Source organism: Eptesicus fuscus, chromosome 5 (assembly GCF_027574615.1).
Source record: "Eptesicus fuscus isolate TK198812 chromosome 5, DD_ASM_mEF_20220401, whole genome shotgun sequence".
Classification (NCBI taxonomy): Eukaryota; Metazoa; Chordata; class Mammalia; order Chiroptera; family Vespertilionidae; genus Eptesicus; species Eptesicus fuscus.
Genome location: NC_072477.1, coordinates 62,144,687 through 62,433,044, shown reverse-complemented (window position 1 = coordinate 62,433,044; position 288,358 = coordinate 62,144,687). Strand labels below are relative to the sequence as shown.

Sequence of the window (288,358 nt, the reverse complement as noted above, 5' to 3'; positions counted from 1 at the left end):
CAATGTAATCAAATGAGTCCTTAAAAATGGGCCTTTCCTGGCTGTGGTCAGAAACAAAGAGATGTAACAACAGAAGAAGGGTCAAAGAGATTCTGCCTTGCTGGTTTTGTAGATAAAGAAAGAGGGCATTCAGCAAAGAATTTGAGTGGCTTCTAGAAGCTGGGAAAGGTTAAGAAAAGGGATTCTCTCCTAGAGAGACAAGAAAGGAACATATCCCTGTTGACACCTTGATATTAGTCCAATTCAACCTGTGTTGCACTTCTGACCTACAGATTTGTAAGATAATCAGTTGTATTGTCTTAAGCTACTAAATTTGTGGTATTTTATTATGGCAGCAAAAGAAAACTAACACACAAGTTCATTAATGTAGTGGACAAAAGGTCTCATCATTTGGGATTGATGTCAATGTGATTAAAGGCATGAATCCTTAGGTTGTGAGCAGGACAATTAAAAATAAATGTAAAGCTAGACACACTGTAGTGAAACTTCAGATCTTCAAATACAAAGAGTAAATTTTCAATGGAAGAAAGTACAAATTAACTGCAAAGACACAACAAAGTAGACTGACAATAAACTTATTAGCATAATTAGAGACCAAAATATAATGGAATAAGTTCTTAAAAGTACTGAGGAAAATAATGGACAATCTAGAATTCTATCCCTAGCTAAGCTGGAGAGCTAAAGATATTTTCAGTCAAAGAAAGACTGAGAATTTTCCATTCATATATCCCTGAAAGAGCAACTAAAGGAAGTTGATAATTCTGCCTTACTTGCTAATGCTCTTTTGTGAATGGTGTTTCACTTGGAGAGTTCAAAAGGCTGAGGAGTCAGCTGATATACAACTTATAAGCATAAAGAAAAGCATTTGATTTTTTTTTTAACTTAAAGATTTTAACATTTATTTTTAGAGATAGAGGAAGGGAGAGGGAAAGAGAAACATCAATGTGAGTGAAACATGGGATCAGCTGCCTCCTGCATGTCCTCTATTGCGGATTGAGCCTGAAACCCAGGGATATGCTCTGACCGGGAATCAAACCAGCAACTTTTTGGTGCATGGGACAATGCCCAACCAACGAGCCACACCAGCCAGGGCAACCTTTAATTCTATAATAGAAAATACATTTCTTCTACATTCATTACATACTATTTAAAAATATTCTTAAAATGCTGGCTTGGAGGGTGACAAATTATTAGCCAGACCACACAGGTGCTATCAACCCTGGTCATGGGATGCAGAATGTTAATGTCGTGTATTAAAGATAAAACTGGCATTTCAGGAATCCTAAGGGAGATATTTAAAAAAGGGAGGATCTGGAACGTGATAGATTTTTTTTTTCTTCTGATTTCCCTCTCCATTTTACTTTACTTTTTATTTCAAAATAATTTTTAAAAATTAAATGCATAAACGAGACTACCTTCATTCCACCCATTTTAACTGATAAATGTCCCCCCATAGTAAATAATTAGGAAACTGAACAAAATATATGAAATGACTGTTTTCAGACATTACATAATAGTCAGTGAAGTACTGTGACCCCTGAGATAATGGAAGCAAGCAATGGGCCCTGAATCAATCTTCCCTTAATATTGTGCTACCCAGAAAGAGTCATAACCTTTGTGGCCAACCTTCTTGCAGAAGAAGTAGGGCTCACTTGCTGTTTCTAATTCCTTACCTTCTACTTAACCAAGTGCAATCTACTAGTAATTATTATCATAACCACTAATAAGGGGATTTAATAATTTCATAAATGTGTTTGCTAAAATAATCAATGAAAACCTAATTGTTAGTTACAATGTATACACAATTACCAGTCCTTATTTGATTTGTCAGAAAGACCCTTTCCTTTTAAGTGTATAGTGTAGTAGTGATAACTTTATGCACATTGTTAAAAAATTCTCTAGGGGAGAACCAAGATGGTGGCATAGGTAAATATATGCCTCTACTTGCTGCCTCCCACAACCACATCAAAATTATAACTAAAATACAGAACAACTATCATCCAGAACCACCAGAAAGCTGGCTGAATGGAAGTTCTACACCTGGAGAAGTAAAGAAGAAAGCACACTGAGACTGGTAGACGGTGCAGAGGCCCAGAATGGGCTGGTCCAGACCTAGGTGTGCCGCTTTTTTAATCGGGAGGGAGATCATCTCTGTGGAGGCCACCCAGAGGAGCGAGGGGTCCCAGCCCCACACCAGACCCCCAGCCCAGGGTCCCAGAGCTGGGGAAAGAAGTCCCTATGGCTAGTAAGAACTACGGACTACAAAAATCAGTGCAGATTGGGGCTGAGTGACACACAGGCTGCTGGAGACCCAGCTGCTCCTCTTAAAGGCCGGCACCATGAACTGAATTTACAAGCTCCCACTTCCTCTGAGCTTCAGTGCTGGGCAAGGCTCTGGGGGACCCAGACACATACAGGGAGAAACTGGACTGTCTGGCATCAGGGCAGGAACTCGGGGGCGGCTTTCTTCCAGATGGAGGTGCTTGCAGCAGTCATTGTTCCTGTGCTGGGACCTCCCCGATGCAGGGCTGACTGGCAGCCATTTCTGTTTGCTCTGCCCTGGTGATTCCCTAAGACCCGCCCCACCCAATTTGCAACCCTACCCAAGCTGTGCGCAGCAGCTTTTGCATATGGATGGTCTGTCCTTTTTCAGGCTAAAAATCTGTCAAACAAGCTGTAGCTGGGTCAGGAAGCCCCAAAGCTATCAATAAAAGGCCCAAAGCAGGCACCATCATCAGCCTGTCTTGCTTCACAGCTGGGCCTTGTCTAGGCACTTCCAAACCTGATACAAAGAGGAGGAATCTGCAGATCTCTCTGTAGCTCCTGTTGGACGGCCTCAGGCAGTGGCTGACTTTGCACCTCCCTGGAGACCCAAGAGCCAGTATATCCAGTGGTCAGTGTGAGACCATAACAGATTACAACTCTTCACATCCATAAGCAACACACTCAAGGGGCAGACTCAGTGAGCACCAAAGCCCCACTGAAGCAAGTTCTGCCCCATAAGGGTGTCTCCTGCACAGCAGCTCTCCCACTGTAGTTGCAGCTGGTCTCCACAGCCAATTGGCCTGGATGTCAATTCCTCCCAGTGACACCAACAGCAATCAAGGCTTAACTACAATAAAACTGTGCACACAGCCCACAAGGTGTGCACCAAGAGTGTCCACCTCAGGTGATTGGGGAGGCTGAGCCACTGAGCCCTATAGGACAGCTACTACACAAGGCCACTCTATCAACTCAAGGAGACTTAGCAGCTACCCAATACATAGAAACAAACACAGGAAAGCAGCCAAAATGTGGAGACAAAGAAACATGTCACAAATGAAAGAAATGGAAGAAAGCAAACTACTGAATATAGAGTTCAAAACCACAGTTATAAGGTTACTCAAGAATCTTCTAGAAACCTCCAAGGAACCTAGTAAGACCTTCAAGGATCTTAGTGAGAATGCCAAAAAAATGGAAAAGGACCAGTCAGAAATTAAGCATACACTGACTGAAATAAAGAATAATATACAGGGATTCAACAGTAGACTAGAGGATCCTGAGAATCAAATCAATGATTTGAAATATGAGGAAGCAAAAAACACCCATCCAGAAGAGCAAAAAGAATTTTAAAGAAACATGAAGATAGTGTAAGGAACCTCTGGGACAACTTCAAGTGTACCAATGTCCAAATTATGGGGGTGCCAGAAGAAGAGAGAGAGCAAGATATTGAAAACCTATTTGAAGAAATAATGACAGAAGACTTCTCCTACCTGGTGAAAGAAATAGACAGACAAGTCCAGGAAGCACAGAGAACCCCAAACAAAAGGAACCCAAAGAGGACCATATCAAGACACATCATAATTAAAATGCCAAGAGCAAAAGACAAAGAGAGAATCTTAAAAGCATCAAGAGAAAAACAGTTAGTTACCTACAAAGGAGTGCCCATATGACTGTCAGCTGATTTCTCAGCAGAAACCATGCAGGCCAGAAGGGAGTGGCAAGAAATATTCAAAGTGATGACTAGCAAGAACCTACAACCAAGATTACTCTACCCAACAAAGCTATCATTTAGAATTGAAGGTCAGATAAAGAGCTTCACAGACAAGAAAAAGCCAAAGGAGTTCATCGCCACCAAACCAGTATTATATGAAATGCTGAAGGGTATTCTTTAAGAAGAGGAGGAAGAAGAAAAAGGTAAAAAATATGAACAACAAAGTGACAATGAATACATATCTATCAACAATTGAATCTAAAAATCAAATGAATAAAAAATCTGGTGAACAGAGTAAACTGGTAAATGGAATAGAATCAGGGGCATGGAAATAGAACAGACTGATGATTCTCAGAGGGAAGGGGTATGGCGGGGTGCGGGAAGAGATTAGACAAAGATCTTATATGCATGTATTGCATTACCTATGGACACAGGCAATAGGTTGGCGAAGGCCTGGGGTGGGGTGGGAACCAGGTGGAAGGGAGCTATGGGGAGAGAAAAGACGGACATCTGTAATAATCTCAACAATAAAGATTAATAAAAAAATTCTCTAGAACATTTTCATCTTGCAAAACTGAAATTATACTAATTGAATAACAATTCTTCTTCCCTTTTCCCTCTAATCCCTGGCAACCACCATTCTACTTTCTGTTTCTATGAGTTTGACTATTTTAAATACTTCATGTAAGTAGAATCATACAGTATTTGCCCTTCTGTGACTGGCTTATTTCACTTAGCATAATGTCTTCAAAGTTCATCCATGATGTAGCATAAAACAGATTTCCTTCTTTTTTTAAGGCTATTAAAATAATATTCCATTGTATGTATTTACCACATTTAAAAAAATGTGTTTTTACTGATTTCAGAGAGAGGAAGGGAGAGGGAGAGAGAAATAGAAGCATCAGTGATGAGAGAGAATCATTGATGGGCTACCTCCTGCATGCCCCCTACTGGGCATTGAGCCCACACGCAGACATGTGCCCAGACTGGGAATCAAACTGTGACCTCCTGGTTCATGAGTTGACACTCAACCACTGAGCCATACCAGCCGGGCGCTCCTGAGTCATTTTTTGATAATCCAGTCTGACCAGGGAATCACTTCCATCTTTCTTTTTCCATCTGCCCATGCTGGATGACCAAGAGCTGGGAGGGGAGACCTCCCAGATCCCAGCCAGCTCTGCCCCATTCTTGGAACTGGTCTTTTTCTCTTTCCCTTCTGCCAGCCATCTCCCCACTAGCATTCAGTCAGCACATTTTAACTAAGGTGTGTGTGGTTTTTATTTTTTTGGTTTGTTTTTTTTTAAAGTTTTACAAATGAGGCAAGTGATGTTCAGAGAGGTTAAGATGCTTACCTAAGATCATCCAGCTAGGGCGAGGTAGAGCCAGGACTTGCACATTCTCTGTCTCTACAGGTAGTACCCTGCATCTCCATCAGTGAGGCTCAGGGCACTACACTCACTGGTTTCCAGTCTCCTCTCCCACTACATCCCTCTGACCTCCTGAGACTGCTAGTTAGTGCTCTCTCTAGCGCTTTCATTTTTCCACCCTTGTCCATGCCGTTTCCTAAGTCAGGAAGGACACTTTCTCATTTCTCACTATAGAAATCTTACTCAGCTTTTAAAGCTTGCTTGGCTCAAGTATAAATTATTATATTAGAACTGCAGAAGACTCAGGAGGAATAATGTTAACATTACTAAAATCATGAGTGAACATAGACTGTTTACCAGCTTCTACAATATTAAAAGAAGGGGATATGCCATGGAGCTTCAAGAAGAGAGTTTTGGGACACGTAAGGGAAGATCACATGAAACAGTGATTGGTAAACTAATGGAACTTGGTATTCAAGGGGAGATAAAGCTGGAAGATCACCAACCGACATTTATTGAGCATTGCCTCCAAGCCAGTCTCAGGAGATAAAATGAGGAGCTAGCTTACTGTTTAATTATAGAAACATGTGCTTAAGTACACAATTACAATACAATGTGACATGTGCTGAATCCAGCTAAAGAAACCACTTAGAGGTGATGATGCACTTTCTATTGAAGAAGGAACAGGAATTTCTCAGATAAGTGGGAGCAGGGAGTGAGAAAGATATCCCGGGCAGATTGAGCAGCAGTGCAAAAGCATGGCAACATGAGAGAGTATGAAGTGTGAGTTTGATATTACTAGAGCAAAGGTGAGTGTGTGTATGTGTGTAATGCACTTATTATCATTATTATTATTAATCCGTACCTGAAGACATGCTTTTATTGATTTTAGAGAGAGAGGAAGGGAGAGGAAGAGAGAGAGACATTGATGTAAGAGTTAAACATTGATCAGTTGCCTACCACTCATGCCCCAATTGGGGGTTGAACCCACAATCTGTGTATGTGCCCTGACCCAAATCAAACCCAGGTCTTTTTGGTGTACAGGACAATATTACAATTAATTGAGCTACACTGGCCAGGGCAGTCATGTACTTATATGTGTGTGAATATGAGATAGTCATGAAGTGTAACTGGGTGAAGAGAGTTATAGGAAATAAGGCTAGGAAGGAGTTTAGCTTTTTTCTCTAATTTTGAGAGATGAATGATCAGATTTTCTTTTTGGAAAGATCATCTTGGTTGCAGTGTGGATGGTGAATTAGAGGTGGTTGAGACTAGAGGTAGGGATTCCATCAAGAAGTCTGCTACAGTAGTTCAAGTGAGAGCTGATGAGGGCTGGCCTGGTAGACACTGTGGTGCCCTGCCCAGATCTTTCACCAGCCTGGAGCCCAGCCCTCATCCCCAGCAGTGACTGTGGATGCTGTGAATGGCTCACAGCTACCCCTTTCTCCAGTGAATTACCCACCATTGACTGTGGCCACCTTCCCCAGGAAGTTATGACACCCTCTTCAACCACTGCCCTCAGTCAATATCTAGCGGGGGGGTGGGGGGGCGGTATTACAAGAGATTGGCCCCCTTGCCTCAAGGGGGTATAATTCTGCTGTGTGGTTAATGCTTCAGATCCCTTACCTGTGGACCAGACCAGGCTAGACTTTACCTGAGACTACATCTTTGTTAGGTAGATCCTTTTCCTTTCCTTAGTCTGTTTCTCTCCCTCCCTCGGGTGTTTCTCTTGAAACTCACTCCCTCAATAGATCATATGCAATCTAAATCCTCTTGAGACTGCTTCTAGGCAACCTGACAACCAGTAGTAACTTTAGTAGGAGTATGGAGATGCCTGATACACTGACCCAAGTAGAATCAATACAATTGACCACTAGTTAGATTCATTCAGAGAAATATGGAGTAGTTCTGGGGGGGGAGGCATGAGGGAAGTTATAAGTTAATTCAGTTTTGGACATGCTGGGTTGGAGATAGCTGTGGGACACCCAGAACACTCAAGAGATGAAGAAGCTAGTTGGGATGTATTTATTTATTACTATTTTATTTATTTTAGAGAGAGAGAAAACAAGAGAGAAAGAAAGGGAGAAACATGGATATGAGAGAAAAATATCGACCAGTTGCCTCTTGTACGCACCCCAACCAGGGATTGAACTCGAAACCTGGGTATGTACCCTGACCGGGAATCAAATCCTTCACCTTTTGGAGTATGGGATGGTGCCTCAACCCACTGAGAACACAGGCCAGAACAAAGGAGGTTGGGATTTAGAATTTGGAACAGGAAGTCAGAACTGGAAATCTAGAGTTGAAAGTCAACAGCAAATAAATGGCAGTCACAACAGAGGTATTATGTTTACAATCCTGATTCCATACAGGGAAAGTTATAGGATGCTGTCCTGTTGAATTTGCAAGTTAATACCAGGGAAGGCAATCCAGTTCTCCAAATGAGTCCTTTTGGCCCATTCTGAGCTGAATAATCTTGACCTGGCCTTAAAAAAACACATTTTATTTTTATTGTGGATCTGTGTCATCATTAGGGCCAAAGGTAGTAAAATAATAATATAAAAATAACCATTTTTTTTTTGTTCACAATGAGTTGTAGTCACATCACTGATGTATACTATGACCAAATGAACAAAACACAAGAGTGTTTCATACTCACTTCCTTCAGAACCACAATTAACTGTTTGCCTAAAGCTCCATAAAGAAGGCATTAACATCCAGAATCTGAAAGAATGACTATTTTTACCCAACCAACCAGACATTAAGCCTGGGTCTTCTCTCCCTCAAAAGTAAAGGGACCTGAGGATACCTCACTTAACTTTTAGGACGAAGACCCACCATAGAAATTACGAAGCATGAACTAAATTACGACAAAGCCGGGGGAGTGAGTGTCCCAGCAGGTGCAGAGTTAAGTATGAAGCATGGGGAAAGAAAGAAAGGAACTAATTCTAACACATTTTACAGAGTTCCTTACTGGTATAATTTGAGGTATGAAAGGGAAAATACATTTTTTATTCACTTAGTCATTGCTGAAGGCTTCACCTCCACTTACTTAGCAAAACATACTGATAGTCTTATTAATTGGAACCACTATGGCATCCTTTGCTTTTTCATTTCAGTGCTTCTCTAAAGGGCACATTTTCCAGTGCCTCAGTGGAAAAGTTCAGTGTTCAAGTACACCATTGTGTGTAAGAAAGATTGGTTCACTTCTTTACCATTCTTTATTCAGACTACCTCTTTGTCCGCAAAGCTAGTTGAGTTCCTGCTCTACAATCAACTCACCAAAATCTTTAATAGAAAATGATTAGGCTAGTTCACTGTATCCTAATAATGCAAACTTACTGAACAATATTGGAAATTGCCCATGGGACTTACCTGAACTTGGATTGGAAATAATAAATATCACTATATCAAATAAACTTAGCATTTTTGTTCCTGGCAGTCATTCTATAAATATGATGTAAGGTGGTATACGTGTGGTATGGTGAGGAAAGGTACTTGTGGAGAAAAGCTCTATTTCTGGAAATTGTGAGCTGAGATTTATGTGACTACTCAATCATTTGAAAGGTGCATATAAATTTAAGGGGCAGGGCCCCCACCCTACATTTGCATAGCCGTTACACATCTCTTTAAATATTAATACAGAATCAAAATACTTTCTACTTACAAACTCCTAAGGGATATCCTGCTCCTTGAAGGTATTTACTATGTTTTAGTGTTAAAGAGCCATGTTTTCCCCATTTTAATAAAGGATCATCTAATAGTTTTTTTCCCTTAATATTTTAAAAAGTTAGCTTTAAATAATGATTTCAAAAGGATACCCACATACTGTATTACACACTTAATGAAATCACCTCATCTTTCAACTCACCAAGCTCAGAGAACACAGCGCCAAAGCAAAGAATCTCTTGGCCTTCTCCATCCTCACCCTTCCTTCTCCAAGTTTTCTAACCCTGGCTCCGTGGAAGACTTGACTCTGCTTCTTGAAATTGTGAATTCATCCTAGCCCCGGAGGCAGTGGTTACAGTGGTTTGGAGCGGCTCAGAGAAGTCTCACTGCCTGGGTTCTAATCCCAACTGCCACTGAATAGCTGCTTTAATAGCGGGTCGTTAGCAAGATACTTAACCTCTTGGTAACTTAGTTTCCTCACTTGTAAAATGGGGATAATATTCATCTACTTTGCGGAGAAACGAGCTCCTTCTTATACAGCGTCTCTGATAGTGTTTACTATTATTATTATCACGGAGCTCAGTGCATGGCTAAGGATCAGTTTGTTGGGACTTCTTTAAAAGTTTGGCCAACATATGCGAACAGGCAGGAAATTTGAAGAGCAAGGGCCAGCTTTCTGATTCTGATTCGGTCTCCTATTTAAAGGAAATCTGGGCGCAGCTCTCCTCGCAGGGAACTTCGGGATGCTACAACCACCGCTTGTAGAACGGACTGAAAAGCTGGGAGAGGCGCGGCGCGCGGGGACAGAACCGGGACCAGACCAGGTCAGGCGTGAGACAGACACTCGCGGGGCGGGGTCCTTCCAGGCGAGGGGGCGGGAGTCGGCTGCACGTCTGGGTTGGATAGAAAGAGCTGCCAATCCTGCGAGGCGCACCATGGGGACCAATAGATTTCTCACTCCGCCTTCAGAGGGCGGGAGAATCGGGGCCTCCTTGAGGAGGGCGGCGCCTCTAGTACCTCAGGCTTGAATACTGGCGGGGTCGTCGACGAACCTCGGCCCGCTAGAGCAGGGTGAGCGCGGGGAAGGCGTCCGAGAGAGGCCAGGGAAAGGGGCAGAAACGGTAAAGAAGGGAGACACGACCATCGGAGCTGAGAACTAGGAAGCCATGAGGCCGAAAGGGTGGGCGCGTAGGAGGGCCTGGAGAAAGGGAAGGAGGTGGCGGGGGCGTGGGAGGGGCGGCGAGGTGAGGAGACCCAGGGGACGAGGAACGGAGAGTGCAGGCGGGACACTGAAGAGCCGGATAACCCACTGGAGTAAGGGAGGCCCTAAGAATTCGTCCCAAGTGGGGCAGTAAAGCAAAGCCTGGGGAATTTGGGAGTCGGAGCTCGGTCTGCGCCTGGCGGATCGCCACGGTAGCCCCCCTTCTGCCTCAGTTGGCCTGCAGATTAACCTGAGGGTGGACGCGGCGTCTGGCCTTTTAAGTCGGGGCTGATATTGGGAGTTTCCCTCGGTCCCTTTGAGTGGGACCGGCATTCTTCCCAAAGGACTGGACCTAGGCAGCCTGATCAGCAGATTCAGCAGTAAATGGAAATCTTCAGTGATCTGTAAGTTACCGCCAGATCACTCACGCCCTCCAGTTTTGAGAAAGGAGCATCTCTATGTTCACCTCCGCCTTTGCACCGGCTCCTCCGGCACATTCTCTGACCTACACTCCCTGGAGACAGTTTCCGCTGACTTACTGCCACCTTTCTGATGAGTTTTCTTTCATTGACTTTCATGTTAGACTATTTTCTGTGGTAGCACATCCTCCCATTCCACCTCCACCTGTCCTTGAGCTCTAGACTCACAGGTAGAACAGGTATGGGGCTTTCAAGAAAATTTAGTAGAGACCCCCCCATTTTTAGGTGAATTAAAAACACTGAGACTCCGAAGGGTGAAAGCGACATGTATTGAAACCTTAGTAGGCACCAAAAGTCATCCTTGTTGATTTCTAATTAAGCACTAGCATTGGAAGACCTGCCTTAAACCAGATGTCAAGACCTCATAAATATCTCAACTTTGCCTTTCCACCAGAGGTAACTGAGATTCTGTCCAAAGTTAGTGCTCTCCCTCACTTCAGTAAGAATAAACTCAGCTTTGTTTTATCAACAGGTTGTTTTGGTGACATTTTGGTGGAGCTAAAAGAATCACCTCTCAAAAAGTAGTACAAAATAAAACAAATAAAACCAGGGAGGGAGGAAAAGGATTGGAAAATTAAAAGATCAATTGAGAAGTTCTAACATACAAATTTTAGGAATTACAAAAAGAACAGAGAAAATTTCAAAGAAATAATTCAAGAAAATTTTCTAGAACTGAAGGACATGTACTTGTAGAAGGAAGACATGATGGATCAAAGGAGACTTATCAAGGTTAAAATCATAAAATTTCAGAAAAATTTGAGATATAGAAGACAGGAAGTTCTTGGTTGCAAGCAGATAAAGATTATTGCCACCAGAGGGCAGTAATGTCTCAACGGCTCTATAAGATGTGTGTGTGTGTGTGTGTGTGTGTGTGTGTGTGTGTGTGTGTGTGTTTCCATAAAATTTCATCTCTTTCCAGAGCTCTAGAAAGAGTTAGGCTCAGTTTGAATACATTCCATCTAGTCACACTTGATCAAAGCTCTCACTCTGATTTTTTGCCTAAGAGGCTCTGCTAACAGGTCACCATACAATCAGCCTGAAGGAAGAAAAGACTCAGTTCTCATTGAGGAATTGGCTCCTGTGGCCCTGGGTAGGGGGGAAGGAGACACTTAAGAGAATGGACTCTGAACTATAATTGTCTGCTGTGGACACGACTTCTGTCATGCAGGGGTTCTACAAACCATTCATTCTCACGATAACTTACTGTACTGTGCGAGGCACCAGGAACACCCCAGTTAAAATCAGACATGGTCTTTGTCTTCACAAAGCTTACATTTTGAGGGAAGAAATATGCAGTATACTAGTTGAAAAAAAAATATATATATATGGAATTTGATAGAGGTCAGGGTGGAAGTAAGCAGACCAATTAGGAAGCTATTGCAGATGTCCAGGTAAGCGATATAGATGAGTTGGATTAGAGCAGGGGCAGGGAACCTTTTTTCTGCCAAGGGCCATTTGGATATTTATAACATCATTAATGGACCATACAGAATTATCAACTTAAAAATTAGCCTGCTATATTTGGTCAAAGATTTAATTAACTCACAGCCCTAATGCCTTGGCAGGGCCAGATCAAATGATTTCCTGGGCCTTATACTGCCCACGGGCCAGACATTCCCCACCCCTGGATTAGGGTGATGGTAGGGGAAAGAGAAATAGATGAATTAAAGATATACAGGATGGGGCAATAGTAGATTTACAGTTGTGAATACATGAAATCGTTTATTCTTGTATTATTAATTATTGTATTATTTTCCATACGAATAATTGTAACCCTGCTTTTGCCCCACCTTGTATTGGAGGTCGAATGAACAGGTCATTGTCTAAAACTGGGAGGTTAGAGCATTAACCCCTGGATTGAGCAAGTGGATGGGTTGCCATTTTCTTAGGTGGAGGAGGTGTGGAGAGAAAGGTTTGGGAGGAGGGGATGGTGGATAGAATCAATCAAGAGTTCAGTGAGGAACATTAATTAAATTGGTTTTTCTCCCCACTTATTTGAGTTCTGGTGAATATTGCTGATCCAGGCTAGGATGGGGTTTGTTCCGATCTACTGCACAATAGAATGGCTTGGTTTGACATCCTTGGTTTAAACTGACTCACATTTGGCATTAAGTTAAAAATTGCTATTAATTCAGTCCCCTACAGAGCCGTAGCAAAATCAGCTTAAATTTGCAGTGTTGTTTTGTGTTTTTTTTCCTCCCATGATGGCCATTTGAGAATTAAAGAGAACAGGCCACGTTTTTCAGTGTTTTCATTTGTAACCTAGAGATTGAGTAGTTCTGTATTGTGCCCATAGTTAACAGGTACCTCAGTCACCTTCTTTGACTCATTGCATTCTCTTTGTACCCATTTGTTTGGACCTTTGGACTGTGCTGTTTTGAGGGTAAGAATTGTATCCTTTTAAACTTTATACTTTTATATAATTCAGAACAGTGTTTTATAGATTAACTAAAGGCCCGGTGCATGGATTTGTGCACGGGTGGGGTTCCTCAGCCTGGCCTGAGCCCTCTTGCAATCCAGGACCCCTCGGGGGATGTAGCAGTGCCGAAGTGGCAGGCGGCCAGGGAGGAGTTTCAGCCGGGGCCGGCGCAGCTCTGTAGCTCATCCCGGCCTGCCACCGCTGCCCAGTAGCACTGCCACGGAGGCAGGAGAGGCTCCCACCGCCGCTGTGCTCGCCAGCCATGAGCCCGGGTTCTGGCTGAGCAGCGCTCCCCCTGTGGGAGTGCACTTACCACCAGGGGGAAGTTCCTGCATTGAGCATCTGCCCCCTGGTGATCAGTGTGCGTTATAGCGACCGGTCGTTCAGTCACAATGGTCGCTTAGGCTATACCCCTTCAAATGATAATTTATATATAAGAAGCAAAAGGTTTACAAATTATAAGTAAAAGCATCTTTAGAAAACATGTTATTTTTATTGTTGTGTAACATGCAATCTAAGTAAGAACATTATGCTTACCACACAGGAACAGTACTAAGTTAAGTCAAGTCTCTAGCTTCCCCTTCCCAGATTGCTACCCATAAGCATTTTCTCTGTAAAAAATCTGACTCTCCCAGTGCTCAAGAGGTTAACAACTGTTGTCAAAGGACAGGAGCCAATGCCTGGCAGAGGATGTAACATTCCTCTGAAAGCTGAGTCTCTCCTTGCCTTTCCTTCTCCTCCTCCAGTTATGTTGTTTTTGTGCTGTGGTCTGGATTCTGGATTTTCAGAACAGTCTTTCCTTATTTATCTTTACATGTGTGATTCTTGTTTTTATGATCCAAAGTGTACTATGCAATAAACTCCTTGGGAAAATAATTTGTTTAAAGCCCCATGAAAAGTATCCTTTGAACCTTTGCCTGAAGTGGTAAGGCAAAAGGGCTGCTGTCTGGAAGCCAGGCTCTGTGGTGAGTTCTTTCTAAGCAATGCAGATATGGGATATTTTAAAAAACTGAAATTCTGGGAAGCTTTTTATGTGGCAAGTTTTGATTCAAAGTATTTGGAAGGATAGTTTGGAAATGTTATTCCACACTTACACCTCAATTTAAATAATAAAATATGTAAAATAGTTTTCCTATATATTATTCCCCCCCAATTCAGAAGACTTCCTAGTCCCAGGTTTTTCTCATAAAAATAACTTCTTGATAGTATAATTAGTCAAAAGAACAAAATAAGAGGTTTACTATTGCAGGGAGATAGCAAAATTATCATTATGTGCAGATGACAAAATATACCTAGAAAACCTAAGGGAATCAATTTACAAGTTATTAGAAATAATAAGAGCATTCAGTAAGTCAGACATTACATTTTTATAAATGCATAAAATGTGTACATTTATGTAAGTACAAATATACATTTTTAGAAATGTATAAAAATCAATAGTATTGTTATATTCCAGCTAAAAACAGCTCAAAATTATAATAGGTAAAATTATAAGAAGCGCAATAAAAACAGTAACAGCAAATCACAATAGGAAGTATGTTGGACCTAGATGAAGAAAAATAGTAAACTTAACAGGATATAAAAAGGCTTGATCAGAAGACTCCATGCTACAAATATGTCCATTTCTCCTGCATTAATCTGTAGAATCAATGAAAAGTCAACAGAAACTATAACTGGATTTTTTGGTAACTTGATCTTTAGTTCAACTGAAATAGTAATTATGTGAAATTGATTAGTGAGAGAAAAGGAAGGAAGGAAAGGAGGAACAGAGGAAGGAAGGGTGAGTTATAAGGGAAGACTTAGCTCTGGTAGCCAACCTCCAAGATGGACCTTAACTGCACATTACAAAATTTTAAAAATATTCTTAAAACACCAACTAGTCAAAAGTCAGTTGTGAGATTTATTGTAACATTTTATAAAATGTATTCCTTTCTACCACACCTCCCCCAAACTTATTCTTTTAAAGAATTGATCACTCAATACAGCTGGATCTACAGGGATAGTAAATTCTGTTTAAAATGACTATAAACAATTCTAGAGTGCCAGAACGAGATCACACAGAAATGAAATGCAGTTGTTGCAATACTATCTTCTGGAAGAACAGAAATCTTCAAAGTGTAAGCATTAAAACACTGATATATTCAATCAGAGGCCTATAGGCAAAGATACTCAGTGATTAAGTGACCTACATATACCTTCAGCTTTTCTTCCAAATATTAAATATAGGAGAAAACCTAATTTTAAAAATTCTCAGGTATTTTTGGTGGTTTATGAATTACAGGAGGGGCTGGAGGTTGAATTGATCACCAATGGCCAATGATTTAATCAATCATGCCTATTCTTCATAAAAACACAAAAGGACAGGGTTCAGAGAGCTTCTGGGTTGGTAAACACAGAAATGGCAGGATGCCTTAGATAGGGCGTGGAAGCTTCACCCCCATTCCACATACCTTGACAGATGCATCTCTTCTATCTGTATTCTTTATCATATCCTTTTATAATAAACTGGTAAGCTCAAGTAAATGTTTCCCTGAGTTCTGTGAGCCATTCTAGCTAATTAATGGAATCCAAGAGGGTGGGAGGTCATGGAAACCTCTGATTTATAGCCAGTTGGTCAGAAGTATAGTAACAACCTGGACTTTTGACTGGTGTCTGAAGTCCAAGGAGAGGGTCTTGGAATCTCCAATCTATAGTTGATTGGTCAGAAGCACAGGTGTTAACCTGGCCTTGCAATTGGCTTCTGAAGTGGAGGGGCTGTTTGAAGGGACTGAGGCCTTTGCCTTTGGAATCTGATGCTTTCTCCAGATGGATAATGCCAGAATTTAGTTGAGTTGTAGGACACCCAGCTGGTGTCCTGAGCATTGCCTGGTAGTGTGGGGAGAAAACCACATACATGTTGGAATTAGTCTCAGAACCATTTTACTTAGACAAATACTTCATCTTGAAGTATTTCCAGTGAATTTTTCATCTCGCTTATAAATAACCATTCTGTGTTTGTGGCTTACCCTTATTGTGCCTGGTTTTTGTCTCTTGTGCTAAATTTGATTTTATTTGTGCCTCAGAGCAATGCTTTTAAATTTGCTTCAACCTAAACTTTGTACCTCTTAGGACATTCCTGAGTCCCATAAGTCAACACAGCCTCCCAGAAGCCCAACATAGGTATGGAGCTCCAGGGCCTTGCTTGTTCAGGAGGGATATTTAAACATATAACCAAATTGTTATCTAATTGTTAACCAATATATTCCTGAAGTTCAGCATTAGTGAATATCTAGTAGGATAGATTTTATAACAATTTGACCTTAAAGCTTAGAGAGCTTTTCTGGTATAGACTACATAAAAGTTGTTTAATATTACCTACAAGGTGTCTGAAATCATAGCATAGTCGAGCATTCAACATTCTACACAAACACAGAAACTGGTTTGGCCAGTTGGACTAAGTTAGCTGATCCTAATTATTTACTATTTTCAATCAAATAAATAATAAATAACTAGGTTTGTTATATCAAACAGCCATAAAGCCATTGTAATAGAATAGTCCCAATCTGGTTGGCAACTATGTTTTATTTATTACTCTAGAATGTTTATATTATTCATATGAACAAGATATTATAAGTTTTTTAGAATATATGATTTATAAGCATAAATTGCTTGGAGGAAAAAAGTATAAATATTTTCAATTGAATTATTTTAACTCCTGCTTTGTTTCCTGAAATGTTTAGCCTTCCATGTGTGCTCTTAGAGTTTTTTTTTAGTCAGCCTCTGTTCTAGTTTATTGCTGCATAATAAACCACCTCCAAACCTTGCAACGTGAAAACAACAGTTCTTTTATCCTCCCAGAATTCAGATAGGGCATGGTGGGGATGTTTTGTCTCTGTTCCATTATGTCCTGGGCCTCAGCTAGGAAGACAATTCAGAAGAATGACTAGAAACTGGAATCATCTGGAGGCTTTTCCCATGCTGGCACCTAAGCTGGGATGATAGCAAGGCTGGGCTCAGCTGGGGCTGTTGACCAGAGCACTTACATCGGCCTCTCTCCTCTCTGGCCTGGGCTTCTCACAGGATGGTGGCTAAGTTCTAAGAGGGAGCTTCCTGAGAATTAGTGTTTCAGGAGACCCACACGGAAGCTGCAGGGCTTTTTATGACCTAGTCTCACAATTCACATAACATCACTTCTTCCGAACTCTATTGCAGGGATCAGTAAGCTATGGCCTCATGCCAAATCCAGTCTGCCACTGTCTTTGTAAAAAAAGTGTTGATGGAACACAACCATGTCCATTCGTATCATCTATGGCTGCTTTTGTGCTATGATGCATACTTGAGTAGTTGCCACTGAGACCATATGGTCTGCAAAGCCTAAAGCATTTACTGTCTGGCTCCTTACAGAAATGTTGTTTGAGCCCTGCTCTATTGATTAAAGCAATAACAACCCTGCTCAGTGTCAAGGGGAGGGGGAATAGACCCCACTCTTAGTCGGAGGTGTGTCAAAGGAGGTGCCGCATTTAAAAATACCACCTTAGCACCTGTTTGCCCCTCAGATTTAATTATTGTTTAGTCTTTAATTTTGTCAGCTCCTGAAGGTAAATGGTTGGCTAATAATTCTTTCAAAGAAAGGTTAATATGTGTTCAGAGTAAATGTCAGAGGTAAAGAGGACCTTTAATTCCTTAAAAGAGAAAAAAAAATATGGGGGGTGCGAGTGGCCGGGGAGAGATCAATGGGGGAAAAAAGAAGACATATGTAATACTTTAAAAATAAAGAATTTTTAAAAATAGTAAAAAATTGTCTAGTTAGGTCTTACTTGGTCAACAAGTTTCAGGTTTTAGAAATCATTACATACTTATGAAAAAAATTAAATATGCTATATTGGTATCATTTGTGTTAAACACCCTCCTCCCCCTCAATTTCCTCATCTATAGAATGAGGGGCTTGGGTAGTCAGTGTTCTCAACCCTAGCAGCATATTTAAATCAGGGAGTTTAGGTTCCTGTCCTAGATAATTAAATCAAAATATCTCTCGGAAGGGCCCCCACTGGTTTGTTTGTTTGTTTGTTTGTTTTAATAGGAAGGGAGAAGGAAAGAGGTAGAGACATCAGTGATGAGAGAGAATCATTGATTGGTTGCCTCCTGCACACTCCACACGGGATCGAGTCCTCAACCCCGGCATGTGCCCTGACTGGGAATCGAACCGTGACCTCTTGATTCATAGGTTGATGCTCAACCACTGAGCCACATCGGCTGGCCCCCACAGATGTTTAAAGCTCATCAGATGACTTTAATATATACCCAGAGCAGAGAAATGTATGGTTAGGTGAGTTTAGGCTTCTTTACAGATAAGATTAACTTGTTCTGTGATTGTAAATGGATATGAAAATGAAAAGTTTTCCCATATTTTTTATTTATGCTACTGAGAAAATTATTTGGAATAAAAGTTGTACATTTTACTATGATAAACCAACATGATTTCATTATCTCACAGCCCTTTGGCCTAGCTGATTTAGCATGAACCTAAGTCAAATATTTTTATTTTCACATATCTTTTGACCTACTGATTATCTCTGTCATTTCACACTGAAGTAAACCTTTTATTTTTCTTGTTTGTTAATAAACATGCTAGTATGACACCTCTTTTCAGAATGACATTGAAACCTATCTGCACATATGTATTAACATAGTGTTTCTCAAACTTAAGTGTGAACATGAATCAGTTGAGGAATCTTGTTAAAATGTAGATTGATTCAATAATTCTGCAGTGAGAATCTGGCTTAAGAATCTGCATTTCTAAAAAGCTACCAAATGATTCCCATGCTATCCAATCATCATCCATGCACTACACCTTGAGTAGCAAGTTAAAAACATACTCATCCAAAGTAGCTAATTTAGCTCAGAACTGCATGTTCAGTCTCAGAACTGATTGAGGAAAAATAATGGGGTCACAGGAAAGAGGGAAGGGGTGTTAAGAGTGATTTTAAGTTGTATTGTACTAAGCATAATGGCAACTCTTATTTATTTGTTTTCTTTAAAAAATATTTTCATTGATTTTTAGAGAAAGAGGAAGGGAGAGTGAGAGAAAGAGAAACATCAATATGAGAGGAGAACATTCATTGGCCACCTTCTGCATGCTCCCTACTGGGGATCCAGCCCAGAACCAGGGCATGAGATGATGCCCAGCCAATTGAGCACACCGGCCAGGGCTCTTTTTTATTTTTAATAATAATAATAATAATAATAATAATAATAATAACTCACTGAGAAAAGTATAGAATTCTGTTTTTATTTCTTCCCATAGGTTTTACCAATAATTACTTTCTTCTGCTGTGTGATACCTGTCCTCTATAATATAAACCTCATGCAGCAGCTAATCCTAAGGTAAATTTAACAGCTGAGAGCTCATTTTGTTAGAGACAGCATGGTATAGTGGCATATGCATTGGACTAGATGTTAGAAGACCTGGATTCTTGTCTTTATCACCTTTGGACTTGTGACCCTGAGCAGGTCATTTAATCTCCTTCAGCCTCAATTTTGTCTTTAAATCTAGGCTAGTAATTGCTATTTACCGTACGGTATTTTAAAAAAGCAAATAAGATCATGTGAAAGTGTGACTTGTACATGTGACTTGTACATGTAACTTATTATATTGTCCACGGAGTATTCTTGACTTTAGACCCACATATAAGAATATATTGTCTATGATGCTGTTAACCTTCAACTATCTTCACTAGTACGAGGAGCATTAACAAGAATTGGATGATAAATAAGGCACCTGGAGACTTTCTCTGTCTTAGAAAGGCCTGAGTTCAAAGAATTAAAAAAAAAAAAAAAGGAGTTTTAAGAGTCATGGAAGAAAGTTTGAATAAAGATTCCTGGGGAAAATGGTGGTGAATGCAGACTCTTCATCATCCTAGAGACTTGGTCACTGTCTCCTTTACACTTCCTTACCTGGCATTAGGGAGCATCAGTTGGTATTGATGGGAAGGTCTTAAACTGATTGTAATTAAGAGCCAATTTTGAATAAAACAAATAAAAGAAAGGAAACAGGTTTCCCTGATTTTTTTTCAAGGATCTCAGTTTAGAGGAATAGTTAACATCATGTCTTTCCTTTACTCTCTAGAATGCTTGCTGCAGACTAATTTACTCTCACAGTTATAGAGCAAATCAGGAGGTTTGGCTTTCAGTACAGTAGGAGAGTAAATATATTAATTTAGAAAAAATTAATTCAGCTCCTATGGTTGGATAAAAGTCTATATGATGATTCAATTAAGTTTATGAATGACCTCAGGGTGATAATTTGCAAGTGGAAAATTGAGTTGGCTCTTGAGGCAATTTTGCCTGAGCTCATTCAAGCAGCCATCTCTGCACTGGGGGACCTGAGGGAGGACCTGGAATGGAACCCCATATACAGTAAATTCCAGGGGGATTGACTGAAACCAAAGTAAAATCACTGCCCAGACCAGTAAAGTGACCCACATGGTACCAGTGAATAGTTCTTGGGATCCATTTAAGTAGAGAGGATAATACATTTTTATTGTGTTTATTTTTTCATCTTGCTTGCAGATTACTTTGGGCACAGTCACCACAGAAACTCTTGAGTGTAGCAGGAAACATTTTCTGGGGTAAGTAGTATATATTTTTTTCATTAGGTAACCTCAGGTATTTTTATAAGAACATCTCAGAGACCCCAAAGCCTTGCTGGGAATAGGTTTTTCAATAATTTTCTTGTAAGAACTTTCCACAATGATAGAAAGTCATCCCTGCTGTTTATGTCACTTGAGGCCTTCCTGATGGTTCACTACCTAATTCTCCAAATTTAGGTTCCCACACTAAAATAACTTGCTACTTCCACTTCTGAGGTTGTTTCATGAGCAGAGTAGCGAGTGTTCTTTCATTTGTGGCTGCCCATATCTTGTTTATCTTTCTTGTTTATAGACAGAGACACGTCTAACTCATCTGTACATTGCAGACTGTTGCTCTTTAAAATCATGCCTTAATGACTGGGGACATTGCAGGAAGTGTGATGTGTGTCTACATGTCTTTTGTTAAGCTTTTGGCAAAAGCCAGAAAACCAGACACTGATCCATGGAAGAAATGTAAGCTTCTAATATTGCATGTTAGGCATGTAATATGGTTATATACCTACCCCTTCCAGAATAGGATGGACTTGGAATATGTATGTGGGCATTTACTTCCCAGTTTTAATAAGCATTTTTGTCCTTTAGGGAAGACTAAGGTAAAAGAATGAGAACCCCAGCGAATTTCCCATTGAATTCCTTGAATGAACATACCCTACATATGGTGTTCTTTTGGTCCAGTCTAATTTATCCCTGGGAACATTGCTTGAATAGCAATAACTATTTTTAAAGTAGCCTAACTTAAAAATACCACCTTAGCACCTGTTTGTTCCAGAAACCACCATGACGAGATGTTGAGAAATCCCTTCAGTGTACTTGTCCTGCCATCTATACCTACCTAACCTTAGGAGGAGATTGAGGAGTGCTCGTCTGTCCACACACTTTAGAGTGGTTAAGGGGTCTCTTATACATCCAGGGTAGACCCAGAGGATAAGGCTTTGAGCAAAAGGTTCTCTTTAGTCTTGAGTTAGCTATTAGGAGAACTCCAGTGGGACAGTTTTGTTCTAGGTCATCTGAGCATTTCTTTTTCCTTTAAAGAATTCCAGGGCATTCCAGTTTGGCTCAGAATATTTGGAGCTTAACTGAAGTAAACACAATTTTCTTGGAATAGCTGTGGGCTAGAATAGTTTCACCTCATCCCCACCTCTGTCAGCCTGCAGTCTCTGAAGCTTCCCTGAGGTGCAAATGTGGGTTACTCAAGGACTATGTACTCCCCAGGCATGCCCAAAGATGCAGACCCTATTGCAGCAGTGCTTGTCTGATACAAATAATATTGCTTTAAATCTGCAAGTTAAATTTTACTCTACCAAAAAGAAGAGGATAAACAAGCATCACTGTATACCATTACTGAGACCAATATTCTTACTGTCTAAAATGAAGTTTAATTCTTGCTTGATATGCCAACACTGTGAATAATATGACGAGACTCAGAGATGGGATTGTAGGAAATACTTCAAGAAAATAGATTGGGATAATATCTTTTAAAGTTTATGAATTTCTTTCTCCTCTAATATTTATTAGGGAAGAAATTACTTTTCATGGATTCTGTCCATGCTGGAAAACTGGGCTGATCTGAAGGCAGCTGACACCAATGTCAGACTCATCATCTAGACAATTTTTCTTCTCTATTTTGGAGTCTTTGTCTCTAGAACTCACACCCACAAAAATATATACTAATATAATGGCAACAGCTTTTCACTGCTCTATGAGTTATAAAGGTAAATTCTGAGGGAACATTCTTAGAATGCTGAGAGAGAAAGTTATGGTGCAATATTTTCAGGTTCCTGTGATGGAAAATTGTGATGTTACATTGTCCTGCCTATAGGCCAAGTAACCAGTGTTATATGATCTGGTCTTTGTTCTGGTCAGCCTCTAATTGTATCCACAGACTTCTTGTGACAGTTCTTTTCCATTGAAGAGAGATGACTGATGGTGTTTTCTATTTTACTGAAGCTATAACGTTCACTATACTTAAATGAATTAAGAATCTCTAATGACATAGTCTTCATGCTTTTCATCTAACTCTCAATCTTTATTTTTATTGTAGTACAGAAAAAAACAAAGTTTTGCTTTGTAATAGTTTTCTGAAATTGTTCAGACTTAAACCCAAACCTATCAAATAAGACTACTGAGTGAGACTTTATTATCAAGATGAACAACTTTGACTGCTCAAGTTTTTGTCTTTGTCTTTTGTTGTCACATCTCTTTTCTTTTTTGTTAATCCTCACCTGAGGATTTTTAGACAGAGTAGAAAGGAGTAGGAGATACACAGAGATACACATAGAGAGAAACATAGTTGTGAGAGAGACACATCCATTGGTTGCCTCCTGCATGCACGTAGACCCGGGGTGGGGGACTAAGCCTGCAACCGAGGTTTGTGCTCTTGACCAGAATTGAACCTAGGACCATTCAGTCCGTGGGCCGATGCTCTGTCCACTGAACCAAACCGGCTAGGGTATCACATCTCTTTTCTTGCCTCATCTAATATTATTCCAAATCAAATCCTAAATATCATATTATTTTATCCATAAATGCTTTCCATATACATTTGAATAAGGCCAATTATGTCAGGAAATTAAATTGATTTGTAGAAGCCAATGCTTTGTGTACAACCCAAGTAAAAACAATGTTTTATAAGGTGACAAATTATTCTATGATAGATATAAATATCTATTGCACATAGCTATTTCAACCTTCTTTGACTCACTGAGAAGTCGCATGTTTTAGTTTGTCTACTGTGGTCAAAGCACAAACCATGTAGTCCACAAATATCTACAAAACTTGTTCTTACCTCATATAATATCTTGTATTCACATAGAGACTCCAGAGTTTCCCGATTACATAAAAAAACAAAAAACAAAATGCCAGTTTTCAATCACTCTCTACACATAAACATTTTCTATTCTTTAGTATGCATTCAAGAATACATAAGTTTGACATGGAAAAGATGAATTTTGCTGATTTTATTTGCACATGTGTCATAAAACCCTTTTAAAGGGCAAATTTTTTAAACAATTTTTCTCCAAATCCTTGAATGAAACTGACTTTCTGAAAATGTGTCCTAGTTACTCTAGCTTTGAGAACTCCAGTTATAATGTTACAGTCTTAATATATCTAATTATCCTATATAATAAAAGGCTAATATGCAAATCTACTGAACAGTGGAACCACTGGTCACTATGATGCGCACTGACCACCAGGGGGCAGGTGCTCAATGCAGGAGCTGCCCCCTGGTGGTCAGTGTGCTCCCACAGGGGGAGTGCCGCTCAGCCAGAAGCCCTGAGCCAGGCTCATGGCTGGCGAGCCTGTGGTGGCAGGAGCCTCTCCCACCTCCGCGGCTATGCTAAGGATGTCCAACTACCGGAGGGAGCGGGCCTAAGCCATCAGTTGGACATCCCCCGAGGGCTTCCAGACTGCAAGAGGGCACAGGCCAGGCTGAGGGACCTCCCACCTCCACCCCTGCCCTGAGTGCATGAATTTCGTGCACCAGGCCTCTAGTAATATATATATTACCCCAGCAAGAATGCTGCTGCTTGAGAACAGAACAAATCTGAATTTGTGTGTGTTGGCGGGAGAAGGAGAGGTGAGAACTGCTCTAGGGCTATGATATGTATAAGACTTCAAGTTGATCCCTCTTCATGTCAGCAGGTATTAGGGCATTCATTTTTTGGCATGGAGAGAGTGCAGTAGATAATGATTTTTTGTTCTCCCTCCCCCCACACTTCTTTCTCTACTGTCTCATTCTTTAACCCAGCTGCTAAATTAATCATTCTTTTCCTGTCTTTCCCTTTACCTTTGTATTGTGGAGCAAGGGGAAAAGACAGGTTTGGAAGAAAAGAGCCTATCTAGGAGTTTTTTTTCTTAGAGGCTGGCTCTCTGCCCCTGCTCTTGAATAATTGTTGACAGTTTAATTCATTTTTAAGTGCTGATCAGAACACAATTATCAGCAATTATTACAAAAATGTATAGCAAGTCCACCTCATGAAACTCTATGGCTGGCAATGCTAATTGTCAGAATTAAATTGTCATGACACTATTCCACAATTTAATTTTTTTTACCTCTCTCTCTCTCTCTCTCCTCTCTCTCTCTCTCTCTCTCTCTCTCTCTCATTAATTATTACGTATCTCTAGAGTACCTACTAAGTGTGAGGTGTCAAGGAAGGCTCAAAGGAGATAAAACCTGCACATAAAGATATAATACAGCCTGGACGGCATGACTCAGTAGTTGAGCATTGACCTATGAACCAGGAGGTCACGGTTTGATTCCCAGTCAGGGCACATGCCCAGGTTGCGGGCTCGATTCCCAGTGTGGGGTGTGCAGGAGGCAGCTGATCAATGATTCCCTCTCGTCATTGATGTTTCTGTCTCTCTCTTCCTTTTCCTTCCTCTCTGAAATCAATAAAAATATTTTTTAAAATATTATAATACAAATTAGAATGTGGTATGTTCTATGTTAGTACTTCTGAGACCACCTACTAAATCAATCTCTGGTTGTAGGGATCAAGAATCTGCATTTTAGCAAGCCTTCTATGTGGTTCTCATGCACATTAAAGTGCTTTATATGTTTAAACATAGACTAGAAAGTCTAGAAAGTGGTCACTGGGACTCTGAGCTCTTTGTTGAACTCAGAGGAAGCAGTTTCTGACAATGTTGTGGAGGGGAAACTTCAGATATAAGTGGTTGAAGTGGATGGTAAGAAAGCAGAGATGGGAAATATAACCAAAGCTTTCATGAAATTTCACTTTGAAAATGGGGGTTAAAGGAGTGAGAAATGAGAGGTAGCTGAGAAATTATATGATTTAAGGGAAATTTTTGTTAAAATAAGAGATTTGAACATGAGCACTTAACCTTTGTCTCTTTTTTAATAAGGAAAATAATGCCTATCTTGAAGTTTGTTAGAAAAGTCAAATGAGATAAAGTATGCTTTGTACCTGGGATGATGCCTAACATATGGTAGATTCTTAATAATAGATATTAATATTCATATACACCATTTAAAAAAATATATTAATATTCATATACACCATTTAAAAACAACAGAGTATATGCTTCCCATGTTACTTTGTTATCAGGTTTTAAAATATATATTTTTTATTGATTTCAGAGAGGAAGGGAGAGGGAAAGAGAGATAGAAATATCAATAATGAGAGAGAATCATTGATCAGCTGCCTCCTGCACACCCCTCACTGGGTTTCGAGCCCGCAGTGCCCTTACTGGGAATCAAACTGTGACCTCCTGGTTCATAGGTTGACGTTCAACCAGAGCCATACCAGCCGGGCTGTTATCAGGTTTTTAAACTATCTTATTTAAAATCAAGATTGTACTCTAATTGAGGTGTTTTGAAAATTTTCAAATAAGTTGGAAGTTAACTAATTGGTCATGATTTAATCAGTTGATCATTTTGATTTTGTAATTTCCTTAGCTTTCCTCCTTTTAGACTGAGTTCTAATCTTTTTAGTCTAGCTTCACATGTGAGCTACTTCCCTTAGTTGTTTTTTTTTTTTTATTGTCTTTTAAAACTACAAGGCAGTCATACAAATGACTACAAATGAATCATGCAGATCTTATACTGATTTGGTATATTAGTAGGTTTATTTTTATTCACATTTTTAAACATAACCTTTTATCTGTAAGTCACATATGGAGTTACCATATGATCCAGCAAGCAATTCCACTCCCTACTCAAGAGAAATGAAAGCAAATGTCCATACAAAAACTTGCACCTGAATCTTCATAGCAGCATTATTCATAATTACCAAAAAGTGGAAATAACCCACATGTCCATTCATCAGTTGGAAATAACCAAATAGCCCACAAATAAAATGTGGAATATCTATACAATGGAATTTTGTTTAGCCATAAAAAGGAATGAAGTCCTGATAAGAGTTATAAAATAAATAAAACTTAAAAACATTTTGCTGAGTGAAAGAAGCACTTAACAAAAGACCACATATTGTATGATTCCATTTCTGTGAAATGTTCAGAGTAGACAAATCTATTGAGACAGCAAATAGATGAATGTGTAGGCTGAGGGCCTGAAAGAGAAATGGGGAGTGACTGCTAATGGGGTATCAGGTTTCTTTGTGGGATGGCACTTTATAGTCTGTGTCTGATAAGCTGATATCTGGAGTCCCTGTGGATATGTTTCTGTTGAACGTTGTTTTGCTGAAGGGGTCTTTTCTCATCCTGCATCTGTCAATCAGATTGTGTGGGTACTTTGTATAGAACACTCTATTTTTACAAACCATTTGAAGCCTAGATGGATGTTCTCTTTCTTCAAAGTATAAATTTTGATTGCCTTTTTCAGGCACAAAGTAGTGCCAACAAGCAGGTCCCATCTTAATCCAATTCCAGGCCAGAGATTTTTCTGTACAAGCCAGATTATTTGAATCTGGGCTGCAGACAGTGCGAGGGCTGGTTACTTTCACTTCACCTTAATTTCTGGTGTGCAGCTGGGGTATGCACAGCCCCATTGAGGCAAAAGGGACGTCAGTACTACTGATCCTGTCTTTATTTTAAAGTTTGATATTTTGTTCATCATGGATTTTTCATTAGTTTTAACTGCATTAAAGTTTTATCTATCTGGATTACTGAGGGTTTTGGTTCTCCTAAATTGTGTGCTCCCAGGTCTGCTCCGAGCTTTGGTATTTCTATATCTACTTTGGGATTTTTACATCCTGAGAGTTTGAATAGACAAAGATGTGCGTTCCCCAACTTCCTCTAAAATCCCATAGTGATTTTGGGTGCACTCTCTCAATTTCCTCCTTTACCATGCTATTTAGAATTAACTGTCTAAAGACTTCCACACAACTAGAGACTGAAGTGAATTAAACATAAACATTTATCTTCACTTTCCCCTGAAACTGCCCTAAAGTGATAGTAGCAGAATAACAAGGTAAAAACCTACAAGGACTAAGTGAAGAGAAAATAAGAGCTGTCCACAAATTTTTGGAAGACATGCAGCTGATGGAGTGATGCCTGATCTCGATTATCGAAGTACAGGAAACAGAGACCTACTACCTACAGAGACAGATAATGAGAAGTGAGCCAGTTCACACCACAAAATCCCACTGAAAATGTGTTGTTCTTGTCATCAGGGAGAGGCAACAACAATTTGCATTCATATGTTATAGTCTATAATACTTATTTACTGTATCATCTCGAAGATTATTGTAACTCTCCCATGTCACAATCTGGTCAGGTGGGACCTAGATCTAGTACAAAGAACAATGTTCTAATAGACTATACTGATTATCTTAGAAACTGAGTCAAGCTTAAAGTGACCTTACTATGACCATAAATCATATGACTGACTGATTGAGGATGATTGATTAACTCCAAAAAAATCTAGGGTCTTGCACAGACTATGAAATTTGGGGCAACTGCATGAGCTGAAAGGGTAACAATATGGAGCTTTGGCTGGACTGTTGGGACTTTGCTGTGAGGCAGCCTCTAGCTGTGATGCATACCTTCTCACATTGTTGGTGTATCGTGTCCTTTTCCTGCAATAAACTAAGTTAGTGAACTAAGTGACGGGAATCTGAGTTTGTTTTTTACATTATTCTAATTTCTGAAAAGAATGTATGCATCCGAAGAGTTGACCAAAAAAAATCTGAGATGGTTTCTTTTTGCATTCTCCTGAACTATTGGGTAGTATTTGTATGTAGTTACAAGTTAACATACTATCATGTCAGACCCATGACCTTTATTTTTAAAGGCTATTCCTAAAAGGAATACTTCGCTTTTTACTAGGAACTAGGCTTGCTCTACAATGTCAATATTAGGTATTTTTATTTAAAATTAAGTTTATTTTTTATGACAATGGTCCATCTTAATATGCATAACTGTTTCCTCTAGACAGGGAGTTACAAAGAGGCTTGGTGTTCCCTAGGAAGAGTGTTAGCCTGAAATTGTTAGCATGTTATCTGGACACCTGGGAACAGTTGGTGGGCCTTCTGCAGATCACAGAGAAGCCACTGGTTGCAGGAGCGGTAGATGGTAGCTAGAAAGCTGATAGCAGCTGTAGTGGAGACTGGGCTGCTTCTGTTTTCCTCCACAACCTTGACAAAAGAGCATATACAAGAGCAGTATCACAAGATCTAAAAATAGGGAATTTACTAATTACTAAGTTGAGCTCTCTTTGTTGAAAATTTTATCTTGTTTAATAGCAATGCAAAAGGCCAACGGAAGGGACACGATGAGATGAGGAAGAGAGAAGAGTCCAGGATATCTTGGTGAAGAGTCAATTGTGATATTGTGTTGAGCCTGCAATGCCTTTGCACATCCAGATAATGTCTACATGTAACAGGACAATAAGAAACTAGGAAAATTCCAGGGTAGGTGGAAAAGGGAAACTGAGACAAGAAACTTAAACAAGACCAAAAAGTTTGGGCTGCTTGCAGCCAGCTTGTAAATTGCAAGACCTTATCTTCCCTAACCGAGGACACTGGAGAGCAAATGTTTTATACCCTCCTCCCTAACCAGAAAATACATAGTTTACATCACCCTGTCCGGGGAAAATAGAGAACAAAGACCCAATTAACGCCATTTGTGCCAGCCAAACCCAAGGACAGATGAAGTTGGGGAAAAAATAACAAAAACCTCATTAAAGCCAGACAGACCTAAGGTAAAAGTAAAAGACCCAAGAATAATCCAAAACTCCCCTATACACTCATTTTAATACACCAGCATATTAAAAATGCATTGGGAAAGCTGATGAATATTCTCCTGAACCCTCCCCTAAGATTCTTGCCTACACAAAGAAAAATAAGTAAAAAGCCCTCAGGACAAAGACTCAAAGCGGTCTCAGTCTAGAGTATGCCTATGCCCCTTCCCGAGCATGAACTTTTTATTCTTCCTACATTCTAACAGTCCCCACAGGACTTGCAGCCAGGGAGCGATGGGCAGTGGCAGCTCCACCCAGGTTCACCTCCCGATCCTGTCTCCAAGGCCCCCTTTTCTCTGACTTCCCAGTGAGCTAACAGCAGCCCTGCTTGGCTCACTGCTTTCCTATAACATTTCCAGAGAGCCAAAGCAGAGCACCGCCTAGGCTCTCTCTCCCCTGTTGTTTCTTCTACTCTAATTTCTTCCTTCATTTCACTGTCCCCAGGATTAATAAACGTACCCTCAAACCCATCTGGACTCTTGTTGCAAAACCTTTCCTACAGGCTGGCCTGAGGCAGACCTGCTCTAGGCCAGGCCTTCCCAATCACAGACAGTTGGGAACAGGACCTCGAGCTTAAGATAGGGCAAGACTATAAGTCTAGGCATAGCGCCTCCCCCCACATGGCCCATGGGAGTTATTAGTAGATATGTGGATGGGGAAGACATATGCACAGATGAGACCACCCAGGATCTAAGAGAAGAGAGAAGGTTCAAGGACGCCCACCTCTTAGGAGGAAGAAGATAATTCAGAGAAGGAACTTGAATATCAATAAAAAGAGATGGGAGAGCCCTGGCCAGGTGGCTCAGTTGGTTGGAGCATCATCCTGTACACCAAAAGGTTTCAGGTTCGATTCCCATTCAGGGCACATGCTCAGATTTCGGGTTTGATCACTGTCAGGGCAGGTATGGGAGGCAAGGAATCAGGTTTCTCTCTCACATTGATGTTTCTGTTTCGCTTCCTCTCTCACTCTCTTCCTCTTTCTCTAAAAATCAATGGGAACATATCCTTGGGCAAGGATTAACAACAAACAAAGGAGATGGAAGAGAGTGGTATTAATAGTATCCACTGGAAATGACACTTGAGAGGTCAGGTCAAAGATATCATTAGTACTTTGCATGATAAGGTAGAAATCAGATAGCAGGAGATTGAGGAATAAATAAAAGGTGAAATAGTGGAGATAGTAGTTGTATTCTGGAAGCTTAGCTCTAAAGGAAAATGAAGTTGCCATAGTTTTTGTTTGAATATTATTTTGAGCTTGATTATTTTCTGAGGAAACACACACACACACACACACACACACACACACACACACGCTGGAGTTGTAGAAAATATGATAACTGATGTAGCTGAAAGAGAGATTAGAATCAAAGTTGTATGGATTAGACCTGGTTGGTACATTTGTCTCTTTTTCTGCCTCAGTGAGAGAAGTGTCTCTTTGTAGAGGATTGAGAAGTACGCTTTAGAAATTTAGATAGTAAAGGCAAGGAGAAAAAGAACTTTAACCAGAGAATGCAAATGTAAATAAATTTGTACGGGATTGGAACAGAAAAGCTGAGGGAACTGACACATGATGGCTGCCATTTTCTCTGTGAAAAAATGAATATGATCAAGTAAGAGAACAGAGTGAAGGTGTGGAATAGACACTGAGGAGAATGTGGAGTGGTGTGTAATAGCATGATCAAGTAGTATTTTGGCCTGGGAATGTATACTCCGAGTGTGCCCCAGTCCACACGATTGTATAGATTTTTTTAAAACAGGAGTCAGTCTAGGTGTAGGACTGCTAGATGTTTCCGTGGTGGATGAAAAAGATACCAGGATACACAGGAGCAAAAGTGTTGGCAAGGGCATGGTTGAAACCTATCTCCAACCCCCCAGATTTTTCATGAGTCAAAACATTTAGCATCTTGAACAGAAACTCTTTTTTTCTTTTCTGGGGCCTAGGATGAGTCCCTTATATTCAGAAGACATTCAGATACTTTTGAATGAGTAAATTAATTAATAAACAAAGTTGGACTCTGCTAAACATTTCTGAATACAAGAATTAGGTTTAAATTTTTATCTACTAGCGACGAATATATTGATTATATCAGAGCATTAGTATTCTGTCCCAAGAGTTGCATCCTGTAATTTGCTCAAAATAATTAAATTGATACCAAACTCTAATAAAATCCATTTTCTGTAACACAAAACTTTATTAGAATAAAAATACACGTACAGTATTCAACATTAAAATTACTTCACATCACATGTAGGTTTTACCTCTGTTAGTTTTTAATGTCTTTAAAGTCTGCACTTTAAATAATCTGCACATCTGTAAACAAATGTTAGATTACCAAAAGGTGTAATATATCCATTCGATACTGAATATCAAAATTTAGAGATGGGAACTGATAGTTATATCCTATTGCACTAAATATTTCTATAAAATTATAGTCAGAGAAGAAAAAGAGATTAAAATAAATCACCTGAAATGAGGTAAGTTGTATGGAAAGGTTTTTAGTAGCAAACATCACCACTGTTGAGAATATTAAAAAACATTCATGGAAAATTCACTTAAATGTTTGTATAGTCTAGGTTATTTTTTTAACAAAAAAATTAAAAATTACCAAAACGCATTAGAAAAAGAGACAATTATCTGGCTCTACTTAAGATTTGTGAATATTCTAAATCTTTCATTAAGAAAAAAGAAGTGATACAATCATTCACAAGTGTAGCAAAAAGTAAAAAAAAAAAAAAGTGAAGATTAGGACTAACAGTTCAAGCTGCCTTTTGGAAAGAAAATTAAAAACAGAGGTAGATGGTTAAATATTAGTGGCCAACTTACTATATGCTTGAAGCCAAATAGCAAATAAATTTAGGAGCAGAGAGTAAGACAGAGCACAAGTTATTTTCCTTGTAACAAAGAAAATGAAGGCTTAAGACCCTCTTAAGGATATGATTGTTTAAAGCACTACAGTTCATGCACTTCTTAAAGCAGGAAAATGAACCTTGTCCCTACGCCACAAGCTCCATCAAGTGTGGTCAGTCAAAGTAGGACTGTAGGGTGCCTCGGCGCCGGACATCGCAGGTCCAGCAGTGGAAGCCTCCTCCCAGGGAATTGGCATTACGAATGTTAACCTTAATGGTACCGATACCTGCATTGAACGAGAGAGACGTGGCCAGTTAGATGGATTCACATGAAGATTCTCCTATAGGAAGTAAGCCTAAAGATGGGCAGGAATCCTACAGTTCTGATCCTTAAGTCTACCACAACCCAGGAGAGTCTTTCAATTTTATTTTCACCAATTATATTTCATCTGATCTGTTCCACTGCTTACATAAAACACGCAACCAAAAAGTCAGCAGAGACTCTGAAGTCTATTTTGTGCCACTGACTATTCACAAGACAATAGGTAGGATGAGCAGATATGTCTGTCAAATGTTCAAAAACAATCCAGCACTAACATTTCAAGGCCTTTAGAATTATGCTTTAACTATTTTGTCAGACTGTTTCTAATTTTACCAGGTCAACTAAGTAGGAAAAGTATAGTTTACTCAATCTGAAAAGTTGACTTTACTTACATACAAGCAAAGTTATCTGATATGATTTATGATTGACTTTTTTACCAGGCCACTTTAAGGAAACATTGAAACAGAACTCATATTTTAATATCCGGTTGTATGGTCATACCGGTACCAAAGGTACTGAGACAATTAATTAGTTTAATCTGGCACTATTTGTATTGACAAGGCCATGATGTGCCCAATCAACCAGTGGTATTTAGGAAGAATCTGTTGTGGTTGGCATAATGGGGTTTAAAAAAAAAAATCTGTTTTCCTCCCTCAAGAACCCATTATTTTGAGGGGAAAAAATAAGCTACAGAGTCACTAAAGGTTCCACTGGTATGGTCAGGGAGGGGAAGGCTGGAGGAACCATCAGAAAAACTTACCTGAGAAAGTGATACTGAGCAGGGCTTTGAAGAGTAAGAGTAAGGGTAGGACGGAGGTAAGGAGTAGGCTTGGGATAAGGGGTGAGCTTTCAAATACAAGCATATGTTTCCTGATAGATGTATCTAACTTATTCAGATTGCTAGATCCATATTAATCCTGAATTGGAGAGAATTCAGTTACTTGAAAAGGTTTGTTTAACAAGTTCCCTGTGTCTAAAAAGACTTTATTACCAAAAAAAATGGTAAATCAGATCTTTGGTACTTGATTATATTTTAAGTTGAGAAATAATAAAGTCTTAATGGATAAAGAAACTGAACCCAAGCAATTTGGTTACTTAATGAAAACCGGGGCGGGGCGAGGGGGGGGGGGAGAGTGGCATAGCATTAGGGGTTAAATCATTAGATTGGGCTCAATCTGACTCTGACAGGCAAATCCTTTTATACCGATACTAGAGACCTGATGCACAAAATTTGTGCAAGAGTAAGCCTTCCTTCCCCCAGCTGCCGGCACCAGCTTCCCTCAGACACCCAGGACCTGGGCCTCCCTCACAGCCCCGGCTTCATCCTGAAGGACGTCTGGTGTAATTAGCACATTACACTTTTATTATTATAGATAATATTAAGGAGAGATGTGTTAAAGGGTCAAAAATTTTTTCAGGGTAGTACACCTGAAATAAATCAAAACGATTCAATTACAACAAGTGGACTACCTGGCTTTATTTAACACCCAGGATACATCAAGTATGTTAACAGTGATCAACACACATACTTCTGTACTCTATATAACAGCTATATGAAAATCCCTTCTTTCAACACTTTCCTCCATAGTATTAGAATACCTGGTCCAAATTTTGAATATTAGGATAAGCAAATTCCTTCCTAAATAAAAATCAGTTCTGCTTTTTAGTTCAAAAATGATTTATTGACATCCTCTATTGCATTTCATTACTTTGTTCACTGTGCTTATCAGACATATAAGTCACTTATGTGTAAGTACCCTTATGTCATTTATAACATGTAATGACATTAAATTATTTTAAAGGACCCTCAACAATTTCTTGTTTAGGGAAGGGCTGAATAATGTATATGCTCAACTACAAAGGGGTAGTTCTCCACATGTGGGCCCCAGGAGGTTAGGTAAGTCATAGAAGGTGGGTACACTTATTGCCAGGGGAGAGACTGAGGAGCCTGGGATGCATTTCCAACCTTTTGAGGTTATGTTGTTGAAAACAAAAATACTGTCCATCTATAAAATAATAACTTGATGCCTCTAAAAGGAACAGAAAAGAAATTAGATAAAGCATACATCAAACCTAGCTTGTCATTTCTTCAGGTTTTCATATATGACAACATGCTTTATATATTGTACATACCCAGCTTTTCAAACATCTTTTGAATTGGGACTTCATTGGCATCCACCATAACACGTTTTTCATCTAGCATTAAGACATTCATGGAAAGCCATTTGGATGACATCCAGAGTGGGTGATCTAAAAATAGCAACAACTTTTAATATTGTGTCTGGAATCATTTTTATTTAAAGCAAGGATTTGAAAGTGAAGAATATTAAAGTGACAGTTCAATTTTCAAAGTTCACTTTCCCTCTAAAATTTTTATCTTAAGGCAATTTATAAATGTTATAAAGCAACTTATACTAATTACACATGTGGATTTCACTTTGTTTTATTTATGAAGTCATTTCTTGCTTTATGAGATGTTATTTTATACTGATTTTTCCCATCTTCTCACTTTCATTTTCTGTGGAAAGAGAGGGTAAACACAAGTGTAGCTTTCTTTTAGTCTCTGTAGTTCTAAGCGCCAGTTCACTCCTTACTGGGGAAATGTTTCCTCTGAATTTCTAAAAATTTGGGCTGCTCTCTATAGGTGAAAGATTCTTGGTCACTGAAGTAATCATTTTAGGCTGTGAGTACATAAAAGGAAACATACCATCTGGAATGACTGGTATTGGAGGAGTAACTATGGTCCATCCTGCTTTCTTGAAAAGATCAATCTGCAAGACCAAAACAAACCAAAGAGGCTTTCATCTATATATACTATTCTTATCATTCTTAGTCTCTGGTAGCCCTTGTGATTAATAATTATTTTTGAGAAGCTGTCTTCTCAATTGTCAATATAAAGAAATTAAATTTTCAAGACTTCGGATGATTTTCTCTGAATCCTAATTTAAATTGTACATAAAATCCCCAGACTAAAGTTTAAAAATAGCAGAAATGTTAAAGCTTTAAAAAATATTCTTGTGCTTCTCAGGTTCAGAAATTTTAAACTACCAAAGACACTTTTTGAGAAATTCTCTTGAAAGAAAATGGAAATATTTTCTATTTAGTTATAAGAAAAAAAAATGTGACGGCCAATCCCATAGTCCATCCACTTCGTAGTCCATCACTTTGTATCTATGACCGTGGTATAAATACAAATGTTAGGGTTGTACTCCTTAAGAACCCTAATTATCCTAGTGACCCAGTTATTATAACTCAGCTGTCCCTATGTTCACTTACCCACTTACTAGTAGTATAGCAATGAATTATATTGAAATGAATAACTAATATTGGTCATTTTGTCTGAATTTATGGGATAAAAATAAAGAGTGACATGGTAAAATAGTGATTTTAAAAACATGTACTAAAGCCTAGCAAATAACAAAATCACTTACCACCCAATTGGAAGTAGCGGGCAGCAGGCGGAAGTAGGAGGCTCAAGTGATGGGGACAGATCAGCTGCAGTGCAGCAGCTCTGCTCCTCCCTCTGGGTGGGGCTGACTGAAGGAGGCCTGACCCACTAGAGAGGGAAGATACCCACTGCCCAGGGGCAGTGGCACTGCCCCAGATATGCAGGGATCATCTTGTTTGCAATGCAGCTGCAATTGGAACCGTGTGATATATAGTAGCCCCCCTTTACCCATGGTTTTGCTCTCTGGGGTTTCAGTTACCTGAGGTCAACCATGGTCTGAAAATATTAAAGGGAAAATTCCAGGTATTTTGAAAGAGAGAGAGAAAGAGACCACATTCACATATTGTTATAATTGTTCTATTTTATTATTAGTTATTATTGTTAATTTCTTACTGTGCCTATTATATAAATTAAACTACTCTAGGTATGTATGTATAGGGAAAAATATAGTATATCCTACCTAATAATAGACAAATATGCAAATTGACCACACCTCCAGCACACCCACAAGCCACACCCACCATCCAATCAGAGCGAATATGCAAATTAACCCAAACCAAGATGGCTACAGGTACAGAGAGCAAGGTTTCCTAGGTAACAGAGGAAGCCAAGCTTTCTGCCTGCCCTTGCCAGGCCTAAGCCTCCACTCAAGCTACAAAGTTTCAATTATAGAAGGTAAACAAATTCAAACAAATGGCAGCAGAATGGAGCATGAGAGAGCAGGCCAGGGTTGCCACCGGCAACAAGGGAAGAAAGCTTTCCGAACACCCTGACCGGGCCCACCCGCTTAAGGCAACAAAGTTTCAATTATAACCCCAACACAAATGGCTGCCGGCCTCGGAGGGAGCCCCAGGCTTGGCTCTGCTCCAGACTACAAAGTTTCAATTGTAGAAGGAAAATAAATTCCAGATACCGCTTGGGTTGCCAGGGGGCGTGGCCGGCCTGCAAACCACCACGGGCCCCTCACTCAAGCCACCCCACATCCCAAGGGAACCCCCACCTGATCCAGGACACCCTTCAGGGCAAACCAGCTGGCCCCACCCCTGTACCAGGCTCTATCCTATCTTATAAAAGAGTAATATGCAGATTGACCATCACTCCAACACACAATATAGCTGCCCCCATGTGGTCAAAGATCCTGCCCCCATGTGGACACAAGATGGCCAGCAGGAGAGGGCAGTTGGGAGGCACCCGGCCTGCAAGGGAGGGCAGTTGAGAGGGACCAAGCCTGCAAGGGAGGGCAGTTGGAGGTGATCAACCCTGCAGGAGAGGACAGTTAGGGGTGACCAGGCCGGTAGAGGAGGGAAGTTGGGGGCAAACAGGCTGGCAGCAGAGTGGTTAGGGGGTGATCAGGCTGGCAGGCAGAAGCGGTTAGGGGCAATCAGGAAGGCAGGCAGGCAAGCAGTTGGGAGCCAGCAGTCCTGGATTGTGAGAGGGATGTCTGACTGCCTGTTTAGGGATCCGACTGCCCACCGGGATCGGGCCTAAACGGGCAGTCGGACATCCCTCGAGGGGTCCCATATTGGAGAGGGTACAGGCTGGGCTGAGGGACAACCCCCCTCCGTGCATGAATTTCGTGCACCGGGCCTCTAGTGTGTATATATATATATATATACATATATGTGTATATATATATATATATATATATATATGTATATATATATATATATACACACATATATATATATGTGTGTGTGTGTATATATATATGTGTATATATATGTGTGTGTATATATATATGTATGTATGTGTGTGTGTGTGTGTGTATATGTGTGTATGTGTGTGTGTGTGTGTGTGTGTGTGTGTGTATATATATATGGTTCAGTACTATCCATGGTTTTAGGCATCCACAGGGGGTCTTGGAATGTATCCCCGTGGATGAAAGGGAGCTACTGTAATACTGCTTTGTTTAAAAAAATACATATATGCACAAACTTGAGGCTCTCACAGCACAGCCAAAGTCTGATGACACTACACTGTATATGTCTGAGTGTTGGACATCTTGTAGTAAATATAACAAGCAATCTAATTTCAATTATAATAATGTTGAACATTGCTGAATTTGTCATTTAAAACTATTAGGAATCATGGAAGTGCTTAAAATAAAAGTGGCAATGACTTCAATTGCTAGACTCTATTACTTTTCCAGAGTCCTAACAACTTCCTTACCTGGTGACATGGTCGGTCCGGGTTGGAAAGCACAAGACCAGGTCCAATGATATTGAAGGTGGCATCAATATGCATTGGATTAGGATCTTTAAAGGAGATGATATGCACTTTGTAGTCTGGAGCAAGATGCCTACGCATCCATTCAATGCCCAGGTAGTTTGTAACCTGAAAACAAAAGGAAGACATAAATCAGAAAATTAAAATTGGATGGAAATATTTGAATTTGGAAATATAATAACAAAATGTGTGAAATTTCAGAGGCATCCTTTATCAACCTGGCTTCTCTGTGCAAAAATATCTCTTCCAGCTCGAATAAAGTCAGCAGCATCAAAGCATGGCTCAAATTCAGTTGTCACAAATTTTCCCTGAGCAGCCAACTTGTGTCTGTCTTCTACAGAATGAATGGGGTAATCCTAATTGGAACAAGAATGAACACACACAATGCATTGGTTCATGAGAAAACTATTTGTAGGACATTCTTTATTAAGAAAATTCATTTATTATCATCATTTCCCAACGTACTACTACCCTAAAACATGTAAGATGCAGGCTCATGCTAACCAAACAAAAAAATAATAACTAACAACAAAAATGGCAGGATAGCATTTTTCTGATACTTAGAAGCAAGTGGTACAGAGGCAGTAATGTTTCTGAAAATATTCCGTGACCCATAATTGGTTTATGTAGCTACCTACAATATTGACTCTCAACAGGATGAAGTCATTCTCTTCTTTTAGAAAAGGAATTTGGTCCTGTGCCTACCTCCTGCCATAAAATGAGATGTCATGTTTCCCTGCCAAATTTGATTGGGTGTGGTGGAATGAATTTATTATTTATTTTTGTCTTTAAACCCCTGGAAGAATTTTTTTTTTTTTTAGTCTTTCTATAAATGATCAAATAGTACATTATCTAATAAGGGACATATACTCCCTTTTACTGTGAATTTGGCCTATAGACCAAATTCTTTTTCTAGAACAGAATGGAGTTTAGTGACTTTTCTATTTCCACCAATAACTCAGGCAAATTTTGTGTGCCTTCAGGCAAATTTTGCTGCTCCCTGTAATAGAATGATACTATTTCCTCATGGGGTGGTTGGAAGTATAAACAGGACTGAGGATGTAAATAAAGTACTTAATCAAGACCTGACACATAGTAAGCACCAAATAAGTATTAGCCATTACAACTATTATTATCACAATATCATTTACTTTTATTTTCATCATAAAATGCATAACAAATATAAGGTATCAGAATCTCCATCTCACTGTGGATCATTTAGAAAAGTTACTAATAAGCGCACCTATAATTTGGGACTTACCTGGTCATAAAGCTCATCAGCCATTGTGGGCTTAGGAGCTGTTGTCCACTTGGCACCACGGTGGAAGTAGTCTTTGATAATTGATCGGTATGCACGGTACTCAAAGAATCGAGCTCGCCATGCCATGGGAGCCTCAATAATCTCATTGCCCACAACCATCAAGATGTCCCGAGGCATCGCACCATATAAACCTATCAGACCAAAAGTTCCACAATAGCCTTAGTAATGCTAATTGCCAAGACAGAGAAGTCTATATAATATGATCCCATTTTTCGGTAAAAAAAAAAAAAAATTACAGAAATTATGTGTGAATGTATATAATTATGTGCAAATGAAAAAAATATGGAATGATACTAGATTGTTAACATGAATTCTGTGGAGGATCCTGAAGCCAAACCAAAAGAGAGAGAGAGAGAGAGAGAGAGAGAGAGAGACAAGAAAAAAGTGAAGCAGTAAGGTTCTTGTTCAAAGAGGTCTTGAACCCCAAGTTTCCATTTTTTGAAAGCTTTTTTCTTGCTACACAGAAACAGAGTTCTTCAGGGAATATCAGTATGATAAGATAAAAGTTGGGACAGGATAGCTTCTAGAACTATGAATTAGACTGAATTCAGGCACAAGAACAATCTTGTAGCGGTGTCAATTAAAAAAAGGGGGGGTGTTTCTGTTCCTCTCTTAACTTTGGTTCTTGAGGAAAATTAAATAGAATCCACTCTTCTTATGTAAGAAAATTATCATAAAGTTGAGAAAGGATTCTTTCAAGGAGATCCCAGATTTACAATGAAGTTTTGAATGTATACATCTTAATCATATCAAAAAGAACCAAACTGTTCCTAAGTAATCCTTACAGTTTTGAAAAATTATTAAAACTAAGGAATCTCTGAGAAATTACCAGAGTTTTCTCCTTACACATTAAGAAAGAAATTAAAAATTAAGACCCTAGCAATTTAGGGATCTAACATCACTTACCCGTAGACTCAAAATCAGGAGTTTTATACTTTAAGGACCAGTCAATGGGGTCAGGCCTCCTCACTGTCACTCCTTCCATTTTTAAAATATTGCACATTTCTTCAATTTCAGCAACAGCCTTTTTCAAATGATCTTTGGGAAAATAATGGCCTCCATGCTTTTGGTAAAATGGCCAGTACTTTTCATATGTGTTGGCCTAGAAGCAGAAGAAAGTAAGTGAAATACAGAAGAAAAATACGACTCATGATAGATTTATAGGTGGTGAACCATAGACTTAAGCTTAACAGAACTGAGACTTAAGACCACATCTCGTCCAGTGTTGGACCCAGCATGGACACAGTGCTTCTCTGGGAAGACACTCAATATTTGTTGAATGAAGAAGTCTAAATCCCCTTGATGTTTAAAAGACAACTGAATGGAAAACAGTTGAATGCTTTTAAAAAGGCCCAATCAATTTGCTAAAAAATTACTGTTAAATTAGGGTAGATATAATAGTAAAATATTTTCAAAAGTATAAAAATCTAGAGTATTCTTCATTGAGATTGTTTTGCATGTTTCATTATGTGCAAATGTGGCTAAGTTCTCAGTTAATTTAAAGAAATATATTGAGAAATATAGGTGATGCATGTGGATGTAACCTATCAAAATAGATGAAGCAGAATTCCAATCAGAAGATCCAAATGAGCCGGGGCCGGTTTGGCTCAGTGGATAGAGTGTCAGCCTTCGGACTCAAGGGTCCCAGGTTCGATTCCGGTCAAGGGCATGTGCCTTGGTTGCGGGCACATCCCCAGTGGGGGGTGTGCAGGAGGCAGCTGGTCGATGTTTCTCTCTCATCGATGTTTCTAGCTCTCTGTCCCTCTCTCTTCCTCTCTGTAAAAAAATCAATAAAATATATTTTTTTTAAAAAAAGAAGAAGATCCAAATGATAAGAAAAAGCCTGTGACCTTCACCAAAAGGTTGGCAAAGCAATGTACATTTATATATTTTAGTTTTATAAAATGTTTAAAGCCAGTATTTAAAATATATGTCCATATATCATTGAATAAGTGACCAATTACCAGTACTGATCATGTCAGATAAGAAGGTTTCCATCACAGATCAGACAATTTCAGATAGTGGTAAGTGCTTTTAAGAAGGGAAAACTGAGTAATGAAATATAGTTTGTCTAAATGTCTAACTCTTTAATGTCAATGACAGTGTCTTTTCCAGATTTTTGGCTTTACTCCCATTTTTACCTCAGCCTAACAAATATCAAACATATGGAAGCAGACCTGCCTCTTCTTAGTTCAGTATCTAGGTTCACACCAGTTAGGCTGGAGCTGAACCTGCTGGAGAAGGATTAGGAATCTAACTAACAGGTCTTTAGCAAAAATGAAGAATGTCAGTAAGCTTTAAAACAGGAATTGGCAAACTAAAGTCCATGGGTTAAATCTGCCCTCTGCCTGTTTTTGCACATAAAGTTTTATGGGAACATACACACATTCCTTTACATATTGTCTATGGTTGTTGTGCATTACAATGGCAGAGTTGAAAGTGGGTACTTGCGCAACAGAGACCTATGGTCTGCAGAGGCTGAAATATTTATTATCTGGTGCTACATAGAATAGTTTACCTACCCCTGTCTAAAGTATTAATTGCATTACTTTTGAAGATGTATAGGCAAACAATAGACTTAATATCTAGCCCCAGAAAAATGTTATCAGTATTAAACATTTGAGTACTTTTTTTCATTAAAAATGTTTTTTAAAAAATATATTTTATTGATTTTTTACAGAGAGGAAGGGAGAGGGATAGAGAGTTAGAAACATCCATCAGCTGCCTCCTGCACACCCCCTACTGGGGATGTGCCTGCAACCAAGGTACATGCCCTTGATCGGAATCGAACCTGGGACCCTTCAGTCCGCAGGCCGACGCTCTATCCACTGAGCCAAACCGGTTTCGGCTCATTAAAATTTTTTAATGTTAACATTATTGCAGATGCCCCTCATTCCCCCCCAACCCCCCCGCCATAGCCCACCTTCACCTATTCCCTCATCCCCCTCCTTTGGTCTTCACCACACTAGTGTCCCTGTTCATGGGGTATGCATATATGTTCTTTAGCTAATCCTTTCACTTTCTTTATCCAGTTACCCTCACCCTCTCCTTTCTGGCACCCGCCAGTCTGTTCCATGTATCCATGTATTTTTTAAGATCAATCCACTCTTTTAAAAAACAAAACAAAAGCACTCCACTGTTGTCTACGCCTAGGAAGTCCTGCAGCAGCAACCAGAAGGAGAGGATAATAACGACTCTTTATATTCCTCTCAGACACATTCTGGTACTCCATCCATTCACCACTTCATCCTTCTCATGCCAGGCACATCTCTTATAATCCACTTCGGCACAAGAAGCCTTTGAAAATTTAACACTGGGTCATGGCAGGTGCACAGCCATGTCGTCTTGCCAGGCACATTCCAAAGTAGCCTATGTGACTATTTGTGCAGAGCAAAGCTTGCCTAGATAAATATAAAGTAAACTTCCCCGGGAGAAAAAAGTTATTTGAACAAGTGTGACTTGTGTAGCTCATACACTGGCTAAAGTTGGACAAAGTCCAAATGATCAGGGTACATTATATTTTCCAGGAAACAGTTGGAAACCATTTACACTTCCTTTATAACCCTGCTAAATGAGTTATCAATCATTTACCAAGTGTCTGCAAGATAAAAAACATACACCAAAACACTGTTTTTAATAATGTTGTAGAGTTGGCTGTATTCCTAGAAACTTTGTAGTTTTTCAGAGCCTAAAATCTTTCAGCAGGGGTTGCCAAATCAATTTTAAATACAGTCTTTGGAAAGCTAGGAAACCTCAAAAGAAATTTCTTACTTATCCAGCTATAAACATATTACATTAACTTTTATAGATTTTATACTTCATAAAAGGTCCTTTATCAAAGGCTTCATTAAAAAGCAAAACAAAAAGCACATATTTGATGGAAAGTATTAATTATATTTTGCAGAATTAAAAAGCCATATAGGTTTTAAAAATTGTGTTTCCTGACAACGTAAAGTTTAGCTAGCACTTAAATCTTCCCACGTATTTTATGCTGTAATTGCATATAATTTCCTACATTGTTTTATCTTTCATTGTTCCCACAACTGATTAATATATCGGTGTCATTTTCCTCCAACTAGAAGATGGTAAGGCCTTGCCCCCAGGGGTCATGCATGTCTTAGATTTGCTTTCTGCTCCCACATACCTAGTTTTTAGTATGTGGCATAAAGCAGAAATATCCAGACAAATAAATGAAATCAATACTGCTAATGCTACTAATATCTACAACTATTATACCTCCAATGTACTTTCATAATGTAATTAACAAACTGGATCCACACAACTACAATGAGTTATGGTTTTGTCCTTTAAAATACTTAACATGTAACCTTTTACCTTCATATTTGTGTTAGGTAGATAGCAAACTTTTTAATACCTTGATTTTACAGAGGCCCAGAAATTTGTGGAATCTTGCACAAGGTAAAACTGCTGACTAACTGAGACTAGATATCAAGCTTTATCAAATACCTAATTCAATCCCAGTCTCCTGATTTCAGCCTGGTTCACTTCCCACAATCCCATGAAATTACAAAGTCCGAAGTTATAAGTCAAGGAACATAAAACTAAAAATAATGTCTGAGAATTCTGATTACATAATATCACATAGTATGAAAGTCAACAATTTTAAAGACAAGTAGAAGGATAAACTATTGCCTGAAATTGAAATTTAACTTCACCTAATTAAAATGATTAGGGAATGGGACATCTTTGCTTTGCAAGAAAGGATTTTTAAAAGATCATGCCTTTTAAAACATGTGGCCCTGGCTGGTGTGGCTCAGTTGGTAGGAGCATCGTTCTGTACATGGAAAGGCCAAGGGTTCAATTCCTGGTCAGGGCACATGCCTTGGTTTCTGGTTCAATCCCCTGGCCCAGGTCCGGGCACATGCCAGAGGCAACCAATCAATATTTCTCCGTCACATGGATGCTTCTCTCTCCCTCCCTCCCTTCCCTTCTATCTAAAAATCAGTTATTAACTGTCCTCAGGTGAGGATAAAAAAACAAATTAAAACATGTGGATGACATAGAAATTAATCGGTTCTTCAAAATCAGAACCAAAGATAAGTTTTAGAACAATTAGAAGTTGTTGCTTTTTCTTACTCTGTCTTCAAAGTCTAACTCAAGAATCATTTTCTTCTAGAAGACTTTCCAACTATTCTGCACCTGGTCATTGCTTTTTCCTTAGCTCTCCTGTAACTTCAGTTCAACTGCCTTCTCAGTTGGTTGGCATAAGATACTTAGTATTAGTCTTCGTTTCTATATGAACAACATAGTATCTCTCCAAATGCTAAGTTATTTTCTGCTCATACCTCTGGAGCCCTGGTACAATGTAGGCAACATTTCTGATGATGATGACAAGGATGTAAAAGAACTTATTTCCTCAATCCAAATTACAATTACAAATGTCAACATTCAGGAAGAATTTAAGTACATTGACGATATATTTGTAACCCATGATTAATGGAAGCGTAGGCTGTGTCTACAATATTGATGGCATTCGCTCAGCTATGGGACTCTTATGCAGTATACAACCTGAACACCAAACCATGGAGGCACTGGCCATAGAATAGTACAGATGAAGAACACTAGGAATTTTTAAAAAGAGAGATATTACTCGTTACAGGGAAATCCTGTAAGGCTTTGTGGCAGGTGCCATTGGAGCTAGTCATGGTAAGAGGGGTGCTGGAAGAAGGGTGGAAGAGACCTAGGTGTGAGAAAAGGCATGAGGCTTGTTTGGGGATTAGTGAGTAGTCTGGTTTGGCTGCTTATATGGTTATCTTTTAAAGTCTGTTGAAAACCAGGGTGGAATATTACAAGTGAGAGAGATCCATCCAGTAGGAATGCACATCTGCTAACCTGCCATACTAACACATCTCTAAGATGAGTCAGTGAGTGAAATGGGGAGTCCTGGAAATGCAGACAAGAGCCAAATTGTGAAGGATTTTGAATACCACGAGGACTTCATCCTAAGCAAAGAGGTAGAAAATACGGCAGTGATAAGTAAAAGCAGGATGAGTAACATGATTGAATTTTGGTTTTTAAAAAATCACTCTGATAGAAGCTGGAAGGTGGTTGGGAGAGAAGAGTGAATAGGGGAGACCAGTAAGGAGTTAACTGCAATAGTCCAGGCAGTAGATGACAACCTGACCAAAGGCAGCAGCAGAGGGTTGGAGGCAAAGTTCACTTTGACAAAAGGCTTGTTAGATCTTGGAGAATGAATGTGGAGGATGTGACTGAAATAGGAATCAAAGATGATTCTTTGGTGTTTTCGCTTGAGTAAATAGGAATGCCAAAAACTGAAAGGAAAAAGTGAAGAAGGGTCCAGTTTAGCAGAGTGACTGGCAGTTGAATTCAAGATGTACCATGTTTGAGGTCCAGTGGCAACATCCAGTAAGCAGTTAGTTGAACATGCTGATCTGGACAGAGTTCAGGAGAGAAATTTGGGCTAGAGTGGAGGTAGGATCTGAAGCTGTGAGAACAGCTAAGAGAGGAGGGCCAGCCCCAACACTATAGCCAGTGAAAGAAGATGTGAGGAACAGTTAAAGAACTAACATCTCCGGAAAGGAATCTCTCAGAATCCACAGGATTCTCTGTAAATAGTGTCAAATACTGCAGAGATGCCAATTAAGAGAACTCAAACTCAACCCTGGATTTGGGACTCTGGAGTAAGTAAAGTGAAAGCAGTTAGAGAGGAGTGCGGGAGCAGAAGCCAGACTCCAGAGGGTGAGGAGTGACCCCACTTCAGACATGTGAACACCCTTGCTTTACCTTCACCTCCACGGTGAATGGTGGGACACAGGCGTTTTCCGCTCTGCCCACTATCACTTCCTCCAAGGGGTCCCATTCGTTGTAAGAAGAAACGGGGCAGTCCTTGGGCAGAGGATCAGTGGCTTTGTCCTCAGCTGCACAGGAATTCCTGGAGGAAGCCGTAGCTGCCTGGGTGCTCTGGAAAGTTCGCTGCACCCATCCCGTTAAGGTTCTTCCAACCTTCCAAGAACAAAGAAGTAATTATTGTTCCAGGTACAGTACTTGGGGTGAGGGGAAGTAGAAGTGGGATGAAAACCCAGGGTAACATAGTGAGACATTTAAAATCCTCTGAGAGAGTGTAAACCAAGATGTTAGTTTATAGGTAGGCAGTGGTTACAGGTGAGTTTTACCTTCCCATTTATTTTTACATTATTTTCTTATCTATTGCGTTAATTGGCGTAACTCTTTAAAACACCTCAGAAGATGTTGTCCCCAACGATCATAGGCCCCATTTATATCTCAGAATGGTTTTCTGCAATCGAGCTTTAATTAAACTAAGCAGCTGGCCTGCAGATGATGGGTCACCTTCTTCCCAGAAAACCACTGAAAGCTGCTCCGAGTCTCCCTGCCAAGACCAGCTGTGGGAGGGAGTCGCCTTTCCCCTTCAGTATCAAAGATTACCAATATTAGATGTTTTTTTCCCCAAAGTTAAAATATGTAGAGGGCTTTATCTTTCAAAATAATCAGTTTCAAACCAAAATTTTTTCATTGCTGATACACATTTCACATTCTTAGGCACTTCAATTTTGAGGATAACCAAGTGCCACCTACTCCATTTTACAGATGGTCCATGGCCAAGATAAGGATTCACGCAGGCACAAATTTAAACAGCTAGAAAGGAGATCTAAGCACTTGAAAAAAGCCTTTTGAAAATGCAGGGCCTTTAAAAATCAAGAGCAGGGAGAGTCCTTCACCACCGGGCAAACCTCAAGTCCCCAAATCTCTATCCCGCTCGGTTAAACCCTTAGCAAGGAGGGGAAGATAGGGGTGGGGACCAAAGCAATGGGAGTGACAGCTGTTCTAGAACCAGTTGCCGGGGTTGGGTTGGGGGCGGGGGATAGCCAAACTGCCTGGATAGTCCCGGTTTTAGGAGCTGGGGAGGGTCTGGAAGCGCGCGCTCACACACCAGGGAAGTGGAAGGCGGGACCGGGCAGAAACTCTGGGTACAGACCAAACTCGCTCCAACTTCTCCTCGCGACTCAGGACTCCATGTTACACTTAGAGTGGGTCTGCCCGCTCCCTCTCCGTCCTAAATCCCCACTCTGCCTCTTCTCCCGTCCACCCCACACTAATGCCCAACTCTATGCCCACAGAAGGCACTAAACCCCAATAACAACACCTTTTTACTAAAAGGTGTCTTATCACCCCCATCCCCTCCGGGCCACAAGCTCCGTGGAGCGAGAGAGATGCGGCTGAAGAGGGCGGCATCCCCTGCGCTGATGGCCACCGCGGCCAGAGACGCGCGCAGAGACCCAGTGTACCCTCGGGGTGTGTCCCCAGGCCGGGGACACCGCCAAGCTCCCGGCAGCCAGCAAAGATTCCTGAAGCCGAGCTTCCTTAGAGGGACCAGAAAGGACTAGGTCTGCAATGCTAGCTGGGGCAAAGCGAGGCGGACGGCGCACGCACCCGAGACCCGATGTAGTGAACCGCCTCGGCGCCGCGGCTCCCGCCGCGCAGACACCGCACCCGCAGCATCGCGCTGCTCCTGCCTGGTCCGCGAGCCGAATGGTCCCTGCGCTGGGCCGCGTCCCTCCGTCCGTCCGCTGTCCCCGAGAGCGCTCCCGCAGCGGGGTGTCTGGGCGCGCGGCCCGCCGCCTTTTGTAACCTCGCCACGCCCCGCGCCCCCCCCCCCCCCCCCGCCCGCCCTCGCGCCCATTGGCTGCCGGGAACAGGTGGCCTGGCCGCCCCGAATTCGGAATGGTTAGGGACTATCCCGGGGCGCAGAGTCAAGTGCCCGGAGCCTGCCTTTTTTTAGCCAGGCAGTCCTCCGACTGACGTGTGCTGCGCTCAGAGAAGCCCAGCCTGGGTCCCCCCCGAAGGAGGCCCACGAGTGTCACAGGGAAGGGGAGAAGCACGTGACTTCAAACGAAGTAAACTCAACACATACATCTATTGTTTTAAGTTTACATTGATGGATTTAAGTATGCAAAGCGTGAGTACAGTCACACGTTTAAATTCTTCTGTGTGCACGGACCTCATATTACTATGAATGAAACCACCTCGAGTGTAGGTGGCTGCTTAGGGCAACACCGGGAATGAGACTGGAGCGTACTCAGGCTGGGGTTCAGGTGGTTCCGCTCCTGCGGGGACTGCGCTTGTTAGGTCTTTGGAATAGTTGCCCTTCCAAATAGTCTTTGGCCCTGTGCCCCTGGCTTGAGAAACTCCATCATGAAAATAGAGACAAATGTGGCCAGAAGGGAGGCGTACAGAAAGTTTCTTCCCTTCCATTTCATGTGTTTACATTTTTTATTCAATTTTACAAAGATACAATTGTTAGGAAAGTAGTTCCCTAGCAGTGCAAAGTCTAAATTGCTGTGGATTTGTGCACAACTAGAGAACTCAGTTTAACGTTTAAGTTCCTAGCAGGAGAGGGGTCAGAGAGATTTGAGTATTTCATTTTTCTACCTACAAAGTAATTATTCACTTATTTATTTTTTGTTAACCCTCACCCAAGGATGTTTTTCCATTTAAAAAAAAATTTTAATTTATTTTTTTTAGAGAGAGTGGAAGACAGAGGGAAAGACAGAGAGAAACGTCAACCATGTTTTGGTTGCACCCTGCAGGAACCCGGACCAGGGCCCGGAGGAGCCTGCGACTAAAGTATGTGCCCTTGCCCGGCATTGAACCCCAGGGACCAACGCTCTATTCACTGATCCAGATCGTCTAGGGATATGGTTATTTACTTTCAATGAGCTGTCCTTTTAATTCTGGTGTCTCAAACTTGTTTTCCAAATTTAATTAATGGAAAGCACCAACCAGGATGGCATGGTGGAAAGATCGGTGCAGAGAGAATAGGGAGAACTGGATTCTAATCTTGACTGTTTTTCTTGTTGTTAATCCTCACCTGAGGATATTTTCCCATTGATTTTTAGAGAGAGGGGAAGGGAGAGGCAGAGACAGAGAAACATCGATGTGAGATCTCACATCTATTGGTTGCCTTCTCCACCCATAGATCAAGCCTGCAACTGAGGCAGTCCCCTTGACCCGAATCGAACCCCGGATCCTTCATTCCCTGGGCTGATGCTCTATCTGGCTAGGGTAATCTTGACTTTGTTATAGACTACTATGTATCTTCTTGAGTGGCAATCTTCTTATCCTGGAAGGGAGAACAATTGCATTTATTGTCCCTAGCACACAGGGTTGTTGAGAGGCCAAGAGAAGAGACTGTACATGCAGACTTGGTGTGGACCTAGACTTATGTGAATATGAGGTAATATTTTACCAGCCTAACAATAAGGAGGCCTCCAAATGTGATAATAGGGTGAAAGGAGTTAGTAAGTCTAGGTTCATATCTTAGCTCTACTACTAACTTGCTGTCTGACTTGGAACCAGTTTCCTTCACCTTCTAGTGAAGGTTTTGGGAAATTCTTACCATTTCTTAAAATTTACAAAATGCCTTCTCCAAACAACTAAATGCAGCCACTTCTAAGGTCTAATTCTCAGTATACTAGAGATGTGCTCCTCAACTAAGGAATTTCAGAGTACAGTAAGAACACACAACAAATGGTATTGACATTGCTTTATACCATTTCTGTCTGAGATCTGAGGATTTCTCATGGCACTCATTAAAGACACTTTTAATTTTGCAGTAAGAATTGGATCTGCCTGGAAATCATGAGGCTAGGGCAGTGGTTGGCAAATTCATTAGTCAACAGAACCAAATATCAACAGTACAATGATTGAAAATTCTTTTGAGAGCCAAATTTTTTAAACTTAAACTATATAGGTAGGTACATTGCTATTAACTTAATTAGGGTACGTGGTATTTTGTGGAAGAGCCACACTCAAGGGGCCAAAGAGCCGCATGTGGCTCGTGAGCCGCCGTTTGCTGACCACTGGTCTAGGGTATCATTAAGTTTGACATATTTACTTATTCTAGCCATGGAACATACACTTATCTCCTAGAATCCAGGGAAAAGTATGTGTGTAGTGCCACCAAGCCAGTTCTACTACTGTAAACACAAATCAAGGCACTTTCCTCACTCCCTCTTCCTTCTTATTTTTTTGTCCTTGAAAAAAATCTGTAAAAACGTTTATAATGACCTCATCAATTGCAAGTACAAATAGTCCATACTGGCTTGTTTGTCTAATATTGGGCCAACTCTGTAAAGTACCGATGGTGATACCTGAGAACTCCCTAGTCTTTAATTGCTGCTTTCCCCCGCTCCCTGCCCGCCCCCCCCCCCCCCCCCGCCCCGCCAGGTGAAATGGTATAGACTGTGAACTCTTGGCTTCTTCATCCTCATTGGCAATAGATTAGTTTTTGTGTGGATGTATGTTTTCATTTCTCATTGATAAATACCTAGGATCGTAATTGCTGTATCATATGGTAACTCCATGATTTACATTTTGAGGAACTGGCAAACTATCTTCCCAAGTAGCTGAACCAGTTTTACATTCCCACAAGCAATGTGTGAGTGTTCCAATTTTTCCACATCCTCACCAACATTTGTATGTCCATCATTTTTATTATATCCATTCTAGTGGGTGGGACATGGTATAACATTGTGGTTTTAATTTGCATTTCCTTAATGACTAACAATGTTGATAATCTATTCATGTGCTTATTGGCCATTTATACATCTTCTTTGGGTCTCCTCAGTCTAAGGAGAGATACAAATTGAAATACCTTTATTTAGGGAGGAATTGATGCCCATTTAGAGGAACTAACATCCTTCTTTCACTCGAAGCAAAATTAATAGCTGTTTAAAAATACAAAGTGAAAACACACACACACACACACACACAAAGTGAGACTATTTCTTTAAATAGATTTCATAGGACTCAGTTTAAAAACACCCTTTATCTTTAAAAAATTATGAAAAGTAACCTCAGAGTTAAATGGTTGAGAGGTAATTTCTCTTTTGGAATAGATAAATAAGTAGTGAATACAGTTTACTCTTAAAGAATTAAACAATGGGCTTGTAAGAGACATTATCACCAATATTCCTATCTTTTGGAGGAGACTTGCTTAGAATTTAGTAGATAATGTAATAAATCTACTGTTTTATAAAAGGTAAAGTTATCATTTTAATATAAATAAATACATATAGGAAAAGATAAAGTATTTTTGTGTATGGGGGTTGTCTATCACATGACCCTGGCCTTAGTGCTCAATTAATATTTGCTGACTTGAACTTTAAAGTCACTTCCACTCTTCCTAACAATAACAATTACTGTTTACTGAGTTCTTACCATGTGCCAAATAAAAGCTTCATATATGTTATCTCATTTACTCATCTATGAGGAAGCATTTTTATAATAATTTCATGTAGATGAGGAAACTGAGCCTTAGAGAGGTTAAATAAATTGCCCAGAGTTAAACAGCTGCCAAGTAGCTGACAGAGCCAAATTCAAACTCAGGCCTGTATGCCCTTAATTTCTATACCTCTTGATTTTCTCACAAATTCTCAGGGAAATATCTATTGCATAATACAAGGTATATATGTAGTCCAACTTCTAATATTAGATTCTCTCCTGTAAACTTCATGTTGTGTCACATGCTCCCACTATCCTTCAGGATATCGCTGAGTGTTTCTTCCAGGAGCTATTTATCAGATAATTGCCTTCTTAGGACAACACCGTGCCCATAAGATTGTGTGGTAATGAGTCTTTGACAAATTAAACTTCCGTAGGTCAGGCATAGCTGAATGCTGAAGATAAAGACCAGACATGGTATGAAGCCTCTAAACAAGTGCAGAAATGGCTTAGACACTTTGAGAACTCTGCAGAGGCAAGGGAAGGTATTTTAACGTAAGTGTAGCTGTGGCCCCATGTGCTACAGTCAAAGAAGGGAGATCACCAGGAAGGGGCAGGATGCTCCAGAGGGTCTATCCAATTGGTTCTGGAAATAGACTACATATTTATTCCCACTTAAGCCCAACCTTAAGATTTCTAGCAGCGGCTAAAATAGCTCCTCTCACCCTGCAGAAAAAGTTGTACCTCACATACTAGTAGCCTGGCACTCCATTTCCTAACCCAGCCGTCATTAGAACTGGTAGTGCTGCCCAGGGGTAGGCCACAGCTAATCAGCACCCAAAAGAAAGGAAGGAATATTGGCCAATTCCAGAAATGATGCAGAGGTTAGTGAAATACTATGATTAAGTTACAGAATGTCATTACCACAAAAATTTCTTTGCCCATGAACAATTTCTGGTTTTATAGTAAATATCCCTTGGATGCCTTAGTGATGGGAAGGTGGCTCTCCCTGAACCCTCTTCCTTGTCTCATTCTTTCAGCCCAAATTCCTCTCCCAGAATTTTTTTCAACCCTTTTCTTCAATCTGACCTCCTATTTTCACATCTGGCCTAGATCCTCAAAAATGTTATGAAATAAGAAATGATTGAATAACCAACAACTAAAGAATGGTTAAGGAAATTACAACACATTCAATATTTGGCTCTAATGTGAACAAATAAATTTTTCTTAATGAGTATTTATTATTTATTTTTACACACACACACACACACACACACACACACACACACACACACACACACACACACATATATAACTGATTTCAGAGAGAAAGAGAGAGGGAGAGAGAGATTGAAACATCTATGATGAGAGAGAATCGTTGATTGGCTGCCTTCCACACGCCCCCTACTGGGGATTGAGCACACAACCCTGGCATGTGCCCTTGGCTGGAATCAAGCCAGGAACCCTTCAGTCCTCAGGCTGATGCTCTATCCGCAGAGCCAAACCAGTTAGGGCTGAGTATTTCTTAACGGAATGAATTTAGAGTTTAGAATAACTTAATCAAAGGATAAACATGCAGCCACTAATAAGAATGTTTACAATGAATTGTAATAACTTAGGACAATTCTTATGTCATGCTGTTAAGAACAGAATATGAAATTGTACATATATGGTAGTCTCTCAACCATATTGAATATCTATGCATATAAAGTCCTGGGAAGAAATTCACTAAAATTTTAATAGTGACTATTTGGATAAAAACATAAGGGGAATTCTTTATATTCTTCTTTCTACTTTTCTGCAACTTGTATAGTTTTCTCCATGAGCCATTATTACATTTACAATCAGAAAAAGAAACATAATTTTAAAAGAATCAAAGAGTTCTGTGTATTCCTACAAAGAACTCTCTTATTGTTACAGATATTTTCCCTTGCAGCTCTGCCCAAGAGAACGGTAGATATTGTTCTGGGAGAAAACCTCCCAAAACCACCTGGCTCCTCGTGTCCACACATGCAGTGATCTGGCAGGATGGGGAGATTAGTGTGGGAATGTACTTCTGTCTATCCTGCACTCTGCCCAGTTCTCTCAGGTCTGGGCTTGCTCTTTCACTGCTGCCTATCCCACTTGTTGCTGGTGAGGAATTTTCCAGAATTATCACTCCCAGCAAAAGGCACCTCTCTCGTTGGGCCCTGGGAAATGGAGAAGTAACATCTGCCAGTGTTCTGTACCCTTCTTGAGTATTCCTTCTTGGCTTGGTCAACATTCCAGGAGAAAGCACTCACTGCTCCCCCACCTCAAAATCATTTAAGTGGCACCCCACCACCATCACCAGTCATGCTCTCCTTACTAAGGAAAGGTCTGCCCAAGTAGAATTATTCAGAATTTGCAAACTTAGGGTCAAAAGGTGGAGCCAATTTTGAACTTTGCTTAGGAACCCTACATTTCTGCTTCTACCACACTGTTCAGAATTTAAAAGCCAGGCCTAAGCCACAATATTCAGTCATAAGATGGGAATGGAATTATCAGAGAGGCATGAATTTTTTATTAAGGCTTGATTTAGAAATGACAGAATATAACAGCCAACACCTGGCCTTTCCTAGCATGTTGTTCATGTGACAGCAATTAAGTAGCCTCAGGGGACAGATTTCATGCATATCCCCATTCCCAAGAGAGTGAATCTGCAAAATGAGACAACTGTGCTTTTCTGGCCCAGCTCTGTAGCAACCACATTTCTGACCTAGCAGCTAATTCATAGATGGGTAAATCCAGTAATCCCAGATTTTCATATACAGCCATTTGTAATAAATGACTACTATAGGGTTGACTCCTCAATGACTCTGTTTAGATCAAAGAGTCACATTTCATGATCTTCCTACTTTCTTAGGTCCAAAGCCTTCCCTGGCCTCCACAGGCAGAGGGAAGCAATTCCTCCCTGAGCACCTTGTGAGTACCTCTTTTATGGATCTTGTCACCTGGCTGTAGCAGCTTGTATACAGACTGAGCTCTCTCACCAGACTAAGACCTCTGGAGGGCAGGCACTAGCACCTAGCATAGTGATCACCTCTTACTAAGTGTTTATGGAATTAATTAGCTAATCACAATGTTGATATTTTCTCCTCAGAATTGATACCATACCTTAAAACAATGTTTAACATATTTGAGAAAGGAGTTTTTATAGAATTTTATAATTGAGAGGGACCTCATTTTTTAGATGGGATAACTATGGCTCAGAAAGGCCAAACGACCCATCTATACTCATCACACATTGCTGAGATGACTTCCCAGTGCAATTCTGTTTTCAAGAGTTAATGAGCTTTAGGAAAATGGACCTGGATTTTATGCTCTGAGAATTCAAATCTGTAAGCCTTTAACTTCCAGGTTTAGCAAAATGTTGCTGTAAGCCCCAAGAAGAGAGTTAAGTGCGGATGTTATAGGTAGGCACTTCACACAGTCTGCCCTCTAAACTTGTGGAATCTATATGTCAAGAGAAATTTTACTTTAAAAGGTTAAAATTATTTGCATGAGTTTGTGGGAAGTCTTATTTTATTTTCCATTACAGGTTTTAGATTTATAGAAAAGTTACAAAGATAGAACAGAGTTCCTGTATCCCAATTTCCATTTCCTTCAATGTAATCATCTTATATTAATTGCCATGGTACATTCGTCAAAACTAAGGAAACAATACTCTGCATTATTACTACTCACTAAACTTCAGACTTACTCAGATTTCACCAGTTTCCCACTAATGTTCTTCCATTCCAGAATCCCACATTGCATTTAGTTGTCATGTCTTCTCTGATCTCCTCTGGTCTGTGACAGTTTCTTAGTCTTTATTTTCATGACCCTAACAGTTTTGAGGAGTACTGTTGGTTGGGTATTTTGTATGTTGTCTCTCAAAGTGGCTTTGTCTTATGTCTCCTTGTGATTAGACTGGGGTTATGGGTGTCATGGGAAAGAATACCAGAGAGATGAGGTGCCCTTCTCATTGCATTATATTAGGACAGCATCATGGTATCACTGGTGATGTCAATTTAACCCTGATCATTTAGTTAAGGTGGTATTTGTCAGGTTTATCCCTTGTAAAGTTAATATTTTTCCTTTGCATTCTCTATTTTTGGAAGTGAATCATTAAGACCAGTCTGGAAGAGTAGAAAGGTTTATCTTCATATATTATTTAGAACTAGAGGCCTGGTGCACAAAATTCATGCATGGGTAGGGTCCCTAGGCCTGGCTGGCAATCAGGGCCAATCAGGTTTCCCCGTCTCCCTGCCTCCCCACCTTCCCACCTCCTCCTTCCCCTGATCCCTCAGCACCCCACCGCCACCACTGGTCACCTGCCATGTTCCATGCCACCCCCTGGTGGTCAGCGCACATCATAGCAAGCGATCGAACTCCCGGTCTCTCGGTTGAACTTCCAAGGGGACACTTTGCATATTAGCCTTTTATATATATATAGATTCGTATGTAAAGGGATTTATCTCTTCTCTTCCATTTATTTATAAAAAAAATTAGTTTAATAGATAATAGCAATTGATTGAATTTATTGGAAATTAAACTAAAATTATAATTGTTTACTAGTAAGACAGTGAGTTTGGCCCAGCCAGCTTGGCTCAGTGGTTGAGCGTTGACCTATAAACCAGGAGGTCACAATTTGATTCCTGGTCAGGGCACATGCCCAGGTTGCAGACTAGATCCCAGTAGGAGGTGTGCAGGAGGCTGCCGGTCAATGATTCTCTCTTATCATTAATGTTTGTAGCTCTCTCCTTCTCTCTTCCTCTCTGAAATCAATAGTGTGTGTGTGTGTGTGTGTGTGTGTGTGTGTGTGTGTGTGTATTAAAAGACCGAGTTTTGGCAGATATAGAATAGCATATTGAGTTAGAATATGGATTTAAGAGGTAAACACTTCTTTGGGGACACCTCCATGCCTGAGACATTTCATAGCAATAAATTTTCCAGATAACTGAAGTTTATTACTTCAATCACTAAAAGTATTTTAATACATAAATTTATCCCATTCTTACGGCTGCCTTTCTAAGATGTATCATATGTTTTTAACTGCTTGAACAGAATATGCTGAACATAATTTAACCTTTTTACAAACATTGAGCATTATACTGAAATTCACAGCAATGATGATGGTTGAGTTTGATGAACTCTAAACTTTCTTTCAATCCAAGTTTAATAGCTATCAGGCAAAATTAATGAAACTACGTCCCCAAATAACCAAAGCTTCTTGTTGTCCACCTAAGGTTTTACCTTGGGAGTGGGGATACAGTGGACTAAGCCTTACTCTACACCAGAGAGAAGCAATAGATGTTCACACAAAAGCATCTAGGACAGCACATACAAATCATTTGGGGAGGTTGTTACAAGGTAGATTTTGATTCATGCCCGAGATTCTGAATTTCTAACAACCTCCCAGGTGACGCCAGTGCTGCTGGTCCATAGATCACTCTCTTTGAGTAGCAAAGATGCAGGGGACCCCACATACCAAACTTTATAGTCAGGTTGTTTACAGGACTTTCTGAGGCCAGGGAGTCCCTGGTACAGCGCAGAGCTTTTCTCTCGTGCTGCAAAGAGCTTTGAGTAGATATGGATCTCCACAAAGTACAGCCAAAGCTTAGAAAAAGAAGAAGCTAGGTCACAAAAATAAATATCTCATTCTCCTAGTATATACCAAGGGAAGGAAAGGGAATTCTCTTTCTTAAGAGAACTTAAGGAAGCAAACACTTCATTAACTGTGGTTCCTTTGGTGTTGAAAAGAAGTACCCAGACTACATAAAAAAGACATAAACAAGATTTATGTAAAGATCAGTTTTGTGGAGAGAAGGTCCACTTCTAGAAACTTGACGCTTATCCTAAAATTACACTTGAATATTTTAGGGCAGCACTTATGTACCTTTTATGCGATTGCTTCTACTGCTGTTTTCTGACAAACAGAAGGTGGGCCTCTCTGTCTTTCAAGATTTAAGCCACAGCAACCGAACTCTTAGCTGTGTTCTCATTAAGCTAATATGATATGTGGAATCTACTTATTTAAATATACAATGAAATTATGATTGCTGGATGAAATGTAGTATCTTTATTTAGGGCAACTAATAAAGTTTCTTGACTGTGAAGTCTTTCACATCATTGTGTGCAAGACAGCAGCTTGAGATAGTTCTAGTCAGAAATGCAGTGCTGAGGGAAGACTATGCATGCTGGTCTGGAGACCTGAATTCTAGTCCCTGCTCGATCAGTAACCACTTGGATAACATTATTACTTGAACAAGTTACTTAACCTCTCCAGGCCTAATTATACAAACTAGTTCATCTCAAAGTTTCTTCAAGTCCTATTGTTTCACCACCCTATGCTGATATCTCAGAAGATACTTTGTGTGCATTTCAGAACATTGCTTATCCCCGTTTATAATGCCATTAAGAAAGCTGATTCAGCCAAGTTTGTGCCTAACTCTTGAGCAAGTAGCAGCTTGAATGCTATCTCATATCAAGGACCCATCATGAAAAATAGCTGGGATTTTGACCGCATTTCTTGCATAGATTTGCTTGTGGCTGTAAGCTAGCTAGTGGTTTGATTAATATTATATAGAGTTATTGCTAAATTCCCTTTTCCCCAGATAATGATTACAAATCAAAGTGTATAACAGAAATTATTAACAGATGGTAATATTCTAAATCTATCATAAGTGGGTAACAAATATATTAGAGTTGACTTTAAAAGGTAAAAAGAAAAAATGCTGACTGCTGCCTGAAAAATTGTAACTTGGTAAATATGTTTCCAGGACAATGGCAGGCGCTTATGGCAGAATGAGATGCAGCACAGCATTGTGGTAAAGAATGTGGGCTGTAGAGCTCACTCCTAGGTTCGAAACCTGACTCTCATCACTTACTAGCTGTATGACCTTGTGAAGTTATTCAGCCCCTCTGAGTATGTAACTCAGAGTTGTGATTATTAAATGAATATAGGTAAAGCACTTAAAACAGCACTCACTACCAATTAGCTGTTGTTATTATTATAATTAGGAACTGAAATGGGGTGAAGGGGAACTAGTCAGGACAGGAAGGCAAGCTTAGTCGAATTAAGAAATAAAAAGATGCTGAGAGCCAGTTCAGAAATGGGGAAGATAGTACTTCCCACATCTGCTTCTGTCCTTGAGAATTATCTGTAGTGCATGACAACAGTCTTATATGAAAACTCTTCACTCTGTGTGTTTAGTATTTCAAAGGGACTTCAGATATATCATCTCATTTGGTTATCAGCAATCTAGGAGGTAAAAAACTCTCTTATACAACCTAGCAAATACTGCTACTGTCACAGAATTGGGTAAGGCAAGCATCGGATGGATCCTGAGAGCAGCAAAGCACAGCACAGCAGGCCATAGTTTCTATGTGGATTCTGAGATGTGTTGCTGGGTTTTTTGATATGTCACCAGAGAAGTAATGTGGGGCTATTTCATTTCCCAAGGTGACCTCATCATACATTTCCTGAAGTCATTGTATTTGATCTTCATATCTTCACACTCACCAAACGTACTTCAAATTCCTTGGTAGTAAGCATGCCTTAGTTGTGCATCAGAAAATAGCCATTTAAAGCATTTTGTCTGTTTAGCCCTGAAAGATACTTGTATTGCAAGGCAACACCCTATGCAACACTACCACAAAAATGTTTCAAAGAGAATTAGGGTACCAGTAGAAAATGGCTATATGGTGATGACAGAACATAATCTCTAGCCAAATAGTAGGAAATATGTATCAGAGAAGTTAGTGGCTTATTATTACAAATTAAAATAATAGTGATCATTGATCACTTACTATATGCCTGTAGTATGCCAAGTGTTTTATGTGAATTTAATCATCAAGGTATTGGAGTATAGCAAACAGTAGGAGCTCAATAAATATTTGTTGAGTTAATGAATCTATGAAGTAGGGGTTACTTGTATCCCTTTTACAAAAGATGAAAATTAGATTTAGAGTCTTACTTTTTGCCTAAGGTCACATAATTGATAACTAGTGAATGTAGTTCGTACTGGTAAACCCAAATTTGATTATAGCACAGCATATAGTGTAGTGGTTCAGAGTGAGAACTTTGGAGCCAGTCAGACTACCTGGTTTTGAATCCTAGCTCTGCCACTTACTAGCTGTGTGACCTTGGGAAAGTTAGTTAACCATTCTGTGCCTCAATTCCTTCATCTGTAAATTAGAAATAATAATTTAAATCTCCCAAGTTCTGGCAGATTAAATGAGATCATACATATAAAGCACTTGGAACTGTGTCTGATACAGTATAGCTAATACTGTTTAATAGAGCCTTATATTACCTATCAATAGAGCATCCTGTTTTTCAAAAGAAATTTCCATAAATTATCTCATGATATACTTGTAAGGCAAGCAATAATAAATGACCATTAATATAATAGTATGTTACTTAATCCTCACAACAATCCATTTTATAGATTATAAGAATCAGGCTTAGAAAGGTTAGATGAATTGCTCAAGATCACACAGCAAGTCAATAGAATAGATAGCTCCTGTTGGGAGAATGAAAGATTACAGATGACTAACACACAATGTCAACTCTTAAAATTAGGAGAGAGTAGAGGGAAGTCAGAAAGACGACTAGTTCCTTAAGGCAAAATGAAGCCATATGCTAACAGAGGTGGTTACAAGCTGAGGAAAGCCCGAGGAAGAATCAATGAGTTCTGTCTGGAGGGGGTATGTTTGCCTAGATTCCATCCCAATGGTACAAAAGCAGGTCAGACCCTGCTTCATGGTAATGAAACACGGAGTTTACTTGAAGTCAGAAAAGTTTGAAGGTCTGGGAGTAGCAGAACAACATGAAAAAAGTTTCATAAAAAACACAGAAACCCCACCACAGAAAAATAAAACACTTAAAAATGCCTAGGCATTCATGGCTACTCCCACACATTTTTGGATGTGGGAATGAAACAGTGACCTTCATTTCAACGGACAAATGAAGTATTCAGTACCAAGATAATGTGAACAATGTGATTATTTTAAAGAAAGTTCCCTTTCTACTTGAGAAGATTCAGAATTTGTATCTTCCCGTATCTTCAGTTTTGCTACTTTGGAACTTAGTAGATCAATTTCTTCTGGAGTCAGTCCTCCCATTTTGAGGCCAAAGGGTTGTGAGACCTCTCTTTATTCTCTCTCAGGTCTTATTATACTCTTCCAGCAAGGCATTGCCAATCAGTGAGATATAATGGTGCAGCAAAGATATTTCTGTCTCCTCTGCCTGTTCTTGGTGCCTTGGAAGATAGAAATTAAAGATTTTATTCTATTCTTGGAAGCTGTGTAGCAAAGGACTAGAGGGAACTTAGATGAAGTAAGTACCAGTGAATTACTATGAATAAACCATTTTCAAATGTTGTCTTCCCCATTTCTGTAGACTGGCCTTGTTTCTGGCTCAGTCCCCAAGACCAGATCTTATATAATACGGGCCTGGTGCATGCCCTGGTTGAACTCCCAGTTGAGGGGACAATTTGCATATTACCCTTTTATTTTATAGGACTAGGTTACTTACTCCTAGACAAGTTTGAGAGTGTGAAAGCTCTAGGATTTGTTATGATAGACTAGAATTCTCAGATCTGGTATACTGTACTGGTATCTCAAATATAATATTCAAACCAGATTTTCTGAGATTCAAGCTCATTGTCCTAAATTCAAACCAAATCTTCGTAATGGAGAAAACAGACATATTTAATTATTAAGCATTTAGTATTTTGCTTAATGTTAGGGAATGGGGAGCAAAAATTATAAAATATTAGAAAAGAGTGGTACAAATTCCTAAATCACTTAAAGATTTCACTGGAGAGATAATACAAAGTCACATTAAATAATTGCCTAACAACAGAAACAAACTGCAACTACATGTAGAAATGTATAAATATATGCTGGACTTCTTTCTGGCCCAGTTTCCCAGGTAAGATCTTACATAATATTGTGTCCACTCTTAGACAAGTTTGAGTGTTTGAAAAACCTAAGCTTTATGAAGGTGGATACAACCAGTCAAAGCACAGCAGATTCCTGGATGGATTAATATAGTAGTAACGTGAGGAGAGACTGGAAACATGGTGTTTAAATAGGAGGCTGCTGCAATAATTCAACAAAAGTGATAAGGATTCCTATTGATGGTAGGAAAATGGAAGATGAATGTGTAGATAAGTCAACAGCACATGGGTTTCCAATTGCATGTTACATTCAACAGTATTTGAACATCAGCAACTATTATGGTGAAAATACTGAATTTTAAGAGTTTTTTTTAAAATATATTTTATTGATTTGTTACAGAGAGAAGGGAGAGGGATAGAGAGTTAGAAACATTGATGAGAGAGAAATATCAATCAGCTGCCTCCTGCACACCCCCTACTGGGGACGTGCCCGCAACCAAGGTACATGCCCCTGACCGGAATCGAACCTGGGACCCTTCAGTCCACAGGCCGACGCTCTATCCACTGAGCCAAACTGGTTAGGGTTTAACAGAGTTTTATTAAATGCTTGATTTAACTGAAATTTTAAAATGTCAAAAGAGGGAGAGATGAATAATAAGTGGAAGGAAGGGTGGCCTCAGTCAGGAGCAAGGACATCCTCCTTGAAGATTACCCTTGAGGTCTACCTGAGTCTGCCCTGAATAGTATCTGATGTGTCTGGGAAGAACAAGATCTAATCCACATAGCCAGACTCTATTCCTAATTTCAATCCAACAAGTATTTATTGAGCACAACTATAATCCAGCACACTACTAGATTCCTGTAAAGTATACCATAGATACATATTTTTTGTTAGTTTCTATCTTTAAACAACTACCTGTGCAGAGTAATAAAATGTTCATCTTGTCTTACATGTGCAAAACAATTAGAAAAAATAGAATATAAGTGCCAAAGGTATGGTAAAGACAAACTGGTTTTCTTTTAACTTCTTAAATACAGCAACCATGTTCCACCCTTTCCTCCTGACTGGTACTCTGACCCCCACCCCAGTTCTTCTGCTTGGCTCCCTCCTTCTCATCCTTCAGGTTTGAGCTTAAATGTCACTTCCTCAGAGAGGTCTTCCCTGCGTAAAGTAGCCCTTTTCTGTTTATTTTTCCTCATAGCAATTTTATCACCTTTAATTATCTTTAATGTCTGACTGCCTCACTAAACTATAAACTCTATGAAGAAAAGAGTTTCTTTTAACTACCATATACTCAATCTCTGGTACAGTAGGTAGCACAAAGTAGATATTCAATAAACATTTGTTTAATAAATACATGACAGTTATTACTTTTACTAGTTGAACAGTTTGAACCAATATCATGGGAGATAATTATCTTAAAAGACTTAACTTCTAAAAAATGATGAAACAAGAACTTTCCTGAAAATCTATAAGAACAGATTGTCAAAATGATGTTTTGTGAAATAGTCTGCAGGTTATTTTTAATTCAGCAAAGATTTCTAATGGCTCTATTCACCCACTTCCCAACTCTCTATCATGTAAAGAATATTTCTGCCTTGATATATGAGGAAAACTTGAAAGAACAATTTTAACAATGTCCTATCTATTTGGCATATAAAGTATCTTTGGCAATAAGTTACTTGATATATCTGTATGAACATATCGCGATAAAGCAAATCATTTTCAAGTGTAGTTAAATCAATCTCTGTACTTATCTATTGCAACTCATAATCATTGCTACTGCTCAAATATATTAGGGTTGAGCATTACATGAAAATGGAAACACAAGAAGGATTAGCATTCATAGATCTATAGATGTCTCATGCTACTGGCTTAACCATTTTCTTTAGATTTTTCATAATTATGGTGTATTTCACAGCCTGAAATATAATATTTAATATGTGATATTATTGATGTGGAAGGCACACAAATAATGTTCAATCATTATTCTAAAAAGAAACAGGTTCCAACTATCTTTTTAAAATGTATTTTTATTTATTTTTAATATATTTTTATTGATATTACAGATCTCTCCCATTTCCCCTTTTCCCCCTCCTCCTCAACTATTTCTTTTGAATTTTAGACTTATTGATAATTAAGAATGCTTATAGTTAATCTAATATTAGACAGATTGTAACTTTGAATATAGCCACTGAAATCAAGATAAACTATTTGTTAAATGCATCTCTTTAGGAAAATCTCACAAAAGATTGTTTAGCAAGGCTATTTAAAACAATTAAAGGCTATACTTATTTCCAGGCTATAGCAAGAGAAATTCAGTTTGTTTGGAGATTGAGCTACCACTATATTTTGGATTGGAGGAGAGTCTCATTTTGATATGCAATATAGCAATTAAATTTTAACTTTGAAAGTGAGCTCTGCATGGCCTGAGACATGTAGAAACTAATGTGAAAATAAGTAACTATAGAGGCACCAGACCATCTCATACACCCAGTGTAAATCTTGGGACAATCTAATAGAAGCCACAGTTGAGAATATGTTAAACTCAAAAATCCTGTAGCCTTTGGGCTTACTATATGGTTCTGGACTCCCCCTAGTGGTTCAAACTTTTGGTGTTTTAATTGATATTCTTCAGGTCATAGAATCACCAAATTTATTAAAAACAAATTTTAAAAAAGAACCACACAACTCCTATTAGACTGATTTTCCACAAAGAGAAGACTGTGTTAATGAATGGTATAATAAATGTGGATATTAAGATAGTTGAAATAATAGTGTTGCAATGGTCTGAAGAGACATAATGGATTTCACTCAGACTGGGAAAGCCAGTTATAGTTCTGCTGAGAGAGTGTGTGAATAAGCTGAAGGCTCTGGAACAGGATTCTTGGTTGCTCTAAGTGAGAACTGGACCTTTTAGAGAAAGGGTGAAGTGACTCTTTCCTATAATGCATATAACATACAAAATATGTTAATCAAGTGTTCATGTTATTGGTAAGACTTCCGACCAACAAAAGGCTATCAGCAGTTACGTTTTTGGAGCTGACAAAAGTTAGACAATGATTTTTGACTGTGTGTGTGTGTTGGCACCCTTAACTCTAGTGTTGTTCAAGGGTAAACTATTTGCATAAGTAGAAAAACAACAACCCCCCAGTAACTTAAGCACTCTACCTGCAATCTCAATTTTGAAATCTTGTAAATTGGGGTTGCACAGATCCCACCGCCCAGGATCAGCAAGCTACGAGCCCACCAGTTTCGGTGCCCATTTGGACTTTCACAATCAGAAATGGCAGCAAAGGCGGCATCAACAGAAACTACCACGCCTTGGTCTTGTCATCCAGTGTACGCAAGATACTGGCAACATTATCATCAAGCAATGGCTTGGATGCGAAGCCACCAGAATGCCTATCGGAAGGCCATCAAGTCTTATTTCAGTTCTCCATGGTACTTCACTCCGGGAGATCTTCCCCAGAGCTGTCATGCTAAGAAGGGTGGATCTCCTCAGTCCTTCTGTGACCATCACTTGGCCTCCCAGGGCTCCCACTGTGGTTATTCACATTCTCCAAGGTCTGGGCACCATCCTCCTGACAGCACAAGCGAAGACCAATCTTGGTCCACAGAGGAGGCGACGGAGACCGACTCAGATGCTGGGGTGCAGTACGACCTGAGCAGCATGGAGATCACGGAGGAGCTCCGCCAGTACTTTGCGGAGACAGAGAGGCACAGGGAAGAGCGGCGGCGGCAGCAGCAGCTGGACGCGCAGCGTCTGGAAGACTATGTGAACGCCGACCACGACCTGTATTACAAGACGGGCCGCTCCATGGAACCCCCCTCCGAGAGCCCCAGCGAGCGGCGCCAGGCCGAGATGAAGCGCTTGTATGGGGACAGCGCGGCCAAGATCCAGGCCATGGAGGCCGCCGTGCAGCTGAGCTTTAACAAACACTTTGACCGAAAGCGGCCCAAGTACTGGCCGGTCATTCCACTGAAGTTCTGAGCTCTGGGCCCCCAGCCATCACCCCCTTCCTCTGGGATTTGCTCCTTCATCTGTTTCTGAGCATTTTCTCCGGGAAAGGGGGCTTTGTCCTGAGAAATCAGCATGTTCACCAAAGTGCCAGTGGGCCTGTCACGGGATGGGGGTGGGGGTAGGGGAGGGATAAGTAATATATCATCCTCTTTTAAGCAGCAGGGGGTGTACTGTTGCCTGCATGAGAGATTTTCCTTTGACATAAAATGATCATTTCATATGCAAAAAAACAAAAACAAAACACACCAAAAAATAAATTGGGATTGCAGTGAAAGTGGGGAAAATAGAGGTAAGAAGGATGTGAGGAGGATAAAAACAAGGCATATTTTTTATTTTGAATATCCGTAGCTCTTTTTGATGTGCAGAATTTTAAAAGATAGGAAATGTATTCCAGCTGATAAGAGTCATTCCCTGCAGCTAGAAGAGAGGAAAGGTGGAAAGAGAACAGCAGGGAGTTTAATGTAGACAGGCATCACCTCTAATACTGGTATTACTGTGCCCCAAATAGACAATAATCACGTATCACATGAATAGAAGAGGTTACAATTAAGTTGTTGTCAAGAACATTAAAGGGAGTAAATCAGGAACCTGAATAGAAAGTATTGGTGTGCCACAATACGTCAGATGGCCTGGTTTTCCTTCTTCAAGGGATTTTAAATGCTACACTGGGCTTCTCTCTTGCTATGCTGGCATTTGGCGTTTTTCTATACGAAGGGCATGCCTGAACCTTCCAAACAGGTTGGAACCCGGGTTGTCGAAGGCGCCACGGATGTTATTTCTCAGGTACTCACGTCACCTAAGACATTCGTACCAAAGCACTCCAAAATACTGTGCCCATGGGGACAGGAGAGGGTTCCTCACAAACTGCAGTCAGGCTGACATTCAGTGCACAGGTGGTGATGCTCCCGGAGAGCCCGGGAAAGAGCGCCTGTGCTGGTGGCTCTCCACACCACCGAGTCATTAGACCTTAGACCGAGTGAAGTTAGCTTCCGCTGCCTCCCAGACGCCCGTAGCGATTTGTCCGTAAAGCTATGGAATCGCCAGTATTTCATCAAACCCGACACCACAGCAAACTATATCCCAGGCCCAGAGCATCGTCTAACTTCCCGATTGGCCCTTTTGGCTTCCACTCAGAGGCTATTGACTCTTGACTGGCGCATGCGCGTTCCCTGCTTCCGGCCGGGTGCTCGGTGTGCAGGCCTTTCCGGCCCGGGTGGAACTCCTACCCCGCTTTCCTCGGCTAGGTTCCTCCGTGTGCCATGGCTCCCGACTCAGGCCCCCTGCCCGAAGGGCCTACCTTAAAGCTCCTACCGGTAGACATTCGGGACCGGGGTACCCAGCGTTGTCGCCTGGGCCCGGCAGCCTTCCGTGCCCTGGGCGCGCACTTGGGCTCGGTGGTGAAGATCTCGCTGCCGGACGGCGGCTCCTGCCTTTGCACCGCCTGGCCGCGGCGGGACGGAGCGGACGGGTTTGTGCAGCTGGATCCGCAGTGCGCGAGCCAGGGATCGGCGGCCGGAACGCCGGGGTCCCGGGAGAGCCTCAGCCTGAGCCACATCCGCCTGGTGTCCTGCCCGCCCCTCCGGCGCCTCATCGTGTGGCCGGAGTTGCGGGAGCGGGTGGGCGCGCCCTGGGTCCCGGATCCAGTCGCGGTGCTGGAGGCGGCGCACGAGCTGCTGAGGAACCGGCCAGTCTCCCGGGGCCACGTGGTGGCCGCTCCGCCCGGCGTCCCGGGCCCGGTGGCCGCCCTTCACATCGTCAGCGGGGTGCCCATCCCAGACCCGGCCGGGTTGGTCACCCCTCACACCCTCATCAGTCTCAGCGGGGTGCCTCCGTCGGAAACGCACCCGCAGCCCGAGGTGCCCCTGGGGGGCCTTTCGGAGGCGGCCGACTCGCTGCGAGAGCTGCTCCGCCTGCCGCTCCGCTACCCCTGCACCTTGGCCGCACTGGGGCTAGCAGTGCCCCGCGGGGTGCTCCTGGCGGGCCCCCCGGGAGTGGGCAAGACCCAGCTAGTGCGGGCCGTGGTCCGGGAGACGGGCGCGGAGTTGCTGGCGGTGAGCGCCCCGGCGCTGCAGGGCGCCCGGCCCGGGGAGACGGAGGAGAACGTGCGGCGGGTCTTCCAGCGCGCCCAGGAGCTGGCCCGCCGCGGGCCCACCCTCCTCTTCCTGGACGAGGTGGACGCGCTGTGCCCCCGGCGGGGCGACGCACACCAAGCCCCCGAGGGCCGCGTGGTGGCCCAGGTGTTGACGCTGCTAGACGGCATCAGTGGGGACCGCGAGATGGTGGTGGTGGGAGCCACCAACCGGCCAGATGCCCTGGACCCCGCGCTGCGCAGACCTGGGAGGTTTGACCGAGAGGTAAATAGGCCAGGCCAGTTACCCCATTACCCCTGGAACCCCGTCCTCTTCTGGCCCTGGTTGGCTTCCCCGAGGCGTTTGCCATTTAGGTTTGGAACTCGGTGAGGTGGGATTGGGCCTCTTTGCATTGCAAAGAACACATTGGTTTTCTGTCCACATATGACCTGCAAGCCAGGACATGTTTCTCCAGGGTCAAATTGTTCAGAGAAGCAAGGTGCTCGAGCATTAGGGGACAGTTTTGTTGTGCAAGTCCTGAAGAAGAATACTAATCCGGTAATACTTTTTAGGGGAAGTAGGTTTGCTTACAAGCGCATTAAACTAATGAATTTAGAATGAGAATTTAAAGTAAAAGGATAGCCTCGAGATATAAGTGTGATAAAATAAAAGGGTGAAGTCAGGGAGTAACTAAATCGGAGTAGATATAAACTCATCTGGATTTATTCCTTGCCTGCATCCTACCCTGAGTTGCCAAGGAAGGTTGAGTATTCAAAGCTGACTGTTTTATAGGCTTCAGTCTTAAATTGAGTCTTGATTTCTATTAAATAGTTTGAATAGTGTTTAGTTTAAGTGATGTTTGACTTTGTGGTAGGATTCTAAAGAGACAGTTGATAATTGCATACTTTTAGCTTAATTTGTTCTGAACTTGAGTGGATTTCGTCCTTTCACTAACTAATACCACTTTCCCAAGTCAGATCCATAAGGACTGGGCCCTAGACTATCTGGTTTATTGTTGTATCACTGGCTCCTAGAATTTGGTACAGTCTCAAAAATAACAAAAATTAGTTAAATGACATAATTTTCATTATGCAACTTTTTAGCCAGTGTTACTCTTCTGGAAAATTAGGATTTTCATATGTTCAGAATCTGAGGTATGCTTAAGAATACATAGTAATAATTCCTAATTTGCTCACTAAATATTATACATGTTTGTGAGGATATAAAATAATATGTTAGCCCAGCTGGGTGGCTCAGTTGGTTGAGCATCTTCCCAGACACCTAAAAGGTTGTGGGTTTGATCCTTGGGAAGGGTGCACACTGAATGCAACCAGTCAGTGTTTCTCTCACACATCCATGTTCTCACTCTCTCCCCCTGCCTCTTTCTCTAAAACCAATAACAATATCCTGGGTGAGTATTAAAAAAGTAATGATATTTAAAGCTACAAACATTATTTTTTGCTTTGCATATAGGTTGTCATCGGGACTCCCACACTTAAACAAAGAAAGGCAATTCTACAGGTGATTACTTCAAAGATGCCCATCTCTAGTCAAGTCGATTTGAGCCTCCTTGCAGAAATGACAGTTGGCTATGTTGGCGCAGACCTGACCGCACTCTGTAGGGATGCTGCCCTACATGCTTTGCTTCATAGTGAGAAGGTAGGAAACGGATCTATGACCATGTATGTTAATTTTTTAAATTAAGATAAATTAATTTGGGGGATTAAAAAAAAAGTGGTAAGTACATTTTCTTGGGACTTTTGATGCCTTCCACAGCTGTTTCTTACATATATTTTTACATCTGAAACATTTAAGAGTATACTGTAGCTATGATGCCCCTATAGCCTTGAAACGTAAGTGTATATTTCCTACAAACAAGAATTTTAACCAAAGTACAGTGATCAAGATGAGGAAATTAACTCTGACACCATACTTTTACTGAATCTATTTAGGCTTTATCCAAATCTCACCAATTGTCTCACATTTCATATAGAGCAAAAATTTAGCCGAGACCGGTTTGGCTCAATGGATAGAGCGTCGGCCTGCGGTCTGAAGGGTCCTGGGTTCGATTCCGGTCAAGGGCATGTACCTTGGTTGTGGGCACATCCCCGGTAGGGGGTGTGCAGGAGGCAGCTGGTCGATGTTTCTCATCGATGTCTCTAGCTTTCTATCCCTCTCCCTTCCTCTCTGTAAAAAAATCAATAAAAAAAAAAAAGAAAAAAAATTTAAAAGGGAAAAAATTTTTTTAAATATTATTTTTAATCCAGGATTACACACTGCATTTAATTGTCATTATTTCTTAATCTCTTAAAATCCCACCATTTAGGCTTTCTTTTATGACTAACTTTTTAAGAGTACAGGTCAGTTATTTTGTAAAATACTCCTCAGTTTGATTTGACTAATGTTTCTTTATAATTTGATTCAGGTTTTGCATTTTTGGCAGAAATATCAAATGATATTGTGGTCTCATTGTATCTATTAAGTAACTTTGATTTCTTGGATAAGGTGGTATCTCTGAGATTTTTCCATTGTCATAATACTATTTCCCTTTCTTATTAACAAGTATAGGGAAAATAACCTTTTCTAACTCAGGAAAAGATTGGGCACCTGTAATTTTAAAAAATTGACTTTGACATTCAAATCTTTAATTCATGACTACCTTTCTTAAAAATATTTAGAATATTAGCTTAAATGCAATAGATTTTAACATTACAGATTGAGAAATCTGTTTACTTTGTATGTAATAAGTAATCCTGAATTTCTAAACCCCTTTAGAAAAAAGTTAATTTCAGCATGCTGAGGATTTGGGGACAAAGTTTATAAATCTCTGTTCTAACGGTAATATTGTCCTTTGATCTTATAATTTTTAAAACCCAATTTAAACTATAAAACGATGACTTACCCTGAAGGATCTCTTTACCTAGATAATTTGTATCCTTCCTTATTTCCTTTTCATATACATTTACTCTTACACTGAAGGAGGGGAAGGAGTTATATGAACTTAATGTCCTCATCTTCTGAGTTTAGAACCAAAACTGCTTGAAGATTTAATGACAAATCCCACATTTAAAGGTGTATTTTGCCTTTTGAGGGGATGAAGAGAATATCAGGGCATGGGAAAGGAGATTTACATTTAGGATTCCTTTGCTTTGAAGTTCCAGGTTTGGCCTTAAGCACCTTGGCTTAGGTGTGCCAGCCAGCTGCTGTCATCCTAGGGTGGAGCCCAGTGCTACTTGAGGAGGGGCCTGCCCAGGCATAGTTACTACAGGTGATGGCTGAGTTCATAAACAACCAGGGGAAGTGGAAGAAAGAAAGGCAAAAAGGAAGAAGGGACAGAGGCATCTGGAGAGGTACTGGCTCCATCTTTTCCTTCTTTCCCCCTCCAGGCAGCCGTGGGCTGCTACTGCCTCTGTCTGTGCCAGGGCAGACATGGGACACATTAAAGTTGTTCACATTGAAGTTCTTATTAAAAGATGAGAAACATAGTTTAACACATGCACATATACATACAGGGGGAAAAGAATTTTATCTGCCTGAGAGGATTATGAGAAGCAAGTGAAATAATGTATACTTAAGTGATCTTGAAAAAAGATGGGTTGTTCAAGTGTCAGTAGGTGTTACTTAAAAATTAATTAGTATGCAGGTACCCAGCATCTAATACTGCCAACCAGTTAAAAATTATTTTTAAAATTATTTAATAGTGTTCTTTGTAAAAAATTAAACAAGATAAAAAATTGTAAAGAAAGTCAAGATTGCCTAAAATCTTTCCCCGAGATTATAATTATTAATATTTTTAAGGAATGCTGTTCAGAATTGCTCTATACATATATATTCATTTATGTAATCTTACATAAATGGATAAAATAGATATTGAAAATGGGAATTTTTGGACAAGTAAATGTTTAGAATTTGATATAAGAGGGAAAATACTTTAAAAATACAGATATTACAAATAGAAATATGAGTTTTTAACTCTAACAAAAAACTTGCTTCAATGTGAACAACTTTAATGTGTCCCATGTCTGCCCTGGCACAGACAGAGAATGATTAAGGAAATTGCTCTTCAAAATATAATCTTAGAGTAAATATAGACTTTCTTAGCATAACATAAAACCTAATAGCCAAAAATGAAATGATAGAGAAACAGTCCAGGAGAAAATGGGTAATAAGGTATGAGCAGTTATTACAAATGGCCAATAAACATGAAAAATTCTCTTTGAAGATTAGTCTTTTTCAGTTCTTAATTTTCTATTTTGAAATAAATAAAATTTTAGGGAGAGTTGCAAGACAGGTAACTCCTGTTAAATCTTTTATCCAAATCCACCAGTTTTTAACATTTTACCTAATTAGCTTTATCATTTTCTCTTTCTCTGCATGTATGTATTTTTTCTGAATCATTTGAGGTTGGGTTGCATACATCATAACCCATTATCCCTTAATATTTGAATGTCTGTTTCCTGACAACAAGTATTTTCATACAGTACTATAGTATGGTTAAGTATAATCTTTATATTCTGTAAATTTGATATTGATACAAAATGTTATCAGTTCTATAACATTTTGATGTTATAACCACGTGCTGATTTTGGTAATGGTTTCAATATTTTTAGCATTTTTTTTCTTCAGTAGAGAATTTAGTTCAGAATAATATATTACACTTAGTTTTTACTTACCTTTTAGTCTTGAACACCTCCATGGCCTTTTATTTTTTGAGAGAGATATTTGACATCGACATTTTTTAAGGATGCGGGTCAGTGATGGTATAGAATGCCTCTCAGTTTGGGTTTGCCTAATGTTGCTTCATAGTTCAGGTTATGCATGCCTGTTGGGAATACTACCTTACGTCATAGTGTGTCCTTTGGGTAGCAGAAGATTTCCACCATCCTCATTGGTGATATCACTAAGTAGTGACTGAAGTGATCATCCAGTCCAGGTTTTGTCCAGTTTCTCACTATAAAGCTGCTATATTTCCCTTTGCAACTAATACATCTATGAGGAGACCCTTTGAGGTCGTGCAGATATCCTGCTCTTCATCAGACTTTCCCTCCCCTAGATTAGATTCCGTTCTTGCTCAAAGAAGCCTTTACTATGATGGTTCCAAAAAGTGATTTTTTCTAGTTAAATTTAATTAGCACAATTCTGAGTCTTATTTCCTCTGTCACATTGGGAGAAATTTACAAGTTTAGTCATGTCCAGTGCCGGAGAGGTATGTGGAGAACAGCAACTAAGTATTCATTGGTGCAGCTTTGAGGACAGTGTGGTAATAACTGTCACAACTATAAATGTACACACTCTTAAACCCTGTCATTCTGCTTTGAGGAAATTATATAAAATACTTGATATGTAGAAGTGAGGTAGAAAAAAAGGAGTAAGGTAGAGTTCTACTAGTTGACATGAAAAGATTTCTAAGTTTAAAAAAAGTACAAATTAATATGTGTGCTGTGGTCTCCCATTTGTGCTATCTGTTTGAAAGGATATGCTTATTATCGTAAAACATACTAGCAATACACAGGAAACTTGACATCCTCAGGGATGATTGGTTGGGGGGAGAGGTTCTAGTTTTTTTGTACCGTATGTATAAATTTCTTTATAAAATTTAAAAGAAGATTTAAAAAGTAATTATTCCAAAAATCTAACCTCACTTTTGGTTTGATTCTGCTTTTTTGGGTGCTTTTCTTCAGAACCAGGACAGTCCGATGATTGATGAAACAGACTTCTTTGAAGCTTTTAAAAAGATTCAACCTTCATCGTTTCGAAGTGTCATTGGACTGATGGACATCAAGCCTGTTAGCTGGGAACAGATTGGTGGCCTTGAAGATGTAAAACTGAAGTTAAAACAGGTGAGATGGAGAATCTGCTGAAGCCAGTAGAATATTAAATGTAATGCCTTTATGAGGAAAACACGCTATACTGAAACAGCTCTTGCTACCATCACTATTTTGATCCTCACATTTAAATCCAGTGATCACTTTTCAGTCCTTATTTAATTGGACTTCTGTAGGCATCAAATACTATGTTTCATAATTTGCTACCTCATCCTCTTATTGTTTTTTTCTTTAAAGAGTTTATAATCTAGAACAGGGGTCAGCATACTTTTTCTGCAAAGGGCCAGATAGTAAATATTGTGGGCCATACAGTCGCTGTTGCAACCACTCAGCCGCTATTGTAGCACAAAAGCAGCCACAGGCAATGCACAATGAGTACTTGTGTTCTGTCGAAACTTTATTTATGGCCACTGAAATTTTAAAATTTTCACATCATACAATATTCTTTGGATTTATTTTCCAAGCATTAAAAAATATAAAAATGATTTAGTTTGTGGGCTGTACAAATACATAGGTGGTGGGCCTCACTTTGCCCAGGGATTAGTAAAAGCACAACATTATAGTAAACAGAATGGCCTGGAGGGCTACTTGATACTGGTTCTCACAGTGGATGTGTTGAGGGTCATAGCTCTCCAGACCCTCTTACCTGCATTGCAGGTTCAGAAATTGATTTTGCCAGCTTACCTTCTGGTGATCCTGCCATATGGAACTAGATTTCTCTACACATACAAAAGCCTGACTTACCAGTATAACTATCCAATATCACTTATTCATCTTAACTAGGAGCTTTGGATCTACAGAGTCCATGGATAAACACATTTGTAATATGCCCTGCTTTTTGATCATCATTGCCACTTAATCTTCACAAAACTTCACAAAATCTTTTCCTGTTGAAAGCTCTTCAGCTTTGAGATGTTAAGCTTTCCTGCCTCCCTGAGCACTCCTTTCCCGTTCCTTAAATGTTAGTGCTCCACGCTCCCGAGAGTCCTCTCTTTGCATTCTGTGAATGAGTCCGTGATCTCGATGTCCAAGGCTCCAGCTGTCCCCTGAAAACTGTTAGCTCAAAAATCTGTATCCTGCAGACGGTCATTTTGATTATCAGAAGTGCTTAGCTGCCTGCCTGCCAGATAACTTCCAGGGATCTCAAACGTAGCTTGTTCAAAGTTCAGCTCATCAATTCCACCTCCACACCTGAATTCCCTACCCCAGTGAAGACAGCCAGCCATCCCATCCCCAAGTCAGAAACCTGTCTTCTAAATGGTCATGCCGTGCATGCACATAACTTCCCCTCTGGATTTAGAACTTAGTCCCTGTGTAAAATACAGTTACATTTTATGTTTTAAATCCATCCCTTCCCCACCATCTCCACTTCCTGACACATCCAGCCTTATTATTTCTGTAGTCTGAATCAATGCAGGAGAATTTTAATTGGTTTCCCTGCCTCTAGTTTCATTTCCTTCCAGTTCCTTGTCATACTGCTTCATCAGTGTTGCCTAAAACTTTTAAGGCTCATTGTCATCTGACTCCTCCTTCCATGTCAACTCTATTGCTCCTTGCTTCTCCCATCCTCCCCTCTGTTCCTGCTTACTGTTGGCGAGATGAATTAGTTGGTTTCGTGTCTCTCTGGATGTACTGTTTCTTCTCCATGGCCTTCTCTGGCCTGGTTGTTAGTTTACAAGCCTGTCTCCCCAGCTGAAATATGAGGCCTGGGTCAGAGGTCTTGTCATATATCAGTAGTTAAAAGCTTCTGCCCTTGACCTGCACTGCCTATGGTCAGTCTCAGTTCTGCCTCATTAGCAATCAGCTCTGAGAAAGTTACTTAACTTTTCTAAGCCTGGGTTTCAACATCTGTAAAATTATGATGATAAAACTAAACTATCTACGTAAAGGGTAGTGAAGCTTTATTTATTCTCCAGTTAACATTTATTGAATGCCTACTTTGTGAAGGTGTCATTCTAGGTGCTGGGGATTTAGAGGTGAAATTGGCTTATAGTCTAGCAGGAGCAGAATGACAAACCAAACATGGAAAAATAATAATCAAGATAGTGCACGAATAAGTGCTCCAAAAGGAAAGGAGGGCAATAGCATAGAATGACTAGGAGGAGGAGGGTCTGCTTTGACTATAGTGGTTAGGGAAGACCTCTCCCAGGAAATGACATTTGAGCTGAGACCTGAATGATGAAGGATATCCACACAAAGACCTGAGGGAGAGTACAGGCAGAGGGAGAATAACAGGTTAAGGCCCTGGGATGGGAAGGAACTGGGGTGTTAGGGGGATAGTCAGGTTATGTAAGGCCTTGTAAGCAGTGGTAGGTAAGGAGTTTGGATTGGAATGTGTTCTAATTCTGATGGCAAGTTATTGAAGGATTTTAAGAAGGCAGTGATGTGACTTGACTTAGGTTATAAGATTCCCAGCTGCTGAGTATGAGTACCTGAGAATTGTTGGAGAATTGTTGAAGGAATAGATGCATTTACTGAATTATTTGACGTTTTATTGTTACACTAAAATGACTGTCTATTTTTGTATACTTAGAGCATTGAATGGCCTCTGAAATACCCTCGTGAATTTGTTAGGATGGGCCTGACCCAGCCCAAGGGAGTTCTCCTGTACGGCCCCCCTGGATGTGCTAAGACCACCCTCGTGAGGGCCCTGGCTACCAGCTGTCATTGCTCCTTTGTGTCAGTGAGCGGAGCTGATCTCTTTTCACCTTTTGTTGGAGATTCAGAAAAACTCTTGTCTCAGGTTTGTTGGTTTATTTTCCTCCACGTAGTTAAGTTTACTTTGAATTTTCATTTCATGCCTTAAGGATAAACCTTTTTAAAAATGTAAAAGGCTTTTTATTTATTACTAGAGGCCCAATGCTTGAAATTCGTGCAAGGGGCTCGGCCCTTGCAGCCCGGGCTTTGTCCGGAAGGACGTCCGGAAAGTCGTTCGGCTGTCCGGTCTAACTAGCATTTTACACTTTTATTATTATAGATCAGAAAAGTTATACATATTTGTTTATAGAAAATTTAGAAAATATAAAAAAATATAAATACTTCATAACCCCTCCACCTACATTAACATTTTAGTGAATTTCTTTTGTCTTTTTATTTGCTTGGACAGAAGATATATATGTATCTTTATTGTGATTTTTTTAAATGAAACATCACTTTTAAAATTCCGTAATACTAAAAATTATTTGAAAACATGAATTTTAACCCTTACATAATACTTATTTATTTGTTCCCCAATTTTTAGGCATTTAGAGTCTTTCTCTTCTTTTTACATTGTAAAGATAATAATGTAAAAGAAAACACATTCATCTGGGTAAGGCATCATATATAGCTTTTTAATATTTTTATTTTCCTAACAAAAGGTGTTTCGACAAGCAAGAGCAAACACTCCAGCAATTGTGTTTTTGGATGAAATTGATTCAATTTTGGGTTCTCGATCAGTCAGCAAAACAGGATGTAATGTTCAAGAGCGTGTTCTTTCTGTTCTCCTGAATGAATTAGATGGTGTTGGACTGAAAACTATCGAGAGAAGAGGAAGTAAATCAGATCAACAGGGTAAATACAAGGAGCTGAAAAAAAATGAAGAGGTATTTATTAGCCAGATTCCACCAAAACTTCAGGCCCACATTAAACAGATCTACACTAGCTTGTCCCGAGCTGGCTTCATCTCATAGGCGGAATTATATCCCTTCCATTAGGCTCTGTTAGGATATTTACAAAGCTGGCAAACTTGTGTTTTAGCTGGAAAAGGTGAGGTAAATTTAATAATAACAGCTATATATGAATGTGAATTTTACTTATTCTAAGATTTAGAAGTATAATTTTACATATTGCTAATAGAGAAGGGTCTTTCTTTTTATATATATATATCCTCTATCCCTTTTTAAATTTATTTTTGTTAAACAAAGCAGATTATTTTTTTCAATAATCGTAGTAATTAAAAACTCTGTTTCCTTGAGTAAGGGGTTCCCTTGGTTATATTGAAGTTAAAATGACCTTTAGAAGTCCCCATCCGAGTCTTCCCCAGATAGAAGTTGATGTCAATAAATTAATAATCCCTAACAGATCATTTTTCTTGTGTTTTATTCTTTTCTTGTTAATATTTATTTTCCATTTTTAAAACTGTTCCATGGAAAGAGAGTCACTTACAGCTCCTTAGGCCATATGCCACTAGAATTCGAAGGGACCAATGAAATGTTCTCATCAGATTTCATAATGCATGAATTATTGTATAGTGTCTTATAGGTGTTTATCCAACCTTAGCTAAAATACTTACAAATATAGGGAACTCACTGTTTTGAGAAATCACATTAGTGTTGAACTACTCTGATTATTCAGTTCATGGCCTGGCTGCTTTTAGGTATTTCTTATCTATATCCAAGATTTATATACTTGCAGCTTAGGTTGTCATATTTCTGCCTCTGGAAAGAAAATTAAAAAGTAAAGTAAATCTCCCTCTTTAAGGATGAGAGCCAAGGCTTTTTCATAGCCACACATCTCCACATGTTTGTCATATGCTTCTGTCTTTTGAAGTCATCTACTTAAATATAAACATTCGCTGATGCTCAGGTGCCCTCAGATACCAGGTAGATGTTTTCTGCTATGAAGTAAGACTTTTCATGGAGAGATGTTCCTTCACAGTTGGCCACCCCCTTCCTCATGTGTACAAGTAGCCCTTGGATTAATCATTTGTTTCTGGGGTACCTTGATTATTGAGAAGGTAGTCTGGATAGAAGGTATAAGCATCCCAGTCCCAAGAAAAAGATATCCCTATTTAAAAACAAATTTGTAATTAAAAAAAAATACATTGAATAGTTAACAACTTATTGACATTATTTCGTGTTGTGTTTCTTCAGGTAGAGTTTGAAGAAGTTTTTAATCGAAATGTCATGATTGTTGCGGCAACAAATAGACCTGATGTGTTAGATGATGCCTTGTTACGGCCTGGAAGGTTAGATAAGATGATTTATATTCCACCTCCAGATGAAAAGGTAATCATTGTACACACTTGCTCTGTGGGAACATTCTTAACAACACATCAGTGTCTGAACCCTGAGGAGACTGGCAGAATTGAATCCCAAACAGGATGTGGGTGTACATGGTATGTGTTGTACACTGGATTCTGCATTCTTCCTGCCTGGTGGCCCCTCATAAATCGTCCTTTCAATCTGCTTTTTCTGGGTATTCCGGCACTATTTTCAGAGAAATATAAACCTAAAAGTAAAGTAGTTACTTCAGTGAGTTTGGTGAGTCTACTTACCATTATTTTGCAACTAGAAAGGAGGAACCCTAAAGTGTTATAAGGATTTTGGAGCTTATATGGGTCAGCATCATTGTTTTACAGTGGAGAAATCCTTGGGCCTTTATCAAGTTTTAAAGGGATGAAAAAATTTTTAAAAATGTTTGAGGTCTTTTGTTTTTAAATTGTGTCTGACAGGTCATGTGTTTACTTTTAAACATGTCTGATGGCACTGTTTATACCCAAAAGAGAGATTCATCATGCATTTTATCATGATGTCATTATTTTTACCATTGTCATATGAGCCATCGATAAGTTAATCGATTTTACCTCTTCAGAAGTGATTCTTATTGTTTGATTCATACACACACACACACACACACACACACACACACACACACACACGATCCTATATAATAATAGACAAATATGCAAATTGACCATACCTCCGACACACCAACAAACCACACCCACCATCCAATCAGAGCGAGTATGCAAATTAACCCAAACCAAGATGGCTACAACCACAGAGAGCAAGGTTTCCTAGGTAACAGAGGAAGCCAAGCTTTCTGCCTGCCCTTGCCAGGCCTAAGCCTCCACTCAAGCTACAAAGTTTCAATTATAGAAGGTAAACAAATTCAAACAAATGGCGGCAGAATGGAGTTTGAGAGAGCAGGCCAGGGTTGCCACCTGCAACAGGGGAAGCAAAGCTTTCTGCACACCCTGGCCGGGCCCACCCGCTTAAGGCAACAAAGTCTCAATTATAACCCCAACACAAATGGCTACTGGCCTCGGACAGAGCCCCAGGCTTGGCTCCGCTCCAGGCTACAAAGTTTCAATTGTAGAAGGAAAATAAATTCCAGATACCAGGGCCTCTGCTTGGGCTGCCAGGGGGCGTGGCCTGCCTGCAAACCACCACAGGCCCCTCGCTCAGGCCGCCCCACGTCCCAAGGGAACCCCCACCTGATCCGGGACGCCCTTCAGGGCAAACCATCTGGCCCCGACCCCTGTACCAGGCCTCTATCCTATCTAATAAAAGAGTAATATGCAGATTGATCATCACTGCAACACACAATATAGCTGCCCCCATGTGGTCAAAGATCCTGCCCCCATGTGGACACAAGATGGCCAGCAGGAGAGGGCAGTTGGGAGGCACCCGGCCTGCAAGGGAGGGCAGTTGAGAGGGACCAAGCCTGCAAGGGAGGGCAGTTGGAGGTGATCAACCCTGCAGGAGAGGGCAGTTAGGGGTGACCAGGCTGGCAGAGGAGGGAAGTTGGGGGCAAACAGGCTGGCAGCAGAGTGGTTAGGGGGTGATCAGGCTGGCAGGCAGAAGCAGTTAGGGGCAATCAGGAAGGCAGGCAGGCAAGCAGTTGGGAGCCAGCAGTCCTGGATTGTGAGAGGGATCCCAGATTGGAGAGGGTACAGGCTGGGCTGAGGGACAACCCCCCTCCGTGCACAAATTTTGTGCACTGGGCCTCTAGTATATATATAATAGGAAACTATAACTTGAAATGTTTTAATATAGTATCTATCAAACAAATGTTATAAGGTTACAAACATATTATATTTTGTTCCAGGGCAGGCTTTCTATTTTAAAAGTCTGTACAAAAAACATGCCAGTGGGGCCTGATGTTTCTTTAGAAAACTTAGCAGCAGAAACCTGTTTTTTCTCTGGAGCTGATCTTGGAAACCTCTGCAAAGAAGTAAGTTAATTAGTGAAGAAATCTGTGGTTCAGAACATGTCTTCCTTTATTCAGATCTTCATTCACTCGGTATTTATTGAAAAATGTCTATGTGGCAGGCACTGGGCAAAGTGAAACAGACAGATGCAGCCCCTTTCCTTATAGAGCTTATAGGCTGATGGGGAATGTGCAGAGAGGCAAATCATAATTCTAATTGGCAATTGAAAATATGTAGTGAGTTGGGGGAATTTAGGGTGCTATGGAAACATCTAGGAAGAACACCAACCCAGATTGGGTGTCATAGAAGGCTTTCTGAGAGAGGGTATGTGTAAACTGAAATTGGGAGGATGATGAGGGAGTAGCAGGCTAAGGGAGGGAAGAGCAGAGTTTGAGGCAGAGGGAATAAAATATGCAGATGATTGGAGATAAGCTAATGACATTATTAAAGAGGTGGACAGTGGCTGGATCACTCAGGTCCTTATAAGCCACATTAAGGCATTTAGACTTTATTTTGATGGCAAAAGAAGCCATTGTCCAGTGTTCCCTTTCCATGAATATTGTTAATAATGTTTTAATTATTATTTTAATTTTATTGTTCAACTACAGTTTGCATTCAATATTACTAGTACTTTGTATTAGTTCCAGGTTAGACAATTATACTTTACAAAGTGGTCTTTTTGATATTTTCAGGGCACACCTGGCACCATACATAGTTATTATAATATTATTAACTGTATTCCTTGTGCTGTACTTTACATCCTTATGACTAATTTGTAACTCTCAATTTCTACTGCTCAATCCCTTCACCTTTTCACCCAGTCCCCCAAAGCCCCTCTCCTCTGGCAAACCTCAGTATGTTCTCTGTATCTATGAGTCTGTTTCAATTTTGTTTGTTCATTTATTTTGTTCTTTATAGTCTGCATATAAGTGAAATCATATGGTATTTAATCTCTGTCTGGCTTATTTCACTTAATATAATACCCTCTAGGTCCATCCATGTTGTCACAAATAGTAGGATTTCTTTTTTTTTTTACGGTTGAGTAATATTCCATTCTATATGTGCACTGCAGCTTTTTTATCTACTTGTTTTCTGGATGGGCACTTGGATTGTTCCTTACCTTCGCTATCCTCTCTAATAAAAGAGTAATATGCAAATTGATCATACCTTCGCTACACCCACAAGCCATGCCCACCAGTCAATCAGGAGCAAATATGCAAATAAACCCAACCAAGATGGCTGCAGCCACAGAGAGCAGGAGGGAGGCTTGTGTTTCCCCGGCAATGGAGGAAGACAAGCTTTCTGCCTGCCCTTGCAGGCCTAGGCCTCCACTCAAGGCTACAAAGTTTCAATTATAGAAGGTAAATAAATGCCAACAGAAATGGTGGCAGCCACGGAGCTGGAAGAGCAGGAGGCAAAGGTTGCCCCCGGCAATGGAAGAAGCCAAGCTTCTGCAGCCCTGGCCGGCCTAGGCCTCCACTTAAGGCTACAAAGTTTCAATTATAGAAGATACATAAGTCACAACAGAAATGGCTGCCGCCACGGAGCAAGCAGAAGGCTTGGCTCCGATCCAGGCTACAAAGTTTCAATTGTAGAAGATAAATGAACCCCAGATACCAGGGCCTCTTGGGTCGCCAGGGGGTGTGGCCAGCCTGCAAACCATCTCAGGCCCCTCACCCAGGCCACCCCACACCCCAAGGAAACCCCTACCCTGATTCAGGACACCCTTCAGGGCAAACCAGCTGGCCCCCACCCATGCACCAGGCCTCTATCCTATCTAATAAAAGAGTAATATGCAGATTGACCATCACTCCAACACACAAGATGGCTGCCCTCATGTGGTCAAAGATCCTGCCCCCATGTGGACACAAGATAGCCAGCAGGGGAGGGCAGTTGGGGGCAACCCAGGCCTGCAGGGGAGAGCAGTTGGGGTGGACCAGGCCTGCAGGGGAGGGCAGTTAGGGGTGGCCAGGCCTGAAGGGGAGGGCAGTTAGAGGCAAAAAGGCTGACAGGGGAGGTAAGTTGGGGGCAAACAGGCTGGCAGGGGAGCAGTTAGGTGCTGATCAGGCTGGCAGGGGAGTGGTTAGGGGTGATCAGGCTGGCAGGTGGAAGCGGTTAGGGGCAATCAGGAAGGCAGGCAGGCGAGCAGTTGGGAGCCAGCAGTCCTGGATTGTGAGAGTGATGTCTGACTGCCCTCGAGGGGTTCCAGATTGGAGAGGGTGCAGGCTGGACTGAGGGACACCCCCCACCCCGTGCACGAATTTCGTGCACCGGGCCACTAGTCTATATATATAAAAGGCTAATATGCTAAGTGTCCGACTGGTGGCTATGACACGCACTGACCACCATGGGGCAGATGCTCAATGCAGGAGCTGTCGTGACACGCACTGGCCACTTACAGAGAAATGGCACTGCGGACGTGGTGCCCACAAAGCAACTCAGCTTCCCCCAAGTGGGACACAGGCCCCACCACCACCCTAGAGCCCGCCCACCAAATCGCAGCCAATACTGCCGAGACCCCATGGCGCAAAATGCTGCTCACAGCCCAGCCCAGAGACAGTGGCTGTGGGTGCTGGGTAATGACATCATGTAACAGTGCCCGGCTTCCTCTCCCTAGCTACTAGCCTTCTTGCAATTTCTTCAACCCAGGATCATGACTTGCTTTACAGCCAGGTGGAAACATTTTAAAGTTTAACCAAATGTCTGTGAAGCGTTTTCCTGTGCCTCATTGCATTTGATCCTCACAGAAGTCCTGGAGTAGGTAGATAGGAGACTCGGTGGAATCCTATTTTCTTTTCATTAGCCGGAAAACGGAGACTTAGAAAGCTTAGAAACTTGACCCGACTGAAAAGAAGTAAGAATTGGTGGCACTTGAAATGACTTCAGGTTTTCTCACTGCACAGAATATAATCAAACACTGCTGCAGTTAAATATTTTACCCTTAGTTCTCCCTGTGTGATCTACAATAATAATCTGCTTCATGTTGATATTTACTGCTGTGTTGCTGACAATTACCTGAAAGAGAAGTTAGGGTGCTTCACTGGGCTGCAAAAAGTTTAGCTAAATCAGAAAGCAGATCTAATTAAACAAGTTTATTCTATATTTATAAAAGGCTAAGTTGACTCGCGCATGCATGATATATATAAAGCTCATGCTGGCGCCAATTACATGCATGTGTTTCGATCTGTCATTGTTGATTGTGAATTTGTATGACACTTCTGTTATAACGAAAGGGCTAATAGTGATATTAAAATATTTCTTCTAATTAATTTCCTTTCAATGTGCACAAATTCGTGCACTGGGCCACTAGTTATAAATAATGTTACAAGGGACATAGGGGTGCATATATTCTTTCCATAAACTTCTATAGAAGATGCACAGATAATAAGGATATAGTTCATTGAATTAACATAAAGTGAACACACTTGTATATCCACCACTCGGGTTAAGAAATAATATTACTAACTTCCCAGAAGCCTTTCTTGGGCCTTACCACTCTCTATCCCTAAGGAAATCACTCCTGAACATTTAGGTTACTGCTATTTTGCTATTATGAACTATACTGCTATAAACAATCTTGAACATGTCTATTGGTATATGTGTGTGTGTATGTATGTGTGTTTCATGTATGTATATATCTACAAAGAGAATTGTTGGGTCATGAAGTATGTATTTGATCTGTTCCTTTATGGTCAGTGCTGTGTCCTGTTTAGAAACTCCTAGTCTGAAGTCAGGAAGATAGTCTTTCATCTTTAAGTATATATATGGGCTCATAATGTATATGTTATTCTGCAACTTGCTTTTTCTTTTTTTCTTCCTTAAGGCCAGAGTTTAATGTAGAAGAAAAGTTCTACTAAGAGGACTTTCAATCATTAACTTTTTAGTTTAAGGTTCTTATTGTCATGAATACTGGAATTCTATGAAATACGACTGAGATTTTTGCATTTAGACTTTATATACTATAAAACAAAAACGGAGCAAATCATCTCTTATTGTCTCTCATAGGCTGCCTTGCTGGCTCTGCAAGAAGATGGACTAGAAGCAACCACAGTGAAACAGGAGCACTTTCTAAAATCACTTAAGACTGTAAAACCATCCTTAAGTCACAAAGATTTGACTTTATATAAAAACTTATTTCAGAAACAAGAATTTTCTAATTCTAACTTAGAAGATATTTAAAAATTACATACCTGCTCAAGGATTAATTGAAATGTGAACTTGCACTATAGTTTGCAATTTCACTTTTAGGGTTTGTATATATGATATTTCCTGTAAATAAAAAAACCAATCTTGTGCCTGATAAGCTAAGATTCATCTTAGTTCTAAAAGGTGTATTAAAATACCATAATTTAGAAAGAAAGTATATGTATTGTGTTGATTTTGTATTGGGGTGGTTGTTTTTGTTTGGGTTTAGGTTGATTGCTTTTTTAACTTGATTTTGAAATAATTTCATACTTACAGAAAAGGTGCAAGGATATTCTTAATCCATATTCACCATTTTTTAACATTTTACTATATGCTGAACAGACATACCTCATTTTTATTGCACCTCACTTTATTATGCTCCCAAGATGTTGCATTTTTTACAAATTGAAGGCAAGATCCTCCACCAGGAAAAAGATTTACAATTCATTTTATTGTGATACTTTATTGCAGTGGTCTGGAACCGAATCTGAAGTATATCTGAGGTATGCCTGTATTTAAGAATAGATATTATACCTAATGCCCCTTCATCCCCTTAGTACTTCAGTGCATATTTCTTACAAATAATGTTACAAGGGACATAGGGGTGCATATATTCTTTCCATAAACTTCTATATTATACAATATATTAATACAATATATTAATCTATTGACCCATGATTTTCCTCCATTGTGCCCCTAGTCATTTCCCATTACAGGATCCAGTCTAGGACCCTATACTCCACTTAGTCGTCCTCTCTTTAGTCTTTTTTTTTTCTTTATATATAATATATATATATTATTGATTTCATAGATGAAGGGAAAGGGACAGAGAGATAGAAACATCAGTGATGAGAGAGAATCATTTATTGGCTGCCTCCTCCACACCCCTACTGGGGATGGAGCCTGCAACCCAGGCCTGTGCCCTGACCAGGAATCAAACCAGCAACATCCTGGTTCATAGGCTCAACCATTGAGCCATGTCAGCTGGGCTGTTTCTTTACTCTTTAGCCTCTTTTAATCTGAAACAGTTCCTCCGTCTTTCTTGACCTTGGAGTTTTTTGAAGAGTACAAATTATTTTATAGAACAGTGCTTCCTGATCTGTATTTGTCTGATATGGCACCATGATAGATTCAGGCTCTGCCTTACCAGTGAGCAGTATGTAAGTGATGTGTCCTCAGAGATCATGTTAATTTTGACCGCTTGTTTATGGGATTGTTAAGTTTCTCCACTGTATAGCTATTATTTTTCCTTTTATAAGTATTTTTAAGGAGGTATATTATATATACATCTTTATTTTCCATTATTATGAAAGCAGTTAGAATGCTAGAAAATACAGATGAACACACTTGGTATTTAACCTTCCAGTTCCTTATGCATGCATAGATAAGACATGGTTTACTATGTAACTTGTTTTTCTCATCTAACAATATCAGGTAAGCATCTCACTGAGCCTTTCTTCACAAGTATACGCAAATGAGACAGACATGGCACTAATAGGGCAGCTGGGAGCATGGGTCTCAGACAAATCATGCAGGAAATTACATACAACCAAAAGGAGTTAAGGGTCTGATCAGAGCGTAGTGCATGAAATATATGAAGTCACAAATATTAAGTTGGAAAATTTTCTATTTCTGACTGAAGCCAGGACACATTGATTAAGACAAATCTCACTATTTGGGGAATAATTATTTATAGGTATATAATTCATCTAAGTTATTCTAACAACATGACCCCTCACTTTTGAGTAGTAGGGGAAATACCTAGGAAACTTAGAATTCTGACAGCTTTCATTCATATTCTCCATCAGTATTGGTTTTATAGGACAAGGCAGCATTGAGCCTTTGCCATCCCTAGGATGGGCACGCTGGCTGGAACCCCTCCCTCAGGCTCTAGCTGGAGGCCCCTTGTTTTTTTCCTAGAAAAGGTTTCTAATTGTCACTCTGGAATTCTAGTACCCATACTTTGGTTAGAAGCCGAATTTTGATGTGAAAACGTCTCATCAGAACTTTGGAAGCCCCCTGAGGACAAAAGCCATGTGTTTTCTCATTAAAATACTCAATAAATGATGATGTCAGATCAAGGATTTCTTTGACTCCGTTTCCCCCCCAAGTTTAATGGGGTAATATCGGTTAGTAACGTAAATTTCAGGTGTACACCTTGTTAAAACATCTGTATTGTGTGCTCACCACAGAAGCCCAGTCTCCTGTCACCATATATTTACCCTCTTCATCCTCCCCCACCTCACTTACCCTTTGATAACCACCACCAATCTGTTGGCTTTGACTCTGTTTTAATCTGATTTGAGGGTCGCTCTGGACGGCTTCCAAAAGTTGTTCTTAATTGGTGAGAAAATTAAAATACTTCAGTTTCTAAGCACCTGGGAAGTATAGCTTTCCCCGTGCATTGAGCAAAAACTCCTTTCTGAGCCACATTAATAACCTCAGAAAAAGGTACACCCCCAGACCTGCCTAAATTGAGCAAATCCAGTATTTGCTAAACCTGGTAATTAGGTATCCACTGATGGGTAGGCAGAATTAATTTTAACAAAAAGTATTTAATAAAGAATATTTTTCTTACAAAGCCTGAGCTGGGCTGACTAAAATCTAATTCCTGGTGTGTGGGAACCAAGCAGTCATAGCTCCACGTCCCTGAAAGCCTGGGTTGCAGCAGCTAGAGAAGGTACTAGAAATTTCTGGTCGGGAGGGGAAGCTCCCCCAAGGGGATTATGGGCTTTGGGGCAGCCACAGAGGATGAAGTGTCCTGAGTGGGTTCCTTTGGGGTTTGAAAGGTGGGAGCTGTGCCTGCTAGGCATCCTGGGGAAGACCAAATCCCATACTGACCTTGCATCTCCCACAAGTTCATCAATCTGGGCATTAACTGAAGGGGAAATGTGGCTTTCTGGGTGTAATTGTAATTTAGCTGCCTCTGGCTCTGCAGCTCCTTTTCGGACCCCTTTTTAGAGCGCTGGTTTTCTCCCAGGCCCTGGCCAGCAGCGATCCCCTTGTTCTCAGTTCCACCCGCTGGGCACCCGGAGCGCCAACGCCCAGCCAGGGCAGGCGCGGACGGCGGGTAATAATCGCGGCGAACGGCAGGGGGCGCCCGCGCCCGCATTCGGCTGCGCAGGGTCCGCGCGCGCGGCGTCCTGCAGGGGGCGCTCTCGCGCCGGGCGCCGAGCGGGGAAAGCGAGTCAGGTCCCGCACGTCCCCGACCGGACCCGTGACCAGAACGCCGCGGCCCGGCCCTTCCGGAGCGGTGGGGGTCAGTTTATAAGGAGCGCGCCCGGCCGGGGAGGTCGTGGTCGTTAGCATCCTCCGCGCGCGTCGGTCGCCCCGCCCCGCCCTCCGCTGAGCCGGCCCCAGGCTGCCTCGGCGAGTTCGTTGGACCTGTTGGCGCCCACAGTTTGGTCCCAGGGGCTGAAATTTGATCAACATCTTGGATTTTTTAATTTATTTACTTACTCTAGATTTGGCATTCTACACCGCGGTCATCATGAACCTTTTCCAACTCCTGATGAAAAAGAAGGAAGTAAGTATTTAAAGCGATTGAAAAATCTTGACTACAATTTTTGATTTTTAAAGATGAACAGGTGGTTGCATAGCCATTCTGTTACATCTCACATTGAAGCATCGGGATTTACCCTGAATTAATTAAGTGTTCTCTGTTAGCTCATTCCTTTGGCGCTGATCATGACGGTGGCAGCGAGTGGAGCGTCATCTTTTGCTGTGTATTCCCTTAATAAAAAATCCGATGTGATGTAAGTAGACATCATTCATAGAAACGTTTTTAGAAATGTTAGGATGACCTTCCGTTTATGAAATGTATGATATCAATTTCCTATCGCCCCCCCCCCCCGCCCCCGACAAAACAGTCCTGCTGAGAAGGGGGTCAGGGCTGGAAAGCATCCTGGTATCAGAAGACTTTAAATTATGATATTCATAAAATTAGTTTGTTCCTTAATTCGAAATGTCCTTTCATCCACTGGCACGCCCTCTTCTCCTGCAGCAAAGTAAAGTTTGATTTTTTTTAAAAACTTAAGTTTTGACATTTAAAATTCTTAAATGGTCTTTTGGGATATCAAACTTAGATCATTTTAAATGAAATTTTAAATGTTCAGTTTACTAAAAAAAAATTTCAGTTTACTAGAAAGATCTCTCCTAATGCAGTAGAGTTTGTAGATTTAGTTGTTTGCAATGGACCTAATCTCAGCTGTGGCTATAATAAGGTAAAATACCATGCATCCTGGAGTATGAGGAAGAGAGAAACTTGAAACTGAGCTCGTAGGGCTAGAAAGGGCAGCTCTGGAAGAGGGACCAAGGACCCCGCAGTTCACCGCCTGCAGAGGTCAAGCCCAGCCCTTCTGTTGGTCCTATGGGCAAGGACATTTGTGCGTCCTCTTAGCCTGGACTTCCATCCCTGGTGCTATTCAGTGAGAGCATTCTCCAATCGAGCCCAGTAAATCAATCCAGACCTCCTGACCTGCAGAGGAGATAATCCCTAATGTCTGAGCCAAACCGAGAAGCCCCTTTAAGGCATCTTCCATCAATTGCAGTTAACTAACAGATGAAAGCCTTAGCTTGCAATCTGGATCTGTCCCTAGCATGTTTATAGACCCCATATCAGAGTTGGTTTAAATTCACCTACGTTAACATTTAATCAGCTTTCTTTTATGTTTAGCATTGATCGAAAAGGAAATCCAGAACCTTGGGAAACTGTGGATCCCAGTGTGCCTGGAAAGGTATTGCTGAATTAAAAAGTGATTTACATTTAGCCAAGCCTTAGCATCATTGTCAGCAAAATAGATTTACTACCTTTCACTTTTAGGGTGCCATTTGGTGTATGTAGTGTTACAGAGTTGTAGAGCTCTAGTTCAGACCCTTGCTCATTATTCACAGGCAATTTTATTATATATAATATATATATATATATATATTTCAGAGAGCAGAAGGGAGAGGGAGATAGGAACATCAATGATTAGAGAGAATCACTGATCGGCTGCCTCCTGCACACCCCCTACTGGGGATGGAGCCCAAAATCCAGGCATATTCCCTGACTGGGAATCAAACCATAACCTCCTGGTTCATGGGTCGCTGCTCAACCACTGAGCCACACCAGCTGAGCTTCACATGTGATTTAGACAACTTGGCCGCTCTGAGGCTCTCAGAATCTATAAAATGGGTACAGTAACAGGGTTAAGAGGATTAAAGCAGATAAAATACAGAGAGTCCTTTAGCACCATGCCTGGCCCATAGTAAGCACTCAAATATTAATATCTAATTTTTTCCATTATTTATCTAAAGTTAATATAAGGTCTATTATGGCCCATTACAGGAGTTCTGAAAACAGAAGTTGCATTTTAAGCAAAAGTAGCTAATATTCACTTACCTTTTTGAGACTATTGCAAATACTTTTTACATTTTAAATATTTTGGAAGTGAGAAACATTTAGTCTGTTAGATTGAAACTATTTCAGTCTGTCGGGAAAGCTATTTTGTTTTTAAACAAACTTTCAAATAACAGTTTGACCTGGTGAGGACACTTAGGATCTTTTAAAACTACCTACATCGCCTAGGTCCTGAGGTAACAGAAAAAGTGTGAGGGTAAATGAGAATCTCTGAATGTGAGTCCTTTAATTGAGTAATTACAGTGAGGAAATTTTGCCACACCCTGGGCTAGGAGCATTACACATCCACACGCAGGGAGCAGACTACTCTGTAAACTCATAAAACCATGGGGAATTTAAAAATCTAGATCCTGTTAAATGAAAGGGGCCGGATGGATAAGACCTTTCTCTCTGATCCTGTAACACTCAGGAACCCAAGGGCTTTTTGGAGGTTTAGTGTGATAGAAACCTGCCCCTATTACTGTTTTGTCCATGCTTTAGAGATGGGAAGAGGAGGTGATTGTTTCGCTACAAATGCTAAGGTGATGCTTTTTCTAAAGAGGAGTGTGGACAAATCCCAAAGGGGGATGTAAGGATGAAGGACCGATCCTAATGAAATGCTTTATTTTGCTTTTTTATTTAAGCTTATAACGATCAACCAACAATGGAAACCCATTGAAGAGTTGCAGAAGGTCCGAAGGGCAACCAGATGACCAGGCCTGGCCTCTTTCTGCCATAGAGGCTCTGTGAATCTAGCGGAAACACTTCTGCACAAACGAGATTGTGAGTCCAGTGTGCAGAAATGCTTCTGCTCCGTTTCCAGGGCTTGCCTACATTTTTGGGCTCTGAATAAGGAATTATAAAGTTGGTGCAGCAATAACCACAGTCTAAAAAAATAAATTTCTTGTTGTTAATTTGAATTTTGAGATATTTATGTTTATGATGCTTGAATGTTTTAACATGTATAAAGATTCATAAATTTTATTATCTATAATAAAATACCATTTGTGCAAGATTTCTTAAAGGTTAGATACCTATTTAAATGGAGAAAAAAGTCTTATGGGAGAAAAAAACATTTTAAAGCATAGAGATTCATATTTTAATTAATATTCAGTGCAAATTTCTGTGTAAACTTTTATTCATCCACTAGAAATTTATTAAACACCTGCTGTTAGCTGGGCACTGTTTAGATACAGGTGAGATAAAGCAATGAACAAAACCAAATATTGAAGGGAGATGAATAAAAGATGGTGACTAGAGTGAAGGACAGTGAAGAAGAGATGGGGTGTGAGACGTACACGAAGACTGTACTGGGATTCTGGTGGTGAGTGGGAACATGGGGTATGCTGAGATTGGCCCTAGGATGACCCTGTGAGGGTGGTGGGGAGGAGGGTGCACAGCACCCTGCAGCGTCTGGGGCCCCTCTTTACTCTGGCCAGTGGTGACTTGGAGACCAAAGGAGCAATCAAACCCAGCATGCCCTTGGTTCCCCTTTGAGTGTTCCATAAAATTGCTTTATGTTAACTTTTAAAAAAATACAATCCTATCTAATAATAGACAAATATGCAAATTGACCATACCTCCGACACACCAACAAGCCACACTCACCATCCAATCAGAGAAAGTATGCAAATTAACCCAAACCAAGATGGCTACAGCCACAGAGAGCAAGGTTTCCTAGGTAACAGAGGAAGCCAAGCTTTCTGCCTGCCCTTGCCAGGCCTAAGCCTCCACTCAAGCTACAAAGTTTCAATTATAGAAGGTAAACAAATTCAAACAAATGGCAACAGAATGGAGCTTGAGAGAGCAGGCCAGAGTTGCCGCCGGCAACAGGGGAAGCAAAGCTTTCCGCACACCCTGGCCGGGCCCACCCGCTTAAGGCAACAAAGTTTCAATTATAACCCCAACACAAATGGCTGCGGGCCTTGGAGGGAGCCCCAGGCTTGGCTCTGCTCCAGGCTACAAAGTTTCAATTGTAGAAGGAAAATAAATTCCAGATACCAGGGCCTCCGCTTGCATTGCCAGGGGGCATGGCCCGCCTGCAAACCACCACAGGCCCCTCGCTCAGGCCGCCCCACTCCCCAAGGGAACCCCACCCTGATCAGGGACACCCTTCAAGCTGGCCCCCACCCCTGTACCAGGCCTCTATCCTATCTAATAAAAGAGTAATATGCAGATTGATCATCACTGCAACACACAATATAGCTGCCCCCATGTGGACACAGGATGGCCACCACAAGCAGGAGAGGGCAGTTGGGAGGCACCCGGCCTGCAAGGGAGGGCAGTTGAGAGGGACCAGGCCTGTAAGGGAGGGCAATTGGAGGTGATCAACCCTGCAGGAGAGGGCAGTTAGGGGTAACCAGGCTGGCAGAGGAGGGAAGTTGGGGGCAAACAGGCTGGCAGCAGAGTGGTTAGGGGTGATCAGGCTGGCAGGCAGAAGCAGTTAGGGACAATCAGGAAGGCAGGCAGGCAAGCAGTTGGGAGCCAGCAGTCCTGGATGTCCGACTGCCCGTTTAGGCCCGATCCCTGGGCAGTCGGACATCCCTTGAGGGGTCCCAGATTGGAGAGGGTACAGGCTGGGCTGAGGGACAACCCCCCTCCGTGCACGAATTTCATGCACCGGGCCTCTAGTTACGATATAATTCACATACCATAGTATTCATCCATTTAAAGTCACAATTCAGTGTTTTTTAATATATTCACAAAGTTTTACCACCACCTCCACCATCTAATTCCAGGACATTTTTATCACCCCCAGAAGAATCCTGTTATCATTAGCAACAATTCCCTATTCCTGATCCCTCCATCCCTAGCTCCAGGCAAACACTAATAAACTCACTTTTTTTTTTATCAGTTAACATTTTCCCACATTTTATGTATCTCTCTGTATATTACGCTCTTTTATTTACTTACTAGGGGCCCGGTGCACAAAATTCGTGCACTGGTGGGGGGGGGGAGGGGGGGTGTGCCCCTCAGCCCAATCTGCACCCTCTTCAATCTGGGACCCCTCAGGGGATGTCCAACTTCCAGCAGTCGGACATCCCTCTCACAATCCGGAACCGCTGGCTCCTAACCACTCACCTGCCTGCCTGCCTGATTGTCCCTAACCCCACTGCCTGCCTGCCTGCTCGCCCCTACCTTGATCTCCTGCCAGCCTGATTGCCCCTACCTTGCCCTCCCCTATCAGCCTGATCACCCCAAACTGCCTGTGCCTTGGCCCCCCGTCTGGCCTCCCTCTGGAGGCACCACCCCCATAACCCCAATGATGCTGCCACTGCAGCTGGTTATGGCTGCCTGAGCCTTGGCCTTTGTAGCCACTGCGGCTTTGTCTGGAAAGATGTCCGGAAGACAACCACTCTAATTAGCATATTACCCTTTTATTAGTATAGATTTGGGGACCATTACAACCACGAAGAACTTGAAGAAAACACATGGCCCTGGTCAGTTTGGCTTAATGGAGAGAGCATCGGCCTGTGGACTGAAGAGTCCAGGTTTGATTCTGATCAGGGGCACACATGCCTGGGTTTCGGGCTCAATCCCCAGTAAGGGGCCTGTGGGCGGCAGCTGATCAGTGATTCTTTTTTTTTTTTAAATATATTTTATTGATTTTTCACAGAGAGGAAGGGAGAGGGATAGAGAGCTAGAAACATCGATGAGAGAGAAACATCGACCAGCTGCTTCCTGCACACCCCACACCGGGATATGTGCCCTCAACCAATGTACATGCCCTTAACCGGAATCAAACCTGGGACCTTCCAGTCCACAGACCGACGCTTTATCCACTGAGCCAAACCAGTTTCGGCTGATCAGTGATTCTTATCATTGATGTTTCTAGCTCTCTCTCCCTCTCCCTTTCTGAAATTTTAAAAATATATATATATTTTAAAGAAAACACATGATCTTCACTTTGGGCTTTGTCATCTTACAATATCCTTTGTGCAGTGTTTTAACTTCCCTCAACTTTCCTTTACCCACCTTTAAAGTGCAATCTATTTTGGGGAAGATGATCAGGAAAGTGATTCCAGTGGGTAGAAGTTTTTTTTGGAGGGGATGGGTCATGAAGATATTTAAAAATTGAGCATGGTGATGGTTGTACCACTCTGAATTTACTTTAAAAAACCAGTTCATTGTACACTTTAGATGACATGTACAGTATATGGGTTATATCTCAACAAAGCTGTTCTTTTATTTATTTTTAAATAAAGACCAGTCTTATAATCAGTTGCAGATGTTTTCAGAGGCCCCTCAAGATTTGCTTACCATGTCCCAAATCACGGCTGTGATTCCCAGTTGCCTCCAGTCCTGGTGGATCTGGATGATGTGGTTTGCAAAGGAGAAGGTGGCAAGAGGCTTATGGAATTTTGGCAACCCCATTCCCCCAGTCTCCTCATAGGGCATCAGGGCCATTCCCACTGTGCCAGCTCTGCTCCCTTTAACCTGTTGGGCAAAAGAATCCTGCGTGCTCTGGCCAGAAAGTGCATTCTTTCTTAGGTGGCCCGGATGCTTTTTTTAAGGTCGTTTTTTGGATTCAAAAGAATAAACAGAGATGTGGAAAGCTTTTGTCAACGCGGACACCCAGGGAGCGCCGGGCTCGGCCAGGACACGCCCCCCCCCCCGGGTGGCGATCGCCATGCGGACACCCAGGGAGCGCCGGGCTCGGCCCTGACACGCCCCCCCGGGTGGCGATCGCCATGCGGACACCCAGGGAGCGCCGGGCTCGGCCGGACACGCCCCCCCGGGTGGCGATCGCCCCGGGGACACCCGCGGAGCGCCGGGCTCGGCCCAAACACGCCCCTCTGGGTGGCGATCGCCATGCGGACACCCGGGGAGCGCCGGGCTCGGCCCGGACACGCCCCCCCGGGTGGCGATCGCCATGCGGACACCCGGGGAGCGCCGGGCTCGGTCCGGACACGCACCCCCGGGTGGCGATCGCCCCCGGGACACCCGCGGAGCGCCGGGCTCGGCCCGGACACGCCCCCCCGGGTGGCAATCGCCATGCGGACACCCAGGGAGCGCCGGGCTCGGCCCAAACACGCCCCCCGGGTGGCGATCGCCCCGGGGACACCCGCGGAGCGCCCGGCTCGGCCCAGACACGCCCCCCCGGGTGGCGATCGCCATGTGGACACCCGGGGAGCGCCGGGCTCGGCCCGGACACGCCCCCCCGGGTGGCGATCGCCATGCGGACACCCGGGGAGCGCCGGGCTCGGCCCGGACACGCCCCCCCGGGTGGCGATCGCCATGCGGACACCCGGGGAGCGCCGGGCTCGGCCCGGACACGCCCCCCCGGGTGGCGATCGCCATGCGGACACCCAGGGAGCGCTGGGCTCGGCCCGGACACGCCCCCCCCCGGGTGGCGATCGCCATGCGGACACCCAGGGAGCGCCGGGCTCGGCCCGGACACGCCCCCCCGGGTGGCGATCGCCCCCGGGACACCCATGGAGCGCCGGGCTCGGCCCAGACACGCCCCCCCGGGTGGCGATCGCCATGTGGACACCCGGGGAGCGCTGGGCTCGGCCTGGACACGCCCCCCCGGGTGGCGATCACTACGCAGACACCCGGGGAGCGCCGGGCTCGGCCCGGACACGCCCCCCTGGGTGGCGATCGCCATGCGGACACCCAGGGAGCGCCGGGCTCGGCCAGGACACGCACTCCCGGGTGGCGATCGCCCCCGGGACACCCGGGGAGCGCCAGGCTCGGCCCAGACACGCCCCTCTGGGTGGCGATCGCCATGCGGACACCCGGGGAGCGCCGGGCTCGGCCCGGACACGCACCCCCGGGTGGCGATCGCCATGCGGACACCCGGGGAGCGCCGGGCTCGGCCCGGACACGCCTCCCCGGGTGGCGATCGCCATGCGGACACCCGGGGAGCGCCGGGCTCGGCCTGGACACGCCTCCCCGGGTGGCCATCGCCATGCGGACACCCAGGGAGCGCCGGGCTCTGCCCGGACACGCCCCCCCGGGTGGCGATCGCCCTGGGGACACCCGCGGAGCGCCGGGCTCGGCCCAGACACGCCCCTCTGGGTGGCGATCGCCATGCGGACACCCGGGGAGCGCCGGGCTCGGCCCGGACACGCACCCCCGGGTGGCGATCGCCATGCGGACACCCGGGGAGCGCCGGGCTCGGCCCGGACACGCCTCCCCGGGTGGCGATCGCCATGCGGACACCCGGGGAGCGCCGGGCTCGGCCTGGACACGCCTCCCCGGGTGGCCATCGCCATGCGGACACCCAGGGAGCGCCGGGCTCTGCCCGGACACGCCCCCCCGGGTGGCGATCGCCCCCGGGACACCCGCGGAGCGCCGGGCTCGGCCCAGACACGCCCCTCTGGGTGGCGATCGCCATGCGGACACCCGGGGAGCGCCGGGCTCGGCCCGGACACACACCCACGGGTGGCGATCGCCCCCGGGACACCCGGGGAGCGCCGGGCTCGGCCCGGACACGCCCCCCCCGGTGGCGATTGCCATGCGGACACCCGGGGAGCGCCGGGCTCGGCCCGGACACGCCCCCCTGGGTGGCGATCGCCATGCGGACCCCGGAACTTACAGGATTGCGCGTAGCCATCTTGGTCTTCCCAACGGCCGGATGGGCCACCCGGAGTCCCGCCCCCAGCCTCTGGCAGGCCCAATCATGGGCATAGCGGAGGTGCGGTCAATTTGCATGTTTCTCTATTATAAGGTAAGATTTTTAATTGATTTCAGAGATGGAAAGGGAGAGAGAGATAGAAACATCAATGATGAGAGAGAATCATTGATTAGCTGCCTCTTGCATGCCCCCTACTGGGGATTGAGCTTGCAACCCAGGCATGTGCCCTTGACCTGAATTGAACCTGGGACCCTTCAGTCCACAGGCCAACACTCCATCCACTGAGCCAAACCGGCTAGGGCTATATTATATTCTTTTAAAATGAATTCTTTGAAAATAAGTTACAGACATCATAAAGCTTTTTTTTGTCTAAAAGAAAGGACATCCTGACTGACTAATGCCGTTATCATTCCTAAGAAACTGAACATTATTTCAATAATATCACCGAACATATAACCCATTTCCATTTTCTCTAATTGCAATGTCCTTTGTGACTGTACTCTTCAGTCCGTAATCCAACTCAGGGTTCAGTTGCCTCATTTGGTTGTTAGGTGGTTGTACTGAATACACAATAAACACGTGGTCACAAAAATGACTTCAAGGAAGCTTGTGTTGAACTCTCTTCCGAGTTTCATCTGGATAAGATTCTCTTGGATGTGGACTTTGAACTTTACAAATATAATAACATTTTCATGTAATTTAAATAAGAAGTGCAATTATTGAGCATTCACTATGTGGCAGGCCTTGTGCTGGCCTCAAGGATCTGGCATAGGAAAGGGAGACACCTACAGTGACCGTGAAGCAAAGATAGAGGTGAGCACAGGGCGCAAAGGGAAGCTTCTCGAAGAAGATGGACCCTCGGGACCAACCAGTCTAGTTTCTTGAAAAGGCCATAATTAGAAGTCAGCAAGGCAATGGGGTGGAGGCACGTTTACCAAGGCAGAGAGGGCTAAAATAGCTATATTCCGGAAACTTGAAGTAGCTTAATGGTGGGATTTAATATTGGAGTGTCCAGTGGGATAGGTGGAATGTGTAGAGCCCTTTATGCTATTATCCTGCAGGCACGAAGAAACCAGAAAAAGGTTTCAAGTTGGAGAAGGAGATAAAACATTTTACTTAATGAAGTTGTTAGCTACAGCAGCTAGAGGTGGGGGTGCACACTGGCAGGGACTTCGGAGGCCAGAGACGACCCACTGCGAATGGTCCAGGGTATGGGTGGTGAGCGCCGCAACTAACCAAGACACTGGCAGAAGGAGAAGAGAAAAAAAGGATGCATTTGAGAGCGATTGATGAGAAGACCTCAAGGCTTACTGGATATAGCTGGGGGAAGTCCAAAATGACTCCGAGATTTCTCACCTGATTCGTTGGGCAGGTGGTGGTGCCAAGACAAAGAATACAGGAGGAAGAAGGAATGGAATGTTTAGGGAAGGGTGGATCAGGAAGAAAATGAATGAGACTCTGGAATAGTTGCGTTGGAGAGCTCAGCGAGCTATCTAGGCAAATTACTTCTGGAGAACTGCAGAGGTGTGAGCTGCAGGTAGTTTGAGTGGTGGTGAAGCCAAGGGCATAGAAGAGATCGCCTATGGAGGGCAGAGAGCATCTGAAGTGAAGTGAAGACTGAACAGAGAGGAGCGTCATCATGAAGGACGGGGCAGAGGAAGAGGATCTGGGCCCTGATGGGAGCTGAGAGAGACGGTCAGGGAAGGAGCCCAGAGAGGAAGGGCTCTTCCCTGTCAGGGGATTGTTCTGTTTGCAATTAGACCCGTTCAACTGGATGGCTTTGAGCCTTGAGCAGACATCTCTAAGTCTCTCTCACATAAGATGTGAAGTAAGCTTTCTGAATAAAAAAAGTTAAAATCATATTCTATATCACTAAAAACTGGAGTGAGGTCTAATTACTTATTCACCACATTTTAGAGAATGAAATTACAGGCTCTGAAATCAGACCTCTGTCACCCATGCTCTTTCTACCGAGGTTGCTTTGGACAAGGCTCAGATTCCTCATCTGTAAAACTGAGTTAGCTTGGCCCTAGCTGGTTTGGCTCAGTGGACAGAGCATTGGCCTGTGAACTGAAGGGTTCCAGGTTCGATTCCAGTCAAGGGCATATGCCCAGGTTGTGTGCTCAATCCCCAGTAGGTGGCATGCAGGAGGCAGCCAGTCAGATTCTCTCTTATCATTAATATTTCTATCTCTCCCTCTCCCTTCCTCTCTGAAATCAATAAAAATATATTTTAAAAAAATAAAATTGGGTTAGTTTGTACCTGCATGGGTGAGTTGTGAAGACTATGTAAGATAATAGAAATAAAGTACCTCACATGGTATTTAACATGTACTAGATCAATAAGAGTTCCCTTCTCTCTTTTTAGGAAATGATTATCATTATAAAGTAGAAAGCTCTTAATGTGTTTAAAATTATTTTCTTCCATGAGTGGGAACATTGCCTGTTTGAAATTCACACATACCTACTTCTGGTGACTGGCCCACCTTTGGTTCACAACACCCCTAGTAAACTTTTGCAAGAGCACAAACACACCCACAGGCAAGCACTCCTATACATATGCCCACATAGATGATCTCACTCCAGAAAAGATACAATAATTACATGTATGGTAAGTAATATAAAAATAATCTGTAGTTTAGAAATCACTTTATTCACACAAGCACATTACATATAGTTTCACATTCAAAAGTGAAGGTATGTGGTTTGAATAAGAAAGAAGGGTGTAGGGTGTAGAATGTACCTAAGATTGTGAGAGGAGTGGAATTAGTTTTTCTGATGATTGTCCCGTATAATGCCTCTTCCCCTGCTTAGAAAGCTGCCTCAGGAAACCATAGAATCTCTAGAAACTAAGGCTTTTTTGTTTTTGTTTTGGTCGTGGTTTACATTTGCCTGTGTGCAAATGCTACTTTAACATGAAAATTAGAATAAAAATAAGGAAAACTGCAAATTTTATAACTACAGCTCAGTCACTTGCTATGACTTACATAACACATATATAATAAAATATTACTTGTTTGAACAGTGGGCATACTGTTCAGAAAATCAAACTCCACATTTTTGCATTTACTTCAAGTGATGGATGTGGATTTTCCTCAGTTATGTGTTACGGTGCAGTTCATACTATTCCCGTGTCTGTGCAGACCACACTGCCTCAGACAAGCGAACCTGCTGTATTACTGTATGATGCCCGTGCTTATATGAATGCTCTCTATCTGCATAAATGAGCAGTGAGCTCAGATCATAAGGCAAAAGGGACCTATCATTTCCTGGTTACTTTTTGAGACAAGTTCACAGACTCAACCACTGCACGTTTCTCAAATGTTAATTGCTTCAGATTTCATTGAAGTGGCACCATTTACTTTTATTTATTTATTTTTAAAATATATTTTATTGATTTTTTACAGAGAGGAAGAGAGAGGGATAGAGAGTTAGAAACACCGATGATAGAGAAACATCGATCAGCTGCTTCCCGCACACCCCCTACTGGGGATGTGCCCGCAACCAAGGTACATGCCCTTGACCAGAATCGAACCTGGGACCCTTGAGTCCGCAGGCCGACGCTCTATCCACTGAGCCAAACCGGTTTCGGTGGCACCATTTACTTTTAAATTATGTTTAATCGAGATATAGTTTATATGCTATAATAAAATGAACAGGTCTTGCCGAAACCGGTTTGGCTCAGTGGTTAGAGCGTCGGCCTGCGGACTGAAGGGTCCCGGGTTCGATTCCGGTCGGGGGTGTGTACCTTGGTTGCGGGCACATCCCCAGTAGGGGATGTGCGGGAGGCAGCTGGTCGATGTTTCTCTCTCATCGATGTTTCTGGCTCTCTATCCCTCTCCCTTCCTCTCTGTAAAAAATCAATAAAGTATATTTTTAAAAATGAACAGGTCTTAATTTTTCAGTTGGAAGAGTTTTGATAATTACTGTGTGCACTCGATAAGCCGTCCTGCAGAAGAAGCCACTGCGCCTTTCTAGCGCCCCCAAAGTCCTCTCGTGGTACCACTTACTTTTTGAATTAAAAACCACGATCTGTATGCTTAAAGGGGGCAGATTTTATGGCATGTGAATTGTATTGCAAAAAGAAAGAAAAGGATCTGCTCCGCGTTCACCTATCTCAAGAAATAACAGGCTGGCATAATTTTCCCATTTGATTTATTTCCCCCAAATAACTGGAAGTTGCTAACAATGGTAAGAAGCACACTAACAAGACCAGCGGGGCTAGGGCTGGGAGTCCCGTCTGTCCGTGTGGGGACAAGTCGGTTTGTTGTGAAGAGAGCAGGAGCAGAGTCCAGACGCTGGGTTTACCTGGTGTCTCAGTGATGCCACCCACAGAGGAAGGCAGAGTACAGAGTTACCATAGCAACAAGATTATCCCAGCAGTAAACCCTCCCCAGGGCAAGCGGGAACGCCTCTCCTGGCCAGGCTGCCCGGCGCCCTCACCTGAGGAGCGGTGGGGTACCAGGTGTGCGGGTGTATCCGACGCCTTTGTGAGCGCCTTCATTTCTCTCAGGGTGACCGTCTCCATCCGCGCCAGGACAGGAGGCGGCGGTCCTGCCAGCAACCACCAGGCCTTACGTTAAGTCAGCACTGACTCCAGTCCAGAGCTGGGGGACCTGGGCCAGTTTCCTAACTTCCCAGAACCTTGTTTTGCAAAGGGGGGAGGGGTATCTGAGGGGTAAACCTGTGAGGTAGGTTAATATTTAGAAACATTTTCACAGATATTTCATTTCTGCATTATTTCCTCACTGCTCTTCCTCCCACTAGCTTTGGGCCGGGAGCAGTCTCTGCCTCGGGGTGAGGGCTGAGATGCAAGAACCGTCCTATCTAAGTGCAGGTGGCAGCAGCAGCACCTGGGAGTGATGTGAATTCTGGGACTACGCCCCAGATCCACTGAGTCTGAATTTGGGGGGGGGCGGGAGGGCATAGGATTCTGGTTTGTTTGTTTGTTTGTTTGTTTTTTACCATAACCTCTTCAGGTAATTATGCATGGCTAAAGTTTGAGAAGTCTAGAAAAAGAACTTTCCATGTTCTATGTAGAGGCTTCATATCCCCAGCTCAGATCATAGGCTGAAAGTCAGTGCACATGTGTGTGCCATATGTTGAGAAAAGCTTAGGAAAGTGAGCACAGAGTTTATGTTCTAAGCCATTGGAGTTGGGAAGAATTTGTGATGATGTAATTTCTAGCTAGCCATCTTTACATCCAAAAGGAAAAACAGCCCGGCCGGTGTGGCTCGGTGTGGCTCAGTGGTTGAGTGTCGACCTACGAACCAGGAGGTCAAGGTTCTATTCCCGGTCAGGGCACATGCCTGGGTTTTGGGCTTGATCCCCGTTCCGGGGCGTGCAGGAGGCACCTGACCCATGATTCTCTTCATTGATGTTTCTGTCTCTCTCCCTCTCCCTTCCTCTCTCTGAAATCAATTAAAACATATAGAAAGGAAAAGGAAAAACAGTAGGGCCAGGAGGAAGGAGAGAGGGAGGAGAGGGCGAGGGTAGGCCTGGGAGGACCTGCAGTGTTTTCTGTCCCTTCTCAAGACCCCACACGGCCCCCTTGGGAAGGTTTTAGTGGGCCGTCACTCTCTCAGGAGCTTGAAGTGATAGACAAGAGGTACAGTCAGAGGCATACCCCTGAGGAGGAAGGTCAGGATGAGAGGCAGTCATGGGCCCACTGGCACCCTAAGTTACAGAGGGAGTAGAGATGGAAAGAAGGCATTCAGGAGAGAGAGAGGAGAGCGGAGCAGAAGGAAGAGGTGAGAGAAATGGCTCATGTCCAGGGCCAGGGGATTATTATGAGCTAAGAGCCCTGATAAGGGTTGAGGGCAGCTCAGCGGCAAGGCCTCGAGGGACCGGTCCCCACCCATTTCCTCATTGTTGACAGCTTTGTGTGCGCCTCTGGCTGCCTAAGGGTCCCTGGTCCATGCCTGCCCCTGACCTCGCCCTGCACAGACCCCAGGGAACGTTCTGTCTAGGGTTGTCCCCAGTGGACCTTTGACCTCAGAAGCTAGCACTGAGGAGGGCATCCCCTCAGGCCCACGGTCAGGCAGGGAGGGGCCCGGGAGGTGCCTGGGCTGCAGGGCCCTGGTGTTGAGCAATCTGGGTGTGTCTGTCCCTGCAACTCCTGGAGAGCTGGCTCCCTCCCGCCTTCCCTCCCTGAAAGCCTGGTGAGACGCCCAGGGAGAGGTCAGTTTCAGTTTAAGCAGCTTTGTATAAAAAAACAAAAATCCTCCTTCCTGTTGACCAGAGAACTTACACCTAAAAGTGTGTTGAGCTTGGCATTCAGGGCTGGGCAGTCAGGAGAGGCGGGTGTGCCTGCTGCTCTGCGGGACCTAAATGAGCGCTGGCTCCTCGCTAAGCAAACTCGTTGGAAATGGGAGACGGACGGTGGGTGCGGGATGGACGTGCAACCTCTCCCTCAGAGAAGCCGTCCCTTCCCCCGCAGGCCCTCTGGCCTGCACTTGCACAGTCCTGGGGCCCCTGCTCCATGGCCTCATCACAGAGTCCTTTTATGTGCATCTGGGAAATGAACTCCTCCTCCCACAAGCTGGCTCTGCGAGGAGCTCTCTTCTTGCTCATCCTTGGAACCCTAGCAGCTGGCACGTGCCTGTTCGACAGTAGGCACTCATGCACTTGTGGAGTTAATGCAAACTTAACAACCTTGAGACTAAGTATGCCGGCAGTCAGTTATGGCATGAGTGTTTGCAAAGGACTGGTCACTGGGTTTCATCATTCAGACAACACTGAAGGATCATCGGCCGCGTGCCATGTAGGTAATAAGGGGAAGGGGCTTATATGAAGGTCAAGAAAGAGGGTCTTCGCCCTTCAAAATGATCACCAGCTGGGCGAGGCCCGGCCCCGCTGAGGCAGCTCTGGAGTCCGCCCGCCCTTCTCCCTGTAACGGAAGCTGCTCTCACCTGGAGGCTGCGAGGAAGCCCTAGGACTCCTCCTGGCACTGAGGTGAGGCGGTTTGTGAATTGTCTAGTCTCAGACTTGAGAGGCAGGAGGTTTCGGCCCTGGGAGATATCTGGGAGATGGCCCTGCAAGTCCCTTCACGCTGGACTCCTCCTCTGCGGGCCTCGGGGCTGAGAGCTCAGGAGAAGCCCCAAGCTCTGCATCTGGTGAGCTGGGAGGGTCCAGGGAAATGATACAACCCCTCTGTGAGGAGAGGGAAGCCCAGGGCACCCACGAGTGAGGGAAGTGTCCTGCATGTGCACCCCCACACTGCCAACCTCCGTCCTGAGAGGTCGTGCCCCCCAGTGGGCAAGAGAGCTGAGGTGCCGAAGGGGAAACCCAGCCTTGCTGGCTGCAGCCACGTAGTGTCCCGCAAGGGGGCAGGGAAGGTGTCTTTGGCAACTGCAAGGCCACAGGAAGTTCCCCGCTGGTAGGATGCCGAGAGAATTAGAAGGAGGAAGTGCAGTCCTGCTCACACTGCCCGCAGCCCCTCCCAAGGGGACAGGAAAGCACCTCGTCTCCCCGAACAGGACCCTGACCCAACCAGGGAGCGTGTGGGCTGTGGGTGGGTCCCACCTCACACACTGGACACCGGACTCCCCCGTGTGGAGTAGGGGTCTCAGCCCTGGCTGCACAGGAGCCCCCCAGTGCTCAGGCTGCACCCAGACCCATTGCATCAGAATCTCTGGGGTGGGACTTGGGTGGGCATCAGAGATTGTTGTGTTTTTTTTTCAGAGAGGAAGGGAGAGGGAGAGAGATAGAAACATCAATGATGAGAGAGATTCATTGATAGGCTGCCTCCTGCACGCCCCCTACTGGGAACCAAGCCCACAACCCAGGCATGTGCCCTTGACCAGAATCAAACCCAGGACCCTTCAGTCCACAGGCCAACGCTCTATCCACTGAGCCAAACCAGCTAGGGCGGCACCAAAGATTTTTAAGCTCTCCAGGTGTTTGCAGACAATGTTGAGGGCCACTAATCTATAGATATATAAGCCTAAGTGATGGAAAGACCCACCGGTCAACTGGTCGGTATGATGCGCACTGACCACCAGGGGGCAGACGCTCAACACAGGAGCGCTCCCACAGCCGCTCAGCTGCCTGACCTCTCCTGGGGGCCCACCAGCCCGGCGGCAGCCACTCCCTCCCTCAGTAGTCCTGCAGGTCCAATCTCGGGAGAACGGGCCAGGGACCGTCGGACCAGCACCACCGGCCCAGCCCCGAATCTGGCTTACTGCACACTTGCGTTTTCGTTCCACACCTTGTACGACAGCAACTTTGCAGAGTGCCCTCTCGCACTCCAGGCCCCTCGGGGGATGTCAGAGATCCAGTTTCGGCCCGATCCCCGCAGACCAGGCCAAGGGACCTCACCTTCTGGAGGGACCCCGCTCACTCCGCAGACGCCGGGGAGGGACTGTGGGAGGTTGGCTCCAGGGCGTGTCTGGCCCATCTCACCCAGTCCCGCCCCACCGGCCACCTTCTAATTAATTTATTTTCAATGTGCATGAATCCATGCACCGGGTCACTAGTTAAGAAAATAAAACCCTTACACAGGCATACCCCATGTTGCGGGTTGGGTTCCAGACCACCACCATATACAGCGAGTATCACAATAAAGCAAACGGCAATCTTTCTGCTGGTAGAGCGTCTTGCCTTCAATTTGTGAAAAAGTATGAAACGCCGTGAAAGGAAGTATGCCTGGAGCCGATCTTTCTGTTTGGGCAAACGGGGCCGGGGGCAGCCTGGGTTCGAATCCTGCCTCTGTCACTAGTTGTGCCATCGCTTCAATCCCTTACCTGTGACGTGGGAACAGTAGTGAAGGCACCCACCTCGTAGGGCCCAGGCAGGAATGAATGCAGTGACCTGCCTCTAACAGCTGTGCTCAGTCAGAGCTGGCCATTCCCTTAGAACTCGTGTTCCTCGCTGCCTTCTCTGTGCCTCCAAACACAGGCCCCTGGTGCCTGCTCCAGCCCTGAGTCCCCAGGACTCTGTGTACAGAGCTTGCACAGAGCGACAATCAATATTTGTCGAGTAAATGAGTTGGAAGGGGATCCTTGTGTAATGTTAAGACTTGCTCCTAATTTAGCTCTAGAATAAATCCAGAGTCCATATGTTGATTTCACGTGGCAACTCATTCCTTTTTTATTTTTGATTGTCCATGATGTGCTGGGCTCTAAGAGTTTAAAGATAAAGACCCAATTGCTGTCATTGAGGAGCTGAGGGTCTGGTGGGGACACAGACCCATCTGTGACTTTGTATTTTCTTTCTGATGCAGTAAAGCTGGCACAGGAGCACCCCGGCCACACGGGGGAGGGGAAGGGGAGGAAGGAAGGGGACGAAGCGAAGGAAACATTCCCACAGATGGAAGATGACCTCGAGAATGACCTCAGCAATGAGGAGGCGCTTGTCCTGTGGAGAAGCAGGGAAGGGCATTGGAGGCAGAGGGAAGAGCACCTGCAAAGCCGGAGAGGCCCGGAGGTGTGGGTGTGGTGCAACCTGAGGAGGGGGTGGTGTGGGGTCCGAGTGGAGGGCAGCCGGTTGTGGCCAGAATGGGAGAGGCTTGAGGGCTGTGCTGAGGTTGGGGCTTTAACCTGTCAGGAGAGTCCAGCCCTTTGGTGAGCCAGGCAGGTGAACAGAGCACACCTGTGCTTGCTTTCCTTCTGGAGGGCGGCCTGGCAGACACGTCACCCAGGTGAGTCCTGCTCCTGGTTCCGGCCTGGGAGGGGCCTTCAGGTTGGGTCCAGCTGTGTCCCCTCTTCTGGGTCGGAAGGGCAGATGCCCGGGTGTGGAGGAGGGTGGAGAGTGGTGGAGGGGTGGCACAAATTCCTGTGAGTTTTATTTGTTGGAGGCACAACTTTCCGTTTTAAACCAGCTGAAACGGCGGGGCAGCTTAGGAAAAACAGGCCCGCGGCAGAAAGGCCCTTGGCTGACTCAGAGTCAGGAGACCCGCCGTCTCTGTTTGTTTTAAAGCATGAGTGGTAATGGCCTCACTTCCCGGTCAGCGCCCGGTGTCATCCGCTGTACAATGAGGGGCTGGGGCAGGTGATCCTCCAGCTCTCCGGTTCCCAGGAAGCAGGAAGCGCCGGGCGGGCGGCAGTGTGGGGTTTGGTGGATGAGCGGCTGAGGGCGGGGTCTCCCAGACAGACAGACAGACAGACAGACAGAGCCTCCTCCAGACGGGACAGGAGGCTTTCAGTGGAGGTGGGTGACAGGGCTGCCTCCCAACTGCTGCTCCTAGACTGGCCTCAGCCACAGGCCCAGGCACCCACCCACTACCCCGTGAGGACTGTGCCCACGGGGGGTGGGGGGTGGCGTTCCCCCAGACCCAGCGGGGAGAATCCCAGGTTCCTGGGCGGCGAGGCTGCCCTAGGATGCAGCCAGGGTCCGGCTGCTGCGGGGCCGCTCTCCCCCAGCAATGTGCGCCCAAGGAGTCAAGTCCAGAGGCGGGTACCAGGCTCCAATGGGGGGGGGGGGGCGGGGAGGAGAGGGGGGAGGAAGATGATGTCCCCAGCAAACACGGGGGTGGGGCGGGGGGCCGGGTCCCCCTCACCTGGGCAGCCGCACCACACCCCAGCCGCCTGGACACCAGCTCGCCACACACTCCAGTCACCGTCACCAGAAAGCCCTCCGGTTCACAGCATCCTTGTTTGAGGACATAGTTCTCAGCGCCAGCCTTTTCTGAATATGTGAAATCGATGTAAACAATTTTATAATTAATTTTTTTCAAATGCAAATGCTCACGCGTGGATTCAGAGGACCTAACAGTCATTCACACAATAAACATTTCCTTAAAGGTTTGCAGCTCGAGTCCTGCCTAGGCCTGGAGGACACGGGCCGTCCCTGCGCTCTCACACCGTGGGAGCAGCATCCCATGGAATCACGGGAGCCTCCCGGGAGGCGAGAACCTGGAAGGCAGCTGGGGAGAGGGAACAGTCCAGGCAGGGCCAGGAGGCAGGTGCGGGGAAGAGGTGATTGTGGTCGAAGCAGGGAGTTGACAAGGAACTGTTCCTTTTGCATTCATCAAATAATCATTTGCATAAGTACCACTTAATATTCTATCCCCTACCAGGCCATGAGCTCCGAGAGAGAGAACGGTGTGCATTGTTCTCTGCAGGATTCCAGTACCCGCCCAGTGCTAGCACAGAGTAAGTGTTCAGTTAAATTGGCGTTAAGCGTACAAATGAATGAGAGATGATTCTTGTGCTAATGTGAGTTTGATCAGAAAGGGCTGTGAGTTTGGGTGTTATCACAAGGACAATAGGGAACCACTGATGGTTTCAAGTAAGGGAATGGCTCGGTCCGTTTTGTGCTCTGGGAACCCTCTTTGGCTGAGGTGTGGTGAACGGCTGGAGACGGAGAGTCCAGGTAGCAGGGGCTGGTGACCTGAAGTCGAGGCGATGAGGGGACTGCCCAGATTGGGAGCGTAAGGGGATGTGCTCCTGGGGTCCAGGGCGTGAGCAGACTTAGGAGAGGGAGACTGGGGCACAAGGAGGTGCTGAGTCCTCGGGTTTGGCCGGTTTACCTCCAAGGTCTTGTAGGGCCATGTGCACACTCCATGGTGGTCCTGACCTTGGGGCGTGGTTAGGATCCTTTCTCTCTTTGTGTGACTGTCCCCTAGGAAGCGCGAGCCCCGAGGGCCAGGGCCGAGCCCTGGTCACCTTTGCATCCCCCTGCATAGCACAGTGCCCCCCGCACACGTAGCAACTGCTCAGTACGAGTTTAATGGATGAAATTCTGATTGGAAATGGTTTATAAAACTTTAAGGGTGGATGATATTATTATTTAATACAGGCAATGTTTTGGGAGTGTTAACGAAAAAAAAAACATTGAAACCTGTAAAGAATTTTGTGAGTTTATTTGAGCCAAACTGTCGACATATGCCGGAAAGCAGAACCTCAATGAATTGAGATAATGCTCCAGAGAATGGAGGGTTACATCTATGTTTATACATTGCAATCAAAGGAAAGGGACGTAGGTGAGTTACATGAAATCCATTGGTGATAGATTAGGGAGGTGGGACAAAGCAAAGCGGGGAAACCTCTGGGATAGGGTGAAAAGTGAAATGATGGGCATGTGCTTCTCTTACAGAGATGGATACAGGATACTTTAACGTAATTAACAGTTGACAATTAACTTGATAACAATAACAATGAGGGAATGTCCCGGTGCCATTTGTTGTGCCCTGAGGGGTCCGGGGTAAAAAGGAAGTTACAAATTACCCAGACATCTCACAGATATGTTATCTTAGAGGCAAAAAGGCAAATGGGCTCAGTAAAGAAGATCTAAGTTGATCTTTGTCAGGGAAGATATCGGACTAGGACATGACTACCCACTATAACCTGTTTGTAGTTAAATATTTAATTTTCAAACCATCCTTTGTGGTTATTCCAGGTCTCTGAGTTTGCAAGACTGCCACGCAGGCCTCCCCTGAGCTTGGCAGGTTAGCATGTGGCTCCTTTCGTTCACAGGAGAAAAAATCATTTAAGTTTGAGAAGCAGTGGTCAGAGACCTGGGAGGTGAGGTGCTGGGGCAGGAGGGGTGGGGGAGGCGAGGGGGGCGCCCTGCGCTGAGGGCTGCGGTACAAAGGAGGCCTCTGGGTGCCTCTCCCGGAGGTGGGAGCCTGCGGGCAGCAGCAGGTTTGGAGGACTCGGTGATGAGCTTGGGTGCCTGTGGGAGACCCAGCTCGAGATAGAAACCAGTGTGTCACCAACAGTAGAAGATCTGGACCCCTTAGGTGTAGTGAGCAGACGCAGGGCGAGTGTGTGGCAGGGCGTGGAGAGGAGGGCAGAGTCAGGGAGCATTGAGATCCCTCAAGGCTGTGGGGCTGCTCCCTCCACCCTCCTCCCTATCCCATGGCTGTGGTCAGGGAGAGGCACCGGGCGGGGAGCCTGCACAGAAGCCCCAGCTTCAGAGGGTTCAGCTGTCCGTGGTGGCGCACTTCCCTTCCGTGGTCACAGGACGCAACATCCTGTGGTTTCCCTCTGTGTCCTCACAGGCCGGCCTCCTGGACTGCTGTGCTTTCTCGTCAGCTCAGTCACTGTTTCCTTTCTGAGTATTACCCTGGCTGCCCTCCACACCCTGGCCTCTCCCCCTGAATGCCTCCTCCCACGGCGAGCCAGGCTCTTCCTCCTGTGTGTGTGGGGGTGTGGGGGGGGGGAGGGGGGTGTCAAGGGTATTGGCCAGCTCCCTCCCACTTCCTCCCTGCTTCCCTTGCCTCTAACCCTCTGGTCCGGCCCAGAAAAGGGCCCAGAGCCGGTAGCTGCAGGTAGGACCCCTGGGCTGGCTCTCCTCACAGACACTGCACGCCCGTGTGAACAGGCACCTGGGGCAAAAAGCCCTGGTCGGTAGCACCATTGATCTCTGTGGGGTAAACATTCCCCCTGCAGCCACGTGCAGCTGGCCCGCTGTGAGTCACTGAACTAGAACTGGGAAGAGCTGTGTGTGGCGCGCTGTGCATTTCCTCCATACAGACACAGCAGGCGCTACAGCCTCGAGACCAGGTGTAATCACAAAATGGAGCAAAAAATAAGGAAGTGATGAGCTTTGAGTATTTATTGCTCTTTAAAAACATAACCTATTTTCTTGGAAGGTTTCACAATTTACATTTTAAAACAATGGCTGTTTAACAACTGATTTGCAGAATTCCTGAAAATGTTACAATTAGCTCTTACAAACTGTATGAGCTGGCTCCAGCAAACCGCCTTGGCCAGGAGGAAAGGGGGAGACCCCACACCCCAAGTTTAGGGGACAGCGTTTATGTTGGTGCGCACTCTCACCCGGCACCCTTTTCCTAGCCAGGCGGGGGTGGCAGGTGACAGGTGGCAAGCCTCCGCACCCCCACTGTAGTCAGCCCGGGGAGAAGCTGAGCCTGGCCCGGGCACCCCTTCCCACCCCACAGACACACCCTTCCCCGCGCCTGCCCAGGCCTCAGCCCGAGGGCATCTACCCCGCACCCCCCAGAGCCAGGAAGTTGCAGCGGTGCAATGCCTTCCGCCTTTTGAAGGTGTGAAATCGGGTGAGGGCTGGAACTCCCACATTGCTCAGAAAGCGGGTTTACCAGGCATCCCAAATGAGGAAAACATGAGAACAAGCCTCTTTCTGAGCCTTTATTTCCAGGGGCTACAAGGGGTGGGAGCGTCAAGGGTACAACTCAACCTGGGGTTTTCTGAACAGTAAGAATGAAAAACACCAGTCAGTTCATTTGACACATTCTAAAAGAGCCAGTCTTTGTGCCAGATCTAGATATCTGAGGTCGTGACCCACAGCAGTGAAACTCCAGCTTCATGTCCCTGCTGATGACCATGGTGAAGTTCATCTCCCCCCATCCTCTATCCCCTCACCTTCCACACCCCAAATATGTCTCAGGCCCTGGTTTATGTCTTCCCTTCAATTAAAGGACGCCTTGCCTTGCTCATAATCACAGCTGATCACAAGCTAACCCATCATCCCAGGCTCCTCCCAGCTCCTTCTTGGAGTTGCTACCTCTACCTACAGTACATCTGGATTGTCCCTTGGGGTCTTCCTTTGAGTGTGGGGTTTATGTGCTCTGATTTCTAAGCTTAGGAAAGCTAGCACCCTGTCACTTATTCATTCATCCACTCACTCACTCATCCATTCACTCACTCAGTGGGGAGGGGGCTGGGGAGGAGGAAGGAGGATGAAACATCTCAGTGGGGGACCAGCTCAGGGAGCATCCACTGAGTCTGTTACAGGACAGAAAGAATTCACCCACCTGGCGCCAACAGAGCCGAACATTAGACACGGAGAAATGCGGTGGAGAAATATTGGCTAATTTATTGTGAATGGCACCGTCCAGGAGAAGGAGAAGCTAATGCTCAAACGCCCAAACTCCCCCATGGCATGTAGGGTACAGATTGTATAGGGCAAAATCACAAGACACCATAGGTTAGGGGCTCAGGGTTGTGCTGGGAGCTGACCGGTCGGAGGTGAGGTAAGGGTAATGAATCATTTCTTCAGGTCTTGAGGACAGCTATGAGGGCTGTTCTGGTGTCCCTCTGTCTGGTCTCATGGCAAATTAGAGGGGGTTATTCCACTTTAGGACTCACGAACTAAAACATAACTTAGGTCATCATATTGCCTTTAGCTGCCAGAGGTTCAGACCGTGTGACCATGAGTCAGGGCCAGCTACTGTCTGCTGCCTCAGGGGTTGTTGATTATCCAGGGTAAAGACGAGGTTGGGGGGTGGGGAAAGAGAGAGAGGTATGATTTGTAGAGGTAGGACTTAAAACTGAATTTAATTGAAGTCATAAGGACCCTTGGTTTCAATTCTTCCCTTTCTTTGGATCATTCCTCAGTTTAAGGGGGAAAGGGCAAAGCCACTCAGACTGCTTCCTGCTGAAAAGGGGTGGAGTATGGGATTAGAGGAATGAAGCTGTCTTACATTCAATGGACAATATTCTTTAGTTCCCAGTTTACCATGAATACTCTGCACTACTCGCCTGGCTGGCGTGGCTCAGTGGTTGAGTGTTGACCTATTTACCAAGACGTCATGGTTCGATTCCCGGTCAGGGCACATGCCTGGGTTGGGGGCGTGCAGGCAGCCTATCATGATGTTTCCATCTCTTTCTCCCTCTCTCTTCCTCTCTGAAATCAATTAAAATAAATAAACAAACATTCTGCACTACCATAATGTTTGCTTTTCCCCATGGGATCCCTGCTTTTAGTCCTAAAGATGATATATCTAGTAAAAAATATACAGCCTCTAACAGTTAGAAAACACAATATGGTAAGGATTATCAATGTAATGACCCCAATTCTGGAGGGATCAAATAGAAAGAAAAAAAGCTTTCTGTTTACAAAGGTGTAATTTACCATCATTGCTAAGTCATAGTAGTTTAAGAAAAACAAGTTTCCTTTTATCTGGAAAACAAAATATTAAAAATATCAGTAATATTTTAAACAAAAATTCATAAAAATATAATTATATCAGTTCAGTCAGTACCATATAATCAATTCTTATTTATTTTGCTCAATTGACAGCATTTCATGAATACAGTTATTCCTTATAGTTCTATGGATCTTTATCCATTTTAAAGGTCTGATCCAAAAGTTTATTCTCAGAGGCCTATATTTTGGAATAAGTCAGAGTCCTCTCTATCTTTCTGAATATGAAACATATTTGCAAAAGTATTGGAGTAAAATAACTTCTGTAACACTTTAAATGATATGGTTATAGATTGGATTATAATACAATTGACAAAGAAATTTATTTTTCTCTGCAACATAACATTTTAAGAGACCAACAGTTACAAATGAAAATATTATATCAGGACATTGCAGACTCTTGGAGATTACAATCTCTTAAACATTCATTTTTAGTAAGAAGAATATATGCATACAAATTAAACATAATTATTTCTTTATTTGATAAAGCTTCCCATGTAATTTTAGTATATAAAATAGGCCTAATTAGTTTAAATTTTCTCTTTTATAAAAAGAGAGAGAGCCCTAGCCAGTTTAGCTCAGGGGATAGAGTGTCAGCCTGTGGACTGAAGAGTCCCAGGTTCAATTCTGGTCAAGAGCACATGCCCACGTTGTGGGCTCAATCCCCAGTAAGGGGCATGCAGGAGGCAGCCAATCAATGATTCTCTTTCATCATTGATGTTTCTCTCTCTCTCTCCCTTTCCTTCCTCTCTGAAATCAATAAAAATCTCTATATATATAAAAGCCTAATCTACTAGTATATATACATGTATAAAAGAGACTGTCTGACCGTTTGACCGTTCGCCTGGTAGCTATGATGTGCAATGACCACCAGAGGGCAGATACTCCAACCAGAGAGGAGGGAGCCCTATTCCAGGGTGCGTCACCCGAGAACTGCCCTCTCGAAATCCGGGACCCCTCAGGGGATGTTGGAGAGCCAGTTTCGGCCCAATCCCCACAGGCCAGGCTGAGGGACCCCACCAGTGCACGAATCCGTCACCGGGCCTCTAGTCTCTAGTATATTTAAAAGAGAGAGAGAGAGAGAGAGAGAGAGAGAGAGAGAGAGAGAGAGAGAGAGATATTAAACCTTTTAGGGCCCACTGGAATAGCTCAAAGCCATTTCCAGGTTAAACTAAGTCTCCTTTTACATTTTGAACCCTGAGAAGTTTGTCAAACATGCTTGACCAAAGGATTATATATCCTTTAAAAACAATATGAAATGCTCTCTTTTCTCAAAGTGAAAGTAAGAGATGTCAGACACAAACACAGGTTACCTGTTAACTCAACTCAAAACCTGAGTTCTTAGGATTGAGAAGATTGTTTTCTTGAGAAATCAAGTAGCTGATTAAGACACTATGAGAGAAAAACCTATTCTCATAAAATATAGAATATTTGCTTTCTAGGTAGAAAACACCTTATAATATTTTATCTGGCACAGAACAATATAGGAAAATTTTGTCCTTTTGACAGTGTGAAAGAGACCCAAACTCCAATTCTGTATTAACTTATTTTAGGTACTTAAATTAACTTACTCTATTAAATTTATCTTAATCTTATTCAGCTTGACCATACAGAAAATTCCTTTCTCAGAATTCCTTTTCGACAAACCTTTTACAGCTTTCCTAGGCCTTCTTAGTTTGCCTCTTCTTACTCATTCAGAAATAACCACGCTTATTTTAGGACACACCGCTTTCTCTCAATTCCTTCAGAAATGTATTTCCTACTCTATACCCTTCTTCACTAAAAACACACCCATTTCCTTCCATATTAGTTATAATTAACAACCCTTAGAACCTTAATTTTTACTGACAACTAAAGTGCAAATAATCACCCTGGTTGGTATGGCTCAGTTGGTGGAAACATAGTCCCAAACACCAAAAAGTCACGGGTTTGATTACCAGTCAGGGACTATGCCCAGATTGGGGGTTCTGTCCTGATGGAGAGGCAATCAATCCATGTTTCTCCCTCTCCCTTCCTCATTCCTTAGATTCATCAGCCAGCATTCTTTAGTTAGCAAATTTATGAATCCATTTCGTAGCCTTCAGAAACACGTTCTTTTCCTGGCAAAGCACAACATGTTTTGTTAACCGATGCAAATTTATCTTTTAGTGCCTCTGTAATAAGAGGTCAAAAGTAAATTTAAACTTATCTAGCAATTAATGTTTCAGTATTTCAGTTTATTTGGAAATATCTAGATATTCAGTATTTTTTATCTTTTAGTAAAATTCTAAAGTTTCAAGTTACCAAAGAGAGTTAGAAAATCATTTAAGTACACATACAATATAATTATTGCTAAAGAGTTAACCTAAAAAACTTTATAATCCCATTTATTTAACTTACTTGCTCCTAACAATTAAGTTTAGATTACTTGTGAAACTTTTACCATGCCAAGGTATCTTTCTTGCTGACAAATTGTGCAACAGAGATAACGTGAACTTATTTGACTAATAAACACAGGAAAAATAAAAGTATTATTTAGTGCTGATGATTTCAAAGATATGCCCATTTAACCAAACCAAACTTAGAACCAGCTTTAATATCAAATATTTTCCCGAATCATGTGATTCTGAAAAGCACATAGTTTAGTCTGTTCTATTTTTGAGAATTTTCATATAAGCGCTTGTTTGTTTAACCCAATTTAATATCACAAATTAGCAATACCATTCAGAGGTAGAAATATGCTATATCTGGAACATACATACAAAGACATACAGATAAACACAAACAGATTTCATAGCCTTCATTTTATTTTATTTTTAAAAAAATATATTTTATTGATTTTTTACAGAGAGGAAGGGAGAGGGATAGAGAGCTAGAAACATCGACCAGCTGCCTCCTGCACACCCCCCACCGGGGATGTGCCCGCAACCAATGTACATGCCCTTGACCAGAATCAAACCTGGGACCCTTGAGTCTGCAGGCCGACGCTCTATCCACTGAGCCAAACCGGCTTCGGCTCATAGCCTTCATTTTAAATCACTAGCTTTTGTGTCCCAGTACAATTCAAAACCCAGAGGAGAAACTGAATCCAGATTATGTCTCTGGCCGATGGACTAATTTAAGATTTTGCCAAGATGACCAAAGCTTTGCATGCTGTAAAACAAATAACATCGACAAACAGCATCTCAGTCACACTCCTACGTTCCGCCCCAAACATACAATACTTTCAAATTTAATTTGCCAGATCTAGACCAAATTCAAAGCTGATTTCAAGTTAAAAACAAAATTCCGCTGCTGGGCTGAGACACAGACTCCACAAGTAACAGATACAGTTCTGGTGATCAGTGCTCGGTGCTAATTGTAACCTCCCCGGGTCCTTTCCCCAATCCAGCCAACAGGGGGAGCCCCAAACAAAGTCCAATGAGTTTCTCGAGGACCCAACCAAACGTAATCCCGGGGTGTCCCTGGGGTTAGCACCCACCACGTTACTCCCCTGTGGACGTTTCTTAAACCCAGGACCCCATATCTCTCACCGCAGAATGAGAGCTCCGTGAGCAGCCACGCTGTCAGCCGTGAGCCCTGAAGGTCTGGTCCTGGACCAGTCAGTCCAGGCCGCTGCTCGGACAGAACCTGGAGAGGCTCACCGGCCAGGGGTTGCTGAACCGGCTGGAAAGTCCACTCGGGGCTGAGTCCCTTTGTAGCTGCTATTTTTGTTACAGAACAAAGTGTCCACTCAGCACTAGCAGCGCCGAGCACGGAGAGTTGCAGTGGAGAAAACACTGGTTATTTTACACACGGCACCATCCGGAGAATGGGAAGCTGATGCTCAACACCCCCTCCCCTCCCCTTCCCTCCCCTCCCCTCCCCTCCCCTCCCCTCCCCTCCCCTCCCCTCCCCTCCCCTCGGTGGAGTGTGGGTTACCGACGATCAGGGGAAATCACAAGGCACCATGGGTTAGGGGTTGGGGTCGCGCTGGGAGCTGATTGGTGGGGGTGAGGCAACGGTAATGCATCACTCCTTCGGGCCTTGAGGACAGCGGGAGGTCTGCTCCGGCCCCTCTGTCTGGTCTGCTGGAGAGGGAGCCAAAGGGCAGGTCTGCCTTAGGGCTCAGGAACTGACACATAACTTCGGTCAAGCGGGGGCAAAGGGAGAGGCGGGGAGAGGCAGGCTGCCGGCCCCCTTCCGGGCCTCCGGATTCAAACATGTCCACCTGCCAACACCATCTTCCCATCGCAGCAAGTGGGGCTGGTTTCCCACCAGGACTCCGGGGCTCACCAAGTCAGTTTTCAGCAACCGCAAAATATAATTAATGAAAACAAAAGAGAAAGGAGGAATAAGGGAAAGGAGATGGAAAAATACTTGCACCCCAGACCAAACCCCTTCTGCTCTCCTTGCAGACACTGTGCTGGTGGGTACCTGCTTTTGGTCCAGATCTATATTAGTTACTCTCTTCTTCCATCAACCTGCAAGTTACTCTCAGAGGGAATTTCCATGGACTCTGCTTGGCGCCCCTCCCACCTTCCCACAGCCTCACCTGGCTTTCCTGCCTTGAGGTAAAGACCTTTCATTCCTTTATTCTGAGCTAAAAAGATGAATGTGTTGTTCCTACCAAGAACTCCAGTCTATTTGTATTCCATATATATCTAATGGTTTAAAATTTGTTTTCTCATTCTTTAACATTGCTCATTTGCAAAATATTTGGGGAGATTTAGGGGAAATTTAAGAAAAACCCGTGTTACGGCTCAGGAGCAAGTCTAGGGCGCCATCTGCTGGTCACTTCTGGTTATGACAAAACTGAACTTGCATTGAGCCTCCTGTTTGTACACTGAAAATGAATTGAAGTGAAATGCGGGAAAGGTATGTGCAACAACATGTGTAACTAGCAGACAGTTTGTGTCAAGATTTAAAGAAGTTTTACAAGTTAATATAAAAACTCAATAGAAACATGAGCAAGGAGACTTAAAGGACACTGCATAATAGAGGATATACCATGGACAATAAGTTTATGAAAGATGGTCAACTTTTTATTCTTGGAGACTCAGGGGAGGAGGGCGGCCTAGGTATGGTGGAAGGCTATATGCTGTGGGAAAAAAAAAAATCTCTCAGGTAATTCAGATCTTACCACTAGAGGGAGGTCTTTCGCTTCACTTTAATTTGCATCAGGGAAATGCAGGAGGTACCACCACATACTACTCTCCAGAATGGTTAAAATTAAAAGACTGACAATGCCAAGTTGGCAAAAATGTGGGGCAATGGGTACTCTCATATACTGCTGGTGAGAGCACACGTTGATACAACACTGAAAAATTGTTCAGCATTATCTGTAGGCAGAGATGAGACCTGCCATGAGAAGGCCTTCTGGGGCTGGGCATGCTATATTTCTTGATCCGGGGTGCTTATGTTTACTTTAGATAACATAACACTTCAGTTGTAAAGTAAAAAATAAAAAAGATTAAAGGTGGAAAGGTAAAGTGGGATTCCTAACCAGGAGAATATAGGCAAAAGTATGGAAAGAAGATAGAAACTCAGGAAAGGCGAAAAGCAGGTATGGGCTGCAAAATATCTCTACATATTTCAGACCCTTCCCTCAAGGGGTCTGCCTCTCCTTCGCCCTGAGAATTCTTGCCCTATTCAAACATTTGTTTCCACTCACCCTCCCTGCCCCCCGCCCCCGCTTTGAATGGCCTCCGTAGGGAATAACCACTTAAAGGGCTAAAACATGTTCAGGGGCTTTTCGAAGAGCACCCGTGTCCTTAGGGGAGGTAGTTTGGTCAAGTGGAGGCAGTGAAATATAATTGTATAAAGTCAAGTGCTCCTAAACTTTTACACTTCCATTGATTTTATTTTATTTATTTATTTTTAATTTAATAAATCTTTATTGTTCACATTATTACAATTGTTCCTCCTTTTCCCCCCATAGCTCCCCTCCACCAGGTTCCTATCCCACCCTCTGCCCTTACCTCCCCCTCACTGTCCTCATCCATAGGTGTATGATTTTTGTTCAGTCTCTTCCTGCACCCCCCACTCCCCTTTTCCCCCGAGAATTGTCAGTCCACTCCCTTTCTATGCCCCTGATTCTATTACATTCACCAGTTAATACTGTTGATCAGATATTTTATTCCCTTGGTTTTTAGATTCACTTGTTGATAGATATGTATTTGTTGTTCATAATTTTTATCTTTACCTTTTTCTTCTTCTTCCTCTTCTTAAAGAATACCTTTCAGCATTTCATATAATTCTGGTTTGGTGGTGATGAACTCCTTTAGCTTTTTCTTATCTGTGAAGCTCTTTATCTGACCTTCAATTCTGAATGATAGCTTTGCTGGATAGAGTAGTCTTGGTTGTAGGTTCTTGCTATTCATCACTTTGAATATTTCTTGTCACTCCCGTCTGGCCTGCATAGTTTCTGTTGAGAAATCTGCTGACAGTCGGTGCTCCCTTGTAGGTAACTGTTTTTCTCTTGCTGCTTTTAATAGTCTCTTTTTGTCTTTTGCTCTTGGCATTTTAATTATGATGTGTCTTGGTGTGGTCCTCTTTGGATTCCTTTTGTTTGGGGTTCTCTGTGCTTCTTGGACTTGTAAGTCTATTTCTTTCACCAGGTGGGGGAAGTTTTCTGTCATTATTTCTTCAAATAGGTTTTCAATATCCTGCTCTCTCTCTTCTTCTGGCACCCCCATAATTCTGATGTTGATATGCTTGAAGTTGTCCCAGAGGCTCCTTACACTATCTTCATATTTTTGGATTCTTTTTTGCTTTTTGCTTTTCTGGAGGAGTGTTTTTTGCTTCTTTGTATTCCAAGTCTTTGACTTGATTCTTGTGATCCTCTAGTCTGCTTTTAGGTCTCTATATAATATTTTTTATTTCAGTCAGTGTATGCTTAATTTCTAGTTATCCTTTTTCATATCCTCAAGGGTCTTGTTAAATTTATCGGCATTTTCTAGGAAATTCTTGAAAAACCTTATAACCGTGGTTTTGAATTCTATATCCAGTCATTTGCTTTCCTCCATTTCCTTCATTTGTGACCTGCCTCTTTGTCTCCGAATTTTAGCTGCTTCCCTGAGTTGATGGAGTGACTTTGTGTGCTAGGTGTCCTAGCAGGGCCCAGTGGCTCAGCCTCCCCAGTTACCTGAGGTGGACACTCTTGGTGTGCCCCTTTGTGGGCTGTGTGTGCAGTCTTGTTGTAGTTAAGCCTAGATTGTTGTTAGTATCACTGGGGGGAGTTGACCTCCAGGCCAATTGGCTGTGAGGATCAGCTGTGTCTCTGCTGGGAGAGCTTCTGTGCTCAGCTTGGATGGGGCGGAGTCTCAGGGTGGAGTAGACAGCCTTGGTTTCCCGTCAGCCCCGCCCTAAGAGGCCCCTGTGTCTCAGTGTCCCGCGGCAATGGCTTCACGCACATCTGAGAGAAGGCTGCTCTCGAGTTTCGCCTGCTGCCAGACAGTCCAGTTTCTCCCCGAATGAGTCTGGGTACCCAAAGTCTCACTCGGAACTGGAGTTCAATGCAGTCGGGAGGTTTTGTTTCCCTCCCAAACTAGAAAGCTAGCCGCTCGCTTGCTGCCCGCCCTCTCTGAGTGCCGAGAGTAAGCCAGCCACGTATTCAGCCGCCCGCCCTTTCCACGCACGTGGGTCTCTGCACCTCCACAGCTCCTCTGAGTCTCAGTGTCCTTTTATCTTTCCTTCTAGTTGTAGAATTTCCACTCAGCCAGCTTTCCAGTGGTTCTGGACAATGTCCGCTCTGTCTTCCAGTTGCAGTTTTGAAATTGTTGTGCGAGGCAGCAGTATAGGTGTTTACCTATGCCACCATCTTGGTTTCTCCCATTGCTTTTATACATCTATTATCTAAAACTTGGTTGTGATTTTATTTATTTTAAAAATGTTTTTATTGATTTCAGAGAAGAAGGGAGAGATAGAAATATCAATGATGAGAGAGAATCATTGCTGGGTTGCCTCCTGCACACCTCCCCCACTGGGGATCCAGCCCACAATCAGGGCATGTGCCCTGACTGGGAATCAAACTGTGACCCCCTGGTTCATAGGTTAACCTTCAACCACTGAGCCACACTGGCTGGGCTAAAGGTTGGCTGTGATTTTAACTATATTAGTCTACATTGGATCCCTTTTGTATTAACATGTTTACTAGTTTTACTATATTTAAGAGTTTTCTGTGACCTTCTATTCCTCAGTACAACTCTACCTGTATGACTTTGGGCAAGTCACTTAACTCCTCCTGGTCTGTTTATTCATTTGCAAAATGAAGATTATAATGTTCTTCAAAGTACCATCGCAGGATTAAATAATACATATAAAGTGCACAACACAGTGTCTGGAATGCAGTAAGGGCTCAATAAGTATTAAAGTTAATATTTCCCCTGTAAACCAAAAGTTGACTGTTGTCTGGTATGGCTGACATGTGGGAGGCAGGATAGTGGTGGTGGAGAGGATGGAACTGTGGTGGAGAAGCAAGCAGTCACCAGGTCAGAAGGGTTTTGTATGTCATTACCAAGATGGTGGATTTTATCCTGTAGGCCGCAGTTCCTCAAGCCGCCCCTAATGGGAGTGTGGTCTATCTGTAGGGGTGAGGGATAGCCCAAGATGTTCCCCCAAAACATAATATTATTTCATTTCCTGTTTAATTTTAAGAATACATAGGAATTTTATGTTTTATTCCATAACATGTTCAGTGGTTGAGTAAAATGAATGGCATTTGGAAGTAGTCTCAGTCCTGTTAGAAATGCTCCCAACAATGTCACCGGAATGAGACAAACACTCGAAACTGGATCGGCAAGGCAAATTTACTTCTGCTCCGAAGGCTGCTCCTGCCACCTGGAAATCATGGGCAAAAGCACACCAGAGGGGAATTCCGTTCGGGTTTTGTTTCCTGACGCGGGGTCTGCCCTGCCCCTCACTCTGAACTCTGACCTGATTGGCCAGGGTCCAGAGCTCGGACTCCCATTATTGCGTGATTGGCTAATTCAGAGGAAGGGGAAGGTAAGGCAGAACCTAAGATGGCAGCCCCCCTGAGAGCCTGCCGGTCATACCGAGATCACAGAACATAAGATCGTGGCCGCTGAAGGATCTGAAGGTCAAACCAAAATGGCGGGACCTAAGATGGCGGCGAGCTCCTTTCTTTGACAGAAAAGATCGGTGGTTCCCTCTCACAGTCCACTTTAGAGAAAACCACTTTCAATCATTGAACCAACTTTCTGAGATGTCCCCAATTTCAATATCATGGTATTTTAAAGACAAGGATGACATATATATATTCAATGGTTAACATTGTAAATTCTGTAATATTTTTTTCATAGGGGCTTAAAACAATCCTGGGCTTTGGAAACATTCTTACACAAAAAAGCAAGTGGGAGTCTGTGCTTGTTTCTCAATAAATTTCCACCTTTGCCACAAAAACAAACAAACAAAAAAACAAAAACGCAGAGAGGGTAGAATAGGTTTATATTCTGCTTATTCTGAAACTCCAGTCAAGCTTAACTGACTAAGAGCCTTTTAGAACTAGGCTTTGCCCTACAGCATTCACAGGTGAACATGATACTTAATGAATGGAGGGGCAGGAAACCCATAACCCACAAACCACTTCTTCACGCCTTGACAGGTCACACATGCACTGTAATGACTGTTCAGAGGCAAATATCCCTGTAGCCGTTTACCTGTCGGCAGGTTTCCTCAGGAAAGGAAGTGGGTAAAGATGATAGAGGAGGGTGCGGTCAGATGTTCACTCCCAGGCCAGTCGAGGGAACAGAGGTGTCTGCTTGTCTAGACCTGGCCTTGCTTTCATGAGGTCTCTAAAAATTTCCTACTTAAAAAAAACACTCTCTTAACCAAGAAGTAGCTCAATATATTTTGGGAGAAAAATCACAATTTTTTTCCCCATGGTGTCAGCATTTTGGTAAAGTGACCAAAAGTGTTAAAAAAACAACCCATAAACCAATATGCAGAAATTGGCAAGCGAAACACAGACAATAGGAATTTGCAAGTCTAATCAGAATAAGTTTTTGAAAAGTCGAGGACAGGAGACATGAGAGCTCTTTGGTAACTTATAGAGTATAATCTTCAGGAATATTGGGTAATACTCATAGGCTAAACTTCATGTTTTTCAAAGTCACATGAGGGCCTTAAACCAGAATGCTGTTTTAAAATGATATCTTTGGTGATATTTCATTGAGGCTGGATTTTTAAGCCTTTGAATCTTAAACACATGATTAGAGGAGATATTTAGTCATAAGGCTTCATACTTCCTATTTATACTTTGTGTAGTCTATTTTATAGCTTATAGCAATTATAATAGATGATAGTTGGAACTAAATTATAATCAAAAACATAATCCTACTAATATACTATCTAATAAAAGAATAATATGCAAATTGACTGTCACTCCAACACACAAGATGGCTGCCCCCATGTGGTCAAAGATGACTGCCCCCATGTGGACACAAGATGGCTGCCACAAGATGGCCAGCAGGGGAGGGCAGTTGGGAGGGACCAGGCCTGCAAGGGAGGGCAGTTGGGGGCGATCAAGCCTGTAGGGGAGGGCAGTTAGGGGTGACCAGGCAAGCAGAGGAGGGAAGTTGGGGGCGACCGGGCCTGCAGGGAAGGGCAGTTGGGGGCAACCAGGCCTGCAGGGTAGAGCAGTTGGGGGGACCAGGCCTGCAGGGGCGGGCAATTAGGGGTTACCAGGCCTGCAGGGGAGGGCAGTTAGGGGCAACAGGCTGCCAGGGGAGCAGTTAGGCATCAATCAGGCTGGCAGGGGAGTGGTTAGGGGTGATCAGGCTGGCAGGCAGAAGCGGTTAGGGGCAATCAGGAAGGCAGGCAGGCGAGCAGTTGGGAGCCCGCAGTCCTGGATTGTGAGAGGGATGTCCGACTGCCTGTTTAGGCCCGATCCTACTTGGACATTACCTTGAGGGGTCCCAGATTGGAGAGGGTGCAGGCTGCGCTGAGGGACCCCCCCTCCCCACCATGCACGAATTTCCTGCACCGGGCCTCTAGTATTAAATAAAACTGAAAGTTTAGCATAAACAAGAGCTTGCAAGGCTGTTGCCCCAAATTAGAATTTATTTTAGCATCTGACATGGACCAAAAAAATGACACATCAAAACAGAAATATAGCTAAGTATATAAGTAGATAAACAATATGCAACGTCTCTTTATTTACTAGAATAATTTATTTAAAACTTTATTTTATTACTATTTTCAAAAATAGTTAAGTCTTTTCCTAGGTAACTGGAAAACTTTAAAGAACATTATTTTAAAAACCTCACAAACATCTTATTTAGCAGATAAAGTGTTATTTTTCATTTGTGAGCTTTCAGTTGGCACAAACTACATAAGGTATTCAACATACATACATTTTTATTTCCTTTATTTTTGTCATAACTTTAGTAAAAAAATTAAAAATCAAGTGAATAAAGCTTTATGATGAAATTATTATTAGATGATTCTGGTGATCATGTTGTTCTGGGTAGAAAACTGTTTTGCTAGTGAACATTAGATACAGCATATGGTGCATAGGTAACATCTGAAACTTGCTCCTCTTTTCCTATATTTCTGCCCAAACTCCAAGGGGGATAAAGACAAGAAAATAGGTCAAGGGAAGAAAAGAGCCTTCGGTGACTCAGGTAGTCTCCGAGGGACCAGCCTCAGCAGCTTCTAAGTGGGCTCTCGAAGGGCTCGCTGCATCCACATATGCTGCCAGGCCTCAAAGGGTGCAACACGGAACTTCCGCCAGGGGTTGGCAAACTTCTCCTCTAAAGGGACAGATGGTACACGCTTTATATTGTTGTAACTACTCAACTTTGCTACTGCGGCATGCAAGCGGCCAGACAACACGTAACTCAATGAGTGGTTGTGTTTACCATTTTATTTACAGACACTGACATTTTTTTTAGGGTGACCTTATCATTTATTATCATAAACTGGCCACTTTGAGAATAAAAGGAGATGCTATTAATAATTATGCCAGGACAACAGGCATAATTGAGTGGTCACAGACAAACTGGGATTTCAGCATTGAAATTTAAAGTTCATAGAATTTTCACATGATAAAATATAATTATTCTGGCTTTTAAAAAACATTTTAAAATGTAAAATCCATTCTCAGTTCTTTGGGCCACACAGAACAGGCTGCAGGCTGGCCCTGGCCCGTGAGGTAAGGTTTGCTGACCCCCATCTACGTTCTTGGAGAGACACTGGGCCTTCGCTCTCCGACTTCTCCGTGTCTTCACCAATCTTACTTTCTCAGGGGCTTCTTTCTTTCCTCTCTGCCATTGTTGCTGGGCTGGGGGGACATTAAAAGTGACTGATAGAAAATAAAAAGATGAAGGTTTTTTAATATCTTTTTATCCTATCTGGAAGATTTTTTTCAGGCTTGTTTCTTAAACATCTAAGAGGCCATTACAATCTGAGATTATAAAACTAGATAGGTTATCATCTATTTTCCATTGCTTTTTAAGAAGATATGTTTTAAGGCCTACTACTATGACTTACTCAATAAAAACACAGAAATTTAATTTAAGGAACTGTACATTTTCATTTTTAATAAACCACATGGCAAAACAATACTTTATTCAATAAAGGTATAGGAAATTACAATTTAAAAATTGTAAATACAGTACATATACTATACTTTGATTTTAAATTACATGGACAAACACCAGCTTCCAAATCTTTCTAAAATCAATCATATGCAAAATACTGGTTTCTGAAGGGGTATAAGGAAAAGTACATACAACTTGTTAAACTGCGATATGGCTTACTTAGCAACATCTATTTAGAAAAGCACAAACTTTCCAGATGTACAGTATCTTCCATGTGCAAAGCAGACACACTGGCACATTCCAGTTTTCTGTTGTAGTTATTTCAGAAAATATGTAATTGCAGTAAACTGACACTGTCAGAGAAAGTCCCCATAAATGTTCTCCCGTCTTACTGAATATCAGAAACTGTTGGTCCTCACAGTATAACTAGAAGAGGTTAACCCCTTTGCAGCCAGAACTCAATGACAGGCTGGCCGAACGCGCACACACGCAATTCAATGCTGAGGAGCTCCCACGAGTTATCCCCTCCAACGTCTGTGCTCCCACCACCACCACCAATGATGTCCCTGCCTGGCAATCTCTGAAACAAATCTGACGCCCTGCCTGGCGATTCACATAACAGATCTGGGGTTAGGCATTTTGGTTAGAAATATATTAAGCTTAATCAGTTACTTGGAGATCAGACTTGCCTCCCCTCAACACAGCATAGCGAAAAGTCACTTCATTTGTGACTAATACCCAAATGGCTCATGAACTAAGCGTGTTTCAAAGACAAACTGAACCAAATGAACTGATCTTATACTTAGGAAGATATTCTGTAACTTTAAATTTACTGTATGAAAAGTAGTCAACAGAAAAATTGCCTAAAACCTTGTATTACAGAGGCTGTTTCTGTAAGAACACCTTATTCCTTACGACGAAACAATGAACACAAATGCGTAAAAAGAAAATAAATTTAGCTGATTGTCTTGTTTCAGAAGGGAACCATCTCCCTTCCACAGGAGGGGGGTGGGAGTTCAAGAAACACAGCCCGGCGTCTCGTTAGCGATGACCTTCACTCGCGTCTGCAGCGCAGTCTGTTTCTCCCGCCCGCATTCTGTGCAGAGATTCTGAATCAGAACTATCAGCTGCTGGAAAAACGGTTTTCCCACCCAGAAGCACCTTTAAAGTGGTGCTTTGTTTCTGAAAGATGTTTTTTTCTCACATTAAAATGAAAGGGAAGCTGATGTCTATGTCTATTCTGGGAAAATTCTACCAAAGATAAACACTGTCAGTGAGGACCTCTGGGTTCAACAGGCAGAACTAGAACACTGAGACTCCTAAGAGCAGGAAATTTCGGTTCAGAAATGGAAATACGGCATCCAGAGTTGAAAAAGAAACAGAAAGATAAGAAATCCAGTGAGCTGGCACATAATACTGACGGGAGCCGCAGGTTGTGAAAATCTGGGCTCACGCTCCACAGGCAGAGCTAATGGAAAATGCATGGGAATGACTTCACTTCGGTTCTGCATTTCAAAGCTGAAATATGCCCTATTCAACTGCATTCCCCACAGTGTATTTCTAAGGCAGCACAGTCATCAACGAAACAATAGGCCTTTTCCTCAGATAAATCAGAAGGCTGGTCTGGCCAGACTTGTGAAACACAGGTTTAAGTACACAACTAACTTTGATTATTTGCAAATGTTAATGAAAACACATTGCACCGAAGAACTGCCTAGTTTTTGTTATGATGTTTTCCCAGTGAACAATGGTAGGTGTTTATCCAGGCTCAGCTGTGCTTTTCACAGGACAATGGACGGCTCTTTCTCTGAGGGCTGGCTGCGCTGTGTAGCTGGTGGCTGCAGCTCAGGGGGTGAAGCACAGACCCCACGCTCTGTGTCTCTGTGTCGGACGCCGTGCAGCCCCTGCTCCCATCTGCTAAGTTCACATCCTTCTCTATAGGTTTTGTCAAGTTACAAAGAGTTAAATCTATCAATTATCAAATCTCACAGACCCAGTAAAATACAAGTATAAAATCTGTAGTTGCTGCAAAAAAACCCCACACAAAACAACAAAGCACAGAAAACTTCATGTGTACCGAATTTTAAACAGAACATAATAATTAAGATTTACAAAAGCTGTCAGTGTTTCTCCATTTTACAAAAGGATCCTTTTCAATCCTCAAATGGATTTCAGACTGTTTTACTCAATAACTTTTCAAGGAACAGGTCGATGTGAAAAGTCAGATAAACCTATTTAAAAGAAAGTTTACAAGAACCGAGCTCAGTAGATATGGGAACAGCTGCAAATATGGAGAAACCTATTCACACACAGGCACATTCTCCTCCTCTCTCCGCTAGGTGTCCAAAGTTCGTAAGTGCCCAGATGTGCACTGACATGCCTCTCGTTTATTCTCACTTGCCTTCTACATTTAAGATTATTTTTTGAAATACAGGGCATTATACAATAAAAAAAGAGTATTTTTTATTATATGTCCCTAAAATTTTTAAAAAATTAAAATCATTATTTTAAATGGATTCACAATAAGAATCCCATAAAAATTTCAATTCAATTCAACAAATTCTGGGCTTTATTAGGTACCATTAACACTCACCAAACCTTTTGTTGGACACCATCAACTCTTAACACTTTTAGGTGAATCCAGGTTTTATCTTAGGTTTACTTATAGTGAGGTCCTTGGCAGAAAGATGAAATCTGTTTCTTATTCTTCACTTACATTTTAAGTCATCGGCCTGCCTATCTAGGATTTCATCTCACAGCCTGTCTGGTACATGTTACTTTATCCTGATTCTCTGCTGAAATGGACTCCTAACGTGCACTAAATATAGTCCCCAAGCCAACAGTTGACATGAATATTCACAGTTGCCTCTTTAATACAACTGTTACCAGTTAGGTTGCCTTCTGTTTGGAAACTTTTATGCTTAACTTCCCTACCACAGAGATTTAATGTCCATCCTATTCCAGTGCTTTAACACACACATGCACGCACGCACGCATACACACACACACACACACACACACACACACACTCCAAAACCCTTAAAATTTTTGTCTTCTCAAAATCATGTCTTCCCCCAATCCCTTTCAGCATTTCTGCTATGGTATTATTGGAAAACCTCAAAATTATATCTTAGGGTTTCTGAAGCCCGTGGAGGATTCCTAATTCATATAATTATACAGAAATTCTCTCTGGAGAAATGTAGTTAATCTGCATGAGAGAGTCGGGTATTAAAATTGAACCTTGGCCCTCTACAGCTCTACCCTGAAAGGCACACACAGATGACCTGGTATGGAGGCAGGAAGCAAGGTACCAAGCAAACTTTCTGTTACAAAACATAAGGCAGTTTGTAAAAGGACAGAGCATCATTGTTTACATTTTGCGTAGCTTGCTGTTCGTAAGCAAAGATAAATTCCATGGACAATAAAAGTGATTTCAGAAAGACTTAAATCTGAAACTCCACACCCCATTCTTGCTCCTATATTTTGTTCAAATTATCATATAGTAATTTCAGTTTAAGATTAACTTCTGCCATTCAGAATAATACTGAAAATAGTTCTTAAGCAATGACAGTGACCAAAATATGTAAAGATTTGGTTTTGATAAGATTACAAATAACCCAAAATTTTGAGATTCAAAACCCTGTAATAACTGGAAAATTTTGTTTATAAAGTATAATAATACCATTAAGACTTACTTGTGAAATAAAACAGTTCTGAAACATTTAGGAATACATGCTTATTCCACTCTGGATAATTACTAGTACTTTCTGAAATCTGTTGAGAAATACTTTCTGTAAAAAGAGAGCTGGGTGTCAAATTCCAGAAGCTGGGTATCAAGATTACATTAAAAAATCAGTTTTCCAGCTCTGGCTTGATAGAAGTGGGCTTTAAAAAGGATTTTTAAATGCAAATACAGAACTCTTGATGCTTCCTTTATGACACATACTCTGTTGTGATTGTGAAGTACGGTCTTCGATTGTCTTCTCTGAGGTATCTGTAGAGTCACGTCTCATTCTGTAAACAGTGTTTTGGAAACATCTTCATCTGAAAATCATGGTGAAGTCTCACTTTACCATTCGACAGAAACTAGCATTCTCAGGCTGATTGTGAGGCCAGTGCATGGGCACGGCTGTCAGGAATTCCATTCTCCCATTCACGTGTCATTTATTGCTCTCAAGTCTGTGACTGCAGGGTAAATAAGGCAGTAGTCCCCCAGACATCTTCAATTAGGAACTGGCATTCTGACAGTTTGCACAAGTTCTGTCCACGTCTTGCCTGTAACTCTGAAGCTGAATAGTACATTTATACATGCCAAATGTGTTCAACAACAAATGCCTGGCTTTGGACTGTACCTCCTCCCATTTAGATGAACTTCCAGGAACTGCAATGTCAAGAACATATCATTACTATTCATTGTACATTGCACATTATTGAATAAGACCCAGGGAGAAAACAACCTTAGTATACTCTGAACACATTTTTACTAGTTTGATTTCTGCCCTCCTGAAGCTATTGTTAGAGAAGTGTCAGTTTGCCAAGCCAGATCAGCTTCTCGTTATCCCTATCTCTCCAGTCCACTCTCGGGTAGAGAAAGGGATCTAGACATCAATTACAAGTCTTTCATCTTTTGTACTTTTAAAAACAAAACTCATGTATGTACTATTTTGATAAAAAAATCAAATAAAAAGTATCGATCTATGAAATGATTTAAAGAAATAAAAAAAACAGGTTCTAGCTTTTCTTATGTAGAAAAAGCATGGTAAATACACCCAGTGCATTTAATCTGAAGGCAAAAATCTCTGTGTTACATCTCATCTCAAAGGGATAAAAATTATTGCTCTGCTATAAACATCGACCTGCAACTCATCTTTTGAAAAGCCCACACCCTCCCTTAAAACAAATCTTTCCACAAGTCTTCCTACTTAATTATAAGCACAGATGTTTAATCCCAAAGACAGAAGTCCACCAACCCCAGTATTTACCATCAGCAACATACTTAGCTGTATGTGTGCAATGGCCATGGGCTTTCCTGAAGTGAGAGACCAGACATTTAAATCTTCCACTGAATGGACATCTTCTATTTTCATCAAGGCTTCTTTGATATAGTCAACATGCAAATGCCTTGGCACACCTATTAGTTCAGAATATATCATTTATAGGTGAAATTTATCTTAGGAGAAAAATTTATCTTAGAGGGGGACTTCCCCTCAAAAAACAAACAAACAAACAAACAAACAACTGGCTTTGCTAAATTCATTTAAAAATGAACACTTTCCAATATATTCGTATTTTAAGATAAACCATGCACACATATAGTAGGATATACACAAAAGGTTAATAAATACTTTAAAAGTGTTCATTCTCACTAAAAAGGAATGTTAGCCAGCCCAGGTTACTTCATTTAACAAATAAGCTAGGATAATAAAAAATAAAAAGAAAGGAACATCCAATGATGGCTAACCTAGTGTTGAGAACTTATATTTACATGCTTATATGTAATATTGGTAAGGCAGGAATGCTGAAAATATAACAAAGCAGCAAGTTAAATTGAAATTAATAAACTACTAAACATACTTGCATTAAGAATCAAAGAGTTGCATTCTTGTCCTAGCTCTGTAATTGGGTAACAGCATGGCCTTAATCAAATTATGCTACCCCTCTGAACCTCAATTTTCTTATTGGCAAATGGGGATAATAATGTCTGCCTTACCTACTTTTCTTAGTTATTATAAGGATCAAATAGGTAACATATGGGAGAGTGCATGGATTCTTATACGTCCTATACATGTAAGGTGATGTTACTGTAGCCTAGTAAGTATCAGTAAAAACAAGAAAAGACATGGCTCCTACCCCAGAGTCTTCCCTGACCCCCAATCTGACTTAGGAATACATCCACAATGGGGATATTAATGAGATCTTACCTTCTAGTATTATAACTACTGTGTCCCATATAATGCGAAATGTTGTAAAAGCCACAAGTAATGAAAATACGTATGTACAGATGGGATCAGCAATCTTGTATTCTGGCTGTGAGGTGACAGATCAAAATTGTGTGGTTAAATATTGATAGACATATAATAGACTGTAAAGCAAACTAAGGAATACTCTGTCCCCTGTCCTCTAGCAGGACTGCAGAATACCTCTGAAACCGGGACGTTGCATCTGAGAAACTCTTTCCTGGATTGTTTAAATGCCTTTCCTTGTGGGACCAATTTTCAGCTGTTTAATGGTTTGTTCTATTCTTTTCGTCTGTGCCTTCTCTAAATCGTCCACCCAGAACCATAGAACATCAGAGCTAGAAGGAGTTTTTGCAGTCATCAATTGGATTTAAACCCCTCATATTAAAGAGGAGGGAACTCAAATTTTGAGTTGAGGGACTTGCTCAAGGTCAAAGCATTAGTGGCAGAGCCAACACGAGAACCCAGATCTCTGGACTTCACTACATGCACATTCTAGGACCTGGCAGTTACAGATAAGTTACCTTGTGTTCAGTGCTAACAAAAGAGCTATATAGACTGGTGGCTCAATTAGGTTTGCATAAGTGCAAAATGAATAGGATTGGCACTGGTGTCTAGTATACTGATGAAAGACAATCAGTTTTAGTTGTTTTTTAAAAAAATTAACCCATACCCGATTAATCAATTTTTTCCATTGATTTTTAGATAGAAGGGAGGGAAGGATTCAGGGAGGGCGGGAGAGAGAGAAACATTGATCTGAGAGACACACTGATTGGCTGCCTCCTCCACATGCTCCCACTGGGCAGGGTATCGAACCTGCAACCCTTTGGTGCTCTATTCGATGCTCTAACCACGTGGACACACTGGCCAGGGCCAATCAGTTTTAGTTTTAATGATGAAATTAAATATCTTTTAAAATAGAAAAACTAGCAATCATAGTACCTTGAATCGTATGATGTAGGCAGCTATTAGCACACCGACACTTTGTACCAAATCCCCCAAAGCGTGTACAAATGCAGCTCTCACTGCCAAGCTATCCTGCCCATGGTTGTGCCCATACCCAGGACCTGTGGTAGGAGAATTTGAAGGCAGGGAGTGGGAATGGGCGTGATGGTGACCAGACTGGTTCAAAAGAAACCCCATTCTGTTAAAAAAAAAAGGAAAAGAAAACATTATTATTCTTACTAATGCTATTGATAAAAATATTTATGACTAATCAAACATGAATGAGGCAACATGGAACTAAATATTTACTAAATATTTGAGCACCTTTTATGTATCAGGTACTATTTTAGGTGCTGGGTCAAAAGAGTCACTGAGACAGATCCCTATCCCCTTAGAGCTTATGTTCTAGTATGGAAGGCAGAGAAGTTAGCAAATAAATACCTAATGTACTGCTAGACGATGGGAAGGCGTTGAAGAAAAGTAAAGCATTGCTAGGGGATAGAGAGTGATGGGGAGAGTGGTCAGAGAAGGCCTCCCTTAGATTCCATCAGAGCAGAGACCTGAATGAAGCCAGGAAGCAAGTTATGGTGGAAGAGTGTTCTAGCAGAAGGAATACCAGGGTAAAGGCCCTGCGATGCAAAGGTGCTCTATGTGTTTAAAAAAAGGCAAGGCAGCCACGGTGGCTAGAATAAAGTCAGCAAGAGTGCTAGGACATGAGTTGGAGTGGTACACACGATAATATTAAAAGGCCATGGTAAGGACTTTTGATTTTATTCTAAGTATAGAATAGAAACCACTAGATGGGGACTGGCAAACCATGGTCTGTAGACCATATCTGGCCCACAGCCTGATTTTGTAAATAAAGTTTTATTGGAACACAGCCATACTCATTTGTTTACATACTGAATATGACTGTTTTTGTTCTAAAACAGCAGAGTAACTGAGAAAGAGACTGTATGGCTCTAAAATCCTAAATATTCACTATCTAGCCCTTTACAGAAAAAGTTTGCTGACCCCTGATACAAATGATTGAGTATTTAACTTAAAAACTTCATAGTTTCTAGGAAAAAAAGTTGGTAGTTAAAAAAAAATCTCAACTTAAAAGTATTATAAAACTTAAAATAACAAAAATTTGTCCTACTTAAATTTCTGATTGTTAGTCAAACTTCGGTATACCTGAACAAACTAATGAGGAATTTATACTCTAACAGTGTTTTATTAATATTTATAAGAAAAACAGATGTACTATATAATTTATAAATATATTAAAATATCACTGTATATTACTGAATGCATGTATAGTCTCTAAGTTCACAGCATTTGAGACTCTTCATGTGAAAACAATGTAGAGTGTATGCTACTAAAATGTTGGATACATGGCATTATACATTGGTCCAAATCCATTAATGTACAACACCAAGAGTGAACCATATAAACTATGGACTTTGGGTGATTATGATGAGTCAGTGTAGGTTCACCAACTGTAACTATGTACCACTCTAGTGAGGGATGCTGGTAATGGGGGGAGCTATGCATGTGTGGGGATAGAGGGTATGTGGGAAATCTTTGTACATTCCCCTCAATTTGCTGTGAACCTAAAACTGCTCTACAGAGTAAAGCCTGTTAAATTTTTTTAAAAAATAGAGCTTACATTACGTTGACTGCAACTCCAACAGCTGCGGTAATGAGCATTACATCTCCATTTATTTCATATTTCATATGGATAGTTCTTTGGACAGCTTCATATAGGAGAAATGCCATAAGTATATATACCAACAGCACACTAATCATAGCTGACAAAACCTCTGGAGGGAAAATATAAAAAACAAATGTATTTGAAGCATGGTTATTATACCTCATACAAACTAAATATTGTACAATCTTTTATTTATTTAGATATCATTTCCTCTAAGAAGATAAAAGCACTATATCATTTGCCATGTTTTTCTTTAAAATTATTTTAAATAGTTTGATATGCAACATTTTTAAAAAATTAAGGTATAGCTGACATATAATAGTTTATTAGTTTCAGATATACTATGTATATTTTTATTTAAAAAGGGTTTAGTAGTTTGATCTGAATCCCCCACTAACTCATTCCTACCACTTGCTTCTTTCCCCTTATCTTTTTAGGGTCAAATTATGTGTATTTATAGACCAAACACATGGCAAAAAATGAAAACCTGAGGAAAAATATTTGTAACGTATATGACCGCAGACTAATTTCCCAGTAGGCAAGTACACATACAAATCATAACAAAGTGAACAACTCATCAGAAAAATGGGTGAAAAGCATAAATAGTAATATACAGAAAATAAACAGAAATGGTCAATTTATCAAAATCAATCATAATACAGTAAATTCAGTAGGATTCCTTATTGTCCCTTACTTAATTGGCAATGATTAAAAATTTTGATAATAGACAGTGTCAGCAAGGACATACTGATGGAAGGATCAAATAAAACTATCTTTCTGGAGAGCAGTTACCAAAATTAATCAAAATTTAAAATGCATGTATTCCTTGATTCTAGGAATCTATCTGATATCTACAAGATTTTTCACTGCGGCTTTGTTGGTAGTATCAAAAAAGATCTGGAGACATCCTAAATGTTCCCCAATAAGTAACGTAATGGATAAATGGTGGCATATACATATAAATGGGATACCATACAACCATTTATGTATAAAAAAGAAAAAATAGGCACATTGGTAACTATAGAAAGTGTTACATAGAAAGTGTTACATCTGGGAAGTGGGAGAGGAGCTTGGAGAATTTATTTTTAATTTTATTTTTTCGGTAATGTTTAAAATGTCTTTAAGTTTTTAACCACAACATGTATTACCTTTAGACTAAATAAAAACAAACACATTTTTATGCATTCAAGTATTCATGAATATACTTTATCCAGGAATTCCTCTTCTAGGAAGGACATACACACTCATGCCAATTGGGTTGCACATGTGCAAAATGTGGTATGTTATGAAGCTATTCATCAAGTACTGTATAAATAGCAAATAATTGTAAACAATAAAAATGTTATTAGTAGAAGCCTTATAACATGGAATGCTGTGCAGCTGTAAAAAAAGAGTAAGGCTCTTTATGTACTGACAAGGAATAAGTTCCAAAATACAAAGTGAAAAAGCACAGAACACAACTGTGTATGGTGTTACCATTGTGTGAAAAGAAAAAAGAAAATGTTATATAATAAAGAACTAATATGCTAATTAGACCAGACGGCAGAATGACCTTTCAAACGACCAGTGGGCGGGGGGGCGGGGCCACGAGGGCCTACTCTTGAACGAATTTTGTGCATCGGGCCTCTAGTATATAAATAATGATCTGTAAATGCAGATCTGGAAGGATGTACAAAATACTGATAAAAAACTGGTTATGAGGAGAATGGGCGAGGAGACAGGGATGGCTTTGTATTATATATGCTTTCATACCAGATAAATTTTCTACCATATGAGTATAAAGTACAGATAATTTTATATCTTTTCAAAATAACAAAAAATAGGCAATGTAAAATATATATTAAATAAATAACTAACATTGTTACATAAAACAAATGTTGACATTCAAAACAAGAAAATACTTTTAAAAAAAAATTTTCCTTTAGAGACACCAGATATTAATTCTGTTAAGTGTTAAAAGGTAAAAGAATCTGGAAAACTGTTATCTGGGTCGACTCATTGCTCAAAGGTTCCAGGTAGTTCAAGTATATTGGACTTTGATACATTTTTATTCCAACCTTTAACTTACAATACAGAAAAATTATCTAGAAGTTAGAAACTATTTCCTAAGACATTTCATTAATTTAGGTGAAATTCCAATAAAAGTTTGTAGATGCACAGAACTAATTTTGGAATAAGACAAACACAATTATTACTCAAAACCCTGGTACACTGTTAGTCACTCAACAGCCCTCTCAGTTATCAGATCGGTTATGAGAGATCAACCACATTCATATAACTTTTATTATAGTATATTGTTGTAATTTTTCTACTTTATTATTATTGTTGTTAATATTTTACTGTGCCTAAACTTTATCATAGGTATATAGGTATAGAAAATAGCACAGTACATATAGGGTTAGATACTATCCACAGTTTTAGGGGTCTTGGAATATATCCTCTATGAATAAAGATTATTTATTAAATAACCCCAAATAAAAAGTAAATAGGTTAAAAGAATTAAGCCAAATACAAGACATAAAACACATGAATTTCTTGTCTTAAGTTACAGCTGCTGATGGTAAAATACACACATAAATAACATAAAGAAAAAAGAAATAATTAAAATATTTTAAACTGTAAAATTTTATGTACTGGTGATAGTCTCATTTTACTCACCAAAAAAGAACTTTCTCTTTAAAATTGGTATTTAAAAAATATTAATCCTAAAAAAGTTACCAACCCTACTCAAATTCTTCCTTAAAAAGACAATGTCAAGGGTATACTAGCAATTAGGCCACCATAGCTTTAAAGGTGCCTCAATAACATTTTTAAATGTGAAATTATAAAGCAATATAATTTATATTTAAAGACACAAAGATGTGATTGCTTATAAAAATCTATAATAAATAATTTAAAATACTTTCAAAACCCCCTACTATTAGGTTGACCATACTTTCCAGTTTTCCCAGGATAGTTCCAATTTATGCCTCTGTCCTGGCAGAATTATTAAAAGTGTGCCATTTCACTCTCAAAAGTGTCCTGATTTGAATAAATTCTATAGTTACTCTAGTAGGTCTGCCAGATAAAATACTGGATGCCCAGTTAAATTTTCATTTCAGATAAAAAACAAATACTATTTTAGTACAACTATGTACCATGCAATATTTCAGACACATTGGATATCATATAATATTTCAGAGAAAGAGGGAATGTGTGGCATGCATGAGCTAAATCTGGTAAGCCCACATCCCAGTAATAATTTACCTAAACACTTAAAATTACCTCTTTGTGAATTCTCAGATATGGCAAAACCACCTTCAGAATAAAGTAAAATGAAAGTCAAACTATAGGATAAACAGAGTTCTTTGGCAAGGAGGATTCCCAGCCCACTGGGAGCTGAAAATGCAGTTTTTCACAATATAGTTTCCCCCCAGAGAGCAGCATAAAAGGGATCCCAATGACTTCCCACAGTTAAGAGTAATGGAATTCAGCAGATTCCTAGAAATTCCCAAATAACATATTAAGATGCTGTCATCAATGATATCCCTTTTCCAGCAATTCATAAGGAATGTGCCTCACATCTAGTTCCCTTGGTGAAAAGCAAAGACATTCATTTGTTAGTTTTTATTCTAATTGACTGTAAAAATGTCTTCTAGCTAGAAAACTGATAAATGCAAAAGAAAAAACACACACAGAATTTTAAGTAAATTTTTAGGACTGAGATTTATAATTGAGAAGTATAAGGCATATATAATTCTACATAGCTAAAAATCCTAATAATAGTAATATGACCATTTTATTCTGATAAAATGAACAAAAAGTTCTTTCATTGTGAATGAAACTTTGGTGAAATATGAATAGGACTAATTAGTGTTTAACATTTTTGCCTAGTATTTTTAACATGATGGAATGCAGATAAACATAGGCAAGATGCTTTTTTCCTCCAACAACGTTTAACAGAGAGGGAAATTTTCATTCAACAATGAAATTATGACTTACTCCAATCTTCTCATTCTTGCTCTGGGTTGGTCTCTGGTCACATAATGTATAATAAAGTTTTTCAAGACAAAAGGAGAGCATAACATATATAGACTATTCATTTTCTAAAGGAGACCCAGGAACTTTCACAACTAAAACCCTAGATTTCTGTGAAAGTTACTACCCCATTAGCTTCGGAAAACTTGACTAAATGGAAATTTAGCAAAAATGAAAAACTCTTAAAGGATATTTTTATGAAAATTCTTGAAAACCTATTATTATAGTAGTTCTAACATATTTTACTACTTTATGCACAAATAATTAAATCACTACACTCAGCTGAACTAGTATTGGAGTAGTGTGAATAAACAGTTTTGGTTTGAATGGCCAATAAATTGGTAAAAGAAAAAATTAATTGGGAGAAAACATAGATGATTATTCAGTTTTGCTGGTACCATAAAACACAAAAAATGTTTACGTACATTTTAACACATCTATAAATTGCCAAAACTAGAGGTTTTCAATGTTCATATGAAAAATATTGAGTTCTTCTCTATCCTTTGTTATTCTCCATCATAGTACCTTATTATTTTCTTTGTAGCATTTAATACAATTTATGATTATGTTGTGTTTATGGTACATATTTACTGCCTGTCTCCCCACACTATTCTATTATTCATTCACTGAACAAGTAACTATTGAGTACCTACTCAGTGAATGAGTAACAATCTGTTTCAACTATGTAAAACCACACTCAGTCCCAGCACATTTATTTTTGTGTGAGTGCTGCCTAGATGTACTGGCCTACATTAACTGTTAACTTTACTAACACTGCAATGACAATAATGAATATATTTCCCTTAAATTATATAATGTTGTCTTTCTATTGCCTCAAGGAACTACACATAGCACATCTAAAGACCAATTTCAGAGGTCTATAAAAATCAATAGGGAAGGAAAGTGGAGATATATTCTCTCCCCCACTTCCTTTTATGCTATTTCTCTTTTCTACCTTCATCCAATAGAAGATAGGAAGGAAACAGAAGAAAAATCAGTGAGCTATATTGGATCTGCCTAGGACTAATCTAATCTTTGTATTTCAATGCAGCCATAGATACCCAACAACACTCAGGCTAAAGACATCATACAGGATTTTCAGTGGCCCCCTTTTTGCCACCAGAATGTCAAGCTAAACTGCAAAGTTGGTCTTTGGATCCTCTCACCTCCTATTCTAAGTAATCTCCTATTTTCTACCTCCTTATTGTTCTCTCTCTTCATACTCAAGGTGCCCCAGGACTCCAAGTTGACTTTTGGCTAGCCAACACTGACTACCTCACTCATGTCTTCTTCTGCCTCAATAAAAACTCTGAATTCTAGGAAGTACCTAGAGATGCACATGTGATATGAAGTTATTCTCACTAAGATGTGAATAATGAGTAGGCATAACATATCAGCGGGGGAGGAAGTTATTAAAATGAATCACTAACTAGAGGAGATTTTTTTTTTTTGGCTGCATGTTTGGGGGAAGAGAATTTTTAGCTGAATACTTTCTGCTAAATAGTTTAGCATCAGGGAATAAATAACAAACTAGGTAGAATTAGCATTATTATCATATACGTATCCCAGAACAACAGTCATCTAGTCAGATCTGCCAAGGCCTTTGCTTAGTAGAACTACATACTACAAAAGACTCCCACAGTGTCACTTTGCCACTAATCTAGGCTGATGAGCTGTATTACCAAACTGTAGATCTTGCTTTTTATTTCAAATGCAGACAACTTGGCCTACTACAGTCCTTTCACATGATCGCTATCTTTATCTAAACCATCCAGCCTCTTCAGCCCCAGAAATGAAAGAATAAAGTCAACTACACTCATAATCCTCAGAGAAGGAATAAAGCAAGGGGATGTTCTCTTTAGAACAGCATGTCCCCTTGGTCTGGGAGGTAGTGCCATTCTGCCTAAGGGTCTGTGGAATTTCTCCCCACAGTGTGGTTTCATTAAGTTCTAAGTTTTATTAACTTCCAGGATGAGAGGGCAAACCACCCACAGTCAAATAAATGCAGGCACTTAAAAATAACTCACATGTGGTTTCTACCCACCTCGCCCTCTTCCCACAAAAGGGCTGCCACTGTAGCTCACTGAAAGGAATAAAGAAAAGAAAAAGAAAGTCCTGAATGATTTTACACAACCTATGAGTTCACACGAAGGAAAAGAAAATACCAACAGACTGGTACTGATTCCTGGGACAGCCTCTTGGGTTTACCCTTCAAATCTATACTACCTTTCTTTCACCATGATGGAATGATTTTTGCTAAAATATTTTTGTATTGCCAAAAATGTTACCAAAGACCCAAGTCAAAAGCACATCTTTGAAAGTTGTTAATCATCAGGTTGAATCATCTTACTTTTCTCCTACCTAGCTGAGACAGTTATGCTGAGAGAATAAGAATTCTGATATGGAAAGAAGGGAAGGCAGGCAATTTAGAAGCATGGGTCATTTTGAGAGATATAAAGTCTAGTAGAAGAGGGAAGGAAAATATGACTGAAACTAACATGTATTGGAAATTTACTCTGTGCCAGGTATCCTTTTAGGTCCTTATACCTTACCCCCTTACCTTATGTATTTTTCACAAATCTGCAATGTAAGTATTATCATCCGTATTTTACAGAAGAAACTCATACTTAGAGGAATTAAATCATTCTCCAAAAGGTCATATAGTCATTCAGTTAATTTCCTTGTTTTCAGCCCCAGTTCTCACTTCTGATGCTCTGTCCTGAGCCTTCTTTGGAGATCTGTTGGGCTGGCCCAGTTCCTAGCTTGGTGTCCTCTAGGCTGCAGCTTCTTGGCTTGTTTTCTCCTTCAACCCACTCCCATCTACTTTCTAACTTTCAGAGATTTCTGGAAATTTCTTATTTATTGGTGACCCAGCATTGACTTCTCTTTGTTGTTTTGATACTTTTTATTTCAATGGACTCTCTGGAGAGATAGGAGTCAAATGCTGATATCTAGTCCACCATCCTGAACTTAGTATTTGTAGGGAAAGGGAAATATCTGGCAGTCTGTAGGAATTTTCAGAGATACAATAGGACCAGTCAGTTCTATTTTCTCTCATCTTTTCATAGTGCTTATAAACTATGAAGAAACAAAGTGACCATCTAGGTAAATACTATATAGTTTGCACTCACTAGAGAGCCCAAGTACTTATTTGATATTTAATATAATTTTCATGATTATTGGCTTTTAATTTATTATATGTAGGACTTCCTATGTTGTATTACTGAATATTTCTGGGACAGAGTGCCACTGCCTTCATTAAATGAAATGTACTTTCTCAAATAGTGCTAGAGGGCAAAAATCCCCATTCTAGGATGCTATGTTTTAGATCTTAAATTGCAGGTGTTTAAATCATAATAAAATTGGAAAACAAAAAGTTTTTCAGAGGACAGAGTGTGTGTATGTGTGTGGGAGGGAGGGGTGAGGAGAGAGAGAGAGAGAGAGAGAGAGAGAGAGAGAGAGAGAGAGAGAGAGAGAAAGGAACATTGATTGGCTGCCTCTCATACATGCATGCCCCGACCAGGGATCAAACCTGTAATCTAGGTATGTGCCCTGACCGGGAATAGAACCCACAGCCTTTTGGTGTATGAAACCACACTCCAACAAAGCCATCAGGTTAGGGCAATTTTAAAGTTGTTAAAAAGCCTCAAGTCAATCAATTAACAAATGAATGGGTATGTTGGAAAGTAGTGGGCTTCTTTTAGGGACACATCCAAATGCATTACATAATGGCTTAAAAAATAACAGAAAAACCTCACTCAAGGCTTTAGTTCTCTTGTATAGCAGCTGAGAGTGCTGAAGGATGGAGATGCCAGGTAGTTTCCCAGCCTGATGGCTTGGATAGCTACTTGGAATATAGCTATTCAGCTAAAATGTCAAGTTATATACTAGAAGACCCAGTGATTACCTTTTAGAAGACCTAGATACTGAGTTAATATTAGGTCAAAAAGTAACACAGAAGGGGAGGAACTGATTGATATATTAGCCAAGAGTGTGTCTACACAAAATAAAAAACAATATATTAATTCTGGTTAAGACAGGTTTTGCTGAAGCTACCTAAATGTCACCTTTTGGGTTCTGAGCAAATGACATGTGGTCATATGGCACTTCACATAATAGTAAAGGCAATTATTTTATATGTATTTTAAAAATAAGCAAAAAATTAAAAAATAGTAACATAGCAAGAAGCAGTTGTATATGACTATATATGATTTTAACCTTAATTAAATATTAATATCTGTTTAAAATAGTAAAATAAAATGTGTTCATTGGTAAAAAGAAAAAAATCCATGACACTTGTTACAACATGATAAAGGACACTTTATTCAAGAGCGGACGCTATTGAGATAGGCATAGGGACCACACTGCAATGGTGTTTTGCAGTGGGGGAGAGAGTTTGGGCTCAACTCTGAATACTGTATGGACAAGTGGGAATTTATAGCCAAGAAGCAGGTTGGGAGTCTGTGGGTGGAAAATTACTGAGGAAACATCAGGAGTAAGGGGGATTCTGATAAAACTGACGGAACAGAATTCTTGTGAAGACAGGCTGGGGTGGCAAGACATCACCTGAAGGATAACTGGTAAGATATTGAGAGTGGGGGGCTTGGGAGAAGGTTCAGGAGACTGACTAAAATGTGATTAAGCAAAGAATCTTTGTCAGCATTTTCAGAATTGTGTTGAAACGGTGGCCTCAATGAAGGTCAGCCACACAGTATATGTTACATGTATTAGAGTAATACTTAAAATCTTGGCCACAGTAGCCTTGGTTGAAATAACCTGAAGTAAAAGAAAGAAGCTAATGCTCATTAATGAATTACACTTACATAATTTTGCTTGATTCAATAAACTGAAGGTAAACTTTTTTTATGATAACATCATTAGGACATAGGGAAACCATTTACATATTAATGATTACCATATAATTTTATATGTGTAAACTGTTCAGCTGACTGGGCTGAAGTTCAGTACATGGGAAGATATGTATCTGAATAAATCCTGTTCACCCATTTTAATTTGCTTTGTTCATCTATTTCAACAGGCTTATCACCAGAAAGATTTCAGCTAATCAAAGGTTACAGTCCATTGTTGGTTTACCATAAAATGTTATAATCTAAAAAACACCTCCCAATTACCTACCTAAGCGATGAAATCCAAAGGTGAATCTTTTGGTTGGTGATTTTGAAGACAGCCACAAAGCAAGCAGGGTCAGTATGATCGCACTTAAATCAGTTAACATATGAAGTGCATCTGTCATGATTGCTAGGCTATTTGCAATGTATCCACCTTAGAGTAAGGATAAGAGGGAAGAAGGAATATGTTAACTAAAATAAATGTAAGTAATAAAGCCAAAAATATGTAACATCCTACAAAACATGAACTTCTAACTAAATCTTTAACCTATTATAATGAAATCAAGGTAAATGAAATTTTATGCAAAACATTAAATATGCATATATTTTTTCTAGTGAGAATGTCCATTTCTATGAATAGATTCTCTGAGGAGTCAACAACCTTAAAGAAGTTAAGAATCACTAAACTGGGACTAACACATAAAGAAGAATTTTGTGTTTTAGCACTGCAGCTTTTATTCAACCAACTATCCTACTCTTAGACAGTGAAATTAATAACCACAATATCTACATATTACAATAAAGCTGAAGAAAAGGTAGGTACTCACTTGTTTGGGAGAGTTTGAACATAAAGTTAAACTGAAGGAACTCATAAAATGTACATTAGTTTAAAATAAAAAACGAATTCATTTGGATACACAACAGCAATGTCTCCTAATAGAGGGATAAAAGGTGGTATTTAAAATACACAATTTTAAGTTTTATATTGATTTTCTAGACATTTTATACACACACACACACACACACACAATTTACATATATGTCTGTGTGTGTAAATATATGTTGTTCCATTATGGTTATATAATTTTCCTATTACCATTCATTGTGTAAGCTTTTATAATATAATACAGAGTATTCAAACTTTTATGGGTACCAGAATCATTTGGAAGTTTTGTAAAACTGCAGATTGCTTGACCTCTCAGAATCTCTAATTAAGTAGGTCTGGATGGGACCTGAGAATTTACATTTCCAACATGTTCCCAGGTGATGCTGATGGTTCTGGGCTCAGAACCACACTCTGAGAATCACTGTTATACTGTACTAGTGGTTCGTGCACATGGAAAGAAAATTAAGAAATATTTTAATATCACTATTTGCTTTTTCTCTATAATAGAATGTCAACCAAATTCATGATTGACAATGACAGATTGAAACACATGCATGCAACTGGCACCAGCAAGAGCTTTATATGCATCAACGTTTATTTTAAATTGCCAGTGCGTGTAATATGTACTGGCCGGTTGATCGGTTGGTCATTTAGCCTTTTATATATATAGATAGTGGAACTTCATGGTCAGGGTGTCTTGACATACTAGTGTGCTGGGTTGCTGATCCCCCTATTTCTAGGATGATTGTGCAGAGCCAAAAGCAGCAGAACTGGAGGCAGTGATTTTGTAGTCACATCCACGTACTCCAGTGTGTTCTATACAAATATAATTTTTATGTACAGTAGGTCCTCGGGTTACATTGGAGATCCGTTTCTACAGCGAGATGTAACATGATTCGCCATAAGTCAGAACCCATCTACATAAGCACCTACGTCACTCAAATGGAGCACATATAGAGCAGTAATGAAGTGAAACCGTAAAAATAATTTAAAAGATAACAATTCCTGACATTTACTTGTGGTAAATAAATAATAAAAAACATAAAGCACATATGTACATACGCTGAAATGATGGAACTTTTTAAAAAAATATAAATACTGTAATGGGAGATGGCGACATAACCACGAAATGATGTACGTCGAGTCTGACGTAACTCGAGGACTGCCTGTATTCCCTGACATGAAAATGCTGGAAATCACTGAGAGAAAATACAGGTTGGTAGTTAATAACATGGGGCTTTGGAATCTCAGAGATTCTAAGCTAGTTACTTAACATTTTTGAGCCTCATTATCTATAAAAGGAGGATATGTTAAAGCCACATTGTCCAATAGAACTTTCTGAGATGATGGAAATGTCCGTCTATACTGTCTACTAGTCATATGTAGCCACTAGTCATAGGTGACTTTTGAACATTTAAAATATGGCTAGTGCAACTGAGGAACTGAATTAAATTAAATTAAATTTTAATTAACCTAAATTTACAGAGCCACACATTGGTGATCATCAGCAAAAATAGCAGAGTAGGGACCTCTGAAAATCTCCTTCATAAAAGCAGTAAGAACATGGACAAATCAGCTTATTTAAAACTCTGGAAATTACCTGAAAGCTGTTATAGGTAGCTTTTATTCAAGGGAAATGGCGGAATCTTGGTAAGAATAGTGAGCTCTGTGGCATTTTCCCGTATGTAGCTTTTTGGTGACCTTGAACACCAACAAGTGGCAATCACAGTGAAAACCTCAGCAGGGCAGCCACTGCAAGGGATGGAATAGGGTTGGAGCTCCTTAAGAGCCCCATTCCCAGAGCACTGTCTTTTATTTGACCTTGTCTTTGACCTTGTCTCAAGACCATACTTGCCAGGCTGTTTTTATTTGACTTGACTTGGAGTTCTGCCCTGCGCAAAAACAATCAGAGGCAATAGATAACCATGTGTTCCCCATGTTCTGAAATTTCAAAATAATGTACCCAATCTGCTGGGCTTTAGTTGACTCCTTCAATCTGGAAATGTATACCTTTCAGTTCTGGGGACATTTTTTTAAATTACTGTTAATACCCTCTCATCTGAAGGGGATATATTCTAAGACCCCTAGTGGATGCTGGAAACTGTGGATAGTATTGAACCCTATATATACTATGTTCCTATACACAGATGCCTATGATAAAGTTTATGGCTTCTCTATGGCATATGTAAGTTGTCAGCACCACAACTCCTGCATTTTGGGGCCATTATTAAGTAAATAAGGATTATTTGAAGACAAGCACTGTGGATATCATGACAATCAAAAAGGCTACTAAGTGACTGTCAGGATGGATAGTGTGGACAAAGGGATAATTCACATCTTGGGCAGGATGGAGCAGGACAGTGTGAGATTTCATCGTGTTCATCAGAACCAGCACATAATTGAAAACTTATGAATTGTCTATTTCTGGAATTTTCCATATAATATTTTTGGACTGTGGTTGACCACGGGTAACTGAAACTGTGGAAAGTAAAACCACAGATAAGGGAAGACTACTGTATGTTGCTGATTTCTTTCCTTCTGCTTTCTTTGTTCTTCAAACTCCTATTACTTGGCGTTTGGACTAATATACTAATTTTCTTGCCTTTTTTCTCCTGTTATCCATTTCTACTTTTTTTGCTCTCCTCTTGTCAGAGATTACCTTAGTTCATCTTCCAACTTTTCTATGGAGTTAAACATAGTTTTTGTGTTTTTATTGTTTAAAAGATTTTAAAAAAACTTCACCTGAGGGTATTTTCTCCATTGATTTTTAGACAGTGTGGAAGGGAAGGAGGATGGGGGGAGGGAGAGAGAGAGAAACACTGACATGAGAGAGACACATCGATTGTTTGCCTCCCACCCGAGGTTGGGGCTGGAAACCAGCAACTAAGGCAGGTGCCCTTGACCGCGATTCAAAACCACAACCCTTTGGTCCTACGTTCTAACCACTGAGCAACAGGGCAGGGCTAAAAGCTCTCTCTCTCTTACCCCCCCTCCCCCCCGCGAATTTATTTTATAAAGCAGCAAGATCAGCATCTCCTGGGAACTTGTTAGAAATGCAAACTCACAGGCCAGATCCCAGAACTACTTAATTAGGAACTCTGGCCCAGAGTTTGTGTTTAAGTTCTCTAGGTGTTCCTGATACATTAGATTGGTTCTTGGCTTTCCCTGTTGCTTGCTTAGGAGTTGGCTTCCTTGGATCTATGAAGTCAGTTACCTCCTTTATCAGTTTCTTACATCGTTTCCCAAATTTGTGTTGTTGTTGTCTCCTCTCCAGTTTTCCACATCTGTGTGGATGTACATATCCCTTTATTGTAGTTTAAGAGAGGCTTCAGGAGAGAGTACAATTGGATGAATGAGTTCATTTGCCATCTTTACCATCTTTGCACTCACTTTTTAAACCTTTTCACTTCAATAAAAATGCAGTTGTTAAAGTCATCAATAACACTGTTATTAAACTCAAGGATATTTTAGTTCTCATCTTATTGGACCTCTTGCAGCTTCAACTTATTTATTGCCACTTTGAAATACTTTTTTTTCTTGGACTCTGAGATACCTGTTTGCTTTCTGCCTGATTTCTAAAGTTGGATTTCCTCCAGACTTGGGCTCTCTAGGTGACTTTTCCCATTCCCACGGCATTACATACTATATCTCTGCCTTGACCTCTTTTCTGAACTGTAGACTCATATGCTCACTAGACATATTTACTTGGCTATTTCACGTACATATGATAACACGTTTAAAACAACCATAGCTAAATCCTGCTCTATATTTTCTTCCTGCTTCATAAATGACATACATGTCCATACACTCAGCTGCTTAGGTGAGAAACTTCAGAATCATTGCTGACACTGCTCTCCCATCGACCACCATATCCAAACCACTAGCCAAGTTTGTCAATGTTACCTCTAGAATGTTTCTCAATCGGTAAGTACATTTTTCTCAAGCCACTTTAGTCCAAGCCATAATAAATCTCTTGTCTGGATCTCTGCAATAGTTGTTTCCATTTCTGCACCCTCCCATCCATTCTCCACATAAGAGCCAGAGGAATCGTTTAAAAAGGTAAATCCGCCGAGACCGGTTTGGCTCAGTGGATAGAGCGTCGGCCTGCGGACTCAAGGGTCCCAGGTTCTATTCCGGTCAAGGGCATGTACCTTGGTTGCGGGCACATCCCCAGTAGGGGGTGTGCAGGAGGCAGCTGATCGATGTTTCTCTCTCATTGATGTTTCTAGCTCTCTATCCCTCTCTCTTCCACTCTGTAAAAAATCAATAAAATATATTTAAAAAAAAAAAAAAAAGGTAAATCCTAGCGTGTCACACTCTGCTTAAAAGCCTTCACTGGCTTCCCATTGTATTTACACATTGTAACTACACTCATTTAATACGGTCCATTTAATACAGGACCTACCCGACCTGGTTCCCCCGCCTCTTTCCCTCTTGTTTACTACACTGCAGCCACACTGTTTATTCTCTAACACAATAAAAACGAATCCAACAAAAATTTAATGGGTGTCTACTCTGTGCCAATCATTGTTCTAGGTGCTGGGAATTCAGCTTACATTTCAGTGGAGAAAGACAAGGTGTTACACAAGTAAATACAAAACAAGGAAATATACAAAAAAAGATAATCTCAGCTGTTGAGGGCTTTTATAGTTGGGGAGGGAACAGGGGAGAAGGAAGGTTTTAGTTAGAAAGGCCTCTCAGAGGTATCTTTTGAGATGAGACATGAATAACAAGAAACCTGCCAAGAGAAGATTGGGGAAAAGTCAACCCACATAAAGCAGTATTGTTCAAACTGCAGACCCTGCTCCATTTGTGGATCCATGAAATCAACTTAAGTGGGGTGGAACCACAACTGAAAAGATATTAGAAGAGATCACATGAAATAAAACTTTTGTTTCAGTTATACATATGTACTTATACATATGTGTATATGTACATGCATACATAGGTATGATGCACACCTACACGAGTCACAGTGTTAACTGTATTTCTTACTCTAGTGACCTCAAAATAATCTGTGAAGGCCTGAAGGGCAGGAGAGAGCTTTGTGAGTTATAGGGGAAAGGTGGCCGGCATGGCTGAAGTGAGCACGGGGGAGGAGTGGTCTGAAATGAGGTAGGAGATGTATGTAATTTTCCCACATTTAACCTCCAACCAGCACCTTAAACCTGGACTGCCACCTCTATTCTCATCACGGTTCACCACTAAGAGACACCATGGGAGAATGGTCTCTCGGCGTTAATGTCACTTTGTAAACGGTCACCAAGGCAAGTTAGCAGTTACACGAATGTGACTGTGAAATTCTCTAAGCAAAGAATGTATTTTATAGGGAGAATGTATTTAAGTAATTAAAAAATGAAAAATAAACCAAGTTCATAAACCCCGGGGGAGCCATGTTCTGGTTCCTTTCAGATTCTCCTTACAATGAAAAACTTTCAGGTTAGTTGGTAGTATTTAATTTGGCAAATCTCTTGGATATAAATCTAATAGGAAGTAGCATAGAGACCACCCAAGTCAAAGGTAGAGAAAAAAAAGTCCAGAGACTGGGACTGTAGGTGTGACTCTTCCATTAACCACCCTATTTCCTGCCAACTTCCCCAGCCTCTCTCAGGCCCTCAGATGCCCTAAGAAAAAGAGGGGGGGGGGGGCCTGCAGGTGTTCAGGAAGGTCCTTTCATACCGTAAAACTGTATGCTTCTAAGTAACTTTAGAATTTTTTTTTGCTATGTTAAACGTTGCAAGAATTAACCTGGTGTTTTACCACAATTCTTTTTGAAGAAAAGAGGAAGCTACATGATGTACAATGAAGGTAAACAATACATTTATGTTGTACTTAGATTGATCTGCACTTGGGAACGGTGTGGACTTTTTACGTCACAGGAGATGCGTATCTCGATACAGAGCGAGCTTCCTGAAAAGAAAGTTTAAACCTCAAATCCCAGTGTACCTAAAGCTGGACAAAATGGAAATGGCAAGTGAGTTGGCAACACAACTCACCTACAAGTTCTCCAATCATGAAAAGCAAGTACAGAACGGCCGCAATGGTCAACCTGGTTTTCACCTTTCTCTGCTTCAGCAGCTCCCTCCGTCTGCTGCAGCTGTCACAGGGGTCCGCCTTCAGGCTCAGCTGGCTGTTGGTCAGAGGTAAGTCCTGGTCCAGCAACGAATCGTCGTCGGCCTGGAGGGCCGGGTGCGCCCCGTTAACAGGCCTTCCCGGGGTTTCGGAACCGTCGTCGGCCACCACAACGCGAAGTTTGTTAAACCGAGAAAGCCCCTCGTCCCCCGCCTCGTCCGAGAAGTCAAAGGCGCTGGTGTCATTTAAAAACAGCGGCGCGTCGTCCTTCCTCAGCAGAGATTTGAGGCGCTTCCACGCGCCGGACCCGGCCATGGCAGAGGCTGCGCGGCCGCGCGCGGAACGGCCCGCTGCAGGGACGGCCGGCGGCCCCTACTTCACCGGCGCGCCCGTTCCCGATGGCGCCGCCGCCGCGCGTCCCTCCCCATCGTGTGGGAAACGAAACACGTTCGCTATCACAGGCGTCCCATCGCAGCCCACAAGTTCCGAAGCCCGGGCGGCGGGGGGCGCAGGGCCGGCGCGGAGGCGCCGCGGCTCCGCGAGGGGGCGGCGCGTCTACGTGGGGGCGCCGCCGCGGGGCCCGCCGCTCATCTCCCCGCCCCCGCTCGGCTCGGCCCGGAGCCGCGGCGGAGCGGGGCCGATCTCGCCTGCAGCGCCCGCAGCTCCAGGCCGGCTCCGCGGGTCTGACAGGTCCACGACCGGGCGCCCGCGGCCACCGCCTCTCCCCGCCCTTCACGAGCCCGCGCGCGTGCGCCGGAGCAGCCGCGGGCGAGGCGCGCGAGGGAGGGGTCGGCGCGGGGACACGCAGGCCGGCGCGCAGGGCTGCGGCGCCCGCTGGGGGCGGGCAGGGGCGCGCGCCGCGTCCCCAGGCCCCTCGCCCGGGCCCTGCCTGCCCGACCCCGCGCGCCCGCCCGCCCTTGCGCGAGGGATACACGCGGGCGAAGCCCCAGTCCCGCGCGGCCCTTCCACTTCCCCTCGTTGTGAGACAGAGGATGGAGCCCGTGGGTCAGTGGGTCGAGCCGAGCGGTCCCGCCAGGGCTGGGAACTCGCTCGACGGAACGAGGGCCTCGGAAAAACCGAGGGTCGGCTCTGGGTCGGGGACCCTCAGCAGGAAACCAGTTCAGCTCCTTTTGTAAGTGGGAAGTCGAGCAGCTTTTCTCTCCCCAGTTGCTGCCTCTCTGGCAAGTTGGCCAAGGTCAACTTGGAGAGGGCAAGGTTTATATGATCGTCAGCTGCTCTGTGCCTAATATATATAGTTATTATTTTTAAAAATCAAATATGCGTTGTTCTCTTTGTGCTCACTCCACCTTCCTTTTGCCTCCAAGTAGTCACGATATGGACGAAACCCAACCAGAGAAAATCTAGTAGAAATATCTGTTCTGGCCCTTCGTTCTGTTTAACAAGAAGTTAAAATTCATCAAGTTCTGAGAAGAAGCTTCAAATTTAGATCTAAATTTTAATGGAATGGCAATCCCTCCGTTCCCCTCACCACCACCACCACCACCACGGTGATTCCTTGGATGGATTTTAGGAATTTGGGAGGTCTTAAACATATGAGCAAAATTTTGTGGACATAAAGTATTTTCTTCAGTAAGTCCCTTAGGCTTCATCATATTCTCAAATGGGGTTAAATCTCAAATAAGATTTAATACAGCAATAATAATAATAATAATAAAAAACACTGTCAGGAGAAATCATCGTTTAGATCAAACCCTAGCTTCTACTTGGAGTTGAATTATAGTGCAAACTCCTATTTATCCAGTGTTTATAAATGTTGTATTTTTGTTTGTTTGTTACTTTTTCCCCCATGGATTTTTAGAGAGAGTTGAAGGGAGGGGGGGAGAGAGAAACATCGATATGAGGGAGACACATTAATTATATGCCCTTGACCGGAATCGAACCCAGGATCCTTCAGTCTACAGGCCAACTCTATATCCATTGAGTCAAACCAGCAAGGCTATAAATGTATTTTTTTCAGTTTTTTTTATTGATTAAGGTATTACATGTGTCCATATCTCCCCATTGCCCCCCCACCCCACTCCCATCCATGCCCTCACCCCCCAGTATAAATGTTGTATTTTAACAGTAGTCTACATGGATCACCAAATTTCAAGTTACAAAAAATACAACAAAAAGTCATATGAAACATCATTTTCCTCTGAAGATTCAGATGACACTAGAATTTTGCGTCTCAGGTGCAAGAGTACCAACCACTTTTGGATTCCAGAATAGTCCCTCACTTTTGAAGGCCCACCATATTCTTATAGCGCTGTAGCAATGGGAGTCAGGTTAGGAAACCTGGATCAGAGAGCCCATGGTTCCCAAGACCCAGAATATTCAGTACTCATGGCACTTAGGTCATTATCAGCAGAAGGTAGAGAGCTTACTGAAGGTTGCTTTCCTAACTCCAAATATCTTAATCCACCCATTTGGGAGTAGGTTATTTGTTATTTTTAATGTGTTTATTGTACTGCCTGAAATTCTAATGATACAAATGAAGAAGCAAATATTCCAGGAGTGTGATAGCTTTCCAGTATAAATTCTTCAAATGAGATTCCTTATAAAGAAAGGGGAGAGATGTTTTCTAGAAAAGTTGAGGCCAGAGTTTTGGTGGTTGTTTTTGTTTTGTTTTGTTTTTAGTATTTACAGTAAACTCTGTTGGGAAATTCTGCATTCCAATTTATTTAAACTACTTTGTATAACTGGGTACCTAAAGAGAGAGATGGGAGGGCCGCCAAAACTCCATAGTGAGTTTAGGATAGGTTCAAAAATTCTGTGATATGCTTCCCTTCAAGAGGTGAAGCTTACTTCCCCCTCCCATTGAGTGTGGACTGCTCTTAATGAATAGCTTATGGGTCATAATGAGCAGACTCTGGCAGGAGTGACAGTGTGTGACTTATAAGACTAGGTCACAAAAGGCATTGAAACTGCCTTCTTGTTCTCACTCTAAGATCACTTGGGCTGGGGGAAGCTAGAGCTACCATGTCATGAAGACTCAGGCTTCCTGCCAACTGCCATGTGAATGAGCAATGTTGGAAGCAGATCCCCCTAGTTAAGCCTTCAGATGGCTGCAGTCTGGATGATGTTGACTGAAACATCACCCTGAGCAGATCCTGAGCAGAACTACTCAGGTAAGCCACTCCCAGATGACCCACAGAGTCTGTGAGATAATAGATATGTATTGTTTTAATATGGTGAGCGTTGGGGTAATTTGTTACAGAGAAACAGATAACTAATAGACTTTGTACCAGGAAAGATACTTTTCTTATTCTTTAATCACATGGACTCTTGTCCCTAGGCCTACTTTTGGGTTAGGGGCATGATTTTTTATCATTAAACTTTAAAATGTGCTAAGTAAATAGACTTCTGTGAATAGGTTTGGAATGTAACCACTATTTTCAATCTTATGGCTATGTATTCAGAGCTTATAACAATAGACAAATGTACTTTTGAAATATAACGTCACAATCTGGTTACTGCCTGCAGTGCTGCTAGCTATTGCTCAGGACACCATTTGTTTCCATAAGTGACTTCATATTTCTTCCTAGTATGAAGGATTTTTCCCATGGGAAAATGAAAAGGGTTGCCAGCTATTTAGCCCGTCTCTTAACCAGGTAACCCATAATACAGAGATTATTTGGGTAATAACAGAGGCTTGTCAGTTAAATTGCAAGACACATACCTTGGGGCAATTGACTGCAATGAATGCAAAATACCTTATGTCAAAACCTGTTTTCTGGTCCAGATATCTTTTGGAACAAATGACAATGCTAAAAATTATACCAGAGTTAACATTTACTTAAGGCTTGTTTATGTGCCAGGCATTATGCAGGTGCCCTGACTTGTATTAGCTCATTTAATCCTTACAACCTCAATACGAAGAAGGAAGTGACTCAAAGCATGGGTCCTGGAAACAGACCGCTTGTGTTTGAATCCTAGCTTCATCGTTTACAGTCATATAATCTCTGGCAGACTGTTTAACCTCTTTGTGCTTCAATTTTCTTAGCTATTAAATGATAATAATAGCACCTACTTCACAGGGCCATGGTAAGGGTTAAATAAGATAATGTATGTAAAACATGTAAAACTTAGCATGTAAGTAGTCTGGGCTCAATCAATGCCAGCTATTACTATTTTTTTAAGTAGATGAAGACACAGAGTCCTTAGGGAGGTTAAGGAACTTGGCCAGTGTTGTGCAGCTAGCAAACAGCAGAAACTCAATCCAGATCAGTTTGGTTTCAGAACTCCGGCTCTTAAATGAACCATTACTCTATAACCTTCATACTGTTCTCCACAGTGGCTGCATCAATCTGCATTCCCACCAACAGTGCACAAAGGTTCCCTTTTCTCCACATCCTCACCAACACTTGTTGTTTGTTGATTTATTGATGATAGCCATTCTGACAGGTGTGAGGTGATATTGTTGTTTTAATGTGCACCTCTTCGATGATTAGTGATGTTGAGCATCTTTTCATTTCTATTAGCCATCTGTGTGTCCTCTTCGGAGAAGTGTCTATTCAGGTCCTTTGCCCATTTCTTTAAAACTTTGATTTGATGGTGTAGAACCTTAAGGTGTTTTTTTTTGTTTGTTTGTTTTAGTAATTTTTATTGGTATTTAGAGAGAGAGGAAGGAAGAGGGAAAGAGAAACATGGATGTGAAAGCCTAACATTGATCAGCGGCCTCCTGCATGCTCTCTACTGGGGATTGAGCTGAAATCTAGCCATGTGCCATGACCGGGAATTGAACCAGCAACCTTTCACTTAGTCAACTGAGCCACATGGGCCAAGACTGCCCATTTTTTAAAATTGGATTGTTGGCTTTTTTTGTGTTGAGTTGTATGAGTTCTTTATAAATTTTGGATATGAACCTCTTATAGGAAGTATCATTGGCTAATATTTTCTTGCATTCAGTAAGTTGTCTTTTCATTTTGTTGATGGTTTCCTTTGATGTGTAAAAACTTTTTAGTTTGATGTAGTTCCATTTGTTTATTTTTTCTTTTGTTTCCCTTGCCCAAGGAGATATAGCAGAAAAAAAAATATTGCTAAGAGAGATGTCAGAGGTTTTACTGTCTATGCTTTCTTCTAGGAGTTTTATGGTTTTGAGCCTGACAATGAAATCTTTAATCCATTTTGAGTTTATTTTTGTATATAGTGTAAGAAAGTGGTCTAGTTTCATTTTTTCACATTTATCTGTCCAATTTTCCCAATACCATTTATTAACTAGACTGTCTTTACCCCACTGTATGTTCTTTGCCTTCAGTGATTCCATTTCTAGGTGTATATTAGAAGAAACCCAAAAACACTAATTTGAAAGAATATGTGCATCCTTATGTTCATTGCAGTGTTATTTACAACAGCTAATATCTGGAAGCAACTCAAGTGCCCATCAATAGATGAGTGGATAAAAAAGCTGTGGTACATATACAGTATATACAATGGAATATTACTTCGTCAAAAAAGAAAAAAAAGAATGAAATCTTACCATTTGCAACAGCATGGGTGGTCCTAGAGAGTATTATGCCAAGTGAAATAAGTCAGTCAGAGAAAGACAAATACTATATGATTTCACTTATATGTGGAATCTAAAGAACAGAATAAATGAACAAATAAGATTGAAACAAACTCATAGATACAGAGAACAGACTAATGGTTGCCAGCGGGGAGAGGGGTTAATTTTAGGTAAATTCTAGAGCCATTCCCCTATGGCACCCATCATGCCCCATGTCTAGAGGAGCCCATTTGAAATATCCAGGGGGAACACTTTGTAAAGTGTGTGATTGCCTAACCACTATGTTGTCCACCTGAGAGTAATACAAAATAATATTGAAAAGTATAGTTGAAAAACAAACACACACACAAACAAAAAAAAGTAAATGTTTCTATGGATTTCTCTAGCCATGTCTACCTAAAAAGAGAGGGAATAGGAGGTCCCAGATGGGACGGATTTAAGAACTGAGCACAGTAGCCCTGGAGTCTGGAGATGGTAGCTGGGCTGGGGGAGCTTGAAGATGAAGGTAGAAAGCCGACTTTGGAAGTGCTTGGGAATGCTTCATCATAGACAAGAACACCACATGATAATGTGGAGAACTAGTTTCAGCTGCTAATTTTGCCATCCAGTCACTGTGATTCCTAGCAGCATACTAATGCTGAGCTCATTTTCTTAACTGTAAAAAGTAGAAATAATATTTGCCCTCCCTATTTCATAGGGACACTAGATGAATGAGATTTTGTATGTGAAAGCATTCCCTTACTTACTTTACTAGAGAGAGTTATTAAAGACCATGCCATCTGAACCAAACTGCATAGCAAGACTGTGAGCAAAGGCTGGTCTTCAAGAATCCTCCACTTGTATCATCCCTTTTCAGGATTGCTAAACTCCAGTCTTTGGTTTATGAAGGACATGTTCTGACTTATTTAGATTTCTAGATCACCACTATACACATTACTGTTATGATTACTTCATTTCTATCATACACGCTGTTTTTTTGTGTCCATAGCACCTAGCATCATACTTATAGCAGGAGCCCTGTAAATATGCATGCATTAATATATGGAAATATTTTAATCATAGAGAGCTAATCCATAATTTTAAATTTCCCTCTAACAAACATTCTGTTTCTTTAAGCTGGTATGTAAGGTCATTTCTAAGAAATTCTTAGGGATGAGATCATTCTGTCTCATAATGATTAGAGATTATTAATACACTAATAGTTTATATTTATACTAGACTTATTTCAAAGAACATTGTAACATTGATGAATTAAGCCGGGACAGAGAAGCAACCGCAAACAAAGTGACTCTTTTTGTGGGTCTAACAACTTGTGACTTTACACAATGAAGGCCATTGTGTCAGAATTCCCTCCCGGGGTTATTGTGAGGATTAGTTTCATTAAAATCTGCAGTGTTTTGAGTTTTTCTCAGAATTCTTTCATAAATAAAGATGGCATTAATTTTTTTTAAGTATCATTTATATTGGTCCTCCCAGAACCAAATGCAACAAGTTCACCTGCTATTTAACTCCCTATTTTCCCTGAAGCAAAAATCCCAAAACTAGGCCAACCTAAATTACCTTTAATCATTTTAAACCTACCACCAGAGCACACATGCCTGACTAATGTGTAGTCCCCTAATCACAAAGATCTTGGTGTATGATTTACACGGCACAATAATGCCTCATAATCACTGTGCCCCATGGTAGTTAAATGTAAATTACTGTAATTATTACAGTTGTTTTTTTACTGACCAACAAAGTTTTACTCTCCTCTTTGTTATTTATGTTTTAATAATTCATCGTCTGCTCACTTGCAAAAAAGTGCTTTCCCTTTAGTGGTTCTTCATTGTCTCCAAACATTGTAAATGTTGAAAGTTTTACCTGATACCAGCTACCGTTTAATCCTCACTGTATGCACAGAAACATCACCAGATAAAAGAGGAGAGGCTTTGATCCAACTCTTTACCAGCTGAGTTTCCTTAGGAACTCCTCCTCCTCAGTCTCTGATTTCTTCCGATCCTAACCCTGAACCCAGTAGCCCTCCGAGGCCATGCTGTCCCCCTCCCTGATGCAGAAGGAACTGCTTTCAGTATTCTGAGTGATGGGCATGAGGCAGCAGAAACTCTGGAGCAGACCCAGGTGAAGTCTGGGGAACAGTAGGATAAGAGGCCCATTGTAAATGAGGAAACTGCCTGGCAGGTGACCAACTGCCCTGGTTTATTTGGGACAGAGGGGTGTCCAGGCCATGGGACTTTCAGTTTACTAGGATGAGTTCACCTCTCAGGAAGGAGAAACTCTAGAACCCTGGTAAGGGCTGAATATTGCTGAGCTGGGAGAGAATCTTTTCTGGGAAAGATACCTTGTTCCGATTGGGTCCTGCAGCAAACTGGGCTGGGTGATCTCAGGGAATTCTCTGGACGTGACTCCTATTACATTGAAATGAAAGAGGTCAGAGCAGTCAAAAAGGAAAGCCAGTCACACCCAGGTAGGGCCCTGCAGGCCACAACCTTGTTAGAGTCACCAAGGTCCCAGGTGAGTTCTGTAGCTTTGCAGGTACAGAAACTACATACTGGAGGATCAGGCTGGAGAAATCAATGTATGCTTAATTGCCCCAGAGACTGAGTAAATTACTTTGTGGCTGATCCTATATAATAAAGAGGTAATATGCATATTAACCATCACACCCTTGTACAAGATGGCCATCCCCATGTGGTCACAAGATGGCCACCACAAGATGGCCGGCAGGGGAGGGCAGTTGTGGGCAATCAGGCCAGCAGGGGAGGGCAGTTAGGTGTCGATCAGGCTGATAGGGGAGTGGTTAGGGGGTGATCAGGCTGGCAGACAGAAGCGGTTAGGGGCAATCAGGCAGGCAGGCAGGCAGGCAGGCAAGTGGTTGGGAGCCAGCAGTCCCGCATTGTGAGAGGGATGTCCGACTTCCAGGATCGGGCCTAAACCAGCAGTCGGACATCCGCCAAGGGGTCCCAGATTGGAGAGGGTGCAGGCTGGGCACAAATTTCGTGCATCAGGCCTCTAATATGTTAATAATCCTGTGGGATATACCTTTCCTGTTGCACTGGATGCCCTCTTGACAGGACCAGTGATAGGAGAAACCAAGTTATCTTAGAATTAGAGCAAAGATGACTGAGAGTTTTAAATGACATTCTTCCAGACCCCCTGGCCTTTTGTGCTTCTATTTCTCTGCTGAGGTGCTCTTTATCCTCGGCATCTGGCTCACTCCCATCCAACCTTCAAACCCTGTGGATTCTGCCCAACTTTCTCCCTCCTTTCTGCTTCCTCCTCCTCCTCCCTTCTTCCCTTTTTCTTCCCTCTCTTCCCTTCTTCTATCCCTCCCCTGACTCCTTGTTTCTTCAACAAATGTTATTTGAATGCTTTTCATATTCAGTCATGACACTAGACACTGGAGCTATAGTGCTGAATAAGACAGTCTAGATCAAGCATATCAAACTCAAAAGCTAACACTGGCCAAATAAACGAGGCATGTGGCCTGCAGGCCGCGAGTTTGACATGCTTGGTCTAAATGATATCCTCAGTAGTCCTGTGTACACATCCCAATTCTAAATCTTTATTACTAATTTTCCCTGAATTATATGCAGACTGTTGATATCTATACCTATATGTAGTTTTTAAGTGAAAGTGCAAAATAATATAGCCTTTTTTCTCAGTTATATTTTAGTCTAGTCTTCCTGAAATCATTCCCTTAGGCCCCATCAGGTGAAGTCTGCAGATAACCAACTTCAACCATTGTGTAGTGATTTTTATAGTCTAGGGCAGGAAATTCACTTAATATTACTCTAGCTGCCTTTAGTTGTGCCGAGTTCTGAGTTGTGATCTCACAGCTCAGAGCTCTGTCTTCATTTTATAAATAGTTTGGATATTTTTACCCCAAAGTACATTACTTAGCATTTGTTCCCACTAAAGCTTATTTGTCAGTTGTTTGACCACATGGTCAGATTTATCGGCTGTTTGGACTAGCCCAGCAAGCTTTTTCTATAAAGGGCCAGTAATAATGTCCGTTTTACAGCAATACCCTGGTGTCAGTCAGCTTTTCAGCTCTGCTGTTGTGTTGTGAAAGCAGCCATAGGTGATAGTAAATAATGAGTATGGCTGTGTTCCATAAAACTTTATTTATGGACCCTGAAATGTGAATTTCATATACTTTTCATGTGTCACAAGTATTAGTGTCCTTTAGATTCCCCCCCCCCCAACCATTAGAAAATGTAAAAGCCACCCTTAACTTGTGGGCTGCCCAGAAACAGGCACAGGCTGGATTTGGCCTGAGGCCTATAGTTTGCTGACCCTGATCTAGGCCCATCATTAGTGGGATGTGTTGTTAAGATTTTACTGCATTCTCTCTCCTCCAGATCATGAGCACAGATCTTAGTGAGTCTCCTCCCACATAGAAACTTGAGGCTCTTGACTGGATTCCATGAATCCCTGCTTCCCAACATACTATTAAAGCAGCTACAGTGAGACCAACTGCTCTCATAAAGGTGGGGTGTAGCTAGGTTCCATAATCCACCAGAGAGGGCTCTACTTGTAACTGTCCAGACCTCCCAGTGGCTTCTGTTAAAATACCTTGGAGTTTTCAGAATGGAAATCTGACTGTGTCTTTACCGCCTCCCTCCCCCTTTGCGCCCCCCCCTCCCCCACACCTGAGCTGTAGCCACTCTGAATTTGCATTGTTTGGGGACCACAACCATTGTACATGCAGTTGCCTCATTTGAAATGCTTTTCTTCACCATTCCTTTACCTAGTTAGTTCTAGGTAAATTCTAGAGCCACTCCCCCATGGCACCCATCATGCCCCACGTCTATAGGAGTCTATTTGTTGCATGCACGCATGTCTCACTTGTAATTTTATCTTCATTGGGGGCATTATTTGACTAATGGCTGCTTCTAACTCCCTTGTTAGACTCTACGTTCCATGAGAGTAGGGGACTCTATCTTTGTGGACCAGTGTGTCTCCTGCACCTGGCCCTGTGCCTGGCACATAGTAGATGCTCAATAAGCATTTGTTGAATGGAGACATTGGAGCCACTAGACCTCAGCCTATTGGCTGAGGCATTACTGTCTATGACAGCCCTCTCCCCTTACTAGCAGATCCAGCTTGGATGAATTACAGGATCTCTTTGATCCTCAGTTTCCTTCTCTGTAGAATGGGGGTAATAACTACTATAATTGGCCATGGTGACTTAAATGAGATAATGTACCTGGCACATGGCTTACCCCAGTTACTGTTAGATTAATGTTAATTCCCCTTTCCCCTTCTTCTCAATGACATCAACTCCATCTCCTGGTAATCTGGCTCACAGAAACTAATAAATATAGAGCAGAATATTGTGGGTAAGAAAATGTTGATACATTTTGGAGATCCACAGTGAATGAAGTAAGTGGGATGAAATTACTTGGGATTAGCACTTGATTTAAAATATTTTAGTTTTCAGTAAGGCAAAATCTTTAGTGTGGGGAAAATCTTGATAATGATTGAATCTGATTAAAGGGTATTCTATACTATTGATTATACATTATATATATATATATACTGGAGGCCTGGTGCATGGATTCATGCACCGGTGGGGTCCCTTGGCCTGGCCTGTGGGGATCAGGCTGAAACCAGCTCTTAGACATCCCCCGAGGGGTCCCGGGTTTCGAGAGGGCAGTTCTTGGGTGACGCACCCTGGAATCAGGCTCTCTCCTCTCTGGTTCCAGGTGCGTCACCTGAGAACCGCAGCTGCCAAGTCACCGCAGCTCAGCAGCTCCTGCATTGAGCGTCTGCCCCTAGTGGTCAGTGTGCGTCATAGCTACCAGTCAGAGCGTCTGCCCCCTCGTGGTTATTGCGTGTCATAGCTACTGGTCAGACGGTTGGATGGTCGCTTAGGCTTTTATATATAGAGATACTATTTTCTCTATATCTATGTGTTTGAAATGTTTTGTAATATAAAAATTTAAATATAAAGAAAATGACAATGATTTGTAGAGAGAAATAAAATAGGTAGCCTGGATATTCAAGTTACCTTAACCAGGAATTGAACATGGAAAGCTAATTGGATTTAAGACTGCTGGGAATCCTAGCAGGGGGAGTTAGCTGTAGGCTCCAGGCTTAATGGCTACAAGCTCTGGGGTCATTTCCACCAAGGAGATCCACTTCTTGTGGGACTTGGCAGCGCTCCCATTCCTCAGACGTGTTTGGAAAGACATTGGCTTTTCCTGAGCTGCCCTAGCCTGGATAGAAGCTCAATATTCTGGCTCTTAGTCCAGTGCTCTTGTAGGACTTTATCTGGTTTAAATCCAGAGCATCACCTCACTGCTATATTGTTGTGATTACTATTATTTTTGTAACATACTGAGATGTTACACAAAAGATGATTGTTCTATTAACAATACAAAATGACTGAACCATCCATTTCTGTTTCTACATCTTTCTCCAAACAATTGATTTGATTTCAGCTTACTAAATTACAACTCCAATAATGTCCCACCGTCATAAAAATACTCCCAGAATATTTTTGAGCACCCTAAAACTCTTCATTTACTCACAGCTTCTTGCTTTTACTCCAACAGATAACTGATTCCTTCCTTTGCATTTAACTTTTGCTGGAATCACTCTCAGAGGATGGCTTATTCTCTCATTAAAAATCTCAAGGGAAAAAAGAAGAAAAAAAGAGGAAAAAAACCCCAGAAAAACAAAACAAAACAAAACACTTGTTCCCTTGCCACCCAGCCATGTCGCAGATGGAACTGTCCATTATCCAGCACGTAGCACAGTTAAAGTCCAAACAGCCCAAGACCTCCAGAACAAGCCTGTCGTCTGGCATAATCAGAACCAACTGTCCTCATGTGTCTACGGATGAGTTAGTGCAGGAGGGATCGTTTTTAGAGAATGAAAGCTTGCTTCTGGGTCTGAGCTCTCCATGTGACTCACATACTCCTGGACTGTAGTCGTAGTTCCCCAGGGCAACGACACAATCCTGGCTGTAGCCCGGAACTCCTCTCTCCCCTTCTGCTCTTCTGTCCCAGGACCAGTTCCAGGGACTGTCTCAAAGACTGAGTCATCTGGTGCCTACGCTCAGGGGCTTCTCCCATCGCACTCTCTGTCCCCCGAGTCAGGCACTTAAATTCTTCTCCAAGCAGGGGCAGCGGGTGACAGTGAGAGGGGTGTGACAGTTGTCGCTATTGCTGCCACCAATGGCAGCAGGCATCTGTTTCTCCTGCTTCCAGTTCCCGGTTTTGCTTTAGGACCTCTGAACTGTTGTTTGAGCTAACACTCCTGCTGGCACCGCATTCTATCAGATCTCTTAGGGGTTGAAACCTGAGAAGCAGCAGGGTACCGTGAGAATTCCAGATTTTGAGGTTTGACCTGCTTGTCCAACTCTGTTTGGCCAGCGGCAGCTTCAGGAATGACAGAGACTGCTAAAGGGAAAGGCACTAAGGATAACTCTGTGGTTTACTAATTGTGCTCAAAGGCATAATTTAATTGGATCCTCTTTCAGATCTGTGAGATAGTTATTATTCCTATTTGAAGAGATAAAAAATTAGGGCACTGTGAGGTTAAGTAATGTGTTTACAGTCACAAAGTTAATTGGCAGCAGGACCATAATAACAACTGAAAGTATTCCGTTTCCTAGAGGAGTTTATCTGTATCTAAATCCCAGAATTTACTAAGCTATATTTCTTTAAAAATGTTTTTATTCTCACCTGAGGATATGTTTATTGATTTGAAAGAGAGAGGAAGTGGGGACAGAGAGAGAGAGAGAGAAAGAAACATTAATGTGTGTGTGAGTGGTAGGGTTGGTGGGAATGGATGGTGGAAGATTTTTGTTTTTCATTTTAGACACTTCTGTGCACTCTAAATTTTTAAAACATGTGCAAGTATTACTTCTATAAATTAAAAAAAGTTTTAAAATATAAAAAAGAAATACAAAAATATTCATTCATGAGTGATTGCTTAGTCATATGTAATACTATGCAGGCAATAGAAAAAATAGGTCCATCTATACAAATTTTAAGAAAAACAAATTGCAGAATGATATGATATGGTTAGAATAATACCATTTATTTCACGTGTGTGAGTATGTGTGAGTGTGTGTGTGTGTGTGTGTGTGTGTGTGTGTGTAGGTAGTTAGGTCAGTATATGTGTACACCACATTGGGAGGATACATATCAAAGTGAAGAGGAGACAGACTTTTATATTTTACTAGAGGCCCAGTGCATGAATTCGTGCACAGGTGGGGTCCAGCCGGCCCACCCTGATGGCGGCCCATGGAGCCAGGTCGGCAGGGGGAGGGACTGCAGGCAGTTGACCAACTGGTCCTGCCCCAGATCAGGGTGTTGGAGGCCGGGCCAGCCGGGGTGGTGGGCCCGATTGGGGCCTGGATCAGGCTGGTTGGCTGCCTCAGTGCACGCCATAGCTACTGGTTGTTTTGGTTGTTCCGCTGTTCTGGTTGCTGAGCTTTTATATATATACTAGAGGCCTGGTGCATGAAATTCATGCACGAGGGGGGTGTCCCTCCGCCTGGCCTGCACCCTCTCACAATCCAGGACCCCTCAGGGGATGTCCGACTGCCCTGTGGGATCGGACCTAAACCAGCAGTCGGACATCCCTCTCCTAATCCGGGACCACTGGCTCCTAACAGCTCATCTGCCTGCCTGCCTGATTGCCCCTAACCACTCACCTGCCTGCCTGATCGCCCCTAACTGCTCGCCTGCCTGCCTGATAGGCCCTAACCACTCTGCATGCCTGCCTGATCCCCCCTAACTGCTCGCCTACCTGCCTCATCGCTCCTGCCTGTGCCTTTGCCTTGGTCCCCGCTGCCGTGGCTTTATCTGGAATGATGTCTGGAAGGTCGTTTGGCTGTCCAGTCTAATTAGCATATTACGCTTTTATTATTATAGATTAGAGGCCCGGTGCATGAAATTTGTGCACTTGGGAGAGGGGTCTTTCAGCCCAGCCTGTGCCCTCTCACAGTCCGGAAGCCCTGCAATTGATAGCCCTGCAGAAGCAGGCCCTGCCCACCCACCTCAGCATCGCTGGCTTGGCAGCTTGGGCCTCCCCCTGGCTGGGGCTCCACGATTGATCACCCCACAGAAGGGGGCCCCGCTCACCCACCGCAGCCTGCTGGTTGGTGGCCTGAGCCTCTCTCTGCAGGGTGATCATGGGGCAATGGCAGGGCCCCCCCAACCAATCACATCACACCCACCTTGGCTGGCCTGGCTCCAGTGCGTGTCATAGCGTGGTCGTCCGGACGATTGTTCTGCTGTTCGGCTGTTTGGTTGATTTGCATATTATGCTTTTATTATTATAGATAGATTATATATTTCTATGCCTCTCTATTCTGTTTGATTTTTTTAAAGGAGAATGTCTTGAATATGAATGTGTATGGAATATTCTGCAGGTTCAAAGCTGAAGTGATTGTGGGTGTTTCCCATTTTGCTTTTTGCCACAGAAGAGCCAAGTTTGACTGTATTGTTTAGCGAGGAAACTACCGGCTTCTCAGCATTTTTACAAAAGGAAAGTTAGTGAATTGAATTGCTCTACTTTCGTGACTTGATTTCACCACAGAGCTGACCAAAAGTTGATTCAAGCTGTTTTTTGAATGTTGTTAGATTTCCTTCCTCTGCTTGGTTTTGAGCAAATGTCACCAAATTGTATGTGGGATTCAAATCCCCAAATCCAGTATCTGATGATTGTAACAAGGTATCCCTCCTGTTGTTTGGAGTCCTTACTAACCCTGATACTGGTTAGAATCCTTTTAGCACTTCAGTTATTTTTGTTTTATTTTACTGTGGAAAGAATACAACTTGAGATTTACCCGCTTAACAAAAGTTTAAGTGTACAAAAATTTTGTACGGAAGGCCTCTAGAACTTACCTGTTATTTTTTTTAAAAAAATCTTTATTGTTGAAAATATTACATATGTACCCCTTTTACCCCCATTTACCCCCTTCTAGCCCGCCCTGCCTCCAGCCCCAGGCCTTCACAACCTTATTGTCTGTGTCCATGGGTTATGCATATATGCACACAAGTTCTTTGGTTTTTTTTTTTTTAATGAAAGAAGTTAAATTTATATGCACCTTAAGATAAGTTGTGATATTTTAGTAAAAAGAATGAATTCTGAAAATTGGAGAGATTTTACTGATATGAAAACTGCCAGTCCATCTAAATTTAGTGTATTCAACCTGGCTGGCTTGGCTCGGTGGTTGAGCGTCTACCTATGAACCAAAAGGTCACGGTTCTATTCCTGGTCAGGACACATGCTGGGGGGTTGCCAGCTCAATCCCCAGTGTGGGGCGTGCAGGAGGCAGCCGATCAATGATTCTCATCATCGATGTTTCTATCTCTCTCCCTCTTCTTTCCTCTCTGAAATTAATAAAAAATATTTAAAAAATTAATTTAGTGTATTCAATTTACTTAATTGACTTAAGTGGTAATTTTTCTAACAAAATTCAGTTAGAGGATGAGTGATATAGTTATGGCCTGGACAAAGATGACAAGTGTGGTGTTACTTTCGCTAAGAAAGTAGGATATAGTAGTTCCTGATGATCTTACTGTTCTGGCTTAACAAAGTTCACAGAATATAGGAGGTTCTGCCATGTCCAGTGAGTTAGGCAGATGTAATAGAAGGCACACTGGGTTGACACATACTTTCATCATAAAAGTTTTCTGGTTGGTCCTCTTCATCTTCATCAGGAAGAGCACACAGGGAATAGTAAATTTTCACAGAAATCCTTATATGCAGGCAGTTTAGAATCTCTGATTGTTACTGAACATTTCTTATGTCCATTTTATTATCCTTGTGTCCATACTTCCAGTCCGTATGCTGTTGTTATCTATGCTTCTTATTTTCCCAGACGTTTTAGTTCTAGGCCGGACCCTGGCAACATCACCGGTTGAAATAGCTCCAGGTCTCCTGTGGGTTTTCATTTGACCATAAGTAGCAGCTTGGCCTTTAAATCCCTATCTTTTCATTGCTTCCTTGTAAACCTTTACCAATAGTTTTTCGCTGTGACATTCATGTACTGCCCTGGGTGACAGCGAGCAGCGTAAAGAGGAATCCTGGCTTTACTGCAGCGTTATCAGTTGCATGAAAGATTTTAACTTTCTGTTTTGGAGGCAGATAAAATTCCAACACTAAGTGGGATTGCTGGAACATATGGTAGTTCTATTTTTAATTTTTTGAGGAATCTCCATACTGTTTTCCATAGCAGCTGTACCATTTTGCATTTCCACCAACACTGTGCAAAAGTTTCAATTTCTTCGCAATATTGCGAAAACACTTGTTGGGCTTTATTATGTTGAGGCAATTTCCGTTTACTCCTACTTTGTTGAGAGTTTTTTTATTTTATCATGAAAGGGTATTAAATTTTGTCTAATGATTTTTCTGTATCCATTGAAATGATCATGTGATTTTTATTCTGTTAATGAGGTGTATCACAATTGATTTTCATATGCTGAACCATGCTTGCATCACAAGGATCAATCCCACTTGATCTTTTTTTTTTCTTTTTTCAAAATATATTTTATTGATTTTTTACAGAGAGGAAGGGAGAGGAATAGAGAGTTAGAAACATCGATCAGCTGCCTCCTGCATACTCCCTACTGGGTATGTGCCCGCAACCAAGGTTCATGCCCTTGACTGGAATCGAACCTGGGACCCTTGAGTCTGCAGGCCGATGCTCTATCCACTGAGCCAAACCGGTCAGGGCCCCACTTGATCTTTTTAATGTGATCTTTTTAATGTACTGCTGGATTCAGTTGCTAGTATTTTGTTGAGGATTTTGCACATCTATTCATCAGGGATATTGGCCTATAATTTTGTTTTTGTGTGGTATCTTTGTTTTCAGGGTAATGCTGGCCTCATAAAATGAGTTTGGAAGTGTCCCCTCTAATTTTTTGGAAGAATTTGAAAAGGACTGATGTTAGTTCTTCTTTTTTTAAATGTTTTTATTGATTTTAAAGAGAGTGGAGGGGAGAAGGAGAGAGAGAAACATTGATGGGAGAGAAACATCCAACAGTTGCCTCCCACACCCCCCCCCCCCACCGGGATCAAACCCCAACCCGATCATGTGCTCTGACTGGTAATCAAACCAGCGACCTTCCAGTGCACAGGATGATGCTCAACCAACTGAGCCACACTGGTCAGGGCAACATTAATGCTTCTTTAACTGTTTGGTAGAATTTGCCAGTGTAGCCATCTGATCCTGGGGTTTTCTTTCTTGGGAGAGTTTTGAGCACTGACCCAATTTCCATACTAGTTATAGATCTATTCAGACTTTTTATTTCTTTATGATTTAGTCTTGGTAGGTTTGTATGTTTCTAGAAATTTATTTCTAGTTTATGCAGTTTGTTGGTGTGTAAGTGTTCATGGGAGCCTTTTATGATATTTTTAAAAATTTCTATGGCATCAATTATAAAATCTCTTCTTCCATTTCTGATTTTATTTGCGTGCTAGAGACTTGGTGCATTCATGCACCGGTGGGGCCCTCGGCATGGCCTGCGGAGATCGGCTGAAACCAGCAGTCCAATGCTGCCTGCTGCTCCTGCCTGCCGCTCCTGCGCATCCCGACCCCGCTGCACCTGCCTCCCAGTGGGCTCACTGCAGCTCCACTGTGTCTGGTGCCCATCGGTCAGCTGAGTGGTGGCACACTGATGACCATGGAGCAGCTCCTGTGTTCAGCATCTGTCCCCTGGTGTTCAGTGTGTGTCATAGTGACTGGTTGACAGGTCCACCGGTCAACCAGTTGCTTAGGCTTTTATATATACTAGAGGCCCAGTGCATGAAATCTGTACACGGGTAGGGTTCCTTGGCCTGGCCAGCAATCAAAGCTGATTGGGGCCTTCCGACTGCCAGCCAGGGCCTTCCTTTGTTCTGTGCCTCCCCCTGGTGGTCAGCGCACATCATAGCAAGCGATCGAACTCCTGAGGGGACACTTTGCATATTAGCCTTTTATATATATAGATTCTCTTTTTACCTTAGTCTAATTAAGGGTTTTTCAATTTTATTTATCTTTTTAAATATGTACTCTTAGTTTTGTTGATTTCTTCTATTGCTTTTCTACTTCTATTTCATTTATTTCTGCTTTAAGTTTTTGTTATTTCCATCCTTTTGCTAACTTTGGACTGAGTTTGTTCTTTTTCTAGCTTTGAGGTATAAATTTAGGTTGTTTATTTGAGATCTTCCTTCTTTTTTAATATAGGCATTTATTGCCCTCTTAATACTGCTTCAGTACTAAGTATTGAATGTAGAATAAGTATTGGAATGTTGTGTTTCCATTTTTGTTTGTCTTGAGGTACTTTTTAATTTCCTTTTTTATTTATTCTTTGACCAATGGTTTTTAAAAATATATATTTTATTGATTTTTTACAGAGAGGAAGTGAGTAGGAGAGGGAGAGGGATAGAGAGTTAGAACCATCAATGAGAGAGAAACATTGATCAGTTGCCTCCTGCACACTCGCTACTGGGGATGTGCCCGCAACCAAGGTACATGCCCTTGACTGGAATTGAACCTGGGACCCTTCAGTCCACAGGCCGATGCTCTATTCACTGAGCCAAACTGGTTAGGGCTGACCAATGGTTTTTCAAGAGTGTTGTTGTTTAATTTCCATGTATTTGTGAATTTTCTAGTTTTCCTTTATTGTTGATTTCCAGTTTTATTCCATTGTGGTTGTAAAAGATACTTGATATGATTTCAGTCTTCTTAAACTTGTTTAGTCCGGTTTTGTGACCTAACATGTGATCTCTCCTGGGGAAAGAGCTGTGTGTCCTTAGAAAAATGTGTATTCTATTGCTGTTGAGTAGAATGTTTTGTATTTGTCTGTTAGGTCAATTTGATCTATGGTGTTTTTCAAGTTCTCTGTTTCCTTGTTGAGCTTCTATCTGGATGTTCTGTTATTGAAGGTTGGGAACTTAAGTCCTCTACTATTACTATATTGCTGTCTATTTCTCCCTCAGTTCTGTCAGTTTGCTTGACATATTTAGGTGCTCTGATATTGAGTTCATATATATTTATAATTGTTATATCTTCCTGGTGTATTGACATTTCTTCATTATATAATGCTCTTCTTTTTCTCTTGTGACAGTTTTTTGTTTGAACTCTATTTTGTCTGATGTAAGTATAGCCACCCCCACTTTCCAGGAAGCCTGATGTAATATGAGAAGTCCATCTACCCTAAGACCACCATGCTAGCTAGAGAAGCCATGTGTAGATGTTCTAGTCAACAGTTCCCACTGAGCTTGGTCTTGTAACCAAGATGTTAGACATATGAACGAACCATCTTGGACCTTCCAGAACACTTAATCCAAGTGAATGCCAAGTATCCTCCATTCATCCAGATGAATGCCAAGATTCCTCCATCAACGCCTCATGGAACAGGTTTCTCCAGGTGAGTTCTGCTTAAATTCATGACCCATAAAATGGCTTGGAGGTAGTTTGTTACACAGCAATCAGTAACCAGAACAGGAACCATGGACCCCTGCTATCCCCATTCACATCAAGCACAATTATGAACTAAGTTTATTTTCCTTTACTCTTTTCTCTCTCTCTCTTTACAATAAACTTTAGATATTAAAATATTGTGATCCTTTGATTATTAACAATAAACATACCTATATTTTTTACCTAGTAGTGACCCATTATACTATATTATATTCTAGATGTCATACTAAGCTTAACATCCGTCGTTTGTTGGGTTTTGAGAGTTCCCTCTCCTCCCTCTCCCTCTTTGGGATGTTTCCACATAGACTGTTCATTCTTGTCAATATCCTTGTGCCCATCTTCCTTGGGCTTGCAGTTACGTGAGGCCTTCTGCTGAGTCTGGCCAATAAAACTTTAAAAAGTGATATGTGCCACTTCCAGGTTTGCCCAATAAAAAGTATAAGTAATTTTCACATGCTTTTCCAATCTGTCAGGTAAATTGAGAGAACTCTGAGAACATAAGAGTAAGGCACAGACATACAATAGAAGGAGCCTGGGCCCCTGATTGACCATGTAAAGCAGAGCCCCTACAACCTGCTAACCTCCACAGGACTGTATGTTGAAGGAGAAATAAACATTTAATTAGTTAAGACTTGGAGATTCTAAGGGTGGATCTGTTATAGCAGCTAGCATTTTAAATGCTTCTGCTACCATCATGTGCATTTACCCAGCTGATAAAGTAGGACAGTAATTACTACTGACTCCAAGTAATTATTACATTTTTGTTTGTTTCATCTTTAGACAGTTAATTTTAGGAGTTCTGCTAGCATTTTGGAATTTTTAAAAATAGAAAAAATTTGGGGATCGAGCCCACAATCCAGGCATGTGCCCCTGGCTGGAATTGAACCTGGAACCCTTCAGTCCACAGGCCGATGCTCTATCCACTGAGCCAAACTATCTAGGGCCAAACTGAGTCTTTTGCATGTTGATCACTCCTCATTGTCCCACATCTCCCCCTCAATTTCTTATTATATCAGTCATTCCTAATCTTTTGTTTTTATCTCCACATATTCCTCCAATACCCTTGCAAACATACCTACCTAACACCTCCCACCAGACCTCCCAAGTTTCCTTCAATGAACATACTTGAAATCTACACCTAACACATGTACATTTGGGCTTTCCTCACCTCCACAGCCCTAAGCACATACTATGAACCACACTTTTCTCCCATGTTTAATGTGTCCCCTAAAGCTATAGGAGCTTTATAAAATTATAGGAGTCCTATGATATTATAGGAGTCTCCTATAATTTGAAGGCCAAATTACTCATTCATTCATCAAGTTTAACCAGGGCATTGCAGGTGGTATATATAAAAGAAACAGATTCAATTCCTAGGCCAAAGGACCTTGGCTTTTACTGCAGGGGGCATAATGAAGCAAGCCCAGAACAGAGGAAGGGGCTTTTATTCTAATTGGGAGATTTGAGAAGGCTCCACAGAGCTCTTCAGTTATACTTGAAGGTTAACAAGGATTTTGGCAAATGGAGAAATTTATTTCAGGTTGAGTGAACTACATGAGCAAATGTAAGGAGGCCTGGAGATGCGAGAGTAATTTAGAGCCTGCTTGTGAGTTTGGGTGTGGGTTTGGATTGTTGGATAGTGGGGACCAGGTTATTACTTTCATTTAAATGAGGCTGAAGCCTACTGATAATTAGGAGAAGACACTAAGGCTTAGGACAGACTTAGAAGAGGTAGCTGAAAATCTAGAAGAAATTCAGAGAATAAAATATCCAAAAAATCAAGGAAGAATATAAGTTATGTTGGCTCCATAGGGAGAGGCCTAATGGCCTGTAACTGTGTTCAGCTTTTTGTCTCATTAGGCTGCTCCTTTCTAGATCCTTTGGCTAAAGAGAACAGGCTTTTCTTGGGGCCTTATTTCCCCTTCTGTCTCCATTGACACAGGCTTCTCCAGCACCCAGTCTATGGTATCTTTAAAAGCTTTTAATCAATTTATTGAGATATAATTTACATGTAATAAAATATACTCATTTTAAGTATATAGTTCTATGAATTTTGAAAAATATACCACTTGTGTATTACCACAATCAAGATATAAAACTTGTCATTAAAAAGTTTCCTTATTTAAGATGTTAACACTATCCAATGTGATCTATAGATTCAATGTGATCTCTATCAAAACCTAACAGTTTTTGCATATATAGAAAAGTCCATCCTAAAATTTATATAGAGGGACCCTGAATGGGCAAAATAATCTTGAAAAAGAAGAACAAAGTTGGAGGTCTCACAATTCACAATTTCAAAACTTACTACAGAACTACAGTTATCAAAACAGTGTGGTTCTGGCATACAGATAAGATATATAGAACAATGGGATAGAATAGAGCCCAGAAACAAACTCTCACATATATGGTCAAATGATTTTCAACAAGAGTGTCAAGACTATTAAATGGGAAATGGTGTTGGGCCCTAACCGATTTGGCCCAGTGGATAGAGCATTGGTCTGCGGACTCAAGGGTCCCGGGTTCAATTCTGGTCAAGGGCATGTACCTTGGTTGCGGGCACATACCCAGTAGGGAGTGTGCAGGAGGCAGCTGATCGATGTTTCGCTCTCATCGATGTTTCTAACTCTCCATCCTTCTCCCTTCCTCTCTGTAAAAAATCAATAAAATTTATAAAAAATAAATAAATCCTATCTAATAAAAGAGTAATATGCAAATTAACCACACTCTGCCACACCCATAAGCCACACCCACCAACCAATCAGGAGAAAGTATGCAAATTAATCCAACAAAGATGGCTGCGGCCATGGAGCGAGCAGGAGGCTTGGGTTTCCCCGGCAATGGAGGAAGCCAAGCTTTCCCCACACCCTGGCCAGCCCAGGCCTCCACTCAAGGCTACAAAGTTTCAATTATAGAAGATAAATAAATCCCAACAATAATGGTGGCAGCCACGGAGCTGGAGAGAGCAGGAGGCTTGAGTTGCCCCCAGAGATGGAGGAAGCCAAGCTTCCGCAGCCCTGGCCGGCCCTGGCCTCTGCTCAAGGCTACAAAGTTTCAATTATAGAAGATAAATAAATCCCAGATACCAGGGCCTCCGCTTGGGTCGCCGGGGGGCATGGCCGGCTTGCAAACCACCACAGGCCTCTCGCCCAGGCCACCCCATGCCCCAAGAGAACCCCCACCCTGATTCAGGACACCCTTCAGGGCAAACCAGCTGGCCCCCACCTGTGCACCAGGCCTCTATCCTATCTAATAAAAGAGTAATACGCAAATTGACCATCACTCCAACACACAAGATGACTGCCCCCATGTGGACACAAGATGGCCACCACAAGATGGCCACCACAAGATGGCCACCACAAGATGGCCAGCAGGGGAGGGCAGTTGGGAGGGACCAGGCCTGCAAGGGAGGGCAGTTGGGGGCAATCAAGCCTGTAGGGGAGGGCAGTTAGGGGTGACCAGGCCGGCAGAGGAGGGAAGTTGGGGGCGACTGGGCCTGCAGGGAAGGGCAGTTGTGGGGGGACCAGGCCTGCAGGGGAGGGCAGTTAGGAGTGACAAGGCCTGCAGGGGAGGGCAGTTAGGGGCAAACAGGCTGACAGGAGAGCAGTTAGGCATCAATCAGGCTGGCAGGGGAGTGGTTAGGGGGTGATCAGGCTGGCAGGCAGAAGTGGTTAGGGGCAATCAGGAAGGCAGGCAGGCGAGCAGTTGAGAGCCAGCAGTCCTGGATTGTGAGAGGGATGTCTGACTGCCCGTCTGGCAGTTGGACATCCCTTGAGGGGTCCCAGATTGGAGAGGGTGCAGGCTGGGCTGAGGGACACCTCCCCCCCCCCCATGCACGAATTTCGTGCACTGCACTGGGCCTCTAGTAAATAAATAAATGGTGTTGGGAAAACTGGCTATCCACATATAAAAAAAACAAAAACAAAACTGAATTTGGACCCTTACTTTACACCATATACAAAACTCAAGTCAACATAGATCAAAGACCTAAACATAAGAGCTAAAGCTATAAAACTCATAGAAAAAAATGTAGGGGAAGATCTTCATGATATTGGATTTGGCAATGATTTCTTGGATATGACACTAAAACTCAGGCAAGAAAAAATAGGTAAGTTCTACTCCATCAAAAGGTAAAACTTTTGTGCATCAAAAGATATTTACCAATAGTCAAAAAGCAACCCATGGAATGGGAGAAAATATTTGCAAATCATATATCTGATAAGGGATTGATAATCAGAATATATAAAGAACTCTTACAGCTTAACAACAAAAAATTAATTTAAAAATGGACAAAAGAATTGAATAGACACTCTCCATCGCAGATATACAAATAACTAATAAGCAAATGAAACATACTCAACATCGTTAATCATCAGAGAAATGCATATTAAAAACACGATGAGATACCATTTCACATTCATTAGGATGGCTGTATTACTAGAAAAAAGGAGAAAATTAGTGTTGACAAGGATGTAGAGAAATTAGAACCTTTCTGCATTGCTGGTGGGAATGGGAAATGGTGCAGCTGCTGTGGAAAATGATGTAGCAATTTCTCAAAAAATTAAACATAAAGTTACCATAAAACCCAGGCATTCCACTTCCAAATATATAATCAAAAGGAAGTGAAAGCAGGAACTTAAACATTTCTACACCCATATTCATAGTAGCATTATTCACAATAGCCTAAAAGTAGAAGCAACCCAAAAGTCCATTGATGAATGAGTGGATAAACAAATGTGGGATATGTATGCAATGGAATACTATTCAGCCTTAAAAAGAAAGGAAATTCTGACACATGCTACAACATAGCATGGTCTTTGAAGATATACTAAGTGAAATAATCCAATCACAAATGGACAAATATTGTATGATTCCACTTATATGAGGTAGCTGGAGTAGTCAAGTTCATAGAGATAGAAAGTAGAATGTAATTATCAAGGGCTAGGGAGAGGGAGGATGGGAAGTTAGGGTTTATTGGGTACAGTTTCAGTTGGAGAAGATGAAAGTATTGTTGAGATGGAAGATGGTGATGGTTGCACAACAATGTGAATGTACTTACTGCCACAGAACTGTACATTTAAGAATGGTTTAAATGGGCCCGGCTGGTGTGGCTCAGTAGTTGAGCACTGACCTATGAACCAGGAGGTCACAGTTCAATTTCCGGTCAAGGCGCATGCCTGCAACCCCAGTGTAGGGTGCAGCCCATCAGTGATTCTCCTATCATTGATGTTTCTGTCTATCTATCCCTCTCCCTTCCTCTCTGAAATCAATAAAAATATATTATTTTAAAAAAAGTAACAGAGACCAGTGGTAGGACTAAAACCATCAGAAGCAAAGTAGGTGCGATTATCCTAGGAAGAAAGGCAGAATGATCCCTCAGGGGAATCTGACAGAGAGAGAACTATGAAGATGGCTAAGAGATTGTGTGTCTTGGGGCAATATGAATGGACAACCAGTAAGCATTTTGAGTGTTGCTCAATCTATAAAATAAAAAGAAATCAAGAATGGATGATCAGGAGGCTGAGGGCAGCTATCCAAATAAGAAGCTGTGATGCCACTTTCTGTATTGGAGTCAGTTTTCAGGTTCCTAGATCAATAGGTGAAGTCTGCTGTGTCAGATGTATCCTTGCCAGAGATTATCATGGTCTCTGGAACAGACTGTTGACATGATGAATGCATTCTTTTTCATCCTGATAAGAACAGAGAATACAAAGCAGTTTGTGTTCCTGTGGGATGGACACAGCAGAATACCTTTATGTTGTTCTAGGGCTATGTTAACTTTCCATCCTCTGGCATAATATAGTTTAAAGGGATCTGGACCACCTGGAGACGCAGAATATTACGTTGGTTCATTATATTTATGGCTTCTTTAGACTTGATGGGCAAGAAGTAACAAGCATGCTGGTGACTTTGGAAAGATACCTGTGCTTCAGAGGATGGGAGATACCACTGCTCATTATCTCTTCAAATAAATTAGTGTCTATTTCCCCCCTCCCTCTCCTCACACATCCCCTGGGAATACATAATAGAGGCCTTTCAAAGTGTTAGAAGTCCAGTAGTCTGGGTATACTGGGACATTCCCTCTAAAGCAAGGGATAAATTATTGCAGTTGTTTCTCCCACCACTAAGAAGAAGGCACAACACCTCATAGATTTCTTTGGTTCTGGAGGCAGCACATTTCAGATTCCAACTCATTTACTGAGTAAAATGGAAGGCTTCCTTCTTCTTTACTATCTCCCCTTCCACTCTCCTAGCCTCCAGTCTCACCACTGGTCAAACCCAGCTGGAAGCCTGCTGACACAGGGACCAGGGAACACCGTCCCTGTGAGAGAGTTTATCAGGGAAAGTCGAGGAATGGTCTGAGGGCAACCAGGACTGGCAAAATCCTGCAGTAGTCACTGATGGTAAAGAATTAGTTCCACTAGGTTTATGATGACAGATTATATTTATCTCTTCAAGTAAATTACATTAGTGTCTATCCTCCCTCCCCCAGGAATACATAATAGAGACTTTTCCAAAACCTTAAAAGGAAAAATGTCAGCCGAAACCGGTTTGGCTCAGTGGGTAGAGCGTCGACCTGCGGACTGAAAGGTCCCAGGTTTGATTCCGGTCAAGGGCACGTACCTTGGTTGCAGGCACATCCCCAGTAGGAGGTGTGCAGGAGGCAGCTGATTGATGTTTCTCTCTTATCGATGTTTCTAACTCTCTGTCCCTCTCCCTTCCTCTCTGTAAAAACTCAATAAAATATATATTTTTTTAAAAAAAAGAAAAATGCCATCTGAAATCTTTAGCTGCGTCAAAAGATAAACTGAGGTATGGGGGAGGAAAAATAATTTTCCTTCTACCCTTCTAAATTCTTCTGGCTAGTCTAACAATCAGATTGACAGGAGATATTTAACAGGAGAAAATAAATAGATTTATTACGTATGTATATATGAGGATTTCATAAGAATATGAAATCCCAGGACATATCCGGCCGTTGAAGCTTATATGCCACTTGAACTAAGGAGAAAGGGGAGTGGTGTGGTTTGGAAGGCAATTCACATGGGGACGAAAAAGCAAATGTTTGATAAATAAATGTTTGCTGGAGCATATTCAACAAAGGGCCACAGAGAGGACTTTGACCAAATGGGCCTTGCTAGCTTCCTCCCTGTCTATCACACCGAGTTCATATTAAACTATGGTTATCTGTGATGATAGCTCTCCTCTTGGAGAGGCTTTCTACCAATTCTTTTAGGCCTGTTAGGTGGAAGGTCAAATCTGTTTCCTGAGCTTTTAAGTTTGTACAAATAACCAGCTTAAAATAATTAACATCCCCAAAAAGCCACATTTTGGGTTTGGCACACTCTGCTTTCCCCCAGAGGCATAAGATTTTTAAGAGTTTATCTGAACAAAAATCAGTTCGAATTGGGCAGCATCTAATCTAGCAGATAGGAGGAACTGTACAAAGTGAAAGACTTTTGTAGGCAGAAGAAAGCAGGAAAAAGGAATTTATACTGGCAAAGAAGTGAGTTGATTATTGCAAAGTTACTTTCCTTAGGGCAGTGGTCGACAAACTCATTAGTCAACAGAGCCAAATATCTACAGTACAATGACTGAAATTTCTTTTGAGAGCCAAATTTTTTAAACTTAAACTTCTTCTAACGCCACTTCTTCAAAATAGACTCGCCCAGGCCATGGTATTTTGTGGAAGAGCCACACTCAAGGGACCAAAGAGCTGCATGTGGCTTGCTAGCCGCAGTTTGCCGACCACGGCCTTAGGGGATGGGAGAAGTCTGTCAGGCAGATTACGTAACTTGTGCTGATCAAGTGATTCCTGGTTGACTGGTTTAAAATTCCATTTCTGGGAGAGCCAAACTGTAATTTAGTCTCTGTTCGGTGACATGGAACTTAACACAACTGACTCCATTTTGGGCCTGTTTTTCTTTTTTTAAAATTTTGAGTAATTTTGAATTTTTCAATTAGAGGCCCAGTGCATGGTTTCGTGCACCAGTGGGGTCCCTCAGCCTGGCCTGCGGGAATTGGGCCAAAATCGGCTCTTTGACATACCCTGAAGGGTCCTGGATTGCAAGAGGGCATAGGCCAGGCCGAGGTACCCCACCGGTGCATGAATCCTTGCACTAGGCCTCTAGTATGCATATAAGATCTTTGGTTAATCTCTTCCCACTCTCCCCTCTTCCTCTTCCTCTTCCCTCTGAGATTCATCAGTGTGTTCCATGTTTCCATGCCTGTGGTTTCCGCTCTTGTGTTGAGCGTCTGCCCCCTGGTGGTCAGTGCGCATCATAGCTACAGGTGGGCTGGTTGAATGGTCAGCTGGTCACTTAGGCTTTTATATATATAGATTGCAGCTGACATACAATATTATCTTAGTTTCAGGTGCATAACATAGTAATAGACATTTATATAACTTAAAAAGTGATCACCCCGATAAATCTAGTACCCATCTGACATCACACATAGTTATTACAATATTATTGATATATCCTTGTGCTGTACTTTACATCCCTGTGACTGTTTTATAACTACCAATTTGTACTCCTTAATCCCTTCCCTTTATTTCTTCCCATTTTTCACCCATTCACCTACCCTCCTCCCATCTGGCAACTGTCAAAATGTTCTCTATATCTATGACTTTTTTAATTATTATTTTTAGATTCCATATATAAGGGAAATCATATGGCATTTGTCTTTGTCTGACTTAATACACTCAACATATCCATGTTGTTGCAGATGGCTAGGTTTTTTTCTTCTTCTTTTTTAATGGCTGTGTTATATTCCTGGGCTTGTTGTCTTGTTTTTAACAGGTATTAATAAAAATTAATGCTTTTAAATATGCTAATTCATCTAGTAAATTAAATGAATAGTTTAGAAAAAATAAGATGAAGGTAAGTTAATTATTAATTTTAAAGACAGAGCACTTTCATTAAATAATTGAAAAGATGTTGACAAGAAATTTACAGGAAGGCCAAAGACTAGGGCAATAATTTTAAAATGACTTGATCCACTGGAATTTTTAAATTGAAAAAGGAATTAGAGACTGAGCTCTGTAACTTGGCCTTAACATATTTCAAAGAAATTGAATTTTTATATTTCTCTCTCACCATCTGGCCTGGAGAATCTTTGGAAATTATTCATATTTAGCAACAGAAACACTTCAAAGAGAATAGTTTAAGTAAGAAATAAGGACTTTTTAGAAAGCTAATTCATGTACTACTTTTAGCAATTCTGAGTGAAACATGATTAAAATAACTAAGTAGTTTAAATAAATTCATCCTAAAAGGGAAACTGAGGACTGGAATAATTTATGCTGCGCATCCTATATAATAAAAGGCTAATATGCAAATTGACCAAACAGTGGAACCACTGGTTGCTATGACATGCACACACTGACCACCAGGGGGCAGACGCTCCACACAGGAGCTGCTCCCTGGTGGTCTGGTCAGTGCACTCCCACAGGGGAAGGGCCGCTCAGCCAGAAGCCAGGCTCAAGGCTGGTGAGTGCAGCAGCAGTGGCAGGAGCCTCTCCTGCCTCCACAGCAGCACTAAGGATGCCAACTGATGGCTTAGCCATCAGTCGGACATCCCCTGAGGGCTGCTGGACTGTGAGTGGGTGCAGGCTGGGCTGAGGGACCCCCCCCCGCTCCAGTGCACGAATTTCGTGCATCGGGCCTCTTAGTCAATAAAATCCTACTTTCTGCATCACATAGAAAGCAAATAAAGCAATAGTGTTGGTACCCTTTTTGATATCTACACAGTAATATGAACAAATTAATTTTGTAAAAACCCTGAAGTTATGGTTTAGGGCTTTTTAAAAAATTGTCTTTTGAACCACCATAAACATATGAAAAAAAGGATTTTAAAATGTAAAATCCTTCAAGCAACTCAACACCAAAATACACAATAATTGAATTTAAAAATGGGCTGAGGACCTGAATAGATACTTATCCAAAAAGGACACACAGATGGCCAATAGACTGATGAAAAGATGCTCAATGTCACTAATCATCAGAGACATGTAAATTAAAACCACAGTGAGATTATCACCTCATACCTGTCAGAATGGCTACCATCAATACATTAACAAACATCAAGTGTTGACAAGGATGTGGAGAAAAAGGAACCCTTGTGCACTGCTGACAGGAATTCAGATTGGTGCAGCCACTGTGGGAAGCAGTATGGAGTTTCCTCTAAAAATTAAAAATGGAACTGTCTTATGACCCAGAGATTCCACTTCTGGGAATATATCCAAAGAAACCAGAAACACAGATTTTAAAGAATATATACACCCCTATGTTCATTGCAGCATCATTTACAATGGTCAAGATTTGGAAGCAGATCAAGTGCCCATCAGTAGATGAGTGGATCAAAAGTTTGGTACATTTACACAATGGACTATTACTCAACCATGAAAAATAAGGAAATCTTACATTTTTTGAGAGGATGGACTTAGAGGGTATTATGCCAAGTGAAATAAACCAATAAAAAAAGACAAATACGATATGATTTCATTTATATTTAAACTAACCATCAAAATAGATGCAGACTCATATATACAGAGAACAGACTGACAGCTGTCAGGGTAGTGGGGTGGGAAGCTGGGTGAAATAATTGAAGGTTTCAAGCAAAAAACAAAAACCAAACCCAAACAAACAAAAAAAAACCTCATGGACACAGACAACAGCATAGTGATTACCAGAGGGAAAGGGATGGGAGCAGATAGAAGAGGGCAAAGGGGGGGATAAATGGTGATGGAAGGAGACTGGACTATGGGAGGTGAACATACAACATACAGATGAAACCTATTAATCAATGTAATCTCATTAAATTCAATAAAAAGTAAAGATGTAAAGTTCTTTGAATCAATAAAATTTTGCCACTACTTTTTTTATTAAGGTATTATATGTGTACATATCTTGCCAATGCCCCCCCCCCACTCCCATACGTGCCCTTACCCCCCAGTGTTTTGCGTCCATTGGTTATGCTCATATGCATGCATACAAGTCCTTCGGTTGATCTCTTATCTCCCCCACCTCTCCCTAACCCTCCCACTGTAACATGACAGTCTGTTTGATGCTTTACTGCCTCTGTATCTATCTTTTTGTTCATCAGTTTATAATGTTCTTTATTATCCACAAATGAGTGAGATCATGTGGGTATTTTTCTTTCATTGACTGGCTTATTTCACTTAGCATAATGCTCTCCAGTTCCATCCAGGTTGCTGCAAATGGTAAGTATTCCTTCTTTTTCATGGCAGCATAGTATTCCATTGTGTAGATGTTCCATAGTTTTCTGATCCAGTCATCTGCTGATGGGCACCTAGGCTGTTTCCAAATCTTAGCTATTGTAAATTGTGCTGCTATGAACATAGGGGTGCATATATCCTTTCTCATTGGTGTTTCTAGTTTCTTAGGATATATTCCTAGGAGAGGGATTACTGGTTCAAATGGGAGTTCCATTTTTAGTTTTTTGAGGAAACTCCATACTGTTCTCCACAGTGGCTGCACCAGTCTGCATTCCCACCAGCAGTGCATGAGGGTTCCTTTTTCTCCGCATCCTCGCCAACACTTGTCGTTTGTTGATTTGTTGATGATAGCCATTCTGACAGGTGTGAGATGGTACCGAATTGTTGTTTTGATTCGCATCTTTCGGATAATTAGTGACTTTGAGCAGCCACTACTTTTAATAATAGTCCAGAAGCACTGATATTTCCAATGATTACCACTCAATATTATGAGCATTTGTTTACTCATGAATAACATCATGAATCACATTATAATACTAAAAGAAGAAGAAAGTAAGACAACTCATTCTCCACCTCTGTCCCCCAATAAAAGCAAAACATTGAAAGTGGCATTGATGGTCAATAAAACCTTGGTTTGGTGGTGTTCTCCGTACTTCAGGACTTGATTTTCTAACTGTGCAAGTCTGGAACTTCAGCTGCCAGCTCAGCCAGTGGAGCTTTACCCCTAAAAAAACCCTTATTTTAAGACATTGATTTGCACAAAAGAAGTGAGTTTGTAATAAAACATGCAATTTCCAAACTCTGATATTTATTTAAACCTTTTAGTCTCTCTTATCCCATCATGGAAGTCTAGTTAAAAAATAAATTATGGTTGACAGGTTATTTGAGAAACCTAAAGCCTAGTTAAGAAACTGTAGCCCTGGCTGGTGTGACTCAGTTAGTTTTGTCCCGTGCAATGAAAGGTCACCAGTTTAATTCCCAGCCAGGGCACATGCCCAGGTTGGTGCATATGAGAGGCACTCTCACAATGACGTTTCTCTCTTTCTCTTCTTCCTTCCTCTCGCTCTAAAAATCAATTAAAAAAAAAAACTGTAGGATAGGAATAAACTTTCCTCTACCTTTTAAGATTCTGTTGGCTGTTGTAATAATTGACACAAGACAGATTAACAGGAAAAAAAACACAAATTTAATGACATGTATACATATGGGGATGCCATATACATGAGAGGTTCAGGGACAGAAAGGGAAATGAGGCATTTTCAAGCTAAGGGTGTGATAAGGCACCTGGGAGTCTTCAGAAGGGAGGAAGAGTCATTTTCAGGATGACAGGAAGAGCTGATGATTGGTAATTAGATGTTTGCTCTGCCCTATAGATCAGTCATAAAAAGCTATTTCTGGTGGTAACTCTTATTGGGAAACGCCTCTAATTTAAATTCTTTAAGGAGAGGTAAAAGTTTCTCATGAACCCTCATCTCAATTGCTTTCAGCTCAAAATAATTCACATGCCAAAGTGCCTGTTCTGAACTCCTTCCAATATCAGTGAGGTTGGTGAATATATTAAATCAAGGCACTAATAACAGAAATAATATTTATTCTGGCACATAGTAAGTACTTGGGGACTGTTATTGTTTGCAATGGTGCCTCACAGCTTACAGATCTTCTTCAAATGTTCTGTAGAGTGTTTGATTCTCACAAGAACTACGTATGTCAAGTGGTTTTATGCCTTGTTTACTGATGGAAAAAACAGCAGCTCAGAGAGATTAAGGGGCTTGACTAAAATCTCACAACTGATACAGTTGACATCTGTTGCTTTGGTTGGGACAATTTCCTTCCTTCTTTTGGTAATAGGACTCTGATTTTCCTTTAAGAAACTGCCCTGTGGTTTTATATAACTCCTAGCAGGACTGTCAGTCAAGAGACTCTGCCTCCCTGTGCTAACATGTGACCCACACTGGCTCATGAGAACTCTCTACATCCCCTGGATGCAGAGACTGGTATACAGGTAGATATGGGATCCAAATATGAGTTATTTTTATTGATTAATTTTTCACTTGTGGACATTTTATGAACTTCCCTCCATGTGGCTTCAAGCTACCAGGACACAGGCCCGGCCAACACCCTTCATCTTCTCGGCTCTTCTGCTGAAGCGTTTGGCCTTCACAGTGACAGGCCGCTTTGGCAGCTTTCCCTTCCCCAGAACGTTGTAGTAGCCGATCGCACCACATCAACAATAGGAGCAGCTCCAGTCTTGTTTGGCAGCGTTTACCTGTGTCTGCTCTCTGACCAGGGTCCACAGTTTATCAAGGTTGACAGTTGGGCAAAAAGCTCTGGTACCTCTTTAAGTGGTGATGCCTCACACCAACCTTCCCAAAGTAGCTTGGGTGATATTTGTCGAAGTCGATTCTGTGATGATGCAAGCCACCAGCACTCCCTTGGCCTTCCGGGTGCTTCCTGTGCTTGTCAATGGGACTGCGGCTGTGGCTCACATGGCCCCAAAGTTTCCGGGTCTTCCTCAATCTGGATGACATGTTGGTGGCCAAGATGCAAGAGTGAGTTTTTATTTTTAAACATAAATAAATTAATGCTAGGAGTGAGAGGGCTTCACTTGAGAGATGTAAGGAGCATGAAACCTTGGAGCTATTTTCCAGAGAACTGCTAGAGTAAAGCTAATGCAGGGGAAATCCTAGTGGGGGGAGAAGGGGGAGAACGAGATAGATAGAGATAGAGATAGAGATAGAGATAGAGAGAGAGAGAGAGAGAGAGAGAGAGAGAGAGAGAGAGAGAGAGAGAGGTGGGCCGACGCTTTAACAACTGAGCAATGCTGGCCAGGGCAAGACATTCTGATTTTATTTGAGGAAACAGATATAGCTTTGCCTGAAGCTGGCCAGATCAACTCTTGAATTTTCAAGTTCAGTGAGTCAGTAAATTCCTTGTTTTGTTTAAATAGGTTTGGACTTCTTTACTTGTAACCCAAAAATCCTAACTAGTAAATGTTTTAGTTATTATTGAAACATGTCTTTTGACATCAAATACTTGGCTATTTCCACTGCTGCAACCTTCAGAAAGATGCCCGTATGTATAAATGTCAAAACTTTGTGGGAGATTAGAGAACCTGCCCTCTTTCCATTAACACACACTATTTTAGGTACTCTTCAAGTTTTCATTTAAAAAATTCTGTCAAGAGAATGAGAAGAAAAGCCACAGACTTGAAGAAAATATTTGCAAAAGACATACCTGATAAAGGGCTGTTATACAAAATATGCAAAAAACTCTTAGTCAAAAAGAAAACAAACAGCTTGATTAAAAAATGGACGAAGGATCTGAACAGACACCTCACCAAAGAAGATATATGGATGACAAATAAGCATATAAAAAGATATTCTATATAATATGTCACTAGGAAATACAGATTAAAGAAACAATAAGTTACCACTACATCCCTATTAGAAGGCCAAAATCCAGAATATTGACACCAACAAATGTTTGGAGCAACAGAAACTCTCATTAATTGCAAATATTTATTGGGGACCTATTATGTGTTCTCTATGAATAACAGTTTCTGTTTGGAGTTTGCAATATAATAAAGTCAAGGGAAATGACTAATACAAGAATGGATTAAGTGCTAAATAGCAGGAGGGCGCTTTGTATTGAGAAAAGGTTATTACTGTAATTTCTGAAAGTTGAATGGGAGGTAGAATTGTGAATGATTTTAAGTTCAAGGTATTATTTAGGCTGAGCCTTGAAAGATGAGTAGGTCATTGGATAGAACATCCCAGGCAGAAGCATGAGCAAGAGCATTGGAGACATTCCATGCTTGAATGGAACAAAGGATGGTTGAAGGGTAATGCATTACTTTCCTATTGCCATGGTAACAAATCACTACAAACTTAAAACAATACAAATCTAGTATCTTACTAGAGGCTTGGTGCACGAAAATTTGTGCACTGGGGGGCGGGGGTGTCCCTCAGCCCGGCCTGCGGCCTCTCACAGTCCGGGAGCCCTCAGGGGATGTCCGACTGATGTCTTAGGCCCACTCCCCACTGGGAGGCGAATGGCGGCTGATCAGGGGATGGCACCAGCTGGCCAGTGGCTGGCCCTACCCCCCGCTGCCATCACCTGTGGCCTCCCGCCATCGTCCCTCCACCCCCATCGCCGTCCCCTCTCTCTGCCCACTGGTACGAGCCTTGGCTGGCCTGGTGCCGTCTGCTCGCTGGCCCCGCCCCTTCCAAAGGGTCATCCCACCATTTGATTGATTTGCATATTATGCTTTTATTATATAGGACTAGAGACCCGGTGCACAAAATTCGTGCACGGGAGAAGGGGGTCTGTCAGCTCAGCCTGCACCCTCTCCAATCCAGGACCCCTAGGGGGATTGCCTCTTGCAATCTGGGACTGCTGGCTCCTAACCACTCACCTGCCTGCCTGATCGCCCCTAACCACCTGTGCCTGCCTGCCTGATTGCCCCTAACTGCTCCCCTGCTGGCCTGATCACCCCTAACTGCCTCTGCCTTGCCCTGCATCTGGGACCCAGGATTTTCTCCTCCAGCCGGTCGTGGAGGCACCCAGGACCCTGGCTTCCCTCCCTCTGGCTGGCCGTAGGCACACAGGACCCGGGCCAGTTTCGCGTGGGCCAGCTGCAGCCACAGGTGACTGTGGGTGGGCAGCTTTGCCTGGGCTGCAGCCGCAGGCGCTGGCACCCGGGACCGCAGGGTGGGCAGCTTGTCCTTCTCCTGGGCTGCAGGTGCAGGCACAGCCGCTGGCGCCTGGGACCGCGAGGCAGGCAGCTTGTTCCTCTCCAGGGCCACAAGTACAGGCATAGCCACTGGCACCCTGGACTGCGGGGACCATGGGCATGCGGATTGTCCTTCCCCCCAGGCCACAGGCACAGGCACAGCTGCTGGTGCCCAGGACCGCAGGGCATGTGGCTTGTCCTTCTGGGCTGCAGGTGCAGCCGCTGGCTCCTGGGACCGCGGGGCGTGCGGCTTGTCCCTCTTCTGGGCCACACCCTGGCTAGTCCCCATTCCTCTCTTGCAAGCTCATTTGTGCCTGGCTGGTCCCCATTCCTCTCTCCCCAGTGTTGAGTGTCTGAGTCGTTTTGGCCTGATGGCGTGAGGACATGATGACCATTTGCATATTAGCTCTTTATTACATAGGATAGTTCTGTAGGTCAGAAGTTCAATACAGGTTACATTGGGATAAAATTAAAGTGTCAGCAGGGTTCTAGAGGTTCTAGGGGTAAATCCATTTCCTTGTATTTTCCAGCTTCTAGAGATCTCCACAATCCTGGCAGGTAGTCCCCTTCATCTCTTTTCAAAGCCAGTAATGTTTCGACTCTCTAATTATCTTTTAAAGTCTAGCTCCCTTCTGACTCTCCTCTTCTGCCTCCCATCTCCAGTGCTGAAGACCCTTGTGATTGATTATATTGGGCCACTCAGTAATCCAGGATAATCTATTTTATGTTATGATTAAGTGACTAGCAACCTTAATTACCCGTTTTGGTGAAATTTAACATAGTAACAGATTCTGGGAATTAGGACTGTGGACATCTTGGGGTGAGGTCATTATTCTGCTTATTACAGGTGAGGAATAGCTAGCTACTCTTGAGAGGGAGGCCAAAACAAGGGGTGTGAAAGCACTGATAAGGGCAGTGGGGTTGCAGGTGCAAGTTTGAGGTTTGACATTACATGTATGAGAAGGAGAGGGAGAGATAGAATCATCAATGATGAGAGTGAATCATTGATTGGCTGCCTCCTGCATGACCTCCCTCCCCCCTCTCTGCAAGTGCAGTTTTTAGTCATATGACTTAATTTGTTCAGTAGATGCTGCAACCTAAGCCTTAAATCATTCACCTACAATCCACAGGGGGAGACCGGAATCCTGGCCAATGCCCCAATCAGCAAGGCTGAAGCTTTGGTCCAAATCGCGGGGAAGGCACGCAGTCCTTGTACTTGGTGTTACCTTAACACAGACACAAAACTGAAGCGCTGTGCAGGGCCTCAGCGAAGCAAGCCCCACTGTCCGCCCAGTTCTACAGAACCCGTCTGCGAGGTCCCGGGGGCAGCCCTCTTCTCATCCTCCCCGCCCCCCTCGCCGTCCCCGCTCCTCTGGGTCCCAGGGCGGCAAGCCCGCACCGCAGACCTTTTTGACACCGCTCCCCGGACCCGCCTGCGACGTCAGAGCGGAGTCCCCAGACCGACGCGGGTGGGTGTGTGTGTGGGGGGGATGATGGAGGCGGAACGGTCTGGGGGCGGAGGCGAAACCGCGGTCACGTGCCCGGAGCCCGCCGTCTTCCGCTTCCGGTACTTCCGGGTGCGACCGCTGGATCCGTCCGGCTGGGCCCGGGACGCGCTTGGCCCACCTCACTGGACCTGACCGTCTACGTTACCGTCCCTGCCCTGTTCCCAGCGGGCGGGACATGAGTGTCCCTGAGCCGCCGCTGTCGGACGGGGTCCTGACAGGGCCGCCCGCCGGCCTGGGAGCCGGGGAGCGGACGCCCGGTACGTGCTGTAGGCGGGGCGGGCGGCCGGGGCGGAGTGCCTGGGTCTCCGGGTCGCTCCCGGGAGTGAGCGGCTTTTGGCGGCTGCGGCCCTGAGCGACGCGGAAGTGGGCGCCGTGCTGGCCCTCGCCCTGCGGAATCGGGGGAAACGAGATCTGCAGGGGGAGGCGGTGTTTTTGGGGGTGGAGTTGGAAGCAGTTGATGGTTAAGTCATTCTGCGTTTACGTGACTCCAGCTCATTGTTAGTTATTTGTTACACGTTAGTGGTTGAGAATGAATTTGTCAAGATGATCGCTTTGTAATTTAGAAACCTGAGTTACCCAGTGCTCTGCCTTGCTTGTTGACATTGCTGCATCCCTATTCCTCCAGCAGTTCCAAGAGCGATTTAAGCCCCAATGTCCTAAGCCCTAAGGCATCCATTGAATGTAATGGGTTGACTTGCCATGCATCCAGAATGGTACTATTTCTGTGCCGTCCTTGGGAGGATTGAGAAAGTAGTCACTCAAAGCAGAGTCATGTTCTGTGGTTCAGATAAGAGACCCTCTCTTTTTTCTCTTGTTCCAGAAATTATAGGGGTTACCGCAAAATAGGGCTCGGTCCTTTCTCGGTCACGCTTTTCCTCAGTGATCTCCCTCTCTCCCCACCTTCATAAATTGCTTCTATAAATATAACTTCCCTGTCTATATGTGCAGTTTGGGTCCCTCTCAGCTCGTTTTTTTTTTTATCTGCTTGATGGATACTTTGACATGGTTCTTTTGCACTAATCTCATAGCATGTCCATAAATAAAAGGAGATCTCTGATCCTATTAATGGTGCCAAGTCACTCTCACTTGAAGCTTTGATGTTACCCTTAACTCTTTCCTCTCACTTGCCTCCAACTTCTGTTTAATCTAGGGGAGTTCTACAGTGGTTCTCAACCTTTCTAATGCCGCGACCCTTTAAAACAGTTCCTCATGTTGTGGTGACCCGCAACCATAAAATTTTTTTCGTTGCTAAGCGACCCTGCTAGCGGTTCTCAACCTGTATGTCGTGACCCACAGGTTGAGAACCGCTGCTGTAGAGCCTAAGACCATCGGAAAACACAGATATTTACATTACGATTCATTAACAGTAGCAAAATTAGTTATGAAGTAGCAACGAAAATAATTTTATGGTTGGGGGTCACCACAACATGAGGAACTGTATTAAAGGGTCGCGGCATTAGAAAGGTTGAAAACCTCCAATTCCTCTTTGTATTTTCACCGTTACAAGTTGTAATGCTAATCTCCCTCTACACCGGAAGGGCTCTGCTCCCAGTCTCTTACTCTTCCACCCCATCTATCCCGCTGCTGTCACATCAGTGCTCCAAGATAAAGCTCCAATCATGACATTTCCTTGCTTGGAAGCCTTAAGTGGCTCCTAACTACTTACTAAAATAACCCATTAGCCTGGCACTCAAGGGTCCTCCTAGGCTGGCCATGTGGTTCATATAGCTCACTACTATTATGTCCCATGCTCCAGCTACCTTCTCTATTCAGAGCAATTCTGTATTCCTACTTTTCCTCATGCTGCTTTCTTTTCCCATATTGTATTCCTTTCAATCCTGTCTTCACACTTTCTTACCCATTTGGAAATAATAGCTCTCAGATAGTTGGCAGGGCTAAATTATTGCCATCTCTTAGGAAGGCAATTTTGCAATGCCTATTAAAAATGCATAAACCTTTTGTTCCATCAGTCTACTTCTAAGAATTTGCCCTACAAAAAACAGTGACACGGATATGGAAAGACAAGGGAGAAAGCTTACTGCAACATTGTTTGAAATAGCAAAAAGTGAAAATAACCTAAGTACTCATCCATAGGTGTCTTAGTGTACTCGGGCTGCCGTAACCAAGTACCATAGGCTGGGTGGCTTAAATGACAGACATTTATTCTTTACAGGTATGGAGGTTGGGAAGTCCAAGATCTAGGTGGTGGCAGATTAGGTTCCTGATGAGGACCATCTTCTGATCTTCACATGGTCGAGGCAGAGAATTCTGGTTCTCTTCTTTTTAAGGACAAGAATCTCTTCCACCTTCATGACCTCATTTAAACTTCCCAAAGGCCCCATCACCAAATACCATTACATGGAAGTTAGGGCTTCAACATGAATTTTGACGGGGACACACACATTCTGTCCAAAACAATAGGGAGTTGGTTAAACTATGTTAGAATTCTATTAACTTAAAAAGAATGTAGTAGACCTGTACGTATATGTTAATTTAGGAAGATATGTAACGTATATATTTAAGAGAAAAGTTGTAGAAAAATACAACTGATACTTCATTTGTGATAAAAATAGGGTTTTCATGGGTATGCAAAGACAGTTTCTTGAAGGCTGTGTAAGAAACTCCAGAGTGATTCTAAGGGCATGAAAAGGAGTATTTTTACTTTTCATCTTTGTGTTTTAAGTTTTTATAAGAGTAACATTTTTTAAAAAGGAAAAGAAATGAAAATTTCATCCATTCTTCAAGTTTCAGCACAAATGCCCACACCCCCTTTAGGAATTGTTCCCAGACTTCTCTGGTGAACGTGGTCTTTCTGTCCTCTGAATTCCCCTCTGAGTTTCGGTTTCTCTAATGGCTCTTCTCACATTTTATGGTTCCCTGTTTTGAACCCTTTCACAGAAGGAGACTTTCCTAATTTATTGTTATACTCTGAAACTAGTACATGATATAGACATGCAGCAAATGTTACTTATATGAATAGAATAAGAGCCCTTTCTTTAATCTCCCACAATAAAATACCTCGAACTTCGTAACTAAATGTATGTAAAAACATGAAAACGTGGACATTTCCAATAATTAACTAGAAAATTGGGGCAGAGTAGGAAGGGGCTCTATGAGTTAAAATGTATACTAGTATACAGGTGGGGCAAAAGTAGGTTTACAATCGTTCGGATGGAAAATAATACAATAATTAATAAATAATAATACAAGAATAAACTGTCTTTCATTTACTCACAGCTATAAACGTACTTTTAGTCCCACCCTGTATATTGTAAGACAGGTGTGGTAGTTATTATTCCTTAAAGTTGAAATGTCCTTATTTGGGTGTTTTTGTTTGTCTATAATACTTATGTTCTCTGATTTTTAGAGACAGGAAGAAAAGGGAAAAACAGTGATTTATTGTTCCACTTATTTATGCATTCATTGGTTGATTCTTATATGTTCCCTGACTAGGGATCAAACCCACAACCTTGGCAAATCGGGATGACACTCTAACCAACTGAGCTACCTGGCCAGGGCTATATTTTCTTAAAGAGAGTTGCTCTTGTTTGCACTATAATTGAAACCAAGCTTTAAGCAATGACATTGATTCTCAGATGCACTTATCTATACTTACTCACTTCCCATTTGATGGTACATCAGTGACAATATCCGTAAGTGCTCCACTTTCCCCATCATATATACAGTACATGTAAATCCTCACCCGAGGGTATTTTTGCCATTGATTTTTAGAGAGTGGAAGGGAGAGAGGGGAGAGAGAGAGAGAGAGAGAGAGAGAGAGAGCGAGCACGAGAGAGACAGACAGACAGACATTGATAAGAGAGAGACACATCTATTGGTTGCCTCCTGCGCCCCCCACTAGGGTGGAGATCAAACCTGCAACCAGATGCATGCCCTTGACCAGGAATCGAACCTGCGATCCTTTGGTGCACGGACTGCACGGACTGACACTCTAACTATGGAACAACACTGGCCAGGGTTCCCCATTATATTTTTATTTCATTTGTGGAGTGCTTCAGTTTTTTATTAGATCTTACCTGTTTGAATATTGCTTTGCAACTTTGAGAATTCCAAACTTTGCTCATGTGTTTTTCAGGATCAGAAAAAAACCCATACTATTTTATTTTGATCTCTAAAAGCTTATTTTGAATATGACAGCATGTTGTATTCCTCAGTCTTGCCCAAATTTAAGTCTGTGGTAAAAATTATTCTTGGAAATTGGTTATAAGCAATGTGTTGAAATAAATGTATTCTATATAATGATCTAATTGATGTTTCTGATTATTACCAGGTTATGATTAAAGAGAGATGTTTGAGAGTTTAATATTAGTTTAAAAATGCTTGTAGAGTACAATTTTAATAATGTGATTATCTCATTTTTTCTCCTTCTAATCAGTGATTCTAAAATCTTACAAACCAATCATTGAACACTTAAATTGTTTTGTACTTTTCCTGGTAGTAGTCGTGATTGATGGGTATTCATTTTTGACATTTTTGAATGCCTGGTACAATGCTTGCACTCCTTTTGTTCAAAGGAAAAGTTTGAGGTATCACGTCTAGATTTACACACAAGACATTATACATTATTTTCTACAGTAAATTAAGATGTTGATCTCAAGAGAGGAGAAATTCTTAGAAAATTTCTCTCCTCCTAACAAATGATAAAACAGCCCCCCTTTGCATGTAAATAATATCTCGACTATATACAGAATAAATGTTGATCCATATTTTCACTTCCATAAAAATGAAATATTTCTTAGGAATTGAGTTTAAAAATATATATAATTTCTGCCTGCTTTTGAAAAGAATTTCTTGCTTTCATTCAGTGATTGTTTCCCACTTTTAGGCCTCAGATTCCTTTCATAATCCATTGAAAACTATAAATCCTTTGTTATGAAAAATACATAAAATACAGAATTTTGCATATATTAATATTCTTTTAATCTAGACTTTACATTATACTACTAGCTTAAAAACATGTTTTGAGTGTTCGTAATCCTGTTTTTAGAGGATACTCAGAAGGTAAAAGTTAGAGAAAATAAGAGAAAAGGATACCTGTACTACATCATATATGTGTGCTGAACCCCACCACTAGCCTCTTTCCCTGCCTGCCTACTACTCTCTCATTCCTGTGTCAACTTAAAAGCTTCCTAAATTTGATTTTTGCTTGGGGACAGGTTTAAGTGACACTTCTCCAGATGAAGGGTTAATAGAGGACTTGACTGTGGAAGACAAAGCTGTGGAGCAACTGGCAGAAGGATTGCTTTCTCACTACCTGCCAGATCTGCAGAGATCAAAACAAGCCCTCCAGGAACTCACGTGAGCTAACAAAAACCAGAGGTGCACTCATTTCCCTCTGGTAGAGTCATTTACTGTATAAGTATATACTGTATTAAGGTATATTATTTTGTAACATGTTATTCAATTGGGCATTTCTATATCTTTAGTGATAGCAGATGTGAGTAGAGGAGTTCATAGTTATCCTATAAAATAAAGAGGTAATATGCAAATTGACCACCACTCCAATACACATGATGGCCGTCACAAGATGGCCGGCAGGGAGGGCAGTTGTGGGTGATTAGGCCAGCAGGGGAGGTCAGTTACGGGCAATCTGGCCTGCAGGGGAGCAGTTAGTTGTTGATCAGGCTGGCAGGGGAGCAGTTAGGGGGTGATCAGGCTGGCAGGCAGAAGTGGTTAGGGACAATCAGGCAGGCAGGCAGGCGAGCAGTTGGGAGCCAACAGTCCTGGAATGTGAGAGGGATGTCCAACTGCCCGGTGGGATTGGGCCTAAATGGGCAGTTGGACATCCCTCGAGGGGTCCCAGATTGGAGAGGGTGCTGGCTGGGCTGAGGGACACCCCTTCTCCCCCACCCCCACCCCCTCCGTTCACGAATTTCGTGCACCGGGCCTCTAGTCTAAATATAAAAAGTGAAAAGAATACTTCTAGAGTGTTTGGCTTCTAAGAAGTACCCCTAAATCTTATCTAGACTTTGATTAGCTTTTGGTGTTATACTCTTATTTTATGAAAGTCTTGCCTATTGGGAATGTTGCAGGATGGCCATACAGTATACCTGTTTCTGAGTAGAATTGCAAAATTGCTTCCATAAGAGTCACATTTGTATTCAGTTTCTGGCTCACGAGTTGCCAGAAATCCTTAGGTATCTTTTTAAAAGAATATATATTTAATTGATTTCAGAGAGGAAGGGAGAGAGAGAGAGAGAGATAGCAACATCAATGATGAGAGAGAATCATTGATTGTCTGCCTCCTGCACACCCCCTACTTGGGAATGGATTCCTCAACCCTGTCATGTGCCCTTGACCAGAATCAAATTCGGGACCCTTCATTCTGCAGGCTGATGCTCTGTCCACTGAGCCAAAGCAGCTAGGGCCTTAAGTATCTTTTTTTAAATTTTTAATTTTTTAATATTCTTTTTATTTATTTAAAAAATATTTATTGTTGAGAGTATTACAGATGTCCCCATTGTTCCCCTTCACCGGTTCCTGCCTTGCCCCAGGCTTTCGCCACCCTGTTGTCTGTGTTCTTAGGTAATGCATATATGCATGTAAGTTCTTTGGTTAATCTCTTCCTACCCCCACCCCTCACCCCTTCCCTCTGAGATTTATCAGTCTGTTCCATGTTTCCATGCCTGTGGTTCTGTTTTATTCATCAGTTTATTTTGTTCATTAGCTTCCTTGTTCATTTATTTTGATTTTTAGATTAAATTGTTGATAGATATGTATTTATTGCCTTTTATTGTTCATATTTCTTTTCTAATTCTTCCTTTTTCTTCTTCTTTCTCCTCCTCTGCTTCTTCCCCCTCTTCCTCATCTTCCTCCTCTTTTCTTCCTCTTTTCTTTCTCCTCCTCCTCCTCGTCCTCCTCCTCTTTTTCTTCTTGCTGGGATTTAAATTGGGATTGCATTGAATCTATAGATCAAGTTGGGAGGAATTGATACTTAATATTGAGACTTTAAAAAAATTTTTGATTTGAGAAAAACAAGCATTGATTTCTTGTTCCACTTATTTATGCATTCATTGGTTGATGCTTGTGTGTGCCCTGACCGGGGATTCATCCTGCAATCTTGGCACATCAGGACAGTGCTCCAACCGAGCTACATGGTCAGGGCCTTAATATTGAGGCTTTTATTCCATGTACCTGGAATATTTCCCTATTATTTATATCTTTTTGAACATTTCTTTCTTAATTATGTTAGTAATTTGTATATTTTTTTCCTTTCTCATCTGTGTGCCTTTTATTTTCTTTCCTTTTTGTATTGTCTTAGCTAGGACTTCAGTGTCACATAGACAAGTAGTGAGAATGGACATCTTTTCCTTGCTCCTGATCTTAGGGGGAAAACAACTAGTTTCTCACCACAGTGTGATGTTAGTTATAGGTTTTTTAGACGTTCTTTAACAAGTTGAGGGAGTTCCTCTCCCTAGTTTGTTGAGAGTGTTTTTAATCATGAATGGTATTGGACTTAAATACTGTTTCTGCATCAACTGATAGGACCATAAGATTTTTTTCTTTAGCTTTCTTTTTTTCAAATATTGAACCAATTTGGTTCAATATTTTTATTGATTTAGAGAGAAAGGAAGGTAGAGAGAGAAAGAGAGAAACATCAGTGTGAGAGAGCATCATTGATCGGTTGCTTCCCATACACACCCTGACCAGGGATCAAACCCACAACCTGGATATGTTCCCTGACCTGGAATTGAAGTAAAACTGGACAACTAATGAGTCTGGGCTGCCTGTCACTACTTTAGCCAATTCAGCAGAGACAGGGTTGAATCATATAAGAGTGTTTATTCTAATACTGCTGGCAGTATGGGAGAGCAGCAGGTCAGCCACAAAAATCTGCTCTCCAATCCCCCATAAGCCAGCTGCTTACATTACATGGGGAATAACGTGGGACAGACATTACATGGGGAATAGGGATTACAGGCATGGGGAAGTAGGCAATGCGGGCTGGGGTGGGATTCCATTTGGCTAACAAGATTGTTAATCTTTCCATATTAAGTAGTTCTTGAACGAGAATGGACATTCCAAGGTTGACTCTCAGGTCCCAGGCATGTACAACTCCCAGCCAGGTTCTTTAGTAAGAACAATGCAATCATGGTTAAGCCTGTTTAGTATTTCTTATAACTATAGCTAGTCCCCAATATTCTATTTTTGCCCCTAACAGAACCAGCAACCCTTTGGTACATGGGACGGTCGCTCAACCAACTGAGCCATACTGGCCAGGACTGGTGTATAATTCTTTTTATACATTGTCAAATTTGATTGCCAATATCTTATTGAGAATTTTTGCATCTATGCTGATGAAATACATTGGTCTGTAGATTTTCCTTTCCTTTATCTGGGTTTTGATTTTAGGGTAATGTTGGCCTCATAGGAAATGCTCTTTCTACTTCTGTGTTCTGGAAGAGGCTGTAGAAAATGGGCATAATTTCTTCCTTAAATGTTTGTTAGAAGTCACGAGTGAAACTGGTCCTGGTGCTTTCATTCTGGGAGATTATTGCTTATTAATTCAATCTTTCTAGTAAATATATTGTTGGCCGTTAGACAGACATGAGCAGAGTAGGAACAATAGGCCAGGTACAGGTCACCAGGGCGGAAAGCCCTGGGTGCCTAGCAATGGACAAAATTGGAAAAACAAGTATTGTGGAGTGGGACTTTGCCCTCAGGGTGACTTTTCCTCCCCTAGCATATAGTTGGTCATGCAGTTTAGATCTCCTGATCTTTCATATTATAGGTCATCTGGTCCAGATCCTCCCCTGACCTTTCATCCCCTGGCATGTCCCTAGTCATGTGGTAGATCTCCTTAGAGGAGGAACAAGAGGGCAGGAAAATAGCCTTATATGACTCCCATACAAGCATGACCATACCTTGAGCCTTACGCCCTCAGGACAATGAGGTTCTGACCTGCATCAGGAACAAAGCCTTCATCAGGAACAAAGCCTCAGGTACTGAGACAAGTTTTGGTCAAACTAGAGATAACATCTAGACCTCAGCTCCAGGCCTAGAAAAGCAGCAAAACTAGACAAAGCATAGCCATGGCTGACATCAGGACCAGGTGCAATGACTGATGACCCCTACCCTGGTGCTGACCAGCCAGTAGAGACCACGACCCTAAAGGACACACCTGATAAACTGATGAATATTTATTGAGATCCTCCCCTGAGACCTCTACCAAGATTCCCGACTTTAGAAAACAGATAAAAACCTGTTAAGACAAGTAATCCAAAGCTGGCTGTCTCTCTTGATTGCACACCTTTCCTTCCCCTCAAGACATGTATGTACCTTTGCTTTCTTTCTCCTTAGCTCCAAGGGCCTTTTTTTGCTTCTGTAACTTGTTTCCAGAGTCCATGCAGCCCACCTGGCTCCCTCTTCCATAGCTCACTTCTATCTCTGTGACTTTCTAAACTTTTGCATGTATTTGAGTTCTTGGCTCTGATTTCTTTCTTAGCCAAACTCAAGGACCAACATCTAACATCTGGTGCTGTTTGCTGTTAAATATAGGCCTACTTAGATTATCTATTTCTTCTTATGTGAGTTTTGCTAGATTTTATCTTTCATGAAAGTAGTCATTTTCATCTAAGTTATCAAATTTGCAGACACAGAGTTGTTGAAAATACTCCTTTATCATCCTTTTCATGTCATGGGATCAGTGGTGATGACTACCCTTTCTAATAAATTACGTTAGTAATTCATACTGTTGCAGAAGACCAAGAAGACCAAGGACACTTCTGAGGAAGTTGGAGGGACACTGTTTAATAATGCCAGAGGACTCAGGGAACAGCCTTCCAAATCTGAGTGAAGGAACACGCATGGGGCCCTCCCTTATATCTCCCTCCCTGTGATCTTTGTTCCACAAGCATGGATTATGCTTCCGGTCCTCTTCTTGGGCCTTACAAGAAGGCCCCCAGGTGTTGGGGGTCTCCAGGCCATATCTGGTGGTCTGGCCTGGCATCAGAGTCAACAGCCCTCCCTCTGGCCAGAGCACTGTCCATATTCCAATGGCCTCTGTAACCGGTTCTGCAAGACCAGTATCTGGGAAAGAGGTAGTGACTTAATCATAGGTCATCAGGAATGTACACTGAGCTTACTGGCCTGGACTCACATCACTAGCCCCAAATATCAGGGTTACATTGGAATTAGCCCTTTTTGCCTCCTCAATATCTTCTCTCTTTTTTTCTTTGTTAGTCTGGTGAGAGGTTTATCAATTTTATTGATCTTTTGAAGCACCAACTTTTGGTTTTGTTGATTTTTCTATATTATTTTCTAGTTATAGCAGCCTGTATTTGCTTTCCTGTTTATCTCAGATTATTGACTTGCTGGGTTCTCCTATCATCCATTCTGTGTTTCACCTGCTATGGTTTCCAGTCAGAGCTGATGGGACAAACCTAGGACCTCTGGGGTGTGCCAGACTCAGTGCTGGATGGTGGAGATTCTGTAACTGCCCTCAGTCTCTTCATTGTTATTTCTTTTCCTCATCATTGCTCTCTATTTAGCATAGTTTTGCAAGTAAATTCTGTCTTTTTTTTTTTTTTTTTTGTCAATGGTATTCTTTAAAATATTTAATTAGGCCGAAACCGGTTTGGCTCAATGGATAGAGCGTCGGTCTGCGGACTGGAAGGTCCCAGGTTCGATTCCGGTCAAGGGCATGTACATTGGTTGCGGGCACATCTCCCGGTGGGGGATGTGCAGGAGGCAGCTGGTCGATGTTTCTCTCTCATCGATGTTTCTGGCTCTCTATCCCTCTCCCTTCCTCTCTGTGAAAAATCAATAAAAATATATATATATAAAATATAAAATAAAATATTTAATTAGGTGACCCCTCAGTGCCACTTATTCCTGTGATCCTAGTATTGATTGATCTAGAGAGGTACTGGTATCATTAGGAAAGTTGGTTTCTCTTTCTCAGTAAAAGGTTTTGAATCAGAATTTTTATGAGTAACCTTCAAAATTATGTGGTCTGACCTTCTCACTTTATAAATGAAGAAATTTAGACCCAGAAAACTAAACTAAGAACACACAACTGATTATTGGTAGGGGAATCTTGTGATTCTTAGTCTCTTTTCATCTTGCTTCCTATTTATCCCTTTAGACTTATTATCCCTTGATAACCCTGCATTTTTCCCCAACTCTAAAAAGTCACTTCTCCTTATTTTGTTTCTGGTTTTCTTCCAGTTTTAATATAAATAAAATATCAAGTTTCTTTGGCAAGATAGCATAAAAAAACTTCTTTTGGATAATACAGAAAATTGCCCAAAATAACAAGTAATAATTTTAAATGACTTGGTCATTTTAGTTACTAGAATCTGAAATTGAGGCAAGAATAAAAGATAACATTTGGTTATCAGAATGTGGCTTTGGAATATTATTTTGAAAAAGATTATGCTGAACCTAGTAAGCCTTGGAGAATCAATAAATTTCCAACTTAATTTCTACCTTCAACATTAAACAAGATGAATGTGATTCTTTTTAATGAATCAGCACTTACAGTTTGTAATGTTTATTTTGGCCGTGTGCTTTTGTTTCAGACAGAACCAAGTTGTATTATTAGACACACTGGAACAAGAGATTTCAAAATTTAAAGAATGTCATTCTATGTTGGATATTAATGCTTTGGTAAGTATGACTTAATTGACATAGCTTAATGACATCTTTCTTGTTTTAGAAATAGGTTTGTCCTCCCAACTTTGTACATATGTATGTTTGGGATCTTTTCATCTACTTCTTTAAAGGGTAGAATTTGTCTTTAATGGGAAACTTTGATTTACTTTACTGGAACTTCCGTTGTCTTAAATAGTTATCTTTCAAATGTTGAACTTGTGATAGGAAATAGAACTTACTTATGGAAGTCTGGAATAGATCTTTATTTTTATAAAAGAGAACTAAAAATAAGAAACTTTTGGGATACTATTTTTCCCCTTAGAGAAAGTGCATCTCTTTTTATCAATTACATGGTTTTTAAAATTCATATTTAATTGTATGGCATTTTCATAATGTTATGACAAATTAATGCTAAAACGGACCCTTTGAAGTTCCTTTATGGACCCTTTAAAGCTTTCAATATAAATGATAATAATTGAATTTCATCAGAAGCTCTATAGCAGGGGTCCTCAAACTTTTTAAACAGGGGGCCAGTTCACCGTCCCTCAGACCGTTGGAGGGCCGGACTATAGTTTAAAAAAAAACTATGAACAAATTCCTATGCACACTGCACATATCTTATTTTGAAGTAAAAAAACAAAACGGCAAAAACACCCGCATGTGGCCCGCGGACCATAGTTTGAGGACGCCTGCTCTATAGCTTTTAGATGACAGGAACCGATACTCTTTACTAGTATTTTAAGAAACAAGAATTAACAAAAATAAGGAACTTAGGACTACCTTCCTCTTTAGCGTAAACATTACAAATACCTTGTTTTGCATGATTTTTATGAACTTTCACGCATACCTCAGTAAATGGATTTTTCACTGGACAAATATGGCTTATTAATGTTTTCCTTTTATAACAATCAGAAAGGAAGTCCATCTCCTCTAGCATTAGGCAGAGGCCTGTGGTAGTAAATGCAAAGTTTTCTGCCTGTAGTTCCTGACATCTTGTGAAGGAGGCAGGCAAGGCTTACAAAACTTGAATGAATGAATGAATGAATGATAAATGAACCAAGCAGATGTAATACTGTTGCTTCTGTCTGAAGGGGCAGAAACTAAGTCTTCCTCTTTTGTCTTCTCTCAGCACCATAGTGGTTCTGATTATCATTTAGGAACTGAAAACTGGAAGGTCGAGAGAGAGAGAGAGAGAGAGAGAGAGAGAGAGAGAGAGAGAGAGAGAGAGAAAGAGAGAGGAAGAGGGAGAAAGGGTCTGTAAGCTCTAGAGCTCATCAGACTGACTTTACGTATAGCTGCATGAAGGGTGAATATCTCTACCGACATGTCTCTCAATTTTGTTACCTGGTCTTCTCTCTTACCTTGCCTGAGAGCGAGGTGCTTTTTTGCTTTTCTGCCATCTCTGGGTGAGATGGAAAAATCTACACCTGTTACTCCGTGGGAGGAAAAGTGTCCTTACAGAGGTGGTTCTGCTTGGTCTGACTTCAGAAGCCCACAGGGCTCTCTAGACACAGTTTGCCTTTTCCTGATGGGCAGACACTTAAACTGTCCTTTATCCTGGCTTGGTCTCTCTCTTGTAAAGGCAGTAGAGAGTTTTACTTTTCTCAGCTGAAGCTGATAGCATTATTGGGTTAGTCTTACCGAATTTTAGGATTATATTGCATGTTTTTAAAGCAAAAATGTATCTGTATACAAAATAAATGCCTATTTTATGGTTAGTAACTTTTTATCAATCTGAACTGAATCAAGTGTTTTCAAAATTCTACTAATGGTTTAAATAAAATTTAAATTTGGACTTAACTTGTGGAAATAATTAAGGCTTTAAAAAATTTGACCAATTTAGGAAGAATGAAGTGTAATGCAGGCATTGATTTATTTATTCATTTTGATATTTCAGTCTACTTTAATTTGACTTTTCATTTATTTTTTCATGTTAAGTTCACTGAAGCCAAACACTATCATGCCAAGTTGGTGAATATAAGGAAAGAAATGCTGATGCTTCACGAAAAGACATCCAAGTTAAAAGTGAGTTGGCAGGTTCTTTTATATTCTTTATAAAAGTAGAGGTGTAATTGTCCGTTCTTCAGTATTCATTTCTGACTTCTTATATATCCATATACAATAATATACTCAATTCATGGTACATTGTTTTCTTTTTTTATTTTAAAACATCCTGTTGAACCCCACTCTGGGCTTCTTTGCTGATATGATAGCTGGGCTTGTAGTCTCCTATTCTCTGAATATGCCACTGCAATCCTCATTTAATGGAGTAACAATTCTTTTTTCTTCTTGTCTCAAGGAGACCTTAAATTACCCAGAATGAATTTATAAGTTAAATATGAAATGTATTAATATGTATTGATTACTCCAACAAAAGCACTTTTACTTTTAAATTAGGCCATAATCTGTAAACCTTGATTGTTCTCTTGTTTTTTGAATTTTTGATATAGAAAAGAGCACTTAAGCTGCAGCAGAAGAGGCAGAAAGAAGAGTTGGAAAGGGAGCAGCAACGAGAGAAGGAATTTGAAAGAGAAAAGCAGTTAACTGCCAAACCAGCGAAAAGGACATGAAAAGTTGAATGTGTTTGTGTGTTCTTCCCTCCCTTGTCCCACGTGCTTTGCATTTAAGAAGACTTAAGTGCAGACCGAAGTTAAGGTAGTGCCTTATACCATTGTGTCCTGTTTCGAAATCCTTTCCCCAAGAGTGCTGTCTCTATATGTTCATTTTAGCCATTTAAGAAGCTTCTTCTCTTCTCTCCCCCAACCCCAAGTAAAAGACAAAATGTCACTTGATTGGATATTTATGGGTAATTTTTCAATTTCTGTTTTACTTAATTTTAAAATTCATTATTTTCGCCTTGAATCACTTATGAACTGGAAAATGGTTTGATTGTTTTCTTAATAGACTAGACTTTAAGTGGTTAAAAATTAGTATGAGTGTTTAGCTTCTGAATAACTGTGGAATTAAGTTTCAGTTTCTTATTTTAAGAAATGACTTGCCTGTTTTGGAATACAATGCTGGTTTTTGGCAATTGCCTTTTCATTGCTTGGTTACGAAGAAATGCCAGCTGTTTAATCCCATATGCTACTGGAAAAGAGGTGATGGTATAAATCTTTGTGAAGAACATGATAGAAAAGTGTATGCACAGTAAATAGCATCTTAGGCATAGGTGAGGTGAGCATGATGCCAGATAGATTCCACTAACCATACGCTCTATCTGCTACCTAGCATTGTTGCCACTTAGTTCTTAGGTAGCTTCTGGTTCAGAGTAGATTGTATCTGTCCCTAAAGTTTGGCAGGGGTGGTGGTAGAGCTGTCACACACTCAAATGTGCTTAAATATTTATAATACTTAGTAAGAGTTGTCACACACTGAGATACGGTTGTCAAGCTGATAGGATAGTGAGCTCAACTTTCCAAATGGAAGGTCTCATTGCTAGTTCTATCTTCTGATTTGCTATGTGGCTTTACATGTGGTTACTTAAAAAAAAAAAATGCTGAGAGTAGATTGATAGATACCAACTACTGATTTTGTAGATGACAAGAATTGTGGAAAATTGGTAAATAGCTTCTTCACAAAAGAGGCAGCATGATAGCATTAGCGTTTTCTAGATATCCTCCCCCAATATTAGAAGTAGAAACTTATGTGAGGGAAATGTGAAGTTTTATTGTTTTTAAAATTGAGAGTTTATTATTTACTGTTTTTAGTATTCTTTAATGTCTGGCTGGTCTCCAGTCTGTTACACAGAGACTGTACAGAATCTGTAAAGGTGTGTGATTAGAATGTATATTTTTTTATAGTCTACATTATGTTTTTGGTAAGCTGGAGTCAGCGTCTGATCACGTATCAGGATACTTGGTGATGGAGAAGCATTAGATTTAAGTTGCGTGCGAAGAACTGGCCTGGTTAAAGAAAGGTTTAAATAGCTTGAAAGCCTTTTCCTTCTTTAATGAATGAATTATGATCTCACAGTTCACTTGACTTTGACCTTATGTTTAAGAACACATTTTATTTTAAAAGACTACATGTTGCCCTCAGATACTGACTAAAACTGCCTAGGGCAGGATTCAATAGTGCTTGCAGTACAATGTCACCTGCATGCTGAATGTACTCATTTATAATCTGACAAAGGCTGTGCATTGTTCCTCAGAGTGGTTTGTGGACCAGCTGCGATGATTATTTAAATGCTGGTCCCTGCACACCACTCTCAGTCTGCTGAGGCAAATCTGTTTGTTGTGATGCTTTTTAAAAAGAGTTTCCTCATGTGATTCGTGTATCTTAAAAGTTGAAAACCACTGGTCTAGTGGTTTAGGTCAGAGGTTCCCACACTAGGCTACATATTATTATCACCTGGGAACTGAAAAATACAAAACAAAAAACAACACACTCAAAATTTAGGAAGATTCTTACTCTTTAGTCCTAAGGTGGGGCCCATACAAATTTTAAAGAGCTCCCCATACTGGTATAGACTTTTTAGTGATTTATATTTATAAAGAGTGAAATAGTTTAAAAAGCCACCCAGTAACTTTTGGGATTAATCTTATGAAATAAATTCTGAACTGCTGCTTTTGATATAAAGTCAGGTTTAAGACTGAAATTGATAGGCAGGAAATAAAGAACTCTGGTTAATCAGTTGAACTTTTGTGACCTGTATTAAAATAAATCATGTTTATTGAATGAATGGCAGGGCACATATGCTTTTAGAATTGTATTATTTAACTTGGAAGATTAAAAAAAATGCTATTTTTAGCCCTGGCACGTCCCATGCACAGAGAGGTCACTGGTTCCTATTCCAGTCAGGGCACATACCTGGGTTTTGGGCTTGGTCCACAGTAGGGAGCATGCAGGAGGCAGCTGATCAATGTTTCTCTCTCTCCCTCTCCCTTCCTTTCAAAAAAAAAAAAAATCAATAAAAGCTTATATTTTTTTTAAAATGCCTGGGGCGTGGGATGGGGGTGGGCTAAGAGGGGTCGATGGGGAAAAGAGGGAACATATGTAATGCTTTCAACAATAAAGATTTTATTTAAAAAGTAAAATAAAAGGCATCCTATATAATAAAAGCATAATATGAAAATTGACCAAATGCCAGAACAACTGGTTGCTATGACGTGCACTGACCACCAGGGGGCAGACGCTCAATGCAGGAACTGTCCCCTGGTGGTCAGTGCGCTCCCACAGGGGGAATGCTCCTCAGCCAGAAGCCTGGCACATGGCTGGCAAGCGCAGTGGTGGTGGCAGGAGCCTCTCCTGCCTCCACTGCAGGCAGGCGGTAAGGAGCGAGGGTCCCGGACTGTGAGAGGGCGCAGGTCGGGCTGAGGGATCCCCCACAGTGCATGAATCTCATGCATCGGGCTTCTAGTCTACTGTATTTAGGTCAATTGTAAATCAGAAGTAATTCCCTTGGTAACTAAATTAATTAAATTTAATTACCTTGGTAATTAAAATTGAAAACCTTAGCTGTATTTCAGCAGTATAGAAACATATCTTACTAACTAATCCTGGACAGAACCCTTATACTGTATTTTTGCACAAAATAATGAATTGGTACTTGGGTTGAAAAATGTTGCCTTTGTTGTGATACTATTTCCCATGCACTGAACTAAAATGATGGGAGTTGATTTTGTGTTTCTGTGTAGGAGGTGTCATGTAGATATGCAGATGTGGAATGTAACATGGATTGTATCCTTTGTGAGTTTTTGGGTTGATACAGTTTATAAATATGACAGTTACAGACTCTCATGATTTGTCTGATTTTGAAATTGTAAAATGAAGACTACTTTTTACACATTTAATTTAAAAAGACCTCTGAATTATCTGAAGTCATTAATAAAGCACTATTTATTGTATACATAGCACTGTATACTTCCCTTTATGGACATTATTTCAACCATTCCACTCCTTTGCTTTCCTCTCCTGTCACCTTTCTCTTAATGTTCTCTGAAATTTGTCAAAAAATGACTAGTTCACTCATGTAGTCTTTTTCAGAAAAGTGATAGAAAGTGTTGTGAAAAGATACTAGTTGAAATAACCCAACTTTATAAAGTTTTAATTTGAGAATAAAAATAATAGCTACTACTTTTAGTAGTTTGGTGGTGCTTCATAAAGACCTATAGCCTATAAATAACAAAATTCCAACTAATAGAATATTACACACACACACACACACACACACACACACACACACACACACACACACAGAGTAGTGGCCCAGTGCACGAGATTCATGCACAGGATGGGGAGTATCCCTCAGCCCGGCCTGCACCCTCCCTAATCTGGGGACCCCTTGGGGGATGTCTGACTGCGGGATCGGGCCTAAACCAGCAAGCAGTTGGACATCCCTCTCACAATCCGGGACTGCTGGCTCCTAACTGCTCACCTGCCTGCCTGCCTGCCTGATTACCCCTAGCTGCTTCTGCCTGCCAGCCTGATCATCCCCTAACCACTCCCCTGCCTGCCTGATTGATGCCTAACTGCTCCCCTGTCAGCCCAATCACACCCAACTGCCCTCCCCTGCCAGCCCGATCGCCCCCAACTGCCCTCCCCTGCTGGCCCGATCACCCACAACTTCCCTCCCCTGCCATGTCCCACCTCCTCCTCCGGGACCCACCTCCTCCGCCCAAGATGGTGGAGATGCTGGGACCAGCCTACTCTGTGCCGCGCAGAGCCACGGGATCTCCAGGCCTCACTGCATGGAGTGGCTGCCGGGGCCCCACCTCCACTGTGCATGTGGCCATCTTGTGGCGGCCATATTGTGATGACATTGTGTGCGAGGGCTACCTAGGCTTTTATTAGTATAGACTATAGGCCCAGTGCACAAATTCATGCATGGGTGGGGTCCGGCCTGCCCGGCCCCAATCGGGGCAGATTGGGGCCAGGCCTGTCAGGAGGAGGAGATGGCGGGAGGTTGGCTGGCCGGCCTGCCCCGATCGGGGCCCGATCAGGGCTGGGATAGCTGGGGGTAGGGGCCATGGGTGATTGACTGTTGGGCCATGGGTGATTGGGGTGAGGGGCCAATTAGGGGTGGGACCAGCCATGGGGAGGGGCTGTGGGAGGTTGGCTGGCCAGCCCCATCCCTGATTGGTGTGGGGGGGCTGATTGGGGGCGGAGCTGGCTGGGGGGAGGGGCCGCGGGCTGATCGGGGTGGTGGGGGCTGATTGGGGATGGGGCTGGCTGTGGGGAGGGGCTGTGGGTGGTGGGCCAGCCAGCCCCACTCCTGAATGCGGTGGGGGGGGGCCAATCGGGGGCCAGCAGCCTGGGGGAGGGGCCATGGGTGGTTGGCTGGCCAGCCCTGACCCTGATCAGAGTGGGGGGAATTGATCAGGGGTGGAGCTGGCTGGGGGGAGGGGCTGTGGGCTGATCAGGGTGGTTGGGGCCCATCGGGGGTGGGGCTTGCTGGGGGGAGGGGCTGCAGGTGGTTGGCCAGCAGGCCCTGCCCCTGATCAGGGTAGGGGAGCTGATCTGGGGCGGGGCCGGCTGGCCAACCTCCTGCAGTCCCTCCCCCTGCCCAGCCGGCCCTGCCCCCTATTGGGGTGGGGGGCAATCAAGGATGGGGCTGGCCGAAACCGGTTTGGCTCAGTGGATAGAGCGTCGCCCTGCGGACTCAAGGGTCCCGGGTTCGATTCCGGTCAGGGGCATGTACCTTGGTTGCGGGCACATCCCTAGTGGGGGGTGTGCAGGAGGCAGCTGGTCGATGTTTCTCTCTCATCGATGTTTCTAACTCTCTATCCCTCTCTCTTCCTCCCTGTGGAAAAATCAATAAAATATATTAAAAACTGAAAATATAAAAAATAAAATATCAGTCTTTAAAAAAAAAAAAAAAAAAAGGATGGGGCTGGCCAGGGGGAGGGGCTGTGGGCGATAGGGGTGATGGGGGCCCATTGGGGCTGGGGCCAGCTGGGGAGAGGGGCTGCAGGAGGTTGGCCGGCCGGCCCTGCCCCAGATCAGCCCCCCCCACCCTGATCAGGGGCAGGGCCTGCCGGCCAACCACCTGCAGCCCCTCTCCCTGCCCGGCTGGCCCCACCCCCTATTGGGGTGGGGGGGCAGTCAGGGGCAGGGTCAGCTGGGGGGAGGTGCAGCGGGCTGATTGGGGTGGTGGGGGTCCATCAGGGGTTGGGGTGGCTGGGGGGAGGGGCTGCAGGCCGATCGGGGTGGGGGGGCAATCAGGGGTGGGAGGCTGTAGGTCAGTTGGGGTGGTGGGGGCCCATCGGGGGTGGGGCTGGCCAGGGGAAGGGACTGTGCGAGGTTGGACACTGGCCTGCTCCCCCAATCGGGCCGGTTGGCTGGCCGCAGTGGGTATCATAGAGACTAGTCATTCCGGCGTTCTGGTTGCTGGCTTTTTATATACCTAGATATATATTTTTTTTAACTTGGGAGGCCTTGGACCCCTGGGAGGGACTTTTTGGACCCCTGGGAGGGACTTCTGTGGATGACCTTTGGAGGAGACATGAACTCTAAAATTTATCATAGAATTTTGTATATATGTTTCCCAAGTTTGGAGCTATAGTTTTCATTAGATTCATATATATCCTATCTAATAAAAGGATAATATGCAAATTGACCGTCACTCCAACACACAAGATGGCCGCCACCATGTGGTCAAAGATGGCCGCCCCCATGTGGATACAAGATGGCCACCACAAGATGGCTGGAAGGAAAGGGCAGTTGTGGGTGATCAGGTCAGCAGGGGAGGGCAATTGGGAGGGACCCAGGCCTGCAGGGGAAGGCAGTTGAGGCAGTTGGGGTATACCAGGCCTGCACGGGAGGGAAGTTGGGGGGGATAGGGCCTACAGGGGAGGGCAGTTGGGCGTGACCAGGCCAGCAGGGGAGGGCAGTTGGCAGGGATCAGGCCAGCAGGGGAGGGCAGTTGGGGGGGATCAGGCCAGCAGGGGAGGGCAGTTGGGGGAGATCAGGCCAGCAGGGGAGGGCAGTTGGGGGTGACCAGGCCTGCAGGGGAGGGCAGTTAGGGGCAATCAGGCCGGCAGGGGAGCAGTTAGGCGTCGATCAGGCTGTCAGGGGAATGGTTAGGGGGCAATCAGGCTGGCAGGCAGGTGAGCGTTTGGGAGCCAGCCATCCTGGATTGTGAGAGGGATGTCCGACTGCCCGTTTCCGGGGTCGGGTCTAAACAGGCAGTAGGACATCCCTCGAGGGGTCCCAGATTGGAGAGGGTGCAGGCTGGGCTGAGGGACACATTACCTCCCCTTCCTCCCCACCCCCCGTGCCGTGTGTGTGTGTGTGTGTGTGTGTGTGTGTGTGTGTGTGTATTCTCAAAAAATGTATACACACATTTTGAATACTTATAAAGGCAGTGTTTATTAAAATACATTTCATTTTCAAAATTGAGCTATCAGTTGTTAAACTGTATATACATTTTTTTGGACACCCTGTATATGATTTCCTCTGAAACAAGGATTCAGTGATTAAATCTTCAAACCTCACTGTGCACATATTTTAAAAAGTTATTTGCCCAGCCAAATTAGTTCAGTGGTTGGTCATCAACCTATGAACCAGGGGGTCACGGTTCGATTCCTGGTCAGGGCACATACTCGGGTTGTGGGCTCAATCCCCAGAGTGGGGCGTGCAGGATGCAGCCAATCAATGATTCTATATCATCATTAATGTTTCTACCCCTTCCTCTCCCTCTCTGAAATCAATGAAAATATATTTTTTAAAAAGTTCTAGGTTTCCCATTTGGATAAGATAGTTTCTATATTGTATATTTGTTCAGATATTTTTGTACTAATTATTCAGATATTTGAGATTTGTTCTGTTGCTAGCTTATTCATACTGTTTTAGTTTTTTGCCTGTCTAAGGCCATTAGGGTGAGACTAGGTCTATTTTCAAACCTAGAGAGTGAAGGAAGTAGTCAAAGGAGACAGTTATGACTGACTAGTTTAAAAAAATAAGAAAAGCAGCCCTAGCCAGTTTGGCTCAGTGGATAGAGGGTTGGCCTGTGGACCGAAGGGTCCTGGGTTTGATTCCGGTTAAGGGCACATACCTCAGTTGCAGGCTCCTCCCTGGCCAGGACCCTGGTTGAGGCGCGTGCAGGAGGCAACCAATCGATGTGTTTCTCTCATGTCGATATTTCTATCTTTCCCTCTCTCTTCCACTCTCTCTAAAAATTGATGGGAAAATATCCTCAGTTGAGGATTTAAAAAAACCCCAAAAACATGAAAAGCAAAATTTCCAAAGAAACACAATGTGAAGGCAGGGCCATCAGAGAAGATAGGTAAAATTTGTGGTGGAATGGGGGTGGTAACCGAGAAAGAGAAAAGGAAAGGCCAAGACAGGTAGAAGGGAAAGTAATGTATCTATTGTGTACCCTGAATAAAGGAGATCTAAAGGCCTGTAAAGAACAGTAAGTTAATGAAATTCATCTATTTTTAGGGTAAGGCTGCCCCCTACTGACACTTTATTTCTGGTTTAGAACATAAATACATTTCGAATGCACTTCAGGGGGCCTGCAGTGCTCAAATCTGGATAAGAATGGGGCTGAAAATCACAGCATGTGTGGGTGCTGCTCACTCCTGGGTAGGCTTGACTTTCTTTAGGACTTTGGAAATCTTTTTGGTCAAAAGTGTAATGAACACTTTGTGTAGGGAATACTAAGCAACAAAAACATGTATATAGACTTGAGGGTTCCTGGACTCTGCTTTGATCATAAAATTTAAAATGTTATAGTATATTCGGCGTTAGGAATACTGTGGTTAGGATTGTGGACTCTGAAGTCAGACTGCTGGTTTATATTCCTGTTTGATTTGGGGCCTTGGACTTGGTTAAACCCTGTGTACTTTAGTTTCCCAAACTGTAAAGTTGGGGATAAGTGTTTCTGGCTTCACAGAGTTTTGAGGTGTTTTGGTATCCATATAAAAGCCCTTAACAAAATAGTAAAAACTTAAAAAATGTTGGGTGTTATATCACAGTATCTTGAAGTCACATCCACATTGGGAGGGGGGTACTTATTTTGCCCCTTTGTGCACGTGTATTTTTTCTCCCAGGGCTTCCACTGCTCGGGACCCGTCATCCTGTAATGTCTGCCTGTTGGACACCTAATCATTTTTTGCAACCCCATTGTCACTTCTTTATGGTTTTCCAAACCACCTCCCAAAGTTCTTTTTTCTTGTGTTCTCATGGTACTTAATATTACATTTGCCTTAGCATTTAAGATCAAGGATATTTATTAATCATCTTACTATTCCATAATGCAGTAGTGCCTGGCCTGTTGTTGGTGTATTAATCAAGGTTCTCCAGAGAAACAGAACTAACAGTGTGTGTGTGTGTGTGTGTGTGTGTGTGTGTGTGTGTGAGAGAGAGAGAGAGAGAGAGAGAGAGAGAGAGAGAGAGAGAGAGAGAGAGAGAAGCAATTGGCTCACATGATTGTGGGGGCTGACAATTCCAAAATCTTCAGGACAGGCTGGATCCCCAGGGAAGAGTTCAAAGGCAGTCTGGGGGCAGAATTCCCTCTTCCTCAGGGGACTTCTGTCTATTTCTTTTAAGGCTTTCATTTGATTGGTTGAGGTCTATCCACACTATGGAGGGTAATCTTGACTGAAAGTCTACTGATTTAAATGTTAGTCTCATCTAAAAAGAAATGTCTTGAGTGGTATTTGACCAAATATGTAGGTACCATGGTCTAGCCAGGTTGTCACATAAAATTAACCATCACAGTTGAGATCAAATTGAATCTAGTAGGAGAGAGATATACGGATATTAAAAATAGTTAAAATAAAAAACTAGATTACATAAATGCTAAATAAGGAATATTACAATAGAAAGATTAAACTCCTGCAATTCAAATACGGCTTGGGAGCTTGTAATTCTTGGATAATCCAAGCCACTGCTTCGTTGCCTAATTACATATTCAGATAGGCTAAAAAAATAATGACAGCCAGTCCCAAGATCTTGGGAATGAAGTGAACTTAGAGATAACGAGCATACTGGACTTAAAAAAAATAGATGACACCCCTACTGTTAAGATTTACACCTTCTCTATCAGCTAGGGGCTGTTCAGGCCTCTTAAAAATGCTGTAGCTTCAAGGAAGAGTTGGCAGTTTTAGAGCAGGTGCAAAAGATGAGCACACAACCCTAGAAAACGTAGGTGGGACAATGCTGCCATCTTGTGGTACTCTCTGCTCCCGCAGGTCTACAGATTCTGATACTGATTTAATCAGTTTGATGTAGTTTGGCCTAAGCGTTTTCAACTACTATATATAGTTTTTAGGTAAGTCAGGGTTTTCTGTATGGTCCGAACTTTTGTTTAAACAGTGAGATGTTTGAAAGTGATTTGTGTGGAACGTTTGATAAGGTTTAAAATGACATTTTACGGATGTTTTGAGTCTTTCAGTTTGATGTTGGGCTTGATGTTTTTAATTTTTACTTATTTTTTCTTCTCCAATCATGTAATCTATCACCATCAGCCATGTTCTAAGAAAAATGTTACAGGCCAAAGATTTTGCTGTGGGCAAAGGCCCTAGGAGTTGTGTGATTTTAGTATTCACCTGACCCTCCACATTCGGTCTTAGCTGATAGGATATGGGTTGGGCACTGGGCCATACGTCTGGTCTAATTGGTAAAAAATTAGCCTGGCAGGAAAAACTTTGCCTAGATGAGGACTATAGGGAATCTCATTGGCTTAGTTACCTACTGTCTTGGGAATATGAATTGGAATACTCAGTCAGCTCGGCCGGCATGGCTCAGTGGTTGAGCATTGACCTATGAACGGAAAGTCACAGTTCGATTCCCTGTCTGGACACATGCCCAGGTTTCGGGCTTGATCTCCAGTGTGGGGTGTGCAGGAGGCAGAAGATCAATGATTCTCTCGCATCATTGATGTTTCTATCTCTCTACCCCTCTCCCTTCCTCTCTGAAATCAATAAAATAAAAAATAAATAAATAAATAAATAAATAAATAAATAAATAAACAAACAAAGGAGACGTGAGAAGACACACAGAAGAACATCTGAGTGTTAGTGGGCAGAAAGAGGGATCCATGCTGAAATGGGACAACTTCTACTTCTTCAGGACCCTCAAGATGCCGGATCCTGAGCAATTTTCCTGTATAAGGCTCTGTGCCACCTGGTGGTGGGCTTTTCTTAGGTTCTTAAGATTTCAGGATTTAATTACTGGGATAAGAGTCCTGTTTTCCACAAATATTTCACACTACCCTTCCATCTCCCTTCCCCCATTTATGAGATAACCTTAACAAATCTCTATTTATTATAAATATAAGCATCTAACATTATTATTGTTTTTTAGGCTCCTCTAGCATGTTGTTTTTATTTTTTTTAAATCTTCATCTGAGGATATTTTTCCATTAATTTTCAGAGAGAGTGGAAGAGAGAGGGAAAGACAGAGAGAAATGTCGATGTGAGAGAAACACATTGATTGGTTGCCTCCTGCACACGCCCTGACCAGGGCCCAGGCTGGGAAGGAGCCTGAAATCGAGGTACATGCCCTTGACCCAAATCAAACCCAGGACTCTTTGGTCTGCAGGCTGACACTCTGTCTACTGAGCCAAACCAGCTAGGGCTGTTCTGTTTTTCAAAGTTTTTTTTTTAAATAAGGTATTTTAAAAAAAAATTAAATATATTTTTATTGATTTCAGAGAGGAAGGGAGAAGGTGAGAGAGAGAGATAGAAACATCAATGATGAGAGAATCACTGATTGGCTGCCTCCTGCACGTCCCCTACTGGGGATCCAGCCCCCAACCAGGGCATGTGCCCTGACTGGGAATCGAGCCATGACCTCCTGGTTTATAGGTTGATGCTCAGCCACTGAGCCACACTGGCCAGGCTCAGTGTTTTAATATGCATTACCTAAATTAATAATAAGGATGCTACTTAGGAGTTCATTTCCATGCCTGCTAATCCAGGAATTCAAAGAAGGAAATAGCAGTGACCAGTGCCCAGGTGCAGTCTTCCTGTCAACCATATACCTGTTCTCATTGGTTGCTGGGTTTTCCCCCTTGTTTTGTCTAATTGCTTAGAGTATTTTCATCTCTGGCTGGATTTCTAACCTCAGATCTACTTCTAGCTCATTCCCAAGCCTAAGATTCAGATCCCCAGCTGTGTTGAGCATCTGTTTCATGCTAGGTGCTGTACATAGGTTATCTTGTAACAGCAGCCGTGGGAGGTTATCACCATAACACCATAGTCTCATCACCATTTTACAGGTGAGCACATTTACAGATGAGGACACGCTAAGTCTGAGTAACTTCCCAGGTCATACAATTCAAGTGGTGGAGCTAGGATTTTACTGTGGAAAAAACCCAAAGTACCACCTTCTTAGAGAATTTTCTTAGGCTGGAGACACTAGAAACAGAGATAGAGATAGACCTCAGGAGCTTTACTTCGAATATTTTGATAAAACTGTACCAATGATAGGGAACTATATGGATAGACCACTTCATCTTCTAACCTGATAATATTGGAAGAACCGAAGTGGAAAGAGACATGAGTGTCCTGTTAGGAGAGAGCCTAATGGGAAGAATGCCCAGAACTCTTGATTTTCCTGGACTGACAGGGAAGTTCCACGCCGCTCTGGTAGAAGGAAGCAACAGTGAGGCTGGAACTGAGTGAGATCGGCTCAGGATTCTTCCCGTGAGATGATGCTGACGCTGGAGTAGACAGCAGAGAGGCCAAGCTGCTGGGAGAAATGGGCAAATCCAGAACGGCCAGGACGTTCCTATTACGGCTGTTTTGAGACATTTCAGCACCACTGTAAGCACCTGAAGAAAGCGATCTTTGATAGTGCCATGCTGGGCCTGCATTTTTGGGTCTTCGGTTTATCACTCAGCTCTGTCTCTCTTACACCTTTATGGCTTTGGGGGAAATGCACAGTAGGATTAAAAGCCAGGAGGGCTTCTGGTCAGTTCTCCCTGGAGGGCTCTAAGCAATTCAGTTTCCCTCCGGGTAGACATGCTGACAGGAGGTGATCCCTAAGGCCCTTCCAGCACCAACATTCTGAGACACCGTCTATCCCAGGGGTCTCCAGGAGTGTTGGCTCATGGGCTGCTGTTCTCACTCATCATGGCTCCAGTCCATCTACTCGATGCAGTGACAGCATCCAGGCAGTGCACTCATCTCAGATGAGGTGTTTCTGACCTTAACTACCTCACAGCCTGGGCCTCAGAAATTTACCCTCTCCGAATGGGGGAGCAGGGAAGAGATTGCTTCTGAAGGAGGGCAGATGCTCCTTTCCTGTGTGGACCGAAAGTGTAATGGCAAGGAGAGAGGAGGCGAGGCCCACATGAGTCACCTTGCCCCTCTGCAGGCCACCCTGAAGCCCACTTACTCTGACTCACCCGCTTCTAGCCAGGAGTGGTGGTGGTGTCCTGAGAGGCACCTTGTGCCACCTTACAGGTCAGACCGGTTATTACAGATGCAGACCGGGATTTAAAGCAGGCTGGGTCACACCCAGCCTCATCTTTGTTCTGGGCTCCAATCATAGCTGTGAGAATGTCTCTCACACACCTCTAACCACAGGACTGGAACCGACGAGGGGCTCAGCTGGGATGCTCTGAGGTCTGTCTGCATTTGCACCGAGACATGCTTTCTACATGCTGCTCCTGGCCAGTGGCTTACTCCTGGGAGACATGGGACTTCTCCGATGGGCCACTTTGGCTCAAGGACTGCCCATTGTCTTCCCTGAAGCTCTACTCTGCAGTTTAGGATGCTTCTCTCCAACCTTCTTTCTCCTCTTCACTCCGATGACAATACAGGAAGGAATAAAGAGGCTGAGGGACGTGGGCATGCTGGAAAGGCTCTATTATGTAAGGCCAAAAGGCCCCCCAAAGGATATGTGCCAGGAGAGGGCACACAGGACACGCCATTCACCAAGCCATCCAAATGAGCTGGTGAGAGGGGCACCAACGTCACTAAGGCCAGGGATGAGGGAAGGAGAGCCGTTTACAAATTGAGCTTGATAGCATTTGTGGGGATGATAGAGGGAGGAGGTGGCTCTTAACTGCCAGAAGTAGGAGGCCATAATTACCCAAAAGGCAAGGTTGGAGGGCAGTCAATGGACTTGACCAATAAGTTGTGGAGATGGTTAATGGTGTCAGTTTTGCATCTAGGGTCAAAATAGGTAGACAGCTGTTGACAGGTGTGCTCCTTAGCATCCAAAACGGATGAGCAAACTTTTTAGGTAAAGGGCTAGATAGAAGTTTTTATTTATTTTAAATGCTTGAACTGACTTTATTATAGCAGCATGAAATACAGAAGACATTATACCTATAGAGGAAGACTGGACAAATCAGAAGGTCCTCTTGGACTTGTTCACTTCCTGGCACTGTCTGCTGACACTCAGAACGTGCTCGGATTCTTCCTCATGAACCTCCTGATCACTTAACCTTTCCACTTCGACCTGGACATCATCTTTGGTGCCTCGAAGCAAGGTGGTTTCTGTGCTCTCACAAGTCACAAAATCAGCCATTCTTCTGTCTCAGATAGGCCAGAGAATTCTAAAGTCTAGATGTTTTCTGCCTACTTAACCTCATCAGGCTCAATCCTTTGACCAATTGCAAAATGAAAAGTCCAGGGAAAAGCTAAAGAAGAGTTAACTGGCTAGATGGAAACATTTCCGAGGCCTCGACAGCAAATGAAATGGCCTGTTTCTGACCTTTCACAGGGTTTATTTCCCATCCTCTGCAGTGCGTGCATCTTATTGAGACCTGTAGCATACTAGCCCTCTCTTGCTCATCCTGTCCATATGGAACTTCTTTCTCTTCAGTATCTAGTTTAACAGTTGCCTGAACATTAGATAACAACAATAACTATCGTACTGTAGTTACTTTAGTAATTACCATTTATTACCTACCATTTACCTGAGTACTTATTCAATGTCAGGTATAGTTCCAATCACTTTAGCTGTGTTAACTCATTTAATTTTCATAAGGAACCTGTGAGGTAGGTACTTATAAAAATACCCATTTTACTGATGCAGTTAACTGAGGCCTATGAATACTTTCTCTTTGAGAGTGGTGGTGTACAACACAAACATAACCTTTGGTCTTCATAGTTCCACACATACTCTGAGTTACTATAGCCCAAAAGATACAGTTTTTATTCTTCCAAGCATATTCTTGAGGTAGGAGGACAAATTTTATCTCTTTTTATAGATGAGGAAATTTAGGCAAAAAGAATTTCCCCAAACTGTGTTTGAGACTAAGTTTCTGAAAAAGACAATTCCAGATTCAGTATTTTTCTAGATCCTAGATCCTAGGAGACAGCATCTGGAGAGTCTGCCTGCCATACCCTTGCTTTTCAGCACTCTTTAATACACACACACACACACACACACACACACACACACATTTATTTATCAGAGTTCTTTGTTACTCTCGAACTGAGGGTTTTCACTATTATGCTACCTTGCTTATGTATGTAAAAAACAATATATGTAGTAAGTTCTTATATTTATGCAGTCTACAGTAGTCATCTTCCTTTTGTTTTGCCTGCCTAGTATTCAACCCTTTTCCCCATTTGGGGGGAATACCTATCACAAGTCCTGGTCAAGTATGCTCTCTCCCTGTTCTGACAGCTATGATGCTGGCCTTTGGCATAGACTTGATCAATGGACACTCCCACCGAGGACCTGAATTCTCAGTTCATTTATATTTGTGTCACGCCTCCTAGAGTCATTTGTGAAGGCAATGGGAGTATTCTGAGGGTGGCCAGGCTTTTCCTGCTAAAAGATGGTGTGTGATTTCTGCTTTTTGATTCTTCAGAGCTGTCCTGATTCCTTTCCACTTTTCCTGCCATCATTACTCCATCATTAAATGGTTCTATGAACCCCTGAGATCCTTTAATATCTCTCTTCTATGTAAGTTATCCAGATCTGGTTTATTGCTTGCAACCAAGAATCCTGATTGAGATAGAGTCTTTATAGTTTGTGAAGCACCTCCATATACATTACTGCTTCTGGTCTTAAAAACCACTTGATCTTCTATGTAACAAATGAGGAAACGCTAGCTACTCTGCCTGACAGCAGCTTTTGTTATTTGGTATGTAGGATGGCTGTGAGGAAAACGGCACATTTGGGAGGTATGGGGACTGCTTTGAGAAAACCTGGCATAATACACGATCATTGTACTCTGTCTGCCCACCCCCCCCTGAGGTTCTGAGACCGCTGCGTGGTCCGGCAGGATGAACACTGTGTGTGCTGCCTGGTCCCTATAGTAGGGACATAGAAAGAACTCATCCCCAGGACCCCACAAGTCTCACAGCAGTTCCTTAGAAGCTGGCGTCACCTTGGCTGGGCTGCTTTCTGAGCTAGGGAGGGATTTGCTGGGGCGGGGGAGAGGAAGGGTGAGCTACTTCTCTAACTACTTACTCACCCAGGGAAGATTTGCTGCAGGGAAGGGATGAGGTTGGGGCTTGCTGATTCGGCAAAACAGAGGGTACTAATGAATGTTGTGTGTCCGCCCTGGCTGGTGTGGCTCAGTTGGTTGGGCATTGTCCTGTGCACTGAAGGGTTGCCTGTCTAGTTCCCCTGCTTGATCCCCAGGAGGCAGCTGATTGATGTTTCTCTCTCACATTGGTGTTTCTCTCTCTCTCTCTCCCCTTTCCTTCCTCTCTCTCTAAAATCAATAATAAAAAAAATGTTTTAAAAGCCCTAGCTAGTTTGGCTCAGTGGATAGAGCGTTGACCTGCAGACTGAAGGGTCCCAGGTTCAATTCGGTAAAGGGCACATGCCTGGGTTGTGGGCTCCATTCCCAGTAGGAGGAGTGCAGGAGGCAGCTAATCAATGATTCTCTCTTATCATTGATGTTTCTAACTCTCTTGCCCTCTCCCTTCCCCTCTGAAATCAATAAAAACATATTTTAAAAAAAATCTTAAAAAAATAAAGTTGCATGCCTATGAAAACAGCCTCTTTACCATGCTCTTCCTCCTGGCCTGCCCTTTCTCTGTTTCATTCCCTATTCTTGCCCAGTTTCCTGTTGCTAGTTCTTCCTGCTCACTAGCTTGCGTGTTTTCCCAGAGCCCTGGTGGTTTGCTCTTCATTCTTTAGGATGTTGTTAAAATGGGGTGTGTTGCTCCTAATGCCAGCTCCTCCTATCACTTCCTCTTCCCACGCTTAATGATGCTTCTCCTGGTTTCCCATCCCCCCAAGCACATGTTTTGCAATTTTGCAAGCCCTATATGGATAGCGGCCAAGTCTGATTTTGTTAGCAGTATATGACCAGGCAGCAGGCACAGGGCTTGCTTGATACATAGCAGGTGGGATTAGATGAAAGAACACTGCGTGAGTGAGTGAGTGAGTGAGTAAACTCTCAGCCCCCTTCCTGCCTGCCTGATGTAGCAGTCCCTGGAGGGGAGAAGAAGGAGTCTTCGGTGAGGTTCTAGAATGAATACATGTAGAGCCCCCAGCATGTGAGATCTGCTCAGGACACTTAACTGAATCTGATTCCACACCCACCAGCCTCAAACCATCGGCAAGCAGCATGTCTCCTCTGATCTTCTCCTGCCTGCAGTCTTCCCATGTAAACCAGGGCTTCTTAACTGGGATGGGGAGGGTTGTGTGACTGGGATGTGAAGTGGGGCATTTCTGTTTGTCAAGATGATTGAAACATAAACATGGCGTTTAGAGGTAGGAGTCAGGCCACATTCTGATTTGTGTGGACAGTGCCATACAACAATCGTCATGAGTCCTGCATGATTCCTGGTGTCCCCACCTTTTGCCACAACATTCAGGTATGAAAAAAATATATATATTTTTGTAAAATAAATTGGATTCTAGCTGAGATAATTACAAATATGCATAGGATGAAATTTCCGGGAATTCATCTATTGGTAAAACTGAAAGAAGATTATATTCATTTTGTTCAGAGCTTCTTTTTTTTTCTACCATAATTTATATATATATATATATATATATATAGATATATATATATATATTATTATTATTATTATTATTAAAATACCTTTTAAATTAAACTTATTATGGTGACATCTATACATATAAAAGCCTAAGCTACCGTCACAACTGAAACAACCTAACGGACAACCGAACAGGCTGTGTGGGGTGACCAGGTCGGCAGGGGGGTTTGTGAGGGACGACCAAACGACTGAACAGCAGGCTGTGTTGGGTGACCAGGCCAGCAGAGGGGGCAGTGAGGGGCAACCAGGCCGGCAGAGGGGGGCAGTGAGGGGCAACCAGGCTGGAGGGGGGCATTTGGGGGCCACCAGGCCGGCAGGGGGAGCAGTAAGGGGCAACCAGTCCAGCGGGAGGGGCAGTTAGGGGTGACCAGGCTGGCGGGTGGGGGGGCAGTTGGGGGAAACCAGGCCAACAAGGGGGGCAGTTAGGGGTGATCAGACAGGTAGGCAGGTGAGCAGTTAGGAGCCAGTGGTCCCGGATTGTGAGAGGGATGTCCAACTGCCGGTTTAGGCCCTATCCTCCAATCTGGGATCCCTCGGCCTAAACCAGAAATCAGACATCCCCCGAGGGATCCCGGATTGGAGAGGGTGCAGGCTGGGCTGAGGGGACCACCCCCCTTCCCCATGCATGAATTTTGTGCACAGGGCCTCTAGTTAGTTAATAAAATTATATAGGTTTCAAATGTGCAATTCTATGCTGTATCATCTACTAGTATATATTGCATTCAGTGTTTACCACCCAAAGTCAAATCTCCTGTCACCATGTATTTGATCCCCTTTATCCTTTTCTATCCCCTACCCCCTTTTCTTCTGATAACCACCATACTGTTGTCTTTGTCTATGAGTTTTCTCTATTTTGTTTGTTCATTTGTTGCTTTCAGTTTTATATCCCACATATGAATGAAATCATGATTCTTGACTTTTTCTGTCTGACATATTTTGCTTAGCACAATATTCTCAAGATCCATCCATATTATTGCAAATGGCAGTGTTTCATCTTTTTATGTGGTTGAGTAGTATACAGTATATGTACCATATCTTCTTTATCCAATCATCTATTGAAGGACACTCTGGTTGTCTCCATGTCTTGGCCATATATCTTTGTGAATAAATGTTTCCAGGCAGATAACCAGAAGAAGGGTTGCTGGGTCATATGGTAACTCTAGTCTTAATTTTTTTAGGAGCCTCCACACTGTTTTCCATAGTGGCTGTACCAGGCTACATGCCCACCAGCAGTGAAGGAGGGTTCCCTTTTCTTTCAGAGTTCTTTACCAGAGTTGTTCCCCATTTCAGAAAATCATGTAATAGAAGCAATCCTGCAGGTGGAACTGAGTTGCCAATAAAAGTCTACAGTCTGCACTTGTAGCTATAGTGTTCATAGTGATTTTATCATAGATGCAGTTCGTCCCATTGACTGAAGATAGAAAACATTGATTGTAACAAAATTTTTTAAAAATTAATTATTCAAAAGTCACAAAACAAAATGTAACAGAAATAATACTTTCAAGGACTCTTTAGGAGGCAAGTTTTTAACATATCCAAAGTTGCAGTAAAACTTGTGGGGCACCCTGTATGTATTATTAAAAGGGGCTGTTATGCCCGGCCAGTTTGGCTCAGTGGTTGTGAGCCTATGAACCAGGAGGCCAGGTTCAGATCTTGGTCAGGGCACTTGACTGGCTTGTGGGCTCCATCCCCAGTAGGGGGCGTGCAGAAGGCAGCCAGTCGATGATTCTCTCTCATGATGTCTCCATTCTCTCTATCCCTCTCCCTTCTAAAAAATAAGTAAAAATATATCTTAGGGGAAAAAAGGGGGGGGGGAGGGGGAGCTGTCAGGTCTGGTATTGTGAGAACCACTTACACTGCACCCACCTGGAAAGGGCATTTGCCAACCCAGCATGAAAGTTGGAAGCAACACGGTGCGGAGGGCAGTGGCTGAAAGCCAACCGACCCGGGCCTTACCCCTGCGCTTACCGCGGCAAATACGCCCTGGCCCGTGGGGCTTCGCAGAGCCTCCGTCGTCGTCCCAAGTGTGAAGTGAGTGGGGGAACTGCGGTCTTCCTGAGCCGTCGCGGGAACCAGGTGAGAAGCCAGGACGCCTCTGAGGACCCGACACAAACCCGCAGGGCCTCTCCCCCAGCCCCACCTCCACCTTTGCCCTCCCAGGTGCAGCACCGGGCCACCGGCGGGCGGGCGAGGTGGGGGTGGGCGTTAGCAACAGGTGGCCTCCGTGCCCTCCGCGGGGCGCCGGGCCGCCGCCCTCCAGGGCGTGCCGGGAGTGGAGGCGAGTTTGCCCCGAGGGCGGCCCCGGGCCGCTGGACCCGAGAGTCTGGGCTCTGTCCTCTGTGCGCTCACAAAGCCCCGTGCCGTCTGCACTTGGCCTCGGTGCCCGGGCTGCGGCGCCGGGCGGGGCAGCGGCGGGACCTTTCCTGGGGGGAGCCTCGTTCTCCCCGCCTTCAGCCTCCGCCCCGGGGTCGGGCGGGGCCCCGGCCAAGGCCACGAGCCCGGGCAGGGAGCCGCGGCTATTGCTGCGCCAACACCGTACACAGTGGCCCGAGGCTCCGCTCGCCGCTGGGTAAGAGGCATCGGGCGGCCGATCTCCGGCCCTGGGCCAGGGGCGGGGGCCCCGGCGGGGACAGAAAGCACCCCTGAGGCTGGTTGCAGGGAAGGGCCAGCTCTGCTCTCGCGCCTGGGGCTGAGCCTCGCACTTTTCCCCACCCCGTACCAGCAGCTCTTTGCTGCCCCGTCGGGAACCCAGGTCCTGGGACTCGAGCTCCTTCCAGGACTGTGGGGCCTTGGGGGCGCGGAGGGGCTGAGCTGCTAGCGGCGGTGAAAACCGCAGGATCCCGCCCGGGTGTGTGGGAAGTTCTGGCACCTCCCGCTTGTTGACTGTCACTCAGCACCGTCCGGGCACGGTGGGTGCCGGCCTCCGCGGTCAGAGGCTGACGTCAGCCCGCCTGCCCACAGCAGGGACACATTTACCCACCGACGCAGCGCGGGGGACAGGTGGGCGCTCCCGGAGTCAGCTGCCCTGCGGCTGGCAGAGGGCAGAGCATTTAGGGCCCGTGCGGAACTGAGTAGGCGCAAAGGAGACAGAAAGGAATTGCGGTTTCTTTTCCCTCTTGTTTACGTTTCTCTTTTAATTCTAAAAATCCCAACCTAGCTTCTTGCTCAAAGACACAGTGAGCAGAGCCTCTGGATTGGTATGGGCTGCCCATTGCTATAATGTAGGGTTCTGACCCATTTTTGTGCCGTGTACCCCTTTGGCAGGTCTGGGGAGACTAAGGACCCCTTCTCAGAACAATACTTTCAACGGTATAAAGTAAAAGGCACAGTATTGTAAAGGAAACCAGTTTCAAAACATTTGTCAAATATTAAAATAATTTATTATGCAGTAATGTATATGCCTTTACAAGTAATTCATTAAATAAGATCTATCAGTGGATCTAATAGCTGCCATAATTTTGAAGTAGTAATGAGCATAAACGATATTTCAAGATATAGATAACACCTGTAATAAAAGAAAATAACTATGATTTCTATTGGAGATGGTCATAGGTACAGCTAATAATTGCTGTGGTTTGTTGTCTATAGTGTGTCCCCCAAAATGTATATACTAGTATACACTTTGAATAATGATAAAGGCATTTCATTTCCAAAATTGAGCTACCAGATGTTAAAGTGTGTATATGGTTTTGGAGACACTGTATATATTGAAGAAAGTGTTAACTTCCAGTTAGAGATTAGTGAAAAATAAAGATTCCCTGATAGTGGGAAGGGCACTGCCCGGGAGTTAGGTGGCATGGGTTGTGGTCTCGACTCTTCCATTGACTAGCAGTCTGACCTTGGCTTTTTGAACTTCTTTGTGCCTTTGCTTCTTCATTGTACAGTGGAGATCTCCGTCATGCTTTACCATGCATTTAAGTTGCCCAGCACTGCATCTGTCACAGAGGGGTGAAATAAGTACCATTTATTAGAACTTGTTTGTCTCCTTCACTGGACTGCAAGCATATAGCCATCACCATTACATTTCCAATCCTGGTCCATGGAATGCACTCGATACATATTTTTTGAATGAATAAGTGGATTGGAGAAGGTTGCTTGTGGCTGCATCTGAAAAAACAAAATTCATCAAGGAGAGAGATGGTGGTTTGAGGAGTAACTTTAAAATTTGGGCTTTTTTATTTTTATTTTTAACTGGCTGAACAAATATGTAAACAACACATCTGGAGCTGAAAGTGCCTGAAACATCAATCAGAGCTCACGGGTCTGTGTACGAGTTTGTGGCTGGTGTCCCACCAGAGAAAATGAAAGTGAGGAGACCTTTCAGAACAGTGACTCCTCCATCTTGCTTGTGTCCAGGCTTGTTAATACCAGATGTTGTAACACAGGAAGTGTCTTATAAGGAATGAAGACAGACCCATGATGAAGCATTTCTGGGCAGAGATGCACATTTCTCTTTTCCCTGCCCTGCTACGTAATAGATAACCCCTCGTTGACCCTGAAGGCTTGGTAAATGGGAGAGGTGACGGTAAATTGCTAGAAGCAGCCCAGACTAGGCCTGAAGCCAATTAGTTGCTTTTTAATTCCCAGCCTTAAAAGTCTGTGTAATCCAACCAAATGTGGATGGTAATAGGAAGAAGGAAAGTACTAGTAGGTCCAGTCAGCCATCCCTGTGATTTATATTGTGAAAGTGCTACGTTGGGGCAGGAAGATGGGGAGAGAGCTTTGTAAAGAACAGGGCATTTAGAACACACTGGGGCTAACTATGCCTATAACTTTTGGAGGGCAAGTACTGGACTAAATTGTGTCCCATCAAAATCCAGTACCTCCGAATGTGGCTATTTGGAGATAGGGCCTAAAATGGTAATTAATGTTAAATGAGATTATAAGGGTGGGGCCCTAATCCAATATGACCGGTGTCTTTATAAGAAGAAGAGAACCCTAGCCAGTTTAGCTCAGTGGATAGAGCATTGGACTGTGGACTGGGTTGCAGGCTCGATCCCCAGTAGGGGGCGTGCAGGAGGCAGCCGATCAGTGATTCTCATCATTGATGTTTCTATCTCCCTCTTCCTTCCTCTCTGATATTAATAAAGAAATATATTTAAAAGAAGAAGAAGAAGAAGAGAGCCTAGGGACAGGCCTGGTTATAAGCCCTTGTCATTCTTTGCTGCAATGCTTCACAGCTCTAGCAATCTGTTAGTAGAGCAAGTATTCCCATTTGAGTACCTGCTTGTGAACCTCTTGCCCTTTTCCACTCATTTAGAGATCACAGAATTTTAGAAAAGGGAGGGACCTTTAAAGCCACCCAGTGCCATCCTTTATCCGTTGATGAAGAGAGCATGCCCCAGAACGGTTAAGGACCAGCCCTGCCTGGTACTACCTGGGGTGTGATCCTGGGTCTCCTGACTCCTGACACACCTTCAGACAAAGCTTTACTGGGATGGGGAACTGTGCCATTTAGTTAGACAAAGGGAAGACATGCACGTAGGGAACCTGGCACACCTGTTACCTAGCCCTCACCTCATTCTGTCCTAACCTTTAAAGGAGTTTGGCATCTCTTTAATCCTTTTCGAAACAGGTGTATAACTTGTAATTAAAGAGTCTTTTCTCATTGTGTTAAGTAAGACAACACACATTGAATTTTGGGTGTGAATAATATGCTTGACTAATTGGGTAGTCCTGTTTACCCCACCCTTTAGAGAATTCTTGTGTGTGAGGCTCTGAGTGGGAATCCCACCCAGCACTCCTGAGGCTGATGAGTAATTTCATTGTGACCATTGAACAGATTTAGGAGACGAGGCCCAAGCTTATCCCTGCTTTGTGATGGGACCCAGTTAATTCCACATCAGGCCTCCCTCTCCTGTGTGTGGTGTTGTATGCTCTAGGGATGCGCACACACAAGCATATGCAGACCTTGAAAGGAAACCTCCAGTATACTTGGTTAGAGGCCAACTCTGAATGATGGATTTGAAAAGGGACTAAGCTGTGATGATTTACACACTAGAACGTGAGTGGTCAAGCTCCCACTGGCTAAAGCAAGCAGAAAACCAAGGCATATAATTCAGTCAAAACTTCTTTCAAGTTGAAATAATCCACGTGACTTATTTTTTTCTGCTTCTGGGGCCATAATGTAAGAACTTCCTTTCTGTAAATATAATTTCTATTTTCTGCTTAGCAAATGTATGGCTTAGTGAAATGGTCAGTGCCTCCCTGTATTATAAGGCTTTCTGATTGTAAAATGAGTATAGGTTAGGGACATTTGTAGTATGGGGCTCGTGTGAGAGGCAACCAATGGATGTTGGTTGCCTCCCACACTGTTGCATTGCCCAAGTCCTCATTAGTAACCCTTAATCAGTGACTTTTTAAATGAAATTCCTACATTTTCCCCTTAGGGAACTAAAGAAACTCAGTGTGGCCCTAAAACCCTGAAACATCAGGGAGCTGTATATGGTTGTTTCTGTTTCCTGGATGGTTTGCTCCTGGTCCACTACCAAAGCCTTGCTTCACAGCTTAATGTTTAAACAAATACTTAATAATATTTAAACAGCTTCGGAGGTAGAGTTCCAACTTGGCCTTGCAAGGCTAAATGAAGGCTGCTTCTCTCTTTGTTCCTTCCCTCCCTTCCTCCCTCTCTCTTTCTCACCTGAGGATATGTTTGTTGATTTCAAAGAGAGGAAGGGAGAGAGAAATGTCAATGTGAGAGAGTTCTTTTGCCCCCCTACGTGCCCCGACTGGAGATCAAACCTGCAACCTAGATAACTTTCCTGACTGGGAATGGAACCTGCAGCATTTTGGTGTATAGGACGATGCTCACCCAACTAAGCCATCCCATCCTGCCAAAGCTTCCTTCCCTTCCCCTCCCTTCCCCTCCCCTCCCTTCCCTTCCCTTCCCTCCCCTGCCCTGCCCTGCCCTGCCCTGCCCTGCCCTTCCCTTCCCTTCCCTTCCCTCCCTTCCCCTCCCCTGCCCTCCCTCCCCTCCTCTCCCCTCCCCTCCCCTCCCTCCCTTCTTCCCTCCCTCCCCCCAAAACACACCTGTTAGAATTACTATTATCAACATTAAACAAGTAATATAAGTGCATCTTCCTTCATCCTAATGTTACCCCAATGCATTATTGGGGTGACATTGGGATGAAGGAAAAGCATCTTCCTTCATGGCAGTCACCTCACCCTACCTGATTTAAACAAATCCTAGGTACATTTTCATATTCTTTCCTTAAAATGCATTCACTGACTGTTCAGATGGAAGATGTTGCATGCCTAACAAATGTTTGCTCTGCTCCTCTCCTTACATATCCACTGAACTGTCATGTGGCATCTTATAAGCAATTTAATGACATATTACTATAGAATGTTATAATTATGTGGGTGAGTGGGCCAAATTCTTGAAACCAAATAACATAGCTACAGCATGATTTTTTAATGAAATAATTACTCTGGAAGAATACAGCACCTGGCCTTCCTTTGTCACACTCTATCACCTGTTGTGTTGAAACGTCAGATAGCTTCTCCACCAAGGAAAGTTTTCACATCTCTTTATCCTTTAACCTTGATAAGGGGGGAGTGTCACCAGCCAGAAGTGCTCAGAAAGGTGTTTAAGGAAAGAATCTTCTACAGGGTATAAATACAGGGTGTCCCCCAAAAAATGTATACACACTTTAACAGCTGATAGCTCAATTTTGAAAAATGAAATGTATTGTAATAAACACTGCCTCTATAATTATTCAAAGTATTTGTATACATTTTGGGGGACACTCTCTATATGCCCAAATTCAGGTTTATACTTAAACTAATCTTGTCTCAATCATAGAGAGGCTAAATTTGCAGAACCAAAAATCAGGAAACATAATCTAACCTACATTTTTATTTATAGATTTATTCCCTACACAGATGCAAATTACATTACATTTAGCTTTACTGAATATGTGAGGATGTCATTATGGAAAGAACAGAGTTACAGGAAACCCACATGGCCACAATTCTGCTGTATCTAAGAATGTTCCCACGGTGCTCATTGAGTACATGCTACATACAAGGACCCATGCTGATGGGCACGTTTCCCACCCCGATCCTGCTCCCATTCCCAGTCTATTAGCTTTAGGTGCTGAGGGAAGAACAGCAGAGCTTCTCAGCTGCTGAAATTGTAGGTCAAGAGTAAGGTGAGTCACACTTCAGGGGAAAGTTATTTTAATGTTAGAAGGTCTAATTTAAATATGAGAATGTTAAAGGTTGTTAGATGTGTGCACATCTTTCTCTTTCTAGCTTGAGAGAGGATGTGTCTCAGCTTTGTTTTCCTCCACACTCAATACGGTTTATTTGAATAAATTAAGTTCTACCTCCATCCATGTGTACACAGCTGATGTGTAAAGGTACTAAATAAATCCATGAATCCATTAATTCATTCCATGGTCTGAAAGTTTGTAACCCCCTCCCAAAATTCATATGTTGAAATCCTAACCACCCTCAAAGGTGATGGTAATAGTAGGCGGGGCCTTTGGGAGATGATTTTAGATCATGAGGATGGAGCCCTCGGACATGAGCTGACTGCTGAATGAACAGGGTCCAGAGAGACCCTAAACCCCTTTTTCTATGTGAGGACACAGGGGAAAGGCACCGGCTACCAACTGAGAAGAAGGCCCGCACCCAACCGTGCTGGCACCTTGATCTTGGACTTCCCAGCCTCCAGAACTTTGAGAAATAAATTTTTGTTGTTTATAAGCCACCCAGTGTGTAGCAGCCCAAACAGTTACGGAGATCCTTCACTGTGCCAGGTGCTGTGCTAGGTACTGGGAGGGAGGGGGACAAAACAGTGAATGTGTCACATCAGGTCCTATGCTGACAGAGCTTACATTCTAGTCACTAGTGGAATCTAGTGGAATGGAATACATATTCGTCCCTCATGCCCCCACTATTATACCCTCCTGAAATGTCCTTTCTTGTTTCCTACTTTAGCCATGGCCCAAAGTCCTGCCCAAGTCCCAGCTTTTCTAGTTCCTCCAGCCCAGGTTGATTCTACAAGTCTCATTATCCATTTTGCCCTTCTTGGAATTTTCTTGTGCTCACTCAGTTATTTGTTGGCATTTTGATGCATTTATTTCCCCACAGAGATTGAAACCTCTTGGTGGTTTCAGATACTGATTATAGACTCTGGTCCCGTCTACCCCCACTGACACACTTAGGAGTATCTGGGCCCTTCTTGTCATCCCCTGGGGTGGTCCAAACAGAAAACTGCTGCAGTCTGCCAAGAGTGTAGCATGGATCTCTCTGGCCACCTCCTCAGGAACAGTTGCAAAAAAATGGGGTACCATTATTTTCCAACACCTGTATCATCTCTGGACTAGTGGAAGCAAAGTTAGGTTTGGCTTCCAAAAATCTGGACTGATATTCCATCTTAGATTGTACTAGCAGAAGCAAAGGGCAATGCAATTGATATGAGCTAAACACCTAAGCTGTTTTGACAAGAGAAGGAAACAGACGGAATCTGAGTAGGAGGTAAAGGACTGGCAGCACTGGGGCAGGGGAAATGCTATGGGAAGAACACCAAGAGGCGGGAATAGCGTAAGTAAATGAACCAAAGACATGGTGACTGCCCTCCAGACCTCTCCCCAGCCTTCTCCGCCCTCTCTGAGCCCTGAGAGCTGACCTGTAAACAGGGTGGGTATCATCTGGCTTCCCTTGTCCTCTGGTTTCCAGTTAGGTTCAACCGGTGGGAGGCACCAGTAGGTTTGAAGATGGAGAAAGAGTAAGATTAGGATATTTATTCCTCAGACCCCTCCCTGCTGAACCTCTAATAATCACTCCCTCTATTTGCTTCTTTGGGCCTCAAAGCAATACAATTGCTTCACCCCTCTCGGTTCCCCGTAACCTGGCCCACACTTTTGTAAATAGTTATTTTGTTAAACCTTTCTTAATAACATGTTGGAGTGTGCCAACTGTTTCCCAGAGATCCTTGCTGATGAGGAGGGAAGGCCCAGAGTAGGTTTGGGCAATGGAAGTCCAACCAGATTTGACCGATGCAAGGAGTAGACAAGAAAGAAATATCACAGCCCGATTAGAAAGGGTCATGTTCTGGAACTGAAGCTTTTTATTGAAAAATCAAAGTTTTGAAAAGTGACAGAACAGAGGGGCAACTCTGAGAAAATGAATCTAGTGTGAGGGAGCCAATTAAATTGGAGGAAAGACAAAATCAGTTCTGTGAGTTAGGAGACTAATGCAGTGACCCAGGTGTGAGTGATAAGGGCCTGATTAGGTGCTGGCATTAGAAATACAAATAAAGATTCAGATAAGACCGAGGAGGAAAAAGAGACTGATTGGATGAGATGTGGGAAGGGCTCTTGGGAAGAAAAAAGTCAAAGTTGACATCCAGGCAGCTGAAGAGAGAGAAATTATGTGGGCAGAAACAGGAGAGTGAAGGGAAGGACCTGTCTGGGTTAGTTTGGGAGTTAGGTTTGAGGTCTGGGAAGTGGAATCACCTAGAATGAGGATCACATAACTGTGGTCAAGGAGGAAGGCAGCCTAAGGCAGATGTCCGCTGGGAACAGGGAGAAATTTGGTTTCAGGGCTTAATCTTAGATAATTGTAATCCCATCTAAGGGCCCAAAGTAGCCACCTGCAGGCCCAACGCAGACCAGAGCTGTGTTCTGTCCGGCTCACAGTGTTCTCTTAAATTTTAAATTAGTGCCAACATTAAAAATTTTGGGTATCTCACAGAAAAAAATCAAAAAAATCTCCTCTGACAACAATGGGCCCACATGTTGACACTTGGCCAGAGCTGAGTAGTCATTGCCCATCTGGATCCGGCTCGAGGATCCTGTTCACCCCACCCCACGTGACCTATATCATTTATGTCACCTGCTGGGCCCTGGCACCCATTTTGAGCATGTGGTCCCTGCTAATGGCAGTGAGAGTCCTTGGAAGTTCTTAACAAAACAGATGTCTTTGGAGACACCCTGGGAAAGTTGAGAGGATCAACTGGATGGAGCAATTCAATTGAGTTCAGCATTTTTGAGTCTTTTCTAAGTGACTGGCATTGTGCTAGGCACCGCAGCGCCTGTGATGAATAAGAAGAGTCTGTCATTATGTAATAGTAACAGGAAGGTCCGTTAAGTGGCTGTTTCAGAAATTCAGTCATGAGTGAGGGCTTAGAATAGATAATGAGCACAGAGATGAAGGTGTGAATGCAAAACAAATGTTGATGGAATTTCAGTGACAAATTAGCTATAAGGGATAAAAAGGAAAGAATATGAACTATGACTTTGTTCCGTTTGATAAATGAAGAGAGGGTGTAAGCAACAGTATTGGATTACTCAAAGTGTAGTAAAGGTTACACAGGCTGCACCCTTCCTCTTTCTTGCACACCTGCTCTTAAGTAATGGCAGCGCTATCATCGCCTGTGTGTTCAGGAACTGGATTGCTATTTTGTTAACAAATAAAGAAAATGGTCCTGGCTGGTGCTCAGTGGTCAGAGCATCAGCCTGTGGACCGAAAGGTCACAGGTTTGATTCCCGGTCAAGAGCACATACTTGGGTTGCAGGTTCAATCCCCGGTCTACCAATCGGGGCTCGTGTGGGAGGCAACCAATGGATGTGTCTCTCTCACGTTGTTTTTCTCTACCTCCTCCCCTATCCTCCCTCCCCTTCCAATTCTATCTGAAAAATCAATGGAAAAAAAATATGCTCAGGTGAGGATAGGAAGAGAGAGAGAGAGAGAGAGAGAGAGAGAGAGAGAGAGAGAGAGAAGGAGAAAAGGAGGGAGGGAAGGAAGGAAGGGAGGGAGGAAGGAAGGAAGGAAGGAAGGAAGGGAGGGAGGGAGGGAGAGAGGGAGGGAGGGAGGGAGGGAGGGAGGGAGGGAGGAAGGGAGGAAGCAATCTTAAATTGCTTATAAGTGCCACATGACAGTTCAGTGGATATGTAAGGAGAGGAGCAGAGCAAACATTTGTTAGGCATGCAACATCTTCCATCTGAACAGTCAGTGAATGCATTTTAAGGAAAGAATATGAAAATGTACCTAGGATTTGTTTAAATCAGGTAGGGTGAGGTGACTGCCATGAAGGAAGATGCTTTTCCTTCATCCCAATGTCACCCCAATAATGCATTGGGGTAACATTGGGATGAAGGAAGATGCACTTATATTACTTGTTTAATGTTGATAATAGTAATTCTAACAGGTGTGTTTTGATTTACACGGGAGACTACTGCCACAAAGGAAAACGCTTTTTCTCAGTTACCTGAGAACAGGAGGCATGGTGCACCATGTAGGGCCACATGGGGAAGCACCCAGGTTGGTCAGGAGGCAGAAAATTTGAGGAGAAAGCATGGATAAGAACCTATATGTGGTTTTTGTGAGGCAGGGGAATAGACTGACCAGATTTGGGATTGGCTAATTTGAATAATTTTCATGGGCTCTGGGATGTGGGGGCTGCCCTCGTCATCTGACGTCTGGTCCGGGATGATTAGGGCAGAGGAATATTGCCCTCGGTGAGTAAAAGCCAGATGGAGGAGGTGGTTCATGTATGGGCTCTGCGTTGGTTGGGTTTACTTATCAAAGATGTGCTCCCAGACAAGTGGTTTATTGTCTTTAGGAAGTTAGCTAGTACTGGGAGGGGAAGTTTTTAAAAAATTTATATTTTTTAAAAATTATTAAAAAAATTAAATGTATTGGGGTACCATTGGTTAATAAAATTATATAGGTTTCAAGTGTGCAATTCTATAATATATCATCTATATATTGCATTGTGTTTACTACCCAAAAGCAAATCTCCTTCCATCACCCCCGTTTCCCTTTACTACCCCCTCCTTCCCTCTGGTAACCACCATACTGTTGTCTGTGTCTGAGTTTTTATTTGTTTGTTTGTTTGTTTGTTCATTTGTTGCTTTCAGTCTTATATCCCACATATGATGAAATCATGAGGATCTTGACCTTTTCCTGTCTGACTTATTTTGCTTAGCATGATATTCTCAAGATCTGTCCATGTTGCCACAAATGGCAGTATTTCATCTGTTTTATGGGTGAGTAGTATTCCATTGTATACATGTTCCACATCTTCTTTATCCAATCATCTATCGAAGGACACTTGGGTTATTACCATGTCTTGACCACCATGAATAATGCGGCAACAAACATAGGGGTGCATATGTCTTTGTGAATAAATGTTTTCAAAATTTTTGGGTAGATACCCAGAAGATACTGAGTCATATGTAACTCCATTCTTAATTTTTTTGAGGAAACTCCATACTTTTTCCATAGTGGCTATACCAGTCTACATTCTCGCTAGCAGTGAATGAGAGTTTCTTTTTCTCCACAACCTCTCCAACACTTGTTGTTACTTGTCTAATATTGATAATAGTAATCCTAACAGGTATGAGGTGGTATCTCATTGTAGATTTGATTTACATGGGAGGGGCAGTTTTGTTAGGACTATCAAAGCCCTGAAATGTCAATCATAAAATACAGAAAATTAAAAACTAAAAAAGATTGTCTAATCCAGTGCCATAAAAGTGCCACACATATGACTGCATACTTTACTTGCATGCATTTCAGACTAAGAAGAAATCATGTTAAGGAACCATAGCATTTATGTTTGGCAATTTCTTGGCACCCAACATGGTACCAATTGGTCACAGTAACAGTTTTCTTTCCTGAGATTTTTCCAGATTTAGACCTGACCTTTTATAGCTTAAGTCAGAGGGTATATTGGTTAATTTTCTGGGTCAATTGACTGGGCTTGGTGTGCTTAGAATTTGGTCAAACAGTATTCTGGGCATGTCTATGAGGGTGTTTCTGGAGGAGTTGGTAAAGCAGAAAGCCACTGTGGGTGGCTTCATCCAATCAGTTGAAGGTCTGAACAAGAAAGGCTGACCCAGGGAGAACCAAGATGGTGGTGTACGTAAACGCCGGTACTCACCGCCTCCCACAACCACATCAAAATTACAACTAAAATATAGAACAACTATCATTCAGAACCATCTGGAAGCTGGCTGAATGGAGGTCCTACAACTATAAAAGTAAAGAAGAAAGCACATTGAGATTGGTCGGAGGGGTGGAGGGGTGGAGGTGTGGAATAGGCTGGTCCAAAACCCACATGGGTTGTTTTTTTAATCAGGAGGGAGACTGACTCTGTGGAGGTTGCCCATGAGGAGCAGAGGGTCAAGCCACACACCAGATCCCCCAGCCCAGGGTCCCAGACTAAAAAGAGAAGTCCCTATAACTTTGGGCTGTAAAAATCAGTGGGGATTGTGGCAGAGTGACACGGAGGCTGCTGGAGACCCGGGTGTTCCTTTTAAAGGGCATGAACTTACTCAGACTCACTTCCTCTGAGCTTCAGTGCCAGGTGGCTTTGCGGGACCCAGACACATACAGGGAGGAACTAGATTGTCTGGCATCGGGGCAGGAACTCTGGGGCGGCTTTCTCCCAGATGGGGGTGCTCACAGGGGTCATTGTTCCTATGCTGGGACTTCTCCCATTGCAGAGCTGGCTGGCAACCATCTGAGTTTCCATCAGCATGACCCACACTATTCACTCATCCTGGTGATTCCTTGAGACCCTGCCCCATCCAATTTGCAGCCCCACCCAAGGTGTTTGCAGCAGCTTTTCCATATGAATGGCATGTCTTGGCTCAGGCTTCAGACTTTGCTAAAATCTCTCAAACAAGCAGTAGCTGGCCTCAGCATGCCCCAAACCTGTGAATAAAAGGCCCAAGACCTGGCACTAGCACCAGCCTGCCTTGCTTCACAGCTGGGCCTCACCTGGGCACTTCCTAGCCCAAATACAAATAGCAGCCATCTGCGGATCTCTGTAGCTCCTGCTGGGTGGCCCCAGGAAGTGGCTGACTTTGCACCTCCCGGAAGGCCCTAGAGTCAGTGCACCTAGCAGACAGCTTCAGACCATACCAGATTACAACTCTACACATCCACAAGCGACACGCTCAAGGGGCAGATTCAGTGAGCACCAAGGCACCAGTGAAGCAAGTCCTGCTCCATAGGGGTGTTTCCTGCATAGCAGCTCTTCCACTGAATAAGAAAGGCTGACACAGGGAGAACCTGGTCCTTACAGCCAATTGGCCTGGAGGTCAGTTGGTCCTTACAGTCAATTGGCCTGGAGGTCAACTTCTTCCAGTGACACCAACAGCAATCAAAGCTCAACTACAACAAGACTGTGCACACAGCCCACATAGGGGTGCACCTAGAGTGCCCAGCTCAGGTGAATGGGGAGGCTGAGCCACTGGGCCCTACAGGACACCTATTACACAAGGCCACTCTACCAATTCCAGGAGACATTGCAGCTCTACCAAATGCATAGAAACAAACACAGGGAAGCAGCCAAAATGCGGAGACAAAGAAACATGTTACAAATGAAAGGAATAGAAGCAAGCAAACTATTGGATACAGAGTTCAAAACGATGGTTATAAGGTTACTCAAGGATCTGAATGAGAGCTTCAAGGGACTCAAAGAGAGCTTCAAGGGACTTAGTGAGACTTTCAAGGATCTTAGTGAGAATGACAAAGACATAAAAAAAGACAAGTCAGAAATTAAGTATATATAAAGAATAACTTACAGTGATTCAACATTAGAGGATTCCGAGAATCAAATCAATCATTAAGAATATGAGGAAGCAATAAACACCCATCAGAAGAGCAAAAAGAAAAAAGAATAAAAAAATATGAAAATAGTGTAAGGAGCCTCTGGGACAACTTCAAGTGTACCAACATTTGCATTATGGGGATGCCAGAAGGAGAAGAGGGAGAGCAAGAAAACCAATTTAAAGAAATAATGACAGAAACTTATCCTACCTGGTGAAAGAAATAGACTTACAAGTCCAGGAAGCACAGAGAGTCCTAAACAAGAGGAACCACATCAAGACACATAATAATTAAAATGCAAGGGTCAAAGACATAGAGAGAATCTTAAAAGCAGCAAGAGAAAAGCAGTTAGTTACCTACAAGGGAGTGCCCATACGACTGACTGTCAGCTGATTTCTCAACGGAAACTTTGCAGGCCAAAAGGGAATGGCAAGAAATATTCAAGGTGATGAGTAGCAAGGACCTACAACCAAGATGACTCTACCCAGCTGCTATCAGTTAGAATTGAAGGTCAGATAAAGAGCTTCACAGACAAGAAAAAGCAGGAGGAGGAGGAGGAGAAGAAGAAGAAAATGAACAATAAAGTGGCAATAAGTACATATCTATCAACAATTGAATCTAAAAATCAAAATAAATGAACAAGAAATCTAATGAACAAAATAAACTAGTGAATAAAATAGAATCAGAGGCATGGAAACGTGGAACAGACTGACGAATCTCAGAGGGGTGGCAGGAAGAGATTAACCAAAGGTCTTACCTATGGACAAAGACAAAAGGGTGGAGGCAGAGCGGGGCGGGGTGGGAACTGGGTGGAGGAGGGGAAAGGAAGAAATCTGTAATACTCTCAATAATAAAGATTTGAAGAAGAAGAAGAAGAAAACAGAAAGGCTGACCTTCCCATGAATTCGTTCAGCCTGTCTGCCTTGATGTGGGACATGGATTTTTTCCTGCCTTCTCACTTTACCTGAAATAGCTTTTCCTGGGACTTGAGCCTGCTCACCTTGGGCTGAAGCTGCGCCATTGGCTTTCCTGGGGGATCCAGCTTGACTGCTGGCTTGAGACTTGTCAGCCTCCATAATTGTGTGAGTCGGTTCCCAGGTGTGTCCTCCATATAACAGGGAAAGTGATAATGTTTGCTTTGGTTCCCTCCCTCCCTCTCTTCTATCCCCTCCAGGTGAATCCTAGTTTTGTCCTTTATTGGCTGTGTGGCCTTGAGGATATAACCAGTGTCCTGCAGCCTGACTTTTTTTTTTAGTTGTAAAATGGGGATGATACTTTAACCTCAAGCAGCTAGCTGGGGCCTGGCACATGGGAGTTTGGTGTGGCCCATGAGGAGCTAGTTTTATAATAGGAATCAGGACCTAGTTTCAGACTGTCCAAAGTAGCCATGTTATGCTAGGCAGGGCTGAAAGGGGGATTGGCAAAGCTTGGGATTGGTAGTGGTAGTTCAGCGAGCCCCAGAGGCATGGGCAGAGTGCTCTAGAGTTCTAGGCATAGAGGTTGATTTACTCAGAAGAAAATGAAGTTTTCTTCAGGGCGTCCCTCTTGCACAGGCTCCTGTGGGTGTAGGGAGCTCTGACGTGTTCCAGGAGGGGAGAGGTGGCCATGTTGTAACCAGGAAGCATTTCTGTGCTTGTATTTCTGATAAATTGCCTAAAAGAGATCTCAGAAGAAAGAGTCCCAAATCTCCAAGAATTCAGATATTTATTGGTGATATTTATTGTGATCTATTTTCTCATTCAAAATGAATATTAACTATTATATATAATTCATATATATATACATATATACATATATATATATCAATAATAATAAAAGGGTAATATGCTAATTAGACCAGACATCCTTCTGGGCGTCATTCCGGACAAAGCTGAAGCTGTGGCCGGAGGGAAGCTGGTGCCAGCAGCTGGGGGAAGGAAGGCCTACTCTTGCACGAATTATCGTGCATTGGGCCTCTAGTATCTATATCTATATCTATATCTATATCTATATCTATATCTATATCTATATCTATATCTATATCTATATCTATATCTATATCTATATATCTATATCTATATCTATATCTATATCTATATCTATATCTATATCTATATCTATATCTATATCTATATCTATATCTATATCTATATCTATTATATATAATGCTTCAAAGCTCATAAAACCTGGATCTGCCCCTGCCTAGAGGCCTGCCCCTCTGGGAGGTGGCGAGGGGGACCACTGGTGTAGCAGGACTCTTCTATCCTCCTGGCCCAGTGTCTGTCCCGAGATCAGGAGCTGGGAGAAGGTGCAGGCTGTCTTCACCTCTCAGTTGGTAGCTCCTGCTAATGCCTGCATTGCTGCTCCAATGGGCATTCGGGCTGCTGACTCATTGTGTAACCTTTGGAAGATCACCTTTCTTCTCAGAGCCTTCATTTTCCCACTTGTAAAGTGAGAGCCCAGTGTGGGCTCTGTGGATTGTAAAGTTTTATGTACATGGGAGGGAAGTCGTAATTGTGTTGCTATTACTTGTATGTCTGTTATCTTGCTATTCTTTGAAATATGCCAAAACCTTAACATTTCAGTGACTAAAGAGCAAAGCCAGTGTCCACTCTGACACTGTTTTTTGATTTTTTTTTTTTGCTGTTTTATTCATTCATGCATTTAAACTTTTTATTGTGGAAACTTTCCAGTATATACAAAAATAGACTACTGAAAGGAATATCCTTATATACTAGTATCTATCAGTTGGCTTCAAATTATTATTGGCTCAAGGCTAATTTTGTGTCATCTACACTCTCATCAGCTTTCACCTCCTGGAATATCGTCAAACAAATATCATGTCATTTTGTTACTGGACCGCTTCTGCACTGGGGCTGGCCCTGTCCAGGCACGGTCCAGGACTCTGCCTGTCAGGAGACCTCCAGGTTCTTGATTCGCCCAGGAAAGATTCCAAGGATGAATCAGAGTGAGAACAAAGCGAGTTTTATTCAGGTAGAGAAAAAGGAAGAGGCCAGGGTGCCGGAAGCCCTGTGAGAAAAGCAAAAAGTATGTGTCTGAGTGGACGTGGGCCAACTCACAAGTGAGCTGTGCGTGTGGTCAGTTCTTGCGAATTTATGGGTCCAAGGGGTGGCGGGGGTGGGGAGGGTTGTTTTCTGGTTAGTTTCACCTCTATCTTGGGTTAGTCTGGCCCTGTGTTTTGTTTTGTTATCTTTCTCCCTGACTAAGGTGATTTAAACCACCAGCTCTTAGGTATCTTTGGTTAGGGAGGATAGATTCTGGTGATTTATCAATTGGCTATTAATTGCTCAGCCTTTCTGTGTGTTCAGCCTTTTGTCTCAGTTTCCTCATTCCATTTGCCAGAAAATTACCTAGTTTCTTACTAACCTGCCTCATTTTCAACTGTAAGAATTCCAGTATGTATTTAAAAGATTATATTGATACAACTATTATACCTCATTTCCACCCCCCCATTTTCTTCTTTTCAATTTATTTAGTAAGCTAAAATTTAATACCATATACTACCCCCTCCCCCGCCCACTCCATTAAATTTAAATGGAAATGAAATTCAGCTGGTAGGCATTTTTTTTTTTTTAATTATCTCTGGTGTCTAACGCTATGAGAACTCAATAGAGGAGTCCATTTGAAATAAATTCTGGTGCTTAAATGAGCAATGTGACCTTAGACAAGTTCTCTAACCTTACACTAAACCTCCATTTTCTCATCTGTAAAATGAAGATGGGAACATTTCCTTATTAGCTATTACTATGATGACAGTTTCTCCCTCCTTTTTTCTACAAATCCTGTCTTCTGGAGGTAATTTGGTTGAGAGCTATAACCAAATTTAATTAAATAGGCCGGGCAAGCCCAAGGGGGAGGAGCTACCGGAGGAGGGAGAGCCGTGCAGAGTCTCTCACACCTGGGACCAGGTGAAAGCCCTGCCCGTGCTGTGTGGATGAGGCTCACTCTGTCTCAGGACCATCGGACACAACAGCTCAAAGGTAGCTGGGCTCAGGGAAGCCTGTGGCAGGGAGGTGGGAGGTTGGGTGGGAGGATTGGGAGGTTGTTTGTTGGTTGTTTTCCCTTTTGATTTTGGAAGTTTTCTACAGAAATGGTATGTTAAAGGGTGGCCTTGTGGTTATTAAAACCCAGAGCAAAGAGGGCCCAGCTTGGTGTAGGACTGACATAGAACGGTTGGGTAGCATACAGAGGCTCACTGTTTCTCCAAGAGCAAAAATAACTGAAAGGCTGGCCTGTGGAGCTTTCATTAAGAATGCTCTGAATAATCCTTGCTTGGAGGCCAGCTTTATTTGAACTAAGCCAGGTGTCCTAGCTGACACCCAGTGTGTAATATGTAACATGACTTAAGATTAGGGAGCCTTTAAGATAAGTATTGGTAAGAATGTGGACAAAAAGGAACCTTTTTCATGGTTGGTGGGAATGTAAATTGGTGCAGCCACAATGGAAAATAGTATAGAGGTTCCTAAAAAAATTAAAACCACCATATGATCCAGCAATCCCACTTCTGGGTGTATATGCCCTAAGGAAAGAAAATAGCTATCTCAAAGAGATATCTGCGCTCCCATACCTACTGCACCATTGTTCACAACCGAGATATGAAAACAGCCTAAGTGTCCATCGACAGATGAATTCATATAGAAAAGGTGACATATATACACACAATGGAATATTATTCAGCCTTTAGAAAGAAGGAAATCTTGTCATTCGTGAAAACATGGATGAACCTATAGGATTATGCTAAGTGAAATAAGCCAAACACAGAAAGACAATACTGTATGATCTCATATGTAGAATCTTAAAAAGTTCAACTCCTTGAAGCAGAGAGTAGAATGGTGGTTACCAGGGCTAAGTGGCGGGGGAAATGGGGAGATGTTGGTCGTAGTGTACAAAGTTTCAGATATGCAGGATAAATCATTTCTGGAGATCTAACATATAGCATAGTCACTGTGGTTAACAATATGTATTGTATACTTGAAATCTACTAGGAGAGTAAATCTTAGTGTATTTTTTTTTACTAAAAAAAAGTGATAGCTAGGTGAGTCAATAGCTATGTTAATTAGCTTGATTATGATAAACATTTCAGAATATATCTATATATCTATATATATCTATATCTATCTATATCTATCTATCTATCTATCTATATATCTATCTATCTATATATATATCTCAAAACATCATGTTGTATGCAGTAGTTTTTATCAAATACACCTCAATAAAGTTGGAAAAAATAAAATAATTCCAAATAAATAAATGAAGGGGGATCTATACTGTCTGGGAAGGGCGGGCTGTGGAAAGCTGTGGAGTCCCAAAGACTTGTGGAGATCGGGCGTGGAGCCTTGGCCAGGGCTGTAAGTGGGAGAGGCCCAGCAGGCTGTCTCCTGTTTCAGTCAGCAGGGATTTTACTTCTCCAGTTAGACTACAGCTGTAGCAAAGCATTTATTCTGATCCTTTGAAAGGAGCACTCAGTTTATTTAGGATAAACTGAGAAATTTTAATCTAACTTAAAAACATGACATTATTTATTTATTTATTTATTTATTCTTTTGTTGTTGTTGTTGTTAATCCTTGTCTGAGGATATTTTTCCATTGGTTTTTAGAGAGTGGAAGGGAAGGGGGAGAGAGAAACATTGATGTGAGAGAGACACATCGATTGGTTGCCTCCTGCACGTGCCCGACCGGGCAGGATGGAGCCTGCAACTGAGGTATAGGCCCTTGACCAGAATCAAAGCTGGGATCCTTCAGTCCATGGGCTGATACTCTGTCCACTGAGCCAAACCAGCTAGGGCAAAGCATGACATTATTTAATTATAAAATGTGTTGTATGCGCCACTTGATAAAATGAAATTTCCATTTGTTTTATTTATTGATTTTTTTAAAAAAGTGAATACTTCACTTTGTAAGAATGTAGAGGTAAAGTGGTTGCATTCTTCTGTATCATTGGTAGCTAATTCTTCTTTCTTTTTAAAAAATATCAATAGCTTTATTTTTTCTCAATATGTAGTTAGAAAATAGGTCTGAGAAGAGGTTTCATGGAGTAGACCAAAGAATTACATACCAAGTCAAGAGTTCCAAACAAGCAAGAGAAAGTGCCAGACGAAGCACCTTCCCCAGGACCAGGGCCTAGGGCCGCCCCATCAGAGGGAGGGCGAGCTCTTTAATGGCTTTTGAGTTCAGCTGAGGAGTCGTGCTGATCTTCAGGAGTCTGCTGCTTGCATACTTACTTATTCTTGATGGCGATGAACAGGTTTTGGTTTACTCTCACTACGTTTTTGGCCATGTGCTGCATGACTTCCAACACCTCGTTCTTGGTGTATCCAGTGTAATACTGCTGCTTTTAAGTTCCATTTTCCTTGGCCTAGAACCTTCTGGGACAGGCAGGAAGCAGCCGCTGCCACTCCGGAAGGGTGATAATGCACCATGTCCATAGTCAATGAGAGTCAGTTCCATCAAATATTTGGTTAAAGTGTGCTGTTCAACATCAACCACCCCAGTTTTTTTTTTTTTAATATATATTTTATTGATTTTTTACAGAGAGGAAGAGAGAGGGATAGAGAGCTAGAAACATCGATCAGCTGCCTCTTGCACACCCCCTACTGGGGATGTGCCCGCAACCAAGGTACATGCCCTTGACCGGAATCGAACCTGGGACCCTTGAGTCTGCAGGCCTACGCTCTATCCACTGAGCCAAACCGTTTCGGCCAACCTCCCCAGCTTTTGATGCCCACTTTAAAAAATGTAGTGGTAAAGGCCCACCCAACTCACATTTTAGTTCTTTCAAAATGAGAGCTTCCATTTCTCGGATTTGGGAACTGGTATATGCGTGGTCTGTGATGTAAACGAAGTCTTCTATATTTGGAGAAAACATTTCCTCATACTAGGAGGTCAAAAGCAAAGCTATAATCCCAACCAGTTGAAGCTTCTTGGGAGAGACTGGTTGAACCTGTAAAAATCGATGCATAATGGCGATGCACATGTGGAGAGTCTCCTGCAGCAGCCTAAACTTGGAATGGACCTGTACCAGCCAGTCCACCAGGATGGCACCCATGCGTCTGTTTATATCTCTTCCATCTAAGAAATGTGGATTTATGGTTTGCAGAACCTCAAGCTGTCTCAGATACTGATAGATATCCTTAACGTAGTCGCTGCAGAGCTGAGGGTTCTCCCACTCTTCATTACCAATATCTTCGATCTTGCTGAGCAAAGCATCAGAGAAAGCTTGACAGAGGTTCTCTTCCTTCATGGAGATATCCTCAGGTGCGGGATGGAGCCAACGTTTCCATCTGAACTGGTTTCACAGAAGCAATAGGTTTCGGCTGTTTGTTGACATTAGTTGTTTTGGTGGGTTGAACAGGTGCTTTGGTGTTCAGAGCTTTCTTAGCTACTTGTGTGGCTCTGGTTGTAACTCTATTTCCAATTTCTTCTGAAACTGCTCTCCGGGGTATCACATGACTGTAGAAACAGTCTGGGACCTGCGCTTTCCCTGGGCAGTGTGAAGTTTTTCCTGTGACCTGGATGTAATCAGGTCGATTCACAAACCAGTTAGCTGAGGGTTGACCCTATATTATGAATGAATATGTGAGCTACATCTTTGTGAAGGTTTGTCTTCTGTATTAGAGGCTATTTCCTTAGACTGAAGTCCCAGAAATGGACATACCAGGTCAAAGGGTGATGTTTTCTAGAAGGGTCATACAGATTTTAAACTTGCAGCAACAATGTATGAACCTGCCTCACTCTCTGTGGGTCCCAAATCGCTGGGTCACTTCAGATCTGAGCTGTTGAAGAAGTTGTCAGGGTGCCAAAACCTCTGAGTAAAGTTCATCCTAATTAAAGGCAGCTCTCAACCTCCTTCCCACTTCCTGTCGTTTCTCCCTCTGCCAGGGCCTTTCCCCCTTCCTTTCAGAGCCCCTTTTCCCTCTCAGCGTTTTCTAATCCCCTCATGCTGTCCCCTTCTTCAGTTTTTTGGGAAAAAATGATATAATGAAATTGGTCCCATTCAGAAGTTAGTGATCTAAGCAGCTAGAAGGGTTACCCCCAGCTAGGTCCTTGCATTTGAATAAAGGGTTCCTGGGGCAGTGTTGAACCCAAAGGACTGAACTTGGTGGTGGAATTTGGGGCACAGTAATACCCAGAGAGGCATTCCAGTTATACAAGTAGATGGTGTCCGAGACATCAGGCCAGGTCTGTGGGTGGGGGAAGCCAAGGCCCACGCCCGAGAAGCCTTCATTTCCTCACGGCCAAAGCACCAAATGCTCAGAGCAGAAACGCCTGTCTCGCGGAGGAACTCTGAAGGGGAGATTGCTTACTGATTGCATACAATAAAAGACTGACTGGTCAGCGGCATATGCAGATTTTTTACATAAAACATAACTTTATGATACCAGGCAGGGATCTTTTTATGGCTCTCTTATCAACTGGTTGAAATTGCCAAAGGTGTGGAGGGCCTTTGCTTGCGTGTCTGTTGCCCATGTTTTGATTAAATTGTGTGTCCCTGGGCAGACAGAGCCAGCAGGCTCTCTGAGTGGGGCCGAGGCCCTGATTTCCCTGGTGTGAACTCTGAGTTGCAGAAGGAGGGTTTCTTGCTGGACTACTTCTGTTTCAGCAGGTCTTAGGGGCCCTATGGCAAGGACTTGTACAGGTGTCTATCTAGTTGTGGACTTGTCCATTTTTGGTGGACTGAAAAACCAAAGAAAGCGTTGAGGCATGTGCCTGAGAGGAGAATGGGGGACTGCTGGATGCACTGCAGGGGGCCCTGGAATTTTTGGATGGAAAAGTCCTGGATGTCCTGACAGGAGGAGGAAGGGGAGAAATGGAAGCTCAGCCAGTTGTTAGTTACAATCTTGTGCTGTCAGGAGACTTTGGGACCACAGCCAGCTGGGGAGGTGGTTTTGTGGGAGGTGGTGGGCACCAGCTGGAGCTGGCCAGATGCCAGCCTCCCCTTCCTCCGGAAGGAAAATGCTTTGGTCGCACAGTGGTCCCTTCCTTACTCATAGCCTCATCTGTTCCTTTCTGTCCAGATCCCGTGTGAAGATGACCCCGCTGGTGGCCGTGGTGTCTAGCCCCCACGCCCGGCTCTTTACCTGCTTCCTCAGACTGGGCGCTCAGCAGGCCAGCCCACGTCAGCTGCACACAGGGACCAGCCTTGCGGCCAAGAACTACCATGAGGTGCTGGTGCTGGGTGGGGGCAGTGGTGGGATCACCATGGCCTCCCGCATGAAGAAGAGAGTGGGTGCAGAGAATGTGGCCATCGTTGAGCCCAGCGAGGTAAGTCTCCCCCTCCTGGGTGCATGTGTGTGGGTGCATGTGCGTGTGTGTGATAGGGGGTGGGGATGACGGTCAGGCATGGGATGTCATGTCCCAGGGTTAGTGCTTCTCCTCTGGGCACAACAATCAGGCAGTCCAAAAAGATGGGAGAAGGTGGAGGGAGGAGGAGAGAGAGAACAGATCCCTTGGCTTTTGATAGTCTCTTCCGTATGAGTTTCTTGTGCTAACACATTACCACAGATTGAGAGTCTTAAAACAATAGATACTTATTCTCTCATAAGTATTAACTTGATTACATCTACAAAGACCCTATTTCCAAATAAGGTCACGTTCCTAGGTACCCGGGTCAGGACGTTAGTAGATCTCAACCCGTGAAACCCTCTCCCTCCAACATCATGTCCAGAGGAAAGTCAGTGGTCATTGCTCCTTCCTGTCTGTGGTCCAGTCTGGAGAAAGGTGATGAGTGAAGGACCAGGGAGGCCTCTGGGAAGGTGTCAGTGGGTTTCAGAAATTTAAGTGCAAGGAATTAGAAACAGATTATAGGGCAGAAAAAGGTAGTAAACACCAGGAGGGCAGTTGGGAAGTGTTACCAGGAGGGAAGTTGGGAAGTGTTTATATGTAAGGCACTACTATTTCATGAAAAAACATTTAAAAATTGTCCAAAAGCCACAGATACGTATTCAAGATTTCTGGTGGTTTGTCTAAGGTTTCCGAAGGAGCCAGGCATGTGCCAGTTGGGAACTGTATCCTCGGGGGCAGGGAGCAGAATGGATCTGGTGCCTGTTTGATGGGGAGGGGAGGGCGAGAAAGGCACACGGCTTTCCAAGTAATCTCCACAGTATCGGGGGGCTGCCAGGCTCCCTGCAACCTCAGCCTGGTGTGCTGTGATGTGGGGGGAGACTGGAAGGTGCTCTCTGTTACTCTCCTTTTTGAAGTGACTCATTCAGGACAACATTGTAAATGAGAGCGGTCTGAGAGCCGTGTCAGGTGGCCTATTGTAGCTAACCCATGGGCAGGGGCTACTCTTTGTAATGAGTCAGAGGCGCTGGACACAGTTCAGGAGGCCAGAATCATGTCTGTGAGGACGTGCCGGACAGGAGTCTCTGGAAGGAGCTGCCAGTGGCGCAGGCGGTTGGCACCTCCCCTCCTGTATCTGGTTTAGTGATTGCTGGAGCTGATGGTTGTTTGTAGTCTATAAAACATCCGAGCTTGTTTCTATTCCTCTGTCTGTTCAAGATGGACTTGGAACCGTTCAGCTCTTGCAGCTGGAGGCCTCTGCCCCCTGTCCTCGGGATCGCAGCCATTGTCGGCTGTAGGGAGATTGCAAAGCCCTTCCTCAGTTCTCGCCACCTCTCTGTGGCTTTTGGCAATTCTGTCCAGCCAGTCGGAGGTGTTTGGGCAATGTTGAGAACGTGTTTGGGCATATGTGGCATTGTGCGGTAGCATTTGGTGTCTCCTGGGTTTGGGCGCACTAGTAAATCCTCTGAGAAAGGATTGCTAATAGGGTTGACAGGCAATGTCTGCACCTTCCACGGGCTTGGCAAACACAGTTGGAAGTTAATAGAGTTTGAGGATCCCCAGAGTGGCTGTAAACTTCAGACTTACCTCAGTCCCCACAAACATCTGAGGAACCATATTATGCTACTGGACTTAATTTTTCTTTGTATCGGTACACATAAATGTATCCATAATGTGTACATTATACATGTATATGTAACATGTACATGTTAAGCCCCAAATCAACTGTCACCTGTCAGCAATAAATAATACAATGGTCGCTAATGATAGGTTATGACTTTTTAAAAAATCCTCACCTGAGGATATGTTTTTATTATTATTTTTTTAAGAGAGACAGAAAGGCGGGGGGGAAGAGAGAGAGAGAGAAAGAGAGAGAGATGTGAGAGAGAAACATCAATCAGTTACCTCCCATACATGCCCCAACAGGCTTGAACCCACAACCTAGGTATGTACCCTGACTGGGAATTGAACCCACAACCTTTTGGTGTACGGATGATGTTCCAACCAACTGAGCCACATCAGCCAGGGTAGTTTATGGCTTTTTAAAAAAATGACCTTGGCAGAATTCTTATAGGTGACTGCTCTTCAGAGTTTAACATAATAGGAGACGTCTCACCAGTGGGAGGAGTGGTGGGGAAGACGACCCAGGGACTTTCTATGTGATACTCCAAGCGTCAGGAGGGAGTATTAGCTCAGGTACCTTGAGCTATGACACTTTGGTCAGCCTCAACTTGAAACGAATCTCCAAAACTTTGTTTCTCAGAGACATTTCTACCAGCCAATCTGGACACTGGTGGGTGCTGGTGCCAAACAGTTGTCCTCATCTGGCCGTCCCACAGCGAGTGTGATTCCATCTGGTGTGGAATGGATCAAAGACAGAGTGGCTGAGCTGGACCCAGACAAGAACTGCATCCGCACAGACAACGGCAAGGAGGTAACCACTGGGATCCTTTGGCTTTTGTTCATCGGAAGGCTTGTATGAAGTGAAATGCACAGGTATTAGCAAACTGGTCAGCTTCATGGTGAGACAGTGGTGTCTATAAGTGTGTGTGCATGTATGTGTGAGTTAAATACTGCTTGAGAGGGTAGAGTGTGGTGAGTGGAGGATGGGACAGATGGAAGGACTGAGGATGTTGCATTAATAAACAACGAAGACAAGTATTTGCGGACACCCACTCTTGGCCCTATTGCTTGGCACAGTGTCTTGCATCTGAATGTGTACTGAACAAATACTGCTACGTGTTAAAATAGCAGGCACCTTCCTCCTTTTTCCTTTGAAGCAGCCAGCTTCTCTCCCTGACAGCTGGCCTCCCAGAGGAAGGGGATGTTGGAAAATATCATCCCAGCCACACTAGGGGGCGCCCCTCCAGAATAGTAAGTGCCCATGTGACTGAGCTTTGTGCCGGGGCTCAGGAGAATTGCAGCTGCTGGAGCATGAGGCTCATAATTGATCAGCATCATTTAGAAGTCTCATTCCACCCCCTCCCCTCCGCCCCCCCCCCCCCCAACCACCCGGGGGTCGAAGCTTTTCAGAAAGTGCTGTCCCTGCATTTGACTGAAGGGATGAGAGCAGGATGGTGAGACCACAGGCTCAGAAGCCATCTGCAATGTCATGTCCCCTCATCTGCTGCTGAGCCCAGGAGGGCGGCAGGCAGCGCAGCCATCATGCTGCGCCCTTTCTGCTCCAGGCGTCCGTGGTTCTTGGGCCCCCAGGGTGTTATTGGACTTAATATCTTCCTTATTCCTTGTCCTTTCTGTAGTGTGGGAGAGGATGTCTTCTCTCTCTTGTGAGGAGAAACCCTTCACCTGTTCGAAGATGGTTCTTATAGTCTGTGTCGGTATTCTCTGCAGGTGGCTTTGTCCCGTGTCCCCACTTTTCATCGTCTTCCACAGTCTTCAGTCCCCGCATGACCCTCTTTCCCCTGCTTTAGACATCGTCGGACTTGTCCCCTCCATGAAAAAGGCTCCTGGAAGAGGAAGCCACTCTGCAGAACAGCCCAGAATGGCGTGGCCCCGTCCCTCCCACAGTCAGATGCAGCCTCATTTAGCATTTGCCTTTGTAGCCACAGTTGCCACAGGCTGATTCATGCTGGGCTTGGGGTCAGTGCAAACCTCTGGGTCTTTTTTCTTCTTCTTCTGATCCACAAGTCAGGCTTCCCCCATCCTAAAGTAAATACATGAATAAATAACATTTAATACATTATTTAATAAAATATACATTTATTTAAGTTAAACATTTTATGTTATATCCCCTCTGTTGATGAACTTCCTTATTTCCCCTGCATCTCCAGGAGGGTGGACTGAATGAAACACAAGATTGTTCTCAGTTCTCAAGACTGAGCTTTGAGGCTCATTTCCCTTGCCATCTGCTGCCGGCTCAGGGGGCCAGGAGAGCTGTGTCTTATAACCCACATCACCCCTTTGGTACTGCAGTGCCTGCCCCCTTGATCAGTCCCATTTACATCCCAGGAAAAGCTCAGAGCCCTTTGTGGTTGGGTTTGTGCTCATTTAAGGATCATAAATTTGTCTCATCTCTTGAGAATGGAAGGCCCTGGTAGGTGTTCTCACTTCTGAGTCCTGGGTAGCTCTCTCAAGTGTAGACCTTAGGGAACTGGCAGTGTCTTGTTTTAGGGCTGGGGAAGAAGTTGGTGCAAGATGGTGGGACTTCTTCCAGGATTTTTAAGGCAAAAGTATTCCATAGTCATATCTGAAATCTGCATATAGCATCGCCTGGGAGATATAATCTTGTCAGTTGCATAATGTGGATGTTCAAGAAATGTTGCTGTTATTATTTTTAAGAGAATACATGAAAAAAAGGAAAAGGACATATTTATTGAGTATCCACTATGTGCCAGCATAGTTATTGTTGATAGCAGGGTTGCAAAATGAATCCATGTCAATGCTCTTCTTTTTCCAAACTACAGTAGATGAGCCTGGAATGTTGAACTGGATGAACATTCTGTTTGCTAAGTTGTTAGTTACCTTCCCACCCCCTGGATAGAATTAGAGCACTTACCCATATTTAGCCTTCTGGAGAGGTCTGCACTGTTCTCGGCAATTGCTCAAAAGTCTTGTCTACAAGTTTTTGCAATTCCTTAGGTTTTATTTAGGTCATCTGGCCTGGAAACTTGAACTTATCCAAACACTTGAGGCTTTCTTCTTATTCTTTGCTACTTTAGGGTTTATTCTCCCTTAATGATTTTTTATAATCTTAAGCTTATCTGTTATTATTACTCCTAAAAAATGATTAATATTGTGCTCTAATGGAAACATCAGGGTACACACAAACCAAAGGCTTTTCTTGTTGACAGTGGGCGTATGTTTTACCTGTAGATCATCTTCCCGGACCTCATGCTACCTCTGACCTCATATACCCTGAAGATTCAACACAGTTCCCCCAGCCATTTAATGGGTCCAGTACACTTTCCTACAGAACAAGGAATTTCAGGGCACCCGCTGTCTATGGATAGGCAAATCACAGGGATGATGATGTATATATTATTATCCACTTCGATAAATTATATTTTCACATGCAACTGGAATCAACCACCCATCCACTCATTCATCCAACAAACATTACTGAGTTCCTCACTTTAATTTGGTGACTATGCTAGATTCTAGGAATATAAGGGGTAAGACACAACCTTTATCCTCTAGGAGTGTTTGATGTGGTGGGGGAGGATATGACTGTTATATAACTCGACAGGTGCTATAAAGCATCATGTGCACTGGGTTAAGACTGAGTCATAGGAAGGCCTCACTGGGGACGTGACCACGGAGCTGATCTGGGTCACAGGGCAGGATCTCTTCGGTGACTTGCTCCTGCTGCTCCCCAGTGTGAGTCAAGCCTCCTGCGTCTTGGAATCCCCTCTCTTTAACTGGGATCTGCATAGCTGTGTGCGCGCTTCTCTGTTTAGTGCAGGAGAGAGACCGTCATCACCTGATGTCCTTTCTGGGCCCCTGACTTTCATTGCAATCTCATCTTCAGTTTCCTAGGCAAGTCCTTTTACTTTACATCCTTCTTGCTGCCTCTTTTTATTTTTTATTTTTTTTGCTTCAACTTGTCTTCCTCCCCATTCTCAACCCACATTTCTATCACAATAAGTAGGGAGACCTTTGCTCCCAGCATGAATAATCACAATACCCATATTTAAGGAGGGGACTTTTAAATTCCAAACAGATCATTAAATAATATGAGATACATTGTATCACATCCTTTTCAATGGCCTTCAAAAGAGCAGTTTCTCAGTTATGATATCAATCCATCCATATGACAGGCCAGATTTGCTCGGGATTCACACTTTACCCTATAGATATTAAAAGAAAATGGATTATTTTTAAGAGTAGAAAGTCATTCTCTCCTTCCCCAACATGAAAAAGTGTTAACACAAGCCCTGCACAGGAAGCTGTGGCCTCTTTGCTGTCATCCTCCACTGTGTGAAAATATAGGAGTCTCAGCTCTCAGAAGCCAGGCAGGTCATGTAATGTTTGTGAAGCAGTGAGGTGTGAGAATGATGGGTGTGATGGCAGACTGGAGCCTGTACCTGCCCCCCCTCCCCACACCCCCGCCCTGCCCACCACCCACAGCCCCAAGTCATTCACATAAAAACATGGAAACGCTGTGATGATCCCACTCGCCTGGGACCTGAGTCTGTCCTAGGACTGCCACTGTTTGGGTCCTGGTCTAAACGGCATTGCTTTCTGTTGCAGATCTCCTACAAATATCTCATTATTGCTCTCGGAATCCAGCTGGACTATGGGAAGGTACGTTTAAATGACTTCTGTGTTCCCTGGCCTACTTCTGCCAAGATCAAGCACTGCCTTGAGTGTCTTTATATTCATTTGACAAGAAAAAGTACTAAGAAATCCTCTTCTAGTTTTATTTCTCAGCAGTCTTTTTATGGTTTTAAAAATGTCTCATCCGAGATTCTGTCAATGATAACATGATCCAGCTCTAAGCTTTAATCATGAGTCAACATGTCCATGCCCTGATGGGAATTCATGCAAAAGAGCAGCCTTTTCTACATTTACAAGAAAACTACCTTTCTGTGTGGGACTGAGTTTGTGGTATTGCAGGTTAAACTTTCCTTTGAAAGTAAGATTTTGAATTTCTAAGCAGACTCTAAGGATAGAATGCCAGCAGATAGTTGATCAGGAGCTGGAGAGAGGCTTGGGTTTTGCCCTGTGGCGGCTGGGTTTTTTTGGTCGAAGTGACCAATGCAATATAACTACTACCCTGGAAGTTCCTTCGCTCTCCCTTTTCCATGAGCTAGGGAGCTGGATGCTGTGTGACAATTGTGACATTTAAGCTCAGTTTTCTAAAACATCATGGAGTAAGTCAGTAATTATGACGATTTCCAGAAGTTTGTTGGGGACCCTGGGGTGAATAGTTGGAGCACATAAAGCATAGTGACAACCAGGTCTCAGCTTCAGGAATGTGACACAGGCAACTGAGTCGGCCCAGGAAAGGTCTTTGAAGCGTGTTTCTGCGTAAAAAGCCCCAAACCATGACATGTCTAGGGTGAGGCTGGTGACAGTGTCCTGGGGCGTGTCCTGAGACGGTTCGAAGAAGCCATGCCTCGGTGTGAAGGTTGTGATGAGTTTGGTCATGGTGGCTTGGCCATGAGTCTCACAGAATGACAAGCTGTGGAGTAGACTGTGGAGAAGGTGCCAGTTACACCTTCTGGGAGGTCCTTGTCTCTCACAAGACCCCAGAAGTGGTGACATAGCACAGATGGCGCATCTCCACGGTAACCCCCCTCCCCCGCCCCCCCCGGGAGCCCCTGTGCTGCCTGAGAGGACTGAAGAGACCAGTGCTGAGACTCCGTAGCAGCTTTTTGCAGCAAACCAAGAAATAATATTGAAACTGCTAATATTACAGCTACTTAAACTGTAGCAGGAGCTGTGATCAGTAATCAGAGGAATAGTTGCTCTTGTCATTGAGTGAGATGGAGGAGATCATAGGACCCTGTTTCCTTGAGACCAGAGGGATTGGTGTCCAGTGACCCTGGAGGTGGCCTATATTCTGGACAACAGCCTGGGAAGGTTCTGAAGGACCAGTCCATCTTGATGACTGTTTTTTTGAGAGTTTCCTTCTCTTGCTGGAAGAACTGGTGCTTCAGTCTCTTACCTCAACCTGTGCCATTTTCATTGCATGCTGTGAACCTACTAGCATTTAAGACAAGTATCCAGTTATCTCACTGGCAGGAATACACTACCACTTACAGAGCATCACCTTGTGAGGTTCATTTTTTCTCAGCACTTGACACACATGGTCTCATTTACTCCCGCCAAGAACCCTATGGAGCTGTTACATTTATCCCCTTTTACAGGTGGGGAACGTAAGCTTTTCAAGCCTCAGTGCCCATCGAATCACCCGTTAAAACTGATTTCTGGGCTTGCCCATGAGTTCTTGATTCAGTAGGTCTGGGGTGGGGCCTGAGAATGCGTATTTTCAGGCAGGTTCCCAGGTAGGGCTGGTGCTGCTGGTCCGGAGACCACACTTTGAGTGGCTTAGAGATAGTTAATTTACCGAGGGTCACCTTTCTTCTTCCCAGCAAGGCCGCTGGTTCTCCAAACACAAGTATGCCTGGATTCTTGTCTTTACTCCGATGGTGGGAAGAGATGTATTCAAATTATGGTCTCAAGGCCAGGGAGGCAGAGGGGCTTCTCTGGGCTGAGTCCAGTCTGCAGCTTGGCAGGTGACTTTGGGAGCTGCACCCACCTGCCTGCTGCATTGGGTGTGAAGGCTGGGGGCTACTAGTTGTACTGAAATGCTTGTGAGGTTGTAGAAATGGCAAAGAAAGCCATTTGCACTTCTGTTAAACGTTTATTTTTACAGTTTTCTTTCAATTTTATTTTATATTGGTTTCAGGCATACAGCTTAGTGGTTAAACAATCATATACTTTACATAGCCACCTGGCACCATTCATGGTTATGAGAATGTTATTGACTATATTCCCTATGCTGCGCTTTACATCCCCATGACAGTTTCGTAACTACCAATTTGTACTTCTTAATCTCTTCAGCCTCTTTCACCCAGTCCCCCAATCCCTGTCCCCTCTGGCAGCCACCAGTCAGCTCTCCGTATCTATGAGTCTGTTCCAACTTTGTTTGTTTGTTTATTTTGTTCTTTAGACTCAACATATAAGTGAAATCATATGGTAAAAAATGTTTTGTGTCTTTTGTTGCAGATTAAAGGCCTACCTGAAGGTTTTTCCCATCCCAAAATAGGGTCTAACTATTCAGTTAGTACGGTAGAGAAGACGTGGAAAGCTCTGCAGGACTTCAAGGAGGGAAATGCCATCTTTACCTTCCCAAATACTCCCATAAAGTGTGCTGGGGCCCCGCAGAAGATCATGTACTTATCGGAAGACTATTTCAGGAAGGTATGCTTCCTTTCCAGGGACAGAGACAGGGTCGGGGAGTAGACAGTGCTAATTTGTTGAGTGACAGAATTCCATTTTATCCATGTCAAAATACTTTTTCTTATTGCTAAACTTTTTTTTTTTTTTAAATATGTTTTATTGGTTTTTCACAGAGAGGAAGGGAGAGGGATAGAGAGCTAGAAACATCGATGAGAGAGAAACATCGACCAGCTGCCTCCTGCACGCCCCCTACCGGGGATGTGCCCGCAACCAATGTACATGCCCTGGACCGGAATCGAACCCGGGACCTTCCAGTCCACAGACGGATGCTCCATCCACTGAGCCAAACCGGTTTCGGCTTATTGCTAAACTTTTGTTACATATGTACAAAATTATATCATTGGAAGTTTATAAAATAGAAAAAAAGGCAATCATAATCCAATTATTTTAATACAGCTGGTATCATCAATTTGACATGACCTTTCATTTTTTTTTTTTGTGAGACCCAGGTAAACATAATTATTAAATAGTCTTTGTAAGATACTTTTAAAAAAATATTTTTTTATTGATTTCAGAGAGGAAGGGAGAGGGAGAGAGAGAGAGAGAGACAGAAACATTAATGATGAGAATGAATGATTGATTGGCTGCTTCCTGCATACCCCACACTGGGGACTGAGCCCGAAACCTGGGCATGTGACCTGACTGGGAATCAAACCATGACCTCCTGGTTCATATGTCAACACTGAACCATTGAGCCATGCCAGCCGGGCTGTAACATATCTTTTAATGTGTATATAAAAGTCTATTGGGGAGATATGTTAGAGATTGCTTAAATATTTCCATATAGTTAGACAATTAGTTGCACATTGTTCATTTTTATTCATAATAATATCCTCAGCTCAAGTTTAAAGTTATGAATATTTTCCGGCTCTTGCTATACATTTTTGGAAGTATAATAGGAAAAAATGCCAGTTCTGAAGGAAAAAAGATAATGTTCACGTAGAATAGTGGTCAGCAAACTATGGCTTGCGAGCCACATGCAGCTCGCAAGCCGCTGTTTGCCGCTCTGTTGACTAATGAGTTTGCCGACCACTGTCATATACTACCCTTTACCTCTTTGCACACAATATGCCACAATTGCCTAATCCTCACATCTTCCAACTACATGGTAACATTTAGTCTAGTCCAGTGGTCGGCAAACTCATTAGTCAAAAGAGTGGCAAACCGCGGCTTGCGAGCCGCTTGTGGCTCACGAGCCGCGGTTTGCCGACCACTGACGTAGAACTTCAAACCTTAGTGGAAAGATTTGTCTCTTTCCACTACGATGCTCTTTAGAGACATTGCTCACACACCCTCTGTGTCAGAGCAGGTGTCCGCAGCCCAAGAACAGTGGTGTGAAGCTGGGGGAGCTACCCTTGCCCTCCTCCCCTCTGCAGGGTGTCACACTAGGTTTACTAAAGCGTGGTCCCACTCGAGACGGTGCAGGGTCAGAGCAGCCTGTGGTTTTGCAAAGGGACAGGTGAGGAGAAGGGGAGGGAGGAGGGGTTGAATGTGCGCTGGGAACCCAGCGCTGGGAAAGCTTCACCTGAGTCATGGAGACCAGCGCCAACCCCGCGGGTGGGGAATTAAGTCATCATTTCTGTGTCTAAGAAAGACTTTTCTGGGTTATGAGAATCCCGAGTTGGCAATTTGAGGTTCTTACTCGCCTAACTTCTTCTAAATAGTGAGACCCAGGTGAGCAAATCCTACAAGGTGCTGGACAGAAGAAAAGAGACTAGCTGTTCCTTCCCTCCTGGAAATTCTCTTTGTTTAACTCACCTCCCAACTCTTGGGTGGTCTGAGAGAAGTTTCTGAGATTGTAGGTGTTGGGGAGAGTACTAGCCTCTCTGAAACCCGAGCAGCACTGGAGTGTGGGAGCCAAGGGGACATGCCTTCGTCTCATTCACTGCCGTCCCTCAGCGCCGAGAACAGACTGGCCAGCTCTAGGACCTCATGACTTCTTTACGGAGTGAATGAACAAATGAGTATATGAGTACACAATCAGCTCTGTGTTTGCCTAGAAGAAATCTCACCTCTGGCCTTCGATTGAACAGTGCCCACCTCAACCCCTTGATTCAGGGGTGCACTTAGTTGCTGTGTTGCTGACAGAAAATAAGAGGGAGGCAGCGGATTGGTCCGCACCTCACCCCACCAGGGCAAAGGGGTGGAGAAAGCTGGCGAGGTCTCTTCTGAAGGGTTTAATTCTTGTCTCAGTTGAAAAACAAAACAAAAGGTGGCTGGAGTAATGCTTTGGTGTTGGTTGTTTCTATTCTTTCCTTTTTCTCAGACAGGGAAGCGATCCAAGGCCAATATCATTTTCAACACTTCTCTTGGATCGATTTTTGGGGTTAAGAAGTATGCAGATGCCCTGCTGGAGATCATCCAGGAACGGAACCTCACTGTGAACTACAAGCAAAATCTCATTGAAGTCCGAGCCGATAAACAAGAGGCTGTGTTTGAGAACGTGGACAAACCTGGAGAGACCCAAGTGATTCCCGTGAGTGGCGAGGTTAAGCTGTCAGGTGAACAGTGTTGTGGATGCAGGCGACATTGTGGCTCCTACTTCCCTGTCCATCACCATTGTGCACTGGGGGAGGCTGGTTACAATGAGCATCTTAGGACAGTGATGGAGGAGGGTGGACCAACATGGATTAGGAAGAGAAAGAGGTAGGAAGCTGTGTTCATGGGAGGGAGGAGGGTTTATCTACTGGTACCAAGTAGATTTTTATCCTGTTTTATGTCTCTGCTTTCTTGGCACTGAGCCACTAGAAGCAGTCAAATATTTCACAACTTCAGTTACAGCCTAGCGTTCTGGAAGGGCTTCCTTACATGCAGGATCTGGTGATTGATGCAGTTTATAGAATGGGAGAAACAGCCCTGATTGTGGTTAGTTCAAGAATGACAGGGACATCTCTCACCTCTCAAGAGGCTGTCTTAAACCATCTTTCACCTGTGCGTGAAAGGAAGCACTTAAAGCCCTTTGAAAGATCGGTGGAGATACACCCTGCTTGGGAAGGTAGCCTTTGTACATGGCCTTGGTTTCTCTGAGTCTCAGTTTATCCTGTGAGTGGGAATAGCAGCACTTTTGTAGCAGAAGGTGAGGAGTAAAAACAAAATGAAAAGGCGGCTGGAGAAGCATGCATGGAGGAATCATTTGTTTGTCATTCTGGCAAGAACTGTTAGCAGTGAGAAAACAGTGCACAGGCATATTTTATTCATTTAGCATTTTTAGAGGTAAGAAAGGTTCCATGAAAATGAATTTTGAAGGAAATCAAAGATTAGTCTTTTAAGCATCGAAACTTTACATTGTAAGCTTTTAAGTCAAGTTCTTTCTAAATAAATTTCATACATCTTGTCTTTTGTACATGACTCAAGGTCATAATTTTTAAGTACTTTTTTTTGGGGAAATAATCTCAACTTAGGGAAAGTTGCCGTGATAAAAATAGTAAATGTATAAATAATATAAACCTGTATATAGTCTTTACCTAGATGAACTTACTATAGAGTTTTATCCCATTTGTTTCATCATCTCATTTCTCTCCCTCTCCCCAAAGCATTAAAAGGTTAGCCCTTTGCCCCTAAATACTTCACTGCAAATTTCCTAAGACATACGGGTAGTTTCGTACATAACCACAATACAGCTATCAACTCAGCGTATTTAACATGGATACAATATTTTGATCTACCATTGGTACTCCAGTTTTGTTTTCAATAGCATTTATAGTACTTTCCCCCTCTAGCACAGAATCCAGTTTACAGTCAGGTATTTCATTTAATTGTGGTGTCTCTTTAGTCTCCTTGGATCTGGAATGTTTCCCGTGACACTGGCATTTTGGAATAATACAGCCCCCCTCCCACATTTTAATTTTTTTAATAGAATGGTCTTCATTTTCGGTTTGTGTTTTCTTGTGATTCATTTCAGGTTATGATTTTTATTTTACTTTATTATTATTATTTTATTATTTGTTTTTTGTTAATCCTTACTTGAGGATGTTTTTCCCCATTGCTTTTCAGAGAGAGTGGGAGAAAAGAAGGGAGGGAGGGATGGGGGAAGGAAGAGAGAGAGGAATATCAACTGATTGCTTCACACATGCACCCCAACTGGGAGTGGGGAGCAAACCGCAACCCAGGTTGCCAGCTATGAGTTTTAGACTGAAATGCTGCTTAAGTGATGTGTCCTTCTAGGGTGAAAGCACACTGTGTTCAACTACCCCTCACTGATGATGTTCATTTAGACCAGTCAAGATATGAACCAGTTTCTTCATTGTATTATTATTATTTTTCTCTCTTGCTACTAGTAAGTCTGTAGGGAGACATTTTAAGACCATGTAAACATCCTATTCCTCATTAAAGTTTCCCCCTGGATCTAGCATCCATTGGTGATATTTTGCCTAATCCAATCTCTACTGCAGTGGTTGCAAAATGATGATTTTCCAGCATTTTCTCTAATTTTAGCAATAGGCTCTTGGCATTCTGTCAGCAAAACCCTCCCTTCTCTCTTTATTAATTCACTAGAGGCCCGGGGCTTGAAATTCGTGCAGGGGGGGGGGGGGGGTGAGAGGGAAGGGTCTCCTCAGCCCAGCCTGCACCCTCTCAAATCCAGGACCCCTTGGAGGATGTCCGACTGCCGGTTTAGACAGTCGGACATTCCTCTCACAATCTGGGACTGCTAGCTCCTAACTGCTCGCCTGCCTGCCTGATCGCCCCCAACTGCCCCCTCCCCCCGCTGGCCTGGTCGCCCCTTACTGCTCCCTCTGCCAGCCTGGTCGCCCCCAACTGCCCCCCTCTGCCGGCCTGGTTGCCCCCAACTACCCCCCCCCCGCCAGCCTGGTCACCCCTCACAGCCCCGCACCCCCTGCCAGCCTAGTCGCCCCTCACTGCCCCCCTCTGCCTGCCTGGTCGCCCCATGCAGCCTGCTGTTTGGTCGTTTGGTCATTCCTCACTAATCCCCCTGCCGGCCTGGTCACCCCACACAGCCTGCCGTTTGGTTGTTACTGTGAGGGCATCCCAATCAATTTGCATATTACCCTTTTATTAGTATAGATTATTAGTATGAACTCCTAAATTCTTACTTTCCTCCCAATGGTTTATAATTCATTATTTTTAAAAAAAAATATTTTTATTGATTTTTTTACAGAGAGGAAGGGAGAGGGATAGAGAATTAGAAACATCAATGAGAGAGAAACATTGATCAGTTGCCTCCTGCACACTCCCCACCGGGTATGTGCCAGCAACCAAGGTACATGCCCTTGACCGGAATCGAACCTGGGACCCTTGAGTCTGCAGGCTGACGCTCTATCCACTGAGCCAAACCGGTTAGGGCTATAATTCATTATTATCTTTAATTACCTTGGTGCACAAATTGCCCCAGATTTTGAGGAGCCCTTTTAGATTGTTCCAATGTCCTTGTGACATGTCCGCATCATATTTTTGAGCACTTTCTTACCTTATGGCGTCATGGGATTCCCAGGCTAAGTAGCATCTATTTGCTTCAGCTCAAGGTCAGTTATGAGTAGTTCATACAGTTACACTCCTAGGGTGTTTTAGGGCTAGTTAGCACCTTACAAAAGTGTCTCAAACTACTCTGATTTTGTTTGTGTCCTTTTTGTAGTTTTCCAGTTTTCTTCTTTGGAGTTGTCGAGAAGTTGTAAGTGACTTTGGAAGTCTCTCTATCTTCAGCTCTTTTTAATTGCTGCTTCCAATCTTTTACTGGATGGAAAATGAGAGAGCCAAATGTTTAGTTTTATGTAAAGTAAAAGTGAATGGGTCATGAGTGAGGGCCCAAAGCATACTGTTTTGAGCAAAGTGTATGAGCTTGAGTGCATGAACTTAATTTCATTATTTGGTCTTTTTCACTTTGGTTTACCAGCTGTGTTCTGGGTAGTTGAGCTTACAGATAGGGACTTGGATAAATAATTATTGTTTTTCTAAAGGGATTGTAAAGAAAGAAGATATTTGTGTCCCTTTTGAATTATAGGATTTCAGGTCAGATTATCTTCTCAAACCCAATACCACTCTTTTCTTTTTTTTGTAAAAAAATTATTTTCTTATTCATTTTTTCTTCAATTACAGTTGACATACAATATTATATTGGTTTCAGGTGTACACCCTAGTGATTAGACTTTTATATAATTTTCAAAGTGATCTCCCTGATAAGTCTAGTATCCATCTGACCCCATAGGTAGTTATTACAATAATAGAGGCCTGGTGCACAACATTCGTGCACTCGGGTGTGGGGGGGTGTCCCTCAGCCCGGCCTGTGTCCTTTCGCAATCTGGGAGCCTGGGGAGATGTCTGACTGACAGCGCGGGCCTAAGCCATCAGTCAGACATCCTTAGTGCTGCCGCGGAGGTGGGAGAGGCTACTGCCATTGCGGCTGGCTCACCAGCGGTCAGCCCAGCTTCTGCCCCCTGCATTGAGCGTCCGCCCCCTGGTGGTCAGTGTGCGTCATAGCGACCGGTTGTTCCACTGTTCGGTAGATTTGCATATTACCCTTTTATTATATAGGGTTATTGACTATATTCCCTATTCCACACTTTATATCCACATGACTTTTTTAACAAAATTTTTATTGTTGAAAGTATTATAAAGGTCCTCCCTTTTCCCTCATTAAACTCTTCCAGACTGCTCCCATCCTCCCTTCTCCCCCAGGCCCTCACCACCCCATTGTCTGTTTCCATGGGTTATGCATATATGTGTACAAGTTCATTGGTTGATCTCTTCCTACCCACCCTGCCCTGCCTTCCTCCACGTGACTTTTTATAACTTTCAATTTGTACCTCTTAATCCCTTCACCGTTTTCACCCATCCTCCATACTCTCCTGTCTAGCAATCATCAGTTCTCTATAACTATGAGTTTCTATTTTGTTTGTTTATTTCATTTTTTAGGTTCCACATATAAGTTAAATCATATGGTATTTGTCTTTCTCTGCCTGCTTTATTTCACTTAACATCCTTAGAGTCTATGTTGTAGCAAATGGCAAGGTTTCATTTTTTCTGGCTGAGTAATATTCCATTGTATATATGTACTACAACTTTTTTTTTATAAATCTTTATTGTTCAGATTATTACAATTGTTCCTCTTTCCCCCCCTCCCACATAGCTCCCCTCCACCTGGTTCCCACCCCACCCTCTGCCCTTACCTCCCCCCCACTGTCCTCATCCATCAGTGTACGATTTTTGTCCAGTCTCTTCCCGCATCCCCCACACCCCTTTCCCCGCCGAGAATTGTCAGTCCACTCCCTTTCTATGCCCCTGATTCTATTATATTCACCAGTTTATTCTGTTCATCAGATTTTTTATTCACTTGATTTTTAGATTCCCTTGTTGATAGATATGTATTTGTTGTTCATAATTTTTATCTTTACCTTTTTCTTCTTCTTCCTCTTCTTAAAGAATACCTTTCAGCATTTCATATAATACTGGTTTGGCAGTGATGAACTCCTTTAACTTTTTCTTATATGTGAAGCTCTTTATCTGACCTTCAATTCTGAATGATAGCTTTGCTGGGTAGAGTAATCTTGGTTGTAGGTTCTTGCTATTCATCACTTTGAATATTTCTTGCCACTCCTGTCTGGCCTGCATAGTTTCTGTTGAGAAATCAGCTGACAATCGTATGGGTGCTCCCTTGTAGGTAATTAATTGTTTTTCTCTTGCTGCTTTTAATATTCTCTCTTTGTCTTTTGCTCTTGGAATTTTAATTATGATGTGTCTTTGTGTGGTCCTCTTTGGATTCCTTTTATTTGGGGTTCTGTGCGCTTCCTGGAAGTTTTCTGTCATTATTTCTTCAAATAGGTTTTCAATATCTTGCTCTCTCTCTTCTTCGGGCACCCCCATAATTCGGATGTTGGTACGCTTGAGGATGTCCCAGAGGCTCCTTACACATCTTCATATTTTTGGATTCTTTTTTCTTTTTGCTTTTCCCGTTGAGTGTTTTTTGCTTCTTTGTATTTCAAATCTTTGACTTGATTCTTGTGGTCCTCTAGTCTGCTGTTAGGTCTCTGTATAATATTTTTTATTTCAGTCAGTGTATGCTTAATTTCTAGTTGGTCCTTTTTCATATTCTCGAGGGTCTGGCTAAATTTATCGGCTTTTTCTAGGAAATTCTTGAAAAACCTTATAACTCTGGTTTTGAACTCTATATCCAGTCATTTGCTTTCCTCCATTTCTTTCATTTGTGATCTGTTTCTTTGTCACCGCATTTTCGCTGCTTCCCTGAGTTGGTAGAGTAGCTTTGTATGGTAGGTGTCCTATAGGGCCCAGTGGCTCAGCCTCCCCCAGTTACCTGAGGTGGACACTCTTGGTGCACCCCTTTGTGGACTGTGTGCACAGCCTTGTTGTAGTTAAGTCTTGATTGTTGTTGGTATCACTGGGAGGAATTGACCTCCAGGCCAATTGGCTGTGAGGATCAGCTGTGTCTATGCTGGGAGAACTTCTGTGCTGGAGACACCCTTATGAGACAAGACTTGCAAAATTGCAAAAGCCTCTGTGCTCAGCTTGGATGGGGTGGAGTCTTAGGGCATAGCAGACAGCCTTGGCTTCCTGTCAGCCCTGCCCTATGAGGCCCCTGGTTCTCAGTGTCTCTCGGTAATCGCTGCAAGCACCTCTGAGAGAAAATCGCCCTCAAGTTTCGCCCACTGCCAGCCAGTCCAGTTTCTCCCCAAATGAGTCTGGGTTCCCAGAAACTCGCCCGGAACTGGAGTTCAGCACAGTTGGGAGCTTCCGTCTCCCTCCCGCTTTAGAAAGCCAGCCGCGCACTCAGCCGCCCATGTACTCAGCTGCCCGTCCTCTCCACGTGCACGCGCGTCTCCATACCTTAGCCTTTTGCAGCTCCTCTGAGTCTCAATGTGCTTTCCTCTTTCCTTCTAGTTGTAGAATTTCTACTCAGCCAGCTTTCCTGTGGTTCTGGATGGTGTCCGTTTTGTCTTTTAGTTGTAGTTTTGATATTGTTGTGTGAGGCATCAGTTTAGGTGTTTACCTATGCCGCCATCTTGGTTTCTCTCTGTACCACATCTTCTTTATCCATTTGTCTATTGATGGATACTTAAATTTTTTCCATATCTTGGCTATTGATGGATACTTAATTTTTTTCCATATTTTAAATAATGCTGCAATGAACATAGAGGTGCATATATTCTTTCAAATTAGTGTTTTGGGTTTCTTCAGATATATTCCCAGAAGTGGAATCACTGGGTCATAAGGCATTCCATTTTTAATTTTTTGAGGTAACTACATACTGCTTTTCACGGTGGCTGCACTAATCTGCATTTTCATCAACAGTACATGAGGGTTCCCTTTTCTCCACTTCCTCAACAAACACTTGTTAATTTATTGATAGTAGCCATTCTGACAGGTGTGAGGTGATATCTCATTGTGGTTTTAATTTGCATCTCTCTGATGATTCGTGAGGTTAAGCATCTCTTCATATGTCTATTGGCCATCTGCATGTCCCCTTCGGAGAAGTGTCTATTCAGGTCCATTGCCAATTTTTTAATTAGATTTTTTGTTTTTTAGTGTTGAGTTGTATAAGTTTTTTATAAATTTTGGATATTAACCCCTTATTAGATGTATCATGGATGAATATATTCTCTCATTAAGTGGGTTGTATTTTCAATTTGCTGGTGGTTTCCTTTGCTGTGCAAAAACTTTTTAGTTTGATGTAGTCCCAGTTGTTTATTTTTTCTTTTGTTTCCCTTGCCTGAGGAAATATAAGAAAAAATATTGCTACAAGAAATATCTGATATTTTGCTGTCTATATTTCTTCTAGGATTTTTATAGTTTTGAGTCTAACATTTAAGTCTTTAATCCATTTTGAGTTTATTCTTGTGTATGTTGTAAGAAGATGGTCTATTTTTATTTTGTCTACTATTTCTTTTGCACAGGATATTAATTAGTTCAAGTAAATAGTCATGCCTTTACAATGATTTTGTAAAAATATTGAACTTCTAGAAAGATATCTGGAATTCATAAGATTTAAGCCAGCTTAAAAAAGTGGTTGTAGTTAACTGAAGCACTGCAATGCAGACATGGCCTTAATGATTTGGTGGATGATGGTTGTTGACCATTCCCTCCATTATCCCTCAGATGTGTTCAGTCTCCACATTCATTAACAGACCCAGCCTCAGGGGCCCACGTCCCTAAAAAGCCACCCCAGATTACCCTGCAGAGCAGCACTGTGCGTTTTGCAGCACTCCTTCTTCCTTGGGGTTAACTGAGCTTATAATTGTCTGAAATTGAGAATAAATACAGGGCTTCTAGTGTCATCCATGACTGACAAGTCCTGATGAACCTCCTTAGGGGAACTAGGGGCTATTAACTCTCACAAGGTTGGAATTGTCTTAAAATGCTAAAGTTTTTACCTTAATAAAATGTTTTGTGAACATTTGAATCAATTTAGAATTTCTAGATGGAATTTATTAAAACTCAATTAAAAGAATAAAAAGGATGAACTACAAAAAGTAGAGGAATAGAACATAAAAAAACAAAAAAGGGGCCAGTGCACCATTGCCAAGGGTAATCTTGACAGGTATTTGCGGGGGAGGGGAGGGGCGGGAATCCACCCTGCCTTCTACACTGTTCAGTAAACTCAATACTGAATCAGACCCCTCTTTCCTCCAAGTTGCCAGGCAATATTCTTACCAACCTTTATTTCATTTTAAAATGGTGTTTTGACTGCTTCCTTTATTTTGAGGGTTGACCCATATTTGGGAATGCCACTCACTTATCAGCTCCTAAAACAGCCTTGACAAGTTTCAAGGACTCCGAGTACCTCTTGGCAGTCCCAGACTTTACAAGTCAGTAGATGACAGTCAGGGAGAGAGCAACTGAAATGTGCCAGCCCCTTTGTTTTCGTTTCAGTGACAGGAGAAACATCAATGGGTTCTTTCAGAACGTTAGTGAGGTTCCCTCCAGTATCTTGGATTCCTCCAGGCGTGCTGCCAGAGGAATCCTGTGGACTCTATGGGGAGACAGTGTCAACCAAGAGCGTGGTTAGTTATTTTATCACCAGACTCCAAAGGCGCCTGTAAGATCCTGGAGAAGGTGTAGATTAGTATAAGCACTACTTGTATAATACTCAGTGCAGCTGTATGGGTGAGGGAGGCGGGGGCAGAGCTTGTGGGGCTGTAGATATATGGAAAAAACACAAATTTGGATGCTCTTCTTTTTTTGTAGTACGAAATGCTTCATGTTACACCACCAATGAGCGCACCTGATGTCCTCAAGAAGAGCCCTTTGGTTGATGCTGCTGGCTGGGTGGATGTGGATAAAGAAACTCTGCAGCACAAGAAGTACTCAAATGTGTTTGGGATCGGGGACTGCACCAACCTTCCTACATCGAAGACCGCCGCTGCCGTAGGTAAGGTAACGTGCAGAGTTTCTTCCCCCTTCGAATGAAGTCACCCCAAGGCACCATGGTAACTGAAACAATAATTTGGCACAAATAGCATTCCACTAATAACGAGGAAACTTTTCTGGGTTGAAAATGACTTTGACTTCCCTGACACAGAATCATGTTGATGAACTTAGTATTGTGTAAAGAAGAAGGAATGTGTTGAGGGCTTTGTATCAGAGTCGCATGACCTCTTCTGCCTTTTCTAGGTCAGAGAGGTTGTTTTCAGGGGAGAGTGCATTAGAGAGAGGTCCCCACTTTTCCAGCTCTCAGGAATCCTGTTACTCCTCCTAGTGCCACACGCTCATCCCTGACCTTCTCAGTCTGTGACACCAGGCAGGTTGGCTATTTTTCTTCTGCCTGAAATACCGTAAACTTAGAGAAGCATTTGCTTCCCCAGAAAATACATGCAAGTCAATGAATGCTTGCAGACCAGAAAATTGTCCTGTTAAGACAAACACAGTGGAGCGTGCCCTGATTGGTACACCATTAAGGTCTCCGCCTGGAAAACTAAATTCTTCACCTCGATGTTCTGCACTAGCAGTGATGGGGAGAATTGCTTTGTACATTCTGTCCTCCATAGACAGGAACTGTCCTCTGTGGATGCTGTAAAGCACAGACCTCTCTGCTGATGGGAATGGCAGTGTTTTGTGTGAATTGTACACCTGCAGCTCATGTTGTGTTACTTTCGCTGACTACTTCAACCCAAGAAGGACTTTCAAGGAAACCTTCTGAATATCTTTTCCACTTTTGTTTTGTTTTGTAATTCTCACCCAAAGGTATTTTTCCATTGATTTTTTAAAACATTTTATTTTATTGTTTAAAGTATTACAAATAGTAGTACATATGTCTCCTTTTTCCCCCCATTGACCTTCCCCCGGCCTCCCCTACCTTTAGAGAGAGTGGAAGAGAGAGGGAAAGACAGAGAGAAATATCAATGTGAGAGAAACACAGACTAGTTGCCTCCTGCATGTGCCTCAACCAGGGTCTGGACCGGGGAGGAGCCTGCAACTGAGGCTCCGGAATCGAACCTAGGATCCTTCGATCCACAGGCCGAGCTCCACTGAGCCAAACCGGCTAGGGCTCTTTTCCACTATTAATAGTCATCCCCCCCCCCCCAACATTTTATTTTAAAAATCTCAAACCTATGAAACATTTGAAAGTACAGTGAATACCCATATATTCTTCAGGTATTAACTGACTACTAATGTTATATGGCATTTGCTTTATCGCTCTATGTACATTTTTTTTGCTGAGTTATTAGAAAGTGACTTTTGACTTCTTAATACTTTACCCTCAAATAATTCAACTTGCATCTCCTAAGAAAAAGGACTTTCTCCTCTATCTCCCCAAGATCATCATCATATCCAAGAAATGGAACATTCTATTAGAAAATCATCTCATATACAATCCAGTTTGAATTTCTCCAGTTTTCCTAATAATGTTTCTATGGCCCAGTCCTCTCTTAAATGCATGAACCAGTCAAGGACTGTTAGCAGAGGTTAATAAAGGGAAGGGAAGCAAAGGGAATTAGATACTGAGCCTGTTGGCTACACCAGGAAGCTACAGCTTCACACACACTCCAGGGGTCCACAGCGTTACCTGGACAAGGATGAACTCCCCCACCTACAGAATTGGCGGGGGGGGGGGGGGGGGGTGGTGCTGGGGAGGTAAGCACATGTGCAGTAGAAGTCAAAATGGCGCAGGGGGAAGTGCCTGACCACAGAGGCCTGGGAAAGGGAGCATTGGTCAGGGGGTGGACCCATCAAAAGCCTGCAAAAGCTTGGGAAGTTGATTGGTTATTTAGAAAAACTCCTGGTCTTTCAAGCCCAGGGGAACAAAGATATTTCTCTCTCTCTCTCTCTTTCTCTCTCTCTCTCTCTCTCTCTCTCTCTCTCTCTCTCTCTTCTCTCTCTCTCTCTTCCCTGTGTGCTTGTGCAACCATGCGGGTCTAGTACCTAACTGGGGCCCCAGGCAAACCTCTCTGGCTTCCAAGGACTAAGCTTTAATATGAAATGGAAACTCTGGACACTGGCCTTTGTTTGGGCTTTGATAAAGACAAGGTTGGACTTTTTTTCATGGCCAGATGGTTGGAGATGGGACATTGGGAACTCAGGGGCAATCCAGGGGCAGCCTTCCTGAATAGATCTTGTCACACCATGATCTCCCTTGCATGGGTCCTTGGAATGCTTTTCTCTGGATCCCATTGAAGAGCCCGATTTCCCCAGGACCACACACTACTCAGGGGTCCTCAAACTTTTTAAACAGGGGGCCAGTTCACTGTCCCTCGGACTGTTGGAGGGCCGGACTATAGTTTGAAAAAAAACTATGAACAAATTCCTATGCACACTGCACATATCTTATTTTGAAGTAAAAAAACAAAACGGCAAAAACACCCGCATGTGGCCTGTGGCCCGTAGTTTGAGGACGCCTGCTCTACATTGATTGTCATGTCTCTGGTTTCCTTTAATCTAGAACATACCCTCTAACATTTTTTTTTTAACTTTTATGACATTGGCATTTTTTAAGAGTCCAGGATGGTTAATCTGTAGAATATGCCATAATTTAGAATTGCCTAGTTTTTTCTTGTATTGGGATTCAGGTTAAAGTTTCACAGGACCCTCCACACAGGAGGTTGTGTGCCTCCCACTGTGCTGCCTCAGGAGTCCATTATGTTCATTTGTCTCGTCCTGGGTTCTTTGTCTTTGGGATTTATAGGTAGACTTTGGGGCCATACTTTGAATTTACATTTCTCTTAATGGAAGGCTGCTGAGTTTATGTATTAAATACCTGTGCTGCATGTGAGACCCAGATTACCCAACTTTTGACTTTCTTCAAAAAAACATGTCTGATTCCATGTTCCAAATAGATACTATTAAATACAATTAAATGAAAATTCTAAATGGAGTCTTGCTTCTAGCCCTGCCCCATCTTCTGAGCCTCTACATTCCCCCTGACCATGTAGAGAGCATCCCCACATTTATTTATTTATTTATTTATTTATTTGTTTATTTATTTATTTATTTATAGTTAAAAGCATTACAGATGTCCCTGTTTGCGTGGAGGGCATCCCGTTGTTTTTACATGTTTTTTTACAATCTGTATTATATTGTATGGTTGCTCCAGGGTTTATTTAACAAGTTCACACAACTTGTATTTGCATTGTTTCCAACCCATATTATCTTAAACTGTGCTGCAGTGAACGCTCGTCTTTCTGTCATTTCACTTGTGTGAAAGTCTATTTGCTCTTCTCTTTGGTGTCAATAGTCTTGACTTTCCCCAGGTGGATCTGCATTTCTGCCCCTCCCCAAGTCCTCTGAATTTACATTCCTCTTAATGTAAGGCTGCTGAATTTATGTGTTGAAAATACATAAATTCTTAGCAATGTTTACACTTGTCCCACAAATCTGTCCCTGGCGTTCCCTGCCACCAGCCAGGTGTCTTACCTCCGTCCAGGCCATCGTACTATTGCGAGCGAGACCCTCTCTTGCCACACGGAGTCTGGCTTTCCTGCAGCTCCTGCCTCTTCCTCTGCTTCTCTCTGCCCCAGGATTCTCCATGAATTACATACAGCCCCGCCAAGACCAGCATGTGACGTTTAACAAAAGTTAACTGAAGGCTTGGGTGTAACAGAAAGGGATTATAATACAGGGGAGCCCCCCGCCCCCCAAACTCAATACACCTCCACACACATGCACCTTAAACCTGGACAGTGTGACTGCTTCTTGGGTCCAAGGGCCCAGCCTCTCCGCAGGTGGCACCCTCTGGCCTCTTCTCTCCTTTTCTGTTGGCCTTGATGTCCTGCTGCAGGGGCCTCTTCGGGTTTTCTCAGTACAGATTCTAAACTCTTCATGGCCCTCACAGAGGAATAAAGTTTTTCAAAGGGGAAATATGATCTTTAGAGATGTTATCTGGCTCACAACAAAGATAGCTGGTGTATATCTATAATAATAAAAGCGTAATATGCAAATTGACTGAAGGGCTGAACAGCAGAACAACCATCCGGATGACCATGCCATGACACGCACTGGTGCCAGCCAAGGCAGGTGCGATGCAATTGGTTTTGGGGGGGCCCGCCATTGCCCCACGATTGCCCCGCAGAGGGAGGCCCAGGCCACCGGTTGGCAGGGCGATCAATCGAGGTGGAAAGGGGGTGGTGGCGGGCAGCACCAGGCCAAGGTGGGTGCAGGCGGGGGGAGGGGCTGGCTGCTGGCAGCCAGGGGAAACCTGGGTGCCGGTAGCTGGAGGGAAGCCTGGGTCCCGGGTTCTAGCAGCTGGAGGGAAGCCAGTGCCAGCAGCCGAGGGAAGGAAGGCCTACTCTTGCAGGAATTTTGTGCATCGGGCCTCTAGTATACATATATATATCTATATGTATATCTATATATCTATATGTATATATGTCTATATATCTATCTATCTATCTATCTATCTATAACTAGAGGCTCGATGCATGAAATTCGTTCAAGGGACTCGGCCCTCGCAACTGCAGTGGCTGGCCTCGGCCCTCACAGCCCCGGCTTCGTCTGGAAGGATGTTTAGCAGTCCGGTCTAATTAGCATATTATGCTTTTATTATTATAGACTAGTGGCAATGTGCATGAATTCATGCACATTGAAAGGGAATTAAGTAGAAGAAATATTTTAATATCACTATTTGCCAAGTCCTGGGTGCGGGTATCCAGTTCCCTCCTCCCTCCTGTCAGAGTCTGTGTTGGCTCCTGTGGGGAGGCAGCATCAAAGCCGGCACCCTGCGGGGCTGCAGGACTCTCCTAAGTCCCAGAGTCCCAAAGACCCTTGGGGCGACTCCCTCGAGTCCCGGAGTCCTACAGCCATCTTGTGATGGCATGAGGGCTTCACAGCATGACGATGTGAGGACCACTTAGGCTTTTATTAGTAAGATAGTATTTTTAAGCAGAGTTATTTATTTATTATATTTTGGATCCTTAAATTCCAGTAAAAAATTCATTGCTCTTTTGGGCATCAGCAAACTACAGCCTGCTGGCCAAATGCAGCTTGCTGCTTGGTTTCATACAGTTGGCTAAGATGTTTTCTACAGATGAACATTTATAATCAATTTGATGATAGGGAACACTGACTCTTATTCTTAAGAAAAGAATTCCATTCTTCTCATTAGTAGACTTATAGTACAAGAAGTTATTATTATACTTTTTTACATTTTGAATTTTGTTAATAAAGATTTTTGTTTTTTCATGTTATATAATAGCTTTGGTTTTGCCTCTTGGCCCACAAGGTCTAAAATTTTGCTTTACAGAAAAATTTGCTGACCCTGATTTTGGGGATTGCAAAATAATCACTTTAATGAGCATTTTACAGTAGATAGATAACCCATCTTTCCTCAGAAGTCAATCCAATCTCCCATCTCTAGAGACACAAACTACTTGTATTTTTAAAAGGGCAGTCTTTTTAAAAATATATTTTCAATTACAGTTGAGATACAATATTATGTTAGTTTCAGGTGTAAAACATAGTGATTATACATTTATATTCCTTATGAAGTGATCATCCCAATAAGTCTAATACCCATCTAACACCATATATAGTCATTACAATATTATTGACTATATTCCCTATGGTATACATTCCTGTGACTATTTTTATAACTGGCATATTTTGTTTTGTTTTGTTAATCCTCACCTGAAGATATTTTTCCATTGATTTTTAGGGAGAGTGGAAGAGAGAGGGAAAGAGAGAGAAACATCTATATGAGAGAAACACATCGATTGGTTGCCTCCTGCACAAGCCCCGACCAGGGCCCAGGCTGGTGAGTAGCCTGCAACTAAGGTGCATGCCCTTGACCAGAATCGAACCCGGGATCTTTTGGTCCACAGGCCGACACTCTGTCCACTGAGCCAAACCGGCTAGGGCCATTTTGTACTCCTTAATCCCTTCTTTTTTGCCCAGCCCTCCAACCTCCCTCCCATCTGGCAACCACCAATTTAAAACCGAACACTATTCTGGGATTAGATAATATTAAGGAATTATTACTAGAAATTTTGGTGTAAGCATGTTATTATGTTTGTGTTAAAAAAACAAAACAAAACACCTCCTCATCTATCAAAGATATACACAGAAATATTTATGGGTGAGTTGCTATGATGTTTGCTCTAAAAATGCTCCAGGAAGAAAAGTGGCATGTGTGATGGGATAGATGTAACAAGAATGACAGAGTTGGAAAATTTTCATAATAAAAAAGGCAGCCTCCCATTCTTGCCACCAGAAAACAAAAACGGCTATCTATCTATCTATCTATCTATCTATCTATCTATCTATCTATCTATCTATCTATCATCTATCTATCTTCTATCTATCTATCTATCTATCTATCTATCTATCTATCTATCATCATCTTCTATCTAATCTGGTCCAACCTCAGGGCAGTCTAGTACAGAGGAAAGCTCACTGTTTTGCCTAATTGATATACTTAGGCTATTAATGTAGGCTGGGACACAGGGACATCCCAGATGACTAGGGGATACGGGGCACACAGATCAAGGGACACCCACTGAACCCTAGGAGGAGGGCGGTGGGGTTGGGGTGTTGTTTCCCTTATAGTCCTTTTGTTTGAAATTGCCAGTCCTCCTGTCAGAGAGAGCTGGCTCGTCAGTGTCAAACTTGTGGAGGCACTTATGTGGGCCTTTGATGAACTGAAGAACCCATTCTGGTATCCAGAACTTCAAATAGTAAGAATCGTGTTCTAGTTAAAATTTAGAAGGATGGGGAATGGAGCCTTCTCAACTGGTTCACGTTAAAGTTATCTGCAAATGAGGGTTTATGAAAAACCTAGATGCTTATATTTTTCTGACTTTTCCATTTCTCTTACAGCTGCCCAGTCAGGAATCCTTGACAGAACAATTTCTCTGATCATGAAGAATAAAGAACCAATGAAGAAGGTTTGTAAGAGTCAGAGTCTCAATTATCAAATTCCATTCTGTGAGAAAACAATGTTTTCCTACAATGTTGGCACTTTCTTAATTAGTTTCTTTAATATAGCCATTGCAATTGTTGCCTTTCGTACTACTTTTTGTTATATAATCTTCATTTTTCATGGTACAAAAAAAAAAAAAAAGAAAAGAAAAAAATTTGCAATTGCTCAGAGTAAAGAATAAATTCTAAAGTATCTATATAACATCATGAAAAAAGCCACTTTCCAACTCAGTTTCATGTACAATTTTAGTATGATGGCTACACGTCATGTCCACTGGTGACGAGCTACAATCGAGTGATTCTTGCGGAGTTTAACTACAACTTGCAGCCCGTGGAGACCTTCCCCTTTGACCAGAGCAAAGAGAGACTTTCCATGTACCTCATGAAGGCCGACATGATGCCCTTTCTGTACTGGAATATGATGCTAAGGTAAGTGCATCGCTGGGGGAGAGGCACGTCTTTTAGCCTATCGCACCCCCTTGTGCAGGGCGATGGTTTTAAGGAGAAATCATGACCCGGAGCCCAGGACTGGCCACTGGGATCCCCCTTACTGTGCTGTCTTATGGTGATGGCAGCCTGCGAAGGATGCTGGATCCTCAGCCACACTTGGTGTGAGAGAGGCTGCCCTGGGTGAGGAAAGCGAGTAGTATATCCACCACCCACAGGGGTCACAGCCTCTTCTCTTCATTATTGGCAGCAACCAAGTCTTCGCTCTTTCATGTTCTGGCTTTTTCTCACTGCTGGGTTAATAATAATAATAAATCTTGGCAAATCGTTTTTTACATGTTAAGTAGTTTTTGCGTTGGTCACTTACTAGCTGTGTGTCTTAGGGCAAGTTGTTTAAACTCTCTGTGTTTAACTTTTTTTAAAAAAAACTTTATTGTTTAAAGTATTACATATGTCTCCTTTTTCCCCCCATTGACCTCTCCCCAGCTGTTCCCACCCCCCAGCACATGCCCTCACCCCTCTACTGTCTGTGTCCATGGGTTATGCTTATATGCATGCATACAAGTCCTTCGGTTGATCTCTTATCCCCCCAATCCCTCCTGATGGCCTGTGTTTAACTTTTTTATCTGCAAATGAAAGTAGCCTCAGAGGATGGGGATTAATGAGGTAACACATTAAAAGACAGCCACATAGTAGGCATAGTAGTGCATAAATAGAGTAAGAACATTTAATAATTCTTTTTCTTAGTTCCAAACAATGAAAATCTCATTTGACCTGTACTACTATGAGATAGGTAAGTCAGGGTATCTATACTAATGGTTTTCTTTTTATACCAGTGGTTTTCAACCAGAGTGATTTTGCCCCTCAGGGGGCATTTGGCAATATCTGGAGACATATTTGGTTGTCACAGCTGGAGGGGATGCTACTGGCTTCTCGTGAGCAAAGGCCAGGGATGCTGCTAAACACCCTACAATGCACAGGACAGTCCCCACAACGAAGAAGTAGCTGGTTCATAGTGTCAGTAGGGCTAAGGTTGAGAAACCTGGATCTATGCTTTATTTATAAGCAAATGAAAGTAGAGAGGATTGCAGTTTGCCTGAAGTAGAGATTGCATGCAAGTTTGCTGAACTGAGTGAGCATGTCCAGGCTCACATAGCAAGTCAGTGTCGAAGCCAGAACTCGAAGCATGTCCCCTCCTAGTCACAGGATCTTTCTACCTCACAAGACAAATCTTGCTTTATGTGCTGATGAGCATGTCTGTGAGCTATCTGACTTTCCTTTCAACATCCTGCTGACTGAGATCACTCCCATCTTTTCTGATGCAAATATCTTTTCCATGTCGTTTCTTACAGGGGTTACTGGGGAGGACCGGCCTTCCTGCGGAAGTTGTTTCACCTGGGCATGAGTTAAGGATGGCTCAACCCTTGCTATCTCTGGGCGGCTTCTGGACCAGGATCACAGTCAGACTGGCCAAGAGGAGCATGAAGAACTCCAGACCTAACCCTGTAAAGAGTTTAGTGCTGGATGCTGGGTGACGGGGACTAAATGCCTCCCTTTCAAGTCCCTCTCAACAGCCACTGTCCAGGCTGCCCGGAATGAGCTTGGTTCCTTGGAAATGTTAAAATAAAGGAATAGACTTCTATTTTTTAACTAAAATCTTGTCATTGAGATTCTATGAAAATTTTTTTTTAATCTGGATTAGTGGAATGAAAAGTCATAGCGCTTGGGAGGAAAAGATGGTGGTGGTAGAATAGCTTTTTTGTCATGGACTCTGAGTATTCAGCAGATAGCTGGTGTAATTTCACCCGAGCCTGTTTGGATTCACAGGAAACCAGGGTTATTCCAGGGAGAAGGTTTAAACAGTGTGACCGCCCTGAGCACGTGCTGCAGGAGCACAGTGGAGTGGACCCAGCGCTCTGCCACCTCCCTTCTGTGGCCACCGCCCCTCTGCAGCCCCCGCCCCTCTGCAGCCCCCGCCCCTCTGCAGCCCCCGCCCCTCTGCAGCCCCCGCCCCTCTGCGGCACCACCGTGTTTGTGCTGAGGCCACACCCTCTCCCAGCCAGCCACGGATGCGGTGGGATACCAGTTCTGTAGGTGCTGTAGGATACGGGACTTCTCTACTGGGCAACTTTGGCTCTAGGATTCCCCATCAACCTGGCTGAAACTTTCTTAGAACTGTATCAGGTCTGCGATGCTCCTGGTCCCTCCACTTTTCCCAGGCGTCTCAGCTGAATCATGGTGTGAGAGCCCTCCCTGCTTTCTCCGTTAGCCTCTGCAGACATCCGCCCCGCCCTGCGCCCCCCCTCCCCCCCTCCCCCGCCCCCTGAAGTCTCTTGCAAATGTAATTCTGCCATGGCACCTGCTTCCCAGAGAACTCACACACAGTGAGGATGGGGTTAGAGGAATTCTTATGTGTGTGGTAAGCATTTACTTAATTCAGTCCCAATTTGGGCCTTGAAAATTTTGAATAAGTTCATATGAGAAATATGGCAGGAAATAGTTCCAGTTTAGTTCAGCAGTGGCTTAAAAAAATTGTTTCTAATGAGTTTATTTGTAGAAGTTTATCTGTTCATCTGGTATTTGAAAGCTTTGTACATTGCATATTTATAAACTCTGCCAAAGGGAAATGCATAGCAGTCTATGCAATGCCTTAGATTTTTACAGCAATTTAGAGTTCAAACCCTTGTATATTTCCTAAGATTGCCAAGTCTCTCTGGTTTCCTGGGGCTCAGGTGACTTTGGAAACTGCTCAGGCATTCATTCATTCATTCATTCATTCATTCATTCATTCATTTAAATATTTACCGAGCACCTGCAACCTGCCAAGCACTTTTCTTGGCCCAGGAGGTGCAGCGGTGAACCAGACAGAGAAGGGCCCTGCCCACATTTTCGTGGTTCCTCTTCTTTTCCTGCGATGCCGGGGAGCTTGCTGAACGAGGCCCTGGTTCCATTTGGAAAGTAGACTTTCTTCGGTGGCACATGTTCTGGAAAAGAACAGGCCCCCCCCCCAGCCGCAGACCCCCACCCTGGCTCCAGGAGTGGAAGATGTTTTCTGGGGTCACCACACATCCTGGTTTGTCTGGGGTTTTCCTGTTTAACATTTATCCTGGCATAGCTATTAATAGCATGTCCTTTCATGCTCCAGAATGCCTCATTGGGACAATGGATTATATGATCACTGTAGTGATCACACTCACCCCTCCCACCCCCACCCAGTCCCAGAATGGGAGAGAAGCGCTGCAAACCAGGGGCTTGTCACCTTGTGTGCTTTCACGTGGGGCTTGTGACTACTCTGCCCTGTCCTCTGAATCCAGGCAAAGAAACCCCGTGCCTTTACGGAGCTCCTGGCGGGCTACTCACTGGGACAGCTGGGGCCGTTCGCCTCCAGTGACCAGAGATCCCAGGAGTCACCAGCCCGCAGCTCTTCCTGGCTATGGACAACAGTTCTGGCAAGGCCGGCTTCTGCATTTCAGGGGATGGGCTATGATTCTGGGAGGGGCTGAGCTCTAGGCTGGGTCACTTGGAAATCCCTTGCAGAGTGAACTGGAACCTCCTGGATCTGTTTTTATGACCATGTGTCTGAATAATCCTCCAACCATCTGGGAATTGCTTTTCGGTTCACATTACATTGGGCAGAATTTATTGCCCAAGCTGGAGGGAGCAGTGACAACTATTGGCCAGTATATTGGTCTCCAGCTTTCATTCCTCTGAGCTGGGGAAGATCAGAAAAATCTTGGCTTTCAAAATCTTATCCCCTTAACCATGAACATGGGATTGGCCACGGGAGAGGTCTTCCATGAGACTGCCTCCAGTCATTAGGATCCTGCAGCAGGAAGAGGGTGTGAGGCCAGGGTAGGGACAAGGGCGGTGGTTTCTCCAAAGGTGTGCTGCAGGATGGGTGAGGTTTCAGGTGTGCCCTTTGAGGGCCCTGACTCATCCGCTGATGACTTCAGAGTCCAGAAATGATGCCAGCTGGGACTGCTGACTGGGAAATCCCTCTCCACTCCTGCTCTTTGTCTCTAGAGCATCTTTCCAGGAATTAAAATTCCTGCCCTGGCATCAGCCCTGGGTGAGTTGTGGGTGTAATAAAAATAGCTGGGTGGCAGCTTAGAGGCCCTGGGATGCAGGAAGGGAAGCAAAGGCTTAAGTCAGCTGGGAGAACTCAAGGTTTTGAATTTAGGAGTTTTGTGTATTAAGAACACTTGTAGTGTTTTTATTTCTTATATCTAATGTTTGTAAAAAATTTAGAGATTAGAGATAAAAGGAATAAAGTTTACTCCAAATCCATCACCCATTTATAACAAGTAATCCCATTTTGGTGTTTTTTTTTTTCTCTACTGACCTAATATTTCACATAAAGTTCCTGAAAACCAACAGGATCACACTGTAAGTATTGTTTTGTGTTTTATAGTTAACTAGTGGCCAAGTGCACAAATCTGTGCACATTGAAAGGAAATTAATTAGAAGAAATATTTTAATATCGTTGTTCACCCTTTCTCTATAATAGAAGTGTCATCCAAATTCACGATCAACAATGACAGATCGAAACACACACATTCGATTGGCACCAGCAAGAGCTTTATATGTATCGTGCATGTGCGAGTCAACTTAGCCTTTTATATACTAGAATATAGAATAAACTTGCTTAATTAGACTTGCTTTCCGATTTAGCTAAACTTTTTCCAGACCAGTGAAGCACCCCAACTTCTCTTTCTGGTAATTGTCAGCAACACAGCAGTAAATATCAAAATGAAGCAGATTATTATTGTAGATCATGCAGGGAGAACAAAGGGAAAAATATTTAACTGCAGCAGTGTTTGACTATATTCTGCACAGTGAGGAAACCTGTAGTCATTTTCAAGGTCCACTATTTCTTACTTCTTTTCAGTTGGGTCAAGTTTCTAAGCTTTCTAAATCTCCGTTTTCCGGCTAATGAAAAGAAAATAGGATTCCACCGAGTCTCCTATCTACCCACTCCAGGACTTCTGTGAGGATCAAATGAGATGAAGCACAGGAAAACACTTCACAGACATTTGGTAAAAGTGTAAATATTTCCACCTGGCTATAAAGCAAATTGTGTGCCTGTGGTGAAGAAACTGCAAGAAGGCTAGTCGCTAGGGAGAGGAAATGGATGTTGAAGCGGCGCCCACAGCAACCGTTTCCAGGCTGGGCTGGGCTGTGGGCTGCATTTTGTGCCATGGGGTCAGCTGGTATTTGGTGGGCTGTCGCTCCGGGGTGGTGGCGGGGCCTATATCCCACTTGTGGGAAGCTGAGTGTTGCTTTGTCGGTGTCAGGTCCACGGAGCCGTTTCTTTGTAAATGGCCAGTGCACGTCACAGCAGCTCCTGCCCTGAGTGTCTGCCCCCTGGTGGTCAGTGCATATCATAGCAAATGGTTGGACAGGCAGAGGGACACTTAGCATATTAGCCTTTCATATAGATAGATGTGCATTGAAGCCCCAGTGGTTGGTTGTAGAGAGGAGGAGGAGGAAATTGGTGAGTAACACTCAAGGAGCATGGGTCATTTGTGTTGGTCAAGACAATCAATTAATGTAACAAATGTGTGTCCTGTGCCTAGGAGGGTATTGATATATAATTGGCACTAGATGCTCTTCTCAGAAAATTCTACAATAATCCCATGAATAGAATTCTCAAAGGAATGGAATATTATTCTTTTTGAGGAAGGGGGCCTTTGTAACCCAACATTAAGAGTAGCTCCTCTGTTTTAGTGCACTGGGTAACTCCAGTCTGATTTTAAAACAGAATACCTGCCTCGTGCCCTAAGACCACGGACAGAGCTTTCTTTCAGAATGGGCTAGTTGTGACCACCTCAGGGAGGGAAGAAACAAGAGAAATGCTTTGGGTAAAATTGAAACCGGAGAACCAATGGGTCCGGGCTGCCTGTCACTACTTGAGCCAATTCAGCAGAAACAGGGTTGAATCATATATGAGCGTTTATTCTAATACTGCCGGCAGTATGGGAGAGCAGCAGGTCAGCCACAAAAATCTGTTCTGCAACCCTCATAAGCCAGTTGCTTATATTGGGTGGGACAAATATTACATGGGGAAGTAGGGATTATAGGCATGGGGAAGTAGGCAATGCGGGCTGGGGTGGGGCTCCATTGTTTGGGCAGCAAGGTTTTAAATCTTTCCATGAAAATAGGCAGTTCTTGAGTGAGAATGGGCCACATTCCAAGGTTGACTCCCAGGTCTAAGGTTGACTCTCAGGACCAAGGTTGACTCACCAGGTCCCGGGGTGTACAACTCCCAGCCAGGTTAGAATGTCCTTTCTTTAACCAGAACAAGGTAATCACAGTTAACAGAGCTTGATTCATATTTCCCACAACCATAGCTAGTGCCCAATATTCTATTTTTGCCCCTAACAGGATGAGGCTTTCTGAATGGATGAATGAAAACCAGGTCCCTCTGGTTAGGATAACTGCCACGTAGCTAAGGAGATTGCTTGTCTATGTGCTGGAAAAAGGCAAGGTTAATGCTTTGTAACAGATAGGTAGAAAGGTCACAAGAGAGAGCTGAGAAAGATGGATGGTGAAATCCTGGGCAGTTTTCTCCCCCAATATTGATTTTTAAAAAGTAAGCTCCCCAGAGTAGGGCACGTGGTGAACCACTGGAAGTAAGTCACAACTTCCCATATCTGCATGCAGTAAAACTCCGTGACTGCATCCGCCGGCACGGTGCAGGGCACTCCAGGCCGAAGTGGGACGCGGCTGCTGAAAGGCAGGCGCTTTGGTGCTGTAACAGCCCAAGCTGGGTTCGGATCTTCCTGAGGGGCATCCCGATGGAACACGGGATTGGGGGACACAGACCTGGATTGGAGTCCTAGCTCTTCCGCTGACTTCCAGCTCAAGCATTTTAATCGCCACTCTCTCACCTGTAAATGAGTAATAACACCTACTTCATAGAGTTGACATGAAGCATTAAGAAAATGGAAGTAGTGAGGCCTCGCGCGCCTAGGTCCGGGTGAGGCCACGCACCCCTGGGTCTGGGAGAGGCCACGCGCCCCTGGGTCCGGGTGAGGCCATGTGTCCCTGGATCCGGGTGAGGCCTCGCGCACCTAGGTCTGGGTGAGGCCACGTGCCCCTGGGTCTGGGAGAGGCCAAGCGCCCCTGGGTCCAGGTGAGGCCATGTGTCCCTGGATCCGGGTGAGGCCTCACGCACTTAGGTCCCGGTGAGGCCACGTGCCCCTGGGTCTGGGAGAGGCCACGCGCCCCTGGGTCCGGGTGAGGCCATGTGTCCCTGGATCCGGGTGAGGCCTCGCGCACCTAGGTCCGGGTGAGGCCACGTGCCCCTGGGTCTGGGAGAGGCCACGCGCCCCTGGGTCCGGGTGAGACCATGTGTCCCTGGATCTGGGTGAGGCCTCGCGCACCTAGGCCCGGGTGAGGCCACGTGCCCCTGGGTCTGGGAGAGGCCACGCACCCCTGGGTCTGGGTGAGGCCACGCGTCCCTGGATCCGGGTGAGGCCACGCGCCCCTGGGTCTGGGAGAGGCCACGCGCCCCTGGACCCGGGTGTGGCTGGGTCCCTGGGCCCGGGTGAGGCCATGCGCCCCCGGGTCCAGGTGAGACCACGCGCCACTGGACCCAGATGAGGCTGGGTCCCTGGGCCCGGGTGAGGCCATGTGCCCCTGGGTCCGGGTGAGACCTTGCGCCCCTGGGTACGGGTGAAGCCGGATCCTGGGTCCGGGTGAGGCCGTGTGCCCCTGGATCCATCCGGGTGAGGCTGGGTCCCGGGCCCGGGTGAGGCCACGCGCCCCTTGGGTCTGGGTGAGGCCACGTGCCCCTTAGTCCGGGTGAAGCCGTGCCCCTGGGTCCACCCGAGACCAAACCAAAGGGAGTCGGACCTCCATTACCACCATTTGTCCACCATCCAGAGCTGAGGGGTCAGTGCTGACATGTACACATAACAAACTGGTGGACATTGAAATTGGGTCTCAAAAGAACTGTTGGTCCAGAAAGAAACTCACTACAGACTGATTCATTTGCCTGTCAGCATAACTATTATTGCTCGTCTCACATTCAGTTCTTATAAGTATATATCTAGTGACATATGATCTCGCTCATCTAGGGGAAATGATGAACAACATAGACTGAGGAACAAGAACAGAACCAGAAACAAGGAGGCATCGATCGGACTATCAGGCCTCAGAGGGAGGGTAGGGGAGGGTGGGGGGAAGGGGAGAGTTCAACCAAAGGACTTGTGTGCATGCATATGAGCCTATCCAACGGTTAAGTTCAACAGGGGGTTGGGGCATGCGTGGGGAGGAGGGTGGGATGGGAATGGGGGGATGAGGACAAATATGTGACACCTTAATCAATAAAAAAAAAAAATTAAAAAAAAAAAAAAGGAAATGGAAGTATAGCTTTTAAGCATTTTGGCACATAGACTGTAGCCCTTATGGTCATTAACTACAGTAGTCGAATGCAGCACTCAGAAATACGACTTCCCCTTATGCCTGTTTGGGAATTTGTTCTTGTTCTAACTGGAAGGCATGTGGACTCTGTTACTGACATCACCACATCTTCCTGCCTCATTTCAACGGATTATCAGAGTTGGGAAATTCCCACTGTCACAGGTTAACCAACGTGGGGCAGCCTGCCTGGGTCTGAATCCCAGATCTGCCTCTCACTGGCTATGGGACCTAAGGGAAGTCACCCAAACTCTGTGGGCCCAGCTTGCTTATCTGTAAAATGGGGATTATAATAGCACTAGTGGCCCGGTGCATGAAATTTGTGCACGGGAGGGTGTCCCTCAGCCCGGCCTTCACCCTCTCCAATCCAGGACCCCTCAGGGGATGTCAGACTGCCGCTGGATCGGGCCTAAACTGGCAGTCGGACATCCCTCTCACAATCCAGGACCATTGGCTCCTAACCACTCACCTGCCTGCCTGCCTGATCGCCCCTAACCACTCTGCCTGCCTGCTTGATCACCCCTAACCACCTCTGTCTCGGCCCCCGCCACCATGGCTTTGTCCAGAAGGATGTCTGGAAGATGTCTGGTCTATCTGGTCTAATTAGCATATTACCCTTTTATTAGTATAGATTTGCCTTACTGGGTTATAGTGAGGATTCTGATGTGCTCACCAAATAGCAGGCACTGTTCTAGGTATAAGCGATTCTTAATTGCCTCAAGTCAATCAAAATTCTACTTCCAAGTCTCTGTCCCAGAGAAACAGACGGGCTCCTTCACTGGAGCGGTCCTGTAGGTGGACTGGGCTTGTTGAGATCACAGAAACCCTTTGTCTTCAATCTCTCCTGCTCTCAGCCAATCCCTCTCTCCAGGATCTGTAGATATATATGATAGACATGTATTATTGGATATACTATTGGTTATAGGGGTTCAGTGACTCCAGGAATTATCAATTATGCCACAGACATGTTGGGGCATCTAATCTACACAAGGCCCTGGGGGTTTAGAGAGGAAAGTCCTTGTCCTCAGTGAGCTGTGTTTGGTTACTTATGTGAAGTGCCAATGAAACAGGAATTTTAGGGGTAAAATAGGACAGGTTTAGGAAATTTTAGAAATTTTAGAAATTAAGGGGACCATGGAGGAAGCACAGGGCTTCAGAGCAGCAGAAGGTATATTTCCATAGAATGGGGAGCTGAAAAGCTGCAACAGGTACATTTCCATAGAATGAGGGAGCTGGGAGCAGCAAAGGTCTATATTTACAAAATAAAGAGAAGGAAGCCCTTCATCCATGAAGGAGAAGAAAGCCCAAAGGAAATAGGAAAACAATAAGGAAGGGGGTGCGGGGGGAGAGAACCTCACATGTCCCATGTGAGGTTCGACCTTTGAGCCCAGGAGTTACTATAGTAACCAGTCTAAGGGAATAGTGACCAATCAGAGGGGATATCAAGGCACCAGGATCTGCAGCCTTTATAAGCCATAGGGAAAAGGAACTCAGTGGGATCCTTTCCCCCCTCCATACTTGGGAGTCTGTTCTGTGGGATTCTTTCCCTCTTCCCACGTGGGAGTCTGCACTTGTTCTTCAATAAATCTCCACCTTTGCTATACCACTTTCTGTCCCTGGATTCATTCTTCGATTCAGGCAGACAAAGAATCCGGGTTCCAGTCCAAAAATTCCGTATCACCAAGATAGACGTCCCCATCTGTATGTGTTCATCACATTCAGAATATTGCCACTGGCTTACACTAGGCATTCGAAAAATTGCAGAAGCAGGTAAAGTTTGAGCTAAGTCCCTGTATAATTCAACTCATTTGGTTCCAAGTGACAGAAATCCAGCCCAAATAAGCCTAAGCAAAAAAGAGGAACTTCTTGGTTCATGTAACAGGGAAATTCAGCTGTCGACTTAAGGCGAGATCTAGGAGTCAAGTCATACAATCAAGATGCTCTCTTTAAATTTCAGTTTCTCAGTCCTTCCCCGCTCCGTGTCAGCCTTCCATGGCAGACAGACTTTCTCACTGTGGCCAGGCAGGAGGGCGGCATGCAGTCCTCCTGGCTTGGCCTCCCTTGAGGGAAAAAGGAACTGGCTTTCGAAATGTCCACAGACCAGTTCTGGGAAGTGTTATGGTTATCACCTGCTAAACAAATGAGGTGTTTCCCAGCGGAGTGAGTGCAGGGCTTCATCTTTTGTTCAGTGCTGTATGAACTGTACCTGGAACAGTGTGACCTGGACCAGCACACGTGTTCCAGAACAGCACACAGAAAGTCCTCAGTAAATATTTGTTACCTAACTGACCTCACCAGCTACATTTTGGCCATGTGCCCACTCCCTATCTAGGGAAGTGGGGTTTGCTACCAAAAGGAGATTGGTAGAAAAATGTTGTGGGAACCCCCCAAAACATGACGATTTCTGTGGTCCTGACACATGAGCAAGACTTGGCCCGGAGCAGAAGAGTGGAAGCTTCCCAGGCGTAGGGAACAGGATGTGTGAAGGGATGGAGGCGGGTGGATAAAATATTGGACCACGTGACGTCAGAGTGGGAAATGGGCTTAGGGAGGATCTCGTGTGTTGCTTTTTGTTCCTCCACCTCCTGCACCCTGCTCTCTGCCCTGGGAGGCTGGCCGGCAAGTCTCTCCTGCTGTCTGGTTTCTGGCTGGGTTTGTTGGTGGAGGCGGGAGGGAGGGAGGAGAGTAGGCCGGGGAGTTAATGCCTCTGACGCCCTCCCTGCAGGCTGCCGTGGCCCCACGATGAGGTAAGAACAGAAACTGAGGGTAAGACTTTAGAGACGTTGATAGCCATTTGACAGGGAGATATTTTATCCGTTGAATCTAATACTAAAAAAAATTTGGGGGTTTGTATTTTATGTTTTGTCATTTCATTTTTTTCCCCTAATAATTAATTTTAAATTCTATTTTATAAAAGTACTGGTTGAAAAAAGTTAGATTAAAAAAAAAATCCAAACACAATAAAAACAAAATCCCCAAACCGGATCCTTCAGCACAAATGGGGGGGGAAGCCCTGCTCTGACAGCTCCCTCCTTTTGGGTTCTAATGCCTGCTCCGCGCGCCCATCCTGATGGGCTAAGGGTGGAAACAGCTCAGCCACGGACCCCTAGTGACCGCCCTGTGCCTGGTTCCCCGGCCGGCCACCTTTGTACATCATCCCACCTTACACAATCCTAACGTGACCATGTTATCTGCTTCCCCTTGGGACCCTGCCGGGCACAAGGTAACCTAGAAGGGAGGCAGAGCCACTGAAGGAGCTTACACAGGAACGGCAGGAGACCGTAGCAGTGCAGGTGAGGGATGGATGGAGAAGACTCCAGATGGGATGACCAAGGTCAAGGCCCTCTGGCTGCAGTGAGAGATGATGCGGGCTTAAATTAAGACAGTGTCACTAAGGAAGGAGGGGAGGGGAAATATTCATGGATAGTTAAGGTATTGCATCAGTCAGGATGACAGACACCGCTATATAAACAGTTCCAGCAGGAAGGGATTAACTGTTGTGGAGGTCCACAAACTATGATCTAGGAGCCCAATTCAGCCCACTGCCTGTATTTATAAATAAAGTTTTATTGGAACACAGCCACGCTCCTCTGTTTATGTGTCATTTAGGGCTGCTTTTGCACTACAACGGCAGTTGAGCTGTGTGACAGGGACTGCATGTGGCCCTCGAAGCTGAAATTATTTACTGTCTTGTCCCATACAGAAAAAGTGTATCGCCTGGCCAGTGTGGCTCAGTGGTTGAGCGTCGACCTATGAACTAGGAGGTCACGGTTCGATTCCCAGTCAGGGCACATGCCCGGGTTGTGGGCTCTATCCCCAGTGGGGGGCATGCAGGAGGCAGCTGATACATGATTCTCTCTCATCATTGATGTTTCTACCTCTCAATAAAAAAAAAAAAAAATATTTAAAAAAGTGTACTGACTCCTGAAATATTGAGAAGTAGGCACATACAGAACTCCAGAGTTTCTGCAGTTTTCAGGAGATCGGAGGCTGCACAAAATGCAGGAATACTGGCCCCATTGACCTCCGCTTCTGCCACATCAGAGCATGTGATTGCATGTAAGCTTCAGGTCTACAGACATGTGCCTCCCCCGCCCCTTCTCCCCACCTGCCGCCTGCAGACGAAATGCAACTGCTTGTCTTCTTGATTCAGAGGTGAATGTAGAAGGGACAGGGACACAGAAGCCCAGGGCTCCGGGTTGCCTAGTAAGGGGTGGGGGTATGGAGGCTGGGACAACTCCCAGGTGTGGGTGACTGTGGTGGCTGACAGAGCCACCCATGGAGACGAAGAGGAGCAGAAGAGAAGATTCTGGACAGGAAGAGGAGCGGTACCAGCGGTTAGATTCCCAAACCCCTGCCACCTGTGGAGTCATAGCCATCTGCCCGAATAAGGTTTTGCTCTAACTCCTTCACGTCAGTGATATTCATGGAGTAAAACCATAAAGTACTTTATATACTGTGTGTGTGTGTGTGTGTGTGTGTGTGTGTGTGTGTGTGTATTGATTTCAAAGAGGAAGGGAGTGGGGAGAGAGAGAAACATCAATGATGAGAGTCATCGAAGCCCCCGACTGAGGATCGAGCCTGCAATCCGGGCGTGTGCCCTGACCAGAATCGAACCGTGACCTCCTGGTTCATAGGTCAACGCTCAACCACTGAGCCACGCCGGCTGGGCCAAAAAGTACTTTTGGTATAAAATTGGTGTTCCAAACCTGAGATTAAGAGATCTTCCCAGCCGAAACCGGTTTGGCTCAGTGGATAGAGCATCGGCCTGCGGACTCAAGGGTCCCAGGTTCGATTCCGGTCAAGGGCATGTACCTTGGTTGTGGGCACATCCCCAGTAGGGGGTGTGCAAGAGGAAACTGATCGATGTTTCTAACTCTCTATCCCTCTCTCTTCCTCTCTGTAAAAAATCAATAAAATATATTAAAAAAAAAAAGAGAGATCTTTCCATAGATGACGAATGCCCAGCTTTCAGGCGTAGGCCATTACACATCTTCCTTTTGGTAGGTTTAAAGAAGACCTTCCAGAAATTGGAAACCTTGGCAATCTCTTTGGCCCAAGGGCCCTGCTGGGACGTGCAGTCCTGTGAATGGCTCACGGAGGCCTGAAGCAAAACAATGAAGTGAGATGAGCAGACTGGAGGGAGAGGTGATGAGAGGTGGAGGTGGAGGGGAAAGAAAGGGGATGTACCTGGGATGGACCTCATTAAAAAGGTGAGAGGACACCTAATCCATGTAGGGGCAATGGGAACATGTGGGGAAAGGGCATTGGTCCAACTGCTGACCAGCCCGAGGCCTCTGCCCCATCTTGTTTATTATCCCGGTGGTCAGCCAGGGCCCAGAGTGGATGCTCTACTGCTGACCGGGGGCCATGCTTTGACATTTAACAAGATTGTGGCAGGACGTTCTTTCCTGTAATACTTCTTCCTTATCTGAGCTAATGGAGGCCATGAGAATCAAGGACCTCAATTGCGTGCCTTTATACTCCAGCAAAACTGATTGTATTAGCTTACTTTCTCCAAATATGTAATAGTCCAGCTTGTAAATCCATCCTTAGATCCTACTAATCCACTTTATATAGGACTAATTAGTGGTTGTCTTCTAAATGAGGGATGCCTTCTAATTAATGGTTTTTATGTGCAAATACAATGCTGTAGGTGCTTAAACATCAATAACTGTTTAAAACAAAGGCCAGGGCCCACTAGCTTCAGTAGGTGGGGAAGCAGGCTTGAATTAAGACAGTGTCATTAAGGAAGGAGGGTTGGGGGAAAACAACATGGTGATTTGAATTATTGTGGTTAAGATGAAACCTTTCTAGAGTCCAATTCACAAATCTAGAAAAGGGTTGTCATTTGTGACTAGGAACTATGCGTTCATTGTCAGAAGGCCTGAATGATTTTCAAGGTCACCTGGCCCATGAAAGCAGAACTAAGATTTGGAACAGTGGCTTAGGAAAATCATTGATATCAGGATTACTTTGCAAGGGTTCTCGTAGTTCAGTGCTACTGTATTTCTGCTCAGGAGTAGAAGAAAAAGAAAGGCATTAGTCCAAATTCTCTCATTTTTCCAAAGCAATTCATAGGCTTATGTTTCTAGAAGCCTGGGTAGGAGATCAGGTATGGCCGGATCCAGCGGCTCAATTTCTTCCTCTCTTGTTCTTGCTCTGCCTTTCTCTGTGTTGGTTTTTTCCTGAGGTAAAGCAGTTCACACACTGACAAAGTGGCCCCAGGGAGGGTCAAGCTTACCTGCTCCTTGGAGCCTACAGTCCCTCTTTTCTGATTGTTAAAATGGTAAAAATCGGGGAAGAGACTTGATGGTCCAAGCTGGGTTTGTGACTTTTCTTGAACCAATTGTGTGCTCCAACCTTGGGGGAGAGGATTGGGCCAGCCTTGCATGAGTGAGCCGCAGGGACTGAAAAGGGGGGGGGGGGGTGTGTGTGGTGGTGATTCTCCATGTGATGCTGGGGTTAAAAATACAAAAACTCAAAGATGAGCAGGAGGACACATCTTGTCTTCTCCATTACCAAGGTCAATCCTCTTATTCATTCATCCTACAACTACGTGTGTCACAGGCCGGCCCGGCTGCTGGGTTCCCGCCTTGGAGGAGCTCAGCGTCTAAGGGAGCCCGAGTGCTCAGGAAGGGCCCTCTTAGACACTTGCAAGCGTTCTCCTGGCTCAGAAGGGAGACTGCAGCTCCTCCAGGGCGCCTGCCCACACCAGGGGTTCCTGCCGGCACCTGCCGACGAGGGCCCTTCCGGCTGCACAGGCCCCTCCGTGGGCTCTGATAGAACCAGTGATGTGGTGCCTGGAAGGAGCAGGAGACAGCGTGCCTGGCTGGGTCCTGGAGCCCGGGCTGTGGGCGCCCCCTGCGGGAGCACTGGCGCTGCTGCGTGCCGCGGACTCCCGCCGGGTCCTGCTGGGCTCCTCTTCTTCCCCATCTTTCACAAACCGGGCCTAGAAGCGTTTGATGTGAGGTAACGCTAAGCTGTGTATATCACCATCTGTGCCTCGTTAACCAACAGCCCAAGTAAGGGAGACCAAACCCCGCGTCACAGGGAGCCCCTGAGCGTCTCTCCAGCCCCTTCCCCACCAGCCCTCCGCGTTCCCTTACTTCACCATTTCCAGCGGAGGTGAGTCGGCTCAGCATAATCATAACCAAAATAATATTAACTTGCTACAATTTTGAGTACTTTGAAGCAGACACCGGCTAGGCGCTTTGCACCCCATTTCTTATTTAATCTTCAGGATCACCGCATGGGAGGGCGTTTTACTGTTTTACAGGAGACAGGCTTAGAAGTAACCTGCCCGGCTAGTGACAAGGTCAGGTCAGAGCCACAAGAGGGCGCTCGTTCCTTTCTTTCTACATTTGTCCCATGGACCTCGCTTTTCCTGGGCGAAAACCCACACAGTATATGATGGCAAATGTAAAACTCCACATAAACGCCTATGCATGCATGTGTGTTTGTTTATTGGGAATATGGGCTGAAGGTAGGGCGAGCACATTTCTGGAACTGGAAATTACGCCACATCTGGTCTGACAGTAGGCAGAAGTTTTGAATTTAGGAGTCTCCTACAATCTGGGATGTTGGTCATCAATACCATATGGGCCGAAACTGTAAAGCTGCCAGAGGCCTTCGTGATTTATGGCTGGCAAGCCACAGGGTACGTGTATGCATGGAAGCCTGCACGCTTACCTGGAGCTCCCTCTCAGGCTAGTCCCGGGTTCTCCCTTGCCTGGTGACACTTAGTGCTAACGGTGAGAGCGGCGGCTTTCCTCTGTCTAATAAGCCAAAGGCTCCCCTCTCCCTCTTTCTCCATTTCCCTCTCCCAACTTCCCTTTGTTCCCAATGGTTGCTCTGGCTGAGGGTTCTGCATGTCCAAAATCTGCTTATTCTTTGCAGAGGAGAGCATTGGTATTGGAACAGACCATTTCTGAGTGCCCCATTTCAATAGGCCATTTCCGGTTGTAAGTAGCCTCTCTAATTATCAATTGATTTAAAGTGATAGTTTTTAAACCTTCATTAAGGAAGTTTGTGTTCACGGATTCCCCCCACCAGACTTTAGGCTCCAGAGGGCCACGTTTCTACTGTACACACTGAAGCCTTACTGCGTACCTGTGTTGGGTCTTGATGCTGGGTGCCTATCTGTGGTTCCCAAACCTGCTGGGATTAAAAAAAGAAAAAAAAGAAAAAGGCTTATGTCTGAGGATTCTGTCTAGATCGGTTTGGGCCCAAGCCTGGCAATCTGAGTTACATGCACAAGTGGTCCATCCCTATGGCATGTACCTCTGATGCTGCCCCTCCCCTCCAGCTCATATCATGGCTTCATGGGGTGGGGGATCCCTGTGACACTGGGAACAGAGCGTGGGTCCGCGGTCAGGGATTGAAAATGGACTGTATCACACTACTGACCCACTTAGCAGTGGCCTTAAGGACTTTGGACAGGGCTGTGAGCAGTGCCCTCGTTTGTTCATTCTGTGTGGAGGGAGAGGTGGTCTGAGGTAGTGTAGTGGCGAACAATTTGGTGAGGAGTCTGGGAGGAACATGATTGGAGGATTCAAGACCAGGCGTCTGGGGAAGAGACATAGGACTGAACCAGGTAGACAAGATGACTCACCTGGTAGCTGTCTGCCATCCTCTGCCCGTGGTGGCCCCAGTGGGCGCATGATTGGAGGAGCTACAGTAGCAGGGGCAGAGGCTCTGCATGGGCTCCCTCTGACCAAAGCTGGTCCAGGTACTGTCACTGCTGATTACCCAGAGGGTTGGTGGCAGAGACCAAAGATGAGCCCTTGATGTGGTACCACTTCTCAAGGAGGTAGTCTGGACATTGGCTGGCAAGTTGGTTCCATCAGGCCTCTTTCACCTAAAAGGAGACATTTGGAATTGATCCCACCGGATATTCATTTGCCTTTCCTGTGCCTCTGCTAGTATCAGCCAAGGGTTCACAGAGTGCCTGCTTACTGACATGAGATCCCAGTAACAGCTTTTCAGACCAGAGGCCTCATTCTTAACGAAG

At 43.0% G+C, this 288,358-nt stretch overlaps 7 protein-coding genes and 3 pseudogenes across 18 annotated transcripts; 5 read left to right on the top strand and 5 right to left on the bottom strand.

Moving 5' to 3' along the window:
* The first annotated feature begins 10,032 nt into the window (after positions 1-10,032).
* LOC103287392 (gem-associated protein 8-like) lies at positions 10,033-65,791 on the top strand. The gene is made up of 3 exons (XM_054716268.1): positions 10,033-10,080; positions 20,657-20,715; positions 64,905-65,791. Exon 3 carries the CDS (start codon positions 64,977-64,979, stop codon positions 65,682-65,684), a length of 708 nt encoding a protein of 235 aa, XP_054572243.1. The 5' UTR covers positions 10,033-10,080; positions 20,657-20,715; positions 64,905-64,976; the 3' UTR covers positions 65,685-65,791.
* GATM (glycine amidinotransferase) lies at positions 31,564-48,161 on the bottom strand. Its single transcript, XM_008143096.3, has 9 exons — positions 47,990-48,161; positions 46,325-46,543; positions 40,466-40,661; positions 39,500-39,690; positions 38,457-38,594; positions 38,182-38,346; positions 35,272-35,335; positions 34,698-34,814; positions 31,564-32,529 (listed from the first exon to the last, which is right to left on the bottom strand). Exons 1-9 carry the CDS (start codon positions 48,056-48,058, stop codon positions 32,417-32,419), a joined length of 1,272 nt encoding a protein of 423 aa, XP_008141318.1. The 5' UTR covers positions 48,059-48,161; the 3' UTR covers positions 31,564-32,416.
* Positions 65,792-66,902: 1,111 nt separating the features above from the next.
* Positions 66,903-85,207, top strand: AFG2B (AFG2 AAA ATPase homolog B). 7 transcript variants are annotated; one of them, XM_008143097.3, is made up of 8 exons: positions 66,903-68,068; positions 69,257-69,442; positions 73,465-73,623; positions 76,142-76,351; positions 76,968-77,192; positions 78,462-78,596; positions 80,422-80,547; positions 84,530-85,207. In XM_008143097.3, the coding sequence occupies exons 1-8, from the start codon at positions 66,974-66,976 to the stop codon at positions 84,701-84,703; spliced, it is 2,310 nt and encodes a 769-aa protein (XP_008141319.2). In that variant the 5' UTR covers positions 66,903-66,973; the 3' UTR covers positions 84,704-85,207. The 7 variants fall into 7 exon arrangements, with proteins under 7 accessions (XP_008141319.2, XP_054572237.1, XP_028003464.2 ...); XM_054716262.1 differs by having other exon boundaries at positions 78,462-78,706; positions 80,427-80,547; XM_028147663.2 differs by lacking the exon at positions 80,422-80,547.
* A 2,651-nt stretch (positions 85,208-87,858) lies between these two features.
* On the top strand, positions 87,859-91,009 carry C5H15orf48 (chromosome 5 C15orf48 homolog). Its single transcript, XM_008143098.3, has 5 exons — positions 87,859-87,968; positions 88,174-88,235; positions 88,376-88,464; positions 89,385-89,445; positions 90,734-91,009. The coding sequence occupies exons 2-5, from the start codon at positions 88,200-88,202 to the stop codon at positions 90,800-90,802; spliced, it is 255 nt and encodes an 84-aa protein (XP_008141320.1). The 5' UTR covers positions 87,859-87,968; positions 88,174-88,199; the 3' UTR covers positions 90,803-91,009.
* A 32,600-nt stretch (positions 91,010-123,609) lies between these two features.
* On the bottom strand, positions 123,610-150,150 carry SLC30A4 (solute carrier family 30 member 4). 2 transcript variants are annotated; one of them, XR_008556130.1, is made up of 8 exons: positions 149,389-150,150; positions 142,793-142,939; positions 133,595-133,748; positions 131,941-132,142; positions 130,963-131,068; positions 130,038-130,172; positions 128,737-129,422; positions 123,610-124,803 (listed from the first exon to the last, which is right to left on the bottom strand). XR_008556130.1 is itself a non-coding variant. In XM_008143099.3 (7 exons), exons 1-7 carry the CDS (start codon positions 149,777-149,779, stop codon positions 129,268-129,270), a joined length of 1,290 nt encoding a protein of 429 aa, XP_008141321.2. In that variant the 5' UTR covers positions 149,780-150,150; the 3' UTR covers positions 128,699-129,267. The 2 variants fall into 2 exon arrangements, 1 of the variants encoding a protein (XP_008141321.2); XM_008143099.3 differs by lacking the exon at positions 123,610-124,803 and having other exon boundaries at positions 128,699-129,422.
* A 2,263-nt stretch (positions 150,151-152,413) lies between these two features.
* Positions 152,414-204,580, top strand: BLOC1S6 (biogenesis of lysosomal organelles complex 1 subunit 6). 3 transcript variants are annotated; one of them, XM_054716260.1, is made up of 6 exons: positions 152,414-152,595; positions 169,052-169,354; positions 192,067-192,208; positions 198,433-198,520; positions 200,444-200,530; positions 200,956-201,302. In XM_054716260.1, the coding sequence occupies exons 2-6, from the start codon at positions 169,309-169,311 to the stop codon at positions 201,073-201,075; spliced, it is 483 nt and encodes a 160-aa protein (XP_054572235.1). In that variant the 5' UTR covers positions 152,414-152,595; positions 169,052-169,308; the 3' UTR covers positions 201,076-201,302. The 3 variants fall into 3 exon arrangements, 2 of the variants coding, with proteins under 2 accessions (XP_054572235.1, XP_008141323.3); XR_008556131.1 differs by lacking the exons at positions 152,414-152,595; positions 169,052-169,354 and adding exons at positions 186,962-187,146; positions 204,142-204,580 and having other exon boundaries at positions 200,956-201,160; XM_008143101.3 differs by lacking the exons at positions 152,414-152,595; positions 169,052-169,354 and adding an exon at positions 186,962-187,146.
* LOC103287542 (39S ribosomal protein L3, mitochondrial-like) lies at positions 165,576-166,124 on the bottom strand (annotated as a pseudogene).
* Positions 181,829-183,177, bottom strand: LOC129149156 (60S ribosomal protein L27a-like; annotated as a pseudogene).
* On the top strand, positions 201,084-272,577 carry SQOR (sulfide quinone oxidoreductase). 3 transcript variants are annotated; one of them, XM_054716258.1, is made up of 10 exons: positions 201,084-201,160; positions 242,970-243,216; positions 245,498-245,668; positions 249,445-249,498; positions 251,929-252,123; positions 254,429-254,638; positions 263,314-263,497; positions 270,373-270,440; positions 270,725-270,903; positions 272,274-272,577. In XM_054716258.1, exons 1-10 carry the CDS (start codon positions 201,084-201,086, stop codon positions 272,329-272,331), a joined length of 1,443 nt encoding a protein of 480 aa, XP_054572233.1. In that variant the 3' UTR covers positions 272,332-272,577. The 3 variants fall into 3 exon arrangements, with proteins under 3 accessions (XP_054572233.1, XP_054572234.1, XP_008141324.1); XM_054716259.1 differs by lacking the exon at positions 201,084-201,160 and adding an exon at positions 220,391-220,455; XM_008143102.3 differs by lacking the exon at positions 201,084-201,160 and adding an exon at positions 220,787-220,948.
* On the bottom strand, positions 240,076-242,421 carry LOC103287543 (G2/mitotic-specific cyclin-B2-like; annotated as a pseudogene).
* Positions 272,578-288,358: the final 15,781 nt, after the last annotated feature.

Excerpts from the sequence above, each read along its gene's own strand:
- GATM (XM_008143096.3), bottom strand. The coding sequence starts at position 48,058 with ATGCTGCGGGTGCGGTGTCTGCGCGGCGGGAGCCGCGGCGCCGAGGCG. Across the intron at positions 39,691-40,465 it reads TCCTGATTTTGAGTCTACGG|GTTTATATGGTGCGATGCCT; the intron begins GTAAGTGATGTT and ends TTGGTCTGATAG. Across the intron at positions 34,815-35,271 it reads AATACCAGTCATTCCAGATG|ATCACCCACTCTGGATGTCA; the intron begins GTATGTTTCCTT and ends TGCTATTTTTAG.
- LOC103287392 (XM_054716268.1), top strand. The coding sequence starts at position 64,977 with ATGGCAGCAAAGGCGGCATCAACAGAAACTACCACGCCTTGGTCTTGT.
- C5H15orf48 (XM_008143098.3), top strand. The coding sequence starts at position 88,200 with ATGAACCTTTTCCAACTCCTGATGAAAAAGAAGGAA. Across the intron at positions 88,236-88,375 it reads TCCTGATGAAAAAGAAGGAA|CTCATTCCTTTGGCGCTGAT; the intron begins GTAAGTATTTAA and ends GTTCTCTGTTAG. Across the intron at positions 88,465-89,384 it reads AATAAAAAATCCGATGTGAT|CATTGATCGAAAAGGAAATC; the intron begins GTAAGTAGACAT and ends TTTTATGTTTAG.
- SQOR (XM_054716258.1), top strand. The coding sequence starts at position 201,084 with ATGTGTTTGTGTGTTCTTCCCTCCCTTGTCCCACGTGCTTTGCATTTA. Across the intron at positions 252,124-254,428 it reads CGGAAGACTATTTCAGGAAG|ACAGGGAAGCGATCCAAGGC; the intron begins GTATGCTTCCTT and ends CCTTTTTCTCAG. Across the intron at positions 254,639-263,313 it reads GAGAGACCCAAGTGATTCCC|TACGAAATGCTTCATGTTAC; the intron begins GTGAGTGGCGAG and ends CTTTTTTTGTAG.
- SLC30A4 (XM_008143099.3), bottom strand. The coding sequence starts at position 149,779 with ATGGCCGGGTCCGGCGCGTGGAAGCGCCTCAAATCTCTGCTGAGGAAG. Across the intron at positions 133,749-142,792 it reads CTTTGGATTTCATCGCTTAG|AGGTTTTGTCAGCTATGATT; the intron begins GTAGGTAATTGG and ends TTTTCCCTCCAG. Across the intron at positions 132,143-133,594 it reads GGAGTTGCAGTCAACGTAAT|AATGGGGTTTCTTTTGAACC; the intron begins GTAAGCTCTATT and ends TTTTTTTAACAG.
- BLOC1S6 (XM_008143101.3), top strand. The coding sequence starts at position 187,065 with ATGAGTGTCCCTGAGCCGCCGCTGTCGGACGGGGTCCTGACAGGGCCG. Across the intron at positions 192,209-198,432 it reads CAAGCCCTCCAGGAACTCAC|ACAGAACCAAGTTGTATTAT; the intron begins GTGAGCTAACAA and ends CTTTTGTTTCAG. Across the intron at positions 198,521-200,443 it reads TGTTGGATATTAATGCTTTG|TTCACTGAAGCCAAACACTA; the intron begins GTAAGTATGACT and ends TTTCATGTTAAG.
- AFG2B (XM_054716262.1), top strand. The coding sequence starts at position 66,974 with ATGGCTCCCGACTCAGGCCCCCTGCCCGAAGGGCCTACCTTAAAGCTC. Across the intron at positions 68,069-69,256 it reads CTGGGAGGTTTGACCGAGAG|GTTGTCATCGGGACTCCCAC; the intron begins GTAAATAGGCCA and ends CTTTGCATATAG. Across the intron at positions 80,548-84,529 it reads TTGGAAACCTCTGCAAAGAA|GCTGCCTTGCTGGCTCTGCA; the intron begins GTAAGTTAATTA and ends TGTCTCTCATAG.